The sequence below is a fragment of the Aythya ferina genome (genome assembly GCF_964211825.1).
Source record: "Aythya ferina genome assembly, chromosome: 9".
In the NCBI taxonomy this organism is placed as follows: domain Eukaryota; kingdom Metazoa; phylum Chordata; class Aves; order Anseriformes; family Anatidae; genus Aythya; species Aythya ferina.
The window spans coordinates 24,983,671-25,195,034 of NC_140305.1; the positions used below are offsets into that span (position 1 = coordinate 24,983,671).

The following is a 211,364-nucleotide window of genomic DNA, read 5'->3' on the forward strand; positions in this document are numbered from 1 at the left end:
CTGGTAGTAGCGTTTGTTAGAGACGAGTTTCCTGAAAATATCTGCATAGCTCTCCTGGGGGATGTGGTGGCCCCAGGGACACTTGTGTGCACTTCTTCCTTGGCCCCATCCAAAGCCCTCTGCAGAGATCCTGGGGGCCACTAGAGGCCTTTGGCTGAGGTTCTTCATGCCTCAGGCCCACAGGGGCCTGAGAGGCCTGCATGGCACAACTGCCAGCGCAGCCTTGTGCTCCCAGCCTTCAGCTTAGCAATTGGAAGGAAAAGAAAACATTATTGTCCTCGGTTAATTGCTTCTTTGTGCCAGGATACTCTTCAAAGACACTTTAGTCTCAAGTGCATCTTAGCAAAGAAAAACCCATATTACTGATTTTAAAACCCCCTATTTCCAACAACCCAGATGAATGAGTTCAGTATAATAGAATATTCTCCACCAAGTGTCTCACAAGCAAAAGTGGGATGTAGAATTAGTTTGGGGTTTGGGTGGGATTTTTTGTGTGTGTGTGTTGTTTTTTAAAGTGCTGTTTTAATGAGGTGTTTAGTTTAGCACATTTGGCTCCTCCAAATTACCTCAAGGGGATTCATATGTTAACGAACTACACAGCTGTTGTTTGTGAAACCAGCCTAGCACAAGCAGAGCGTGTTGTGCAAAGATTTAAATGCTCTGTTGGAGAGGTCACTGCACTCCTTTGTCTGCTATCAGCTATTAATAATGATGCTACTACTTAATTTTAAACACTAAGTTTTTTTTGTTTGGTTGGTTGGTTGGTTGTTTTTTTTTTTAGCACTAAATACATTCCAGATAGGTTGGGATGGTTTTGAATGCTTGGGTGGAGATAGGCAAGTTGAAATCAAAGGATGACCTGATTTTATGCAACTGCTGACATATTTTGGGGTGGGGAAGATTGGCAATGAGGTTACAGGCTTTAATGGTGGTGGCCTGAAGAGGCTGTGGTGAGCAGAGCTAACGTTTGCAAGGATAATTGTTGTATAAACATTCCCTGATATGCTTCAAAAGCTTTAATTCTGAATTTCTTAAATTAGGCAGGCTTTGCTCCTGGCAAGCAATAAACTGTTTTCATTTTAGAGATGTCACTTTACATTTAAGGAAATTAATAACTGGGAAAGAAAAAAAAAATTATCCTGTTTGGTAAATAAGTGCAAAGAATCTATTTCTCTTATTTTTAATTCAAGTATCCAATTAAAATCAACAGGACACCTCATTGAACACCCCCCCAGATTTTTAAGGGCCAGTGTGACAGAATTTATATGCTGGAGGAGGAATCCCAGTCTCCACCATCACACGGGAGCTGTACTGGCCAAGGGATGTGCTGGCAACGCTTGGCTGCCCCTGGAGCCTGTTTGGCTGCCGCAGACGCAATTCGGCATCAGAAGCCCCCTGGGCAGCAGGTTGTCCTCAGGCCTTGGACTAGAGACTGCTGCTTTCCAGGCTACTCACACATAACACATCTCTCACAATTCTGGCTCACAGATCATTTAATCATTTAAATATTTGGGTTTGATTTCCTTCATGTGCTTTATCACTGAAAATAAGTTCCGTGATTAAGCGTTAACATCAGAGCAACCTCTGCCAGCTGGTGGAGACAAAGCTCTTCTCTTAGCAGCATAACACATTAAAAGAAGATTTGATTTTGGTATGTCTGCTGTTCAATCTAGGCTTTTATTCTCCCTCAAAACCATTAGTATTTAAGTGCAAGAAATGATATTTTGCCTAGAACTTAGGTAGAATATAAAATAAATGTACAACGGGAACTTTGCCAAGTTTTAAGAACTCCATATTGACGCTGCAGTGCTGACAGCAGCAGCTTCTGGCAAAGTGAATGCAAACACAAAGAGACTTCCTTGAAAACAAAGCAAGTATCTTCATCACGGCCTCCATGACACAGTTCTGACAATATAATTAAGTTCAAAGAACAAAGCCTTTGCCTGGCTGAAGACAGAGGCTACCAACTATCATTAGTTTTCTTTGGAAATTATTTCAGAAAGATCTGGTCTTCCTCAAAGAGCCCTTCTAAAAAGAAAACAATCCATTTTAGGGCAAAAACTAATAAAGCTTTATAAATATCCTATTTTTACAGATGGGAAACTGAGGCACAGAGTGTCCCTGAGACCCAGCTCTCACAGATTATTTGGCTTAGAAATAACATTGAGGATCAGGGCAAGCTCACCGTCCATTGGAGGCACCGTCCATTTTTAAGATTTTGGGTCACTTTCCATCCTGTGCCATTGCAACTACCTGACAATGACGACAGGGATGACAGTTAATGTCACCTACAGTATTTGCATATCTAATGGTCATCTGTCCCCAAGGAAGAGGCTTAAAGTTTTCAGTTCATTTAACACAGGCTATTGAAAATTATCCATGCACAAGCTTTTTACTTAAGCACATAAGCTGTATGTGAACTAGTAAACTCGATTGCTAAAGTTATATTCACGATTTCCAGTTTGCAAGCCCCTCTTCTGAGCACTTGTTGAATGGGAATATACTGAAAGTGTGGGATTTTACTTTATTTTTTGAGGCTAGCTCTATATAATGGAAATGTGCGGACAGACTGTTATAAGGACTTTATGATTATTCAATGCAAAGACACTTGTGCTGTAGCGAATAAGAGGCTGTTTCCTTGCACAGCATGGAACTAGAATGACTGCCAAATGGGAATGAAGTCACCTTCCATTTCAGGCTCATTTATCTAAAAAAGATGAGTTTTCCTGTGGATTTGGATTTGCCACATGTGTTGGCTAGGAAACGGTTGAGAAACCCAACATTTCTGGAAGGTGGGGAACTTGGAAATACATTTAGACCCTTTTGCAAATTGTTTAGCCCAGCCAGTCATATTTAGCTGATGAGAAATCCTCTCCTCCAGAAGATAAGCCTTGTGCCCACTGTAGCTTTGCAGCTCAGGTAGTGTTACGGCTATCTCCTAGGACATGACAGGACTTTCATTGGGAGCTAGGAAGAGTCAGGTTGGTAATGGGCCAGAAGAAACTACTGATGATTCCAGGACTTCCAGATACTTCATCTTGTACATTTATGGATTTCCCAAAATATATATTATCAGAGATTAAAGGTTGAGGAGGTCATGGATGGATGGAGGTGTGTGTGTTCAGTTAGATCACCAACTTTCCTCAAAGTAGAAACCCCTAGCCAAGAGAGAAGGATAAAAATATTTAAGCCAAAAAAATTAAACTGTTTATTTTTTCTTTAAGTAATTAGAAATTGTATTGATATTTCTATTGATAAAGCAAGCTAAAAGCTAATGACATAAGAAAACTTACAAACCCTATAGAACTTTGTAGATCTTTAATGTTCTTTGAAGTTCTTCAGATGAGAACCTTTATAGTGAAAAAGGTGCAAAGTCATCTCATAGTCATTTTACCTATACAAACATCTTTTCATTTACAAGAGCAAACATTGACATCTAAGACAGCTGTTAGACCCTTGTACTTAAATACTACTAGCTCACTGATGCATCACCACTGAGGCAGGGTGTCATTTTTGATGTAAACAAACAAACAAACAAAAAAAAACAAACAAAAAACTCTTTTCTGTATCAAAATGGAATTATTGTGCAGCAATTTAATGACATAGTTCTTCCTCTTTATGAGCTCCGAAAATATCTCATTAAGAGTTTCACGAATTACGACAATGACTTATGCTGACATACTTATTTGTTCTCATCTCTGAATAAATCTGCTTGACAGCATTAATAGAACAAAGAAGGGGTTTCCCAGACTGTGATTCAGCACATGCTTCACTCCAACACCTTGACATTATCTCCAGCCCCAGTGTTTGATTAAGCCAAGGTATGAGATGTACTTCAGACAAGCTCAGCTGAGAGCCGTGCACGCCACGCGGTGCTAGCATGAGAAAGCTGTTGAAATGTTTTTCCTTCTCTCTCAGATCTACTATTTCAGCACTCTTCACCATCTGGTGAAACACTTCAAAGAAGAAAACTGTCTTGCAATGTCTAATTTTGTCATGTTTTTGGAACATTATTTTAATGATCTTTGTGTCATTTAAGTATGATTACTTGTCCTCCAAGGCTTTTCCTGTTTACACTTAAATAGTGTTGGAGCATATCCAGAAACACTTTAAATGAAATGGTAGAAAATACTACATTTTTGTTATAATAGCTTAAAAGCATCGTTTACAGTTTGGGAACGTAGCTGGCACTTTGCATTCTGGTAGGGTTTTTTTTGTTTGGTTTTGTTTTGTTTTGATCTTATTGTAGTAGTAGATAAATAAAATGAATTAAACAAGCATAATTACCAGTTAAGTTTTACAAAATAGCAAAGAAATAGAGGGCCTAATTCAAAAGGGTGGTAATGGTGTAAATAATTAAGTCAAATTGTTTTCATTTTCATGCCGCATATTGTTTCCTTCAGCCTGTAATGGTACAAGGCAAAGTATACGCAGTGCTAGAGCTAGACAAATAATAGATAAATTTATTCATAAACACTTTGTGGATTTGTAATTAGAAGTTCACTGCCGCAGCTTTCACTAGTCTTTATTTTTTTGATCCAATTTCTGTAAATATTTGCATGATTAAATTTCTGCTTAGAGAATGCCGACCGGCGCAGAACACACCACAGAAGAGCTATGAAACCATCTTCTCATCTTGGCTGAAACTGCAGCCACGTCCCCAGCAGTGCCATTGCCCAGGTCTTCATCCCCAGTACAGACTGGGCCAGCATGGTCATCAGCCACCCTGTGCCTGGTGGAGGATGTGAGGTAGTGGGCTGGCATGAAATGGGTTTCCCTCTTTTCATTGCTAAAAACCCCAACCAGAACTTTTCCAAACAGCAGACGCTAATGACCTGGCAGATGTTACCCACTGAACCTCGGGGCTCCCACAGTGATTCCTGCCAGACAGTGGAGGCTGGCAAATGAAGTGACTGTGCAGGGTGAGGGCAGCACCTCATACAAGATGTGAGTATGATCAGTGCCCACAGAGCAGGGGGCTGACATGTGGCATCGCTTCAGCTCAGTGTTGGTCTATCCTCAATGATCACATTTCAGTGCAGAGCTGCGATAACCTGGGGAGGCCCAAGAGATCACTTGGGGGTCATTGCATACCACGGCAAGCCTTCAGTCACTGAATAATGATACTGAAAAGAGCATTTAGAGCAAGCACCACGTCGGCAGGTCCTAGGCTTGAATCTGGTTTTGGAACTACCTCTTGGTTTAGTTTGAGTATAGTATAAATATATTAAAATTAAAGTTTTGAAAGTGTGAAGAGATAGAGAAAGGTTAAAGCTATTGGGTACATTTGCCATTCAGCATGCTCTAAATGCAATCGCTTTTAATGAAATTAGAGACAACACTAGAATTACCTGTATTTCCTCAGGTTAGGGGTCCTTATTCTTCCCCAACGCATCCTCGCAGATCCTATTATTGCTACTAAGCTATAATGTGAGCAGCAGCAAAGATAGCAGTACGGTCTACATCTCTTGCTCACAGGTAGCCCATGCACATTGGTACCTTGATAATTGCATGAGCACGGCATGCAGCACTGAGCTGATGGTCTTGTGCCTGTGCCCAGGCCCAGGGAAGGATTTGTCATTGACTGATAGATTAAAATGAGTAGGACTGGGGTTCGAACAAGAGGGGCGTTTGAGGAGGTCTTCTAATTCACTGCTTGTTCCTTCGGCAGCCCAAAGGAGCTGCAAAATACGTGGTGCTTTCCTTCACCTCTCGCTGCAGTGGAGCACAGCTTCTGCATAGCACTACTGGCCTCTGCTGCCAGCACAGGAGAGGAGGCGAGGAGAGAAATTGTATGGGGGACTTCCCACCTCTCTGCTTCCCCACAGGGCCTCCTGATCCCTGCATATGAGCAGGAGGAAAAGCAATCTTTCATCTTTACCTTATTTCCATGCTTACAAATAAAGGTCAAGGCTCCTGTGCTGTAGTCAGTGCTGTACCAGCTTTAAACAACCACCCTGAAATGTGATTGTAATTAGTTTCCTTTCAATCTTGATGTGAAGAGTGATCTTAAAATGCCAGGGCTGTAGCAGTGCATATGATTAACAAGCACAGAGAAAGGCAGGCTATGGAAAAATATGGATAGAAATGAACAAAATGCAAATGTTGCACTGCTTTAAATTTTATTATCCTCTCAGCTCTTCATAAAATACTGTAGACATCGTTTGATTATATTTTTAGTCTAGGGAATTAATTTTTAACTAGGGAACTCATTTCTGCCTTATGATTACTCTTCTCTGCAATGGCCTGTAGGTCTGGACTAAAAAATCACAGTTTTAATGGAGCTAATGATGCCCAGAACTCATATTAATCTCACTTATGTGTGTGTCATGCCATGCAATATGTGCTATAGCTGCCGGCAACATGTGCATCTTTTCATACCAATGATTTCTCCAGGAGACCAAGGGTGTAAATCCCAGCTGGGTGTGGGACTGCATCCTGCTATTGTCACCATCCAGCAGACTCCTTGGAGGTGGCTGATGCCTGGGCGGCAAGTGGAGGGGAAGGAAAAATGGCAGAATCAGTGACATTTCATAATCACCTTTCTGATTCCACCCCAGCTCTTTCAAGAGCTTTTAATATGTGCATTGTTTTGCTTGCGAAACAATCAGGCCGTATCTTCTATCTTAGAAAACAGAGCTCTTTTTTTTTTTTTTTTTTTTTTTTTTTTTTTTTTTTTTTTTTCCCCATGGCTAAGAAAATGCACTTTATCAAGATATAGGTCAGTAAGGAATTTTAAAGGACAAAAAAGAACAGAAATTTGAAGGTCATGTTAGAGACCCAGAGGATTTGTTTCTATCCTGAGCTAAAACTAAGAGTACTTGAAGGAGAAGCACTGCCCAACGCTCTCTGGGTGTCTGTTGCTCTCACAGTCCATAGACCAGCTCTTTCTGCAGCATCACAGTCCAGACCATTAGCATCTGAGTCAGAAATGCACACCTGTACCTACCCAAGCACCACCTGGATTGGCCTCTCCTCCAAATCCTCCAAATAATTTGACCTCTTGGCAGGCTAGGTTGATAGTCAGACTTGACCTTAGAGATCTTTTCGAACCTAAATGATTCTGGGACTTGAAGAACCTGATGCTAGTGAGGCAGTCTCCATACACACAGTATGGAGCAGTGAACATTTGGAGAGCACAGCTCTACATGTTCACCGAATCCCACACCACCCTTCCCACCGCCTGGGGCTATAACTCTCTGTGCTAGAATCCACATTAAACAGAATGGTGAAATTCCAATTGTTTGTTGTCAAAAAGTTTCTGTTTTGTGATGGAAGATGTGACCTTTCTTGCCGGCAAGAGGCTTTTCTGATTGATTAGTAAACATGAGGTAAAATGCGGGAGCACGCCAGCGTTAACTCGATACTGCCACAGGCTCTGTGCATCAAATATTTTTGCTTTATTTTGAACATCTTGTTAATGAGAAAAATATTTTAATCAAAGAAACGTGTTTCCTTCAATTCTCTCCAAAGTGTTATTTGCTGCTTCAGAATGACATGCTCAATTATGTGTTATTCCTAATTTAGAAAGAAAAAAAAAAAAGCTTCTAAAATTATTAAGTAAGCCTCTTAACAACTGTTAAGCAATACCTAGTATTAATTATTTAATCTTTTCTTATTTTTTTTTTTCATCAGGTAAGAAGAGAACAGCACACTTGCTCCATGTGTGTATGCCTTTTCACAAAACACCTTTGCACACAGGACCATGCTCTCAAAGCAAGCACAAGATATGGTGCTTCTACAGATGCAGATAGGCAGAAACCTTTTCTTAAAAGCCACTGGAGAGGTGGTGTGGCTTCACCACATTATGGCACACCAGTAAATGACTGGTGAAGGATCAAACCCAGGCTGAGCACACAAGGAACGTGCAAACACTGTAGAGCACAGCCCAAATGCACGCTCTGTAGGGTTGTGTTCTGGATGGAGGACACCGAGGCTCAGGTAACCTCCTGAGATCTCATGTCCCAGTACAAGCTTTTATTTTGTTTTACCCAGAACAGTTACCTACCCTTTGAATGAGGCTTCATTCATCTCAGTTCTCCTGTGCTGCCGGGAGAAGCCTCCTGTTCCTTGCATTTTGGGGAGCCCAGGGGTGTGGCGCTTTGCCCCCGGTGTCCCTGTGCTGCTCCCGGTGCAGGCACCAGCCCCTGCGCAGCATGGGTCTGAGGCAACACGAACTGCTGGTCACCGATGCACAGTCCAATACCATCACACATCTTCAGGAGACCGCCCAAGGCAGAACGGCTCCCGAGGTTTCCTGAGGAGAGGGAACAATGTCAGCAAACAGTACAGCAGGACTGGCTGCTCACGCAGCCAGCATTTGCAGGGCAGGCACCGAATAGTTTGGGGGCTTGTGCAAAACAGCCCTGCTTCCCAGATTTCCTGTGAGCTAAACCAAACGAATCCCTCAAATACAACACATCCTAACAGTATTAGCTAAGATGTCACAGACCAGAATAAACATACTGTCACAGTTCCATTTTACTTTTTCTTTTGCATTTTTTTTCTCAGCTTCTATTGGGCTCTGCTGATAGCTGTGTGAACATGCAGGGGGTAAGCACTCTTCAGCTATGAATGGGCACACATATTTCTTTGGTGCACCATCTAATCACCAGCACTATTGCTAGAGTTATTAATTCTGTCTGCAAAGGGTGGGGAAAACACAGAACCATGGATCCTGTGCATTACTGCCATGATACAAGCTTAGATTTTGACAAATACACCTTTCTTTCTGGAATACTGCAAAGCATTGGTATCTTGTTCTTTTCTTTTGAATTGTATCTGTGCACTTACCACTGCAGGTCCATATTGGCGAGATGCAGAAAACACTTGGCAGCTTGGCGTATCTCCTTGGCTCCACCTCTAGGAAAAGGAAAGTCTTCAAGTCCACATGCAAATTTTTTCACACTTCAACTGTCTGGCATGATGCCATAGAGCTACCTTCACTAGCACTGCTGAAGCCCTCTTTGATACTTGGCACGAGGTTCTCTCATCCTAATTCCTGCTAGGACAGATTGTACCAGAACACGTCATGGTTCTGTAGCAGTCCAAGAGGTGCCCTGTGGGTTGGAAGTCGTCATCTAGGTCGGGATCAACGCTTATAAAAATCCTTGTATGGCACGGCCTGCACCACAGCTGCCTGGGTTACACTCGATTATTTGATTTACTTACATGAACATGCACTTCTTTGTTAAATCTTTTTTAGAAGTACTGCCATGAAATAGTTCCTCCAAGAGTAATAAAGGAGTCTCAATATTTTTAAGTCTGTCAAAAAGACTTTGCCACACTATAAAATACAGGTGCCTTCAGGAATAAGCTTCTTGTTACCTGAAATAGTCCCTCAGTATACATAAATACGCAGTGCCCAGGCACTCTTTTTTGTGTAGTTCAAAATTTCACTCATATAAAAACTACTATTTACGGCAATTCCGTCAACTGTCATTTAACAGGGCTTGTTAAGTATACCAGGACATGATTAGTCCCTCATGGGGAAGTCATGAGTTATGTCAAAATAAACAGCAACCAGCCAGTCAAACTACTTAGAGCAGGGAAGGAAATGCTGCAAAAGAGGAGCTGAGGATAGCAGGACCCATCAGCAGGATGAGCACCAGGTAGACAACAAGAAACTTTACACCAGATGAGTTCCTTGGTGAGTTCACCTCCATCTGTCAGCTTCATTTGGGACCATGCTCCCTGATTCAAACTGATAGCAAGTATCTGAGTCAAATAAGTGAATATTTTTGCTAAATGCTGTCTGTCACATCATGTTACTCCACTTTGGCTTTTCCCCTGTATGTACTAACATGATGTGGTGTAACATAACATGATGCAGTCTGAGTGATTTAATGCAACATGACAGAAAAACATTGCTGCAGCTTTTGGAATAAACACCTGCTTTTAGCAGTTATTTTGTCTGCTGGAAGCAGTTTCTTAAAATATGTAACCTAAAGTACATTGCCCTTTTCTGGTCATATAACTGCAGTACTTTCCATAATATGCACTTTCTTCATTTTCTTTTATTCCAGAGGCCATGTTCCCATATAGGGTACATTTATGGCTTTATTTTACTTTTTTTTTTTTTTTTTCATTAGAAAGAAAAAAAAAATGTCTTGCAAAAATTGGGGAAAAGAAACTAATCAAAGCATGAATGTAGGGATATATGGAAAAGAGTTCTTACTACAGAATGAAAACACTGGTTATATTAACAGCAAATAATATATTTAGCCACAGATAGTAATAATAATACAAGTAACAAAGTTTAGAAGACATTATTTTCCTTCCAAAACTTCAGCAGAATATTATAAGTGAAAACTGGATAAAGATCATCTCTCTCTCCTTGGAGAGATACAGACATAGATAAGGCAAACATTTAACTGTTGATTTTGCATTTGCAAATGTAGGTTTTATGAATGGGAACATTTTTAATAAGAAAAGTCAAGGTTTGGGTGAGCCTTCCTTGAATTTTGGTTCATTATCCTTGACCTGACTGACAGAAATATTAACAGTGGGAAATGAAACTGCTGGTTTAGTTATTTAAAAAATAAAGTAGTTTATTCACATTGATTAATATTCTTTCTTTCCAAAAATCTATCCATCTGGGTGTGAATGCATGAAAGATAATTAAATTGCAAGCCATAGCTCTGTAATTCTCATCTGGAGGACCTTTGTCTCACGCTGGAAGAGCTTTATCCTCAAAGGTCTCAGTACAGAAGTCTTTTCCCAAGCAGAGGGAAGCAGAAGGAAATTCCAGTGACTTTCAGCTCATTAGATGACAAAGTCCAAAACAGATGCTTTTCAAAACAACAACAACAACAAACTGGATCACCATTCAAAAGGAATAAAAGCTTTCCCATGAAGTCAGAGAAGTGGTTTCTGTAGGCTGGAGCTCACAGATGCATTTGCCGTTTTCTTTGTATACCTAGCACTTTTAGAAGAAAAGCCTACAACCACCACCACATACCTGGAAGGTTGCTACCAACTGTCCTTGTTCCTTGCTCAGAAAAAGACACCACCTTGAAATATTGATTGCAGCTCTAATGTTAAATTTCCCAGAGATATTAACAATGCAAGGCTGTGGTTGTGGCTTGAGAAGAGGAAAGGGTCTTTGGCATTTCAGGGAAGGGAATGATTTCCCCAAATTTGTCCTTCCAGCCAGCTTTGGCAGCCAGCCCCAGCTGCACAGCAAGAGCACAGTGCTCTGGTCAGAATGTGGATTTATACAGGGATACAGGGTTGGAGATGCAAATCCTGCAACTTCCCCACATGTAAAGCACCTTTTGACCTTCAATAAAAATTAAACATTCAGAGGAATAGAGGAAAGCAGATTTTAATTTATAATAAAAAAGGATGACACTCTTGCCTATATTTTTACAAAGGCCCTGAAGGGCTCCTTTACTATGTGATCCCAGCAAGTTGGCAATGTATTTTAATGTATTTATTTGATTATGTATTCATTCTTTCATTCATTCATCTATTCAGTCATTCATTCAGACACTTGTTCATTCATCCCTGTCCTTTTGCAGGAAGAGAACATAAGCCAGCAGTGGCATACTTCTTCACTGTCCTGATTTACAGCCATGTCTCTGAGTTTGTATCAATAAATCTCTTTGGCCCTCTTCAATCCAACATTATCCCTCATTAATGACAGGGATTTAAAAAAAAGATTAAAAATTATATCAGATTATAGATAGATAGATAGATATACATATTGGTTGCAGTGCTGTGATTAAAGTGCTGGATTGTTGGATTTTTATTTTTTATTTAAAACCTTTCATATTTGTGAATCTCTAGGTCTTGCTATTACTTTCACACACAATCCCTGACTTGTCATTAACTAGCCCAGCGATTTCACTGTTATGCTCTCTTGGTGCTTGTGGGTGCAAGGGGGAGCTCTGGTGAGCCTGGCGCTCACATTTGCTTTTACTGTCTCTGCTTTTTGACCTGTTGTTGTTTTCTGGCCCTGAGAAATATTTATTTAATAATCACCTTTCTGGAGGGGATGCCCGTGCACTGTCTGCCAGTAGGCAGCTGCTGCATGGACTGCACCTAGGATTGCCTCACCACTGCTGTGCCCGAGCATTTTATCTGCTCCTGAGTATGTTTTAAACACAGGAACATTTTCTCTGAAGGGAACAGAAATGAAGGGGAACTACTCTTTCAGTCGGGATTACTCACACTGTAATAGCTGCTGGAACAATTTTTCTCCTGTATCTCTGAAATACCCTTAATTAATCTTCTCGACAACTTGCAACATAATTGTGTCCCTAAACTGTTAACCTTGAAAAATATTTGACAGTGTACTAACATCTCAGAAACTTGTTGTCCCAAGGAATATAATAAATCCATAAATATCCTAGCTTCTCTCAAAAGTCCCAGAATAATTCTTTGTTGTCAGTCTTTTTTTTTTTTTTTCCCCCTTAATTTTCTTTTTGACCTGGTGACAGAGAATGCAGGAGAGAAAGAGGACATGTTAAAAAATAATAATTATAAAAGCCATATGGGAAAAAAGAAAAAAAGGTAGTTATATAACACATAGAAATTACTATTTCTTATAAGAAAGAGGTGTCCCTTTGTCCACCAAGGGTGTGTATTTCTCACCATTTCCATGCCTCAGAGGCACTGGAGGATGGAGCCACTCAATGGCATGACCTGCTATTTGCAGTCAGATCAGAACTGGCCCCTGGTAAACAAAAGCAACAACACTGCCATTCAAGTGGTGCAGAGCCATGTGAGGCTTGCCTGTAGTTGCAATTACCTCTTCGTAAATAAACACCTCCTATTCAAAAAGGATTACAATGCCATATAGGCTGACAGCGTGTTTAAATGACATGTTCACTTTGGCTGTGAAAAATGAGAAATTTAAAATACATGCATTCTTCTGACATCAATGACCTTATTAAAGTTACTGAAATCCTGGATAACTGAATAACTTTAATTAAAGTTATTAAAATTTCTTCTATGATTTAGAAGCTCTGTTATTTTCAACAGTCTGGCATAGATGGCTGTTGGTAACAGAGATGCTCCTCTTCCAGGCCTGTCTGCTGTTCTTACTGTGCTGCCATTTGAAATCATCAGGAAAAAATAATCATGAGCTTAAAAAAGCTAAGGCAGACAGACTGTTTCAGATTATTTCAGTGTGTGTCTTTGCTACAACAGCTGAATTTTCCTGTTAAAATCAGAGGCTGATTTTCCTCCTGAAAATCAGGTTATAAACAAAAGGATTAGACAGAGACAAACCCAGAGAGAGAGAGTTTAGAGCTGGGTTCAAACGTGCATGGGAAATTGTGGAAACTCTTTCGTCTGATTTTATTTTAATAATCTTTATTTTAATAATAATTGTTTTCCTGAATGTATATGTTCTTTATATATTTCTGTATCAGGGATTAACTATGTAGCTCAGTAGAAACCAGAAAAGGAGATCATTATTTTACAATTTAATTTAGAGGAATTTGAAGGCTGAGGAGCAGCAGTGAAAGGAAGCACAGCTGCATTTCTTATAATTTTCCCATTAGAATATTCCAATTTCCACACTGCTGCTCCCTTATTTTCAGTGTGTTTGTAGGTATTCTTCTCATATTGGGATCCAGCAGCCCAGAAAGCTTGAAAACTCTGAGTCTGTTTTTCGCTAAAGGAACATTTTCTCACTTAGTTTGGATGTGCCTTCAGTTTTTATTTGCTAATTTTCACATAAAATGGTAAAACCATACTGCTAAAATGACATTATCATACACTTGGGAACTTGCAGTGCATATACCAAAACCAAATCCTGATATATCATGGGTACTTGTTAAACCTGGCCATCCTAGATGTGCTTCACAGTCTGGACTGCATTTTGCCTTAGAACAAATCTTCAAGAAAAGAGCTTTCATCTCCACTGGACAAAGGGCTGAAGCTCAGAGGGGCTGAGTGTGCTCAAGGTCGTTCTGGAAATGCGTGGCACAACAGGGAGATGGACCAGCATCTTCAAAGCCCAGGAAGCCCCAGCAGCCTCAGCCACATCCTTTGTGTGCTTTTCCTCCCAGACGCAATCGCCTTCTCTTCAATCCCTCTTAATGCCAGTTTTTAAGCCAGCCAAGAGCTGAAACTTTTAAATGGTTTAAACTTTTAAACTATCCAACATGTTAAAACATTTACCAGGAAAATAGGAGAGCTGTTGTGTCTAGTCTAAGCGTTTCCTCACCCGTGGTATTACATTTTGAAATGCTGGATTTCCTCTTTGAGGAAAAGATTTGTTCGACTCGCCTTTTATCGCATACCAAAACTCTTATAGGAGCTTTTCTACCTCTCCCTAAACACAGCAGAAGACTGAAGAGCTAAAAAAAAGCTTTTCAAATATTTGAATTAACATTGGCAGAATGTATTTCATCTGGACATACTTCTGGAATCATAATATGAACTGTCACTGAATACCAGAAAGCTTGTGGGTGTATTTATGAAATCCTTTTAGAACATCAGCCATTTCCACAATAAGTGTAATTATCATTTGGTACCCTACTGTTCAATATTTTCACTTGGACAGTGACAACTCTGGTATCCAGTTGAGATATCCAGAAATATCTTCTCCAGATATTATCACTTTGACCAAAAATAAAATCATCTGACTTGAACGCATCTATTCCACGCTTGACTGCCAGTTATTTAATATAAGCTCAGGGGTCGCTAGCTGCTCATTCAGGCTTTTGCTAGATATTTTCAAATATATTTTTAAAGCATCAGATTTGTTTCCAAAAGATTAGAAACTTCTCTACAACCTCTTATTTGCTTATTTTATTTTTTTTACTGATTAAGTCAGCAATTTCATCATCAGTGCAAAACCAGTCGTATCATTATGTTTACACCGGGACTACTGTTGGCTCAGTGAGATGTTGGTCTGCATCGCTAGCTCCTTTCCTAGAGATTTGGGTTTTTACACAGCATTCTGTTTGTCCTATGTGTTCCACAGCTGCATATTGAAGTAGCACAGCAAAGGCTTTGGGGATTTCCCAACAATAAAGTTAAAATCTCTTTCCTGGTTAGTATTCAGCAGCACTATAACATTTAGCAGACATTTTCCCTTCTCCCGGCTTTCAATAGAATGCATTTATCAGCATGGAGTAGCAATCAACATGTATTTGCTTGTGTATTTATATAAGTCAGCTGTATACTTCCTCATTATTTGCAATTCTTCCTCTAAAAAACTTTGCTTTCTGTGTCTCCTTCATGGAAACTGTGGGTATATATAATGTCTGTATGGATGTTTGTGGAAGGTACATTCTGGTGTGTGTTGTGGTTTAACCTGGCAGGCAGCTAAGCACCACACAGCTGTTCATTCACTCCTTCCCAGTGGGATGGGGGAGAGAATGGGGGAAAAAAGTAAAACTCATTAAAGACAGTCAAACAGGAAAGAAAAGGGAAGAAAACAAACAAACAAAACATTTATTTCATCCCTAAATGTATTTAAAGTTGGCATTATAGCATTAGATTTTTTTTATTTTATTTTTTTTGAGATTGCTTTAAGAGACTTGTTGATTGAAAAGAATGGCGGGTCCTTGCAAATTCCTTGCAAAACGGTCATGAAAAGGAATTAGAAGACACTAGGCACTTAAAAACTTATTACAGCCTAAAATAAAATATCAAGTCTAAATCCTACTCCCTCATTCGACTTATACTATAATCCCCCAAGGTCACACCCGCAACCTTTTGAAACACACACAACTGCATTATAGACTTTAGAATTACAGTCACAGATTGGAGGGTTTTAATTTCACTGTAAAGGGAAGGGTGTCTCAAAAATGTCCATCTGATTGAAAAGTGAAAATACTGAAATAGTTTTTCCCTAAATGTGCAATTTTTGCATTAATTTTTCTTCCTATCTTATTTTATTGGCTCTTCTCACTGAAAAGTTAAATGTAATGCTTCCATACTTATTATATCAAACAATAAAATTATTTTTTAAATAATATCTAATTCAGGAATGGCACCTACATAGCCCCCAATGTCTCCATTTTAATGGGCATTAACTGTCCCAGCTGATTTTCTAAAACAAAATCCATTGGCCTGTGTCAGTCAGAATTTTGAAAACTGGATACCTGAGGTTTAAGAATGCAGCTTATATTTTCCTTAAAATCAGCTAGGAACCTTAATTGGTCTTTGGTTCATGCCCTGACAACCCTAATTCCAGCTAAATTTGCCCAAGTAAACCTCAAAATAAAAACAAATTATTTTCCTTAGGTTAAAATATCTAAATTATGTTATATCATATTATGGTTGTTATCGTCAGGTAATGATGATGTACTATCATTATTATTATTATTATTGTTATTGTTATTGTTATTATTATTATTATTATTGAGCTGCAGAAATAACCCCTTCTTTATATTCAATGGGATATCCCTCCTGGAGCTGCAGTTTGGGATTTCTGTTTAGCAAACCAAATAGAGTGAAACGGTGATGAGCTGGTGAAAGCTCTGTAAAATGACCTAAAATTGAATGGAATCATTCATGGTGCTTTCCTTGTTTGCTCATACATGTATGTGTAGCTCAGCTGAGCTAAAATTTTAAGATGACGTCAAGAGTACTTGAGGCAAATGCTCTGAGGAAGGGAAGGACCACTTGGGGTCGTATGCAGGGCTCCAATGAGGGTGAAGGGAAATGGAGTTGAATATTAAGAATAAATTATTCCCAGAAGCAAGATGAGCTAGGCTGAAATAGTCTCTCAAAAGAAGTAATAGAAGTGCTGCTATTTAACATATTTGATGCTAGATTTGGCAAACCTCTAGAAACATACCAAGGAGAACAATTTTACATCTGCTGAGAGGTGCAGAAGACATCCCAAAAAACTGTACGCAATTCCTAACCTTTCTATAACTGCATGTGCACATTTACAAGTAGTGCAGTCAAGGTCCCCACAATATAGCATTGCGTTCTCTACATATACACACAGCAGATCATAATGGGTACATAGTTTTAATGAAATACTATAATTAAATTTATATTCTCGTTTTTTTTTTTTTTAGAAGTGGAAAATTTCCCTCCACCAAGTGATATTAAGAAAAAAAAAAAAAAAAAAAAAAAGAGAGAAAGAGAGTATATTTGTTTAAAATTTCTCAAGAAATGTTTTTCCACAGAGGCCAACATTATAATTAAAACTACTTAATCTGATCCCTTGAGATATTTCCATACATATTTCCTATCCCAAGGCAATCTGAAATATAAACTCATTCAAAGCGAATCTGTCAGGAGGAATAGTGTTCCCGATCAGAGCCCAGCAGGACAGACTGGGTCAGCTCCAGCGGTGCCAGCTCGGTGGTATTGGTGAAAATGGGCTGCAAAACAGGCAGTGTAGCATTGCGGGGGTCAGCAGCCTAGGGGGAAGTGTCTCAGGCTCTGCCAAGATGTTCAGAGACTAAAGAATAGTGGAATTAAGTTTGGCCTTTATTAAATCTCCAGAACTGGCCTTTTAATGTGATCAACCTGTTTCCTCAATTATCTAAATCTTGGTTAGTCTAGTTGCATTGTATTTCTGTGCTAATATAAAAATTGCAACACACAGCTGAAGCTGTGCAGTCTTGTTTTTTCTGGCATTGCATACCATTTGGAAAATGTTTTTTAGTGGTTATAACAATGAAAGAGAATTCTCTTATTCACTCATTTTAGGCTGACTTCATTAGTGACTTTCCACTGCAACATCTTTCTTAGTGAAGTCAATGATTATATTTCCACCCTAATAGCTAGCTAGCTGGCAAGTCTCTATATGGTTCTATGGCCAGGCAAAGTTTTCTTAGGGCAAGGAGGGTGGCAGTCTCAACACCAACTTCTTTGTCCAGAAGGCAGGAGCAAAATACCTCCAACACTTCTTTGTGAACAATGCACCAAAACCTCTAACAGCCTGGTTGCCTCACCAGCATCTGGTGCCCTGAGGAGATAAGTTTAGCTTGGTCATCTGCCAGAGAAGATGCCTTTCTAACTCTCCAGACAGGCCAAGTACATAGGATCCCTAGGGATGGAAACACACAGCTGGAGGGAAGAGGGCGATGCTTTGGCCTATAGGCAGACTCATTGTGAATAGTCCAAAATTCAGTTAAGGTTAAAAGAAATTAAAGGCAGTAGAGAAGTGCAAAACAAACTACTAAGTGACAGTATTACTCCCAAAAGGAGGTGCAGAAACCTTGAAGCTTTTCCTTTTCAAATCAAAACTCACACAGTCTTCAAGTGAGACCAGGGGCAATCCTTCAGTCCCAGTAAATTACATTACTCCTATTAATATTAACTCATGAACTTTGGAATGCCTGAAGACCCAATCTACATAGACTTTTGTGTTTGGTTTTGAATAATAAATATAAATGATGTGTATATCATAAATCTTTCCCAGACAAAATGAATTATTGCAACTTGGTACCAGCAAGTATCAGACTTGCTTATGTCAACCTTGGCAGAGTTCTGTCCTTGCACTGGAGGACATTCCATAAGAACAGAGCTCCTGAGCTGCTCCAAAAGGATTAGGGGAGCTGATGGAGTAATAAGAAATTTCCCAAAAGCTGAAAATGTCCAGAGATTTACTGCCATGCTGTATACAAAGGAAAGTAAACAAACATGGCTTCATTACACAGCTCACTACACTCAGCAACTGATATGCAGTCCCTATTCCCTGGCCACATACAGTATCTCATCAGTGAGTTCTGTCCAGGAACACCAATAAAATAAGAATGTATGTTGCCAAAGTGAAGTTTTAAGAGTTACAACTTTAAATTTCCTATTAGGGATAAGGCAAGATTTATGGATGATATACTGATTTATAGATATGTTTAGACAGTAAGTATTTTTGGCTTTAGGCTGGAATCAGAAAGCTTGGTGTAAAGAAAGATTTTTAAAGGTTTTGTGGAACGTAAAATAAATCCAACTTATACTTTCAAAGAGCCCTCTGGCTGTATAAAAGATGATGACAGTGACAGTGAAAAAAAAAAATTTGCTTATATCTACAATGCTCCATTATTTTCTCATTAACTTGAGTTTTAAAGGGAATCATATTAGTGCCTCCAGAGGATAAGCTATATAAACAAGAGCTACAAATTTATCTGTGCATTAAAATGAATGCTATGGTAACAGGTTTGATTGCTTTGGAGGCGATTTAAAAACCTAAAGGGTGTATTATCCTGACATAATCTCACCCTTGGGTCCCTATATATATTATATCTCATACCTCTAATCCTGTGGGATGGTGCCTAGCTAATAATATCCCCTCTGCCTTTGTCTGGTTTGTTCTACTGCAACTGAAATGTGCCTCATTCTACTTGAAACAACGTGTTGGTTAAATAATCTTACTGCCATCACTCTGAATCATTAGTTTATTCCTGGCGAAGGTGTAAAGATTTATTTCCTTGGGCATTAGGTACAATTTCCTCAGCAACAGCATAGTGCAGTGCGCAGGACTCAGTGGAGCAGGGAAACCTCCTTCCTTTGAGGTGTTCAGGACCTGGTGAGGCAAAGCAGAGCCATCTGCTGTGGGCAGTGGTCCCCCTCGGTGCTGCAAGACTGGGTGATCTTGGAGGCCACTTTTGTACCTGTTGTAGGCACTCAGTGCCTGAACTTCACAGCCTGCTTTCTCCAGTCTTAACAAAGGACACGTAAATAGTTGCAAAGCATCCTGACATGGTTTCTCCTTTGGCCACATCTCAGTGTTGTGTGTCTTGCCCAGGTCTTTCCTAGCCCATCAGGGCATGGGCACAGCTCCAGGCTACTCAGCTCTATACTGCCTTTCCAAGAGCCTGGGAGCGACCGAAGAGAGCTGTCTTCCATCAGGGTGTGGAGTTGTTGTTTTTGGAAAACCCTCTTTTCAAGTCCTATGGATGAGAATTTACTGGAAAGATTAGGATAGCTTTAGACTACATCAAGAACTTTCAGGTCCTCACAGCAGATGAAATTTCTGTGTCTGCTGAGGGATCCTCTGTGCATTGACCTGTAGATGGCTGTGGTGGATCAGTGCATGGATATGGCCACTGCACACCAGAAGAGCATGCAGATGCAGAGACAGGATCCAATTCCTTGCATTGTGGATGATGCACTGGCTGAAAGGCACACATCCAGTTATCCTTAAAAACAACGATCTTGGAAGCTAAAGGTATTTTCCATTCTTCAGGCCTGAACCTTTCAGGGACCAATCATCTCTTAAAAGACTCTCATATCTTACAAAAGTTGAAGGAAATCAACATGTCAGTACACTCACTTCATGCCTTGAATTAATCAAGAAAGTTGCAACAGCTGTTTTGCCAGTTTTTTTTTTTTTTTTCTTTCCACTCACTCACAGCTCTCCTTACACTGTTTATTGCAACACTATTATTCCCTATTAGTCATTTTGCTATATAAACTGCAATATGCTGACACTGTAGAGTGATTTACGGATGGAGACAGTGATACCTTATTAAGAGAAAATGACCTTGCTTTCGAATGCCGAAGTCAGCTCCTAAGGGCTAGCAAAGACTCTTCAATGTCCCAGTCAGCTACTGCATGGTATTTATATACTGTTCCTGGTATAAATTGCCTCTGAACATGCCTTCACCTGTCAGTTCTGTTGAGATATTTTTGAATGTCATAAACTCCTACATCTTTAAGCCAGGTGTTGAAAGAATCCCTATTATTATCACTACATTGTCAGCAACAACAACAGTTAATAAGTGATGATAGGGATATAAATGCCTGGTTCCTGTGTACAGCTTGTCATTTGCAGTCAAATCTAACAATGCTAGAGGAGGCTTCGGGAGTCAATTCTGGAAAAAAATGTGTCTTCTGAGGAATGGCTCTGTAAAAAGGCATCCATGTTTAATTCTGCTTAATCTCTTCTAACTTAAATGTTCTCTGCTCTTTGAAAAATAAGTGTGAGCCCATGAACACATACACATGTGTACTATGGGCAGTTTAAGTGGAGAGAGGAGGGGGCTTGTGTGGTGCTAGCCATGTCCTGCTTCTGTGAGTCTTTGACTTTGAATCACAGACCAGAGGCCAAATCAAAATAGATATTAAAAAAATAATAAAAATAAAATGGATAATAAAATAAAATAAAATAAAATAAAATAAAATAAAATAAAATAAAATAAAATAAAATAAAATAAAATAAAATAAAGGTACTCTGTATACATGCAGCCAGATCTCTGAACACATTATCACATTATTCCAGTGCTATGTTGCATTGTGATTTATTTCTTCTCTATTTTTTATAGGTTAAATTTGGGAAGACTTTGATATTTCTCTCAGTAGATTGTTCGTAGCAGTAGTTTTTGCACCTCTCATGTAAAAAAATAAATAAATAAATAAAGACATGAAAGGGAATTGCCTATTATGCCAGTGTAGTACGTGTCCTTGTGTTTTGCCTTATGCTTCTGGCTAGGTTTCATAGGTCTGTTAAATAGCTTTGGCAGGAAATCTCTTTCCCTTATATATACTGTGTATATTTTGCCTCTTACAACATATTAAATAGCCCATGTAAGAAAAGTACATGAAATATTGATACTGTACCAGCAATGAAAGTGTAAGGGGAACAGACAGAATATTGCATGACATGGTAAAGCAACCACACAGTTCAGTTAGATGCATGGATAAATAACTCTGTAAGAAATCCTGTGGTTTGCTGCTTGCTGCATATAAAGTCAGTCTCAGGTGCCTTCTTGCTCACTGTGGTTATCTTTTCCAGTTTTTAGTTTTTGAGGATAAGCTGATAGCAAAGCTTCTACAAATTATTTAAGTGAGAAGTTCAGCTCTGTCTTTAAATGGGAAATGTAATTTCTTGCCTGTTGTAAATCCAAGGGACAGGGAGAGCCAGCCTTCCCTGCTTCATTTTGACCTCTCTTTGCAAGATGCACTGGCTGAGTTTTCAGCATTTTTTTGTTTTCAATCAATCATCCCTTTCAGCAGGAGGGGTGCCTTTGTTTTCCACATCACTCTGAATTTTGCACCATCAGCTGATTTCATTGTCTTGCATAAAATTAACTTATTCCTGATTTTTTTCAGGGCTTTGTAACTCAACATTGCCTCCATCTGACCATCAGTGGATTACCAAGCAAAGCCCAAAGCTGGAGAAGGCACTAATTCTGCACACCATGAAAAACCAGCAACAGTTACGTACCGGTGTCCCACTTCCAAAATTTAGCTTTTTTTTCTACCTCTTTGGTGTTTCTTATTTTGTAAACAAGGGACAGAGCCTACTGTACCCTGCAGCCCAGGCTTTGTGCTTTGTTTTGTGTCAACTTCATGTTATCGTCTCTTTTCCTTTGACTGAAATCAAATATCAAACTGAAAATCACTACTTCATCTATCATAGCGCGAGTCAGTGAAAAAAAAAAAAAAGAAAGAAAGAAAGAAAAAAAAAAACATCACCACACTTTACAGTTCTTAGGAAATAATTGGGTAATGCTATAGCAGGACCTCCTAAGAAAATCATGGTAACAGGCTGTCATAGGCTTTCAAAGCAGAAAGGGAAAATTGTTTCACTAGAGCCTTTAAACTGTTGTATCTGCAGACTTCAGGTGAACAAATTGCATGTGGGCAGCAAGGAATAAATCAAGTACTTATATAATTTTTTTTCTTCTGTATTGTTCCTGTCCCAAGCTCTACAATTTTTGCATATAATTTTGAGCATTTCAAAATTTGAAGTTATTTTTATCCTCTAAGAAGTAGCTTCTACATAAAGAGTGGTTGCTAATGTATTATAAACTAGGATTAGCTTAATTAGGGACTTCACAAGAAAGTAATGACTATTTAAGCCCTGAAAACAAGCTAATTATTTTGTATCACATTGTTGCTAACACCGTCCTTAGCTCTCTTTAGGTGAATGTTCAAAAAGATGTGTGGCAGACATGCTAATTACCAGATTTCTTGCAATCACTTTACCAATTTTTTTAACATATTTAAATTCCCTTTTTATGCAACACTTCCTATATATATACATTGCTACTCAGGTTAATTGACAGCATGATTCAGTGCTTTCTGTAAGATTACATCACCGTCAAACTTGCTGGTAGAGTAGCACAAGATCCAACAGTGATTTTTCCTTAGCACTCTGCTGAATATCTCATTATTTGTGCCACATATTTTCATATATTCCTTTTATTTATATTACTTTCAAACAATCCAATTAAAAATGTGAAATAAATCCAAATGGATAAGTACAATCTGAAGGTCTGAAGCAGCACCTGAACCCCCTTCTGAAGCACCTCTTCTTCATAGTCCTTATCCTGCAATTCCACCACCACAGCACTGTGGTTGAAGCTCACGTTACACACTGTTGGAAAAACACATTGTGTTACACACAGTGGAAAGCCTATACAATCTGTGTGTTTAATATAATGCAACGTAAGGTGATCTGATGGCTGCTTTCTGTAACTACTGTGTTTAAAAGCATAAGGAATACCTAGCATTTAGTTCTTATCTATACTATCCCCTTTTCTGGATATATGATAGCTGCCTTTTCTTTAAAATCACCTCTTTTTTTTTTTTTTTTTTTTTTTTTTTTTTAAATCTTCCTCTGTGCTTACTTTTCATATTCAATGTTTCATCATAGTTACAGGCCCTCACATGATCTTCTTCCTTCAGTATTTTTCACTTGCATATATATGCATCGCATACATATTCCAAGATCCCACTGGTGTATTTGCAATTAATGACACAATTTATCCTGACACACAAACTCTTACAAACTAGCTATAAATGATTCCTGATGAGATAGCTGGTTTTCATAAAAGAGCATTGGAACTGAAGCAGATGAATTCTCAGCTCTACGTTGAACTGGCATGTTGGCTCTGCTTCATCTGAAATTTCCCATTGTGTTAGTCAATCTAAATCCCCACAAACTTGCCTTCTAAACAAGGAATATTATGATAAAGGTAGAGATATATGATGTAAAAGTATGTAATTTCAATAAATGTAAATAATCTATCTTAAATGGAATAATGCAGGCATCTGTATTCTGCTGCGAACTAAATGGCTGACAGAAAATGATTACACTATTATTAAGTATCTATACAGTTTCTGCTGCTAGGTATTGTCAATACAAAATTATTAAGCTTCATTAGAGAGCTGATGCCTTTAAAAGAGTCCATCTGAATGTCCTAGATGAAGGCCCCTTCAATAAGGACTGATAGCATTGCAGTTTTGCAGCGTACCCGTTCTGGCTTTTTTTCCATCTTGAATTTCCCATGGTGTCATCTTATCTAATCACCGCTTGGCAATGCTGGCTCCATAAGAAATCTTCCATAGAAAATGAAAGTTCATACATCTGTCTCCTGCTGAAAATGCTCATGAATAATGGCATGTCGCAGCACTAGTCAGTAAGAAGCAAAGAGCAATTCCAACTTGCTCTGAAAGGCAGAAGGCTCTGAAGGAACAGAAATCTGATTCTTATTTTAATTTTGTGTCAGGAGCTTCCTCAGGTCTAGATTGTCCTGAGCACTTGAAGGAATATTAAGGAGGAAGTCAAAAAGAAATCTTTTTCTTTTTTCTCTTCAGAGCAGCAGCCAGACAACAATTTTACCCTTTGTGGCTGGTTAAGTGCAGGGACAGCCCCTCTTTTATATCCCCAAAACAAAACTCAAAGGTGAGAGCCTCTGAATGCTCCCCGGTGAAATTCAAACCTGCCTGCAAGGGCTGAGCTGGGGTGAGGAATCTGTGTGTGTACGTGTGTTTGTGTGTGTCTGTGTGTTTGTACGCATGTGTGTGTGCATACAAATGCCAGTGTTTAAGCAGCAACTCTACACACATGCCTGACAGTCATATTTTCTTCTTCTGACATTCCCATCAACTGTGCACCGTCATTTATTACTGTCATAACTGGATGCTTATTAATTTTATGTTCAATACTTTGATCATAAAATGAATCCCAGCCTCCATTTATAATAGCTCTAATCATCACCTTCTCGTAAACCCAGCTCCACACACTGGGCATCCCTGGCAGCCCACCTTGGCTACAGACTCTTATATGCTCCAGGCTGATGAAACAATTAATTTTTTTTAAGTCTCTTATTGACATTGTGATCCCAAGAGCTCAGTATGAGTTAAATATTTACTTATTTTAATTGCACGTTTCACTTGCTAGAAGCAATTTCAGTATCATATTACTGGTACAATATTCTGCAGTGTGGAACTCTCTCTAATAAGGAATCAAATTCAATCAGACGTCAGAACTATTCACGTGAATGACTACCATTATTTGATATCATCTGTAATGCAATAAACTGAGTGTTTGATATAATACGGTTATATTAGGAATAAGCATAACCTATTTGTTATCCATCATTTGAATCACACAAATGTGGTGATCAAAATTAATTACACTTTAGGGTATGTCTGAATTACAGCTAAACAAAACAAACAACAACAAGAACCAGTTTGAATGTGTTTTTGAGAGAAAGAATGGATGCAATGCTGTGCTCTTATTTGCAAAATAGATTTTTTTAATTTTTTTTACAAAGCTGTGCTTGTCATCAAGAGTGTTTGTTCACTGCTTAAATGTCTTGCATTACAAGTTGCAGCAGTGGCTGGCTACATAATATGACCTTTCAAAGAAATATTATGTGTTATGAAAAATACTGCATCAGTTCTCAAAATAGAAAACTGAAAAGAATTTATGAAAATAAAAGCATTTTGAAGTAAAATATTTTATATGAAGTGTTACCCACAGGAGCTTTTTCATAAATATCTAAATACAGCTTTTGGAGAATGCTCATAATTACTGTATTACATATTATTAAACTTGGCAAGCTTACTCCTGAAACTGAAAATAAAACTATTTGGGCTTTTTTGAGTAATACATAAATGATAATACATGTAATAAAACATGTTCGCATTTGATGACAGTAAAAACTTTTGCACATAAGTAACTTCTACATCTTTAAAAAGTTCACTGGGAATGGTTCTTATCGTAAAGCTCAGTTGCACCCCTGAAGTGTGCATCCCCTGCAAGGGGTCAAATGTACCACACAAAGAAGGCAATCCTGCAGGGCTATGGAGATATGTATCTATGAAATATAGCTGGAGTTTATCTAAGGGATGCTGTCTGAAGTATCAGAATGTGAGCCAGGGAATGGGATGTTCAGCCTTGGAGGCAACTTGTGAGCACATTGAGTGAGCACATTGCAGTCTTATGGGAGTAGAAGAAAAAATAAGAAAGGAGAAAGCAGAAACAGAGGTCAAGACTTCTGGCCCCAGAGGAGGACTAGGTATAGCCTGGGCTGTACTGAAAGAACACCTGAAGAAAGGAAAGGGAACTCATTGTGCACAGAACAAGAGTAACTTTAAAAGGAAATCCTCTCTTCTCATCAATAAAAGAGTTTTGTGTGTGCAGACAGCCCAGATGTCCACGGGGAAGCTGTGGGAGCTGATGGACGGGAACATGAGGTGGCTTCCAGGAGCAGCCTCCAGCACTGGGTGAGCTGCCCAGGGCATGGCTCCCATGGCATGGCTCCCACGGCACGCCTCTGCTCTGGCCCTTCCTCTCCTGCTGTGCTCCTCTGCAGTGTGGGCATGGAAGAAGGGTCTGTGCTCTGTGCCCACACCTCACCAGGCTTGCTCAGGGTGATGCTCTAATTCAGCATCATAAATATTTCTTCAGTAATAACAGGCACCACAGTAGTACTGACCCTGACACTACATTGATCTAAAAGCCATAAATAATATTGGTTGTATATGGGAAATATTTGGGGATTTATGAGCTAATCCCACTATCTCTGAAATAACCATAGGATTTACCAAATGGTTTCTAACTTGTTTTGTGAAAGGCTCTTTGACTACTTAGTGTTTTCTCCTGTTATAGCTTCACATCTAAGACCTGTGGCTCTTTTAAAACTTGTTTTCAGACAAAATTTATTGATCCTACTTCTATTACTTTATTGAGTTATCTTAGGTACATTCAAAACAGGGGAAAGAAGTCTCCTCTTTCTATTGACAGCTTATAAATTCAAAATCCAGTTAGGTAGCTTTGTTGGATTGTGTCCTGCTAGACTTTTTAATAACCCTGGCCTCCCTCTTTCAAATCTCCACAGTTTAGCTATTACCTTCCAGATCAGTGTGGATAATTCTACTGCAGATGCTGGGATTCTCTGATCATATGTTAAGTTTTCTTATTAAATATATATATATATATATATATATGTATGTATGTATATAACCAGGGTCATACATTAGGAAGAACTCCAGAAATTTTAAGAAACTTTAAAAGTTATTGAAAAACAAACAAACAAACAAAATAGCTCTTGGCAACTAGCAAGATTCATGCTAAGTTTTCTTACAATTCTGTTTTATACATATATGGACTTTAAAACCCATTTATTCACTTTAGTGACATGAATAACCCAGGGCATGATTTATAATGATTTGTCATCTAGGATTAGATTTTAAAAAGTTTAATTAATTTTTCATTAACCACAGTTAATGATGGGCTTGTTAACCATCCTGAGGTGAAGCCAAGAGCTATTAGCTATATTAAGGGCCAGTTTCAAGAAAATTACTGCTTTTATAATCCCCGAGATGAGTTATAATGTTTTTCCCCCTTTCAGAAAACAATATTAAAGTATACAGATATATTAAAGTCTGTCCAGAAGATTAGCTTTGAGGAAAAATAGATCATGGAATAAAATTTATTCACCAATTTTTGCACTAATCACAATCAGATCTAACTCATTGAAGATTACTCTGAAGAAATTAGCCTCATGAAAGGAGTGATCTAGAGAGGGTAACTATTTGAAGGAACCTATTTGCTGCCACTAGACTTCTGCCAGTTATCACAACCGAATATCTTTCTGAAACAGAAGTTAGGGTTTAAACTGGAAATTGAAATTGAAAACATAATCTAATTGAAAAATTACTTTGTCTTGCTCTATGCCCCTTGCTGTGTGGGAAGGCTGATCAACACTGGTCATTGCACTGTGATCTACGATTCAGAGAGTGTACAAAAGAATGAGAAATATGTATGAACAATTAATAGGTAATAATTTGGAAGGAAGGAAGGAAGGAAGGAAGGAAGGAAGGAAGGAAGGAAGGAAGGAAGGAAGGAAGGAAGGAAGGAAGGAAGGAAGGAAGGAAGGAAGGAAGGAAGGAAGGAAGGAAGGAAAGAAAAGAAAAAAAAAGATTTTTCTAGAAAATACCCTTCTAGTTTTCAAAAAGAAGGATTACATTAAAAATAAAATCTTCAAAAGTAACTGTCTATACATAGACTGGCACAAGCTGAATAGTCCTGAAGCTTATTTTTAATGGGTGGGAGGGACAGGCCTATCAAAATTGATGAGAAATGTGACTGCTCAGTACCCTAAGCCTTCAAACATTTAAAAATCTTTTATCCTCAATTTTGTAAATTTTGACCAGAATCTAAATTCATTGGAAATGAACATAACTTAAAAAAAAAAAAAAAAAAAAAAAAAGTTTCATTCTAAACTGCAATAAAATTTCAACTTCCCTCATAAGCACATATTGGTTAAGTTGGAAAAGCCATTTGCTGTGGCTTAAAATGTTTTAATTAGCCCTTCTTTCATTTTTAATGTCATCATAACATGCATAACACAACCCCAAAATGTTAGCCGGTCAAACTGAAAGTACTTTAAAAATTTAAATGTTTATATATATATATATATATTCATATTCTGAGACCCTTTTCCCCTTTTTTTCCTAAAAGAAATTTCAGAGAACTTGTCATGAACTTAATGCAGTACCAAGCTCTTCCATCTGAATTTTGGAGGAAATTCAGACCAAAGCAAGGCAGAGGGCCCACACACCAACCCCATGGTAAAGCCAAACTCCAGACATGGCCAGATGGGCTAACTCACAGCTGGGGCTTGGATTTGCAGCTCCGCACTGGTTCTCCGCAAGTACTTCTGGCATTTCTGAGTAGGCAGCACCGATCAAAAAGAGGCATCATCCAACCTTGGGAAATACAGCTGTGAGTACAGGGAATCTTTAATCTGACCCAGAAAGGAATTGGGGAAGAAGAAAAAAAAAAAAAAAAAAAAAAGATATGCAGCAAAATCTGGATGCACGGTGGCCTTACCGTTGGTAGGAATTTCTCTGCATGAGGATGACCTAAAGACACATTTACAGCTCAGTCCACACGCCATCTCCCTGTCCAACTCCATTTTGGAAGGGGAATATTTCCCTGTGAGCAAAAACATATACTTTAGAAGTGTAAAGAGAAGCATAAGGCCCTCTAAATGTCTAGCCTAAGGCAATCTGTTTCCCTTCACAGGACTGCTCTTGAAGCAGGCCCACAAGGACTGTTCCTCAACACTTCCCATTGGCGCCACAGTGACAGGGGCACAGCTCTCACCCCAGCTCCATGCAGAGATCCCAGAAATGCTGACAGCCACCACAGCCCTGTCCCAGACGCACTCCTGCACGTCTCAGCAAGCTGCCCACCCTCTCCTCCTGCACACATGGGAACCTGCAGCCACACACCCATCCTGCACAGGAGGCTCCTGGGAACCCAACAGCAAAAATTGCATTTGTTTCCTTGGGACAACCTCATTTAAGCCAATTTAACTTAATTGATGCTTAGATTTTCTCCTGAAACATCCCGCTAGGTACTTTCCAATTCTACCACAATGAATAAATGTACCTCCAACTTCACTTTGATTTTTAACCTGATAAAATCAATATATGTGTTAGGTTATTATAAATAATAATATTTGAGCATAGAAATTACATGGTTTGCACTGTATAGCCCTTCAATGCATGGTCCCTTTTACACATATGTGACTTTGTGGCTAAGGATGATGCATGGAAGAAGCAGAAGCAAAGCTGTAGAAGTTACCACAACCCTGGCCTGTCTTACCATTCCTGTGCTTGACATTACAGCCTTAATCACTCTCTTTTAAGGCACTACTTTGGCAGAGTAGAGGTATTGATAAGACTATGCAATGTTAGAACAGTCTCAGTGATCTGTCTTATGAAAATTATAGGCTTTTATCCCGCCTGTTAGCAATAGTAGGTGTCTGTCTATCATTCGTTAATCAGTCTTTGCTGGATACTAGAGTGGAAAGAAAGAAATCGCAGATTTCACAGCTAAGCAGAAATGTGGGGAAGCAAGTGTAGATGAAGCCTCCTGGGAACACAGTGTGCTCTCACAGACCTGGGAGGGAAATGTAGGGCACATCGTCTGCAAGAGCCACGGATCTTAGACCTGCATGTAGCCTCTCAGGTCACTTTCTCCAAATTTCCTGTTATCTCTGCAAACCACAGCTTACATAACCCAGCATGAGGTTTTTCCAGTGCAGACTAGTGAAGTCCCACACCTCTGAAAAATCAGGGATTTGGCTTCTTAAAAAAAGAAATTGCTCAAGTTCTGTTGAAAATAAATTCCAGCTGGTTCTAATGAAGTAGGGTTCCATCCAAAATGGGCTGGGCAGAAGCCTTGTTTCTATTCTAGTTCAGGGAAGATAAGGATACCACACGAAGCCTTAGCAATTACTAGGGTGCACAGACGTCGGACAGAAACTAGTACAATATCCTTAGGGGGAAAAAATCATTTTATGACCTATAAACCACATAAAGGAGCAAAATCAGAGACTGTCTTAGATGAAGATGCTGGAGAAAATGTGCACTGTTAAACCCCAGCTCAATGTGTGTAGAACTAGAGGACTAATTTTAGCATTCCTGCTAAAATTACAGCAAAGAGACTGGGAATATGTCCCCCAGTGATGGTACCATCACGTTTGACACTATCATGCCCAGGGCGCGTGCTGAAGACAGGGCACGGTGCACCACGTCCAGCACCTCCCAGAACACGTCAGGCTGTAAAGGATGGGAGGAAAAACCCCAGCAGCAACACTAACACTGCCATGGGAATTTTTCATGGTGACATTGATGGTACTGAGAGTCCTACATTGTAATGATTGGTTTACAGTAAAAATTACTCCAAATGCTGTATCAGAAAAAGTATGGTTCAGTCCATCAAGTCACTGTCAGCTACAAATTAGGCTGCCCATCCCTAGGCAATGGGGAACATAATTGGCTTTCTCCATTACTAGTTTTATTTTTCTCTCTTCTGTTAAATTCATACCCATTCCTTGCTTGTACTGGTGCAAATACAGAAAAAGTCATCGGTGCAGAAAGGCTCTTTTACTCTTTACACCCAGAATAAGTGAGGCAAGTTAGCCCTGAATTATCCTCGGCTAAAATTAGCCAAGGATTCTTTGGGAGATAGCTTTCTGTTAGAGACAGATTACTTTAGTGGAAGAAGAAAAGAAAGAATACATGTAAATGGATATTTTAGCAAAGAGACTTCTAAGAGAAGCCTTCCACTAAAACAACCATTAAACCACAAGCAGCCAGTGCTCTGGTTCGGTCCCTAGAGTTACACGAGAGGGGCTGGGGAGGCCGGAAATCTTTTATTTTCTATTCCTGCATGTATCACGGTAACTTTAAATCCTGCTATAATTTGTTGAAGACAGGATTAAAATATACTTATCTAATGCCTTTGACAGGATGGAAATATACATATCTAATGCCTTCCTTCCATCATCAGGACAATCATTTTGACACTGTTGGTTACAAGGCAAATTTTTTGCAATGTGATGTCTTAGCACTTCTACAAAATGTGATAACACAAGATGAAGCTATGAAGTTGTGTCGGACTGAAATAACTACAAACAGTCTTTCCTGGAAACATATGAGCAACCAGAAACCATTACTACCCCCAAAGTGTCAGGATGTGTTGCTCTTGCTGCCATGAACATCGGTGCTGCAAATGTGAACTGGGACCAGTCTCCTGGCATGACATACAGCTGTCAGACATTCGAGTGTCTCTAACCCTCCTTCAAATCCGTTTGTGTTAGTATTCAGCTGCCTATAAACTCCAGATATTCCTATCTGTCTTCCTCCTTGTGCACAAGGACTATGCCCTTCCCTGGATAGCAGAGCTTGCTTAACACATTTCCCTGACATCGCAGGATACAGCGAGGCTCTGAAGAGGAGAAAATTCACTGAAAAAATAAATATAGCTGACTAAGTAGGAGTAGGGAACAATGTCTGTCATCTTAACCTGTCTGTCATCCTAACCTGGAGAAATGGCTGCTCTCCTCACTCGACTCTCCCTTTCTCTCCCTCTAACTTTAGGGCAATTTAGCAGTCACCTGAGTACCTGGGAAATCCGCTTGGTGCTGAAGGCTTGCCTGAGCCCTGGTTCTGCAGGGACAAATGGGGACATGTGCCAGGCGAGGGGAGCAGGGAGGCAATCAGAGCGTTGTTTAGCTGACCTTCATGTCACACGCAGGACGGAAGAAATGCGTCTGTGAAGGACTACTCATACGGTTGTGTTCATCAGTGAAGGCCAATAATTGCGAGGACAAATTGGAGCCCTCTGTAAGGTACAAGTGGCTGTAAAGAAGTAGGAATTATTTATCATGCCCCTTCTCATCAGTTCATGTTGTTTGCATCACCCTTGCCTTGCTGCTTATGTGCACGGGGGGAAGGAATGACGCCGTGGCACTGCCTCGACGTGGAACAGCCAGGAGGTGCTCAAAGCACGGGATAATTAAAAAAAAAAAAAAAAAAATGTTGGGAAAGACGCATGCAGTAACGATCGGGGCTTATGAAGAACTACTGGAAGCCGCTGCTGCTGTTGTTGCACTGCTGCTGCTATTACGGTCAGTCCTCGCTCCGGTGGGAAAGCTCCCGGCCCCCGCCCCGGCTGCGCGGTCGGAGCGCGCCCCCTGGGGGAGCTGCGGCACCTACCGGGAAGCTCCCGCACCCCCGGGGGGCCACGGGGGGGGGCCGGCTGCTCCCCTCGGGTGGGACCCCCCACCGTCACAGGTCTGGGTTCCAGGGAGCACGGGATTATGCTCCTGGGAATAATGGAAATCTGAGTGAAATAAGCCCAACGTGCACAAACCCTGGCACCCAACCCCGATAAATCATAGAATTATAGAATCATGGAATCAAATCAATGGTATCATGCACTGGGACATCAAACATCTTAGAGCACCCCGCTGCTGCTGCAGATGGGCTTGGGTTGGGTTTGCCGTGATGAGGCTTTCACGTGACACCGTGTTTGGGTTGTCGGCAAAGTCCAGAGGATTAGTATCCCCTGAAATCTCACTAAGCAGCTTGCCCTAAAATATGCTTTATGTGGATCATTCGTGAGAGTGCATGAGATAAAATGTTAATTATTGCTATAAGAATAAACATGTGTATTTTTTATAATTCTGTTTGACACACACGTCTGCGCTTGGGCTTCATTGTGCAGAACTTCGCTCATTTTTAAAAACTCCATAAAGAGATTCAAAATGTCATCCTGCTCTAAATTGTAAAATGAAATTCAAAGCAAAAGCCTTTTACCTTTCTCTTTAATTGAATCCAGCTGGCCTCCTTCTACACTGCCTTGCAGTCATTTACAGATATGCAAATAGTTGGAAAAAAATGTTGCCGTTTTCATCTGCATTGCACACCAGAAAATCAGACAATGTATGTGTTTTCATAGGTTTTTGGTAGTTTTGCCATTCTGCTGCTTTCATGTTTTAATCCAGTTTAACAGCACAATATCTTTTAGTCAAGTATTTTAAAAAAATAAGATGTCAGTCTCTACCTGGACAACGCTGATGATGTCCATTTGACGAGCTGAAAAATTTTGGCATCCCCAGGGGAGCTTTCAGCATCAACTGTCAGCATGAGGGGGAGACCTGTGGCTGTGGGGAGAAGCAGTGAGACTTACCACAGGTTGGAAGTGTTGGAAAGGATGTGGATCTGCTACCTACCATGGCTCCTGCTGCTGCGAGTGGATGAGATGCACCCACGGCATCTCTCCTTGTCTCTGCACTCACTGCTTTCTTGGGTTCGCTACACACATGGTGTTTTGCTGCGTTGGGCCATCACTAGCTTCCTTGTGTCTGACATGGGCTGTGTATGCTACCCTGAGGTGTCTGTGATGCAGCTCAGCAGTAAAACGGCTCTGGCAGGGAGTCACTAAAGGCTTTCTCATTGTTCTGTGTCAAATATGGGAAAGCCTCAAAGTCTGAGAGCCTCTCTCCTAGCACCTCTGTAAAGTTTGACCCATGTGACTTCAGGATGAATGGATTCTCCCCAAATGACAGCTGCTTAAATGGCCAAAAGTAACATCACATTTTAAGCAATGTAATTCAACAACCTAATAACACCATGTTCAAAGGTTCAGCCAGCAAGAAACCAAAGGGAAGGTTTTGCACTGGAAGCAAACAAAATCCCTGAGCTGTTGGGCTCCCCTAGGTGGCTGCAGAAAGCTGTGCCTGGTTTAGCAGGATGGGATGTACCCTTGCAGCTAATTAGGTGATTATCTGGGGCCTTCTGTAGCAAAATCCCGAATGTTGGATCTTCTTTGATAGCTTATTTAGAAAAATCATGAAAACCACCTGCTAAAATGAGTAATCTTTGGAAGAAGTACAGCAAGGATGTGGCTGAATTTATTATGCACCAAGAAAGAGTTTTAGGTACAAAGAACAATCATGAGCATATTCACACACAGTGGTCACTGGCCTGAAACTTTTCTCTGTATAATTTTCTGTTCGTACCTTGCATGCATGGAGGGAAACCTTGGCACTCCCATGGTGTAAATTATTATTATTAATCCTTATGTTAGACTACTTTCACATCAACAGTAACCTCTGTGGGAAAGTGCAGAAGCTTGCTGCGTGGAGAAAACAGTTGCTGTGAACCTGTTTTCAGTGATTTTTTTTCCTAAGAAGGTTAGCACAGTAAAACATAATTAGCCTTGAATTTTCATGGGTCCATTGTATATTTATCTTGATATATTAATGTCACCTTGGTTGCAGCCTTTGCAATGGCACCACATCACTCAGGTCTTTCACTTTATTCCTTGATACCACTCAGCAAGGAAGGGAGGACAAATCAGACAGCATCAGTGTGAAAATACGTTCAGAATATAACAGCTTGATTGCTGCTGACCACCCAGAGGACAGGTGTGACACATATTTATGGGCTTGATTTTAAACCAATATGCGTTCATTTCATTTATGATTCCCTTACATGTTTTATTTTGACAGTCCCACAGAGGTGTTCCTGCAGTCTTCTGGCCATAAACCTTTCACAGTGGGATGTGTAGCTTATTATTTGGTGTGCAGGCACTGTGCACCCCACAAGCTGATGAACTATGTACAATTTATTCATTGGATTTTAAGCCTAGTTAAATCAACAGCTAAAAGGAAAGTTCCTTGCGCTCTTTGAAACTGCTAATATTTAATACTAGAAAAGTGGTTAGGAAAATCTGAGTATTTTTCTGGATTATACATTACACAGTGGAACAGTCCTTCTTACACTATGAGCTAAGATTTCTATCTATATTCAGGAATAACATTCTTGGAACTCATTGTACATTTTCTTGTACTGAGATTTTTTCCTAAAATTCCACCTTCTGGCAGGTGATTACCTGAGAAACTGTTTTTTATCTAGCTAGCCAACTGGAGATAGATGGGTGGTGCATAAAGATAGAAAATGAATAGAAAATAAAAACTCTAAGCACAGAAACCTTGAAAAGATAAAGATAAATAAAACCATCCAAGGATGTAGATATGTATGCACATATGTGTGTTTGCATATACATACATATGCATATAAATATATAAATATATATACTTCCCAGATTACAATTTTAGCCAATTGCATGAGTTCAGAATTTGAATATATGATGCTTCATTTATGGCTTAACTGTGCATATACTGATGATATGAAACCCTCAGTTCTTTCATGGTATTTTTTTATGTCATTGTTTCTAGTGGGACCTAGTTCCCAAACTATTTTTGTTACATTTTCCTACTGTATTTAATGAGGATATAAATATATATATATATATATTTTTTTTTTTTTTTTCAGGAGTATAGCAGTATAATATAGCATCACAAGCAATTTGTCCCTCAACATGAATGATCACAGAATTGGGGGGTTTGAGGGATACTCAGGGGATCACCTAATCCATATTTGTGCTATAGGAACTGCTCTCTGATGCTCCTGGCTCAGGACCTCACCTGCATTTTTCTGGGTCTCTTATGCTTTGCCACCCCAAAGTCAGTTTTTGCCATCCTAACCATCAGAAACTTTTTTCCTAATATCTGATAAGAAGCTTTCTGGCTACAAATTAAGACTAATTTCTTGTACTCTCTATGATGCTATTCACAGAGAACAAAGTATTCCCTTTATTTTTCATATATAATTCAAAAGTATCATCATGTTCCTCCTACTCTTCTGTTTAGAACATTCCTAATTTACTCTTTCCTCACAGGTCGTGTTTTCTAGACCTCTGATCCTTCTCATACGTGTGCATTTAATGACTATCTGGAAGTAGCGATCAAAAATGGTGGCTCCCGCTGCTCCTTGTAAAAGAAACTCAGTGTTACATAAAACAGCTGAAGACTAAATGGAGAAAACCTATCATGGTATTGAAAACATGAAAAGCAGCTATTTGCCTCAGCTTTTCTCTTCTGTACAACATAATACTACTTTAATTAAGACAAGGAAACAGGGAACTACTGCATATAAGGGATGGCCACACGATTCAGTTTGCAATAATAATTTCCATTGCCTAAGTCAGAAGGGCAGCAGCCTCCTTCCCTAGCCATGGGTCAGCTCCTCCAGAAGGCTGGGTGAGGTGCACTCAGGACTACTTTGCCTGCTTCTGTCTCTCTCCATTTAATAATTTCAGCATAATAATATCTTAAAAGCATGCTAATGTGTTAATGTGCCATGCACTGGAAACCCAAGTATTATGGCTCATGGTTTTACATATTAGAAAAGATCCAAGAGTTTAAGACCAGCCTCTCTTCTGACATTTCTGCAGACTTACATTAGTCCACAGCTTCTATTACACATAACTGAAATCAGAGTGAGTCAGCTCATCTTGAACTTCATAGCTGAGCCCATTGAGGATGAAAGATCACCTCTTATTCCTAACCAGGGGCTACTATAAGACTTGTGTCATCAGCAACAAAAAGAAAGGAGCACAAGCCTTGCAGGAGCAGAGAAGACATCATTCTCACTGTCTCTTCCATGATCATTGAACTAATTTTGCTAAGAGATTAAAATGACTATCCATATTGGTGCCCCTGAGCTGAAAGATAAGGGCTTTCTCTATGCCCTAACTGTACTCGAAGAGGACCAGCAAGGAACGGTGCTGACGGGTGTGTAGGAATGGGGGGAGAGAAGTAGTTAACAGTAAATGGAAATTCTGGCACCATGGGGCTGGACCAAAGTGTCACCATTGACATCACTAAAAGTAGGATCAAGACTGATCTAAAAGCAATTTTGAATATGAGCTTTTCTGTCCAAATGATCAGTAAGTGCCTTCCTTCACACGGAATCCAGCACAGTAATCGTGGCTTCTATTACACTTTAAATTGATTGGCTTTATGGCCCAGGACTGGGGAATTGCCCTGGCATGATCTCCTCGGGCTCATGTTTCTAATTCTGGCAACTGTAAATCCAGATGCCCTGAAAATCCGCGCTGTTGCTTACAGTGTGTGCTGTCAGGTTAACTCTGTTTTCATGGGTCCAGACCAAATAAAGCGACCAGGATGTACACAAGAGTGGCCCACAAGATGGAAGAAAACCAAGCAAAGTTAGCAACTGCAAAAGTAAATGTTTATGTGCAGAGTGCATAAGTGTAGAAATTATTCCACATGATTATTTTGGAATAAATCACAGAGTCACAGAACCATAGAATTGTATGTTCCCACTAATAGAACTCGGACATTATTTTCCGCATTATCTAAGATTTTTTGTGCGCATGCACAAAATCAGCTATCTTCTGAGGCTCTGTGTCCTGCCATTGGGGTCTTAGGGAAATGGACAGAGAAATTTAGAAAGTAGCCTTCTAAATCCATGTTCTTCCTTTGCGTTGGTCTATGATCAGTCACATTTAGTACACCAGAGCCTGTATTCATGCTACCAGGTAAAAATTACTTTCTCCACTGGAGGAAAAAAAAATATATAAAAAGCTTAAAAAATACACAGCACATTGGCACAAAGGTGGATGTGGGCTGCAGAATGACCTGTCTGAAGCATGGAAGAGCTGAAGAAGCTCCCACCCCGCACTGGAGCAGAGCTCATAACTCTGTAGTTCAGACGGGAAGAGATCGCCCTTGGGGAATTATTCTACCTTTGATCCACACACGAAATCCTGGCTGCTGTCAAAAGAAGTTGTGCATGCCTAACCACGGCTGTAGATCATTCTAATAAAGGCCAAAGAGAAGCTCATATATAAATGGAGTGCGAAGTTTTTTGACACTGGCTATAATAAATATCAGCACATTTAGAAAAAAATGTGGGCTTACGTGTCTGAGGTGGGAAAATAGCTATAGCTGTGCCTGATTTAGTGGAAAGAAATATTTAAGGCCATTGAATCATTAGATAAAAACTGATCTTGAAATGTCAGGATTTGGTGAGGGTAACAGAACTGTCAATTTTGTCCATGAAAATCTCCCTTTTATTTTGCCTACTTTTCTCTTTTATTTTTAATAACAATCCATTAAAAATACTGCACTCATGATTTGCTGGTATTTGCTGTTCTATTTTAATGCTATCCATTAGTTCTTTCATCCTTTCTTTTTAATATTTACTCATATCATCAAACACTGGGCAAAATTTCTCCGCTGAAAAAAATCCCAAGAGTAAAAACCAATTACATATAACTTGTTACTGAGGGCATGGCTGGGGTTTCTGTACAGCTTCAGTGTCCTTCTCTTGAGTTTAAAGTAGCTGAGGAGTTTCACATCAGAAGTACAATGTGATGATTTAATCTGGTGCATTGTTATTTCTTAACTTCATATATAAAAATACTATGATGTATGCCTCACTTAGAGTGGTTGTGGCCTGGGAAAAATTACATAGGATAATATATAGATGGTAATGAGGTGACTAATTGTAAAAAATGTGGCCAGGAGCATCAGTTCAACATAAGAAGCTCTCCAGCCTGAAGGATTCCAGCTGGAAAAGCCCAGTTTAAAATTCTTACATCTCCTCTATTTCATGTGCATTCACAAATGCTTATGCAGCTCAAATAATCTGTCCTGGTAATTTATGTCTGGCATGTCAAATACCAGGACTGCACACCAAAAAGAAAGCCAGCCTTCAGCTGAGCAGCCAGTCCCAGGCTGGAGGTGACTCAGGGTCCTCAGCAGCTCCCCTTGGAGCTGAGAGGACTGAGCCTTGGCCAAATGTGCTCCTAAACAGGCAGCAGCCCCTTCATGCTGACTGGAGGGCACAGGACCAAGCTCTGTGTCAAACTCAGGTCCTCTGGGCATGAGCCTCTATTGTTGGTTTGGTAGGATGAGAGGTTGTAATTCTCTCCAAAAAAAAAATGGGATTCTATCATGCAGATTTCAACAGAAATGTTCTCTTCCAAGCCAGGGCTGTAGGTAAATTCCAACGGTAATTTTGTTTCCCTTTCGGTTTGATAAATGAACAAAGTAGTAGAGAGGGAAAAGAAGAAGCTAAGCCTCATGAACTGTTTCACTGACTGGTATGCAGAGAAGATCTTCTGTTTGGATTTTCCTCTATCAGCTTTTTGAAAGACACTAAAGTTGCTCAGTTTAAGCAATGTATAATATAGAAAAACAAGAACTTTTGAAAGGTTCTTTAAAAAGAAAGAAAAAAGAAAAAGAAAGAAGGAAAGAAGGAAAGAAGGAAGGAAGGAAGGAAGGAAGGAAGGAAGGAAGGAAGGAAGGAAGGAAGGAAGGAAGGAAGGAAGGAAGGAAGGAAGGAAGGAAGGAAGGAAGGAAGGAAGGAAGGAAAGGAAAGGAAGGAAGGAAGGAAGGAAGGAAGGAAGGAAGGAAGGAAGGAAGGAAGGAAGGAAGGAAGGAAGGAAGGAAGGAAGGAAGGAAGGAAGGAAGAAAGAAAGAAAGAAAGAAAGAAAGAAAGAAAGAAAGAAAGAAAGAAGGAAAGAAGGAAAAGAGGGAAGATCTCAATTTTAAATACATTTATCTTGACACACCAGACAAATGGAGTCTCATGAGGACACAAGGGGGATCTCCAGACCAGGGAAGGAATTTTAAGGCTTTGCCAGGCTTGAACACCAGGCAGATAAGTGGTGTTATGTGAAGTCTGTCCCTTCAGCCTCTGCAGCCATGAACATTTCCACCCAGGACCACTCTCTGCACCACATTTTCCCCAACCCATCTGACTTTCCAGCCTTCCCTCCTGGCTCAAGGATGCAATGTAGGTCCCCAGAGGCAGGGGCTGGCGCTGCCCCATGCGAAGCCCTCTGCAGCCAAGGGTCAGCCCTCCCAGAACACCCTACTTGCTGAAACAAGTGCATGAGGCTTGGATTAAGCAGCACAGCAGCCTGGTGGTGTCTCGCAGCTCTGCTCCTGGGCCCAGGCTCCCACGCATCCCCCTGCCCAGGGGATTTGAAGCCCAGTCATGGCTATGCAGGCTTCTCTGGGCCCCTAGCCAGAACCACAGCCAGAGCCCAGGCACTGCCTGTCCCTAAATCCTCACAGCACTCAGATCCAGAACCTCTAAACTGCTCCCTGGCTTTAGCAAAATATAGGGAGCCAGAAAGCAGCTCCCATCTATAATAATTACAATAGAGTTTCCCTCGTCCTTGCACTATTTATTGCTTTCGCCCTTTCCATAGATTGCTCAAGACAGAAGAGGCTATTAAAGATCAGAATATTTCTTTCTGGACAGGCTGAGCTTTGGTAGAAAACTCCGTCCTTCTCTCAAACATTTCCACTTCTATTAGAAAAGGAATGAGTTGGTTTATACTGCGGATTGAATGAAGCATTAAATGACTGCGTTACAATGACTGCAGTGGGGGGAATGGTCGCCTCCAGTGGAAATGTAATGCTGTAATGATACGTTCGTAAAGGCACAATAATTGTTCAAGTATCCTTGTCTAATTTGTCACAAAAAGTTGTCCGGGGTTTTTCTCTCCCTTATTTTATTTATTTATTTATTTTGCAAGCCGTCAGGAGGAAAAGGTACATTCAGTAATCACAACGAAGGCTGGGAAGAGGCAAACAGGAGGGCACCTGCCAGCCCTTCACCTGGCTGACACGCATCTCCCCTGACTCCACGGCTCCAGGATGGGTTTTGGCAAGGAAATAGCTCGCTTGCCAATACTAATTATTATTATTAATAACCGAGTGACGTCCCAGTCTCGGTTGCATCAGCCCGCCGTACCCTGAGCCGGAGCTGCTGCCAATCTGCCGAGCCTGCTCCCAGCAGCTGGTGGCAGCAAAAAGAGCCGAGGCTGCGAGCTGCTTTGGGGCGGGGGGCGGCCAGGGCGATTGCTGACTTTGGGCTGGGGGGGGACACACCGGGAGACACGGGATTTTCAGGCCGAGCAGTGCCGGGAAGGGCCAGCACCTCTGGACGAGCTCCCAGCTCCTGCTCCTCCCTCCGCACACCCGCAGGGAGCATCGCAGTGCCGGGAGGGGGGGGGGATGCCCCTCCTGCGGCCCCGAGGGTGTCCCGGGGGGGTTAAGGGGAGCTGCTCACATGCGGGGACAGCCGGGCACAAGGCGGGGGTACACCCCCTCAGCATCCGCCGGTTTGCATGCACGGGGCCAGCCCTCGCAGCCCTCCCGGCGCCCCCCCGTCCTCCCATCGCCGGCCCAGCGGCGAAACTTGCAGGCAGCATCCCCGACGTGGGGGGAGGACGAGCCCCTTTCGGTGGCATTTTGGGAAAGTTGCGGGGTAGCGGCAGCTCAAGGTCCTCAAACACGGCGAGGAGCAAAGGGGCATGCTGGAAGGGGGGGGGGGACAGGTCGTCTCTCACGGCTCTGAGTTGCTGCTGGAGCCCCCCTGCGAGCTCGGCACAAGCCCAAGCCGCTACGATTTGCCCTTTCTCCCTTTCCGCCTCCCCCCCCCTCCCATTTTATTCCAAAGGGGGTGCCAGGTGCGTGCCGCCCGCCTCGGCGGGGGGATGATGCTGCGCTTTAATTAGGAGGGTGCGGAGCGCCCATGTTGCACCGCTGAAGGAGAGCTCGGGAGCCTGCGGAGCATGGGGCCCGGCCGCGGAGGTAGCGCCCCTGCCCGCGGAGAGAGCCAGGAGGAGGCGGCGGCCCCCCCGGGCGCTTCCCCGGGCCCCGGCAGCTTCGCCCGTCAACTTTGTGCTGCCGAGCAGCGGTTGCAGTTAAGTCTCCTCCCGGCCGAGCTACCCCGGGAAAAGGGGATTTGGGGTTGGGGGGGAACCGGAGCCTGCCCGAGGATGGGGATGCGCGGCTGCGGACGGCCGCGGAGGCAACGCGGGGCTGCGACCCTGCCCTGCCCGCAGGTGGGATGCCGGGGGTGCGCCCCTGGGAGGGGGGGTCCTCGCTTTCCAACTTTCAGCCGCGGGGAAACCCGCGCAAGCTGCGCGCCCCTCCGCGCATTCTCCACGGACCGCTCCCCCCCAACCTTCCCGCAGCCCCGTTACCTTCCTGCGGCTCCCCCGCGGAGGGGGGGAGATGCCGGCCGGCAGCGCTGCCCTCCGCGGGCGCTGCCGCCCTCCGCCTCCGCGCAAACTCCGCGGCGGCGGAGGGAGGATGCGAAAGGCGCCGGGTGTCCTCCCCGAGGCTTTGGGGCTTTGCCTCCTGGCCGGGAGGGAGGAGGAGGCTGCTTGATCCCGGAGAGGTTGCGAGGCTCGGGCGAGGCTCGGCACCGGCACGGCCCGGAGGGGGCGCGGTGCGGGGAGCCGGGAACCCGGGACCCAGGGACCCCGGGACACCCGGACCCGCTGCTGCAAGGCTGCAAGGCTGGAGCTTGCAGTCAGGGCATCTCTGATTCCCTCCAGAGTTGGATTTTTTTTTTGTTAGAAGAGGTGGTGGGGGAGGGATGCGAATTGTGACCCATCCCGGCGGCTTTTTCCTCTCTGCTTCTTCTTGCCTTTTTTTTTTTTTTTTCCTCCCCCATCTGCTCGTTTCCCACTTCCCTTCCTCTCCGCCAACCAACCCCCTCCTTCCCTCTCTAAAAAAAAAAAAAAAAAAAAAAAAAAAAATTAAATAAAAAAGGCAGGGAAAAAAAAATGTATAGTCAGGGCTTCCCAAATGCGCGCCCCCGACCTGGTGCCAAGCGCGCCCCCTTCATTTGTTCCCCTTCTTGAAGCTCATTTTCATGACGTGGAAAAGCCTGATCCAGGGCAACAACAGCACCACACACACACACACACACAGGGAGCAGGAGAGAAGCCCGAGATCCTCCGCCGCGCCCCAACCCTCCCGCTCCGCGCTGCCGGTGCCCGGAGAAGGCGGCGGCGGCGGCGCTGGAGCCTGCAGCAGCCCCTCTCCTCCCTCCTCCATTGAGTGTGCCAAACAGCAGCTCTGCATCCTAAAGAAGATCATTGAGGGGCTCATTGCATTCCCAGCACGTCTCAGCCTTGCTTCTTTTTTTTTTTTTTTTTTTTTTTTTTTCCTTTTGCCTCAGCTTCAGCAGGAGTAGAGAGGGAGAGAGACGGAGAGGGAGAGACAGAGAGAAACCAGCAATCTTTAAACTCGAGCTTTTTTCCCCCTTCCCCCTTTCTTTTTTTTTTTTTTTTTTTTTTTTTTTGGAACGATGTGCTAAAATCTCTCCTGCAAACCGGTAAGTACAAGCTTTCTGGATCCTTTTGTTTCCACGTAGGGTCAAAGACACCCCCTCTCCCCAAAAGAAGATATAATAACCCTCTTTATTTATTTTTTTTTTTATTACAGCCCTTGCAGAAGAGAAAGAACTTAAGTGGCTAATATTTTGCAAAGGAGACAGAGAGACTGATACTGCAATATAGCTCTCATCTCTCTCCCTTCTTCCCAATTAGATGCTGGCTTTAATTGCAGGGGGTATTTCTCTTTTCATGCTTTCAACCATCTCTTTCCCACAGGGGAGGGTTTCATTCGCAAGTTGATCCTAAGGATTTCTTTTCGTTTCGCATTTCTCTCCCCTAAATGCATCTTTCTGCTCTTAAGTTTGTGGATGGGGGTCAAAATTTTCCAGTTCTTACGCGTGGAAGGGAAAAAGGACCTTTTCTGTTGAGAGATTAAGACCGAAAGCAATGATCGCTCCGAATAATTCTAATGGGCATTTCAGTGATTCAAGGAAGGCTGCATCACCACCGTTATTATTACCATCCTTAGCATTTCTCTATGCCCATACATTTGAAATATCTGGTGAAAGGAAGGGTGAAACCATATGTTGAAGGAGCTGCATCTCATTAGTACAGTATTATTTTCATCTGATTGGAGAAGAACCATGTCTTCATTCGGAAACGTATATAGTAGGATAGATAATTTATCGTCTGGTAAGTGTCAAGGCATTTTTTCTTCCACTTTCAGCTTTTTAACTGGGTCTCCTGCTTGGTCCTGGGGGCGCAGAATACCCTAATCCAAGGCAGGCTGAGTGTTTCAATCCTAGGTGCCTCTTCAGCTGTCACTTCCCTTTAGATCTGCTGATCGCATGGGCATGTGCTTTAGAAAGATTAATCATCTCTAAATGCTTTAATCAGCTAAAATGACTAATATGTGGTATGCATTTATCTGATAATATACCCATTGCATTAATTCATCTGTGTGTTTGAAAGGGGAATGTTTTCTTTTAAATTAGGATTGTTAACCATTTACTGTTTTAAAGACGTTGTGGTGGCTTCTGAAGGGAACTGTTTTCTCAGGGACATTAGCAAACCTTGCGCATTCCTTTGAACTTACATATGGAATAATATTGAGCTGGCAGGGAGAGAGATTCAAGGACTGAAATTCAATAACTTTGGGAGTTTGCATGTATAAAAGATGTAGTGTGACACTGGAGAAATCTGCCCACTGCTACGAGATTTTCCCCCTGTAGTTGACATAGGCTACGATGGCAATAAAGCCAAAACTGCAAACAAGTATGAAATACATGCAGTTCTGAACGCTGGTCCTATGGCGGAAAACACGCAAAGACGCAACACGTTCTGCCTGTGTGCTCCTATCGTTGTATGGTCTGCATGTGCTGTCCTCTTTATAGGTGGCATTTACCAAAAGGGGGGGCGGAGGGAGATGAGGGAGGCTGATATCGCGTGATTAAACCTTTTAACATCTCTTAAGTATAAATCAGGGCAAGGCTCACACACCCAACAGCTCTAGAGTTTGTTGTGAACGTCTACCCAACAATTGCTGAACTTTCCAGGAGTCTAACACAAGTCTAGCAGGTAGGGGCTTGGTAAAAGGAGTGGGGCAGGAGAGAAATACTGAAAATCTGCATTTTTTTTTTCCCATTGCAGTTTTGTAAACATCAACAAATGATGAAACCTTCCTCGGCAGAGACGCTTCATAAAGGAAGGATGTTGTGGATAATTCTTCTAAGCACAATTGCTCTAGCATGGACTACACCAATTCCCTTGATAGAGGACTCGGAGGAACTTGATGAGCCCTGCTTTGATCCATGTTACTGTGAAGTGAAGGAGAGCATTTTCCATATACATTGCGACAACAAAGGATTTATAAATATTAGTCAGATAACAGAGTCATGGTCGAGACCTTTTAAACTTTATCTGCAGCGGAATTCCATGAGGAAATTGTACACCAACAGTTTTCTTCATTTGAACAATGCTGTGTCTATTAACCTTGGAAACAATGCACTGCAGGACATTCAGACGGGGGCTTTTAATGGGCTCCGAGTTCTGAAGAGGTTGTATTTGCACGAAAACAAATTGGACATTTTCAGAAACGACACTTTCCTGGGTTTGGAAAGTCTGGAATATCTGCAGGCAGATTACAATGTCATTAAGCGGATTGAAAGTGGGGCATTTCGAAACCTAAGTAAATTGAGGGTCCTTATCCTAAATGACAATCTGATCCCCATGCTTCCCACCAACCTATTTAAGTCTGTGTCCTTAACCCACTTGGACTTGCGTGGGAACAGGTTAAAAGTCCTTTCGTACCGCGGGATGTTGGACCATATTGGCAGGAGCCTGATGGAGATTCAGCTGGAGGAGAACCCGTGGAACTGTACGTGTGAGATCGTGCAGCTGAAGAGCTGGCTGGAGCGCATTCCCTACACTGCCCTGGTGGGGGACATCACCTGCGAGACCCCCTTCCACTTCCATGGGAAGGACCTGCGGGAAATCAAAAGAAGTAAGCTCTGCCCCATGCTGTCCGACTCCGAGGTGGAAGCCAGCCTGGGCATCCCTCAGCTGTCGTCCAGCAAGGAGAACGCGTGGCCTACGAAGCCGTCCTCCATGCTGTCCTCCTTCCATTTCACTGCTTCCTCAGTTGAGTACAAAACATCCAACAAACAGCCCAAGCCCACCAAGCAGCCCAGGGCACCCCGGCCTCCCCCAACCCCCCGCGGCCTGTACCCCGGGCCTAACCAGCCACCCGTGGCTGCCTACCAGACCAGGCCCCCGATCCCTATCATCTGCCCCACCGGCTGCTCCTGCAGTTTGCACATCAATGACCTGGGCCTGACGGTCAACTGCAAGGAGCGAGGGTTTCACAACATCTCTGAGCTCCTGCCCAGGCCCCTGAATGCCAAGAAGCTGTACCTGAGCGGGAATTTGATCCAGAAAATCTACCGCTCCGATTTCTGGAATTTTTCCTCTTTGGATCTCTTGCACTTGGGGAACAACCGCATCTCCTACGTGCAGGATGGGGCCTTTATCAACCTGCCCAATCTCAAGAGCCTCTACCTGAACGGCAATGACATCGAGCGGCTCACCCCGGGCATGTTCCGGGGCCTGCAGAGTTTGCATTACCTGTACTTCGAGTACAACCTGATCAGGGAAATCCAGCCGGCGGCCTTCAGCCTCATGCCCAACCTGAAGCTGCTCTTCCTCAACGACAACCTGCTCCGCACCTTGCCCACCGACGCCTTCGCCGGCACTTCGCTGGCCCGCCTCAACCTGCGCAACAACCACTTCTTGGCGCTGCCGGTGGCCGGGGTGCTGGAGCACCTGCACGCCATCGTGCAGATCGACCTGAAGCTCAACCCCTGGGACTGCACCTGCGACCTGGTGCCCCTCAAGCAGTGGCTGGAGGCGCTCAGCTCGGTCAGCGTGGTGGGCGACGTGCTGTGCGCCAGCCCCGAGCGCTTGGCTCGCCGCGACCTGCGCTCCTTGGAGCTGGGGGCGCTCTGCCCCGCCGCTCTGCGCCCCCCCGCCGCTGCCGCTGCTGCCGCTGCCTCGCCCCCGGCCGCCGCCGCCCCCCCGCCGCCCTCCGCCACCGGCGCGGCTGCCTATGAGCTGCCGCCGCCCGCCGCCGCCGTGCCGCTCTCCGTGCTCATCCTCAGCCTGCTGGTCCTCTTCTTCTCGGCCGTGCTGCTGGCCGCCGGGCTCTTCGCCTTCGTGCTGAGGAGGCGCCGGAGGAAGCGGCCGTTCCGCGGGCCCCGGGCGGAGGCGGCGGAGCTGGGCGGCCCGGGGGGCTTCCAGGAGGGCGGCGGCGGGGAGCGCTCCCCGGAGAAGGCGCCCCCGGCGGGCCACGTCTACGACTACATCCCGCACCCGGTGACCCAGATGTGCAACAACCCCATCTACAAGCCGCGGGAGGAGGACGAGGAGGACGAGGCGGCGGCGGGGGGCGGCGGGGGGGAAGCGGCCGAGCTGCTGCGGGGCGCCGGAGAGCGCTTCACCGCCGCGCCCCCCGGCCCGGAGCCGAGCACCAACTACCGCACCTTGCTGGAGAAGGAGCAGGAGTGGAGCCTGGCCGTGTCCAGCTCGCAGCTGAACACCATCGTGGCCGCCCACCCGCAGCATCCCGCTGGCGGAGGGCTGGCGGCGGGCGCCGGGGGGCCTGGGGCGGCGGCGGCGGCGGGAGGAGCCCCCCGGGACCGCGACCGCCCGCCCCCCTGCGCCGTGGGCTTCGTGGACTGCCTGTACGGCACCGTGCCCAAGCTGAAGGAACTGCACGTGCACCCCCCTGGCATGCAATACCCGGACCTCCAGCAGGACGCCAGGCTCAAAGAAACCCTTCTCTTCGCGGCCGGCAAGGGCTTCTCAGAGCACCAAACCCCCACAAGCGAATACCTCGAGTTAAGGGCCAAACTCCAAACCAAGCCGGATTACCTCGAAGTCCTGGAGAAGACCACGTACCGGTTCTGACCGCCGCCCCGCCGCCCGCCCGGCACCGCCGCATGCGAGGAGAGGCTCCAGCTGTGCGCTCTGCCCGCCAGCTGTGCGCGCTGCGGGCAGGGCCGGCCTCAGAGCAGTAATCGACGAAGTGCCTTCGCAGACTTTTGCCAGCAGATGTTAATCAATCATTATTTTTTATACTGAAACTGAGACTTTGACTGTGCCATGTCTAAGGTATATTATTATTATTATTATTATTATCGGGGATCTTTGTATTGATCCTGATTAAGTAAATTCCATGTGTGTCTTTCTTTTTTTTCATTATTTTTATTTTCTTTTTTATTTTTCTTTTTTATTTTTTTCCGTTGCAGTAAACTTCCTCTATATTTTCCCTTGGAGGGGAGGGGAGGGAAGATGGCATTTTGTGGCTTGCTTTCTTCTTGCCCATCATGGCACAGATTCTGTACATTTATTTAAAAAAAAAAAATGCAAAGAAGCAAACGAGAGAGGTTTGCTGCATGCCTGGAAACTGCAAGAGGGAAGGGAGGGGAGGGTCTTGCTCGAATGTCTCACTCTTGTCTCTCTCCCTCCCTCGCACGCACACGCACCCACCCGCACCCCCGCCACCCCGCGGCAGCCCGGCCTCTCCGCGCAGTGCCCGCTGCTGCGCAGGGAATCCCAGGCGCCGGGGGAAGCCACCCGGAGCCGAGCAGCCCAAAGGATGTAACCACGTGGCGCACACACCTAGGGGATGCTCAGTGACACTTCATCATGACGCCATGGTTTTTTGGAGGACATCCGCACTTTCCTAAATAAAAGCAACATGCAAATATACAGGAAAAAAAAATGATAAAAAAAAAAGCTACTGGGCACCTGTCACTAACAGCTTTGTAGGAAGCACTTTTAATGTTTTCTCGCATACACACATACATGCACACACACACGCACACACACGAGAGGTACAACAATGTGCATATATTTATTCTGTAATTTCAAGTGAATATAAATTGTAAAGGTAATGTTTAATCATTGTACAGTGATGCGTCTGGTATAGCTTTCCTAATAAAAAGTTTTGAAAAAACATGCATATATATATATATATATCCACATATATATATATATAGGAATACAAAGCTTGAACCTTAAACGTCAGCTTCCCCCTACTGAGATTTCCTTCTCCCACCTTAACCTTGAAAGCTATTTTATTAATAACAGTTCGATGCACTGTGATGTTAACAGAAAAAAAAAAAAAAAAAAACAACCTGTACAGCTTCTCTTGCCAAGATACCACCTGAGACTTTTACAAATCTGATTTGCAATCCGTATTCCCACGCCGCACTGTATTTTCGGCAGTTCCCTTGCATCTCAAAATAGTGCCCTCTCGCAGGGGCACTGCTGGGGCTCCTTCTAAATGTGAAGCGAGCAGTCAAAGGGGGATGGGAGCGGGCATTAAAGCGCTTTTTAATTTTGGAAAAAAACAGGTGAAGGTCTCTGGGAAAGGATGCCTAAAGCTCCATCCACCTCCCCGCGGCCGGGGGTCTGTCTGCCCTGGCGCAGCCGTTTGTTTGCTCCGCGCTGGAACCGGACTGTGACCAAAAGAAAGGGAGGGAAGGTCCCGGTGGTATCTTGGCCTCGGTCCCCGGGGCCGGCCGGGCGGCAGCGGCGGCTCCGCTCCTCATCCTCCGCCAGGTGGCGCCGCAGCCCCAGCGCTGCCCGCCCGGCCCCGGCTCCGCCGAGCGCAGCCCCCGGGGCCCTAAACCGGAGCCCCCGGGGGCCTTACACCGGGACCGGGGGGACTGCGGGGGGGGGGGGGGGGGGACAGCCCACTGCCGGCATCCTCTGTCTCTGAGAACTGTCCTGAAGGTCTTCAGATATAGAGTTTTATAGCGAAATATCGAATATATATCTATAGGTATCGTTTGTCTTAATGGAGCAGCAGGAATGATAATTTATCCATAATAATAAATAATTTATATTTGTAATTTTTTTCACCCCCCATCTGCGTTAAAAAGCTTTCCCCCTTAGGGCATTTTTTCTGGTTGCTGTTGAGGGGACTAGGTTCTGCCACCTGCTTGGCGCGGGGCAGAAGTGAGTAGTGTCACATCACACCCAGCCGTCCCTCTGGCCTGGTGGGAACAGCTTTGTCCCACCCAGCACAACGCATTTACTGGAGATAAAACCATGAATGCTTGTTTTCACCCCAATTGTCCCCTTTATAGCTTCATCAAGTATGCTTATTGCAGGCTTTTTGGTCTATCTGTCTTGGAGAGGCAGCTGGGTGTGACAGTAGTGTCCCAAGCCCTGGGAGTAGCTGTATGTGCTTTGGAGAGGCAGCTCCAAATGTCTGTAAATCTATCATTGGCTCCATGGCTTTGCTAAAGAAATGTTATACATTTGAAGTTCTCAGATTCCTCTACTGAGCTGATATTGTTTTATTATTGCTGCAATTCAGCTCTAGTCTGTTGGGCATGGGGTTCTATTTTCTTTCTTTCTTTCTTTCTTTCTTTCTTTCTTTCTTTCTTTCTTTCTTTCTTTCTTTCTTTCTTTCTTTCTTTCTTTCTTTCTTTCTTTCCTTCTTTCTTTCTTTCCTTCTTTCTTTCTTTCTTTTTTAATTTATTTTAATTTATTTTTATTTCTTTGTTGTTGTTGTTGTTACCATTGTTTTGGTTTTGTGTGTATGTAGTTGTTTTTTATTTTTTTTTTCTTTTTGATTTTTTTTTAAGGGAGAGTGGAAGAGCATGGTCCTATTAAAAATAAACATCAAAGTGCAAAGGCCAGATCTTTCTTATGATAATCATTATAATATGATAATCAGAATTGCATTGATAAGCGTACATGCAAGTAACACGTGGAGCTATACAAACCAGGTTAAAGTACAACCCCTAGTGAGAGTGGTGCTGTGTACATTTGGCAATGTCATCAAACCCTAAGTGTTCATACTTGTATCCAAATATAGTAAAGCCAGTTGAAAATAATGTTTATATTTTAATTAAACTGCAGAAAGGCAAGAGAATTACAACATAACTATAGGTAGCAATCTCACCTGTGAATGGTGAGAAATCTATTTATTCAGTGGAAATAAATTTGTTCTATGAGAATGGAATTTTGTATTAAAAGAGATAATTTTTGGCTTACACTGAGTTATTTTTCTTTCCTTGTGTAGGAAACTTCCTTTTCCTTGTGTACTGGGAATTCACTGGAATCATTTGGGGATAGTTGTCTCTGGAAATATTGACAATACTTAACTGTGATAGTTAATGTATATTATGATGACTTCTATTTTGCTATTTCATTGTGTTGAGATGAGGCTGAGTGGGTGGTAGCATTACTTTCCACTGCAGGAAACAAAAGTGGATCCATCATCTCTGATCTGCGACGGGTGACTATTTACATGCTGTGACCTGGGTTGCTCCTAATTAATAGGGATTATTCTCTTAATCAGCAGTATTCTTGATAGCATTAATAATATTGGGAAGGAACCAAATAAAGTCAATGATCCACATTCACATTGGAGCTGTTTGATGGGATAATATTTCAAATAAATAAATACATTTTTTTAGCTTATTTCATTATTGTATAAATAGCTGGTATTAGCTTCAGCAGTTCAGCATGAGGCAGTGCTCAGAACCTTTGTGTAAATCTTTCACCATGTGCTTGGTTTATCCATTCATTGTTTATACTGAAATTCTTCCTACAGGTGGAAAAGAAACAAGTCCAGGTAAGTCCCAGTCCTAGCTGACAATGACTGCATACATGAGAATAGATAGTGATGGTGCTTGGTGCTCTTTTGTACTTCCCTGATATTGTCATAGATGCAAAAATAATATTTTACCTGGGTTAAACGATTTGCTTGAGGCTTGGACAATGCTTTATGGATCTCTGGGTTGCATCAATAGTGATGTTAATTTTCATGGTATAAATAATAATCTGACTTCCAGAGCACTTGCCATCTCTGAAAGTCTCACAGCACACCAGGAACTGGACTGCTCTAGTTGGGTGAATACTACAGAGAGGTTGTTTATTGTTAGATTCAGTGGATGTGAGTTAAGCTGTGGTAACTCAAGATGTTGTCAGAGACCTTTCCAGAAAAACAAAACAAAACAACAAAAAATAGCACTTTTGTGCATATCATCATGCTGATTTGGTTTTAAGCAAGAAATGTGCACTTATGGCCAACTTGTTTTTTCTGTTATAAACATTTAGAGCAACACGACAGACAGGTCTCTACAAAATATCAGTATGCAATGTTCTACATTTCTGAAACACAAGTATGCAAGCAGCAGCTCATGAGTACTATGCTACTTCTACTTTAGTCATATTTCAAATGAAGTTGAACTGTTCACATGAACGATGTGTGATGAACTGGCTTTATGTATTACAGATATGTTCACGTGAATAAGGTGTGCAGAATCTGGCCCTAAGTTTGGAAGTTCACTGGTTATCTATATTACTCAGCCCTAGAATATGACTTCTGGCAATGGTTCAGCCACTTAGATACGAACTTGTTCCAGAACTGCACTTCTTCCAAAGGCATTTCCTTTTACAACATGGATTTACATACATTCAGAAATCAGACTGCTGCACATTGCATATTCCTATTTTATGAGTTTTCCTAGACTTGGTTCTAAATCTGACTTCCTCATATCTGAGTTTCACAATGAATTTATGCATGGATTATACAATACAAAACAATTGTTTCCATGGGAGAAATGGGGAATAAATTTACCCAATATGTAGTTTCATAATTTCTTCATACTAACAATGTCTCTTTGTACAAAATATGCTATTTTTAATACTTTGTAAAGCTGATGTGAGTGGGAATACATTTTTTTTCCCACCTCTTGAAAAAAGATTCTGTTTTAATCTGGCAAACACAGCTAAATCCCAATTCAAAGCCTGTTCCTCTTAGTGGAAGAAGTGGAATGTGCTTGGAACAAACTCTTGTGTGAGCACAGACTAAAGGCCAAATCCTGCTCTTGTTGAAGCCAGTTATGAAATATCACATTACTGCTCAGTTTTAGTCAACAGACTCGAATGAAGAGCAAAGTTGCATCTCAGAAAATTGCAACCTATATTATGTGGATTCAAGTATATCAAGACAAGCTCTCCATGTTACTAGAAAAAGAATTTGTTACCATTCTAGTAAATTTCTTGATTGACCTCATTCACAAATTAACCAATCCTTAGCACTTTTTTATTCTAAAATAAGAGGATTTGCTTGCACACAAATATCAGTGTGTCTCAGTAGATTCAAGAAATGTGGAAATTGGTAGAGTTTAGATCTAATATCATAGGTAGCTATGTATTATAGCTACATACACCACGATTATTTATATAACAGTTGCAAATTATTTGGAAATACCTCATCAGTATTACTTTCTTTAAAAGCAAGAATATTTACAGACACCAACAATTGTGTTTCTTATTGTTTTTTTAAACGTCTTTTGTTTGATCCTTGTAGCTTCCCACTTCTTTTAAAATTCCATACTTCTATTTTCATTTAGGATTTTTGGAGGAGGTTGGGGTTTACTGACAAACCCATTAGCTTTGGGTGTATCTGGTGATACATGATGCTCACCAGAGAGGTGCTGGGGTGAAACATTGTAGGTTATCTCTGATCACTGTGAAAGTATTTGAAAACAGTCCCCTATGGTGGGACTCTTTTAAAACTTTCAATATTGTGGTGGTTTTCAGAACACTGTCAGGTTGTTCATTTTTGTGGAAAAATGATGGGAGAAGACTCAAAGGAACCAAGCCACTTGCATTGCTATAGAAATTCCCTGTCTGACAGTCGTACTGGGTAGTCTCTGTAGAGTGGATGCTGCATCAGTCTTTATATTTTGAATTTTAAGGATGTTAATTGTAAGTGTGGTATTGGGAAGATGGATGCATATGCAATACGAAGATGTTTGGTGCCTTAAAAAGAATATATAATAATAGAAAGTATAGCACAATGTAAAATATGAATAGCTCAGTCATATGCCATGTACTGAACAAGTCATGGACTGAATTTACTTTTTCTAACATTTTTTCCCATTTACTTTTTCTAACATCTTTATTTTTTGTACTAGAATTTTCTAAATTTCTCAAGAATATCCTATATATTCTATGAATTCTGAAGAAATGTTTTAGGTTAGCTAAGGGTAAAATCTCTCAGAAGCTGGAAATTCAAACAGATGCCACCAGCAGTGGAGGAAAATTCCTGTCCATGACAAGTGGCATGGAAGCTGGGGATGTTGTTGCAGCACTGTGCCAGGAAGGGCAGCTCTCTGCAGCGATGCAGATTATGCAGTAGGACTTGAATAAGTATTCATCCAGGGGGTGTTGAGTTGTGATGAGTCACTATTGAACTGGCATAGACCTGGAAAATGCTGCTGGTTGTGGTGGCATGGATAATCCTTCTGCTGATGGTGGCACCATTGCCAGTGGGGACTCCTGTAAGAGCAATTGCCCGCAAAAAAAGGGTTGTAGTCTTTGTCCCACAGTGATCATCTTATCTAATGCTAATGACTTTGCCCCAAGTATTAAAGTGATATCAGTACACTGATTATTGGAAAATGTTTTTTTCTTGCTTTGTCCATTTGACTATGCTTTTCTTGAGACAAGAGTTGTTTTGTATGTTGAGGAATTTAGGAAGGCATTTGTTGCTATTTTTTTCAGAACATACTTGTTTAAAATGAAATCAGTCTCTCATGGTTGTAACTGTCCTAAACCGAGATGAGTTTTCTAGAAAGCTATGTAAAACTTTGGTTTTGTTCTTGCTCTCTTAGTTACTATATGCATAAATATTTATATATTTTATATTTTATATATAATGATCTTTATCTGAATAATCCTTGAACTGAAGTCTGTCATTGAACTACGGAGGCTTTGGCTTTGGAAATCAAGGTTAATTACAGTTTTGTTGCTGTTGTTTCATGATTGTTTGTTTTGGTTTTATTCAGAGTATCACTAAAGAGCGGAAAATATTGCAGTGGGAAAGTTGTCACCACAGAACACTTCTTAATAGCACTTTCAAGTCTAATTCTTTCTTTTCATCTCCTTTTCTTTGGAGAATGAAGGAGCTGTGCTCCAAAGAGCGCAGGAGTTGCCACTTAGGCTGAGAGTTGAAATGTGCTCATGCTGCTGTGTCCTCTCATTCCTGAGAATGCCCAGAATGAACAGGCTCAAAGGAAGGTGTAAGAAACTCCCATTAGTAAGATTACAGGGTCAGATGTGGCCATCTAATCTTCTCCACCATTAACTTTCACCCTGCACAATCAGGTACCTGGAGGTCTCTCGCAACTGCATGCACCGCTCCTGTGTTGCACAGAGAGCAGGGCAGTGATGAGCACTTAGAAAAATCATGGTGTAGTGTTTCTGTGAAAAATGAACGTTAAAAAACTGGGCGTTGGTAATGGACATTGGCCGTTTAAAAGTTTGTCTCTGTGTTCTTCAGAAGATTCATCCAGGATTTCTCTGGTGCAGTTAAAATGCCATACAAGAGCACAGCTGATCACTTTTTGTAACAGCACTGCTGAAAAAATATCTATAACTAATGCATTCTTCTTCATTAGCAAACATCATTTCTTGTGGCATCACTTCTGTTATGTTTTCTTGCAGTGACCCAAAAACCTGGCTGCTTTGGAAACTGGATAGTATTGGCAATCAAAGAAATATGGCAAGTAAAGATATTTTTCAGATCCAGTTTATATCAGTATTTTCTTCAAAGAAAGGGCAAGTCGTAGCTACTGGGTCCTTGTTCTGCAGCCTTCATTGATTAAGGCAAAGAGTCAGTCATTATTCAATGTGTTTAATTATCCCCTTCAGTTTTAAGCCAACAAAGCAAGAAAGGTGGATGTACCTAATTTATGTATGTACGTATTCCTCCTGTGAGCAATGAGGGGGCACAGTGCTAGAGCCAGCAATGCCGATGGAAGGAATGGCATTATTAACTATGGCTGGGTTAAGCTGTGACAAGTGGGACCTGTGCCAAGGCTAATGATGCAAATGGCACTGCAAAGTCAAGCATCTTGCTGTGTTAGAAACAGTCAATAACAACATACAATTCCTGTTGAAACGTCTCTGTTAGAACAGGTAAAAAAATATCCCATAGAATTATTATTATTTTTTTTTTTTTCCCCACATTTGGCCCAAGTTCTCGAGCAGCATCCAGATTTGTTGGCATTCTCAACATTGCTTTTACCTATCTGCATGCACAGATAATCATTTGGCTGATGATAAGTTTTAACGCCTCACTTTGCACATTGAACATGTGCACAAAATGGAGTCCAGTTGAAAATATGGTTATCTTTGTTGGGTTTTTCTGTAGAGTGATGTTTTGCACCTCAAGACTTCATTCTGTAAGATGTATCGACCGGATTGCCTACCTGTAACTCAGCTTTGTAAGCAGCCTCCCGAGGTTAGCCACGGTGGTATTACATGCCTTGTGCTTTGCCAGCCCCTACAAGCCAGCCAAAGTCTGTTAAAGCCTTCAGAGCACAAAACACTGATAAGATGGATCACTAACAGGTATGCATCAGGGATAATGCAAAGGTGTTCCATGTACAACAACCTAAAATTAGCTGCTGTTGACTCAAAGCAGTAGTAACTGCCTCCTATGTTACCTCTGCTGGAACAGAGTGGCTAATGTATGTAAGGGAAATAATGATACTGAGTATGTACATTATATACATATATACCATATATATGTATGTATATGTGTATATGCTAGCATGTAGAAGTCATTTTTTGAAAAGTTCTGGGAAATTCAGGCATATGGCTTGTTTTGGACTGTTATAAAAAAATGAACATTCTAGTGATAAAGCTAAAAATGTATACATTAGGACCTACATTCTTAATGTAGGTCAGTGGAGGCACTTCTCAGACATATTAGTGTTTTGGACACTTAATCTTAGCAGCATATTGCATCTCCTGGAATAGGTTAGCAGAGGCAATGCAGGAGAAATTGCTGCATCTGAAGTCATTCAGAAATATTGCCAAGTTTCTCAGGAACCAGAATTGCAGGATAATGAGTATTATATTTAATTTGTGATGGAAAGGCAACCATGGGGAGTTCAGCGGAGGCAACTCAGATCATCTCGGCTCTGTGGGGGAGGGAGAATTTATAACTATAGCTAGCTAAAAAGAAGAAAGCTGTCTCTGTATTTGTGTGTATATATATATTTATATATATGTATATACAAATCTGTGTATGTGTAGATAACACTGTGTGTATATATGTATGTATGTATATGCCCATAATGTATAATATGTGTATCTATATATATGTATACATTTATATAAATTTATATTTCTCTATATAAATAGTCATGCAACTATGGAAAATAACATTTCACCGGTGTGTCCTTTTTTTAAAACCCAACAAGAAGCTTGTCCCATTAACATCATATTGCACAAAGTTCTTATTATCATTTACACATAGATAGGAGCGTTGCTCTATGGCTGAGCACCAGCCTGGAAGGTTTTTACTGCTCCAGAGGACTCCAAGCAAGTCATTAGCTATTCCACAGCTGTTCTTCATATGTGAAATAAAGCAATGGCCAAAGAGACTCAGGGGCTGCTTTTAAAAGTGAAGGAAGATGGGGTGTTTGACTGTTTATGCTTTGGAAATCCCTGTCATGCTTTGTAGAGTTTTGATGGTGAAATACCCTCAGTAGTGATTACTTTGGTTGCTGTTAATGTCCCAGCTAATGGTAACGGCTTCTGAACAGAGGGAAAAAGATGAATTTCCTGCTCTAAAGTAAGTGATCTGGAGTCTGATTACTTTGACTAGATGATGTATGGATTTCCATTTAGGGTTAGGATGTTAGGCGGTAAATCAAGAATCTTAGCTCAGTGAGCTTCTAGTTCAGGATATCTCTTTTATGTTATAATTGATTTTAAATAATTTCACTTCATCATCAGAGTAAGCTATACCTTAATTCATTAAAAGCTCAAAGAATTTCTCAACTGGAAAGCCATTTATATCAGGGTGAATTTTGCACTTGGCTTCAGTGGGGTTGAATCAGCTCAGAGTGTTTCATTAAGCACAGCACTGACATTAAAACAGTCTTGTAGTTGTGCAACTATTAACCAAAAGTGTAATTTTGTAATAAAAGTGAGCCTAAAAATGATTTGCTAGTTATGTATTCTATGATTATAGCATCTTTCCATCAAAGAGACCTTTAGGCAGTTGCAGGGGTTTTGGTTCTGTGCAGCTGACTGCTGCTCCCTAATTTGAGCTGCACGTATTGCCCTCCCCCAGCATCCCCTCAGCCCAAACAGTGGCTAGTCACAGAACTGCCACGTGCCTTGTGCTGGTGTGAATGTAGGTCATGGGGACGCAGTGGTGTCCTCACGGTGGGGGCTCTAGCACAACACAGCCTGTTTGTGTCCCGCTGGGACTGTGCACGGGGCTGGGGCCATGGCAGGGCAGAAGCTTTCTGCCTCGTGCACCAAATGCTCTCATGGTTCTGAGAGTGGCATGGGTCTGTCGTGCTGCCAATCTGCCATCGTCTGCAGACTGTAATGTGATTAGAAAAAAGAAAGGGGAGAATGAATTATTTCTTAAATCATTTGCTTCCTCTAAGGCAGAAGGCAAACAAACAAGAAATAATCACAGAACTGAAAACAAATACCTGGTGGTTTAAAATATATGATATGGAATGAAATGTTTCTTTTAAGCTTCTTGATTATACTGTGCTTTCTTATTTACACTAGAGGAAATAAGCACCTTACAGGAAAGTGCTTCCCAATCTCTTTTGCATAAATGCTGTAGTGGAACTTTATGTAATATATAGCTGCCTCTTCAAAAAAAAAAAAAGTAATTTCCATATAAATGTTATTTTTTTAATGCAGAAAATATGCTGAATCCATATACTATCATCTGGTTAAAGCAATCCTTTTGCTGTTTTTGTGATTTCAGCATGTTTTCCTGAATGAAGAAAACTAGAAGGGGAGCAGAAAAATTGATCATATCTTAATTAACTCATGCAGGCCTTATGGCAGGCTAACCATTTGAATGCGGTGTCTCTTGGACACCCACAGGCACATCATCTTCAAATGGCTTTTTTTTTTTTTTTTTTTTTTTTAGCAAGAAGCATCAGAATTTGAGTTGGGTGTATTAGAGTTCAGAGAGCTGCTGCTTTGCTGAGCATCTGGAGACTTGGGAGACTTTGGGAATTTTTTTTTCTGGTGCCACTTCTTAAAGAAGGTGCCTAGATGTCCACATCCTCAGGAAAGCACCACTTGACACGAAAAGCCCAGAATCTGAAGCTAGTAAAGGAATGATAAAGTGTGTAAATCTCTTCATTCTTAGTGGTAATCTCCTCTTTACAGGTTAAATTTAGTATATAATGAACCTTGGCTACTTGCTATATTGCTGTGAAGAAACAACAAACCCCACCTTCTTTGTGGTTGAATTATACAATACCATTTATATGTAGGAAAGGAACTGTGTAGTCTGAAGATTGGGCATGCAAAATATTGTTATAGGTGAACATCCAAATAAATTACATGACCAAAGCATGTAGGTGATGTAAATCATTGCAGCTCCATTGCTTTCAGACATCATTGCTTGTACCCCTGAGCTGGGAGGTGATTCAGGGATGTTTGCTATGTGCTCATAGCAGTTGCTCTGGAGGGCTTCCCATGCAGCCATTAGTGTTTTGTTAAAGTTTAAAAATGAAGGAAAATAAACCCAGCTCCTTGGGCTGCTTGGTGGGGAGTTTGCCCCTGCCTGTGGCAACCTTCTCCCTTTTCCCCCTGTGGAGGTTTCTGCCTGTGGGAATTGCTGCATGCTGATCTGTGGCTGTGCTGCATGGGCCAGCCCCTGTGTGGGCAGTGCTCCCCGGGCTGGCCTCCAACTCCTGCACAAGCTTCTGTGCCCCCTGAAACCTGCTCCTGCCCTTCTGTCTTGAAAGAAAAAGAAAAAAAGATCAGAGAAACACAAATTCCTTGTGATTTTCCTTTACCAAATCTTGTTTAAACCATTCCTTGAAGTAATTAGGTAACAAGGGCAGTGGCACTCTACTAGAATACATGATGGGGGGGATTAGGCTCCTGCAATTTGTGTCTCAAGATGTCTCAAAGGCACGTACCAAAGGATAACTACCTGTTGTAAAACACTTAACGGCTGAGCAGCTCTGGTGTTGAGTACCAATGTTAACAAAAAAGAACTGCGGTGGGGGGGAAATGGACAATATAATGTTAGATGTGGCTCTTTGGATGCAGCAGCTGATCTGGTGAAGCTACAGTTGTGATGGTTATAAAGGTAGGCAATGAGCACAGACAGCAGCTGTCAAGGAAACTACAGCAGTTTTATGGCCAGGACAGAGCTCAGAGATACTCTCATTATGACTATTGCCGATGTTTAGACAAGGATGTGCTGCTTATTCTTCACAATGTCTCTCCTGAGCCATGAGGAATTCTATTCTTTTTCCACTGAAAAGTATCTGGTTTTAAGTGGAAGGAAAATCTTCAAAGTAATTTTTTTAATGATTATTCGATATGTGAAAAAAAATTAAAAGCATTTACTTGAATATTGATACCAACCAAAATCTTTTAAGCATTGTTTTCATCTTAAAACAATTTTTATTTTTATTTTAGCTTAGGAAAACCCCTTTTTGAAGCATTGAGAAGCTATCTGAAAATAATACCAATTTAGAAGAAAACACTAGAATAGAAAAAAAATAGAAGTAGAGTTAAACTTAAGAGCATTTTTTCCTTTATTAGTACTAACAGCGCCAACTTCTATGTACTTTGATTCATGTAAAATTTTTTTGTAGGAAAGAAAAAGTATCCAGCTGGTATTATGGAGGAAAAATCATTCTCAGGCACATGAATGTTTTTTTTGTGCTCAAAAACGTTGTCTATCTTTGATTTCTTTCTAATAAAAGGTATCATGCATTCTACCTTTAGTTACTTATTCCTTTAAGGAAGAAATAAAAGAAATAAGGGAATCAAGTATTGAAGGAAAGCATATCTTGTGGCTTAGTACTGTATTATGGCTTAGAGTCATGAAACTGAGTTTCCATTGCCAAGAAATGTGGGTGTAATCAACAGGGGCTTGTGAATCCATAATCCTTTTGAATGAATATCAGGCAATTTACTGACTTCTCACATTATTACCAATGTAAACTACAACTGAGTTCATAGTCTGTTTTTGTCAGTCTTGTCATTACAAAAAGTAGTAGTTCTGGGAAGATTAAAGAGTAGGAGTAGTAGAATCTCAGGAAAATTGCAGTTACTTCATTTTTCAAGTGATATACAACTCTTAGACTAAAGGTTATGCCATCTTTAGCCACGTTAATGTAGTAATGATAAAATTAAGTGACCAAATCGCACAGGGAAAAAACATTCTAATGTTGCTTTAATTGGGTTGCTAACATTCATCTGTGTATGGGCAGCCCCTTTACTGCTCAGACCAGCTAACACCAGAAATAAGAATTTTTCTCAAATGTTTTGTTCAACATCTACAATCCTGAGTAATAAACCTTGAACAGATTTTCAATTGCTTATGTGCCTGCAACACACATAAAATCTGTTACAGGCTTTTAAAACCTATATGTGCATAGGACAGGCATGGCAGTATAACATACATATACAAATGAACACTTGCTAGCACAGTCCTGGTCTTAGCCTGCTCAAGTTAGCCCCTGTGAAAACAAAGAACATACTGTGGGCATTTGCATGTGAGCCTAAATGATAAAAATTAATATTGCTAAGCTGATTTTTAGCACCTATAATTAACATGCTTGGAGTGGGTGGACTTTACATTTGCCTGTTTCTTTTCACAGCTAAATCAGGGAAAAAGAAAAACTTGAAATGATGATCCTCTGCAAAGTGTTTTCCAAATTTCCTAGTGCTGTGGTAGGCTGGGTAGAGAGAGCCCAAAGAGGGAGCTGTGAACCTAAAAGCCTTCAGGTGAAAAGTTGCATTTTTGCTTCTGATGGAGTATAATTCATATTGTTTAGTCTTCTCTGAATATCTTGACCTTGTTCTTTTCAGCAATATCCCAAACCTTCTGCAGTCAGCCACTGTTCACTCCAGTAGAGCAGCATTCAGGTGTAGGAGTTGGACTCAATGACCCTTGTGGGTCCTTTCCAACTTGGGATATTTTATGATTCTAGGTGCTCACAGTGGCACACAGAATGCACGTGGTAAAGGTGTAAATTCCCTGGTTATTTTGAAGTGAACCTGCTGAGTTTAAGATGCAATCTGAATTTGGAAGGTGAAATTCCCATCAGATAGGAAAAATAAATACTTGCAGACCTGATCTGACATGTTAAGGAGTTACTGGAAATATTCCCACAATCTTATTGACTTCAGATGACCAGGCCCCCACTAAACAAGCCATAACAATAATTTAGAAATTTAAATCTTTATAGCCATAGTTTTTGTCAATGTAAACATCACAAAGAAATTCTTATATCTAGTGAATGAAAGTGCCAGAAGCATGAATCAAGAGAAAAAAAACATTGGAAAAAAGTTGGACACAGGATGGTGGTTAAGCAGTATGCAGCATACAGCAGAGACTGAAGGGACAGGTACAAGGTAAGTGGTGAAGATGCAGCCCAGTTTGACTGAGATGATTTCTCGAATTCTAGAAGGGGGAGTTATTGGCAAAATACAGAGTCACTGCAGACAGTAGCTGGAGCAGGTCCAAAGAATAGAAGTGCTCCCTGAGTCACTCAGGGCCAACTAAATGAGCACAGTAAGTTGATTGCAAAAAACTAGAATGCTGTAATTCAGAATTTAAAGGTAACTAAGTAAGTAGTGTATATTTGTCAGGAGAGGGCATCTAGCTCCTTCAAAGAAAAGCCAGTAATATTTTAAGCCTCTTAGCTTCTCTTCTGTTGAAGTGACTGGTGAATAACTGAGCTGAATCCAATTGGTGGCCTGTGTGATGTTGATGGCTGGTGTCATTGAAGTACTTCTACAATATTCTTTGAGTAAGAAAGCGGGAGCTCAATGCAGGCTCTTAAAGACTATTGTACATGTAATGTAAAGACATGTAATTAAAAAAAAAAAGTACCATTTGCTGTTTGCCCCAGAATGTTTCCTGTAGCCTGGACATGCATATAACAGAGCAGAAAGATTGCAGTTCATTGTGTTTGGGAGAGCTGGTATGTCCAAAATCCTCAAGCAAGCTTTTCAGAGGAGGCTGTAAATTACTTTTCTGAGGCTGTATCAATAACAAGTTTTTTTTTGAGAAAGTTTAATTTGAGAAAAGTGCCAAAGTGGATTAAATACAGGCTCAAGAAGGCCAGGAAAGGGAAACTGCTACTAGACAGAAGAGTTCTGAAAAAAATACACTGTTCTGTTTCTATTAATTCTGTGGTTTTTATAAACTCAGCAAAGATGTATTATATCTTCAGTAACAAACTTGGCTGGTGGCCTTATTTTGGAGGATGGCAGAGAATATAAAAAATATTTTCAAAGTAATGTGTACAGATGGGATTTGATACCTCTAGATGATTCTTGTATGCATTGCAAAGACAAAGGTAACAGGCTGACAATACAAAAAATAAGATCAGAAGCCAAGATGTTTAAATATTTAATTTCAAAAATGTTAAAATTTTAAATTTTGCAGGGTGACTAGGACTTCTAATGGACAACTTGGTAGACTTTTCTGATTATCTATCTTCTAAAGATCTTGTGAAGTGTGACCTATCATCACAAGTCATTAAAGTCAGTTTTGAAAACTAAGATCAGAAGTCATATCTAAGCTGACCAAGTGTCACAGCTGAAATATAGATTATGAGGGTGGGTTGGGTTGAATTAAGGAGAGATCTTGCTTGTAGAAGATATTACTTTCCCAGTGGATACAGTAACTGCAACAGCAAGTGTTGAAAACATCAAAACTCACTGAAATTGTTTGTTTGTTTTTTTTTTTTTTTAAAAAAATCACATGTAAATAAAAATAAAAATAGATGAGTGCTTTTTATTGAGTTAGTCATGTAAGTGAGGAGATGGTAACTGGGTCCTCCTGCCTTCTTCCCAGCCCTTGATACTGATTTCTTGTATGGATTTAGATAAATCTTTTAATATTTTCTTTGTAGTTTACCTCCCTGTAGAACTCTTATCTCTGTACCATGAAGGCATAGGGGAAATATACAATGCTGCTGTCTGTGTTGTGAACTATTTATAATACACTATAGACTTAGCTAAATGTTTGCAATGAAATCCCCAAATACACAAACCTTAGACTCATTGTGCACTTGCTGAAAGGTTAGCACTGGGATATGTGGGCAATATTTTTATCGAGTACTGATAAACACTGTAAGCAGCCATGGAGAAGTCACACACAGGTATTTTCACTTTCTGCTGACCTTTTGTGTGGCATAGGAAATAAATAATGCCGATGTTGGGCACTGGCACAACTCTATATATAAAGAGGAGGTTCCCAATGGACTTCAGAAAATCTCAAACTGCAGGATCAGCCCTTGAGTTTCTATAGATTCATGTGAATGAATTTAAAGCAGATTTTAAATAGTGTTTTTCAAAAGTTAAAAAGAAGGTTTTTAGTTTTGGTTTAAGAGTGGAAATTGATTCCTGTGGTTTCTACAGTTCAGAAACACTGTGAGGCTCCTTGCTATGTCAGACACATTATGGAGAGAGGATATTTCATTCTGCAGTGGTTTGTATCCCATGTACCTTAGTACAAGAGGGCACCCAAAAAGAAAAGATCAGGCTCTTGCTCCAGCTTGGGTTTGACAAGGAAGTTAAAGAGAATGTTGAGGCTGCCATCATACTCACCCTTTTTCATAATTCCAGCCTCTGAATCTGGTTAATAACTGCCATGGATGGAGACATCTTGTTCATATTCACCAATGTCCCTGTTTTCATTGGATTAATCAACTCGGATTACCTGATGCTTCTTCTGAATAGCTTTAATGGAGTGAAGACAGTAAATGATTTTATATAGACTGAGCTCTTATAATTTATTCTAATGGAAGTATCAAAACAAATTTATTATAGTGTTTTACCTCAAGTTTGTCTTTGTAGCAGTAGCAAGAAGTTGGGTGTGTGCAAAGAACCTGAGAGCGTTAGTCCCCAGTCCCTGATACAGAGACTTATTGGTGTGCCTCACTGCTGGTAGTCTCAGCAACCTCTGTATGAGTAATTTTAGCTCAATGTCATGTCTGTTGAGACACTACATATTTCACATTAAATGTTATTTACTGTAACTCTGTTCGTAAACGACCGACAGCATTATTGGGAACTGTCCTTTGCATGCCTTATATCAAATACGGATGCAGATCACATTTACAGCTCAAAATACATGCAATGTAGATTCATAAATTATAGAAGAAACAACACAAAGTAATGAGAGATGTGTCGTCTTTAGTTTCTCATTTGAGAGGCAGCAGTATGTCACAGGAGATTTATTTACTATCCCAGCAACTGGCTTTCTTGTAGGCAATAGTTCATCACTTTAGCCTGCACATAGGAATAAAGATGTTTTGCAAGAAGTAAAACAATAAGATAGCAGTCCACCAGTAAAGACAGCAAGGAAGAAGATGGAGGTTTCTATTCAAAAGTGTGCTGCAGGCCACAGTGAGCAGAAATTTAAAAAGGGAAGATATTTTTTGGAAACACTCAGCCTGTCTTTAGTGGTTTAAAATAATGTCTGTGTGTTCAAGTGCAATAGTCAGAGATGAAAAACTCCTGTTCCTCAGCCTAATATTAAATTAGCAAGGAACTGATTCCTTTCCACCTTGGGTGAAAATCATATTTGGGCTAAAGCTTCAGCATTAGCTTTGCCACCTATGAGCCATCCTATGGGATGTATCAGTGAAGCAATGTTCTTGAGGTGCCCAAGAGAGGAGCTAGCATGGGCTCCTGCAGTGCAAAGGGATGAGGAGCATGGCAGGCAGCAGCAGCAGTGCACATACAGATCTGTAGGGCAGCCTGGTGGGACTGCTATGGATTATCTTTTTGGCAGTATCATAGAGACTACTGTACATCTGCATTAGCCAGACTGAGTAGATTATAGCCCTCTAAGCTAAGGCAAATGCATATAGGCAGGGAATATGGACAAAACTGCATGCAACATGCATGTCTAGAGGCCAAACTTAATCGTCAGTTAACATGGACGTAGGCAGCAGTGTTAGTACACACTGAATTTAATTAGGCTAGAAGGTATTGTGGTTAATCCTGTTCTGTTTTTAATATTTTGTACAAGTAAATTTGAGCTGAGGATTGCAGAATAGTTCTTCAAAAGGGAAAAAAAGATGTGATGTGTTGCCTGGTTTTGTGTTTATTTCAGATGCAATAACCACTTAACAGTAGGGTTACAAGCAGAAAGACATTCTTCAGATTATTGCTTTTCTAGGGCGATGTTTCTTGCATGATTTTGTGTGGGCACATCCCTGTGGACACACAGAGCCCCGGCACAGCAGGGTCTGCCTACTGCAGAGCAATTCAACAAGATACAAGAAGGATCCTTTCGATGAAATACATTTCTTTACAGCCAGTAAAAGAGTTTGTTACATTCAGAAATGAACTGAAATGATTTTCTGCTGGAGTCACCTACCATTTTACCATATTGTGCCAGATCTTGCATGTTACTGATGAAAAAGTAAATATTTACGAAAGTTATGTAGGCAGAGAATGCTCAAAGTTGCTGGCTGTGTTTTAAAAGCTTGCAATCCTAAATGTCAGGGTTCTATTGGTTTTTGCCTTTTGTAATATCTAGTTTTATTCAATAGAATTTCCCATCTGCAAGGTTAGAAAACCTCAGTAGATGTCGATTTGTATGTGATCTGTATATCCAATGAGGGGAGCTACACAGTCAAATAACTAAAAGACTGATGCTCTCTTGCTCATGAATCTTGTATTACAGTGACTACATGCAAAGCAAAGAGAAGTGCATAGAAGTTTACAAAATTGGAGTTAATAGAAAGTTTATGCTTTTGTTAGTTTTTATAAGAGTTTATAATAATTGAGAGAACTTGATTAACTGAAATATCAAAAATATTAAAGCTTTTAAGAAAATAATATTCAGATTAACCTTAGAGTATTTTGGGAGCATTTGGATGCTTTAAATAACTGTATAAATTGTTGGATGTCACAATTTCTTGCATTATTAATAAAAGTAGCAGCTTTGCATCTTCCAGTTTTAATTATTTCTCTAAATATCTCCAGGAAATAGAAGTATAAAATAGCAAGCATTTAAAAACACCGTGTAAGCATCTTTTGGAGAATGTCTATAAAATGAGTCATGCTTATATTTACAGTTTTATTATTGATTTTCAAATCATAAAATGAGCACAAGATTAGAAAATGGCTAAATCATGGTAGTTACCATGGGGTCAAGATTATGAGTCAGTAGTATCTTGCTACACAAGTTTCCACTACTATCAATAGATAACTCTTGTTAATTGATAGACTCTTAAAAATAAACTGAATACATGAAGATCGCCTGATATTTCACAAAAAGAAGCCACACAAAAGCAGATCATTTTTGGCAACATTGAAGCAGTTTTCAATCATTTAAAAAGTTATTTACTTCTTAAAATTCACTCGTATGTGTATATATATGTGTGTGTGTGTGTGTAGTTGACACGTGTGTGTATATATAAAACCATAATTTTGTAGATGTCCTCAGGAACTCTAAAGTTGGACTTACAAATATTTTCCAGAACAATCAAACTTGGTTAAAAATCTAATTTGGCTCATAGTGACCTCAGAACCAAATTCTGTTCATTTTCCCCTTCTAAGGTTGTCACTGTTTCATGAAGTCCCTTACTGGCTATGTCGTCCAATGAAAAATACTGCAGAGTACTGATGAAATTTTGTGCTGTTGTTCTCTAGGACCAGACTGTAGGAACTCTACTTTTATTGGAGAGATGTACTTACAGGAGTTTCATTATTTGCTAAATATCCTAACAGGAAAGTGAATCTAATTTCTTTTAAGACAGGCATACTGCATCTCCTTACACACTTCTCTACACTGGATCACACATTTTACAATGTAATTTTAATATAATCAATATAACATCAATATCAGTTTGTTTTGTGTTTTTTTTTTTTTTTTTTTTTTTTTTTTGCAGTGATGTAGCAGAGTCACTTCCCCAAAACACCACCATAACAAGCTGAAATATTTTGGTGTTAATTTTCAGAAGATATGTCTGATGGTATTGAGCTGTCAGGAGAAACAAGTGTACAGTCTTGGTTTATAAACAAACATTTGTTACATGAAAGCTCACTACATTTATATCCTTGTATTGCTGTTTAACATTTTTCCTTGGAAATCAAAATATATTCAACTGTGTTTAACAAGAAATATGTATGAGTTGGAAGGAAACCTACTCCCCCACTTGGTAATTATTCTGAGGAAACTGTATACTTAACCTTCTCTCTATGCTCTTTCTTTTGAGATAGTATTTGTGTACAGAAAAACATGAACCCTTTCTCAACTTTGTGTTTTACAAATTTTATCACTGGTGGAACTAATTGCAGATCTCAGGTTTTCAGTGGAGGTCACCTCTCCATAGTTCCTGATCATTCTTTTTTTTTTTTATTACTGTTTTTATTTTTTTTTTCTGGGGACTTCATATATTTTCCAGAATATATGATGTAAAGGCTTACTTTATTATGAACTGAAAGTCAAAAATGTGAAAATTTCCAACTACATTTTTCCCCAATGAAAATGTATGAATTCAACACTGTAGCGAGTGAATCAAAAGAGCACAGCTCTACACAGTTATAATAATACCAGAGGCTCTTTTTTTTTTTTTTTCAATCTTCATATTGAAATTGAGTGTTATGCGGAAAGGATTTTTTCTCCTTTCCTGTCTTAAGCAAATGATACCCCAAAAGCTCCAGTGCTTATGTAAGAAAAGAATGCATAGAATGTGATAGCAGTTCTTAAAAAGTGGTTTTAATACAAAACTGAGATCTGACAGAGATCCAGTCACATGGATTTCAATGCATTTATAGGAAATGTCTTGATATAGAAATAAATAAATCTGTATTTAAGTACAAATAATAATTTTCTTAAAAAATCTCTCAATTTTAAGTAGGACGCAAGAACAAAACTCAATAGCTGTGAGGTCCTAAAGCATGAATGCTAATATTTCACTTAAACAGTCCGTTAATGGAGAATTTGAGCAAGTACAAATGGGTTGACATTGGGGTCCATCTGGAACTTTTTCAGTTGCAGGAATAACTTCTTGGCTACCCCAACTAGGCACAAGAAAGCACTAAGCCGGAGATATTTTTAGTTTCCAGGCCACAATTTCAGACTGAAGATCTGAATCTGCAGAGGCAATAGTAAAAGCAGACAGTGAAATCCTTCAAAAATTGAATCTCTGCTGTCTCAGAGAGGGCTGTTGTCTGAAAGGCTTCCTGACTTTATATAGCTTTTGTTGAAAACAGTCCTGCTGTGTAGGAAAGAAACATGGTAGTGGTCTTTCTGATTTAGGACAATTGCTGCGTGATTCTTCTAAGACACGTGTTGCCAAAAATTCAATATGTTTTCACCCTTTTTCTTTTCAATCAGATGATGTCATATATATTTACTTGAAAAGTCTAATCCTTTTTGTAATAACTTTTTTCTTACATATACTAGATCCAACTCTATGCATTTTGTATCAATTACTTTATTCATTCTGGCAGGGACAAACATCTATAATAAGTATTGAAGATTATGGTAATTAACATAATAGATCTCCAGCAAGGTTGTTAACTACACTGCATATTCTTTTCTGAACGGTAAAAGTATCCTGCAGGATGGAACTAGCTCATCACTTGAAGCACTAGCTGACCAAGCAGCATCTTGTTAAATTAATGGAAATGACTCGCAAACCTTAGTCAACAGAGTGTGTTTACATTAAGTGCTTACATTCTCATCATTATTTGGTGCTAACTGATGCCTTTTGGTAGCAATTATGCAGGGTAAAGGTCAGAGCAGCACAGGGAAAGAACTGTCCCTGCCTTTTCAAAACCAGCTTTCCCAAGGCAGGATTCAGAAATCTCCCAGTACTGTGGGTCTTCAATGTGCAAATGCCAAATCTCTGCCTGATGGGCTACTGCAAAACAGCAGAAATGGTTTTTCTTTGAAAAAATCTGTTTTGTTCAAGTAGTTTCAAGACAAACACTTTTTCTTTTTTTCCTTTTTTTTTTTTTTTTTTTAATTCTATTTGCTTTGAATCAATATGCTTGCGCAGTTTCCCCGCAGCAGGTACAGCCTGTTGGGGAGGGGTCCTGTGGGGTAGGCTCTGACTGCACATGGAGCAGTTCAGCTGCACGAGGTGCCTATAAATTTGATGTGCTGATTTTGCCTCACCCTTAGGAAGCCAATTGGTCTTCCTCCCATTTTACTGTAAGAGGAAGAAAGGGACTGGAAAGCAGCAGCTAAGGAAAAGCTCCATCAATGCTGCAAGTTCAGGGGCAGGTCACTCACCCGCAGAGCAGAAGCAGTGCCAGCAGGTGTGATACCGCTGAGTGTGGCTGCTCCCCAGGTGGGGAAAAGCAGCTTCCTGAAAGCCGTCTGACGCCTGAAAGCTCCAATATGAACAGCCGGAGCTGAAGGTAGGAGAAATGTCTGAATCCTTACCTGGAACAAGTAGCAAATCTGAAGACAAGGAGGATACTATCTCTTAGTGCAAGAGGATGGTGACAGAGGAGAGGTTAGCGACATATCTCTTTCAGTCTAGCATTGCACGAGGACATACATGTATCTGACACCAGGTTGTTTCTGTAAAGACTAAGCTGCAGCAGTAAGACCCTGGTCACAGAAAGAAGTGACAGCAGCTCTGAAGATCAAGAAGCTCCATGCAGCACCATCCATGAGAAATGGCACTGCGGGCTGGTGGCAGCACAGGTGATGGGCACCACTTACCTCCTCACCTTCCCAGAAAGAGTGGATAGATAAGCACAAGTCACCAAAATGCATTAGGGAGAATTGTACTTGTGATTTTTATGGAAGCCACAGCCTCCAGTGGCTGGCAAGTCCCAGCCTGTAAATTGAGAAAATATTTGGGAGTATCTCCTGATGGAAATTTTTCATTCAAGACAAAGGCATAGTCATTTGAAAGGTATTGCATGATCACAGTGTGATCACTGAGAGATTAGGTACAAATGGCTTTGTCTTGCTATTGCCAGCATAATTTTTTTATGATACCCTCTTATCTCTTTCTTTTATGACATACAGGCACTAAGCATACTTTTGAAACTCAGAGAAAAATTTGTTGACGTTGTACATATATTATCAAAATGATCTGACCAATTATTAATTACTGTGAAGTAATGAGAATTACGCAGAAATTTAGGTTGGGTGGGAACTTTGAAAGTACAAGTCTCTCTGAAAGCAGAGCTTTCTTCAGGGATATGTGAGATGGGAGGATGTGCCAGCAGGCAGAGAAGGCAGTGAGCACCTCAGGTTTCTGTGTCCTGTGTTAAGTCTTCTGCTCCATTTCATCTGCACATCAAAAATAATAGTTTTTATGCTTTCAGGATTTTTATTATTTGGCTTCCATGGCACTGATTATTATTTTGATTTTTTTTGGAAAATTAAATAGCTTTATCTCTTTCAGTTCCTCAGTTTGTTAGATAATCATGATTAAAAGAAAACAAAATATTCTCCCATTTAAAGAGACAACATTTTCAGAATGAACTGGCAACGTGCACTTATGTGACTTTCTATTTCTGACAAACCTGTCAGGTATAATTTTTAACTTGTTTCTAAGAAACTTTAATATATTAGATTTCCAATTTAAATTCCAATTTCCTCCCCCCCCCCCTTTTTATTTTATTTTTTTCAAATGTCATCCAAGCAATTGACTATGTCAGATAAATTTTTAATGTAAGTACTACTCTGTCCTTTCTCTTTTTTTTTTTTTTTTTTGTTTAAACAAGATTTAGAGGTGAGGATACACACAATATATATTTCCTCTTTTTTAAAGGTCTTTCATAATCTGTGTAACATTAGTCTGTTTTTATTCCTTATCCTATTCATCTTTTTTTTTTCATAGCTGGCCACCTCTCTTCCTAAAGGGCTGGAAAGAATGTCCAACTCTTCCTCTCCATTGAGACTGATAGCAAAACATGGATGTGTTTAAACCTCTGCAATGCATGCTGCACATCTGATCACAATCATATCAGGTTGGGTACATCCCTCACTATCTTTGCCATCAGTGGAAACATTCCCTCAACCCAGTGTTTGAACTGGTTTGAAAGGCTAATGGAGATTCAGCTTACTTTAATATTTTTTCATATTTGTAATCCAAATCAGAATTCAAGTTCTGCCTAGTGAATGGGAAGGTTGTGCAATTATTTGTTTCTGTTGGACTATGCAATAGATTCTTCTCCTTTGAAGCTCTCATGTATTTGCAGTTGTAGAGCCAAAACTCTACCATATATAGCAAGCCTATATTTACTATGATGGTATACCTGTTCCTCTGTTGTCTCCTATGTAATTAGGATTATCCTTGAATTTTACTTGTTTCACTATAACATCTCTCCTTAGATTTTCTTCATGCAACCTGCCTTTCACACACACCTGAATCTGACAGTTTGAATCTGGAGATTTTAAGTTTAGAGCATAGTAACTTACAAATCATGATGTTTGTTTGACCCATACTAATCATCCATTATGTTTTCCTCAGGAAGCTCACTTCAGTCAAGACGGATAGGAAACATTGAAGGCTTTTGCTGCTATACTTCAATAAAATACTTTCAAATTGATTTTGTTGTTGTAGTTATTGTTGTTGCAAGAGGATTGTTTCAAGAGAGATAACAAGTTAAAAAAAAAATAATAAAATAATGGTCAAGTGTTTAGCTTCCTGGGGTGAAAACATTAAAAGCTGATGTATATTTTTGTGTTAATAGCAGGTACAAGAAGCACTGGTGACTGTACTTTCTGTACCAAATAAAATCTTAAAAATAAATCACAAGAACAGAAGAAAACATAATATGATTTGCTATAACAGAAATAAAAACTTTTTTTCTTCTCTGTTGAGTCACTTGAAAGTGTGACTTGGAGTGGAGGATGTGGAGGGTGTTTTTTGTGTGTTTGTTTCTACTTTCTTGTGCAAAATGAGTGCAACTGCTATTTTATTCTGACTAACCCATAACAACAAAGGAAAGAATATTTGTCCAAGTAAGGACTGGACCATATTTGAACTGAGAAATGACAGGATCTCTGTTTTGGATGACTATCCCACTGAGGCCCAAAGCAGGATATAGCCCTCACAGTCAACACCATTTAGCTGAAAGTGTTGGCATGCCTTTCATCTTCCTTTCGATGAAATCAAGTGGCAAAGGGTGTGATGGTGTGGATTCTATCCATGAAAGCAAAAGTAGTAGAACTGACAGCACAGAACTAGCAGACAAATACAGAAAATGTACAGTGAAGCATATTTGAAATAGCCAATGTCATTGTGCGTATATACTGATAATTTTTCTTTCAAAACTCAGTTGATTTTTCACCTCTTGTGCAAAACCTGCTGCTCAATCAAAGGTTCAAATAATATAGGAGAGTTCTCTTTTCTTAGCTACCATCCTTTCAGAGGAAGTGCTGCGCTGATGCAATTTGAAAGTTTTCATTCCTATAAATGCATACTATAAGAAGAGAAGGGATACCTGAGGATTAACATTTGAGGCTTGTTTCAAGGATTAGTTCCCATTGGCTTAAAATCAGTTTCAATATACATTGAATGGATGAAATGTATATGAATAAGCAGTGTTTGGTTTTGAGAAAGTTATAAATAGGGTAATTTACATGGTGTTTTAATCCTGTTTAATTATAATGTTGTTTTTTTGTTTTGTTTTGTTTTTTGTTTTTCTTCTTGAATCTTTATAACTTAAGGGCTACTATTTTGGTAGGTCTGCTTAAAACCGGTAGCACTTCAAAGGAAATAAATTAATATATTGTCATGTTTCCTGAAATATAACCCTGAAGGAATTTAGGCAATATTCTAGGACCATTTTACAGAATTATGTCTCTTCAGATATTATGGCAATATTTCATTTGGAGTGTTGTGGTATGTAGCATAAAAACAAGTTTTTTGAGTAATACTACAGCTCAAACAAAGGATGCTGTAATGTATTATACTTTCTAAATCGATCTTGGTTCAAATGTTCAAGAGTAACTTATCTGATGGCAGCAAGTGTCTCCACAACAAGGTTATAGCAGTAGTCAATCTATTCCTTCCTCGGAGCAAAGCTACTGAAAATGTGCTCAATGTATTGCTAAATCTGTAAAATTAATAGGAGTGAACATCATTATTAAGTCAGTATTGATAAAGAAGCAATATTAACTGTAAAGATAACAATTTACCTAGTTCTCACAGAGCTGTTACCAACAGTTTGGTAATTTAAGGTGGCTTGCTTAGGGTACTTTTTGCTTGTTGGTCACTAAAAAAAATTGTCAAACCGTATTGGCTCAAGAATCACCCATAGCTTTCCTCTTCATCCAAGGATGTTGCAGGCACTCCTTTCTTCTGCAGGCAGAGTAGCAACCTTGGCTCCTTATTATATGAGTCACGTAAGTGCACATCATAAAAGTTATCTAGCTCCAAGAGATTAGAGAGTAATTAAAATAAATAATAATAATGATAATAAAAAAATAAACGAAACCCAGTTGTTAATGTGTTTCATGGCTAGTTTTGCATTCTGTAGAGACACTGATCTTGAATTATGAAAAGATGAGGTGTGGTTACAAACTCCACGTGTAGCAAAGTACCTTACATAATTTTTTTAGGTGTCTTTAACCATGAAGACCATAATTTATGGTAATACTACACATAAGTATACTGGTTGACATTCTGTTGTGTCCTCTCTTTCATGTAAGTGGTATTAGTGAGTTTATCTTTGTATATATATATATATATATATATTTTTTTTTTTTTTGTGTCCTTTTGTGCCAGCACAGAAGTATCATTTAGAAAAGGCAGTGTGCTGGTACCCATGGGCAACCTTAGTGAAGCTTAATTACATACATCGATGCTGTTTTGATTCATTTCTCCTTAAAAAGCATCAATTTTGTATAAATGGTCTGAAGTACAGAGCTGTTCATGGAATCATAGAATGGCTTGGGTTGGAAGGGACCTTAAAGATCATCTAACTCTCACCCTCAGACTGTTAACAGAGAGCAGTGTGAAGAAGTGCCAGCACAAGTACGTGCTTCATGTGGAGGCAGGGCTCCACATGAAGCAGATGCCTTCTCTATCAGCCCAGAACATGTAGCAGCACGCTGGGTGCCACGTGGGGCAGACAGGGTTTCAGCTAGCAGGTTATCACTGCAAGCACTGCTGCCAAAAGGGCAAGTCATGATAAACATTGACCCAGGGCGGCAATCCTACAAACTATGACTGGACTGAGCAGAGTCCCTGTTCTTTACACGCCCACAGCATCATTCTTCCAGGGAGCCTTTGCTTTCCTCTTGGCTTTCTAGCGAGGAAGTATGAGTAGTTGGATGTTCAAGTTGGATGCTCAGACAGTGTTTTCTAGATTTACAGTTTTGTCTGAGAACATAAAATGTTTTAAGCTTAGACTTTGAAGGGAATATATTACAGAAACAGAAATTACCTTTTCTTTATGTTGTTTTAAACAGAAACACTTTGGCTGCTTGGTTGGTTATTTTTCCATTAGGGAAGCAAAACAAAATGATTCAAAGCTTTTCTTTACTACTTACTGTTATGTAAGGCTTTTCAAACTGGAGGAAGAAAATTATCCAAGTAACACAGATAATATTGAAAAAAGGAAAATTGAACTAACACTTTTCACCTGAGGTTTACTTTTTATATACAAAAAGGCAGACTTAGAGCAGTAGATTTCATCATTATAAAAGGTGTTGTTATAACCATTTTATTTCGATTCTCATCATGTTCATTTTCGGAATCTTTTTCACTTAACCTATATTATGATCTCTAAGGTATTTAGGTATTTTTCTTGATGGGGATCAAGTTTTTACCTTGGCTTGGTTTTCCTGGTTCCCTTGCTCCTGCCTTTCCATTCTCTCTCCATGTCTTACCTGCAGTTTTCTCTTTCAAGAGGCACTCTGTACTACTGGTCATGTGGGACACAGAAGTGCACAGTTCTCCCCACATCACAACTCTGTTCAGGCCCTCATATGTGGCAAGGGGTCTCTTAAGTGCCAAGATTGTTTAGCTGGAGGCTGGACCAAAGGCTTCATTCCCCAGCAGCCTTCAAAGAGGAGAGTATTGGCTGTTGTAGTTTTTGCTGGCCCAGATGGACTCACCAAGATATTTTCCTCCCAGATTGATTACATTAATGGCAAGAGCTTGAGTCAAGGAATTCAATGTTAAAATGATTTGCTACACCAGTAACATAGTTTGGGCTCAGGATTCTGCGAAGTTGTTTCAAGGAGAGTAGATTGTAAGAGAGCACAGCACGTCTTAGAATGGAAATATAGTGGCCACGAGATCATATGCTTGTGCTGGGAGATTTGTCATGTGGAGAGCGTAAACAGATCTTAAGAACGAGGTGAAAAACAACTTATATTAATGGGACAGATCAATGCAAAACATTATGGCATCGAGCCTTGCAGTGACAATGATATTAAAGAACCTCAGATGAGCTGCAAGATACGTGAGTCTCCTGGTTAATGAATGATGGTGTTAATACCTCAAGGTGTAGAGGGCATGGGTGTATGCGTTTTTCCTGAATGTGTAAAAAAAAAAAAACTGTACCAGCTGATTTTGGAGCCACTTCTAATAATGTCCACTTCTTGTACCATGACGGGCTTTTTGTTTTGTTTGCTGTACCCAGGATGTCACCAGAGTGATGAGAAATAAGCATTACCAAGAGGGAACAGCAGCCCTCTTCACACCATTCACCTTAGTATTTTTTGCTGTTTCTGCCTTTGGATTCTTTTAGTGCTCCAGGAAGGATAAATGCACCTATGGAGTTTAGAGGGGAAGATCCATTGGGCCCAAGAAAAAGAGCAGATTTTCTGATCCAAATTTTGGTGTTTTCCTTTTTATTTTCTAATGAAATAGAAACATCCATTTATAAATGAAATGGCCAGATCATTCTTCAAGATTTAAATTTGTATTTGTAAATTTGAAGTGGCATTTTGAAACTGGCAGAACCTTGAGCTCTCTTTATGAAATCTTGCCTTCAAGAGGTTCTGCTTCAGAACATTAGTTTTATGTACTTGAGGCTTCACTGTTTCGGCAGCAGTTTCATCATCTTTACTTGCCCCATTCAGTGAGGGCAAGCACTTGCTGCTCTGCGACCCATCAGCCTGATTCTTGGGAGCACCCTTTAGTGTGCACTGGCACGTGTGCCCAATGAAACCTGGGCTGACCCTGATGTGCCCTCCTCACAGATGGACAACGAGGGACTGGCAGTGTAAAGGGAGACTGTGCTAAGGGAGACCTCAAGTCCCACCACCCAAAAGGCAGATATGGTGCAGATGCACACCACTGAATTTCATCTCCTCACAAACAGCAGCTACTTTCCGTGATTGACAGGGTATTTCCCACACAATGCATATTATCTAATATTTATTTCCAGCCTCAGGATCCGGCTGTGTTTGGAGCTGATTCAGTTTTGGTGAAAACCTCCAAACATTACTTTGCTATGCTTTGCTGCCCTACCTCTACACCCTCTTTTACAAAGCTCATACTCAAGGGGACACGGTTGTACGTCCAGTTTTGCACGAGTAAGTGTACCAAACAGCCTTTGTGATATTTTTATTAGGAAGAAAGGATTCAGACAGCTTGAATGTTGATAGGAACTATCCAAATAAGTATATAATTTGTGAAAATGCATGTTGGAATATATATAGAGAGAGACAACTTCTGAAATCATGAAATACCGTTTTGGAGTAATCAGAAGAGTAATCAGAAACCATCTGTAATTTCTGTATATATGCATATATTATTGTCAGTCACTCTTAAGAGGTGTTATGAAATGTTATTGCCAGCTAATCAAATCACTCTGGGCCATGATCTGTATATTAGAATGTACATTTCCTTACCTGGAAAACTCTTGAACATAACTAGGTCAAGAATATGTCAAGAAAAAAAAGGAATTTTCACCTGACACTTTTCAGTCATGATTCTAGGCAAACAGTACTTTGAAATACTAGGATTACTGATGATGGTCTAGTTCTTCAAAACCAGTTAGTGCTCTGTCTTTCCCAACTCCCAGGTTCTACTCGGATGAAGTGACGTGGGAAGTTGATAGGCAGTTCCTGTGGGGTCCTGGTCTACTTATTTCTGCTGTCCTTGACCCTGTAGATTTGGCTGTTTGTGTGACAATTTATTGTTCAGCTTGAAGATAATCATTCCTCTATCGTGTATGTATTTCCTCATGAAATCACACTTCCTCTCCCATTTTATGCTGAATAAGGTGAACCACAAAAATGGACTTTTTCTATTTCCCAGAGGAGCTCAGGAAATGTCCTCTGGTCCTATTCTGGTCTGAATTCTTCTGTCTTGAGCAGACGTTAAATGAAGATTGTCATATGCCAATAAGTTGCTCATAAGTCATTACTTTTTCATCACTTAAAAGTGAAAAAAAAAAATAAATCTGTTATTTAGTCTTCTTTTTTATTTATTTTTTTTCACCTGTGTTTTCGCTGTAGCCACAAATATGTTAAGGTTTGGTACATTAGCACGCTGACCGTTAAACTGCGGTGTCAAGATTGATATATATTCTGGTATAGATCCAAATTAGTTTCAATGGGTGCAAGAATGCACATAATTAGTGTTGGACACTACAAACAGGTAGAAAATGAAAAAGTAGCAATTTTTTTTAACTCTCTGGAGTTATTTAAATTACTTGTGAAAACAGTCAAGATTCTGTCAACTCAAAGATACAGTACTGAAGCCAAAATATTTCATGCCATCTGGTTCCCACAGCGCACCGGTGCACGAGCACACAAGTAAGCATGTACAGGCTATATTTGTCATGTTGCCAACCCCGCCTTTGCAAAAGCAATCAGGGAAGTTGTTTCCCCTGGGACAGTCACTATAATTATGCCAAAGCCTGTCAACTTCATCTCTTGTGGTGAACTGGCATTGATAAATCTTACCTCAACAGTTTTATTCTGTCAAAAATAAAATAAAAATACAAACCTCTAGTTCCTCTAGTTTACGGTCAGATTAATTTCTGTTTTCATGAAAATTAATGCATTTGGAATACATGCATGTCTAAGGAAATCAGTGTTAGTAGTAGAGCAGTGGAAGAACCTTGGAAAAAGTAGAAAGTTTTTTTCATTTTTATCTTGAAGGGAAGTAAGTTTTGAAAAATGGAATACCTTGAACCATGGGATTTTCTATGGTATTTCTGAGGATTTAGGTAGGCATTAGGTTTCCATTAAAATAAAAGGATTTGGGGTACTTCAGTCCTTTAGGCTGCTTTTGTAGCCTTTGTCCTTTATTATGTATATTTTGAGAGAAGTCAGCAAGCACTTTGAACGTTAATTCTGAAACATTTGTTTTGAAGAACATTTATAGAACACTGTATATGGTGTTAACATTTTAAGGAGTGTTATTTGATGGATTTTATTGTTTTCTTTGCAAGAAACCATATCATTCAGTGCAACGGATTATGGTTTATGATGGATGCCAGTTGATACTGCTGCAGTTCAGGCAGACCCAATCTTCCCTCTTTCATGTCCTATTGCATCCATAGACAGCTGTCCAAGAGAAAAGTACATGAGCTTTCTGTAGCTGTACTGGAATAACATGTAGGTGTGAACATAGCAAGAACTACAGCAATAACTACAAGAACTACAGCACAGCTAAAAATGAAGTCAGAGTAATACTACCATTGAGGTTAAAATATATATTTTGGTCATGTTCAATTCGTATTCCCAAAGATTAGGCCCTGGTTCTGCACACGGTTGCTCACAGAGGCAGTTTGATATTTTCCCATGTGAATTAACCTGACTACTGTCCATCTGTAGGTGGTACGTGCATTGGTCCAGTCCGTCTTGCCTCTGTTTTCTGATAGATTTTTTATTATTATTATTATTTTTTCTGGTTTATCCTCCAGTTACTAAATGCTACCTTTATCCTTGGTACAATAATCTGTTTTTCCACTCGTCTGAATCCCAAGGCTCTGAGTCCACTTGCATGAAAGCAAGCATCTGTTGGGGTTCAGAACTGCATGCACTTTTCCTAAATTCATAAATGCTTTGTGCTGTGCTGGCGGTCACTGTAACAAAAGCAGCAGGAGAGAAGATGTGATTATGCTTTGTTTCCCCTGCCTCAGCTGACACTGTGAGGTTCCACCCTGGGAGAAGGTCAGGACAGACAGCTGGAGGGAGCAAGGCTAGGGAACAGCTTGGCTCTATTGACCAGAGCACCTCTGTCAGAGCCTTCATATTCACTCGCGTATCTCCTTGAAGTAGCAAACCTCGGTCAGGTATTTCCTACTGGGACACATTCATCAGAAATCTTAGCTCAGAAATCTCTAGTTTGAAGGGTTTCTGCACCCTAATGCTGCAAAAGAAGATGCTGGTGGCGCATTTTCTGCAGTCTGTTAGGAAGAAAGCTACAGAAAATGCCAGAAAGTAACCTATTTGTGCTCCACAGGTAATGTGATGGCAATCCTAGAAAATCTGTTGGAATGAGAAAAACTTCATGCATTGGACTTGTAGGACTCCCTTCTATTATTTTAACTGTGCTAATTGTATCTCGGAAAAAAAACAAAAAACAAAAAACAAAAAACTTCGAAGCATCTAGTTTTCTTTAGATTTTTGTGAAAGTTTGGGATGCTTTTAAGAAATAGAGCTTTGATTTGGCTGATTATTGCAGCAGTAAATATTGAAGGCCTTGGGTGGCTGCTGATATGACAGCCGTATGTACTGCTTTGTCAAGATCTAAAATAACAAAGCTGTTATTGTACTCTCTTCTGTTGAGAAACAAAACAATAAAACATCTTGTGATTCTATTTCCTGGCCAAAACTTACAGGTTGCAGTTTTTTTCAGAGAAACCGTTTAAACTTTGCTCACATTTACGTTTTCTCATATGGAGAAAAGAAAAAAAGAAAAACAAAAAACGTTGTTGTAATCAATTTTTGTATTTCTTTTTCCTGGTGGTATGTTATTTTCTCTGTTATGGTTCCATGGCATACATTATTAACATTACAGTCATTTTCTGCATGAAACACTTACTTTAAATATTTTGAACGATTAACTGAACCATAAATCTACATTTAAGAAGATATGAGTAAAAAAAATCCCTACATTTTAGACATGTTGAATGATTTTTTTTTTATTATTATTATTATTTTTTGGGGGGGGGGAGGAAGTGGGGGGAATTTAGGAAAAGGGCAATATTTACCATGTTAAGAAAACAGTATTTGTTTACTTTATACTGCCCTGTGGAGAACTAATAAAATATATATATTAAGTCAGGAGAACTTTTAGCTGATTTTTTTTTTTTGATAATATATTGATGGTATGAAGACTAAAATTGTCTGTTAGCTGTTCCTGAAACAGCAATAGATGTATTGGTGCAAGAAGTTCCCTGAATATGTTGCATTCTTAGGAAGATTTTTGCAATTTTTAATATTTGGAAATATCTTTTCATGTGAAATCAAACTCTGTTTGTGTTATGGACTGTGTATGTTTTAAACACTTGCTCAAGTTGAAAGGTGCTTTGAGTTTGATAATGACAGGTGAATAAATATTCATTAGCTGCTTAGATGTGAGGAGCAGGCATAGCTTCATTAGAACAACTAGGCAAGATTAATGACAAGTATGCAGAGGTGGAAGGCTAATGCATTTACCTACATCAGCTCATCTAATCTCAGAATACCTACTCTGAGTGTTTCTGTTGAATTATAGCAGGAAACTGAAAGATGCCTGCACAGGACTATTGATAAAGATGGAAACACTCTTTTATAAGAAATCATAGATGATAGTATACATGCCCAATAGAGAGTGATCACAAAAGAAATCATGAAAATTAACAAAAATTAACAATATTTGTTATAGAATATTTCTCCTTTAAAAAAAAAAAAAAAAAAAAAGTCTTCTTCCCTTATCACTAGATTTGGGATATCGGTCATATGGTTTAATTGTCAAAACTCCACGGTCAGCATTATCTTCCAGATGGTACCCTGGTTAGAAGCGATGATGTCCACAGTCTTTACAGATGGTCACAAACAAACCTACCCTCGAGTAAGTGAGATTTGCATAGTTTCTTGCTATCTCCAAAATGTGTTGCCAAGAACAGCTCTTGTCCATATTCTTATGGCGCAAACCTGCCTGAGTCTCTTTAAGATGGCTGCAAAGTCTTCCTTTTCATCCAGTAGTGTTGATTCTGCCATTCTGTTCAAAGTGGAGTTTGGTGTTCAGAGTGTTCATTGGTGTTCACCAATGCTCTGGGTTTTGCAGCTGGCAGTATTTTAGCCACGTTCCTGCTCAGCTCTCACTGTGATCTCACCTGTGGTACAAGCAAGGTGGTAGGAACCTGAGCAAGGACGTGCAGGAGAAGGCCAGGTGGGTGTGTGCAGGTCTGAGCTGAAGCTGTGCTTCCACTGTTGCAGTGCAATAAAGGCATTCTGCTGTTGGAGCCAAGCAGAAAAGAACTAGCTCAAGCATGTCTACACCAGCAGCTGCATCACTCACTGTCTCAGGACAGGCAAAGCCTTCATTTCACTGACCCTGAGCAGATGCAATTTTCAAGGTACCTTTTAACAGCAGTTTACCCAAGTCTGATATTAAAGAAAGCTACTCTTCACCTAGCTGCAGAGCAAGTCTTTGTATAGCAGTTCTAAGGGTTTCATCCATACACATTTTACATTGTGCAAGCCCAACTACTGACCTGTATTATGAAATAAGTTGGTCACGGTGCTATTTCTCATACAGTTTAATTGGGATGTAATAACTTGCCACCAATCGTTGCCCTGTCCCAGTGTGTTCACACATAACACGTTGACTTTTCAGCAGAGGTTTCTGTTAACAGTCAGCCTGCAAGGCCATCCTGGGGCGATGCTAGGCATTGTAAATGGGAGCAGTCAATCAAAAGGCATAGCTCTGCTATTCTGTTACAAGGCAGAACAGAGAACAGGTCTGAACATTTGGATCAGCTGTTGTTAACAGTAATTACTCAATGACAGTCTCACCTAATTACTGCAATTAAAATATAAAACACTTTTTGTTTCTAGCTAGTGCTAGGATAGCCTCTTTTATTTCTAGCATTGATACCATTTTAGCCTCATACATGTAGTGAGGGAAAATGAATATATTTTTTTAAGAACATTAATTTCAGAAGGGCTCTGTAATCTTGGGTATTCAAAAATACTTGAGTATGGGTGAAAAGAGAAAACAGTGACATTTAAAACACACATTCTGTTCATAAAGCTTTCCTTTTAGGAATTTATTTTTTCAGTTCCAAGGCAGATGTCATTACCTGTTCCTTAGTGAATAGGATCCCAGCTGACTTTAGATAATGTCTGATCTAATGATAGTATATTTGTGCTGTTTCGTTTCCAATTCAATGAGTAAGCAAGGCACAGCGTTTTGTTATAGGTCTTAATAATCTTAAAGTCCTTGGTAACTTTGATGTTGCCATTAGACAAGAAAATACCAAGGCTACTTGATTTTTTGACTGGGTGGATGCTACTGCCAGAAGCATGCATGGCACTGCTGTCGGTCAAGTAACACATGAGCCTGCTGGCAGGACAGGAAGGAAACTGATACCTCTGCTGTCAGCCAAATCACATGCCATTTGGATATTGTAAATAGGCAATAATTTAACACTGGGAGCAATATTGCTGTCATTCCTGCACATCAGGTGTGAACTGAAATGGAGTGAAATATTTTCTTCTCTGTTGAGAGGTACTGTAACAGAAATGAGTACGATAAATTACACAGCCTATACAGATATTCTCACAGTTGAAACAAACAGAAAACTGTTGTTTAAAAAAAAAATAAATAAGAGAGAGAGGTGACAACTAAGAGATCTCTCTAATTAGATCTCTCTCTAATACTCCTTACTAAAGGAGTCATTGTGATACAGAAGATGTGTAGCAATAACTTATTCTAAGACTAAACCATCCAAACAAGAAGATTGTTTGCATGCAAAAGTTACAATATGAAAAAAAAAAAAAAAAAAAAAAAAGCCAATGTAATGGAAAAGTAAGCAGCAATATTTTTTTTTCCCAATTTGATACAATTTCTGTGTGTACATTTCATGTACAATGAATTAGAAAGCGGAACCTTCTTTGTATCGGCTCAAGGCTATTCTTTTGTAACAAGGCTTTTGCACAGATGCGATAGCCAGAACCTTTAAGAGTGAATCTAGGAACCATTTTGAGGTAAAGGTTTAGAGGGCTTGGTGACACGAGGAATTGCTTTTCAAGAATCCGGCTTTGGCTCAGTCCTGAAGCAGAGAGCTGGCACCCCAGGTCAGGAAAACACTCAGGCCCTGGGCAGTTCTGTGGGCAACGTACACCTTCCATGGATTTCAAATTTTAGCAGGACCTTCCAAAGACTGTTGAAGGAGGGTAAACCAAGCAGAGGCTGAAAATGTTTGGTAATACATTACAAAGAAAGAAAAGGTAGTAGAAAACTTACTGTTTGTCTTGGAAGAAATAATTACAGCACATTAGTCTAGTTTAATTACTATGGTAATTTAAGTGACTTGTGTATTTTTGTTGTAATTATAGCATCACTAAAGCTGCAAATCCTGTCAAAAAATAAATAAATAGTGCCTTATTGAAGCAGCTGTTTAGGCAATTATTGTGGAGTTAGCATTGGAGAGCAGTGCAATTCAATCAGTGCAGCTTTCTAACTAGTATTGTAGTTCAGTTTTCTGCTGTAATGATTCACAGTATGAGTGCATGCCTGCAAAGGGATTCTTCGAAGAAACCAAGGCAGTTATGCATCCACACTAGGCACACAGCATAGTCCAGCAGTGGCAAGGTATGAGTGTCCTCTGCGGGAGAATTAGGAAGCACGAATTCCTCTCAGCTCCACAACTTTTTGTCATAAAGCCTGTTTGGTTAACTTTGGGGTATTTTGTGGCAATTGCCAAGGCTTTATTTAAAAAAATGAATCATATAACATATGAATCAAATAACACATTATTTGTGGAATGGACCTAGCTGGTGAATTGTTTTTCCTTCCAGCTCATTTGCAGAGAGATGTCACCTAACGCCAAGGCAGTCATCCAAACTGGTCTTCCTTGAGCTGTGTGGCCCATTACCTGGTGTGAGATGAAAACAACTGCTTTAATATGTGTTCTTCTAGACAAGCCCATGTCGGTCACTTTAGTCACTTCTCATCAAATCACAGAATCATAAAATTATAGAATATTCTGTGTTTGAATGTATCCACATGGATCGTCGAATCCAACACTTGTCTCCACAGAGAAAAAATTGAAAATCAAACCACGTTTGAGACCATTGTCCAAACACTTCTTGAACTCTTTTCTTTGTGTTTCTGACATGATTATAGCTCCATGTTTTTTTTTTTTTTTTTCAGGTGAGCTTTTGTTTCCTGCTGAACATCTTTCTGTGCATCTGACATCCAGCTCTCAGTTCTTTACATACCACAAAATATGAGAAATTAGAGAAATTGTGAAACACTGTTTTTTTTTTTTTTCTTCTCCTTCTTGTTCTGCATTATCTTTTCAACAATTAACATACCAAAGTGGGAAGAAAAACAGCTGGTAACATTGATTTATTTTTTCCTTCAGGTATGATGGACTTCAGTCTCTACATTATCTTATGTAAGTTAATGAGTTATTAACTTATATTCAATTATCTTGACACTGTACAAGAATTTATAGTATTCCAACTAGATTATTTGTCAATTTTCAGACAGGAACTGATATCTGTGGCTTCTTTAATGAGTCAAAGTACAAGCTGTGTCTTTGTTGGATGCAGCTGGGTGCCTTTTACCCATATTCAAGGAATCAGGATGAGAAAGGAACAAGGTTGAGTTGCAGATTTTTAGTGGTTGTTAATGGATAGACCTTTGCGATGCACATGTAGAGAACAGCTGGGGCATCACACAAGCCAGCCAGTATGAAAAAAAGTACCTTCCAAGCAAAATGGACATGAAAAGAATACCTTTTGCTCTTCATCAAACAAATAATAGTCTTTGTTTGTATGCTAGCTCTGTTGTAATCCTCCCCCCTTGCATGGGAGCTTTTATGCCTGAAAAGGGGCTGCTCTGGGATTTGGATCACTTGAAGGAAACATGTTCTACATTTCCTAAATGCTCTTAAAGGAGCAAAACTGACCTTGGAATTTGAAGCCATATTTGTCCATAATTGTTACAAGAAATGAGGAAATGGAACAGTGTAATATGACTCTGGAATAAGAGTCAGGAATGTATGTACTTTACACATTTGCCACCATCAGATATTGTATTTCCTTTAGGAATAAAGGAAAATAATTGCTTAAATGTAGGTCTGTGCTGGCCAAGGACTATATTGTAGAAAGCTGTAAAACTAGATAAGTGGAAAAATAAAAATTGAAACAGCACGTAGATTCCAATTAGAGCTTCAAGTCTAGCCGAGTAGTGCTATTTGTGTGGCACATGTCTAATGAATCCGAGTCTTCTTTTCAAAAACTATGCGCTTATCTTGCCACGGCACACCTTTTGATAGGACTTTGAAAGCCTTTAAAAATGCAGATGCAGGGTTATCATGTTGCTTGCAGTCTTAGCCAATTTGCCAAGGTATTGTTCAATACATTTAGTAAAGATTGGAAGTGCTCCCTGACATCAGTCATTAGTGCTTTGGTCTCTTTTTCCAAGTCCTGAGTGCTGCCCTGCAGAAGAGAGGGATAATAAATTATGTACTCCAGGATGCGTAACACCTTCAGGACAACTTGCAAGAAGTATGTTTTACAGTATTCTCCGCAGGTTTTTCTCATCTTCCTTCTTTCTAGTTCCCCTCTTAGGGATGACAGTCATACCTACTGTTTTTACTGTCACTTACTCCTTAACCAAGATCTTAGTGATCTTCTTGCTGTAGAGCACAAAAGCAGAACCTGCAATACCCATTATCATCAGCATTGCTTTCATTAGTTCATTCGAGTTCATTTAGTGTTGAATAAGAGGACTGGTAAAATATACAACAGTGATTTCAAAGAAGCATCAACATCTATCATTATCATGCATAATTGGACAGTGAATAGGTATGGAGATGGGAAATGACTCCTGTGCTTCCTTCAGCAAGAAGCAGTTTTCTCTTGCTGGTCTTAGCTTCCTTGATCTTCCTGAAGCAGTTTGTTTGCCTTCTTGTATTTTTTACCTCTAAAATTTGTTCTCATTTAAATAGCACACAGTCCAACAAAAATGTTATGTCTAAAAGCATTTCTTGCACAAATGCAGTTATACTCCATATACAGTGAGAGATATAAAACTTGTATGTTTGAGTAGAGCATACGGGTACTCTTCTTCAATCGAAAGTTTTATAATATGCTAACTGAACAACTAAACAGTGGACACTTGATTGTATTCTTTCTTTCCAGCAGATGCATATGAAAATGGTTCATATTTGTTAACATCATTTGCTGCTAAGCAGGTATGTAATGCTAGCTAACAGTTTCTGAATAATCACTTGAGGTGATCATTGTCTCATTCTTAACTACTACTATTTTAATTTGGCCCTTTCCAAAGTTTAGGTATTCCCCCTTCTCACGTTAATTCTAGATGACAGACTAGTTGTTATTCAGTAGGGTGAAGACTACTGTGGGTCTATACATGTTGCTTAAAAAAATTCTTTGGCATTCCAGCAGCATATATTAGTGCACACTAGAAGAACAAAATTGTTTGTCATTCTTTGTACTGGTATACATCAGAGTAACCTAGTTTATTTCAGTGGGGTTATTCCACAGAGGTGCGCTTTCATTTTAAGGAGTTGGTCCGGACTGAAAGCTGCAGGATGGATGTTGGTGCACATCCTGTAACTGGAGATGGTTTCTCACAGGGAACTGGGTTTGCAGCATAGGAGTAGACTGGTTGGAATCCTGGAAGATGTTAATTGGTAAGGAAGAGAATTGTGTTTTGCTAATATACACTATTTGCAGCTGAAAGGAGATTATGAAATAAACACAACTTTTCCTGCTCTTACAGAAAGCTGGTAAAGAAAAGCCTAATTAAAGGGGTCATGAATCAACCAAAAGTTAGAAATGCTCACACTAAAATAAACAGACCCATGACTACTGCATTAAATATGCAGAATTATATCATAGCACATTTAGTCAGAGCACAGTTAGAAGCAGAGAAATCTTTCTGATGGATCTAATAGATCTGGACCCTACTCAGAACCAGAGTCAATTCAAAACTGAACTGAAGCCCTGCAGGTGAAAATCTATTTTTATTTTTTTTTAAATCCTGGTTCAGGACTCATAGAAACTGGGAAATGAGGCATAACTGCTGTCCTGGTGACAGCAGAGGACAGGTTTGTCTAAGCAGCAGTATCTTCCTGTGACAAGCATGTGGCTGCTTTGCTCCTCACACTTTGCAGACAAGCAGCAATTAAAGACATAGCAGATTCCAGGATCTAGATAGATTAACAATGTGAAGAAAACTGAAGCATTCAACATTTGGAAAATAAATGAGAATATACAGATATATTTTCTTTAAAACACCTGAAAGGAAGGAAGGCAATTGAAAGGCTCAAGTGGACTTGAACCAGTCTAATGCCAACATCCCATTTACTTTTTTCTTTCAGAATTTTTTAGAGATCACGTTGTGCATCATGTTTACACTGATCATAGATGTCCTGGTTTCAGTTAGAACAGAGTTAATTTTCTTCCTAGTAGCTGGTAGAATGCTATGTTTTGGCTTAGGATGAGAAGAGTGCTGATAACATCCCGATGTTTTAATTGCTGCAGAGCAGTGCTTATACTAAGCCAAGGATGTCTCAGCTTCTTGCCCTGTCCTGCCAACGGGCAGGCTGGGGGTGCAGCAAGAGCTGGGAGGGGACAGACCCAAGACAGGTGACCCAAACTAGCCAAAGGGGTATTCCATACCATCTGACGTCATGCTAAACAATATATAGGGGTGGTTAGCAGGAGGAGGGGGGCCGGACTGCTCAGGGTTAGGCTGGGCATCGGTCAGCGGGTGGTGAGCAATTGTGCATCACTTGATTGTACACACTATTATTATTATTATTATTATTATTATTATTATTATTATTATTATTATTATTAAATTTCCTGTCTTATTAAACTGTCTTTATCTCAACTCACGGGCTTCACTTTCCATTTCTCTCCCCCGTCCCAGAGAGGGAGGGGGGAGGGTGAGCGAACGGCTGAGTGGTGTTTAGCTGCCGGCCGGGTTAAACCATGGCATTTTTACTGAAATTAAAGTCCCGGGCTGGCCACCAATGTTCACCAGTTGGAACAATTCCATCAGCTCATGTGCTGAGCTACAACAGCACCACCCAGATAGGAAGCTGTTTTTGGCATAATGGAAAATATTCACAACTTCACAACTTATGTTAGCAATATGCTCTTAAGCCTTTGGGGATTCAGCTCTCAGCTCTAATACCATATTTAGAGGATAGTTCAGCAGGACATACCATCATTAACTAACAGTCACTTTTAGAAAGTATTGTTTAATAGAGAGTAAATATTGTGCACGAGGTGCGGTAGAGCTTTTAAGCACAGAAATTACTGTAGAGGAAACCACGCTGCTCCTGACTGTGAAGAAATGTTGGGTTTTGTTTTGTGCTGGTTTCTATTCTTCCTAATAGCTTACTCACAGCCTGCAATTTGAAGGAAGGAAAAGCAACAAATGTTTCTGTAGTCTCTATGTGACCTTATTGTTGTTGGTTTTGTCTGACAACTTTTTCATTTCCTACCTCTGTTTGCCAATACCATTTCTTCTGACAAGTCAGATTTGAGCTGTAGGCAAGGCAGCACAGGGCCATTATGTGTACAAGTCCAATTCCATGCCTCTGAAGTTATCAGCTAAGCTTCTCACCAACTTCAGAAAGCCAGGCTTTCCATCTGCATGGGTCACATATGTCCAGGACATTTTTTCCCAGACAATAAAGTCAAGCACTGATAAAGCCAACTGAGACAAATGTGTAGAATTGTATCACCACTCAGGACAGCACTCCAATGGAGCATCTTTCAAATGCAAACAGAACTGCTGGGGCACTCAGTCTCACCACTTTTCTGGTAGAGGGTCTAATCTGTCCTGCTATTGGGATCTTACCACCCTTTCTTTGAAATTCAGTATTGAGTTAAGTCTCAGCACTTTCTGCCTTTCAGTGGAAAGACACAATTATGTAACTTTTGTACATAACAAAACAGATGAAATAAGATTGTGAAACAGAATGGATGTATTTCATTCTTGTTTTTATTTTGGATGAAAGAAAAAGAAATGGATATGCACAGCTGAAATGTAGTGTGTTCCAAGTTTTGCTGCCTTATATATATGTATATATAAAAACTAAATGCTAAAAGGTCCACCAAATGAAGTAGAATCTCTGTCTGGCTTCCTGTTTGTTCGTGTTTTTTTTTTTTTTTTTTTTTTTTTTTTAATAATATGCAGCATAAATATATATAACATAAAGATATTGCTTATTGCAACATAAAGAATACGTTACCTGCACGGACTTTGAGTCATAATATTACCCATAATAAGTTCTACCTTCTTAATTTTAACTCTGCCAATTGTAGTCACTACTGATTAAAAGTGTTTAACTATATGCAAAGTATGCAAAGTAAATGCTTTCAGATTATTATTTTAGCATGAAACAATGCTTCCAGTTGTTATCCATAAAATACTATGGTACTTGCAAAACGTCAGCCAGAACTTTGTGTTCCCCAATGCTGAAGGCACAAAATTAAACTTGAAGTTTCAAGGTTAACTAATAAATATTGGTCTCTGAGTTTTTATTTCACTAAAAGAAATATCATATATTTACTATAATAGTGATTCATGTTAACGGCTTTCTGTATCCCAAGAGTGCAGCATACAAACTAAAAGGATTAGTAAAGTGTGTTTACAATTAAATTTGATGGGAATAAACTGCTGTTAGAAGTTGTAGTAATCTCTACTGACTGTGCTTAAAAATCATTTAAAGGCTGCTTCTCTGCTTTAAAATTTTGTAGTAGAACAGCCAAGTAGCTAACATCTCATAGGAAGATCAGTGTTCTAATAGGAATGAATTTGCTGAAATTTGCCTGTAAAGTAAGGAAATTGGAAATGCAAGGAAAAAAAAAAAAGAGCATTTAAGTATGAATTCACTGTTTTGATGAATATTTTTGTCCAAAGGAACAAAGTACAATCTTGAGCTAGTGATGACCAGCTGCGTAAGCAAGCAAATATAAGAAAATTGCTTCAGAAAGGGGAGGTGCAGGTTACTAAGCCTTCAACCCATCCCCTGTCAGGTTATTGCTACCACTTGGGGCCTACCCAACTGATGTGGGAAACATTAGGCACAGACAAAAGCTTCCAAGAGGTTATTTTCATCATTTTTGGTAATACCACGTTTATTTGAGGAAATTCATCATTCAGTTTTCTTGGCTTTGTGAGGGCTTGTCAGAGCACAGCATGTTAGCTGAACTACTTGCATTTTGGCCAGGGGAAAGGCTTTTACTGAATCCCCAAGATAATAATTCATCAGGAACTCATTCAGACTTAGAAATCACAGCTTCCAACAGGTGTTGGCTGCTTCAAGGAGGTCTTCCCCACTGTGTCCCTTCCCAAGGGCCGAGGAAATGAGGATTGTGGCCAGGTTTTTGTACTGGGGACATCAGGATTGTTTTCCGTGAGGAGAGATCAGGGGCTGCCACTGCCAGAGACAGCCACTTCCAGCCAAACTGCCACAGCACATGGCCGAGCCCATCAGCAACATGGGTGGTGCCTCTGTAGTAACGCATCTAGGAAAGGGTAAAAACAACAACAACAACAAAAACATGGTGGTGCAGCTCTGAGAGAGAGGAGTGAGGAAAAAATGTGAGGGAACCAGCCCTGCCAACACTAAGAAAGAGGGGCAGGAGGTGCTCCAGGTGCTGAAGGAGAGGTTCCCCTGTAGTCCATGGAGGGGACCATGGCAGAGTAGGCTCACCCTCTGCAGTCCTTGGAGCAGATATCCACACTGTAGCCCATGGAGGACTCCATGCAGGAGCAGGAGAATATGCCCACGGTCTGCAGCCCATGGAAATGATCCATGCTGAAGCAGTTCGTGAAAGACCACATCCCATGGGAGGGACTCCACGCTGGAATAGAACCATGTGAGGAGGAAGGAGTGGCACAGATGATCTGCCTGTCTTTGGCTCACCCTATGAGCTTTTCTTTTCTTTTTTTCATATTTTCTCCTTATCCTGTTGAGGAGGGGGAGGGAGAGAGGTCTGGTGTTTGCCTATGAGCCTGTGAAGTTTTGCCTACCACATATACAAGCTTGATTGTGACCATTTGGGTCCAGGGACTTTAAGTTCATTGTACAGGAACTTATAGATTGTAACGTTTGTTTGATCAATAATAATCACTCATTATGTTTTCCTCAAGATGTCTGCAGCTGAGAAGGACAGGAATCATTGAAGGCCTTTGACTTTACACTTCAATAAAATACTTTCAAATTGAATTCTTTTTATCACAAAGGAATTGTTTCAAGAGCATCAATGAATAAAACAAACAAACAACAACAACAAAAAAAAAAACTGAGTATTTATCTTCCTGAACCAGTGTTAATAAGTGAAGACACTAAATAGTTGATATGTTTTATTTTGTCATGTACTAACATGTACACGCAGAAAGAGTGGCTATAGCTTCTATACCAAGTGTTACTTCAAAAGTCATAAGAAATGAAGAAAGCATCAAATAATTTACTGTAAGAGTAACAACTTCTTTCCTTCTCTCTGTCCATTCACTTGAAAGTGTTGGATCTTCCCCTCTAAATTCCATAAGTGCATTTATCCTTCCTGGAGCACTAAAAGAATCCAAAGGCAGAAACAGCAAAAAGGTGGATGGTGCAAAGCATTTCCTGGGCTGTTGTTCCCTCTTGGTAATGCTTATTTCTCATCACTCTGGTGACATCCTGGGTACAGCAAACAAAACAAAAAGCCTGTCATGGTACAAGAAGCGGACATTATTAGAAGTGGCTCCAAAATCAGCTGGTACAGTTTTTTTTTACACATTCAGGAAAAACGCATACACCCATGCCCTCTACACCTTGAGGTATTAACACCATAATTCATTAACCAGGAGACTCATGTATCTTGGAGCTCATCTGAGGTTCTTTAATATCATTGTCACTGCAAGGCTCGATGCCATAATGTTTTGCATTGATCTGTCCCATTAATATAAGTTGTTTTTCACCTCGTTCTTAAGATCTGTTTACGCTCTCCACATGACAAATCTCCCAGCACAAGCATATGATCTCGTGGCCACTATATTTCCATTCTAAGACGTGCTGTGCTCTCTTACAATCTACTCTCCTTGAAACAACTTCGCAGAATCCTGAGCCCAAACTATGTTACTGGTGTAGCAAATCATTTTAACATTGAATTCCTTGACTCAAGCTCTTGCCATTAATGTAATCAATCTGGGAGGAAAATATCTTGGTGAGTCCATCTGGGCCAGCAAAAACTACAACAGCCAATACTCTCCTCTTTGAAGGCTGCTGGGGAATGAAACCTTTGGTCCAGCCTCCAGCTAAACAATCTTGGCACTTAAGTGACCCTTTGCTGCACATGAGGGCCTGAACAGAGTTGTGATGTGGGGAGAACTGTGCACTTCTGTGTCCCACATGACCAGTAGTACAGAGTGCCTCTTGAAAGAGAAAACTGCAGGTAAGACATGGAGAGAGAATGGAAAGGCAGGAGCAAGGGAACCAGGAAAACCAAGGAAAATACTCAATCCCATCATTTTTGCTGTGCTGTTTCCAGACTCCAGACCTTTGCTTAAAATCTTGCACTATTTGATATTTTCATTCAGACTCCCACATGAGATTACAAGCAACTGTAAAATATCAGGTGTTAGGCTTTTTAAAAAAAAAGGGGGGGGGGGGAGGGGAGGAGTGGGAAACTTTCAGCTGTTGTGATCAGAGAGATCACCTTGGAACTGGTTTAAACAGAATCTTTAAAGGTTTGTAAAGATTCATGCATAAAGCAAAAGCATCCGATGGATTATTCATTTCAGGATTTTAATCCTTCATCACAGAGACAAAAAAATTACCACTAGGTGCAAGGCTGCAGCTTAGAGGTTATTGCGCAGGTTAAAAGACACAAATGGAACTATGCTAATAGAGATCATAAGCACTTTGAACTTTGAAGTTTCCTGTATCCTGAATGATGTGAGTATGAGCTGATCCATCCTCTCTGCATGAGCCCTCGTGTCACTTCTGCAGACCGGCCTGACCACTGAGTGCTTACTAAATGCCATATAGAAACAGAGGCTGAAGGCAATGAGATTCTTGGCGCTGATGTAATGCACATTTTGAAGTTATTTTTATAAATATGCGGAATATTAACTTTTCACCTTTTTAAATAAAGCTCCTAAGCATTTAATCATTTTTTATTATTATTATGAACTTCTATTATTTTTATTTAAAAAAAAAAAAAAAAAAAAAAACCCAAAGCTGAATAATAAACTAATAAAATGTCTAAATAAGTAAAAAAGTTGGCTAGGAATCAGTATATAATAATGGTGGGTTTGCTTTGTTTCCTGCTCAGTAGCAGCAAGAAGCACAGGCACTGGCTGGAGGACCATCTGCAGCAAGGGCAAGGAAAGTCAGCAGACAAGCTTTAACAAAAAAAAAAAATAAATAAATAAATAAAAATGCAAAGGGTCAGAACAGTGATTTCATTAAGCAGTTGTTTTCAGAATTATTTTTTCCAAACTCTGAAAGCAGGGAGACAATCTGTCATTTCAGCTTTTATTTGATAATGACCTGAAAAAATATAATAGGTTAGGAATTACAAATAATTAAGTTAGAACTTATTAAAGTGTGTTTGGAGTGTTATTTACTAACTGATTTTTGCTGTTAGGTTATTGTCAGTATTGCATCTTCTTTATTTAATCATTATTGTGTATGTTTTTATTTATTTATTTACTTACTTTAAATTAAGTTAAAGTACCAACATCCATTTAAAGAGAATAACCAAAGTTTCTGGCCTTCATACTTGCAGAAAAACTTTTCATGTGCAAATTCATAATCTAAGAAGGTCAGAAAAAGTCCCCATCTTTTTGCCTTTGTTTTTGCTGTTTGTTTTCAGATTGCATTAGAAAACTATAAAAATTGCTATTTTGCATCTGCCTAACAAATGACTGAAAAATTTTAAGAGTTTGTAGACTCTTGGGCTTCCTAGTGGTTTGTGCATATGCATCTTCAAAGTGCCACAAATAGGTAGTCATATAAGTATTTATTTTACATTAATGTGCATTTTGATTGCCAAAATGCAGAATGGGTTGATCAGAGTTCTTAAATCCAGACTAATTTTTGCCTTTGTTTTACTTGCTAGGCTATACATACTTTATTTAAGCACATATGTGTATTTGCCATATTCTAGAGAGAAAAACATCATGACATCAAAAACATCAGGAGGTTTAAGAGGCAGTTTCACCTCTTTTGTAGAGATTCAGAAGAGGGAGAAGGCCTATCTTTTTGAAGAGATTTAATACATGATACATGCATTTTTATTTTTGTGAAACTAGTCCATGATTTTCTCACCAATAGATTTCATATGAAGCCATATATTTTTTATTCAAAGTAATAAGCTGTACTTTGAATGTTAACCTTGACATGTCCTCATTCAGAAAGTGTTTCCAGTGTCTCCAGATCTGTTAACAGAAGTGAAGCTTTCTTTCTGCAGGTACATTTGAGATAGGAAGGAATACAAAAATAAATAAATAAATAAATAAATAAAATTACACAAGGCTGAAGAACTTGAGAAAACGAAGACTAGAGAGTAAAACTAACAGCCCTTCCCAGTAATGACTCCAGAACAAGCAACCACAATGGGCTCAGTCTGTCAGCTTGTGACATGTCTCATGAATAAATCTGATCTAACATGCTGCCAAGTTTCCACTTTCAATAATGCCTTCTTTTTCCAAAGTCAGCATTTCTTGAAAAAAGCATCTAAGCTGGGTTAGGTTGGTTCTGCTCTGTGACTCAAACTGCAGATTCAGATATTTGAGGAGAGGTGGGGGACCCAAAGAAGTTGGAGAGGATGGCACAGGGTTGGCCTTACATGCCTGTGAATACCATCAGTATTCCCTTTGGATGACAGAGCAGAGACGTGAGAATGCGTATCTGAGAATTACTGGTGGCGTACTTTTGAGTATTATGTACTATCAGGAGCTAGCAATTAGCTGGAAAAAAATACTTATCGTTTTTCACCCTCGTTTATAGGCAGCAAAGTATATCCTAAAGTTAACATTGTCAGCTACAAATAAGAGGTCTGAATCATTTGCTTGTAGAACCTTTTACAATTCCAAATATCCCTAATACAATCTCATTACAGTTTGAAGAAAAAAAAACAAAAAACAAAAAAAAGACAATAGATTTTGATCAAATAACTCTGTAAAACACATTTTGATATTTCCATGTCTTGAATCATGAATAGCCATATTTTTTAATTTTTAATTTTTATTTTTATTTTTTCCAAGCAAGCTTGTATTTCCTTTCTCAGCTGAAAGGACAGATAATAAATATTTGCAATATATAAGATTTGGCTCTACTAGCACCTACCATTTGCTAGCTTGAAGAACAGCAGTTACAGATATGATCAGGTAATTTACATTCATGATTATGATTCAAGCTCTCATGATGCTTCTTCTTTGGACACCTTCTCAGTTTCTGCTTTCTGTGTTCATTAACTATAAAAGAAAAAAAGGAAATGTTAAAATATTTTTTCTCTGATTTCAGTTCTTAACAGCTATCAGATCATCTCAACCATCTAAGAAACATGTACTGCCCTGTCTACAGTAAAACTTTCAGTGGTGATTGTTATATTGGTGTATTTTACAGATCCACAAGTATTTTCCTCAATTGTCCTAAGAGCTGTGGAATTTCTTCCTCTTTCTACAGTATACGTTCAGTTGGAAATGTTATTATTGCAGTCATCATCATGGCTTTTACTGGGCTGTAACTTGAAATAATAACTTATAAATAACATTTGGATTCAGTTTTATACCATGTTCGTTATCTTTGCCATACTTTCTTGGCTCAGAAGTGTTATTTGAACCAGGATAAAGGCCCATGGTTTAGGTACACAGAAAGTAATTTAGCTATGAGAAGATAGAGTTTATACAATGTCTAATTGCATTTCTCTTAGAAAAACTACACATACTTTGAAAATGAACTTCAAACATATTCTGGTTTTCCATGAAAATTAAATTATTCAGTTGAACTTATTTCTGTATCTGGTTAATAAAAAAAAAAAAAAAAAAAAAAAATCAAAATCTTTTGGCTGTCATTTACTATGAAATGAAAACTACCTCTGTTTGAGACTAAGCTCACGTGATCTGGTCTTGAACTGTGAGGCACTTTGTGCAAATGAGATTGCTTTGAATGAATTCAAATCCATTGTCTCCAAAGTCCCACTGGGGAAATAAATGTTTGTGATACATTTTGTGAGGCTTTCCCAGTTCTTTTACTTGCTTGGTTGAATTTTCATTAATTGTTCAGTGTATGAATGAGACTCCTGGGCAAGTATACATTTTTATTTATTTATTTTTCCCCATTAGAAGTTTTCTTGCTCAGTTTCTCTTTAAAATTGTTTTATATATACATATATATTTGTCCTAATCTGTAGGAATTTTCTATGTCCTTTAGAGAAACCTATAACAAATTGGAAAGCTGAATAACAGTATGCCTTCATTCTCAGGTCCAGAGGTCCAGTAAAATCTTCCCTGCTCCGGTAAGGCTTCTGCCTAGAAATTTCCACTGAAGAGCTGCCTAACACAGGTTTTCAACAGTCTATGCTCATCACTGTGCTTATTGAAGCTTAAAAGATCAAAAAGATGTCTATGGCATGGCATGCATTTACTTTGTTATAGGCATTAATGAACTTTCTGAAAATGTTTTCTTTGGAGTCCTCCACACAGAGCTCATGGGTGCTGGTAGAACCCTGGAGGCTGGTGATGCAGTAGGCAAAGCTATTCTGTGAACCACATCACTTGTTCCATGTGTTTGCTGAGGTCTTAGCAAAGTGCTGAAGATTAAGAGGTGCAGTGAACCTTTTTGAGGTTGAATTCCACCAAACTCGTAACACTTTTTTTTGGTAGTTTTCTGCAAAAGTCTGAGTTTCTATTTACACATCTCATAAAGACAATAAGGTACAATCTATAAAAATAAAAGGAAGGTATAAACCTAAATATTCCTTTGCTTTTGTTTAAACACTGCCGTAGTCATTTAATATTTCCATGCCAATCAAGCTAGAGAGAACACTAAATGATTTGAGCTCAAAGGCTAAAATACTGAGATACTGTTTTCTAAATAAGGAGTCCTAGTCTCCAGCCTCTGCTTTAGCACCACATATTTTCTTCATTGTTTATGTGAAATCAACGGTATAAACCAATTTACGGCAGCAGAGTTACAACAGGAAGAGATCAGATCTCCTGCCAATAACCTGTTCTGTCACCAAACTGTCACCAAAATGTTGATTTTACCAAATTATTTTGCTCAATTTTTGTCTTTTGCTCAACTAGGATATCTGTTTTGTCTAAAGAAAAGCAAGCAGTTACTCAAAGTAAGCAGAGTCTGTAATGGTCAGATAGTATGTAGACATATTTAGATACAAACCATAGTACAACTGTACCTTTACTGTCATGATGGGACCTGCACATAGCCCTCTTGTCCCTGTGCCTAGGAGAGGAGCCCAAGCAGCAATGCCAATGGGACACTCCTACCAGAGTAGGTGCTTGGGGACCAGCACCTCAGGGAACAGTCCATAAGACCTTTGTTCAATGGGGTACTGCAGCCAGAGTTTTCAGGGTGTGTATGGTTTCCTGAGATAGCAATTCAGCGACTTCTTGGAAAGGCTGGACACTATTCTGTTCTCTAGGTAAACCGCTGTATACATTGTAACCAAACCGTTTGAAGCATTTGAAGAACTATCATCATCTTCCTTATCCAGATGGAAAAAATCATGAAGCATGCAGATGAGTGTAGGAAAATCACCACATGACACTCAGCTAATGAGTAACTGAGCTGGGAGTGGGGCACAGGCATATGGGTCTTTGCTCTGAACAGGCATGTGTGCTTCAGTACACAGAATGGTGATAAGGGCACATATCTCGTTCTGAAGGAACAAGGGCTGCATCTTTCAGATCTCCTTTCAGAGAAGGGAGGCATCTGCCTTATCACATGCAGAAGGTAAATCAAGCTAGTTTCTTTTCCCAGTCTTGAGGGATGTCTTTGAGCACAGGATTCCCCACAACTGCCTCTAAAAAGTGCTCAGACTTCCTCCTTCTTTCTGTATGACCATGGCTGCACTGAAGAGCTCCCTTCTTGCTGAACTGAGATTGCAGAGTGCTTTCAGCCATGCAAATGCAGCATGTGGGGAATACAGGAGGGCCAGCATGTTCCCATTGGATCTTTGGTAGATGTTCTTCCATGGCAGTTAATCATTATGTTCTTGCCTGAACTGGTGATCTACAAGCAGCTTCTTGTAGGAATTAAGGGCTCCAAACTGTAACTTAAAGTAAATGTTTGATAATGGAGCACTGGGGGGGAAAAATAAAAATCTTGTGAAGGTGTAGAAAAGAACTTGCTCATTAGCACTACTCTCAGGGAGCCACCTATGACTGCCTAACAAGTTTTTTTCAAGTTATATGTGATTTAATTAAAAATGGTCCTGTTAAAAGCTGATAAATGAATGTTTCTTTCTAAATGACTACATTTTGAACAGTACCTAATTTCCTAGTTTTTTTCCTAGACTCTAGTCTAACCTATACTCCTGAACTTCTAGTAATTCTTCTTACTGGCTGTCAGAAATGAATCGGCTCTTAATTCCTGGAAACAAAAGCAGGACACAGCAGAGACCATGCTGTTCCAGCTCTTGATTTAATAGAATTCTTGGTTTTCTTTATGGTCCCTTGGTGTCCCCGACTGAAGAGCCTTCTCCGTTCCTGCTTCTTAGAGTTCAATATCACATCTTGACCTCAAAGCCCCATTGTTGACATCCTTTGTAGGTAAATTAAAATATACTCAGCTGGGAAACCTGCTGGTTAACCCTCTTGTGAGACCTTTTTGTTCAGTGCTTTCATGCTCTCAAGTTGCATAGAAAATATGTGCTAGGTGATTGATAATATGAGATTGCAGCATTGTGGAAATTCAGGAAAGCACTTAAGCAAATGGTTATATTGATGGTAATGTGATTGCAGACATGCTTAAACGAAACTCATGGCCATATGCTTTGCCAAACTGAGTACTTTCTTGGAACAGCTAAATGAAGATATAAAACTTAGAAAACAGACATGCACAAAAAGCCCCTCCCCCCCCCAGACCTCCAGAACCACTGGTATCTTCATAATTCACGTGAATTTGATATGTCTCAATATGCGCTCATAAAGCAGCATACTTAGCAATGTTAAGAGGGATGTTAGAATTAGATTTCAAGAGCTTGTTTGCACACATGCAGACATGCATGATGTTGTTACAGTGAAATGGAGAGGATGAGATAGCTAAATACCAGGGTGTGTCAGAAATGGTCAGTGAGAGTGGTGGCATTCAAAGATGAATGGTTCCAGGAGAGCCCTGTGTATGATTGATTTTGTGTCTTTTTAAGTACTGACTAAGGAGAAAGGAACCATTCATTTGGTGCTTAGAGGGGTCGCCAGTGGGAGGGGAAATATTCAGGAAATTGAATAAATTTGTGAAAAATTCAAACTACAAGTGACACTTCTCAGCCATCTCCTTATTACTGAAAAATAGGTTATAAGTACTGTAACAATATGAACTAAAAGTTTTCCTTTGGAAAATAGAGATTTAAGGTTATGATTAGATCTGTTGTAAGGAGAAGGCAAAACCTAATCCCACGTTAAGATTTCATATTAAGATTATGATTGAAGACTCTTCCATGTAAGCTCTTTTTCATGCTAATCTTTCATTGTTCTCTTATGATTTTGACATTTCTTGTTAGAATCCCATGAAATCTGTTTATATTAATATTAGAATTAATAATTCATGGTTCATTCCTGAAAAAGTTTCAGTGATCATAAATCTGATTCTTTCTTACAATTATTTTAATAAGTCTTTTCCTCATTTGGGGACATTTAATGACTTCATGGGGTGATTAAAGCAGAAATGATAGACAATGAGAAGGTTGCATGAAGGTTCTAGAAATAATGATATGGAAAAAGAACAGAATAAAACCACTAAGTCATGCAACACGGACAAACATATTGTCATTTTATTGCTGTTTTTGTCTTATTTGGAGAACATGCTGAGTAAAACTGAATCAAAATATTATTAATTAACTAGCCATTCCTTGGCTACAATAACCATAGTAACTATTTTTAGCCCAAAGAGTTTCTACAATCTGCCTGTAATTATGTATGGACCTGCTATTGGTAGATTGGTTAGCAAACAACGCAATGAGCTGATAAGAACAGAGAATAAAGCATTGATTTTGAGTTTGAGCTTTACAGCTAGGAGCAGCAGATGAAGGAAGCAGAGGGGCTTTAAGGTATGTCATCCCATTTATTGCATCCAAGTTACTGGAGACCTTTACTTCACTGCTGAGTACAAGTCATGCAGTAGAACTTTTATAAATTAGAACTGTTATAAATTATAAATCCATGTTTTTTAAGTCTCAGGTCTTGAGGGAGACCATGAAAATGAAAAAGCTGAAATAGAATGCTATGTTTGTGGGTGGTGGGAAGAGTTTGATGACAAGGACTTTAATAATATTCTAGTTTTCAGAAAAATAACTGTCACTTGTTAGGGCTCCTAGTGGACCTGTATTCTGACAATGTTAAAGGAAACTCAGGAGAGAAACTGTTGGAGTATCGTTTCTTTATTATAAAGAAGAGGCCTTAAATATATACTTCCCAATATACAGTGTAGTTTCAGACTTTAAATATGGTATTCCCTGACAAAGTAACAATAATCATAAAAATGGCTACCAATTTAGATATCACTAGAGAAAATATGAACAGCACTATGCTATTTAGAAAAGCTTTTTAAGTAATTTAAATCATTTTAATATAATTATTTGTAATTAAGGAAAAGCACTTGTATCTAAGTATTGCCTTCACTATTGTGGGGATTGTTGGTGTTTCAGTATTGCTTTTCCTCTCCATTCATTCCTGTGGCTGTGGGATTTCCAGGAATAGGGATGCTGGTGGGGTGATAGTATATATTTGTAGGAAATGAGAGGTGATGAACTGCAACAGATTTAGTGTTATTTCACACACACACACGCACGCACCACACAACTTTTACTAAAGTATTTTTCTTTTGAGTTATCACTAAAACCCTTGACAGTGTTTTCATATGCTAGTGCAATGCACACATGTTCCTTCACTTTCTTACTTGAGCTAAAAATAAGGTATTTCTCTGTATTTAAGGCTGTTTTATAAGGCTAAAAGTTTATAACCAAAGGTAAAAGTCAGTTGCTGCTGCCAATGTATATTGATCTGGATTCTGGAGACTAGTTTTCACTAGTTTTATTGTTGGTGTGCAGTTCAATATTAATAGTACCGTGTTGTTCTGTGCGTGGGGCTGAGCAGCTGGCTCTACAGACAGCACACCCGCCTTGGCACAGCACGCTGTGCTCCACTGTGCCTTGCAGAGAAGCGATACTGGGTACAACACAGTTTTTAAACAGCAGTTTAAGGCACTGACTCCACCTACATACTCTCCTTCATTTCAGTTGTGATTTCAGCAGCTGCCAGAGTACCTCCTGTGGTAGTTTCTTCTGCCTTGACTACCCCGCAATGTCTGTGAAATCCCATGGCTTTATAAGCATGCAATTTTCTTCCACTTGACAAATAAGTAACTTACCCTGGCTCCTATGGCTAGTCTTTGCCAAGTGTCACAAGTGTGATATGTTATTAGAGCTCATTAGTGTTTTTTGTTAACTACCTTTTTTTCACAAGCTAACATCTTCCTTTATAAAAGAGGAGGTAGTATGTGTTTGTTCTAAAGAAGGAAACAAGCCTTGCAGAATCAGACAGACAAACAAACAAAAAAAAATGCACACAGATTTGTTTTTAGTTTCTGGAGTTTCAGTAAAATGTAAGAAACTTCGTAGTTACTCTCAAGTGAAAACTCTTATTTGTGGGTATTTAAAAGTGGTATACAGTTGAATAAAACACATTTCTCAGTGATTTCCCATGAGTGTAATAATGTGGTACTCTCTGCTGTGTGAATCATCCTGAATAAGAGATTTATTTTTAACCCCAATATTAGGGTTTTAAAACCTAAAGAATGTGTAAACATATATTAATTAAAATCAATAACGTAATTTGTAGAGTTTTCAAAGCTATTACTTTTGTTTTACTTATGTCAATGGTGTTACTCTGAGCCTAGATGGGCAAGAGGAATTTCAGTGGTCTGGAAACCACCCTGATTGCCCTGTTCTGTCTGGTGACTGTGGTGGCCATTGTCCTCATTGCACTGTTAGCATCAGGACAACCTGGAGTCAAAGTAATAAGTAAGTACTTGCCATTTGTGTTACCAGATGGAAACTCTTCATCAGGGGGCTGCTCAGCTCTGCTTGCTGAGGTGATCATGAATCCCATGCAGCTCCAGGAGCTGCCTATTGGCATCATTTAAATCATTTGCATTGAGTCAGACTTTTCAAAAAACATTGACGTTCAAATGAAAAACAAAACAAAACAACAAAAACCAAGCAAACAAACAAAACAAAAAACCGGAAACATTGCTCTGCTCTTCTTTTTAAAACCAACATATTTCCTGTGGCTTTCAGTGTTACAGTTATATTCTTAATGGAGGCTTAAGGTGCTTTTGTCTGATGCTCTAATTCAAGCTGCCTCGATGAGCAGTATTTCATGCGAAGGAGCATACATAAAAGCAGTTACACACCACCATATAAAAAAAAAAAAATCCTTCTGATTTTAATTTGGTGTAAATTTTTTACAAGAAGCGATGCATATTGAGTTATATGACTTACCAAAAATAGCATTATTCAATATCTTAAGAAATAAATTTATCAGTGTTGCCCATATGTGCAGAAATAGAAAGTGAAGCTTTCCTATCTTTATCTAGAATGTGCAATGTTTCAAATATAAGGTAAATCACAGTAGCAATATATTAAATTCATCTGAGTCTATTTTAATGGCTAGAGTTTCCAGATAGTGTGAAATATTTAGCAGAAACACTTAATGATTTAAGAGGTAATACAGATATTCCTGATTTTTGGAAATCCTGTTAATAACCCCTTATTTTATTTTGGTAGCGGAATTTACACCAGTATGTCTGAACATATCAATAGAAGAGAGAATTGACTGCATCCCAGATCAACTAGCTACAAAGGTCTGAAAACATTATAGAAAAAATTACAAAATAGAATTTCTCACAAAAAGATTCATGTTTAATTATGAAAATTTACTTTGTCTCTACTATATTGGCGGTTTTATAACTTTTTTGTTGCTGTTTTTGTCTCTGAACATCTAAATGCTTTGTGGGGAAGCTTAGCTCCTGTATAACCAATTATAGCTCTTCGTCAGAAGGTCTATTTTTTCTAGCCGCTGTGGCAGTATACTGTGAGGGGTTGAAGACCACTGCCAATAGTGGTCTTCAGTTTATCACAAAGCCAAACTGCTGGCAGTTTGGCTTTGTGATAAGCAGGAACAAAATTAGGCAAACAAGATATGGTTAGAAAAATTGTTTTCAACAATATTGCCTAAGCAATTTATTTGTCTGGTAGTCAACCAGCATTTACAATAAAGCATATTTTAGAAATAGGTCAAGATGCACTTTACACAGATGAACATGATTTTTATAATGCAATGAACACTTCCAATTTCCTTTCAGAACTGATTTGAATCTCACTTTCTCTCTTTCTTGGTTGTTATCTCTCATCTGAGCAAACACAGAGTTTAGAAATGACCTTCTTGCTTAAGAATCCATGAGTTTATTTTTCCAGTGAAAAATAGCATCTTAATTTTTTAGTCCTCTCGCATTCAGAACATTTTGATGGTGGCTGTTATAGGAAGGCTATTACTGAGGCTATTATTGTTATTTTTATAATCATTATTATTATTCAGTTTATGATGGATGTTCTTAATTTCTGATGGAATCTGATGGGTGCCTGCCATCTTTCTTTTCTTCGTGGGGTGCAGTTTATAAGAAAAGACAGAGAGTATATTATGATATGTGATACTTACATCATTCACAGCAGTATAAAAAATGATTAATCAACTGTCTCAGTCTCTCAGTGAATTCCCAATCCAATTCCAGAAAAGACAGTTGTTAATGCTACTGTCATGCCATGGTTTGTATTATGATATATAGTTCAATAAAGTCTGCAGGTTAACAGATTAGTAAAGGCTCAACTCACAGCACGTTCCTCTTCTCTTTTGGTTCCATGCCCCAGGAACAAGCAAGCCATGATAGATGTCATGCAGATCACTTTAATCTTTAATTACAACCTTTGAACCAGTCACCCCACATTAAGTGCTGCACTTATCACAACAGAGGAAAATAGTTTTCCTCTGGTTGCAACTGCAAGCCTTTTTGTAAATCTGACCTTGTCTTTTGCCCTCGGTGATTAGGAATAATTAAAAATAATCAAAATACAGTTACCAGAAAAAAAAATGGAAGGCCAGGTGCAGATTAGAACACAGGGGTACTTGCTCTGGAATTAGAGGTAAAATAAATGATTCCTAAATCTGCACTTTCCTTGGTGAATACTAGGCAGCAGATTTCAGAGGATTAGAGTTAAGGATCACCTTTAATCTGTGCCCTGAGCAACGCTGAAGAAAGCCTGACAGAACCCAAAGTCCCACCCCGGTGTCTCTTCATTCCTTTATAAATTTTCTCCTGCAAGAATTGTCCTGCTTTAGACTTATCCTAATACTGTAACCAGCAGAGCTTTAAATCTACAGGTGTCTGCTTAGGATAGAATCCTTCTGTAGTGGTTTCCATTAGTGGTTTTCAGAATAACAAGCATCTGGGAACATTAGGCTTTCCCTAAGCTCATGTAGCAGGTTAGTGTCTGTCTTGATTTCTTTATTCACTAACGGTGTCCTAGATGAAGCTAGGATTGCAGAATAGAAAGACAGGAGTATAGAAAGCTAGTAGATATTGATTAACCAGCCACAGGATTGCTGAAGATATAAATGCTGAAAGAAAGGAGACATTTATTAACTATGTACTGCTGTGGAAAATTGTTGCAAAGTTTTATTAGACAAGGAAAAAAAAAAAAAAACAACAAAACTTTAAGCAGAGCTAGTATTGTTCAGTCTTAGATTGATCCCTCTGAAAGCTTGAAGGGAGACTGTACTGCTTGTTGTATCTTGTTTGCACAGGTTTGTTTTGATGCTCAGAAAATAAATGTTTTAGTTCAGCACATAGCTTAAATATTCTTTTAGTCCTTGGTGCTGAGATCAGAAACCATCTCATTGAGTACTCCACCATAAAACATCTCCCTGTATCCAGGATTTGAAGAAAGCTTTGACTTTCTTTCTGATTTTATTGCATTGGTTTCTATTATGCTGTTTATAGCTCAAAGGCTGTGATAACCTCCCATCTTTATTTATATTAATGATAACTTTTATAACAGCCTCAACAGTATCTTTGTTTGAACTCTGTTCCTTCCCCTGTGCCAGGTGTAACCAATCTATTACTTCTGAATTTACTTCCTTATGCAGCAAGTTTGGCGTGCCACAAAATACAGAAATGTAGTTTACACATCTGTTAGAATAAGATCTAGCTAGAAGGCCATCACTGCACTGTAAAATAACTGCAGAAGATATTCAAATGGGTGTTCATGAGAAGTAGCTGGGAAAAAGAAAAGTGTATTTATGAAGTTGGAGAAGGAGATGCTTGAACTACCAGGCTTCAGGTTAATCTGTTGTTCAAGCTATTCTGTGTTGCAGGGGGTACCCACAGGTCTAGAAAGGGATAAGAAAATTCAGGTAGTAACTCTGTTGCTGTGTGTTTAGAATACTTCCCCTAACTACAACGGAAATTAGGTAAATAAAGCTTCTTTGCTTTGAAGAACAAAGCTGCAATCTCTGCAGTTGTGGAAGGGATGGGTGCTTCTTCTCATTTACTTTGAAATAGTTCATAACCTGGGAAGTAGGGAACTCTCATGGTGGGAGTTGAGAAGGTGGAAAATGAGCATGGTGTTTTACACAGATTTAGAAAGTGCATTGATTTGTGGATCATGGGGAAGAAATCGAGTCACTGTATCTCTCTTCCAACCATGCTTTTGTTTAAAAACTAATGAAAATGACAGCATGCATGTTTTCTAATGTCAAAAGTCCATGACAGAGAGACAGACATTTATCTCTGTGGTGTATCTAGGTTTACCTTGAGTGGTTTTGTGGAGATTACTGTGCTCAGTGCAATCACTACGGAATAAATGCATAACAATGTCTCAGGCCAGTGAATCTGTGAGCTGTGATTTCTTTAGCACTTGTATTATTTCTGCACTGAACCTGGCTTATTTTTCTCTATTCAGAGACTGTATTTGACCTGTGCTGACTAAATTGGGCTCTATAACCCAAAAAAGAGTGGCACATGCATCAGCAGCAATAGTGATTTTCACACATCTCTACCTATACCATGCTGCAGAATATTTTAAGTAAATATGGCATAAAAAATATAAAAAAAATATTTGAGCACAAACAAACAGCTTCTGCTAGCACACAAGTGGAGACAGAGGTCTTGAAGACCTACATGTTGGATTTGGGTGCCTGAAATCACTCATGGACATGGCCCTTTGCCCTCAGTGGAGCTTCTTTTATCACTGCTGCACTTCGCCCCAAGTAATTTGTTGTTGTTCTAACATGAGAAAATGTGTGAATACTTATAGTAATCTATTACTCAGATGTTATCTTCAAACATAAAACTCATGCAGGCAATCTGTGAATAAGTTAATTTATAACAGCAAAGCAAAGGTATTCTAGTTTATTGGAATGCTGAGAGATAGTGTAAAGGTTGATGCCACTACACTGAAATACATGCTTTGAACAATAGGTTTAATTGCTCAGTCATTTTATTTTTATTTTTATTTTTATTTTTATTTTTATTTTTATTTTTATTTTTATTTTTATTTTTATTTTTATTTTTTAAGTTGATTTATCTCAATATAACGTTCCGCAGAAGCAATCTTTACATTTCTATAATTGGAGAATTATGTTAAAATATTTATTCTGTACCTGATTATCAATGGTGCATACGTGGTGCATTTTTTTTTTCCAACCAGATGTTTACTAGACCATAAATTTTATTGAGTTTCCAGTGTCTGTTGGTTTGTCTATACCACATCTGTCACAGCTCAAAGCTTTCAGTAGTTTTTTACAGGTTCTTTTGTCTGTGGTTATTCTGGTTTTAAGAAAAAATAATGTCTAATAAGCCTGTTTCTACTCTGAATACAGAAGAAAAAATGTTTGTTCTGTTCCATTCAAATTGACAATAGAATTTCAGAGAAAATAATAGATTTTCAGTTGGTCTGATTGCACATGTTACTAAGGTTTCTGGTGTTTGGGGCCAAATATGCTTCATGTGCGTTTTAACTGTTTTAGTATAGAAAGATTTATTTGTGTAAAATCAATTAATTTGTGCCCTTTGTGTCCTTGAATCAGAGCATCTGCACCTCTCGTGGCTGCTGCTGGAATCCCCAGAATTATACCAGTGTGCCCTGGTGTTTTTTCCCTAGTAACCATGGGTACAAAGTGGATGGGTCTGTAAGATCAACAAAGACAGGTAAACTGTGATCAGAGTTCCCTGGTTTTATGCACTTGTGGATATCTGATTTCACACAATAATGTTTCAACATGTTTTTTCTCAAGGATTTGAGGCCACATTAACAAGGCTGCCATCACCTTCCCTCTTTGGAAATGATATCAACACTGTCCTCCTCACAGGAGAGTATCAGACATCAAATCGCTTCCGGTTCAAGGTTAATCTTTTTCATATGCTGTTTTAAGGTTTATGTTTTGTGCAAGATTTTAGGCTGGCTGTTATTGTGCAGTAAGTTTAGGAAGGCTGATTTAATCCCTCTGATGTACCCTCATGACTTACTGAGAAGAGCTCATCTTTGCCTTTCTTTGTCCTCTCTGCTGTTACAATGCATAGGGTTAGCATTGTAAAAGCAGAGAGGACAAAGATTTTGGGGCCAGATGTATTTATTTCCTTTTTATATACGGCCTGGCCATATCTCTCAATATCTTTGTCAGACATCTTTAGGTCTTCCAAAGCTTTCTGTTCTTCATGGAAAATTCATCAGTTTGTGTAGTGAATGTGGGGTATTGATGGGATCTGGGGTCAAGCAGGGCTCCTGTGGGAGACCTTTCTCTTGTGGTGGGTTTCCCTGGAAACCAGGGAAAAACAGGGTCAAGTATAGTAGGGAAACAGTTGAAAATGTATAATGAAAGGGGGAAGAGAATAATGAAAGAGGATGGAGGAGACTGGGACAGGGGTGGGAATATGCTAAATCAGAGCCATGTGTTAATGCTGGAAAGTGTTTAAATTAGACATTAGTTTTTAAAGGCCTTACACTATTATTATTTAAATATGTGCAGATTACTGATCCTAATACAAAAAGATTTGAAGTCCCCCATGAGCATGTGGGATCTTTCAGTGGATCTGCCGCCTCCAATTTAAACTACAAAGTGGAAGTGAAGAATAATCCGTTTGGTATTGTGGTGACCAGAGCGAGCAATGGAAAGGTTCTGTAAGTAACACTGGTATTTTTTTCTGGGTAACACTGATGTCACTGGTTTTCTCTGAAAGTTCATGTTGCCATATAAGTAAGGTATTCCCCAGATGTCGTGTGTAAAGTGCCCTCTTGGAGATGTAGTCTACTTCTGTTCTTTTGACGAATGGATGTTGTGCAAGGGCTCTTGTGAGGATTTTTGAAATAAATACTGTGATATGGAGAGATCTGTCATAAAGGTTTTAGGTTTGGCTACCTGTTCTCTTTCCACCAGTACTAGGGAAATCTTTACAGCTATTTTGTTCCATCAACACAGGGAATCACTACTATCTGAAGACAAGACCTTCTCAGTTCTTCAAATGACATGTGAATACTCTTCATTGCATCTTTTATCTTAGTTGTTGCAATCGTGCTGAATCTTTGAATCACCAAAACCAGGTTGCTCTTTAGACCTATGGCACAAGAGTAGCTGTTGCAAGACGGTGATAAGTTGGTCATGTAATTCTGTAAAATATTTGATGTATTTATATATTGAAAGTTTTCATTCCATTTGTTTCCTAAGAATAAACAAACTTAGCTCTGAACTAACCGCATGGCTCAAAGAATGATTACCTGTCAGAGTTCTAAGATAGTTAAATTATCAGTGCTTCAAGTTTAATTAATTAGCAATTAGTTTTATGCTATTATCAGTATTGCTTTCTTATATAGAATCCTCTATAATGATTAATTTGCAATTCTATGGAGCACAAAAGATGGACATGGTATTCACTAGTCCGTGACTGATTAAGCAGGTATATGAAGGGAAATAAGCATTCTGGTTCAAAAGAACCATGTTGAAATATGGACATTTTTCTATATCCTCCCCTCTCCGGTGCTGGGGCCGGTCCTCTTTAATATCTTCATCGATGATCTGGACGAGGGCATCGAGTGCACCCTCAGTAAGTTCGCAGATGACACCAAGTTAGGTGCGTGTGTCGATCTGCTTGAGGGTAGGAAAGCTCTGCAGGAGGATCTGGATAGGCTGCACCGATGGGCTGAGGTCAACTGCATGAAGTTTAACAAGGCCAAGTGCCGGGTCCTGCACCTGGGGCGCAATAACCCCAAGCAGAGCTACAGACTGGGAGAGGAATGGTTGGAAAGCTGCCAGGCAGAGAAGGACCTGGGAGTGATGGTTGATAGTCGGCTGAATATGAGCCAGCAGTGTGCTCAGGTGGCCAAGAAGGCCAACGGCATCCTGGCTTGTATTAGGAACAGCGTGACCAGCAGGGCTAGGGAGGTGATCATCCCCCTGTACTCAGCTCTGGTGAGGCCGCACCTCAAGTACTGTGTTCAGTTTTGGGTCCCTCGCTACAAGAAGGACATCGAGGTGCTTGAGCGGGTGCAGAGAAGGGCGACGAAGCTGGTGAGGGGCCTGGAGAACAAGTCCTACGAGGAGCGGCTGAGGGAGCTGGGCTTGTTCAGCCTGGAGAAGAGGAGGCTCAGGGGTGACCTTATCGCTCTTTTTAGGTACCTCAAGGGAGGCTGTAGCGAGGTGGGGGTTGGCCTGTTCTCCCACGTGCCTGGTGACAGGACGAGGGGGAATGGGTTTAAGTTGAGCCAGGGGAGTTTTAGGTTAGATGTTAGGAAGAACTTCTTCACTGAAAGGGTTGTGAGGCACTGGAACAGGCTGCCCAGGGAAGTGGTGGAGTCACCATCCCTGGAAGTCTTCAAAAGACGTTTAGATGTAGAGCTTAGGGATATGGTTTAGTGGAGGGCTGTTAGCGTTAGGTTGGAGGTTGGACTCGATGACCTTGAGGTCTCTTCCAACCTAGGAAATTCTGTGATTCTGTGATTCTGTGATTCTGTGATTAAGCAGGTATATGAAGGGAAATAAGCATTCTGGTTCAAAAGAACCATGTTGAAATATGGACATTTTTCTATATCCTCCCCTCTCCTTCCTCCCCCTCCCCCCCCTTTCTCTCCCCCCCCCTTTTTTTTTTTCTTTAAAGATAGACAATTCAACCACTTTTATGAAATTTAATAAATTATAATGATGCTCGAGTCCAAGTTGATGAGTATCTCAAAGTAAGCCAGTGTTAGTATGAGCTAAGAGCAGTCCCTCAGATGTAAATCCTTGATAAGGTGAGTGCTTTTCCCTAACACTTAAACAAGCAACCAAAAGAGAAAGATTTTTTGGAAAGGAAAGAGTGAGGATCATTGTCATTGGAAATCACTACAAAAATCCTGGTCATCCAAATAATTATAAAGCCTACTAGCCTGCATTATCATTTGTTACATTAGAGCACCCTCCCCCCCCCCCCCCCCCCCGCCCCCCCGCAAAGATTTAGAGCTCAAATGAACCAATTACAATCATTATTTGCAAGACAATGTGAATGACTGCTATAGCTTCACTGGAAATACAGACAGACTTTCTCTCCCATTAGGTTCAGTAGAAAGCAAGCAGTTGGGCAAAATGGTGCTTATAGTCATTAAAAATGGACAGAAATATATCACATGAAGTCTTGACCTATCAAGGCTCTGTCAAACATAAATATTTTTAACTTTGTAAAAGAGAAATGGTAACATGGGAAATTAAAATTATAGCAAGCCTGAATTCCCCCTTTTCTGTCATTTGTTTGTGCAATGTTTGTAACTGATAGTAGGCTGTATATTTACTTTATAGGTTTTAATGGTAATTTAATATTTTTAAATTAAAATATTTTAATAGATTTTAATGATAGTAATATACTTATTCATGGTGATAAATACAGTGTATGAATACATCTGAAGTGATAAAGTCCCTGAAAATCAATGCAGTTGTGTTTGCATAAAGCTGAGAAAAAGTTGTCCTTTGACTCCTTCTTCATATGAATATCATGATTGTTAAATGGCACAGATATCACATGAAATTATAACTTTTAAAAATTTGTAATTAAAACTAGAGTGTGTAGGTAAAAGCATATTACTTTGAAACTGTGTATGATGTTAAAACGTATTGATATACTTTGCTTCCTCAAAGTAAGTCATTTTCTCTGCTTTTGGTGAAAATCTGTATTTCTGCATATCCCTGTAAACTCATGTTTTAATGAAGCTGAAGATAACCTTCAGATCTCAGGATCAGCTTCTTTCCAATTGCTTTGTGATTTAAATCTAGGTTAACTCGTCATTGTTACAATTAAAAAAAATGATGAAAAGGTAAAGCTACTTCTGGGTAGGGGTCAATTTCCATCCATTTGCCAGGTGTAAATATTCAGAGTCTTAGAACAATAAAAGAAGAAAATGACTAAGTTTAAGATCAATATTAATGAAATTCAATCTTTCAATTGATTAAAGGACTATTGTCTGACAGTAGGAATTGCTTTTTACTGTAGTAAAATGCCTTGCATTTTACTCCTTTCTGATTCAACAGATTTCCTCAGTTTCCTGAGCCCCTCTGTAGAAAAAAGGAATAAATTTAGCTTAAGACTTTAAAGCTCTCCTAATCTTCATTTGGGATAAGAATTGTTTCTAATGAAAGGTATTGGTGAAAGATACAAAATTAAATTAGCAGAAGAAACTTTATTAATGAAATTGGCTTTTACTGAGCAGATTCACAATTCAGTGCAAAAGATGCAGGGTGGAAAGCTTTGATCGAAGACGTGATGGTGAATGTATGTCCAAAAACAGATGGGACACTTGTATGAGAAGTTTCTATAGATCAATTGGCACTGCTCTTCTCATCCTGTGTGCAAGGACATCTCTGTCTGCTGCAGCTGCACATTGTCCCCCTCCATGTGTGTCCCCTTCGGGCCTCTGGATGCCTATCCATCTCTAGCTAAAAGGAGTAGAAACAATTATTCTATCAATTCTTGGTGAAATCTCTCTTTTTTTTTTTTTTTTTTTTTTTTTTTTTTTTTTGTGTGTGTTAATTGTTTCACCAGGTTTAATACTAGCATAGGACCACTGCAGTATGCTGACCAGTTTTTGCAGCTATCAATCAAGCTACCTAGCAGCAACATTTATGGGGTGGGAGAGCATGTACATAAACAGTACCGACATGATGTCAACTGGAAAACCTGGCCCATGTTCAGCAGGGATATTGGCCCCTCTGGAGTAAGGACTTATTTCATTTTTCTCTATTCTTTGCAAATTAATTCTGGAATCCAAAACTGTTATGCAGTAGACATTATATATATGTGCATATTTTATTATATATATAATATCTATATATTTATATTATGTATTATATAAATATATATACACATATATTTATATTTATATAAAAATATATTTCATATTATATATATTCTACATTATATATTATTTTATTTTTTATATAAGTATATTTTTATATAAATATACATTTATATATAAATTTATATATTATAAATAAAATATATATTTAGAATATATTTATAAATATATATAATATATATTTATATATATATTATATATATATATATAATATATATATATATAATATATATATAAATATATATATATATTTTTATATATATATAAATATATAATATTTAATATATTATATAATATATAATATATAATATTATATATTATAATATATATATATATTATAATATATATATATTATATATATATATATATATATAATATATATATATATTATATATATATATTATAATATATATATATATAATATATAATATATAATATTTAATATATATAAATATATAATATTTATAATATTATATAGATATGAGTCTTCAGTTTCTACTGATAAGCAAAATAAACAACAATAATTATAACAAAATAAATAACAATATGTCTTAATGCCTTGCTTTGTGCAGAGTTTGGTGTATATGACACATGCTGTTTCAGTTAACAACATTGTAGTTTGGCAAATGATGGCAAAGTTCTCTTTAACGGCTGTCTCCTTATGAGATAAAATAAGTCCGTCAGCAGTTACTTGTGTCTGTAGTTTTTTTCCAAAATGATTTCCAGGGCACCCATATTTTTGATAATTACAGAAGAATCTTACATCTGCACTGAGACTTCTCTAGGCTTTGATCCAAGTTCTTCTTAACACTGGTGTGCACAGGCACATGGTGTTGGTCTGTCAGTTCCTCCCTGCAGTGATTTGTTCACAGAGTTATAATGATTTTGTGTGGGTTAAACTCAGGTGAGATGTTGATTCAAACAACAGTAGTCATTTTCTGCTTGTGGTAAACAATCAAATCTTATTGCTATACTCATTAATATATTTTGCTTTGACTAGGGAAATATTTGCTAAAGCTTGTAAGCAGTCAGTTTAGCTAATACTATGAAAAAACAAAACATTCAAAGCCCTATGGAATCAACACATGGACATTGTGCAGATAGAAATCAATACAGAGCATGAGTGAAGGAATTTTTGTTAATGTGAATATTTTTGTGTGTTTTTTATTGATGTTCCTCAAGTAATTTATAACTCACCTGTGAGCCTATGACAGACACTGTTCGTCAGTGTTACCTCAGTATAAGAAAGCAACAATCCATATGATTTGTTTTCAGAGAGCACTTCAGTGTTTTGCTGAAACTTAAGCTATACTAACAGAAGCTAGAGGGAGAGACCACTATTCGTAATTAGTTAATAATTTGGAATTAGGAACTCAGGGTTCAGGACCAAAATCTAAATTAGGTCAGATTTGTCTCACTATAAAAAAGCTCTACTGTAGAAATCTTCCCATGTATTTCCCATCACTACTACACATTCAGCTTATAAACTGCCTGTTGTTAATGATTAGTACTTGAAAGTTTGAAGATAGTTCTTATCCAAATGGCTCTATTGAGTGTACGCTGATTAAGTTAAACTTAACAGTGAGCAAAATCAAGTTAGGGTAATTTCACATTGCTCAGGTTCTGTTCCTCTTTCATCATGTGTTCTGAGTTTTCAGCTGCAGGGGTGAAACACAGCTATGACAACAGCTGTGATCTTTTTTATTTTATTTTTTTGTTGTTGTTGCTAGTAATAATGTAAAAAACAACAGAATGGAAATAAGGTGCTCTCTTATATTTACATACATTAAATGTAAAAAATGGTTGTCTTGAAGGATTCATAGTATCATACATGAGAGGTAAAATCTTGTACCACCTGTCAAGTTATATTGTTACTCAATGTGCACATATGCTACACAGAAATAGTACTGCAATGTATACAGACTTGCCCAAAGTTCTATCATATCTGCTTGTTTATGTTACCTCTGTATTTCAGGAAAGCTTAGTTGTAATTGAAAACATTCTCATAAAGGAGAAAAATGCCAGGCAATAGAAAATAAAACTTCAGGAAAAGTGTTGTGATTTTTCTTTCTGTTGTTTGCTATATTTTAAACAGTTTCAAGTTCTACATGTAATATTTTGAAATATGTCCAAAACAGTGTTACAGTGTTATTAGATTTTAACTCCTCTTTTATTATTATTTATTTATTTATTTATTTTCTCCTTGAAGTCAATGCATAACTTGTATGGAGTTCAAACTTTCTTCCTGTGTTTGGAAGACAGCTCTGGAGCCTCTTTTGGTGTTTTCCTGATGAACAGCAATGCCATGGGTAAGAAAACTTTCTCTGTAACTCTAAGTATTGCAACCAAGTATCTCTTTAAGTGATATGCAGGATTGAGATCAAAACTGCGTTAATGTAAATATCCCTTTTAAAATCCTATTGCATAAAATCCTAATGAGTGTTGTCTCCAATTATCTGATGATAGTCATTGTAAGCATTTAGTAGTTTAGCAAATATGCAGTGTTAGCAGTGAGTGGCTCAAAGTTACATGCAGGCTCTGTTGGACACCCAAGTGTCAGAAACCTCTCTGAAACCTTGCACAGCTCTGAGCAGATGTGCAGGACAGCAGAATCAGAGCATAAACTTGGAGTGAGCATGACTTGAAAGTAAACAACACCCTTTTGTATTTGAAATAAACATGCATGCATGCATACTTTAAGAAAACTATTCATTTCTCTTGAGTCTGGACAGTTGTACTGAGAAGTTAAAGAGAAAAGGTCATGCCATTGGATTTTTTTCTGATTATTTTCTCTTTGTGGGATATAAAGAAATGCAAACATGAGCATCTAAAAGAGTCTTCTAAATACATTTCCCTTTCACTACCAGTTCATGTAATGGTTTTGAGTTCCTTAGGTATTTCTGTTCTGTGTTTCTGTTGTTCTTATTGTTGTTTTGTGTTTTTATTACTATCATTATTAAATAATCAATTAAATAATAATAATAATAATAATAATAATAGCAGTAGTAGTAGTAGTAATAATAGTAATAATAATAATAATTTTATTTGTCCTTAAAGTAAATTTTCTTGTCTTCAATATTAGTATGACAAACTTATTTATATTTAGCTGGAATTCAGAATTGGGTTTGTACGTTCTTCTCTGGCAGAATTTGCAGTGCAGCCTGCACCAGCAGTGACCTATAGAACCATTGGTGGCATCCTTGATTTCTATATCCTCTTGGGGAACACTCCAGAGCAAGTAGTCCAGGAGTATCTGCAGGTACCTTTATATAGAGAGACTACACAGCGAACAGATCCTTAAAAGTTTTTGTTGTGTTGTATTATTTTATTTTATTTTATTTTATTTTATTTTATTTTATTTTATTTTATTTTATTTTATTTTATTTTATTTTATTCCCTTCTTTATGTCTTTGCTATGTTATCTATTATAAAAATATGATTCACTATGTTTATTATGAACAGATTATGAAAATATGATTCACTATGTATTTATCTAAGAATAACTGTTATTATGTTGCTAATGTGACTGCTGCCCTTAGTAATAGCCAGCTGGGGTTAAACTGGGTTGTAGATGTTCTTAGCTGGCCTGTTACAGCCAGCTTAAACCAGAGCACTACTTTTGCTGGAGATACTGTTGCAGAGAGGATGTATCCGAGGCACAAGAAGTCTGTAGCTTATAGATTGATTAGTCTGTACACCCTGACTGATCTCCACAGTGAGATAGAGGTGGTCTACACAGAACAATTTATGCTTCTGTGCTGAGGCTTACCCTTGCTATAAGGACAAATTCTTGTTCATATGGCAGCGTTATAGGGTTGATATCATGCTTGCTGATACGTCATGACCTTCTGGTCATTAGATATCACAGACATAATTTATGTCTGTGATATCCTTAAAGAACAGACAAATGACAATGAACCCAACTTTATTGTCACAATATATTTGCCTTTCTTAAAAGGAAACATATATGTATATATATATATATGTATGTATGCACACAAATATAGTTGAAGGCAGATAAATATATATATGTTTTGGAGTGCACTGCTTATCTTACACACTCAAGCTTAGTGTATATTATTCAAATGGTTTGGGGCACTGAGGTGACACACATGGCCACTAATCATTTTACTCTCAACTTGCAGCTTGTGGGACTGCCATTGTTGCCCTCCTACTGGAGCCTGGGCTTCCAGCTCAGCCGCTGGAATTACGGGTCCTTGGATGAAGTGAAGAAAGTTGTGGAGAGGAACCGTCTGATTGACCTCCCTTATGTAAGTTCAGGGTTTGAGAAATTACCCAGAGATTATGACTGTGGTGTTCTACTGCGAGTTAATTTCACATAAATTCAGATGGGTAAATTTCTAATAAAATACCAAACATAGACTTCTGGTGTCAAAAGTTTTTATGTTTTTTAATGGCAGAGTCATTATCATAATGGGACACCAGGGGAGGGTTAATTACAATAAGTTTTATCTGTCCGCTTTATTGTAATATCTTTTCAGTTATATTTTCAAACTACCCCTACTTATTTTTTAGTGTTAGCTAGAGCACTGAAATATTTTTTCAATGTACTGTGGACAGCTATGGAACCAGAGATTATTTTTAGTTGATAAGCAAAGGTAAGTAACAAATAAATTTTAATGAGATTCCAGATTATAGTAGCCTGATGGTGTACAAAAGATGAATACACCTTATTTTTAAGATAGGAGTTGAGGAAGAAATGTTTGGATTTAAAGGATAGGTCTAGAAGTCAGGCAATTGCAAAGAAATATTCACCCATCCAGGGGACAGTAGAAAGGATGCCATTACACATTCATTTGAATTCTGATAATGTGAAATACAGTTTCTTTAAGGCACAAAAGATGTGTCAGTACAATACATTTGGAGTATAAGTGTGAGATGAGATGCACATATTGCAGATGGTCCTGACTGCATGTTTTCTGACAGGCTTCAGTAAAGTCCCAAAAGTGAATTCACTTCAGGATGAACAGGAATTGTTGTAAGAAATTAAATTGTAAAAATATATATATATATACAAAAAAAAAAGTCTTTACATGTTATTTCACATGTTTAAACTGAAATTTCTTATCTTTCAGGATGCTCAGATCACTGATATTGACTACATGGAGAACAGGAAAGATTTTACATATGACAAAGTGCTGTTTAAAGATCTCCCTACTTTTGCATCTTATCTGCATGGCTTTGGAAAAAAATATATTATCATATTGGTAAGAATTTAAGTATTTCTTTTTGCCTTGTAAATACTATCATTATAACTATATATCATCATACTTTGCATGTTTTTATGCAATTATTACAATTCCTGCTTAACATTCCACTATAAGTCATGGAGTGTATCTTGTTTTCTTATTATTGTATTTTATTTTATTTTATTTTATTTAACTGTTTTAGGATCCTGCTATTAGCACAGCAAATCTATCTGGCGATATTGAATATAAAACCTACACCAGGGGACAGTCTAAACAAGTCTGGGTTAATCAATCAGATGGAATAACACCATTAATTGGAGAGGTAAACATATTTTTATAAATTTTTAAACATGGTCAGTTTGGCTTAATTTGGTCAGAGGGTTCATTTTAAACTCTCTTCTTTCAGTGAAATTACCAGCCAGTGAGAACCAAGTTTATAAGATCCTACTTAGAATATGGTACATTTCAACCCTTCTTGATTAATTTTTATACATTTTTTTTTTTTTACATTATGTGTGTCTAATTTTGGTACAATCCTGTTTTATATTATACAGCTTTTAAGGAAAAATAAAAGTACATACCCTTTATAGTAGGGGAAAAAAAGCACTTAGCCCTGCCAACCCACTGAAAATTTATGCAAGAAAAATGATATTGTAATATGCCACTGCTTCATTTGATTTTATCAGGCATATCACAATGAGAAGAACAAAACAGATTATTTATATCTATCTATCTATCTATCTATATGTATGTATGTATGTATGTGTATATATATATATAATTATGGACTTCAGTTAATGTAAATCTGGGATCTGGGGGCTCTAGCTGACAGCAGGCTCACCATGAGCCAACAGTGCAACTTGGTAGTGAAGAGGGCAAACTGTATTCTGGGGTGCATTAAACATGTTATAGACAGCCTGTCAAAAGAGATGATTATCCCACCGTATTTAGCATCATCCGAAATACAGTGTACAGTTCTGGGCTCTACAGTTTTGCAAGGATGTTAAGGTATTTGAATGCATCCAGAGAAGAACAAGAACTATGTTTAAAAGATGAAAGAAAATGAAAAGCATGTCCTCTGAGAAGGGGTTGAGGACATTGGGTTTGTTAAGCTTGGATAAGAGGAGGTTGAAGTGTGACCTCACTGCTCTTTACAGCTCGAGTGATGGAAGTGGAGAGGTAGGTGTACTTCTTGTCTCCGTGGTGTCTATTGACAAGACACATGGGAATGAGTAAAAGCTGAATGGGGGGAGGTTCATACTAGATATTAGGAAAATCTCCAATTTCCTAATAAAATACCAAGAGGGTTGTGTTACTCTGGAACAGGCTTCCTATGGAGGTGGTTGATATGCAGTGCCTGTCCGTGTTTCAGAGTCACTTGGATGCACTTTGGGTCAGACCCAAAGTAGTCTGACAGTTGGGCTTGATGATCTTTGTAGGTCCCTTCCAACTGCAACTACTCTACTCTACTCTACTCTACTCTACTCTAGACTACTCTAGACTACTCTGGACTACTCTACTCTAGACTACTCTAGACTACTTTGATACATATCCTCATATTCTGCAATGTACTGTAAAAGGCATTGAAGAAAAGGCTTAAAAGTGGAAAAAAGGCAGAGAAAATCTAAATAAAAAAATTAAAGAATTTTGGTTTTGTTCACATTTTTTCAATGTTTGGCCTAGACCTGGTTCAAATTATTATTTGGAAAATAAAACAAAATAAAAAAAAAAAGGAAGTTTACTATATTATAAATTTTCATCTTCTTCTAATGCAATCAACAATGTAATCAATTATTTCCTTTTTAATGTTATAGGTGTGGCCAGGGACCACTGTGTTTCCAGACTACACCAACCCAGACTGTACCAGCTGGTGGGTGGAAGAATGTAGTTTATTTTATGGAACAGTGCCATATGATGGGATCTGGATTGTAAGTAATTCAGAACTTTCATTTTAAGATAAATGTTTATCAAATTCAGTTTGCATTGAATTTGAAAGGAAAGTTTACTGTTAGTAACCTGAAATCATTGCAGGATGTTCACACCTTTTGTTGTTGGATTTGCAATTCAAATTTGATATAAATTCAAATTTGATATTCAAACTTTCTTCCCTATAGTCTTTTTCTGCTTTTCTGACTTCCTTTTACATAAAAATAAAGAATGTTTTTGAAAGAAAGCAAGAATCTACTGAATATTTGGACATATAGCAAGCTATAACAATTTTAAATTACCCTCTGTGGCAAAGTTATAGTCCTTTGGCTGCTACATGATTGAATGTGTAGCTCTCACTTGTTTTGCTGTGGTTACACCAGGTCAAGCTTTCAAGTGTAGACTGCACAGCTGTCTCACAGAAAGCAGACAATTTGAGTGAAGGAAACTGGTCACTAGACTACAGTGCTTTCCATCCTGACTTTGCTCTCTTCCATTTATGGTTCTCCTTCAGTTACAGTGCTGCAGGGTGAAATATGCGTGGAAGAAAGAGAGCTAAGTTGGAAAGCATAATGGTTTGGAAAATCTTATAAAGGAGATGTTTAAGAACATCTAGTCAACTTGTGTATTTTGACAGAAATCACAGCACACATTTGCTGGTTCTGCATTTCTCTTCACACACTCCCTACTTAGGACATTAACTTGACCAATGAGTCGGTCACAGGAACAATGTATACATGAGCACCTCATGTATATGGAGCTTCTTGGAGTTTCATGGAGCTTTTTCTGGAGGGATAAGGTATAGCTCTCACAAAATGATGTTCAACAGAACACAGAATTCCACCCAACAGTGAGACCTGTATAATACAGGAACAGATCGGTTCAATATCCAAGTGCTATCCAAGTGCTATCATTATTACCTAAATGTATGGTACTAGTACTAAGTATTCCTTAAAGGATAACAGAATAGAACATGAAATTTTCTGTTAGGAATACATGGTTGAGGAAACTTTATTACAATCTGAATCTGCGTCTTACTGTCTGCATCTTACCTTTTCAGGACATGAATGAAATATCCAACTTTGTTCAAGGCTCAAATGATGGTTGTGCAAAGAATGACTTAAACTATCCTCCATTTACTCCCAGTAAGTCTATCTTTAATCATAGAGAAAAAATATTTAAAAGAATGAATTACAAATTACTGTGCAATTGCCTACAAGGAAGCAAAGTGAATTTACTCTAGTTCTTATGGATGGTGTATGAACATTCCAAATGAGAGAAAACATACATATGTCTTGGCTTGATTCAAAAGAGCAGTTTATATGAATCAGGAGAAAATAATGTGTTTTTACCACTTTTCAAATTATTACCGAATATATTTGCTGCCTTAATTATCCCTGAAAATATATTGATGTTCTTTCCCTCAATAGTTTTACATTTACACACAACACTTATATGGAATTCATATTTGCTATTAAGTACTAACTTCAAGAAACCATTGCCATCATATTGTCCAATCGTGATTCAGAAATTTAGGGTGCAGCTGTACAGTTCTTCTTTGCATGGGTAAACAGTCAGTTGCAGGACAAATGCAGATGGACCAAGGTTGAATTGTCAGTTTGAGCCAGTGTTTAGTGTGTCATTTTACTGTCAAATTTGGAAGTAAAATATTACTTTCTCTGACCTCAAATACAGATGAATGATTCAAATTAAACAAAAAGTGTTTCCATCTGTTCTATATTGCAACGATTTAGTATCCCCAGTTCTAATTTAAGATGGAAAATAGGCAATGATTACCTGTTAGTTGACTGAAAGTTAAAACTTTAAGTAATTAATTAGCTTTTGGGAGTCCCTTCAGCATTCGCAGGCCCCAGGTAGCTCACAGAGAAAATATGGGTCACTTGTGACCTTACAGGCATAGTCCGCTACCTTACAGTAAAGTGAATATTCAATACAGAGAATGCAGAGTCTGCTTACACCATCTTGTTGCTCTCAGACATATGCTTGGGCTCACAATAAAGCTGACGGTGAGTCCACTTGGGCATAGGTTAATTAAGAAAGGTGCCAGCAGAAAGCACTGGCATGGAAGGGATTAACTGTGGCTACCATTTAATCACACCTATGCAAAGATAAAGTGTTTGAGTTAACTATTTTATGTACTGAACAAATTGATACACATTTTCCATAAGTCTACTAAATTTCACTCCCTCAGCAAAGCTGCATTTCAGGAGCTGTTTGCAGTAATGCATTATTTTTTTTTTCCTATTTGTTTGTTGATTGTAATGTGGTACACAAAGCTCAAGAGCAGAAAACAGCACAGTTAGAGCAAAGTTGAATAAAACCAGCAGCCAACAAAATAATTGTGTTCTTGTAGTAGTAATAGTGATATTTGTTTAATGCAAACAGTGAATTTGTTTAACGGAAACATTAAAGAAAGAAAGAAAGGCTTTAGTGTCATGAATGTGCACTAAATAAAAGGTTGGAATATTCAGAACCAAAACATGCTTTAAAACTAAAATCTATGTTTCTTTATTGAAGGTATTCTTGATAAACTCATGTTTTCCAAGACACTTTGTATGGATGCAGTACAGAAGTGGGGCAAACACTATGATGTCCACAGTCTTTATGGATATTCAATGGCCATATCAACAAACGAGTAAGGAATGCATCTTAATATCTTTACAAAAAGGTTTCAGGCTCGCATCTTCCAAAATAGCAACTTCTAAATGAACCTGATTTCTGGACAAAATTAGACTGTATTTAAGCCACTGCAACAAAAGCAAAATCTACTAACTAAAGTTCTGGGTCAGGCATTGGTAGTCAAAGACTTACAGAAGGGTTGTTCAAATTTAACATCTTGAACTTTGCTAAAGGATGCCTGTTTAACGGTAAAGGAGTCCAGGTCTCTGGGATGACCAATTATAGTAAATTAGTCAGTATAAATCTTCTTTATATAAAACTACTGAAACTTCTGTTATCTTTATTCTGTTGTATAGTTCCAGTCTTGTTTCTTTTTCAGGGCCATCAAGACAGTGTTTCCTGGAAAACGAAGCTTCCTGATTTCGAGGTCTACTTTTGTGGGATCTGGAAAGCACACAGGACACTGGCTGGGAGATAATGCAGCAACATGGGAACACATAAAATGGGCGATACCTGGAATGCTGGAATTTAACCTCTTTGGAATTCCTTATGTATGAAATTCTAGTTTGTGACCTCCTTTCAAAACCAATGGAAAAACATTACCTCTTACCTCTGTGACAATGGATTGCCTAATGAAAGGCTATTTATATAACCATCTTAACTCTTCAGCCATGCCTTAATCCTCTTTAGGGATCTTTTTTTTTTAACATTTTTATTTTTTTTTTCCAATGACTGATTTTTGGTTTAGGCCATGTATTTTGGTTTCTGTGACTATATGTGTATGGTGAGACATGCAGGTAACAAACATATATGCCAAGCTACTTGTTACCTCTAGTATTATTATATCCATTAGTGATTCATGTGAAATACTTTGGTGTTTTCCTTTCCATTTTTGAATGAAATGGAAGCATCCATTTATAAGTGAAATGACCAAATCGCTCTTCAAGGTTTAAATTTGTATGATTTGGCATTGTTTTCCTATTATATGCCTATGAGTACCAAACAGGAAGGTAAGGGTTAGAAAGAAAAAAAGAATGATGGACTGTGCTAGGAGCCAATCAGTTTACCGATTGATTGATTTATTGATTGATTTTGTACAAAGTGTAGTTAAAGGAAGAAAGGTACAAATGTTTTCAATGCATTAGTCACCCTAGCAAAAAAAAAAAAAAAAAGGATGAATTGATACGTCCCTTAAATGTTATGTCTTGTGTAGAGATTAGAGGTGTGGTGTACTCTCTATGCAACAAATTCTGCTTTTATTTAAAGATTGGAGCAGATATTTGTGGTTTCTTTGATGACACGACTGAAGAACTTTGCAGGCGGTGGATGCAAGTAGGAGCCTTTTACCCATTTTCCCGGAATCACAATGCTGAAGGATACATAGTAAGTTGTAACTCCTCTTACAAACTGATTTGGATTCCACTGCCACACTTCCTTTGATAGTATCCCTAACGATCATTACCATCACTGGCAATTAGATAGCAGAGCAGTCTGAAACTGGCAGAACCCTGAGCTCCCTTTATAAAATCTTGCCTTCAAAAGATTAAGAGGTTCTGCTTCAGAAGGGTTAGTTTTATGTCCTTGAGGCTTCACAGATTTGGCAGCAGTTTCAGCACCATCAACATCTTCCAGTGAGGGCAAGCACTCACCATCACCCTGATTCTTGGGAGCACCCTTTAGTGTGCACTGGTGTGCGTGCCCAATGAAACCTGGGCTGACCCTGATGTGCTCTCCTCACAGATGGACAAGGAGGGACCGACAGTGCTAAGGGAGACTGGAGCAAGACCTCAAATCCCACCATCTGAAAGGCAGATACTGTAAAGATGCACACCACTGAATTTCAGCTCCTGAATTTCAGGGTATTTCCTGCACAATGCAAATAATGTAATATTTATTTTCAGCCTCAGGATCCAGCTGTGTTTGGAGCTGATTCAGTTTTGGTGAAAACCTCCAAACATTACTTGAACATTCGCTACACTTTGCTGCCCTACCTCTACACCCTCTTTTACAAAGCTCATACTCAAGGGGACACGGTTGTACGTCCAGTTTTGCACGAGTAAGTGTACCAAACAGCCTTTGTGATGTTTTTATTAGGAAGAAAGGATTCAGACAGCTTGAATGTTGATAGGAACTATCCAAATAAGTATATAATTTGTGAAAATGCATGTTGGAATATATATATAGAGAGACAACTTCTGAATTCATGAAATACCATTTTGGAGTAATCAGAAGAGTAATCAGAAACCATCTGTAATTTCTGTATATATGCATATATTATTGTCAGTCACTCTTAAGAGGTGTTATGAAATGTTATTGCCAGCTAATCAAATCACTCTGGGCCATGATCTGTATATTAGAATGTACATTTCCTTACCTGGAAAACTCTTGAACATAACTAGGTCAAGAATATGTCAAGAAAAAGGAATTTTCACCTGACACTTTTCAGTCATGATTCTAGGCAAACAGTACTTTGAAATACTAGGATTACTGATGATGGTCTAGTTCTTCAAAACCAGTTAGTGCTCTGTCTTTCCCAACTCCCAGGTTCTACTCGGATGAAGTGACGTGGGAAGTTGATAGGCAGTTCCTGTGGGGTCCTGGTCTACTTATTTCTGCTGTCCTTGACCCGGTAGGTTTGGCTGTTTGGTGTGTGTCTCATAACCACCTCATGGGGAAGGGGGACTCCTGAAGTCACAAGTTACAACTCCTTTCTCCGGTGGGAGACTACAGCGTAAAATGCCGAAGTTATGTTATTGCTGTTCCTTTATTCTTCTGGTTAGAAAACACTTTCCTTTTTTTTTTTTTTTTTTTTTTTTTTTTTTTTTTTTTTTGAGCTTTTGTAGTTTGTTTGTCTGACATCTTTGTTATTCAGCTTGAAGATTATAGCTCCTCTGCTGTGTATGTGTATTTCCTCCTGAAATCACATTCGCATTCCCATTTTTTGCTGAACAAGGTGAACCACAAAAATGGGCTCTTCCTATTTCCCAGAGGAGCTCAGGAAATGCCCTCTAGTCCTATTCTGGTCTGAACTCTTCTGGCTTGAGCAGACCTTAAGTGAAGTCATTTCACAAGAAAAATGCAGAGGGACTTGTCTATTAGCTGTAACACAGTTTGTTCTCTAGGGGAAGTATGTTTTTTGCTAGATGATTGTACATATTATTCATTGGTACACCACATTACTGACTGTCTTTGGACTCCTTGCAATTGTAAATTTGTTAGTCTTCTTTCCCTCCCCCTCCTCCCCTTCACTTATCACTTCCAGTGAGAGAGCACACAACATATTTTTGTCACCATTAAAATGGAAAATCTTACACTTTATGTATTAAATCCCATATAACCTATTACATTTTCCATCTCTCGTTTTCCTGGGGAACCAATCATCTGGAGAACCAGTCATCTGGTCTGATACACTGATTCAACTCATCTTTGCATCATCTCAGAATTTCACTCAAAATCAGAGCTTTTCTCATGTCACTTTATATTGTCTTACACCACACAAGAAAGTTTAGTCTATTAATTAATTAATTTCAAATATGAGAGATGTTTCTTTATTCATGTTTCAGGGTGTGGATGTAATTCAAGCATATATTCCTGATGCAGTGTGGTATGAGTATGAAACGGTGAGTAAATGCCCAGGATACTAGGGGGTGATTGTTTAAAGGTCTATGAGGTAGAATAAGTTTGTCAGGCCTGCTTCAGTGACAGAGACCTGAAAGAAAGCCTGCAGGGAGGAAATGGTGAGACAAAGGATGAAGTATGGAGGGGGTAAACGCATGAGTTAAAACCTCAAAGAAAGGACATGGAGGCATGGAATATAGTGCAGGGGATGAGAAGGCAGATTGAATAGAAACTTCAGCAAAGACATGCTTGAAGTAAAGTAAAACATTATGATGCATGAGCATTTGTGATTTTTCTTTATTAATCTCATTTCTGCAAATAAGTTTCCCACTGCTGTAATGATCCTTTGATCCTTTTGGCGGGTGTAAAAAAAAAAAAAAAAAAAAAAAAAGGCTTTGCTCACATCTGATGTCCCAACAGCCCAACAGGAGCTGCTGTCTGTGTTGACTGACCCAAAACTCAGCACTGTGAGGTGTTGATTTATATAACATATTGATATATGGTTATTTTATTTCTTGGGCCCAGTGTCACATAGATATTTACCTAAATTCAACCTCCTCTGAAAGGAAAAGTTAAAATGAATGCTGTCTTAAATCATGAGTTTGATAGCAGTGAGTAATGCCCGTTCTTTTACATCCCTGTCAATAAGGGGGCAAAAATACCAATCAGAAAACAGTGGACTGATTTGTACCTGCCAGCAGACAAACTGGGGCTCCATTTGAGAGGAGGCTACATTTACCCTACACAACAACCAGCTCCCACGACATCTGAGAGGTATGCTTCCAAACCAAATGCTTTCACCATTAGATTAATTTGAAGTATAATTTCAAGAATGGGCTCAGGACTGTCAAGTTACAAATCAGTAGCAGCCCATCCAATTTAGCACTCTTACTTTGAGACTTAGAAACAACAGTGAACAACAACTCACTTCTGCTACTGTTTACATATATAGGGAATGATTTATTAATGGTTTATTTGCATAATATTTTGTCAACTTGTCATGTATTTTAATCCATTTCCCTGAAAATAAAGATGACCAAGGACTAATCTAAGACAACTCCCCAGACATTGTAACTCTTCCAATTACTGCATTCTTAGCATGAACAGGAAGGATTTGTTAAGATTGTCTCGGTAGCTGTCTAGATACATGTAAGACAGAATGCCTTTCTTTTGATAGTCGCAAGAATCCAATGGGACTTATAATTGCCCTGGATGATGACAATAAAGCTTACGGGGACTTGTTCTGGGATGATGGAGAATCTACAGGTGAGCAGCTATCAATACTGAAATAAGTACGATAAACCAAACTTAAATACACTTACAGACTTCAATCCTCCAGCTCATTTTATGGAGCAAGAATAAGCTATTGTGGACATTGTTACAACCTATTAATAGTTACTCATATATCATGACTTTTTGATCATTTTTAAGTGAAAAAAAATGTTATTTAGTTAGTCTTCCTTTTTTATTTTTTCTATTATTTTCACCCCATGTTTTCACTGTGGCCACAAATATGTTAAGGTTTGGTACATTAGCACGCTGACTGTTAAACTGCAGTGTCAAGATTGATATATATTCTGGTATAGATCCAAATTAGTTTCAATGGGTGCAAGAATGCACATAATTAGTGTTGGACACTACAAACAGGTAGAAAATGAAAAAGTAGCAATTTTTTTAACTCTCTGGAGTTATTTAAATTACTTGTGAAAACAGTCAAGATTCTGTCAACTCAAAGATACAGTACTGAAGCCAAAATATTTCATGCCATCTGGTTCCCACAGCACACCGGTGCACGAGCACACAAGTAAGCATGTACAGGCTATATTTGTCATGTTGCCAACCTCGCCTTTGCAAAAGCAATCAGGGAAGTTGTTTCCCCTGGGACAGTCACTATAATTATGCCAAAGCCTGTCAACTTCATCTCTTGTGGTGAACTGGCATTGATAAATCTTACCTACAGAAAATGCCAGAAAGTAACCTATTTGTGCTCCACAGGTAAATGTGATGGCAATCCTAGAAAATCTGTTGGAATGAGAAAAACTTCATGTATTGGACTTGTAGGACTCCCTTTTATTATTTTAACTGTGCCAATTGTATCTCAGAAAAAAAACTTCGAAGCCTCTAGTTTTCTTTAGATTTTTGTGAAAGTTTGGGATGCTTTTAAGAAATAGAGCTTTGATTTGGCTGATTATTGCAGCAGTAAATATTGAAGGCCTTGGGTGGCTGCTGATATGACAGCCGTATGTACTGCTTTGTCAGGATCTAAAATAACAAAGCTGTTATTGTACTCTCTTCTGTTGAGAAACAAAACAATAAAACATCTTGTGATTCTATTTCCTGGCCCAAACTTTCAGGTTGCAGAGAAACAGTTTACAATTTGCTCACAGTTACGTTTTCTCATATGGAAAAATGTAACAGATTGTTGTGGTCAATTTTTGTATTTATTTATTTTTTCCTGGTGGTGTGGTGTTTCCTCTTTTATGTTTCCATGGCATACATTATTAACATTACAGTCATTTTCTGCACAAAATACTTACTTTGTATATTTTGATGGATTCACTTTGAACCATAAATCTACATTCAAGAAGATACATACGAATAATAATAAAAAAAAAAAAAAAAAAAAAATATCCGTACATTTTAGAGACATTTAATTAAAAGTTTTTGGAAAATTTTGTAAATTAGATCTCCTGGCCTAATCCAAAGAAGTTTAGGAGAACTGTCTCATCATCAAAGAGATGATAGTAAGGTCAAAATGGAAATCTGTTGGATGGAACTTGTAGTGAACATTTCACTTGGCTAACTTGTTTTTACCTGCAAAATGAGAATGTGCAGAGAAAGCATAGCAAGTCATGTTACTTTGGCATACACTTATCCTATAGTCATATTAATGTATATATAGTTTACATTCCTTCATTCCTATGGAGAGAGAGTTGTTGGCCAGCGTATGATTTCCTGGTGTTATAGCAGATCTGCAGTGAGTAATCATGCACTTTGTAGCTTTGGTGGCCTACAATCTGCCTACAAATTTCACTCTTCTGGGCAAATGTAGAAAAATAGGATACCATAAGACAGCAGCAAGAAAAATTACAAGTCTAGAAAATAGGTCTCATGGAAAAAGTTATGTGATCTAAATAGAAAGATGAGAGGAAGTACTAAATACTATAGAGATTTTGAAGATGATAAACACTTTTTCAAGGGCAAAAAAACTCCCACTTGGACAATAAACAGAAATAGTGAATGTTTCTATTGTTTCCTGTTAGAAACGGGAATCCTCTACAGCAATGGTTAAGATCATGAATCTTCAATTCTGAGCTATATGCAGGTTTTTAAAGAATACAAAATAAGTGTAAGGTCTTCAAAACAAGGTGAAACCAACAGTAATTTGTACATGATTTGTTCAGAGCATCTTCTGAATGGCTTTATGATAATTAGTAATTGATTGGTGACACAGTCTTGGTTCGTATGCATTCTTTTCTGCACTGCAAGTGTAACTTATTTCCTTTCCTAACAGGCACACTTGACAATAAAAACTACATTTACTATGAGTTTACCGTTTCTGATGTAAGTATTCTCTTTTAAATGATTATATTTTCATCTGTTGTTATTATCAGAAAGTATTGTCAAAGGGCATTCTTTTCTCCCTCCTTATTCTCCTGTAATATTTACTGAGAAGTAAAGTGTTTGACAAAGTCACAGAGGAGTCATTTCAAAAATAATGTAATTTAAATGGGATGAAAGTCTTTTAGTTGTCTTTTCCTCCCCTAATTAACTTCAGTGTCTAAAGAACTCTTAATTCCCTTCACTTCATAAACTCAACACTAATGTTTATTGAGTGAGAGAACTATAAAACATCGGAGGCAGTTAAAACAGTGCCAGGAAGGAGGTGGATATGTTTGTGATTCTGAAAAATTGTGAAATGGAAAAAAAAAATAAATCTGGGATACTGAAAAAGTGTAGCTGAATGTCTCTAAAAGAGGGAGAAGACCTATATCCTGTTTGAACCTACACCATCTGCTTCATGATTAATTTTCTATTCCATTTAGTCCAGAGATATCATATGATCAGGATGTCAAGTAATATGCTAAAGTATTCTTTTGTATAATGATAATAATATCTCTGAAATGTATTCTTTCCCTTACCATGGTGAAACAACAAGGTAACAAGTGAGAGAAGATGCATAGGCACAATGCATAGGGTAGAAGCACAGGAACAGAAGTGAGAACCATGTCTTTATATATGCCTATATATCTATTATATTTAATCGTATAGAATCATAGAATCAGTTGTAGGTAAGAAACTTTTGTTACTCTAGGAGTTTGAAAGTCTTGTAGCCAAAAGCATTAGTTTCTTCCTGTAACAAAGAAGAAAGAAGTATGATGATAACAACAAGCAGGATAATAGTTAATATGTTAAGAAAACAGTATTGGCTTTCTTTATACCATGCTATGAAGAGCTAATGAGAAAAATGAATTGGTAGGTCAGGAGAACCTTGGACCATTTTTATTTTATTTTTTTATAATAGGCTGATGACTACCTTATTTTTCAGAATATTCTACAAATGAATGTCATAAACAATGGTTATGTTGATCCAAACAACCTGAAGTTTGAAGAAATCAAAATTCTGGGAGTGCTCCAGGAAATAACAGAACTTAAAGTCACTCAGAACAATGTTCTGCAACCTTCTTTACATAATATCACCTACTATCCTTCAGATAAGGTAAATTATAACAGTTAAATGTTATAGTGGAAGTGCATCAATTGGATTTTATACATTGTAAAGGATAGTCCTCTGTACTAATACTGTTTCACCAGAATTCATTGTATGCCTGAATGCATGTGCAATTACATTAAACTAAGCTGTATAGGAAGAGCATCTAAGTTATGCTCTCAGACCCTCAAAATGACACGATGTTTAGTTGTGCACTTATTCCCACAACAACATTTCATGTGTCAGAGGAATACCTTTGTGATTTGGTTTGACGTTGAAGGAGGGTGAAAATTCTTACCTTCTTGCCATTGAGCATTAGTTTATTGATTTTTATGTATTTATCTTTGAACAAAATAAAATGCCCTTTTTGAACCTCCTGTATCTATTTGTACAGCATTTTTCACAGCATGAGTAGTGGTAGTCAGCAACACAGTGCATTTATGTAGTAAGTGAATATGCTGCTGGTAGTGGGGAGCTTTCATAGAAGTGCTTTTGCGCACTAAGGATTGCACTGACATTGATTTGAATCTGCTTTGAGCATGCATTGTATACACTCTTTAATTATTACATGCACTTGTGTTACCTTTTATCTAAGTAACTGACTCAAAATCAAAATATTTTAACCTTTTCTGACCTCTTGCAATCATATTTCAAAAGGTGAGGGAGCTGTGCCCTTGTCTTTATTCCTGTGTGCTTCCAGAGAAACCATGAGATTGGATCCATTTTCAATTTATTTATTTATTTATTTTTAGGTTTATCTTCTTATTTTCAGATGTCATTTGTAAGAATTTCAGCTGTGTACATTTATAAAAGTAAGATTATATCAAACGTCATGGGACAGTTTTTTGTGAGATGCCATGTGCAAAATGCATTGTTTCTGAGGAATGGTTTCTCTACTAACTGAAGGAAAGATTGATCTGATGTAAGCTTTAATAAGTATTTATTCTGTAATATTTGTAGGTTGTTCATATAACAGGACTTCAGCTTGAACTGGGAAAATCCTACACACTGCAATGGACTCAACAAGCAAGTATCAATGAAAGGTTTGATTGTTATCCCAATCAGAATTCAACAAAAGAAAAATGTGAACAACTTGGCTGTGTCTGGGAGGTAAGCAAAAATGATTTCTCTTAAATGGTCATGACAGAAACATTTCCAGAATCACACCTGTCTCTCCATTGTGGTTACAGTGGAAAAAGTAGTCAGGCAGATTTGTCAGACATAATTAGTATGGGGGCACTGCCATCAACTGACCTGTACTAGGAATTTTATTTACTTCAATGAAACTAAGGTAGTTAGCAACAATGTAAGTTCTTTCTAAGTGTATCAGTAGTTCAGGTAAAACGTGGTATTCTTTTCAAGACAGTAAGAAATAATAACAGTTGGAAAAAAAGAAGAGCAAAACAGAACAGAATAGAGCATCTTTAACTACTGCCTCTTTTGCTTCACTGGCACCTGCAAGACTCACCCCTTTTGTCTCACCTTCAGAGTCACTGAAGCACATTTTAAGCAATAAATAAATAAATAAATAAAATAATAATAATAAAAAATCCTTTAGATTGTTTGAGACAAAACCCCTGAATCCCCTGGATATTATAACTCATATGCAAACTAAATTGTTCATATCTCTGTTGATACTTATGTATCAATAATGACTGACATACAATTATTTATTACACAGTTTCATTGATAGATATCTTACGACTACAAACATGCAGGAGCTCTCTGCCTTGGTGGGGTTGATCATTAAAGAGTATCTCCAGCTGAATTACTCCTTGCTCCTATAAATCTAAATTCTATAGCCTGGACATATCTACTAAATATGAAGACAAAATTATCTGTTAGCTGTTCCTGAAACAGCAACAGCTAAATTAGGTGAAGTTCCCTGAATCTGTGGCATTCTTAAGAAGATTCTTTTTGCAATTTTGGATATTTGGAAATGTCTTTTCATGTGAAATCAAACTCTCGTTGTGTTATGGACTCTGTATGTTTTAAACACTTGCTCAAGTTGAAAGGTGCTTTGATTTTGATACTGACAGATGAATAAATATTCATTAGCAGCTCAGATGTGAGGAGCAGGCATAGCTTCATTAGAACAACTAGACAAGATTAATGACAAGTATGCAGAGGTGGAAGTCTAATGCATTAACCTACGTCAGTTTATCTAATCTCAGAATACCTAGTCTGAGTGTTTCTGTTGAATTATAGCAGGAAACTGAAAGTAATTTTGACCTTACTATCAGGAGATCTTTGACACATAGGATGTAATTCTCAGCGGATATTTTAGGGATAATTTATACGACTAAAGATATATGCAATCCAATGGAAAGGCCTGGTCTGCTGTTACCTGAATATCTAATGTGGCTTTGGCACATCCTCTTGAAGGCTGATGGAGACTAGAGGACAATGGGATTAGGAGGGAGGAACTTCTGAGAATTTCAGTAGGCCAAGACTCAGCCATGTTTCAGGATTCAGCAGAAGATCACAGATACAGGGAATTTAAATCCATCTTCATTGTGCATGGGCTCAATTTTCTGATTGAATTATTTGTACAGGCTTTATTGTTTAGTAGTTGTATTAATTTTTCCCTAAATTTCTACATTTGACAGCTACCTGATAAAAATAGTAGCTTTGGATCTCATGCTGATAGTATGAAATACAATAGGCCAGCATCACTCACTAACCTGCAACCTATTGTCATTTGCAGCAATCACCATCAAACCCAGATAGTCCATCCTGCTATTACAACTCTGACAACGCTTACTCTGTTGATGGAGTAGAATACTCCTCATCAGGTTTGGTAGCTAACCTGACCTTAAACAGCACCAATGCCAGAGCTAATGAGAAGTACACCGAACCAATTGGTACGCTGCGCTTGGAGGTTAAATATCATAGCAACCACATGCTGCAATTTAAGGTAATTTCAGGCAAGAGTTTTGTAGTTTGTAATGTCCCATTGTTCAAAATAGTTCTGTTTACATAAATTACATAAATGTTAAGGTTTTGTAGACCAGGCCATGCTGTTTTTTTGTTTGCTTGTTTGCTTATTTGTTTGTTTTTGTCCTATAAGTCTGTGCTAGAATTTACAATGAAGTTATATGAATCAAAGTTATAATGTCAATGTATATCTCTAATGTCAGACAGAAACTCTGGAACTAAAGACATTATTTTAGTATACAGGTAAATTATGCTGTAAGCATAATTGTGATTTTAATATTTACTTTTGCATTAATTCTTCCACCTGTGTTCTAATTTTTTTAATGCCCTACTGTTTAGACTATCATTTGCTACTTTGCATTTAATAAGACTGAAATAAACGTGATGATGTGATGCACAAAATGTGCATCAAGAAGTAAGCTGTGTGAGCTTACAGAATAAAGAAAACTTAAAAAGGAATCTCTTTTTCTGAGTTGTCTAAAAAATTACTAAAAGATTAATCAGAAAGGTATTTACCACACACATATATGTCTATATTTAAAATATTTAAAACATGTAAAATATCAATAAAATTTCAAATATAGATATAGACTTTGAATTAACAGATTTAAATAATTAACCAGACATTAATGATCTGCATTTCAATCCTTAAGCGTGTTTTTTTGTTTGTTTTTCACAAATACTGTGAAAGAATTGGAGCAAAAATATATGTTGAAAGAAAATACTCAGCTTGGCAAAAGTATTCAATAATTTACTGTTTTAATTTTAACTAATTCTCAATTCCTATACTATAGGTAAGATTTCAAACAACTCATTGAAATGAATTAATTTTCATTTTTTTCTTTCTAGATTTATGATTATCAGAATGCACGATATGAGGTTCCTGTACCATTAAATCTCCCAAGCTCCCCAGTGAATACAAACGAGAACCTACTCTATGAAGTATCAGTTCAGAGAAAACCATTTGGTATACAGGTTCGGCGCAAAAGCACAGGGACAGTCATGTAAGCCATATTCAATCTATTTTATTTCATTTATTTTTGCTAGCTTTTTTCATCCCAAACCATTTTCTTCATATTTTTAAATACCTCAAGACGAGTGTTTTTTTATCCTTCCCACAAAATGGCACTGTCTGCTAAATGCCAGGTGAAGCTCTATCAGAGATGGCTTCACCATTGCATTGTATGAGAACACTCACCAGGGAAAGGATGGAGAAGGTACCGTGAGCAATATCTATTTTCTCACCTTTACAGTTTTTCCCCCTGTCACTGTAGTCTGACATTTGCTCAGTCCTATGTCACATGAGGAAGTGCAGAACATAAGAAATTATTTTTCAGCCTAAAAGAAGTGTCTTCCAGTGAAACATGTCACTAAAGACTGCTATATTCTTTAAATTTATATTTCTTTATATTTATATATTTTTAAATATTTTTATTTTCTTTCTACTTTAGCTGGGATTCACAGCTGCCTACCTTCACATTCAGTGACATGTTCATTCAGATTTCTACCCGCTTGGCATCCCAATATATATATGGATTTGGAGAAACCGAGCACACCATGTTTCGACGCAACATGAGCTGGCACACCTGGGGAATGTTCACAAGGGACCAGGCTCCTACTGTAAGTAGAAATGAACCTAATGTGCAGAAATGTTCAACAGTACTTTAAAGTCCAGTGAATGTCTGCTGGTACTGGACACACTTATTTGCTATGAATGTATTTATTGAGACTTATAATTTGGACAGTGTTTCAATGGCAATGGTCTTCTCTAAGCCTATTTTTGCTTTGTGACCAGCAAAACCAAATGTGTGGAGCTCAGGCTCTAAGTCAGATGAATATGGCTTAGAAGTCACAGCCCAGTGCTCCTTTATTATGCTTCCTAAAAAATTATTCTGAAAGATGGAAATGTATGAGGAAGTTTTGGGGTTCAATTAGTGCTTAGAGGGGTAAATCAGAAATCTTATGTCGGTGCATATATGAGTGCTATTTCCTACAAGATAACACAATGTTGGCAATTTTCAGGGAATGACCAGTGAAATAGTGGCAGTTTATTACACCTATAACTTCTGGTTCAGATTTCAATATATTGAAATATATTGAAAAATAACATAATCTCCTGATCATATAGATAGATGTCTGCTACTGCTGGAAAAAAAAAAGAAAATTTTGTCCTGGGAAAGCTCTTTCTTATTAGTGAGTTTTAAAGGCAGTAGTACCTTTGCTTTCCTTCATGCTTGGTCACTCTGAACAAGACAGACTCCAGTTGTCAAACTGAAATTGATTTTCTGTAGGTGTGTTTTGTAGGTGTGTAGGTTATAAGTGTATACTTCTGAAGCTTTTTGTTATAGATTTGGAAGTTGTGTGTCTCATCTTTTACTAATACTTTTTAAATAGATGTAAACGGGTCATTGCTTATGATGCTTCCACTTTAGAAATTATTTTATTTTGTTTGCAGTATAAGTTGAATTCCTATGGTTATCAGCCATTTTACATGGCTCTTGAAGAAGACGGCAATGCCCATGGAGTTCTCTTGCTTAACAGCAATGCAATGGGTAAGAAAATCTTCATTTTATTTTCTCGATGTGTTTTATTTTTATGTTCAGTGGTTTGCAATAGCTGCTAATCCAGGCATCCTTTTCTCATTTCACTTTCCCCATTTCTAGATGTGACATTCCAGCCAACCCCTGCCCTGACATACCGCACCATTGGAGGAATTCTTGACTTTTACATGGTTTTGGGCCCAACACCAGAACTTGTTGTTCAAGAGTACACTGCAGTAGGATTCTTACCCTATTACAAACTAGCACTTTTTGGTGGACTGGTTGGTTGGTTTTCACCTATTCACCACAAATACTCTTTCTTATTTCTAGCTGATTGGACGACCAGTGATGCCACCCTACTGGTCCTTGGGATTCCAGTTGTGCCGCTATGGATACAGGAACGACAGTGAAATTTCCCAGCTGGTGGAGGAAATGAAGGCAGCTAACATTCCCTATGTACGCTGGTAGTACTTAACATTTGAGTTCATGTCTGAATTTCTGGCTTCAGAGTATCAGTTAATATCCTTTAAACACACACAAAACAAAACAAACAAACAAAAAAAACCACCCCACTACTGTGGTAGAGAGGAGCAAACTCTATTTTATGCCATAGCTGAATATCTCTGCATGCTAAATGTAGAATGTTAAATGTGGTTTTGTTAAATGGTCATGTTAAATGTGTTTTTTAGGCTGCTTTATATTATCTTTTAATCATTCGTAATAAAGAAGCACTCAGATGTCTCTCACCATGCTGATTATGAAGGAGCAGTGATAAACAGGAAAAGCAAGGAGGAAAGAAATAATGCAGCATCATTTCAATTGGATATTTCTCTATGTCGGGTCAGCTGTGTTTTGGCACAGTCTGTTTTTGTGAAAGGAGCAAAAACACATAGGTCAAACAAAGTTATAGTATAGAATAGTTCAGTTGGAAGCGACTTTCAAAGATCATCTAGTCCAATTGCTTGAACACTTCAGAGTTAAACAAAAGTTAAAACATATTAATGAGGCCAATGCCCAATTGCCTCTTGAGCACTGACAACCCTGGGATATCAAACACCTCTCTAGGAAGCCTGCTGTCAACCAGAACCCCCAGATCCCTTTCTGCTGAGCTGCTCTCTAGCCACTTGTCTCCCAGTCTGTACCTGTGTCTGGCATTACTTTGTTGCAATAGTTTAAATTGATTGTTACTTAGCAGATGTTCTATAAATATGTATTTGAGGGAAAAAAAAAAAAAAAAAAAAAAAAAAAGGAAATAAAAAGAAAATGTTTTTTTTCTTCATTGCTTTTGTGAATTGCAGGATGTCCAATATGTAGATATTGACCATATGGAACGGCAACTGGATTTCACTCTTGGTGCACGCTTTCAGGGATTACCAGCTCTAATTAACAAAATAAAAGCAGAAGGAATGAGATTCATCATTATCCTGGTCAGTTTGGCATACTTTTTTAAATTCGTCATTGCAGAATTAAGAATATATATAACAGCATTTCTAAACTTATTTTTTCAGCATAAAGCAAAAATTTGTTACATTTCATTTTAGGATCCAACTATCTCTGGAAATGAAACTGATTATCTTACGTTCTCGAGAGGTGTAGAAGACGATGTCTTCATCAAGTGGCCGAATACCAGTGACATTATATATTCCAAGGTACTATTCCTAGAAAATGTATGACCGTAGAGGTATGCCATATCCAAGTGAGCATCATGTCAGCTTAGACTTCAGTGCTATTCATAGGCACAGTCTGCTAACATTATGTTCATGCCTGAATGTAAATGATACATTGAATAAATACTGGAAACTGAATTGTCTTGAGTTTATGCTGTCATTTGTAGTAGCAGGTAAGAATTGTTATATCTTTCTGTTGCTGGTGCTCAGTTATATTCAGCGTGGTTTAATTATTTCAAAATGTTCTTTGTCCTATAGGTCTGGCCATTTCTTCCCAATGTTACAGTCAATGAGTCACTTCCTGAGCAAACTCAAATACGGGTAAATATTGGTACAGTTTGGCTATTGTCTCAAATATAGAGGGAGAAGCACATTATTTAAGAAAAATAGCAGCAAACTAGTTGATAAAATCTCATGTCAGAAATAAGATGCAGAAAACGGCCAGCCTTCCTAACAAAGTAAAATCAGAAAACAAGTAATTATTTTTTGTTTTAGAAAATTCCAGCATTTTATCAATGGGATGCTTCCAGTGCTCTATCTTTTCTATTTTCCTATTTTTACAGCTCTATGGAGCACATGCAGCTTTCCCAGACTTCTTACGCAATTCCACAGTGGAGTGGTGGAAGAGAGAAATCATGGAGTTCTACGACAATCCCCGTAACAACTCACTAAGTGTTAAGTTTGATGGCCTGTGGATTGTAAGTGTAGAAATGTGTCTGATTTTTGGTGTGAATGTGTGTCAAGCATGTGTGGTGCTGCAGACTGAGACTGCAGCTGCAAGGGTTCTCAAGGGCATCTACAATACAGCTTGTTTGTAATTTAGAATTTAGTGTATCTTGTATGATTGAAGAAAATACAATCAGGTTTTGCTCTATATTTTTAGGACATGAATGAACCGGCAACTTTTTATAATGGCGCCCTTGATGGCTGTAGAGATGACCTCCTTAATTACCCACCATACATTCCTCGTAAGTCTGATTAGTCCATAAAATGGCGTTAGGACATTCTCACTACTATGAAATTTCTTACATATTGGTACAGGTGGCATGAATTCCTATATTTAGGTATATTAAACCACAACTAAACTCCTAACTGAAAGTGTCCCTTCTTTTCCAAGAATATAAGCACACAAATAATATATTTTTTAGAATGAGCAGTAATGGCACTTCTAAAAACTAAAGTTATTCATAGTTATGTGACTACATATAGATTTTGATCCCTATTTTATATGTAGGTGCTTTGTTTTAGACACGGTAGAGAAGGTAGTCTCTCTTCTGCAGTTCTCTCTGATGAATAACGCGATTAACTGAAAATTCAAAAACTATTCCTGTCTCTCCTCTCATTAGCATTTTTCTATACAGTAAAATACCTGAAACACTTGACTAGCATTTATCTACACATAAAAATAATTGACATTCTTAACTTGGCTTTACTTAAGTGCTGGTATAAGGCAGTACAACTCAGTAAATATTAACATTCATCATTCATTGCTCTGCTATTCTGCTATTAGAGTTGCTTACTGTTGCTTACTGTGGTCTTCAGATATAAATAGGTTCTCAGAATCATCAGGAAGTTAATATTCAGGCATAGGCCTTAACCAGCACATTCACTACCCAACCCAATTTATGTTTATATAGATGATAGGCCAGGGTTTACAAAGATTTGCAATATCTGCTGAATTAGGTTATATCCAGTTTATTCTTTGAGCTGCTCCAGAAACAGCATCTATAACAGAGCTATCAAAACACTTAGAAACCCGGATGCCTGAACAGGACTATTGGAGCTATCCCATTTGATAAAGATGGAAATGTTCTTTCATAAGAAGTCACACATGACAGTATAGATGCCCAAAAGAGAGTGAACACAAAAGAAATCATGAAAATTAACAAAAATTAACAATATTTGTTATAGAATATTTCTCATTAAAAAGAAAATAAAATGTCTTTCTTCTTCCCTTATCACTAGATTTGGGATACCGGTCAGACGGTTTAATTGTCAAAACTCCGTGCATGGAAGGTGAGCAGCGTCTTCCGGATGGTACCCCAGTTAGACACTATGATGTCCACAGTCTTTACGGATGGTCACAAACAAAACCTACCCTCGAGTAAGTGAGATTTGCATAGTTTCTTGCTATCTCCAAAATGTGTTGCCAAGAACAGCTGGTATCCATAACTATTGGCACAAACCTGCCTGAGTCCCTTTAAGATGGCTGCAAAATCTTCCTTTTTATCCAGTAGTGTTGATTCTGCCATTCTGTTCAAAGTGGATTTTGGTGTTCAGTGTTCATTGGTGTTCACCAATGCTCTGGGTTTTGCAGCTGGCAGTATTTTAGCCACGTTCCTGCTCAGCTCACGCTGTGATCTCACCTGTGGTACAAGCAAGGTGGTAGGAACCTGAGCAAGGACGTGCAGGAGAAGGCCAGGTGGGTGTGTGCAGGTCTGAGCTGAAGCTGTGCTTCCACTGTTGCAGTGCAATAAAGGCATTCTGCTGTTGGAGACAAGCAGAAAAGAACTAGCTCAAGCATGTCTACACCAGCAGCTGCATCACTCACTGTCTCAGGACAGGCAAAGCCTTCATTTCACTGACCCTGAGCAGATGCAATTTTCAAGGTACCTTTTAACGGCAGTTTACCCAAGTCTGATATTAAAGAAAGCTACTCTTCACCTAGCTGCAGAGCAGGTCTTTGTATAGCAGTTCTAAGGGTTTCATCCATACACATTTTACATTGTGCAAGCCCAACTACTGACCTGTATTATGAAATAAGTTGGTCACGGTGCTATTTCTCATACAGTTTAATTGGGATGTAATAACTTGCCACCAATCGTTGCCCTGTCCCAGTGTGTTCACGCATAACACGTTGACTTTTCAGCAGAGGTTTCTGTTAACAGTCAGCCTGCAAGGCCATCCTGGGGCGATGCTAGGCATTGTAAATGGGAGCAGTCAATCAAAAGGCATAGCTCTGCTATTCTGTTACAAGGCAGAACAGAGAACAGGTCTGAACATTTGGATCAGCTGTTGTTAACAGTAATTACTCAATGACAGTCTCACCTAATTACTGCAATTAAAATATAAAACACTTTTTGTTTCTAGCTAGTGCTAGGATAGCCTCTTTTATTTCTAGCATTGATACCATTTTAGCCTCATACATGTAGTGAGGGAAAATGAATATATTTTTTTAAGAACATTAATTTCAGAAGGGCTCTGTAATCTTGGGTATTCAAAAATACTTGAGTATGGGTGAAAAGAGAAAACAGTGACATTTAAAACACACATTCTGTTCATAAAGCTTTCCTTTTAGGAATTTATTTTTTCAGTTCCAAGGCAGATGTCATTACCTGTTCCTTAGTGAATAGGATCCCAGCTGACTTTAGATAATGTCTGATCTAATGATAGTATATTTGTGCTGTTTCGTTTCCAATTCAATGAGTAAGCAAGGCACAGCGTTTTGTTATAGGTCTTAATAATCTTAAAGTCCTTGGTAACTTTGATGTTGCCATTAGACAAGAAAATACCAAGGCTACTTGATTTTTTGACTGGGTGGATGCTACTGCCAGAAGCATGCATGGCACTGCTGTCGGTCAAGTAACACATGAGCCTGCTGGCAGGACAGGAAGGAAACTGATACCTCTGCTGTCAGCCAAATCACATGCCATTTGGATATTGTAAATAGGCAATAATTTAACACTGGGAGCAATATTGCTGTCATTCCTGCACATCAGGTGTGAACTGAAATGGAGTGAAATATTTTCTTCTCTGTTGAGAGGTACTGTAACAGAAATGAGTACGATAAATTACACAGCCTATACAGATATTCTCACAGTTAAAACAAACAGAAAGCTGTTGTTTAAAAAAAAATAAATAAATAAGAGAGAGAGGTGACAACTAAGAGATCTCTCTAATTAGATCTCTCTCTAATACTCCTTACTAAAGGAGTCATTGTGATACAGAAGATGTGTAGCAATAACTTATTCTAAGACTAAACCATCCAAAAAAGAAGATTGTTTGTATGCAAAAGCTACAATATGAAAAAAAAAAAAAAAAAAAAGCCAGTGTAATGGAAAAGTAAGCAGCAATATTTTTTTTTTCCCAATTTGATACAATTTCTGTTCTGTATGAATTAGAAAGCGGAACCTTCTTTGTATCGGCTCAAGGCTATTCTTTTGTAACAAGGCTTTTGCACAGATGCGATAGCCAGAACCTTTAAGAGTGAATCTAGGAACCATTTTGAGGTAAAGGTTTAGAGGGCTTGGTGACACAAGGAATTGCTTTTCAAGAATCCGGCTTTGGCTCAGTCCTGAAGCAGAGAGCTGGCACCCCAGGTCAGGAAAACACTCAGGCCCTGGGCAGTTCTGTGGGCAACGTACACCTTCTTTGGATTTCAAATTTTAGCAGGACCTTCCAAAGACTGTTGAAGGAGGGTAAACCAAGCAGAGGCTGAAAATGTTTGGTAATACATTACAAAGAAAGAAAAGGTAGTAGAAAACTTACTGTTTGTCTTGGAAGAAATAATTACAGCACATTAGTCTAGTTTAATTACTATGGTAATTTAAGTGACTTGTGTATTTTTGTTGTAATTATAGCATCACTAAAGCTGCAAATCCTGTCAAAAAATAAATAAATAGTGCCTTATTGAAGCAGCTGTTTAGGCAATTATTGTGGAGTTAGCATTGGAGAGCAGTGCAATTCAATCAGTGCAGCTTTCTAACTAGTATTGTAGTTCAGTTTTCTGCTGTAATGATTCACAGTATGAGTGCATGCCTGCAAAGGGATTCTTCGAAGAAGCCAAGGCAGTTATGCATCCACACTAGGCACACAGCATAGTCCAGCAGTGGCAAGGTATGAGTGTCCTCTGCGGGACAATTAGGAAGCATGAATTCCTCTCCGCTCCACAACTTTTTGTCATAAAGCCTGTTTGGTTAACTTTGGAGGTATTTTGTGGCAATTGCCAAGGCTTTATTTAAGAAAATGAATCATTTTTCATTATCTTATTTGCAGAATGGACCTAGCTGGTGAATTATTTTTCCATCCTGCTCTTTTAGAGTCACAACTTGGTGGCCTTAGGAGCTCCTGTCCAGCAAGCCACTGTCTCCCCTTCCAGCAGCAATGAATGAAGCCATCTGGGTTCTGTGACAGAGCCCCTGAATAGCCCATGACAGTCCTAAACTGGTGCTTGCTGTTTCCCTTTAACTCCTGACCCCAAAGGCTTTAGGTGCTGGTGATGCACAGCAAGGCCATGAGCTGGGAATCTTGAAGGGTACATTTGGTTTCTCCCTCCACATGGCTGATCTACACCATCCTGCCAGGAGCAGTCTCTGGCTTCTACAGTTGGTCACTTCACATCAATTTCTTACCGTGTTGGTGTTTCTGATGTGATCACGGGTCCATGCCTTGCTTTTTGCTCAGGTATCTTTCTGGTAACTGGAGTTATATTGACAGATCTAGTATTCTAGACCCCTTTTTATCTTCTTGGTTTTAGTTTTCTTCAGATTATTTTCAGCTGGTTCTGCAAGTTTTCTACAATAAAGGAATGATATACCACATTGCGTAGCCCTATAAAATGTGCAAGTTGGACTATATTCGTGTTTTCCCACAGAGTAATTTCCCTCAACTGGAAGTCCGCATTTTAGCACCTCCTTGTTTTCACAGGTTTGCTGACACTTAATTTTGACTTTCTGCTTCTGTGCAAATCACTGTGCACTAGCATCAAAAGTACATTTGGACTGTATGGATCCATAACAATCTGTACAACAAAAATTCTGCCCTTTGTTAGGAAAGTATAAGATGCTATATTTATTTTCAAAGACGATCTTATGCAATAAGTTCTCATGTAATTTATTTCTTCATCTGTTTTCAATGTCAGTGCTGTGCAGAATGCCACAAAGGAGCGTGGGATCGTCATCACCCGCTCAACATATCCCAGCAGTGGAAAATGGGCTGGACATTGGCTGGGCGATAACAAGGCAGATTGGGATCAGCTGGCTAAATCGATTATTGGTATGTAGAAGAAAGAAGGTCTCTAATCAGTATATTCTGTGCAGTAATTCCTTTTCCTTGACTTACCTGCATTTAGAATTTATTGGTTTTAACAGGAATACACTCTTTGTTCAACAACCAGAATCCATGGTCAATTCCTTTGTGACTTCTTCTTTACTTCTTCCTTGGTTGTTGGGAGCTCCTTTATTCTCCTGGGACCGGCCACCTTCCCACCTTGTGTTCTGTCACATCAGTTCTCATCATCTGCTGGTGCTGCTGTGCAACATATCTTTGTTTCTGACAAATCATCTCCCAACTCTTTCTTCTTTCTGTAGAAGGAAAACATGAGAAATTAGAGAAGTTGTGAAACTTTTTTTTTTTTTTTTCTCATTCAGCACTATAATATATGTTATCTAGCACAACCATTAGCATATGAAAGGGGGAAGAAAACCAGCTGGTAACAATGAATTATTTCTCCTTTCAGGTATGATGGAGTTCAGTCTCTTTGGAATATCTTATGTAAGCTAATCAGTTATTATATTTTAATTAATTATCTTGACACTGTACAAGAATTTATAATATTCCAACTGGATTGTTTGTCAACTTTCAGACAGGAGCTGATATCTGTGGCTTCTTTAATGACTCACAGTATGAGTTGTGTCTTCGCTGGATGCAGCTGGGTGCATTTTACCCATATTCGAGGAATCACAACGAGAAAGGAACAAGAGTGAGTTTTAGATTTTTAGTGGTTGTTACTGGATAGACCTTTGCAATGCACATGTAGAGAACAGCTGGGGCATCACACAAGCCAGATAGTGTCAAAAAGAAGTACATTCCAAGCAAAATGGGCATGAAAAGAACATGTTTCACTCTTCATCAAAAAAAAAAAAAAAAAAAAAAAAAAGTCTTTGTATGCTAGCTCTGTTGTAATCCTACCTCCTTGCATGGGAGGTATTATGCCTGAAAAGGGGCTGCTCTGGGATTTAGACCACTTGAAGGAAGCATATAATATGTTTGACTGAATTTGACTGAATCCAACTCCTACCTATTTTTCCCTGTAGGCCGTTTTGATTTAAAGTCACTACAATAAAGTACAGTGCTTTTATGGCAAATGCTGTTAAAGGAGCAAAACTGACATTGGAGTTTGAAGCCATAGTTGTCCATAATTATTACAAGAAATGAGAAAATGGAACAGTGTAACATGACTCTGGAATAAGAGTCAGGAATTTATGTACTTTACACATTTGCCACCATCAGATATTGTATTTCCTTTAGGAATAAAGGAAAATAATTGCTTAAATGTAGGCCTGTGCTGGCCAAGGACTGTATTGTAGAAAGCTGTAAAACTAGATAAGTGGAAAAATAAAAATTGAAACAGCACGTAGATTCCAATTAGAGCTTCAAGTCTAGCCGAGTAGTGCTATTTGTGTGGCACATGTCTAATGAATCCGAGTCTCCTTTTCAAAAACTATGCGCTTATCTTGCCACAGCACACCTTTCGATAGGACTTTGAAAGCCTTTAAAAATGCAGATGCAGGGTTATCATGTTGCTTGCAGTCTTAGCCAATTTGCCAAGGTATTGTTCAATACATTTAGTAAAGATTGGAAGTGCTCCCTGACATCAGTCATTAGTGCTTTGGTCTCTTTTTCCAAGTCCTGAGTGCTGCCCTGCAGAAGAGAGGGATAATAAATTATGTACTCCAGGATGCATAACACCTTCAGGACAACTTGCAAGAAGTATGTTTTACAGTATTCTCCGCAGGTTTTTCTCATCTTCCTTCTTTCTAGTTCCCCTCTTAGGGCTGACAGCCATACCTACTGTTTTTACCGTCACTTACGCCTTAACTGAAGTATAAATAAATGGAGGTGCTCTAGTTTGGAGGCAGAGGAATTTGCAAGGGCCTACTGAAACTTTCACAGGTCTGTCTTGCCAGGCAGATTTTGATGCATATTTGGTAATTACTACTACTACCACTGCTACTGTTAGATTTTATGAAGTCATGAGAAAAACATAAAATGAAAGAGATGCTAAATGTGAACTCTCTTGTAAACATCAGCATTACTTTTCTCCATAGCTGTTCTAAACACAGTAAGCCAGTTTGAATAGCAACTGTCTCTTCTCTTCTAGAGGCAAGATCCTGTTTCCTGGAATACAACATTTGAGGACATTTCCAGGAAGGTGCTGAATATAAGATACACTCTGTTACCCTATTTTTATACATTAATGTATGACGCCCATGCCCATGGCAGTACTGTGATCCGTCCTGTACTCCATGAGTAAGTGTGACTTCTTTGCTCTCCTTGTCAAGAATTTCATCTAAGAATTCTGGAGTTAGGATCCTCCTAATGATGTTTTTGATTATTTAGAGCAATTTTCTGAAAAAAAAAAAAAAAAAAAAAAAAAAAAAAAGCATGACATTGAGAATATGAGCTTTCAATATCAAGTTTTACTTTCACAGAGAACAACAGTTCTCTGTTTTATGCTATGCAAAACTGAAAATTTGCTTAGCTAGAGTTAATGTATACATTTTAAAGCTCACCTGTAGCCTCTTTAGGGATAATCAACAATGATGTTCCATTGGAAGCTAGACATATGTAGAATTAAAAAGCAGATGTTGCAAAAACTTTAAGCAAAGAAGAGGGATATAATTCTGCCACAAGTCATGACATAATTTTGCAGGGAAAATCATCTTTTATTTATTAATTTGTTTGTTTATTACTGGCCAGACTGATAGAATTGATAAAAAATAAAAAATAATAATAATAATAATAAAAAAGATAAGTTATTAGTTGTACAAAGCCTTCTTTGTCCCTGGAAGGACAAAGTTTATTTTTATCCTTTTATTATAAGATGTGCTCTAGTATATGTACACTTGTCTTGGCTAAAAATCATAGAGCTGTTCACATGTATTGTCTTGATTTTTTTCAAACCACTTGCCCAAGAAAAAAAGTGACACAAATTAGAAAGTGATTCACAGTCTGACCACTACCTAATCTTAGTATTGCTGATATCTCCAAAGCAAAACTGATCTTTTGAGTTTTGTGATCTAAATATCCCGAAACTCAATTTGCCAAAGAATGGCAAAAAAAGAAAACTAAATAATAGCCTGCATTTCTGCAATGATTTTCACATTAGGATCTTTATGCATTCTTGGCAAACAATAATTGATCTATTTAAAAGGAAACAGATAAATAAAAGATACATTTTAGTTACCTGTCTCAGTTATTGTTAATACTAGAGTAAATACAGATGAGGAAATAGCAGATACTAGGAACAGTAGGTTGAATTACCGATGGAAACTTCTTAAAAGAACATTTTGGAAAAGTTCAGCATTCAATGTTTAATCAAAATTCTGTTAACTTGCAGGTTTGTGACAGACAGAGCAACATGGGATATATATGAACAATTCCTTTGGGGACCTGCACTGCTCATCAGCCCTGTAATGCAACCGGTATGTGCTTAAGCACTGAAGTTATATGAAAGTATTAATGTTACTTTAGCTAAAAATTCCCTGTTTGCTTTAACTTCCCTAAAATACGTATCTTTAATTCCAGAATGCTGTAACAGTGGATGCTTACATACCTGATGCCATCTGGTATGATTACTACACAGTAAGTTATTTTCAAAATTGTACGTATTCCTTATAATGATGTTCAGATAGTGGCGGGGTGTGCTGAGGTGTGAAACCACTATCTCCTTTTTACAAACTTATGTTTATTATCATTTCTTGGCGTTATAACAACTACATCTTCTTGGCTGATTTCTTATAGAAATCCTTAGTTCCTTTTATTATAATAAATACTTGAACTATGTACTCCTGTCTCCTTCTTTCCCCCCACCTTTTATTGCAAAGCATGGCTATGGAATATCCCTTTGGTCAGTCTGTGTCAGCTGTCTTGGCTGTGTCCCCTCCACAGCCTACAAACTGGCAGGGCAGCATGAGAAGCAGAAAAGTCTGTGACTCTGTATAAGCACTGCTCAGCAACCACTAAAACACCAGTGTGTTTTCAACACAATTTCCATCATAAATTTGACATTTAGCACCACGCAAGCTTCTATGAAGAAAATTAACACTATCTCAGCCAAATATAGCATAAGAATGCTGGAATGGAGAAAAACAAACAGGGTTAGCTGCACCAGCCTTTCATGGAAGGTAAGAAAAAAATAGTAAGAAGGAGTAGGCATTAAAAATCACTTAATTAACCACGCGTTTGTATTTCACCTGAATGGTCACTTTGATTCAGCTGTTCTCCCCTGAGGCTGATAAACACTTTTTTAGATACATAGCTTTATGGTTTCTCTTATGTAGAGAGAGAAATGTGGAGCATAATGTAGTTACTCCTGTGTTAACATCAGGATTTTAAGAAAAAACTCCTAAGGAATCTGCCTAGCAAAATAAATAAATAAATAAATAAATTGTTATTATTTCTTTCTAAAATAACTGTAGAGGGAGATCGATTCAACAGAAGAAATTTTGTTTTATTATTTTTTTTTTTTCATAAATAGGATAAAAATATTGGTGTTAGGGGAAAATCAGTAACTCTATCGGCACCTTTGGACCATATCAATCTTCATATCCGAGGCGGTTACATCCTCGCGTGGCAACAACCTGCTAATACAACTTTTTACAGGTACAATAAGAATAACTGGAATATTAAAATTTAGTTGTAATTATCATATTAAATAATAATATCATATTATTACCAGTCTTTAAAGAATACATTTATAATAGCACCTGAGATTTGTGGATGCTTTTTTTCTTCAGTTTCCTCTTAACAGTCTCCTTTGAATATAATACTTTGGGGTCAAGAAAGTGAGTATCAGAGACCAGGCAAATGGCTGACAGTATTTCTAGAACAAGTTCTAACACTTGAGAGAGACAAAATGTAATTAGCTGAGGATATTAAGGAAAACATATTCTGTTTTTCACAGCCGGAAGAACCCAATGGGACTTATTGTTGCTTTGAATGAGTCTCAGTTGGCAGAAGGACAGCTTTATTGGGATGATGGTGTTCGCATTGGTATGTATAATGTTTTCTTGCCATCCTAAAAAACCTTTCCAGCTGTGAGGGTGGTAGAACACTGCAACAGGCTGCCAAGGGAGGCTGTGGAGCCTCCATCTTTGGAACTATTCAAAGCCCAAATTAAAACAGAGAAGCAAAAAACAATGAAATGAACTGGAAAGAGATGAAACAAATTACAGCAGTCCATGAGCAGCAAATAATGCTCAGCAGCTAGCTAACCACTTTTTGTCTGCAGTTCTAATAATAACATTGTTGTCCAAGTGGAAACATGAACCTATAAGAAATTGCAACCCTTAGCCATCACTTTGGAAAAAAGGCTTTTGTGGTTGCTTCTGCCTTAGAAGTCCTCAGTGTAGTAATGGGTGTTAGAGCATATGGCAGACTGCTGGCCAAAGCAAGCCCAATTCTGGAGGCCTTACCTGAGCATGCCCTCAGAGACAAAAATTAAAGCTCCAGATTAACAAAGTGATTTCTACTGATTGAGACCACAGAATGCTACAATTTGTAGAATTAATCTTTGGTATCAAAGAAAGGGTGTCCTGGACCTAAGGGAGCAAATATAACAAAGACTTGTCCTCAAACCTATGGGAGCCATAACCATAGGAAATGTGGGAAACTTTCACTAATTTCCTCAGCATTAGTAAATCTAAATCACACAGAATCACAGAATCACAGAATTTTCTAGGTTGGAAGAGACCTCAAGGTCATCGAGTCCAACCTCCAACCTAACGCTAACAGCCCTCCACTAAACCATATCCCTAAGCTCTACATCTAAACGTCTTTTGAAGACTTCCAAGGATGGTGACTCCACCACTTCCCTGGGCAGCCTGTTCCAGTGCCTCACAACCCTTTCAGTGAAGAAGTTCTTCCTAACATCTAGCCTAAAACTCCCCTGGCTCAACTTAAACCCATTCCCCCTCGTCCTGTCACCAGGCACGTGGGAGAACAGGCCAACCCCCACCTCGCTACAGCCTCCCTTGAGGTACCTAAAAAGAGCGATAAGGTCACCCCTGAGCCTCCTCTTCTCCAGGCTGAACAAGCCCAGCTCCCTCAGCCGCTCCTCGTAGGACTTGTTCTCCAGGCCCCTCACCAGCTTCGTCGCCCTTCTCTGCACCCGCTCAAGCACCTCGATGTCCTTCTTGTAGCGAGGGGCCCAAAACTGAACACAGTACTCGAGGTGCGGCCTCACCAGACGAGATATTTGCATGCTGTTTATCCTTCCTATGCAGAGTCTATTACCCTTGTAATAACAATAAGCCATTACCTGAGATTATGACAAATAATGCAGAAAACTGTTATGTTACACAGTGATGTGTAGGTAAGTTTGCTGTAGAGCAGAAAGGCAGTACCTTCAATGGTAAACTGGTAAATTGGTAAAATATACAACAGTGATTTCAAAGAAGCACCAACATATATGATAATCATGTGTACATACACACATACATACACACTTCTTCAATTGAATGTTTTATAATATTTTAACTGAACAGCTAAATAGCAAACACATTTGATTGTATCCTTTCTTTCTAACAGATGCATATGAAGATGGTGCATATCTGCTAACATCATTTACTGCTAAGCAGGTAGGTAATGCTAGCTAACATTCAGTTTCTGAATAATCACTTGAGGTGATCATCGTCATATTTTTAACTATTCGTATTTTAGTTTGTCCCTTTCCAAAGTTTAGATATTCCTCTTTCAGACTGATTCTGGATGACAGACTAGTTGTTATTCAGTAGGGTGAAGACTGTTGTAGGTCTCTAAATGTTGCTTTAAAAACTTCTTTGAGATCCCAGCAGCATATATGTGTGCACAATAGAAGAACAAACTTGTTTGGCATTCTTTGTACTGGTATACATCAGAGTAAACTAGTTTATTTCAGTGGGGGTATTCCACAGAGGTGCACATTCATTTTAAGGAGTTGGCCCGGACTGAAAGCTGCAGGATGGATGTTGGTGCACATCCTGTAACTGGAGATGGTTTCTCACAGGGCACTGGGTTTAATCCTGTATCAGGCCTCACAGCAGCTGGGATATGAGGCCTAACTGCTGTCCCAGTGATAGCAGGGAGGGTCTGTCCATGCAGCAATTAAAGACACAGCAGATTCCAGGATCTAGATAGACTAACAATGTGAAGAAAACTGAAGCCTTCGCATTTGGAAAATAAATAAAAATATACAGACATATTTTCTTTAAAATGCATGAGAAGTGAAGAAAGCAATTGAAAGGCTCAAGTAGACTTTTACCCATGTAATGATTGCATCCTATTTCATTCTTTTTCCTTTCAGAATGTTTTAGATATCACAGTTGTGCATCATGGTTACAATGATCCAAACAACTTAATGTTTACTGAAATTAAAGTGCTTGGCTTGAGCACAACTGTTGGGCAGGTGGCTGTATTGCAGAACGGTGGGACAATTCCATCAACTCATGTGCTGAGCTACAACAGCACCACCCAGGTGAGACACTGTTTTTGGCATAATGCCACCTTCACAGCTGAATATGTCTTCTTCAGCCTTTTGGGGATTCAGCTCTCAGCTCTAATACCATATTTAGAGGATAGTTCAGCAGGACATATAACCATTAACTGACAGTCACTTTTAGAAAGTATTGTTTAATAGAGAGTAAATATTGTGCACGAGGTGCGGTAGAGCTTTTAAATACAGAAATTACTGTAGAGGAAATCACGCTGCTCCTGACTGTGAAGAAATGCTGGGTTTTGTTTAGTGCTGGTTTCTACTCTTCCTAATAGCTTACTCACAGCTTGTGATTTGAAGGAAGGAAAAGCAGCAAATATTTCTGTAGTCTCTATGTGACCCTATTGTTGTCGGTTTTGTCTGACAACTTTTTCATTTCCTACGTCTGTTTTCTAACGCCATTTCTTCTTCTGACAAGTCAGATTTGAGCTGTAGGCAAGGCAGCACAGGGCCATTATGTGTACAAGTCCAATTCCATACCTCTGAAGTTATCGGCTAAGCTTCTCACCAACTTCAGAGTGCCAGGCTTTCCATCTGCACGGCTCATGTCTGTCCAGAGCATTTTTTGACATATTACATATGTCAAGCACTGCTAAAGCCAACTGAGACAAATGTGTAGAATTGTATCACCACTCAGGACAGCATTCCAATGGAGCATCTTTCAAATGCAAACTGAACTACTGGGGCACCCAGTCTTGCCAATTTTCTGGTAGACGGAGACTGTCTAATTTATTTTGCTATTGGGATCTTACCACCCTTTCTTTGAAATTCAGTACTGAGTTAAGTCTCAGTACTTTCTGTCTTTCAGTGGAAAGCCAAAAGTATTTAACTTTTGTATATAAAGAAACAGATGAATTAAAAAGAAGATTAGAAGAAGAAAGTAAGATCGTAAAACACAATGGACATATTTCATTCTGTTTCTTTTTTTTTTATTATTATTATTTTTAATTTTGGGTGGAAGAAAAAGAAATTGATATGCACAGCTGAATTGTAGTTTGTTCTAAGTTTTGCTGCATTTTATTTATATACTTATATCCATTTATGTATATATTCCTCAGCACTAAAAGTTCTTCTGAATGAAGGGATGATAGCTTCTTGATCAGAAATAGAAAGCCTATGCTGTCTAAACTAACCAGTGATACAAACACAAAAGAAAGAATATTTTTTAATTATTATTTATATATATAAAAAATTCACTACACTCTGTTAAATCAGAAAGCAAACAAACAAACAACACAAAACAAAACAATACAAAATTGTACCCTATAGTTACCATTTTTGTTTTTCCACAGGTCCTGAGAATCACACAGCTTCAACTTCAATTAGGCCAAACCTACACAGTGCAATGGAGTTAAAATTCCTTCCAAATAACATTGGCCATATTGCTGATTTTTTTCTTTGTTTTAAAACAGGCTTGAAATGTTCATACTGCTACTTTGTAACCTAAAAATACTTTATTCTGTAAAAACATACAACTTACATTCAGTTCATATCAAGGTATCATGTGTATAAAAAAGACATAGTTTAGTATTGTTGAAGGCTAACTACAAGCTCTCCATCTAATGCAAAACTTATGTTTTAAATACTATGGCACTTGTGTCATATTTAAAAACTGAAATCTGAATATAAAATTCTGTTTTCTTTAAGCAGAATTTCTGGCTGACTTCATGTTTGGTAAATTTTGCAAACCAAGATGCAGTTGGTGTTACCTGCATGAATTTGGGGCCATAATTCTTCCCATATTTAACTTCTGTCATCTTAATTTTAACTCTGCCATTGTAAATCACTATTATTGAGAAGTATTTAAATGCAGATAAATTAATGTTCTTAGATTATACTTTTAGCATGAAACAGTGTTTCCACTTGTTCATCTATAAAATATTAAGGTATTTGCAGAAGTCATGCAAAATATTTTGTATGACTTCAGCCAGACATTTGTGTTCCCCAGTGCTGAAGTTGCAAAAAATAAACTTGAAGTTTCAAGGTTAACTAATAAATATTGGTCTCTGAGTTTTTATTTCACTGAAGGAATTGTCGTATGTTTACTATAATAGCAATCATGTTAACGACTTTCTGTATCCCAAGAGTGCAGCATACAAACTAAACAGATTGGTAAAGCATGTTTACAATTAAATTTGATGGGAAAAAAATGCTGTCAGAAGTAGTAGTCATCTCTACTGACTGTGCTTAAAAATCATTTAAAGGCTGCTTCTCTGCTTTAAAGGTTTGTAGTAGAACAGCCAAGTAGCTAACATCTCATAGGAAGATTGGTGTAGTAATAGGACTGAATTTGCTGAAATTTGCCTGTAAAGTAAGGAAATTGGAAATGAAGGGGAAACAGGTAATAGAACAGATGAATAGATTATTTAGATCATTTAAGAATGAATTTACCATTTTGATGAATATTTTTGTCCAAAGGAACAAAGTACAATCTTGAGCTAGTGATGACCAACTGCATAAACAAGCAAACACAAGGAAATTGCTTCAGAAAGGGGAGGTGCAGGTTACTAAGCCTTCAACCCATCCCCTGTCAGGTTATGTGCTACCACTTGGGGCCTACCCAACTGATGTGGGAAATATTAGGCACAGACAAAAGCTTCCAAGAACTTATTTTCATCATTTTTGGTATTACCATGTTTATTTGGGGAAATTCATCATTCGGTTTTCTTGGCTTTGTGAGGGCTTGTCAGAGCACAGCATGTTAGCTGAACTACTTTTATTTTGGCCGGGGGAAAGGCTTTTACTGAGTCCCCAAGATAATAATTCATCAGGAACTCATTCAGACTTAGAAATCACAGCTTCCAACAGGTGTTGGCTGCCTCAGTGAGGTCCTCCCCACTGTGTCTCTTCCCAAGGGCTGAGGCAATGAGCATTCTCTCTTGCAGTTTGTACATGCACGGGGACCTGAGAAGAACACAGTCGACAACTCACTTCTGAAATACTTGTGAAGCATCACTGTTCTTAGCTGGAGACCAAGAAAGCTGTACACTGAACTTGGTGGCATTTTTCTGAGGTCAACAATAGCTCTTTGTGCAATGCTTCTCCCTGGGTCAGATGCATACATGCTATGAAACAGCTTCTGCTGCACCAAGTCCCACTGCTGCCCATGAGCCTTGTTGAGTACTGGGATAGTCTTCAACAGAATTAAGGGAACACCAAAAACACACTACTTGTATTAAGGATAGGATTATGTGAGGGTCTCACCTCAACCAAATTGAGGAAATGGTTTCTCAACCACACAAGAGCATTTGTTCTTTTATTAAAGGATGTTTTTCTGCTCTGTGCCAACAGTTGTTTCCTTTTTGCATCTTTTCAGTTACTGCATAATCCAAAAATTACTAGCAAATTTTGAATCCATCATAAAAATACATCTTCTTTTCACTAGAATATATATATGTGTGTAGGTGTGTTTATTCAAGCTACAAAGCTCCTGTTACATGATGCCTTTTTTTGGGTTTTTGAACACGTCCAACCTGTGACCAGGGTGGGTTCAGAGTCAGGTGAGGGCAAAAGCAACCTTCTGCTACATGTGCAGCTCTAAGTTTGTAAGGAGAAGTCTAGCATTTCTTGTCCTCAACTCAGGAATGATTGCATGGGGCCAGACCATGTGTTTATAAACTCTAAATCCATTATACACACAAAAATCACAAAATCTCACAAGGGTGTAGAAAACGAGCAAGCACAAACAATTCTTTCCCCAGTTGGTTTCTGTCTACCACACATTTTCATCTTAAGGGTCCATAAACTGGGTGTATATTCCAAAATTCATTTTCTTTCTATAACTTTCTCTACCCTGCCTTTTTATTCCATTTTAACTGAGAATATAGAGCTTCTTCTGGTGAGGAGTTCAATAATGCAACTGCTCACAAAGCAGTTGCAGTCCCACCACCTCCATTTGCAGTAGGAACTGTCTCCTTTGCAGACCCACCACCTCCCTTTACAGTAGGAACTGCCTCCTTCATTGTTCCACTTGGCAACACTGTCCCATTGAACCTGTCTAATTAACACTGTTTGTACTTGGTTTTCACTTTAAGAAAAAAAAAAAAGAAAAAAGAAAAAAAAGTCTGCCTTGTTTTCATTACACTTATTTTTTGTTTGTTTTTAATTAGATAAATAAATAAATATCAGTTTTATAAATTAATTGATGAAAGAAGACTGTGAAAGCACTCCTAGCAGGTGGCTGAGGCATCTTTTTCCCTGTCTCAGAAGCAGGGGTTCAGAACCTGTACGTACTGGCCCCACCTGCAGCCCTTCTCTGCCACAGTTCATCTGCAAGAGATGAACCTTGAGCAACAGTTGCTGATAAACAGGAGCAGTTTCTGCTTGAGTAGAAGAGTCATATATCTTTTCTACTGAGAGTGCTAGCATTAATAAGTAGTCAGACTATATAGTGAAGTAGTGCTGGACTGGGTAAGCTCATGCACAACTAATAGTCCCTAAAGCAGTTAACAAAGAATATTTTCCCCTATCTCTTCTCCCAGCAGATCAATTTTTGACTCATTCTCTGAGTAGTTTGACTTTCTAGCACTTAAAAGTATTACTTGCAGAATACCATAGCAACACCCTGAGGTTCGAGGTAATGCTGCTGCCTATTGCACCAAATTTCACTAGAAAATTCTTACTGAAGGCACAGCATCTTCCCTGAAAGATATGAAGTTCTTCCTTCAAAACCTTTCTTAGCTTTTTTTGGCTGTTATCCTGGGCATACTTAGAAAATAAATCCAGAGAAAACTGTACTTGCTAGAAGTCCTGTATTTGTTTGCTGCATTAAAAATTTCAACTATTTCCTAGTATCAGAATAACAGAGTTATGTTATGAATAGCATATGAAGACTAAATTTTGACTACCAAGAGAGAAGTAGTATCAGAGACCCAAAAGACTGCTGGAAGTTAAGAGAATATTGAAAACTCCACACAACATGCATCCTGGTCTGAAACCAGTGCTGATCATGGCTAGAAGCAAGCTACTGGGCAATATGGCTACATGGCTCCAGTAAGAACTTTTTACCACAGAATCACAGAATGGCCAAGGTAGGAAGGGACCTCTGAAGATCATCTAGATCCAACCTCCCTGCCGAGCAGGATCACCCAGAGCACTTATTATATGGGTTGTGCACCTGTCCACATTTATTTTAATTTATTTTAATTTAATTTAATTTAATTATTTATTTATTTGTTTATTACATCTGTTGGTATCTCCAGTGTGCAATGACAAACTCCCTGTTACATTAGGGGAAGCTTTTGCTTAACACACACACACACACATATATATATATATATTTAAACTGTGAGTTGTGGTAAAGATCGTAGCTCTGGGTCCACAGAAATTATTACCTTTTATACTGACTCCCAGCCGCCACTGAGGTGCCCTTCTCCATGCCCTCTCAGACACCTCCCTGCAAACCACCACCCAGGGCAAAGAAGACCTGGCCCTGCATGAGCAGGCACATCTTCTGGGTAAAGCACTGCTGCTGGGGTGTAAGACGAGGTGGGGGCTCTGTTGGGATTCCCTCTGGGCTCTTTGTGCCCTACTAAGAAACCTCTGCTTGTGGTCTTAGAAAGCAGAGAAACAGCAGAAATGGGTTTTCATTTCACTCTTTCTCCTTCCTACTTCTAAAATAACAAGTATGCTACACCTCTGTGCACCCTTCTGTGCACCCTTCTGTGCAATTTACGTCAGTAGCTTATCTCTGTGTTTTAAATATGGATACATGGCTGTAGTAATGTGTAGTACTCAGATCTAATTACCTTTCTAATGCTTCGAAAGTGGAAGAATCCAAGGATTCCTCAATAATAAAACACATGAAGTGCAAGCCTGGAAATAGCTTGGAGCTTTCTTTCTAGAAAGCAAAACGCAGTGAGCACTATTGGGATGACAGCTCTGTAAATTACATCCTTGCCAGACAAGTAGCTGGAGGACATTTTCAGAAGACAGCCCAGCAATAACCAGAGGGTAAGTTACCTTAAACAGATTCTGACTCAAAACCTACGGAAACAATAATAAAATACTGGTCTTTCCAGGATACTTTTGGGTCAAAACATCAATCTCCAAGCTGCAGGGTCAATTTCTGTAGCAACACACCTCACGTTACTGCTGTCTGGGAAGATGACAGAAGCTACAGATTTCAGCTATAGCATGTGCTACATAAGTAGTGGGTTTTATAATATTTTTATGTTATAGTTTTATGAATATTTATGGCTCTCACAGATTAAATGTAGTCAGGATGCTTTTATTTTTGACTTTTTGCACTTACTTTAAAGGACTTCTCTTGGCCACAATGTGCAGAAAGTGAATGGATGGGCTGTCCAGGGGTGAAGTATCTCTGCCGAACAGCAGCAGATATTGTAGTGCTAAAGAGACTGATGCTCCTGATAATACTATTCTGTTAATGTAAAAGACAAAACAGCATCACGCTTGGCTGTGCTTGTTCTAATGAAGCTGCCACACACACACAGTGAGTTGGATTTTTCCTTGGTGTCTGGATGTAGCAGCTGGCAACACAGCAGGAGCATGGTCAGTTTTTGAAAAGTGAGCGCTGTTTCACTATTCAAATGTCTTCACTCCTCCAGCATGAGTTGCTCACCTCTGTCTCCTGCACGGGAGGTGGAGTTCTTGCTTTCCGCATCCTTATGTTTTATTTATCATGAGGTGGTAAGAAAATGAGCTTGCTTGGATGTTTTAAGGCTTCTCCCGTCAAATGCAGGTGGTTTTTTTTTTTTGTTTGTTTGTTTGTTTGTTTGTTTTTGTACTATCAGTTGATGAATTTGGGGGGTTTGTTCATCTAAGGATATTTTGGTACAATATTTGAAGTTTGTACATTTTTCACTTTGCTGAAAATGCTAATATCTCATAGTGTTCTGAGGATTAAGACAAGTTTGATGGTGTTTTCACTGCTATTAGTAATATGCATATATTGCAATACCAATTATTACAAATTTTTGAAGAATAATGAATTGGAATTGAAATGTTAAAAATTAATCCAATGGAACATAACACTTCAGAGTGTCATATGTAGAAAGATCAAGTGTTCAAATTTACAGTTGGTGCATGCTATATAGAAGTCTTTAGTGAGTTTGCATACACTTATACACATACATGATATGCATTATTTAAGTTATTAACATTTTATATTCTCTTGTGTAAAATATTTTTTAAATTTTACTTATTATATGGTTATTCTCAAATTCAGAGTCTTTTTAGTTGAATTTTTAGTGCAGATGAGGCATTATGCACATAATAATTCTGTAATAAGCAATTTAGAAATGCTCTCTGACCAGTGGTTCCCTTTTAACAATCTCATGAGACCTTTCAGGCTAATACAGTGCACAATTTACTCCCACTGATAGAAACCCTGTATTCAGGGTCAGGCCTTAAAGCAGTTGATATTAACATATTCCTTTTTTTTTTTTTTTTTTTTTTTTTTTTGAGTATAGGCAGTATAGCGTATATGCAGTGTTGAACTTGGAGATTTTCAGTTCCTACCTCAGTAGCAGTCCTGAGGATTTTGTCCTGCTATGACCAATTCACAGTCATTGCCTTGATGGGCTCAGGACTAGGGATAACCAACTCTGATATTATCCTGACATGGCTTTATCATCCAGAAGATCCCTCCAGCCCTGATTGGCTTCACTGTGCACCTGTAGGGATTGAGGAGAGCAGAGTCTGGAGGTGAGATCTTCCAGCTCTGTGGCTTTCTTGGCTGCTTTGGGAAGAGTAGGGCTGGAACAACACAGAAAATTCTCAGCTGGGGCCAGACATGGGAGATAGAATTAAACTAAATGATGCAACATCCTTCCATTTTCCTATATTTGTGGATTCGTATACAAGATGCCATGAAGACTTTTCAAATCACTTTGAAACAGCCAAGCAAATAATAGCAAAAACAAAACAAAACAAAACAAAACAAAACAAAACAAAGAACAACTCATCTGATTCTGTTATTTGGATAAAATCTAGGACTGAGGAGTACAATCTTATGGTCTGAGTCCAGAAGTGCCGCTACCTAGAAATTACAGAACTTCAATAGCTTGTGTTATTTTTGTGAATATGGATTTTGTGAATATGGATAATGAATATTGTGAATAATGGAGAGTAACACATTGTGACTTACCATTGTAATGTTCAAAATTAGGCCAGAAAATTGAAATTTGAGAGAGTTGGTTTCAGGAACCATTTTCATTCCTTCATTTTATTATTGCTTTCATTAATATATTATATTATATTGGTTGTTATTTTTAAAATTCATGAAAAAACAAATAGCATTTCTTAACAATAGTTAGTCAGATATATATTTAATAAAGGTTATTTTTAATGACACTTTCTGCCTCCTCTGAAAAGACTGTACAACTCAGTACGTCCATGTAAAACAACAGCTGCAAACTCTCTTTTCTCCTCTGTGTTGCCTCCTGTTTGATGTACACAATCCTTTGCTACATCCCAACGTGTATCTTCTGTTCCGGGATGTTTGGATTAGGGCAGACAGATAAACCAGCTCCAGGAGGAGCTGTGCTGTTAGAAAACACAGTTGGTCTTGTTTAATCATGATGCTTTAGTTTATCATGTTGGGATCAATGCAGTCCACTCCCTCCACAGCTGGTGCCCGGTGCCATCTCCTGGGGATGAGCAATGCCAAGGAAGGACTTGGACAGCGTGAAGTGACCCAGACGTTAAAATGGGGTAAAGCTAACAGAGCTAGGGAAAGGTTTTCCTCCTGCATGAATACCTCTATGTAATATCTCCTTAGCTAATAATGTCATAACAGGGCTTGCAGCTCCTCAGGGAAAAATAGTAACCCTCATTAAAATGATTATCTAGGAACTTGCAGTGAATTCAGAAACTTTTGATCTGCAATTATTTTATTTTATTTTATTTTATTTTATTTTATTTTATTTATTATTTATTTTATTTTATTTTATTTATTATTTATTTTATTTTATTATTATTTTTTTACCTTTTCTTGTGTCTTGTCTTTGTGGTATAGAGAGGGTTGTGTACTTGCTGCACCCAAGTCTTTTCTGCCTCTTGACTTATGACTGTTTCTGCTTGATGGCTCCAGATGGCACCGGACTCTGAACTCCTTCAAGCCTCAGCTGAGGGCTGCAGAGATAGACATTTACTCTGTTTTCACTGATGATCCATTATTTTACAGATGGAAAGCAAACCATCAGAAGTGGGTGTTAGGGACAGTGTTGTCTGCTTGCTCCATTAGAGCACCGTTTCTCTGCCCATTTCTGCTGCTTCAGCTGTGCCACCCTCTTCAACTGGAGACCCTTTGCAATGGATGAGCTTCCTTTCTCCTCTTCCTGTGCCACCAGGTTTATCCCTCTCTCTCTCCTGACCACTCTTTCCAATTCCTGATGGTCCCTCGCAGTCCCATGCCTCACCCCACCCCAGGCCCCTGCCTCATGCCCACCTACATTCCCCTGCCCAATTCTGCAGAGGAGAGAGGAAAATGCCAATGCCACAGTTGCCTCGCATTGAGATGCATCAGCCAACCCCAAGCGCTGCTTGGAAGAAGCTCTGGAGTCCAAAGGCTAAACCAGAGGCAGTCACTTTCTAACTGCAGGGCATAAGTCAATCCCAGGTTTTTCTGACATTTAAAAATTCTGCATTATCCCCATATTAAATAAAGAATAAAAAGAAAATAGAATTTTCTACACTGCATATATGAACTCTCAGATTAATTTGTTGTTATCCAGTATTCCCTGATTCATTTTCTATTGAAGCAAGCAGTGATGCTAAGGAGGCATGTTTTTTTATTTTTCATACCAGGCAGCTCTTGCTTCCTCTACAAGTTTTCATCTGATTCCTTTAATGAAATACCTCTCACAATTGAGCTAATCTCTTCCACAACTCCTCCTTTTCTCATTTTCACTGCCAGCCTTTGCCTTCTGTTCACTCTATGCTGCTATCAGTCTTGAAAAAATGCTTTTAAGGGTTCTACCTGTTCCATCTCTAACTTGAGAAAACGAAATATTTTCATGCCACCTCTACACACTGCAATTTTAAATGAATCTAATCAGTTCTGCCCTCTACCTTTTATAACTAGAAACATTTTCAAATGAAAATTGAGATATCCCATCCTTCAGTGATAGCCTAATCTCTCACTCTTTCCATATAACATTTCAAGCAATAAAAAGTTTCCCTGACTTTCAGAACTTAGCCACAGCACAAAAGCTTTTTCCAAAAGCTTTAATTGAAACTAAACATCTGTTTAGGTTAACATGTCTTATCTTCAGCTTGAATACAATAATTTCTTTTTAGTATTTTACCTTTGATTAGCTGTGTACCTTCGAACTCTGGGATAACTACCCCCCTCTTGTATCCTTGTCCCATTTCCCTGTAACTCTTGCATAACTACACCTTATGTATGTAGAATTCTTCATAGGTTAAATAATTTTTTTCTCTAAATTTTTTTTTTTCCCAACAAGGATAGTCTCATTCACTTTGTTTTTCATTCACTAAAGAGATCTGGGATATATTATAGGATGTTCATAACAGTTTAAATTAAAATCAGCATCACAAAAAAAAAAAAAAATATATATATATATATATATATAAGCCCCGAATCTATGTTCTATTCTATGTTGATAAGAGTCTAGACTAGACTAGGAGTAGTGCAGTTAGAAGAGACCTACAAATACCAAGTCCAGCTGCTTGACCACTTCAGGGCTAACAATATCCAGATTACACATGAAAAGTCTATTTGCCAGTGATGGACGTTGTTGGCCAGCATACTCCATGGACTGCAGTCAGCTTGCCCAGATTCTTCACTTCATTTGGCCCCACTGATGAAATGAGAGGTCCAACTGGCACTGCCAGGCACTGGATTTCCTGGCAGTTTTCACAAAGAAGCATTTTTTTCATGTCACCGAGCAGTGACCCCTCTCTCAGAATACAAATATGCTCCTACACAAGTGATCAACACAGCAAGGTCCTGTTTTGCCCTCTGGGAATGCAGAGCAGGAGGGATGCCACTGCCACATCCACCCAGCTCTCCTGTGGGCTGCTCCCCAGGTCAGAGAAGAAGCAGCAGGCAGCTGCACGAGCTCCTCACAAGCTACTGGCATTGGCAAGCTTCGTCCCATACTGCAGACTAGGGCTTGCTCACGGGCATTCTTGTACATGCAGTGGCAAATAATCATATGACACATCTGCAGAACAGCTGGCTACATGGCTGCCCAGGTGCTGACTGCAGATGTGGCCTTTCCTTCCACACATGCCCAGTTTCTGAATCCTGTGTGGGTAAAGGTTTCACTTATGCCTCATCTTTCTTGTAAAGGGCTGAGTCTCTTCCCGGATTTACCTCCATCCTCCACTCAGAAATTCATTCCACATGGATGGGACACCAGGGCAGGTGTGAGAGGGATTGCTCTTCCCACTGGAAGCAGAGGGACAAAGCATCCCACTACCTTCTGTGCTCCTGGGTTACTCCCCTAGCTGACTCAGGAACCTCAAGATAACTAAATCAGCAATAAGAACTAAAAAGAAAATGATGACAAATTGAATATTTTGATTGGCATTTTTTTTTTGAAATTACACCTGCTTATGTCTTTCTTTTCCACCTCCCTCTGATCATGCAAACAATCTCTGGTGATGCAAGAGGGAAAAAAGTGACAGCCAGGTTGTTCTGGGTTTCAGCAGCCTTTATATACAAATAGAAGTGTGCTTCTCCTAGTGACAAGTGATGGGATGACTGCTATTGCAGAAAGGGCCTGTGCAGAAAAAATAGCTCTTAAATTGCTCAAATAGAGCAGCTGGAGCATGGAAACATGCAACTAATTTTGTCACTTAGTCTCCCAACTTCTGATGTAGGTACCTATCCCAAACTACCTGTCCAGAATTTATAGAGATGTTCTGTTAACAAATTTAATTCCATATCAGAATATACACTTGCCAGCACATCATCAAAACCTCCCTTGTATTAAACTGGTTGCTCAAAAGAACATGTGGTTACACAAATAATTCAAGAAAAATAACATACCAACATAAAGCAAAAATTAAAATAAACTTGCAGCATGGTCCTAAGTATTTTTTGGACATCAGCAATTCATGACTTGGAATATTTTAAACTACTAACTACCTCAGGTCTAAGTGTTTGTGTTCAGTGATTACTTACTTCAGGATAGACAAAGGTAATGAAATCTTATTAATATATCTCCAAAAGAGTTCAGAACAGAGAAATGTCTCTTGTCTTTGAACTTCTATATTCATAATGTATGGACTAGTAAATAGTTTAGTTATCAGTCTCCTATTGCTCAAGGTTTCAAACTAAGTACTATGCAGATCTAAGCAATTTATAATTATTATAATATTATGGCAGTTGCATATTTGGTGCACTTAAAAGTGTTTTGTTTTGTTTTGTTTTGTTTTGTTTTTTTCCTCTTTGTAAATGTCCTTTAACACCACAAATCCAACCCCAATTCTTTCACTATAATTTCCCAAGTGAAGACTATTTTCATACCTAGTATGCACATAAAAATAAATAAAAAGACAATTATAAAATTATTCACGAATCTTTCCACAGTGAGAATGGTCTCTCAAAAAATCAGAGAACAGAGTTGCACATAAGGGCAAGAGACATAGAAGGATGAAATGATGTGAACCAAAACTATCGAATAGAGACTTGGTTCACAGTGTATTTTGACGCTGACTTTATTACAGACATGGCTGCATATTTCATTTCAAAAAATACACTGAATACAACAAGAGATCCCACCATTTTTTCTGTACATATCTTCCCTCTTCCCCACTTATGTGAATATATATATCCGCATCTGAAATATTTCCAAGGATGATTTATTCCCTCTACATTTCTTCATTAATACAGCATTACCACTCAGACACTTCGAAGTTTCCAAACTGGAACTGGAACATGGAGAAAAAGTCTTGTCACTGGAGCAACCCAACAGTCTGGGTGGCTTTGAGGACTACCTAGCACAGGTTAATTTGATTTTCCCTCTACTGACTGGGAAATTCACAAATAAACAGTAACATTAACAAATGATGGTGAGAGACCTGGCATTAGGCTGAGGTTGCTTATCATCAAGGGAAGCTGTGCTGGTTCCTCCACCAGGAGGGTTCCTGAGGATGCTCAGCTTGCTGTGGGCTTTTTTCATCTCAGCATATTCTGACTGGCAGCACCTTCAAAGTAAAGCACAAACAAATGGTTTTAATAAAATAATTTGAGATTAAATTATTTCTGAAACTGAAGAACATTATCAAGATGATCATACATGAAGGAGGATCTTATTGAAACTAATATGTGGTTAATAATACTGGTGAGGAGTAAGGCGAGACTTAGGAGAGTCTGGAACTGCACAATTAGGTAAAAACTTTTTTTTGAGCATTCTTATTCTGGTTGTGTTTTACACAAAGAACTCAAGAGCCTCCTAGGTGATGTGCCATGTTCCACTGGGTCAACACGTCAGGTCCTTGTGATCAGGGCAGTATTTCATAGTGTGCCCTAAGTATGAGTCAAGTATACTAACATTGCTCAAGTACAGCAATGCTTGATGACACTTCAGTTAAGAAAAACCTACTTATGGTGACTGAAGGCTCCAAAAAATTCAGGAGAGTGTAAAGAATGACAATTTGCAATTAGACAATTCACAATTATAAAAACACCCATAGTAAAAATATTTTGCCTGATCCAGTGATTTTTACACCTGAAGATATTATTAGAACCTTGATTTAGCCAGGCTCATTCTAAGAGAAATCACAGGCTATTTGGTGAACAAGGCTGGGAGTATCTGCATGTTGCTTTATAACAGGCAGAAGATTTCTTTTGTTGTTCTTTAAGAAGAAAAATGGCCTATTTGATGCTTTTCCTCCAAGCCATGCAGATATGTAGGAAGACAACAGGCCTGCCCACTGATCAGCATCCCATGTGGTTTCATTTACACCACAAGCCTGTGCTGCCGAAGCCTGGCAGGGCTGCGGGCAGATACTGAGAGCCCAACTGTTGCGCGGAGGGTGAGAGGCTGTGCCTGTGACATGCACTGCTTCTCAGCTGAATTTCTGGTGCCTGTGGGAGCCGATGTCACTGCACTGTCCTTTGCTATCATTTGTACCAGCCACAGAGCACCACACATAGCTCTTTGTCCTGGGAGGTGGCCAAACCAGCAAAGATGTAAAAGATTCAGGTGGCTTTCTTGCAGTGTGGGTCCTCTGGCCACAGTAACTGATTGCCTCAAAAATAAACCATAGCACAGAGACATCGGACTTATTAGAATAATTTATAGCAGCATATATCCTGTCTATGGGAGAAAACAAACATTCGCGTAGTTCAAACTAATGAGGCAATCTAAGTCTCAGTGCATTTTATTTTCATTTGATGATTTCATTAAAAAGCTAATTTGCAAATAATTTAAAAATACGATTCAGATATACATGCACACATACATCCCACATGGAGACACAAATCTCTTAGCGTTATCTCTGTGCACAGTGATGCTGACGCTATGTACCTGGTGTCATGTGCTCCTGGATTGATGGGAGTACAAATCTTTGCTCCTCGCTGCCGTCCCAGCCTGGCCAGCATGGCGGGGGGAGGCTGGCAGCACTCCCCAGGAATCATCCCATAGACCTCAGCAAGTTTTGATCCCCTGAGTTTAATGTAATGCCAGCTACATGCATGGACAATACAAATAGATTTTTGTTTTGTCGGCATTTTAGGGGTTTGGGGGTTCTCATATTGTAAAAGGCAGGTAGAATTACACCAAAAATCCTACCAGAAGATGCCCATGCCCTTTCTTGAAGGCAGCTCTTCCAACAGTTCCTCAGTATTTGCTGTTTCTCACCTGTACACTGAAACATGGTTCCCTCGGATCAGCGCTTCCCCCACTGGATGTCTCCTATACCACATCAGACTGACTTCCCACAAGCTGAAGTTTTTGATATTTCTTCAGACATTTTATGCTTTTGTAACTTTCAAGAAATGAGTCCTGCCATCAGCCAGTGCAGGCTTTTGCTGGCAGCACCACATGCATGACCAGAGTGATTATTTAAATACTCTCTCAGCACCTAGAAAATAGAACCATTCATTAATATCTTATGAGAAGAATTTTGGGTCAGGTTTTTTGCCTCTCGTAATGCATTTTAATGCATTTCTTATTGAGTCTTCCATTACATCCTGGAGAGGTAATTCATACTTTCTTTCTATTCAATATTTCCTTGCAAGGGAAGAACAAAAGCTGGAATTATCCACCTACTGCTAGATAATTCCTAGGAGATTTTTTTTCATTTATTACTAATAGATGTTGGATAGTGAATACTTTCCAGCAGACCATAAAGCTTATTTATGAGAATACACATGCATATATGGGTCAAAAAGGAAATTATTTTTCCTTAAATAAAGGCAAGAAAAACAAACAAACAAACAAAAAAAATAAGCCTTTCTTTTAATGACTACAGATTGAAAATGTCAAACTTTGAGGCTATATATTTCCAACACAGATTGTGTGAAAGTTCCGTTACATATTGGGTAATGAATCATAATGTTCTGGGTTTTGTTTTTGTTTTTGCTTTTTTTGTCATGTAGAAGCAAAATCCAGAGAGGAAATATTTCCAACTGCTAGAAAGGTGGATTTCATATTCATGTGTAGCATATACCTATATAAAAAGTGTCTACGATGAAAAATATTTACTCACCGAGACATTCATCTACATATTCTGCAAAAATTGATTATGTCAGCTGGGAAATATTTAGTTACTAGGAAAAAGATGCAATTTTTCTTTCTCTGGATACATATAATGAATATAATTAAAATACTACTGTAATGTTAAGATACAAACAATACTATTTTTGTATTACGGTGTCTCTGTAAGAAGTTAACTTGTTTAAAGATTTAAACTATTATTTATTTATTTATTTATTTATTATGGATATTTATGCTTAGGAAAAAAAACCTCTATCTATATACTGTGCATTCCCGTAAATAAGTTTCCAACTATCTGTTCAGTTGTGTAGATGCATGGGTACATGTCATGTGCTTCCTTTGTATTTGGGAGTTAATTTTAAGTCATCAAGAATTTTAATAAATCTGTACCTCACTAATGCAAGGCTTAAAGTAGTACATTCTTAATATTTTTGTAACTATCTTCAAGAATAATGATAAAGTAAAAACTTCAGTTCCCGTAGCCTGATATTTTATGTTTTTCTTTTAATAACTTTTGGACTTCTTGAATATGAAAAAATCCTTCAGATTGTTTAACTATCACATATAATAAAAAGTAGCAGCTATGCACTTATCACAAAATGTGTATGAGAACATCCTCCTCATGCTTAGATGCTCACAGGAGATAGTGCTAGATATCTGCCATGAAGGAAGATATTGTTGTTCTGTAGCAAATCTGCAGCAGTTTTCAAACACACTGCAGTCAAACAGCAGAGAGGACGGCTGTACACAGTGAGAAAACGCTGCTAAGAAACTTTAGTCCCTCAGTCCCTTTACTGCAAGTACCCTGCTTTTATTCTTATTTACTTTATAGGTACCTTATAAATATTTAATTTTAACAGGACCCATGGAATAAAATGAACTTTTACTGCAAGATGACCGAGTGGTTACTTGGTTTAACTTTCAGGTACAATTAAAGTTTTTATTGCTGTGCTACCAGAAGAGCAAAGACACGGTAAAATACTCACGACGAGGAGGGTCAGCCAAGGGGAGCCTTCCAAAAGCACCAGCAGGGCTGTGCCTCACCCCACTGCACCACCCCGGTACTGCCAGCATAAGGAAAGGACACCATGTAGCACTGCGGAAAAATAGGGACACCGAGAAACTTTTTTTTTTTTTTTTAATTTCAAGTCACACATTTGAACAATAGCAAAAAAGCAACGTTACAGTTGAAACAATAGAACTTCAACTTCCACGTAGTCTTTTTTTGTTGTCAGCTTCAGAAGTTTCCAAAGCCTAACAACATTACTTCAAAAGCATTTGGTGTAAAAGTACACTAGATAATGAAAGAACATCCTTTAAGAATATTTTCAAACACATAAAAACCCCCAGTAAGCTTACATCACTGACATTTTGACAAATGATGTACCAAAAAGGATCTGGTCACAGAAAGAAAGATGGTGGGGAGAGTGGCACTTTCTCTCCAGCTAATTGACAACTTGGGAAACAAACACATCAAAAGAAATACATTACGATATTACTCCAGTGAATAGTCTGTCAGAAAATGCAGCCTGTTTATTAGTTTGAAATCAGCATTCATTTTGATCTCCGGCAGGGCAGAGACATGGATTCGGGAAGCAGAAGAAATCTATCTGCAAGGCCTCGCAGCACAATGTGCTGAGGGAAACAATGAACGTGCTTCTGAAGGCCCATTAGACAGCAGTGAGAGAATCTGAAAAAGCAGCAATTTAAATATTTTTAGTGCTCTGCAGCTTCTTCCTTATTTAACAGCTTAGCTGGGCTGCATATATTAGAGTCAAGGGTTGGAAATAACTTCAGGTGGGGAAGTTGGAGAACAATATGTCAAAGGCGTCACTCAGCCACTTGGATGACTGGGTTCAGGACAGCATTGTTCAGCACAGATGCTATCTCCGAAAGGTGGGTTTGGAGAAAAATATCCAGAAATCCAGCACTTGATGTCAACTTTTTTAGATGCAACCAAGTTGCACGGAGCTGTTTCCCTCACTGAAATAGCAGAGGCATCTGCTCTGGACCGATCCGGTTCAGGGCCTGGTTCAGTGATTGTATAAATCCCACTCACCTCTCTGGATTTTCCAAAATCACACACACACACACACACAGTTAGATGCAATCTTATCACAAAACACTACAACCGTTGCATTTTTAACATTACTAGCCTCTGTAAATGCATTTATTGTTAGCAGTTTTATCGTCAGAACATCTACTGACTCTGAAAGTCCTCCCACTCCGCCCATTTTTAAAAATAAAATGAAGGAATTTAAAAATAAAATGGGAAAGAATGTAATAAATGTGACATGCCAGAACTTATTAGTGAAACGGATAAAGTATTATTATGAGATAGAAATAGGAAAAAATGAAAGAATATAATAAAACCCCTTTAAAGTGCAGAAAAGAGCAAAAAATGTGAGAATTTAAATTCATGCATGGCCTAACAACTTTATGACCCTTTCCAATGAAGTCAATAAGCAGATATTAAGACTTCCAGCATCAGATCAAATTCACTCCTAACATTTAATTCCATTAGCCACTGAGTTTTCAGACCCTTACTACTAGAGTGGTCTTTGGGGCAAATACAGGAAAAGGAGTGGAGGTGATTAAAAAACTTCTGTGATTTTTTTTTTTTTCTTAGGGGGGGAGGGGGGGTTGGTTGTCTGGCTTTTGTTTTCTGTTTTTGTTTGTTTGTTTGTTTGTTTTCCATATTTGTCCCTTTACAGTGCTGGATGATTTTGACATGGTGACTATTAGCTTCTACTTTGTCTCCCTGCTGCAGCCAGAGGCCTGGTAGAGAAGGAGCTCACCAGCTTGGAGGGTTGCTCAGCTGCCCCACAATACAGGCACACCTCAGTAGATGTAAATAACAATGCTAAATGCTAAAAAGTTTCATCTATTATTGTTGTATTTCTTACTTCACTGATCGCATCTTCTAAATAAGAACATGCAGAAAAACAAACAAACACTTTTTTGATGCAATTTTCCTTTTTCTTTCTGCAAGTACCACCACAAACAGGGCTGATGAAACTGATGTGACATTACTGATCTCAGAAAACTTCCTTGTGACTGGATCCAGGCCCTTTAGTCAAGTTAAATAGTTTGGAAGTTAAGGGCAGTCTTCCTTGACTAGACATTTTTAAATGACTAGACGTTCTTAAATAATACAGAATAGGGGACCTTCTAGTGAAACTAAACCCAGGAAGAAACAGTAATTTCTTCAGAAGTAAATTTGATTTTTTATCCAAGCTACAGAGCTTATACAGAGAAAACATGTCACCAGACTGCTTCATGAGGACCCTTTGTGCTCCTGCTCCCTGCCTGACTCGCTACTGTGACGACATCTTCAGCCCATTTGGCAAATCGAGCCTATGGTGGCTGACAAAACAACTGCTCCTGGAGAAAGGCAGAATATTTATCACTTGGAGTGGAAAAGAACCACACGTGAAAAGCCCTTGACATGGCAGAAGAGCAGCACATGGTGTAAAGGCACCCTCCAGCCCCAACAGCAACAGACCCTGGGCAGTGGTGTGCTGGCAGAGGTGCCTGCATCTGGTTGTGGTTTTGCTCTTTTTGCATTTTTCTCACTTGACAAATGAGAAATGAGGCAGATGTGTACAACTGTGTCTTACAAGTAAGTGACCTTTTACTGTTTTACTTGTTTTTCTTGAACTTAACACAAAGACCTATTCTGTCTGTATTGAGAGAGCTTTTAAAAATTGCCTTCTACATGCAAGAACCTGAATCTGGTGTTGATTTTTTTTTGTTGTTTTGTTTTGTTTTGTTTTTTTTTCCCACTTGCATTTCTTTCTATCACAAAAAAAAAGAAATCCAACATGAACCTATCACTGTTGAAGACAATAAAAGAAAACAAAATGCACTGGTGGAAACATTAGTGCCAAGTTTCAAGTTAAAATCCACCTTATAGCTCTGTTAGAAATGCTATAAAATACACCTTGTTATAGGAAAGCTGGCATATTCCTTTGATGCCAGTAGTCTCTGTAGGTCACCAATGCAGTGAGTAGGTTTGATGGTTTTACCATGGGAGCTATGAGAAGCTGTAAGGAAAAGGCCATGCCTGTGGAGAAAAGAGCTCCTGTGTGGAAGTTTGAATGCTTTTCATGACCACTTTGGGCAGCTCTTGATACCAAAGGCACCTCCACCACAGCTGCCCAGTAGCCACCCCTTTTCCCTTCTAATCCTTCTCTGGACATTTTCCATCTTTTATTTCTGCCTAAAGATTGTACATTTCAAAACTAAAAATGACATATGGGGCGCTAAAGTTCCCTATGTACATTATAGGCTATGGTAATCACACAATTTACCACATTGTTAAAAATAAGACAATTGCATAGTGAGTTCTGGGCATTTCCTTTGCAGGCTCAGCTATTATGCATTTTATTTCGCTTTGCAGAGAATTTTGTTTGGTCTACTGCAGAAATATTATCATCAAATATTAATAGTTTTTCCCTATTCACAGTCATAACATGCTAAGTGTTTGACTGTTTTCCAACATTTTAATAAACTATTCTGAAAAGAAAGAATTATGAATTGTCTTATATGATGAAGCAAGATTACACTCAGAGTCAAAAATGAAGTTCCATTTCTGAAAAGCACAATAAAGTCTACATGATTGATGAAGAAATGTTAGGGCTCTCGATATACGAATGCAATTTGTCAATCATTTTTTTTTTAAATACCAGAACACATCAGATATTCTTGTACCTTCCACACACAATTCAAAACCCACTTGAACTTCTGTGGGAGGCAATTAACAATAATGAAAGCTAACTTCAGTTTTTAGTACATTGTTTTTAAATGCCGCCCACATAAGTTCATGTAGATCTTGAACACTTTAGGTGAATAAAACTTCTGTTTCAAAAAAGAGATGGACAGAATCTACCCAATATTAGGAACTTTTGTTTGCCTTCACTGCAAATTCATAAACTTGCTCTTATAACAGAAACCGTGTTTGACTTCTAGAAGGTGAATATATGGGATACAGACTCATTTCATTTACAATGACAGCACGGATGTGGAGGAACTCAGCCTCCAGGTTCATCTCGAATTCTGAGGATCCAGAACTCACCTAGATTTCATGGGCTCTTTTCTTTTTTAACTGAACCCATCTAAATACAATCATCACAAGTAACTCTTCATTTGCAGTGTGTCTGAAGTTTAAACAGACCCAATTCCTCATAAATGTGCAGGTCCTTTTTTGAAATGCTTCTACCCAAAAGCTGACTCCAGAAAAAAAAAAAAAAAAAAAAAAAAAAGACAAATACTGTGTTAAAATGAAGACATTCTTTGTATAACATTTCAGTTCGAATTCATGAATCTTTAGTGTGATTACTGTTGCTAGAACCCCACCAGTTCGAAAAAAGTAGATGGCCACAAAATATAAAGAATTATTGCTAACAAAGATGTGGTGCAGCACATTTAGATCTCTTGCCAACTACAGAAGTAATAATTAAAGTTTGAAGAACAGAATACAACAAATATAATGGTTCGCTTTGCATCTTAAATAGATAATGAAGTACTACATCTAGCATTTAATGCACTCAGTACTATATAAATAACGGGTTACTGCAGTATTATTTAGTACACTAGTAAAACTAACAGATGACCAAATTATGCCTCTTTTACTCCCTGTGTCAGTTCCAGTGGGTGATATTCTCCCACTGCAGTTAACGGTACTACTCCCATTCATTAACAGTAAATTTTGGACCATTAGAGACAAACACAACTCTCCTTGAATCAGAGTAACTGGCTGTGTGACTAGGGTAAGGTGCACAGGGAGGGGAAATGGTCGCTATCGCAGCCAGCAGTGAGGAGAGGCTGAGCGCTCATTTTAGCAGGCAGCCAAGGCTAAATTAAACAATCTCATACCTGACTGCCATGCTTCTAGTCATGGAAAGACAATCCTCTTGACATAATTTAATTACACCTGCGAGGACATTATACCACAGCATAAGCAAGATATCTTGAGAACGCTGTGTCTTAGCTTATGACATTATCTGAGTCACTTTTGATGGGATTAATATTGTTTAAGTAAGCTGAAGAGAATTTCACTGTGCTAGATAGAATAGCAACAGAACAACAGGTCCAGAGGGTGAACAATGCTGTTAGAGACGAAAGCGGATAATTATGAAATGTAATTATACTTCGAGTTTCTCAGGGAAAAGGATAAGATCTGATAATAAACATTTTATCACGTTCTTGCTGTTAGGTAAAAAAGGGTATCTCAAGGAATTTAAAACAATGTGAAAGCAGTTTTAGCAGTAAGTGTTTGAGATGCTGAATCCTTGGATTAGACAGGTCATTTATATGTATGAAAAGATTATTTAATTCATGTGTCCAGTACCTGTACAAATAAAAGGTACTGCGAATATGTGTGCTTACATGTATGTGATGAGAATTTGGGACTCTGGAACTAATCACCCAGCTAGCACGGAGCCTCGCTCCCTGTGGCACTGTCTTGTCTTCTCCCCTTTGCTTGGAGACAATCCTACCACTTCTGCAGCACCAGGTAAGGAGTGGCTCTAGCTTGTACATGAGATGCTGAATTTTCTTTAGCAGTCTGAACAAACATATATAAAAAACAAAAATAAAAATCAGAAGATAAGGGAATAGCGGTAAGGGCTCCTATTTACATGTATTCTGCTTACTTCCCTTTACCTTTGTACTGGAATGTGTGACACTGTTGTTTACATTGACATTGCCCAATATGGACTGAAATATTTTTTTTCTATCACAAATTGTGAAGAAGATAGTGGAATGGCAGTAGCTGTAAGTGCCAAAATAGCCAAGCCCGTCATTGGATAAAGCAGAAAATATTTTATTCCATCCTTATACTTCTAGTGAATTACACTTTTCACACTAAGCAAATCATACATGATATTAATGACCTTCTGCCCCTCTTCTTCTACATGCACAGTAAGTGTGAAATGTGTTTTGCTGAGGAGTCTGAAAGTACTAAGAAGTTGTGAATTGGAAAATTTTTAAACAACTCCATTATTTGTATAATGTATTTTGAATTCCAAAAAAATGAAAAAAAAAAAGAACTCTGCAATACTATTGCAAGATGTGGTTTCAACAAAACTAAAATTGTGCTATACTTGTGCAAAACTTTCTTTCTACCTTATGTTTATCCAATTTAGGACAGGTATTATGGAGCCAGAAATACAAATTCGCTGCAGAAACAGGTGTGCTACAAAATGCAAAAATCTGTAGCTGCTTTACCTGAGATCCCTTGCCTTTTGTCAGTTCAAATCAAGGTTTTCATATATAGTTTTGGCTATTTTAATTAATATTTTTAAAAATCATTTTACATAAATAGAAAAAAAATCCAACAGATCAAAATTTTCTTATCCAATCAGTGACAGATTAACAATATGCTTTGTGAGGCTAAGAGGGAGTGAGAAGAAGATACATCTAATGGTACATTTTTGTCATTTGGTGTCCCCCTCAACAATAAAATAAGCTGTCAAAATGTCAAGGTGTGTTGACTTCACAATAAGCAAGGAAACAAAAATCTTGTGAAATAGCATGAGATGCTGTAATAGAAAACTTTGCTTTACTGTACATTTTTCAATATTTACTTAGATCAAATATCTAAAAATAAAAATGTCTGCCTTTCCCATTAAATTAGTCTCAGCCAGAATATGTTGTCAAATGCATACATTATATAAAACCAAGAGAAAAAGGTATTAAAAATAGCAGAATATAAATAAATCAAAAAATAGAAAGCAAACGAGTATCTTGCTTTCAAAAAAGAGATTTGCTTTCATATACATAAATACAAATGACACTTTCATCCTGGCATGTATATCATTAATTAGATGTATATGCACAGGTTTTTCAAAAACTACAGGGGAGCTGTCAATATAGTTTGCAATATATATATCTGAACACTAAATGTAGCTATTTCTTCTGTAGAACAACGTAGAAGTTTGCTTACAACAATATTGGCATAAATTTCTTTTTAACATGAAAAGCAATAAATTCTGTGTTATTGCCCAAACAGACCATCTAGATGAGTTCGTTGTTGTTTGTACTGGAAATCCAGAGGTTTGTATTAATTAGGAAGTGGAAGGTGAGTGGAAAATGGAATTAATTTCCACATCAATACTAGAAATACAGAATATTTTTGGACATTCAGATTAACTTCTAATGTAAAGTGAAAAGAAAGAAAAAGTAGCAAACTGTTTCAGTAACAGTCACTGTGAAGATATTCTGGTTCACCTATGTTTAGACCAACAAATATTAAACCATTTAATCCTTTAACTATAATATGAGTGCTCTTCTAAACTTAAGTGCCATTCCACATGTGCTGGACAATACTCTTAATCATGGCTAACAAAAGACCAAGTGTTGGTCTAAGAAACTATTTATTGAAAAATGCAGATTCAGGTCAACAGAACTATTTATAACTAATTCACAAGATTGCCTCATCTAAGGAAAAAAGTTTTATCAGACATCAAAGTGTTTTATTTTGTTTCAACATTTCAAAGCAAAATGGTTTCTATTTTTTACTTTCACTGTTTCATTTCAAAGTACTTCTTTTTAAAGAGTAAAACAAAAAGACATTTTTTAAGATTTCTGTTTTGCTAGAAAAGCTAATGAAAATAGTTTAGATTAACATAAAACCAGCCACTAGCTGTCTGGGGTGTTTTTGGCTCACCTGCTAAATCAAACAGTAGTTGTGCTTATTACTTCATAACTTCACAGTTCAAATGTAACAAGGCACTATGAGAAACTATATCCCATCATTTGATAAATAAAATTCAGTCTGATAGTTTGTATCACATATATGAGGGTATGGACTTACACTTAAATGTTGAAAAAGTACTCCCTGTTCCTCAAAGTATACAGTTTAATTTTCTTTATTTTTAAGGAATCTCCTTTCCTTTATATATGTATATATATGTGTGAGTGTATATACATACACATGTATATTCTCTTTTTAAGATTCTTTGACATATTTGCTGAGGAATGAGCCTACCTGTTTGTCAGAAAGGGATCTACTGCTTGACTCGCACAAAGCCATCAGCTTGATAACAGGAGAAACAACAGCTTCCCCTAGTTAGCACAAAAGAAACTCTACATCACATCATTTCTAAACATTCACCTTGAGTGTACAAACTCTATCATTCTTTTAAAGAAAAGGAAAAAAACACAACCTAAGAACACTCAGGGAACATACCAGATTTCAGTATCTATTTTTTCACTCAACAGAATCAAAACATTCAATCAATCAGTCATCCCCATTAAGATGATTTCATAAATGGTGTTATAAGAATGTACAAGGTACTACTAGCAACTTTTTTTTTTTTTTTTCTTCCATCCCAGTCATGATTTCATTGTGTGCAATTTGAAGAATTCACAAACAGCAGGGCAAGGTCTGGAAGAAGAAGGCACCTTGCCCACACTCTAGCTAGCCATCAAGAGAGAAGCTGCTTGGATAAAACCTTGGTCTTCAAAAGCTACATGCTTCAAAATTATAGCAAACATTTTGTTAGACAGATCTAGCATGCATTCTCATGATTTCTGCATAATAACAGATATAATCCCAAACCATCTTTAAAAAACTCAAAAAGTTAGCCCATTAGCATACACATTCTTTGAAAGAAGTCTGAAAACAAAACCACGCCCAAAGGATGTTCTTGTGTTCACTGTGCTGGATTAAGAACCAAGTGATCTTTTGTAATGAGCTCTACTTTCCATAGGCCAAGGGACAAAGTTCCTGCTTCCCAATGGTAGAGGAAAAATAATTAAAAAACAAACAAACAAATAAAAACTGAAGTCCTCTATTGTATTTACACTAAGGACAGCAAACAAGCCAACAGAGCTCTCTGGGAAGGACTTGTTTCCATAGTGCTACTAGCTTCTCAAATCAACACAATAAATCCTGTAACAGATCATAATTGGATTTCCATAGCAGAATCTTCGCATTCTGATATTATTCTGATTCAATTTCTCAAGTCACTGGTACATATTTCTCGGAGGGTCTCACAAAGACCATTTTTCTTAACTGCCCTGGGACTCATCTGCGGACAGGAAGAGCGCTGGGTAACAAATGGCATGTTTACTGCACTGTAATATCAAAAGAAGGCTTATGCTGGTTTTCTTTAGCAATTTGTTTAATTTTATAGATCTGTGGATATGCAAAATGAAATAAAACCTTTTCTTCCTTCTGCCTAATGCATAGTTATGATTTATGTTCTAAATAGCCCCCCTAAATGTTCAAAGACTCCATTACAGGAGCAACTGTTCAAACACATAAAAAATGACAGTCTTTGTTCCAAATAATTTATAATTTGAACAGAAAAAAAAAAAAAAAAAAAAAAAAAAAAAAAAACCTGTGAAAAATAGGAATTGTTTTCTCATTCCAGAAGTTGCAATAGCAGCTTCTGGTTCAGCAAAAGATGAAACTGTCTGTGCCAAGTACGGGACTGACAGCTCGATGAAGTGTTCCTCTTCTCCTTCTTACACTATTTCACTAATAGAAAACTGATTGCTGACACGTAATTGTGTGTTTGAGCCCAAGAGGGTAAAAGAATCCAGAAAGCAGCCAGCCTCCTGCTGCCCCATTACAGCACTGGGGTGGATGGGGCAGCCAGAGCTGGAGCTCATTGAAATCCAGCACTGCCCTCCCAAATCTGTCTCCAAAAACCAGAAGATATGAGACTGAGGCTGAAAAATATGTCAGTTGTATCCAATCCTCATCAATCCTCTGCAGACCAGAAGGGCTGCTGATGCACTTGGCATCAGGCACAGAAGTAAAGTTTTGCAGTACCGCCCTCACCAGCCCCGTTTTCGTAACAGGGTAGTCTGGTGGCGAATGCAGGTGGGGAGTTTAAAATCTGCTGCTGAGATGCAATTTCCCAGTCAACTCATGCTTTTTTATTTTGATTTAATGTAAAGGAATCGTTCCTTTCTGAATGAGAATCACCATCAGGCTTTTGCTTCTCCCAGCCCTCAGATGCATGCCACAGACTGCAGTGCTTCGCTCTGTGGTGCGATTTATAACAAGGCAGTGCATCAGTCAACGCTTCCCTGAGATTCACTGGAAGTATCTCAATACTGCCTTCAGCCATTTCCTTTAGTTTAAATATCCACCTTCCTTTATGGCTACTTTTTACTGATCTGAGGCAAGAACAGCAAGGCAGACCTGGTGACTGTGCTGCAGTGCCAGCCTTTGGCTGGTGAGTCAGGGAGCCAGAGCTTGGTGCACAAACTTGAGTTGGAGGATGATGGCCAAAAAGCATTAAGCACAGCAGATGAGTTTTGCAGGAGAGCAGGACAGTGTATCAGTTGATCTCCTACAAGGACTAGAATCCACTGGACTCAGCTGTCTTCCTGAACAGCAAAGCCTGAGCGTGGAAAGGTGACTGGGGCTCTTCAACCTCCAGGTAATGGAGCTGACTGCTTTGCCTGATCAGGTACACCTGTCCTTCCCCATGCAGAACAGCTAGCAGGTGAGAGAGCCCTGCACCTACCTGAAATGCACCTATCAAAGGGCATTTCTGGAAAACATGTGCCTTAACAACACAGTGTAAAAATTAGAGCAAACTTGGTGAGTGTGTGAAGTCAGGACCCCAAAGCTATGGGTATAGGAATGGTTTTTCTCTGCCTGCACCTGAGAGAGAACCTGGGCTGCACCAGAGGAGGTGTTCCACCAGCCTCCCCAGCAATACTGGACCAGGGGAGGTTTTTGGTGTTTTATGCCATGTGATACTGATAAACTCATTATAAAGCCACCAAAAAATTGAATAGGTTAGATCATATATGTGTGTGTACAAACGTGTGTGTTCATGTGTGTATGTAACTATCACAATTTGTCTCTCCTGAATGTTGTGAGAACTGAAATAATTACACTGCTCACAACTTGAATTAAAAGTCTCTGGTTTTGCTGCTTTTCAGGATCCGTTTCTTTTTAAAATTTTTAGGGAAAAGTATAGCATCATTCCTGATATTTATGCCATTATGGACATTTCAAAAGTATATTTGAATTTGCTTGCTGAATTTTCTATGTGTCCTCAAATTATCGGCAAGCTTGTCATGCAGATCTAGAACATATACTGCACAGCACCCATTTAATGAGACCTCTGCTCTGGCAGTAAATCTCACTTCTTGTGCAGAACTCTGACAATTTTTTCCCTTTTCAATACCTACCCAGAAAAGCTGTTGATTCGGGTTTTCTTTTCTTCTGCAAAACTCAGGCCCCTCAACTTTTAAACTTCTCTCAAAGATACATACTGATACCATAAGTCATCCAGAAGTCTATTTGGATTTAGGAAATGAATTTTGCCTGGCCTGTCCTCAAATCCTGGCAATCCACATTAGGCTTACGGGGTATCTACTCTGTGGAAAGTACAGTATTATTCTTCCCACACAAGTTATTCATCTTGCAAAGGAAGTTGAAGGAAAAGGAAAGAAACCAAAATGGTTCAAACAAGGTGCCTTTACAGCCACAGCCCCTCAACAACTTATTCCTACAACTAAAAAATAAAAAATAAATAAATAAAATATTTTAATAATCATGCAGAAAAATGTTTCCCTGATTACTGGACTCTTTATGTATCTAAGAGTCATATTATGTTAGCATACAGATGTACATATTTGCAAAGGAAATGGCAAATTTCTAATCAGGATTCACCTGCTGCCAGACTCAGCGTAAGAATATACCAGTGACTGTCAACAAAATGTCAAATGAAATTATGCAATGTGCAAAGTAAATGTAGGAAAAGATCATTTGGGAGACGTTTCTAATCATGTTAAATACACATAGCAACACTAAAAGCCTGAATTTCAAAGGCATAGAGGTGCCTAATGAGATTTTTAAAAATGCCTTTTTAGCACTACTGAAACATCGCAGGAAGTGCCTCACTGCACCTACGCACCTTTGAAATTATTGTTTTATGTTTCTATCTTCAAATCTAAAAATACCTTTTTTGAAGTTGCAGAATGAACCAAGAAGGCTCCAAGGAGCAGTGTCGTCTCTGTGTACTTGAGATTGAAAGAGCATTTAAAGGAGCTATCCTTTGACTTCAGCAGAACTTTATCAGACCAGGCCTGAAAAGGGGCAGAAGTGGTATTTCCACAGCTCCATCTCTGGCCTCACTTTATTCTGGTTCCTGGAGAGCACATTTTTGGAGCTGTATGTTTGCAGTGACCAGTGGTGGGCAGAGTGGCTTGGAGGTGGCCTCTTCTGAAGCCATCTGAAGCCTCCATTTTTACAGTCCCCAGCCTGGGCCATTTCTAGGCTAGACATTTTCTAGGTATCCCCCCTGTGTTTCTAAGAAAGGGGTTCTGTGGATCTTTCAGTCTGCTATACATCTGAAATGAGGGGAGTGCACTGCAGGCCAGCAGAACAGCTCAGAGCAGGACTCAAGCAGCACGGCATGTCATTAAGGAGTCCTGGAACAGGCTTGGACTACACAGAGTCAGTCAATAAAGAAAAAGAAGGAAAAAAAAAAAAGTGTTTTGGTTTACTTTGAAACAAGCCAAGCCCTACTGAGCAAACCCATGAATATTAACAGATAAGTGTGGAGGTCTGAGGCTTAAACCAGGACCAAACCAGGGAGCTAAGCTGTTGACAGCACAGATATACTTGCAATTTCAAACAACTCTCTCTCTCTATATATATATACTTCTTTTTTTTTCCTTTTAAATTTGCTGTTTCCCTCTTGGTACAAAACAGAGATAAATCCTCTAAAAGATGAAGGGTAAATACTGCATTTGAAAAATACAATAAAAACCCGTTTTCCATTTGCCATTTTTTCTCCCCACAAAAAGCCAATGATTTGCATAGCGATGCCCAGGCCCTTCTTTTCCTCCCCACGGACCGGCTCTGATTCTTCAGAAACACAAAAAGCAGAATACAAATCAGTTCCTACTTCCATGACATCCCCTGATTTCAGCTGAGAGCAATTTACTTAAGATGTATTTCTTCAGCTGGGAATACACAGCACCAGTTCTCCTTATTGTCCTGGACATTTCACCCACTACACCATTAGTTTCCTCTGAGGACAGAAGTAAATAGCACAATTTGTTCTCACAGAAGACTAGCTGTTTCTGAAATGTGAAGAAGCTCATGGCAAATGGGCAGAATGTTAGGAATAAATAAGAAAAATGGGGCAGCAGAAATAAATCTTTTATGATGACTTCTCTCATTCATTTAAAAGGGAAAAAGTCCTTGCTGTTGCTTGCAGGAGTCGAGGCACAGTAAAGTTGCAAGTACCAGAGAAAATATCTTCCGTTCATGGGTAATTTTCTACACGGGCTTGAAATATAAACTTTAAAGAAAAATGTGAAGACAAAGACTTCCAAAAACAGCTAGCAATTTAAGAAAATTATATCAGCAAGCAGAGAAAAGATGTGTGCTACAGCCACTTTAAAAATAAATTGCTTTAAACATGTAAGTAAACAAATTAAAACATTAAATCTTATCCTACTTTTCAGAAAGCTACTGCTATGCCAAGGCAAGAATTTAACCGTACATATTGTACCTCAGCTTACAAAAAAGTTTAACTACTTTCCTGCTTCAGACTTCCCTGAGACTCCATTTGCCATTCCACCTTTTCTAGGTATGATTTCATGCTTCACCCTGTTTATCAGAGAATTTGCACCCTCCAGTTTAATCTAAGTCTTTTTAGATGCTTAAGAATTAAATGCTCAAGAGGGTTGTTTGGAAATGGCAAGTCATTTCTTTTGATGCTTCTCAAATTATCAGGAAGATTCAGTAGAAGTACAGGTGACAAACCTGTACCAGACAGTCTTTCTGGGAATTTCCTGAGCAAAAGTAGAATTCAAATATCTCATCTAATTTTTTTCTTCAACTTTCAGATGACATAGCGATGCAGACAGGTCTTCTAGGAAGACTGTTTCAAATGGCTGGGGCAATATGAAGAGAAGATTCATCAATGCATCTGAGAGAAAAGGAAGTATTAGGCAAACAAAACCTTGGTTGGAAATACTGGTTTCTAAGCATTTAAGGATTTTTACCAACACCAGGTAGAAGATGGCTGAGGTCACTCAGGATTCACATGTGTATCTAAACACTTGTCCCAAGTAACGGATAGCAGGAGCACCTATGTAAAGCTCCAGCGTCCAAAGTGAATGCTTTATCCAAAAGGTCCTTCTCTTTCACTTTTATGCTATGCTTTTAGGGCAGAAAGGAATGAAACTTTCATAACCATAAGTGTCCATCGAACCTGGTCCCTCAGAAAAGTTTCATTTCAATAACAAAATTCCTTGAGTTTGTTGAATATTTTCTAACCTGCTAGATAATATGAGCTGTGATTTCACTTCCCAAATACTATTTTGTTTCTCAACCCAAAAAACTGATTGATCATTCTTGTTATCCATCTCAGAACTTTCTCATTGAGTTTTGAAGAGAAGTTATAGGGTGAAATACATTCAGAAGATAGAGTGGTTGAAATTAGAAACCTTGAGATTTAAGACTAACTTACAATACTTCACCTTTTTCTCTAACTTTAAAACACAGGGGATGTCGGGTGTTAAAGTGCCATGGAGTGCATATCACAGAGCAGAGCAGAATTTAAGGTAAAACATTACAAACCACCAATTTAAACATTCAAAATATTTAACACTTGTGTTAAATTCCTTACCAACCATGCTTCTTCCTCTTATATCCAAGCACTGTTACGTTCAGATTTTTAGTATAAGAGGGTAAAATGGGTGACTATAAATACGGCTCTATGTAGTGAAGGCAAGCCCATACATATATACGAAAATCAAAGCTGACATCTTGTATTCATGCAGGGGACTAGGAGAAAGCATGAGTTATGAATTACTTCTGTTTAGATTCCCTCTGAACATGGACACACTTAGGAATTTGGTCCATAAACTTTAAAGATTATTCAATTAATTTTTCCGTTCAAGTGAGCGCCCAGCATGAGCTCCATTAAACTTTTTGTCTGCAATAAAGTCACCAGACAGCCACAAGAAAATGCACCCCCAGAGTCTCTGCAGAGAGCACACAGCTATTTTTGTGACAATGATTGTCAAGGGAAAAGAAATGTCACATCACAACCGCAGCTTCCCGAGGCGCCCTGAAACGCAGCCTCAGAATTAGCAGACTTTATGAGCCCACAGGATCCCACAGAAGGAAGACTGCAGATTTTCCTTCTGCATGTGAAGAAGTAGTCTTCCCAAAGCTTTATAGCCAATGAAATATCCCTGACCAAAGGTCGGCCAGTGCCAGCACTGGTACCAATACACAGGAGACCAATGCATCAGCTGGGTGTGACAGCGCAGCAGCAGCCTGTCCACCTGCACTCAAAGCCCTGGAAAACAGCACTGCAGGGAAGCCCTTGGACAACCCTAGGAAAAGACGGAGCAAGAACAACTGAGATGTTTTTTACACGTGAATTAATATGGTTTTCAAGAAGCTGCAGGCAGAGCTATACAGTATTAAGTCAGCCTACAAAAAAAGTTTTGCTTACCTCTCTAGTCCTTAAAACCAGCAATAAGAAAGCAGAAATAGCTCCATGATGCGATCCTTGTAGAAGACGTAAGATATAGGAGGCTAATATGGGCTGAAGCACAGATGAGCCACTTCCACTGAAAGTTCAGGCACAGCAGTGAGTACCAGCAGCACAGCAAGTGGCAGTGGTGGCTGCATGTGTGGTGTCCATTGGAGCAGGGCAGGAGGTGCCTGGCAGGACATCCCAGTATATGCTGACCCCAGGATGGATCCCAGGGCTTGGCACCTCTTTGGTGACCCTCACTGATGCAGCAGGGTGAGGACCTGGATGGAGCACAAGTTAAGCCACATCGATTGCTCCCCCTGCTCCCAGGGTAGAGGAGCCATTGCAGGATGCAGCCCCTTCTGGCTTTCTTGCACTCTGCTGGTATTGTCATCCAAAGTGAGACCTTGAAAAGCCACCTGCAGAAATGGCTTTAGACATTTGAATGTCTACTACGTCAGAATTTCATACTGAATAACCAGGAAAGACTGAATAACCCAGCCATGGGACCAGACAGTAAACCAGACTTTCTGCCTCCTGATGCCAGAAGTGCCACAATTCTGCCTGCATTTTTTCTTTTATTCTTATACAGATGTGTTAGTACCAAAATGTTAACAAGAACAGTAAGTAAAAACAGAAGTCATTAAGGTACCTTTGGCCAGTGAAATTGGGAAAGCGGGTTATTCACAAACAGAGGAGAACTCCTTTAAAACATGTATTTCTCTGCCAAACAAAAAGCACTGAAGAGAGGAGATACCAGACCACTGCAAGATGAACTAAGCTTCAAAATATTTTTTCTCCACGGTAATAAAAATTCTGTCCGCACAATGTTGGTAATATTTTACATTAACTTACAGCACGTAGATCTGACAACCTGGCAAGCTCAAATACTGGTGTATGTAATCTATAATCTCCTTTCTGTTTATTTCTATATGTTTTTATTAGGATATTGTGGTTTTCCAAGCAGATGCCATATAGCTATACTTGAATTGATTTTATTCAGGACTTTTATTCAGGAATACATACTGCAAATAGTTTAATATAAATGTCAGGCAGGGAGAGGATTTCACCTTAGCAATATTCAGAGGTTAGGACAATATGTCACTGGAGATACTTCGTTAATGGCTACATACTTTGTACTTTGTACAATGGCTATATAAACACCCGCAAAAGAGAATCATGAAAATCAACTTTAATAAACTGAAAACTCAGTCGGAAGGTGTTTATAAAATGCATTAAATTTCTCTGTGAGTTATTCAGCAAAGAGAAGGAAGCTGTTGTTGGAGAAGAAAGGCCATTAAGTTGTTGAAAACAACTATTTTGAAATTGCAGCCAATGCCTAGGCTTCACGCAAAGCCTCTACTACCGCGAGTTTCTGTCTTGACCATTAATTTTCATGCCTGAGAGTAGCCTTGCATATTTTATTCTCATTTAGAGTACCTAGGAAAAATAAATGCCAAAAAAAAGAAAAAGAAAAAGAAAAAGAAAAAGAAAAAGAAAAAGAAAAAGAAAAAGAAAAAGAAAAAGAAAAAGAAAAAGAAAAAGAAAAAGAAAAAGAAAAAGAAAAAGAAAAAGAAAAAGAAAAAGAAAAAGAAAAAGAAAAAGAAAAAGAAAAAGAAAGGAATGGATGTTTTTTAAGTTTTTAAGTTCACCCAAAGTGATTAATACTTCTTCAGTGCTACAAAAGGACATGTCTGACCTACACCACTGAAAGAAATGATGCACAGACATGTAAATCTTCCTTAATTACCTCTCCTTGCAACATGGAAAAATGGGTGGTAACCTGAAGAAGTAGTAATCAGCCAGTCAAATCACAGAGTAGTGGAAAGGTCAGATTCTTACAGCCTAAACATTGTAAATTACAGGAAACATAATGCAATCAAATTCCAAACTGCTTCTTTTTGACACAGGTTATAAAGAGAATGAAAAAAGAGAAAGTAATCTGTCCTCATGACAAAAATTTTAATGAGAATATTCTCTTCCTCTTTAAAATCTCTTCAGTGAGGGAAAATATGCTTCTGTATCAGGGCCATGAAATATTCGATTCATGTCAGCAGATTATACATCTCAAGAAATGCACGTGATCAATCGATTTGCCTGTCAGATCTCCATTATGGAAGCAAATGTGCTGAATCATCCGGCGAGGCTTCCAGCTGCCCTCTGCCATGACTGCTGTTTCCCATTTGGTTTGTAAAACATACATCTGAGTTCTCCAGTGGGCAAGGAGTAATTAGGAAAGAAGTATGAACAGTTACAAATAAAAGCTAAGCAAGCCTATCTAAGCTACGAGATTTTAAATCTGTCATGAAAAGTATGCCCAGTAGTGAAAGCATCTTTTTTTTTGGTTTGTTTGGTTTTTGTTTGTTTGTTTTGTTTTGTTTTGTTTTCTCTGTAACACTTGGATGAAAATGCCCGGAGTTCAGGGTCATGTCCATCCCCACGTAGAGCCAGGATGTGTTGGGGCACCGGCTCCATCTTGCTCTAGTGGGTGCTCATCTGCTGCTCACCACAATGGGACTGTCTCAGTTTCCTTCTTCAGCTTTCAGTGAGCTCCACTATGGGCTTCTCAAGTCCCAGATGGCATCTCTGTACTTAACAGACCTTGTCAGAAACATGTCTAATGATTTTAATTCCATGCAAAAAGCAGCATTTTTAAAGCTTCCCAGTGTTTACTTGCTAACGTGCCTCTAATATGCCTTGGAGAAAAGTGGCTCCTGGGTGTGAAAATGTTGTCAGCTCTTCTTGGCTTCTCTACTGAGTAGTTCATCCAAGATGTGCAAACAAGTTTGGATTTCCATAAGAACTAGAAAATAAACTTTTTTTTTTTTTTTTCTTAATCCATCCCTAACCATTATCAGTTTTCAATAAGCATCAGATGAATAATAAACATTTCTTGCAGGTGGTTACATCTGGGGCTGTCTTTAAAGGAGCCTCACAGTGATACCATCATTACCACAACACATGGGTATAACAAGTTCTCCACGCAATGTTTAAAAATAAATGGTAAAAATACCATGGCATCATGGTATTTTACCATTGTAGCTCCTCTTTCTCTTGCTCTCTTTCTACATCAAGCCCCATAGGAAGCAATCATTCCTACGCAAATGCTGCATGCTGGAAATGTAACTACTCCATAAGCTGCCTTTCCTTGGGGAGACCGATCTGCTGTCTGTGTTCGGATACATACAAAACAAAACTGCAGTGGTTTCCAAGCAAAGCACTAAGCTGCAAAATTTTATGCTATTAGTGGCCTTCTGCATCATTTACATTTCCATGTATTGCTTCTGACTTGTGCACACTTTATTGAAGGAGCAATAATAATCCCATTTATGCAGTAACTGACACTGGCCAGATTCAATAATATGAGATAACTGGTACCAGCAACACACAGACTCATCAGCCATGCCACCCCTGTATTGCTACCTCATAAACTACTCAGAAAAAAAAAATGTTTCAAAGACGATGACAACTAGGAGGGAGAAAGCTGGTGGGGACACTTAATTGCAAAGTGTTTCCTATTCCTGATCTCAAAGTGGAATGCCAAACTTGCAGTGCCCAGTGACCATTTGGGGCTAAAACATGAGAAAACCATCTGCTCAGAGTGAGTTCTGCAAGAGGCCGGGGTGCACACTCTCCTGAGCAGGAGGAGTCTTGATCAAGCAAATTCCTGACTGCCTTGGGATTGCAGGGCCAGCTACAGCAAGGTTTGGGCTACAAATGTCCTCTCCATTCTGATCGTGGCTGCTGCTGCTGCTTGTACCAGGAGCCCTGTGTCAAGGCCAATGGTGTCAGTGGGATGCTGCAGGGGGCATGCATGGTTTCCATAGTGTCACACCTGGGAAGGAAGAAGAGGCTCTACCCAGCATTACCGATCTTCAACACAGACTTAAAATAAATAAATAAATAATGTGAAGCCTTCATATGTACTATAACATTCAGAATAGATGTATAAATAGTGATTTCCAGTAAGCCTGCATTGTTTGCTTTTGGACATTTTATAGTAACATGGTGGATTCGATCTTTCCAGATCTTAAAAAGGTTGCTATATCAATAAAGCTGGCCCCTAAGAGCTTCTCTCTGAACAGCAATCATATGTGGAAGTTTTCTTGATTGCCTTTCATGACTGTGCAAGGAGGATGTAACTACTAGCTCACTTCCTGACATGGAAAATGGGTTTGAACATGGAGAGAACACCTCATTTCCTTTAACAGCACCTTTCTGGCCAGAAGCTGCAGCTTTTGCTAGATGCATATTTTCAGAAGGAGACTCAGTTTATACCAAAGAGCTACAGGCAGGACCATTTGTGCTCATGATTATTAGGGTATCTTCAGAAAACAAACACTTTCCTATCCTTATTGCCAGCAGCAGAGTTCTACCTCTGGACCACCCATCTCCTTCTCTCTTCTGACCACCAGCACTGTTCATACTTCTGTTCTCCATCCAGGAAAAAAAAAAAAAAAAAAGTTGTGTTTGCCTGGTTGTTTGGAGAGAAAGTGCAGGAGAAGAGGAGAAGGTATGAAGTCTTGCAGACCATTAGATACAGGAGTTATATAGGATTAGATGCAGCTACAAAACAAGCACAAACTGCAGAGATTATGGCAGTCTGAACATCAAGATGTTTAATGTATCAGGTATCTTTGTAAAAGGAAGACATGGTGTGTTGGAAACTAAAAATAAAGGAATTAAATAATGCACCCTTTCAGAAAATGTATATAATCAAACAAAATCTGCCTGAAACATAAAATTTCTTTCAGACATGAACTGTTGTAATGTATTTGCAAAGAAATTCCTATTTTCTATAGTTTAAATGTGAAAAATTAGTAACTGCACAAAAATAAATAAAAGTTTTAAAAGTGGCTCATAAAATACCTCATAAAGACCTATGAAACATTCATATAAAATTCACCAGGTTTCTTTTTCCTTCTTTTCATCAAAGCCTGTTGTTGTACTTCACCTCAACCTGCTCATCTCTCTAATCTCATCCTTGGGGATGTCCATGAAACCAAATGCATCACTTCTGGTTCATGAAACATTTTAGCCTCCCTCAACAGGCAAATCCTTCCATTAATAACACACTCCAACCTCTAAAAAAAGATTATTCTATTTTCAAAGGAGAAAACAAAGAATAAAGAAATCAATGCATAGGCAACATTATTTGAGGAAGTAAACAGAAACAATCTTTTTGCTAATCAAACAGAAATAAAGAAAAGCAAGGCAAGAGTCAGCCACTGGGAGCCAAATCTCCATCCCTTTGTGGTTTCTTTACTGAGAGGCAACTGCCTCTCAGTACTTACTCTTTACTGTTTTGTTTTGCATTTCTTCTTGCATTTTAATCTATTTTTGTGGCTAAATAAGACTTGTGTTGCTAAATCAGCATATTCTTCAGACAACCTGGATATGCCATTTTTCCTGCTGCTACCACAGGCCTGGTTTTGGGAGAGCTGTGATCACTGGTGGGTGCTGCAATTGGATGCTCTCCCTTTTTCTAACTGGGAAGAATTGAGCCCTGATTCACTTATGTTAGGAATAGCTAGAAGAGTACTTTTATAACCTTGTGGGAATTTAAATACATTAGCCTAATTAAAATTGTTGTTGTATTTGTTTTGTTAGGCTCTCCCTTTCATCTGCATGATAATGATTTTGCCTCATCATTTCAAGAAGTGTCTGTGGGTGGAAACAGTGAGTGATATATTCATATAATGAGGCTCTAAATGACTACAAAAGACTTTACATCGCTGTGAATCATCCATCTGCAGCGCTGCATTATTCAGAAATTAATGCAACCCTATAAATGAATAATGATTTAAATGTACTTTTAAAAATTGTTAATGCTCCAGCATTTTTTCCTTCTCTACATAATCAGAAAATTGATTATGACTGTGACTAGACCTATGTTCTTAATTTAAGTTATGTAATGGTAATGGAAAAAAAAAAAGTCTTGTGACAACAATGAAAATGGAAAGATTTCCAGGAGACTAGAACTGGGTTTATAACCTTCAGAATTCCCTAGCCAAGTTCAGTTGACTTCAGAGGGAATTAACACCAAAAATCCTCCTATAAGGTTGCTGGGTCTAGAAAAAATTGAGTTATTACTGAAGTTAATGAAAAACATCCAAAATGGATTAGGATATGTGTCAAACTAAAAATAATATGACCATAGAAAACATTTCACTCCTTATTTCTTTTCTCCTATAACTCTTTTTTACAAACTGAGTGGTTAAGGGAATCGTAAAATGAGGAGCTATATGAGTAGCTGAAGTAACACAAATACACTTCACAAGCATTTGTCTGGGAATGATCTCCCATGTAGATTAAATGACGACCAAACCAGGGTGAATGTAAAAGGTTTTCATTCCTCTATCTGGATTTTTATTTTTATAAAAGACTAATAGTGCTATCTTTTTCTGAAACTGATAGGCTAATAAACAGATTCCAAGGGCAGGGAGTTAACAGATATGAATCATGACAAAAAGTTGGAGAGAACAGTCAAATAAGCCTTCAGAAACCAGGTTAAAGTCAGCATTACCTTCTGGTGTTGGCTTTGGTGCTTATGAGACTCAGGTACTCAGGTGGTCACTGCTGTAATGTCCTGAGGGGTCTGTTAGGGCACTGTAACTCCCGTTTCAGTCCTGTAAAGGTTATTCTTCTACAAGCACTACAAGTATGCTGCTTTTTTTAAGAGGATGGAGGATGCGACCAAGATCAGAACTGAGCAGACGCATATTTAGGAACATTATGGAACACCATATGAATAGTTTATTTAGACACACGTTTTAAACCAGGAATCACATACATTATTAAATGCTTTTCTACTCAAGTCATAACAGCAAATTTTCAGAAGCAGGTCAAAGATGAGAAATTGCTCTCTTAATATTAAAACAAATGTAATCTACTAACTTGCTTCACTAAGATCATTGAACAAGGTTCACCCTGTGCAATAATAAAAGCAGAAAGGAGACATATTTAGTGTTTTCAATGAAAATGGATACTTAAAAGAATCTTCAGTCACAGAAGATGGGTTCAATAAAGTCATCTTCCACTTGCATTGGTTTATATTCTGCAACTCCCTATTAAATTACTGTAAATTGCTGATGCTGTAAAGGGCATGAACTCTACCAAGGCTACAATCACAGATGTCCCCCTTATTAAAATCTTGTAAAAATCACTAGCATTTGAGCAGCAGAACTGAATTTGTATCAAAGATACACTGAAATATTGTTAGCCAACTATCAGACTATTACAACTTCCAATTTCTTGGAGTTTGATAAACTTACCAGTACACACCTTTGTTATTGTATAATTCTGCTGATAAACTGTGCTCCCAACATTTTTGTCCACAAATGATTTACTAGGTTGAAAACAATATTATCTGTCTTAATTCATCTTAGCTAGTGAGGCTCTGTTAAAGGACTAGATGAACATCATGACTATGCTGTTACATCAGTCTTTGGTGTGGGACAGCACAGCCTGCAAGGAAAGTCACTTTCAGGGGAAACCAAAGTGATCTGCCTTACACGCACTCACTCTAGATACTCTTTCAATTACAGGGAAACACAGCCCTGTTTTGTACCACATCTAACACTAAAAGCAATCCTTTGAAAATATTCAGACACACTAATAATGATGTTTCCTTTTCTGTTAGATGCAAAGCAATATTCCTATTTCTGTAATTTGCTTACTTGCATTGAGTCAAACCAAATTTCTCAATTTTCGTCTCTGGAATTCTACAATTTTCACAGATGGTGGACAGGATAAAGTGTTTTTTTTTGTTGTTGTTGTTGTTGTTGTTGTTTGTTTGTTTGTTTTTTTAATACACTTTAAGGAAGTTGTATCTTTGAATCTGTAAAGAAATTTTCCTCTTTTGAGAAGGAAAAAAATTAGATCTCGATGGTAACTATCAGCCAATACTGAAAAGCAAGTGTCTTATCTTAATTTTGGATAGGATCTTCAGTATCTCCTCTCACAGCTGACTAAACACTTATACTAACAAAATCAGGGTGGATGCCATTTTTTAATTGATTCATTTTTCTTTTTCCATTTTTTGCAAATGTCACTTTGTCTACTTTTTAATTACCAGTAGTAGCTTCTGAATTTAGTCCTCTCTTCAGTGAACTCATTAATTAAGAAAGGCAAACTTCTGCTATTTTCTAGAAATTGTTTTGGATCTTGTTCCAAAAGCAAATTTTGATATTTGGTATCAAGGAATTGAGTCAAAATCCCCTAAACTGCCTCACATCTCACAAGTACATGTGGTTTCTCTATTTTAAATATACACAATGCATGAATTATACTAGGAGATATATCGCTTTATACCATTCATTTTGACGATTTTTATGTAAAGCACACAAAATCTCTCATTTTCAGCATAGCTGGGAAATAGCTATTATTATGAGCATAAGCAGTGAGTCCAACTGGGCACATACACAGATGGAACATAACTGATCTGTCTTGCTCTGTCCTGATCTTCATCACTGAAAGCTGGCAACCTTAAAACAATGTTATGTTCCTTGTTTTTAAGAATTCCAGGTCTCAGTTCTTGAGATCTGATCTCAAAAGGTCTAGGAAGTGCTTTATCTAAAACTTATAACATTAAAGAGGGATTGCCACGATTCATAAATTATTCTCTTTTTAATTTTCAGGACTGACAAATGTGCCAACTTTTCAATTTAATTAGGGGAATTCTCTGTAAGAGATGTATTTTAGTCAAGTTCTCTTCTCCCGGTTTCACTTTAGGTTTCATCCTTTACATCAACCAAAGCAATACACTCATCAACTTGTTCTCTCAGAAACTGTCTCATGCAGATAATACAAAATGTTTCATTTTGTGTATTTACATTTATCTTGAAAGATGCTTTCAAATCCTCCTGTCTGGCAGAGACCCATCACTCTTCTGAGCTTCCTAAAGGAATAGCTTCCCAGAGCAGTGGAGTTAAAGGACACAAATTCATCATTATGAGCCACCTTTCACAAGTACTTCACCTCCTGCCTCCCAGCCAACAAATCCTGCCACTACCTTTCATTTACAGAGATCTGCATTGTAGAAAGGCCAATCAAAAGAGGGGCAAAGAAATAACCTATGAGGAAATCACAAGTTCCATACGGTGTTTCTGCATTAATCACGTATTTGAAAAAGAAATAGAAAATATCTTTTGAAAGGAAGAATGTCAGACATTAACCTTGAATTACTTCTCTGTATTTTTCCACAAAACCTCAAAACACAGAAGTCATTGGATCCCTACTCAATGGCTTGCAAGCTACAGTCTTAACTATGGATTTACTGCTATTGATTCATAATGTAGTAGCCTATGAAAAATAGACTAAGTTGATTAAAATTACCTTTTTTTATTGAATTCTCTTGTAATGAATTTTCCTCTAGCTGAACAAAAGGCAATTAATGCAATCTAGAGTTCTCCTATAGTGAAGAATCAGAAGCAGGAAAATGGAAAAATGACTGACTTTAACATGCATTGTCTGCCCTAATCTCAGATATGATTGAGAAAATAGTATTCCCAAGTTACATCAGTTGGACTTACATATTTTGAATGTATGTATTGCTGTTACTACAATGCAACAGCAGTATGCATACCGTACACGATCAATTATATTATTCTAATATGATTAATTTTATAGTTAGGGCTTCATAATATGATATAGTTATGATACATGCAAGGTTTTGAATCAGTAGGTGTGAAAAGGTATTATTTAAGACTAGTTTTTAAACTTTAAAAATATACAGAAAAAATATATACTACTTTTAATACACAGGAAATAAAATATTTGCAGAGGCCATAATGAATACACACACACACATGAATTCTATTCACTTTTTTGACTGTGAGAAACTGGGCAAATTAATTTCATTCCCAGGCACTGGACTTTTCCCTGACTTTCCTGTATTTTTGGCTTTCAAGAATTATAATGCTTTGAGAATTTTTGAGCTACTTTAGCTTGAGGTTTCTATAACTTAGTGAGCAGTAAGTGACATGACATTTAAAATATGATTTATTATATTCCTGAGTACATATGCATTACTCTTACAACTGGCAAAAACACAAAGATTTAATAGAGTTTCTGTCATCCTAGGTAACTGTTTAGTCAGGTATACTAGTGTCTTTTTTAACACCTATAGATTTTGGTGAGATTCCCTTTTGGCATATATAATTCTGCAAATTTTAAACATTGTAAGCTAACTGAATAGGTGCACGTGAGAAGTTAATCAACATCCTTTCTTTCTAAAAACACCCCTGTTGTATAAATGAACATAATTACTTCAAATAAAGAATCGTCAAACTGAAGCTCATGGTGTTGCTCCCTCAAATACTGAGGCACCGACAAATAGGCATGGACTAGATAATGAATAAAGCCTAGAGAATGGGACCAAGGGCACAGTGAAAGCAAGTACTTTCAAAGTTTTATGATATGAAAATAAATGTTCTATTCCCACATATGCATACCCTCATAGTTGAAGCATCATCATTCCCAAGTGAACTGGAATGATTAAACATCTCTAGCATTTCTAATGATGTCTATAAACCTCTGCCTTATTTTAAGGCTTCACACTTTCAAATCTAATAAACAATATTCCCCAATCTAATGATCTTTTAGCCAGAAGGTTTTCATGGCTTCCCCTTGAACTGTGCACCTACTGAGAAAGGTCAGCACTGCCTTGCTCTGCACATGCATGGACACAGCAACTCCTGCACACCTCAGGATGAGGGTGCTGAGACTTGATTGAGCCTCTCATCCTCGATGAACAGAACTTGTGAAAGTGTTCTGATAATGGCTTTGGAACTCATGGGCAACTTCAGCCTAAGAGCTGAATAAGATCCAGTGATTATTTCCTAAAAATTTTGTACTGTAGGTAGCTTAGAGAGGAGAAAAAAAAAAAAAAAAAAAAAAAAAGAGAGAGAGAGAGAGAGAAAAAAGAAAAAAAAAAGAGAGAAGTCTACACCTGTTCCCTATTCAATGCTCAATGAGCTCAAAGACTGCTCTTCCATTTGAATAGAACCATTTTCCAAAGGTTTGTAAAAGAACAGAGTAAAAATGTGTTTTCTAAGCCCAAGTCCTTGATCTGACTTCCAACAATTTTCTTTGTCTTAGTCATAAGCATTTCCTTCCTAATACTGTTATCCTTTTGGTAGTTTTCAAGATTACTCTGTGAGACATTTCTGGATTGCTTCTCATTATTCACACATTACTCTGTAGATTATATTGAAGGATATATTCTTATAGTACTATTTGGTCTGGCTTTTTTTTATTATTTTTTTTTTTTATTTTTATAGTATCATGGTTTATCAAGCTCATGCCTATGCCTGTGTGCTTTTCCCCAGTAAAACATAGCTGCAAAAGATGCAAAGAAGGAACTAAATTGTTACAATTTTGTAAAAGTAGGGCTTTAGGTAAAAGAGAAACCAAGTTTTGAACAATTTTGTCCTAATAACTTTTGTCCTGATCCCACTGGGGAATTTGAGCAGCAACCAGCATGTCACTGCCAAAATATTCTGCAGAAAGGGATTATAGGTATATGCAGAGATAACATAATCTTCATATAAATCATTTAAATAGTCAATCAACCAAGAGACACAAATCCATAGGAATCCTGGCTTCATTAGTTTCACTGCTCACAGAACTACTTGGATTTTTTTTTTTTTTAATGGTGCTTTAATCCTGTTAGATTTCAGAGGCAAAGCAGTTATGAGATTGAGCTAGAATCTATTCCTTCTTATGCATCATTAAACAACTCCAAAGTGAATTAATTATATCTGATCAACCCACCGAAGGCAATGAGGCCATGAAAGGTGCAAGTTAGGAGCTGCAAAACATTTATTACTGATGACAGGGCACCAGAAAGAAAACTCTTTGACTTTCAGATCCAAGTTTGAGCTAAAGATCTAAGCTTGAGTTAGTAGGGCTGGTTTTAGTGAAGTAACTCTTTTAATCTACAAAGTGGTTACATTTGAAGTGAAAAAATGGAATACAGAAAGCTCTGACATTATTTTCATTTTTACAGAGACATTCCTGAGCATGAGACTACACTTTGATGCTTCAGGTTCACCACCCAGCTCAGTTCCTGCAGGACTTTATTCAGTATACAGAAGTGCCCTGCTGGGCAGGATCTCAGGAGCCCCCAACCCACCTGGAAGCTCCTGAGAGGATGATCCAGACAGATACTTATGAATAGCAGAGGTCACAATGACATTTGCTAATCACAGCCTCTTCAACTGTGTGCAGGCTGTCAACGCATCCCCACCAGGAGCTTGTACTACTCAGAACCAAACTCTCACTCTCAATACCAAAGCTTCACAAATAAACACTGCAAGTCCTGTGAAGTGCAAAAGGCACATTTCTGCAAGGAAAGAAACACCAGCTGGTGATACTGGGTATTTACATGAAATTTAACTATTGGACAAAACTGTGTTTTCAATTAATGGTATAGCTGCGTAGCTGCATGTGGACATAAACCAGTGACATCTCTATCTTGTAATAATTTAAATCTAGCCAACTAATGCTCTTTTCTGTCCAGACTAGGAAGTGGCTAAGAAAAAATTATGATAAAGCAATTTTGTTGGAGTTTACTGACCTCCATTACCTGGAGATATTTCAGTGTCTCTGATGCTGGCAGAATTCACACAGCAATTTGTCTGACCAGCTCCCCAGCAGCTGTCTTCACCCATGGATAAGTCAGCTGCAGACACACACTGCCCAAGAGCTGCCTGTTCTTCTGCAAGGAATTCCAAAATTTGGGGTTTGCTCAGATCTCAAGTAGTACAGCTACACTTCTGTACAACACAGAAAGACCTGTATTTAGTATGTTAATACAAGTCTACGAAGCAGTCAGTGAACTCAAGTATAGGCTGCTGACAAATTTCTCTCTGGCCTAATAATTATCAGACTCAATTTATACACACAGCATACATGATCTTTGGATAGTTTTTCTCATATGTTTTGCCAAATCCTTTTTAATATATTGAAATTGACATTTTTTCTTAGTAATTTGAAAATGTTGATGAAAAGAGTTCTTTTTTTTTTTTTAAAAAAAAAAAAAAAAAAGCTGTGCTACAAAATTAACAGCTCCTTTCCTGGTCCTGGAAAGAGATAACACAGGAACAAAACACAGAGGCCAAGAAACAGAACACAGAGGAACCTACATTCCTCCACAACCCTGCCATTTTCTTGGTACTCCAAAATCCTGCACATCCCTACTGTGTCCATTCCAATTTTGTATCTCTGAACTGTAGAGGAGTGAAGTTTGTGTAGCTAGTGTAAAAGTACTGAGAAATATGCCCAGTCCCATGGCTTATTTCACATATGCAAGTTGTCTCACTCCTGATCTGTGACAGGTGAATAGAAAGAGCTTTCCCGTCCTCACAAAACATCAGATGTTGGTATGGAGAGATAATGGAAAGAATAAATGGCAGTTCCTTTATAACTTGGAATCACAGATAAGAAAACTGTCCCTCAAACCGTCACTCATCAATAAGAGTGACAGGACAGGCACATTATTGATAACTGCAATTATTCAAAGACTTTTTCACCTCTTCAGATGTCAAGCACTATGAAGAATCCCTCTGAAGGCAACAGTCTTTTTTATAAAATTAAGCATTGATGGAGGCCTAGAGCTAACATAACACAATCACAAAACAGATTATCTCCTCCAGATCCTCAGCATTTCCTAAAGTTTTTATCAATAATTTTTAATCCACCAAATGATCATACCAGTACTTGATGCTGACAGAGAATATTGAAATAAGTTATTTTATGACACTGATTACAACAGTGTGTTTTACATCCGAACTCCATATGAATACTCATGATTATAAATCTTATAAATCAACAAGCACATGCTCCCAGAAGCTTTAGCCATTATCACGTAATGGCTAAATGATGGCACACTCATGCAAGTCTAAACTTAACAAACACCAGAATGATACAAAATCAGAAATTTCTTAACTAGAACTAGATAAAACTAAAACTTACTAAAATTGGTTAGAAAAAAAAATGGTTAATACTAAGGTATTTATGCTTTCATTATAGAATGGACCTAGAAATACTTTCATGAATAAAAAGGAACTGTAGCTTATACAGTTATAGAACAGTAGGTACTGAACATTACCACTTGTAGCAGAAACAGTTTAGAGTCTTTGACTAAATCCATCATGCATCTGCATGTAACACGCTCAGCAAGCAAGGAATTACATTTAAATAGTCAAGATGCAGGCACCTGATCTCATAGCAAAGTCTAAAGCTACAGACAAAAAACGCTGACCCGATTTTACAGGATAGGCCCATTAAAATTCTGGAGAATCTCCATTCCATCAGATAATCTTCGCTAAGAATCTGAAAAAAATAAAATAAAAAAAAATCTATCTATGTTAAATATTCTCAGATATTGCAGCTGTAAAGGCCTACAGATCCTTTCAGCTTCATTTCTCTGTAAACTCTGCTTTTCTTTTTTTTTTTTTCTTTCTTTGTAACTGCTGTTTAAATTCTATTTACTATTATTGGGTCCTTATTTATTTGTGAAGTTGTTTGCTTACATTTCTAGATCTCAAATAAAAAGAAAAAAATGAAGAAAAAATACAGCTGTTACTGGATTTAGTTGAAGTAATCTTGAATGTGAGTTGGCATGGTGCAAGGTTCATTGACTATTCAGACTTTTTCCTGAAACAGAGAAAATTGGATTTTTTCTCCCTTAGGCTACGAGTTTTATTTATGGATACCGATGAAAAAAAAAAATCTAACTGATGTTCACTGGTTATTGTATATGTGCTCACAGGGCCTCCTCTTACAAAGTAAAATAAAATAAAATAAAATAAAATAAAAAAGAGCAGCATTAATCGGTTATTCTTGCATAAATGACCTAGCTATACTATTGCTGTAGTTGTCTAAATAGGTGTTAATGACAAGGCATTTCAGTATTTTCTTGGGAAATCAATACTTTTAAAGTAGAAATTGTGATTTTCTGCCAAAATTAATGAATCTGCTGCTCTAGAGGTCAGGATGTCATTTGCAGTGGAGACTGTGAAAGAAACCATTTCTCAGTGCATTTATTCACATTGAGTGATAGCATTGGCCCAGAGTGAATATTAATAGCTGTATGATCAAGAGGTTAGAAAGTATGGACTGGAATATAATGCAACAAATGCCCAAGTCAGGGAGATAGAGCTGAGCTAAAAAAGGCATTATTTAAGTGTTTGCTATAACAAGAATAATGAAACAAAGTATGTCAAATCCACAGAGTGGTATTTTTTCTGTAGCTAGCCCACAGAGAAAGGTAAAAGAGTTATGTGAACAGCTCATTTCCCCAGCTCGTTTCCAATGCTCCCAGCTCTAACCTCAAGTTGAACCAACACCAGTAAACTCTCCAGGCCTGCTCTGCTCCTGGATTTCATTTCTACCTTGCTGACCAGCACAATATTTCTGTTGTCCAACACAGAGAAACCATTAGTTATATTAATTGCTACAACGTGGGGCTCATGCTGGGAGCAGAGGAAGGCATCTTCTGTTCCAGACTGTGACTCCATGGTCTTCAGTTACAGCCTGGAATTACCCATGTAGTACCTGTTGTATCATGGGAGATGTGAGAGAGGACCCAAAATCTAGAACTGCATTGCACAAGAGCATGAAGGTTTTGTAGCTGAGGTCTGCATTGTTATTTTGCTATGAATCACTGTTAAAAGGCCTAATGCATACCTAACTTAAAAGACTTCCAGAGACAGTGACTACTCTAACTTGGATTTTAAGTGCATTCCTCCATTTTAAAGTAGTCTTCAAACTTCCTGTAAATAAATCAGTTTCCCTTGTCCCTAGGCATATTTTCCCAAGATTTCAAAGCTCTAATTACTATGAACAATATCTTCATGGTCTCCTGCTACATCTCTCAAAAATATAACAAAAAAAGATCTATTTTGAAAGTTTCTTTGAACTTTGTAAGTCAATGATTTCTTATATAACTGCAATAAAAACCTCTGGGAAAGAACCTATTATGAGTACTGTGTCAGCAATTTTAGCTTATTACAGATTGCTTGCTCCCCTTTCCACATAACTATTTAATGAATTTAAACTAAGGATTGTATAATTTCACAGCCAATGGTAGCCGTGAGTTTTTACCAGGAGGCTTTTAAACTGAGATTACGGACAAATTAGTAAAGGAATTTAATGAAGAAAATAATAATTCAATGCAGCTGAGCAGTGTTTGACTTCTGTCATATCAGTGGGAACTCGGCACCAGAGCACAGCTTTCAGGCACTGCTTCAGGGAACCTATGCTGCCTTCCAGACTGACAGAGATGCAGCAGATGTTGGCCAGTGACACCCTGGCGAGGAGGCAGCTGCTGTCAAGAGCAGTGGGACAGGTAGAGAACGGCTGTACCCTGGCTCTTCTGGAGTCAAACATCTCCGTGCTCTGAATTTCTCAGTTTTCTGGTTGTTGGTTGGAGTTTCAGCCTTTAACGGTGAACCTCCAGCTGAAGCTCTTAGGAGGCAGCAGATTGCCTCGTTCAAGCATAACTGGCTACAGCAACTCAACAACTGGATATTTATTATTTTCATTTTATTTCTAATTCATTTTTCAGCCATTTGTCCTCATGCTTCCAAACTGCTTCTGCAGGAAGCATTCCCTGTTCTCCCCTCCACCCTTCACTCAGTCCTAAGGCTGAGCTGGTGCTCCTTCCTAGAACAGCCGTTACCAATAAAACTATTTATATCTTTATGGTGTGCCCATTTGCTGGGCAAACTTTAATTGCAGTAAGAACTGCAAACAGAATAAAAACAAAACAAAACAGCATGCCATCTCCCTCTCTCTCCCCCCTTCCACATAAAAAAACAAACAAACAAACAATTTGCCACGGGAATCTAGTTTCTAGGATAATAATGAAAAACCGATGATGAAAGCAACAAAGTGAGGATAGAAGAGAGCAAAAATACCATATGAACATAATTCTTTACTCACACCATACCACCATTGCAGGCTTTAGTGTTGGTATGAAAAGAATGATTTTTTTGTTTTGTTTTGTTTTTTACAATATGAATTGAAACCCTCTCGCTTTCAAAATGATTTTGATAAACCAACAGCAGCACAAAAGAAAAAGGGTTGAAGGTTTACAAAACCTTTAGCTCTTAACTTCTTTCCCTGTAGGTGTTTTATATGGGACTGTTTCTGTACAAAACTTTTGTACAAAGTGTTAAAGATTTAATATTTGGTGCAATGCGTTAACTTTACTGTTGGCTAAAAATACAAGAAAACTTGCATGCTTATGATGACCTTATGCTTTTATGAATTTCATCTTATTTTTTACAGTTTTGACATTTGTTGACTTGAAGGAAACAGTAGTTTCAGTCCAGAAGATTTTGGTTCATATCTTACACTGACATTACCTATGCCAAAATAATGATCCTTTTGCTTTAGCGAAGTGATTAAAACCAGATTCGAGCACCATTCACTGCCACATCTTCTTCTTGTAACAGCTATGAAACAGGCCAAAAATATGGTGACACACATAGCATCACAGTTGGCACTTGCTTTTTCAAACAACGCCAGAAAGCAATTAAAAGGTGTGTCTCTGATGGACACGAGAGAGAAGAGATTTAATGAAGAGTGACGTTTTTCCTTTGACTAGTATGTAAGCAACAAAACCTAAGTGCTGCTGAATTGGACTGGCTCTGCAGGAGACAATGCACAATACCTGTGTGTTCCAGGTTTCTAGACTTTCCCTGTGATCGCGGATGGATTTCAGAGAAGAGAAAGGGACAAGTCATGCCAGATTCAAACACCTAGGGCAGTAAGTCAGAAAAAGAGATTAAAGCGGAGCACTCAATACACACCAGCTGCTTAGTGGTCTGCAATAGAACTGCTCCTCTGTGCAGCACAGCAACTTTCCTAGGCATAATGGCTTTCTGGATCTTGGAATATGTTGCACTCACAGTATGAAGAGGAAAAAATTATCTGTATTAGTCATAGGTAGCCGAGCACCATCTGTTGCCCAGCCTGAAAGTGAACATTCGCCACAAACTCTTTCATGATTACAGTTTGCCTTCTGGAGGAGGTACCACTGGGGGTAAAGCCATGCTGCAGAAATTGGGAGTTTTGTCGTCTCCCCCTGGTAAACTCTAGTTGTTCTATGTATTACAGTTGCCCTTGTTTTAATTATGTTGACTTTCTTTTGCATTTTATTGGGAAATCAATAGTACGTTTCAAACAGTATTTAAAAAAAAAAAAAAAAAAAAAAAAGGACAAAACAAAAAACAACAACCACTAAAACATTGTGCTTTTCTAAGAAAAAAAAAAAAGTCAATGTCAAAGGGAAGAACTGCTTGGTAAGTACTTTCCTTGTGAAGCTAGTTTCATCAGCTTATTTTTATGCCAGGCATACCTAAAAGTTACAGGTCTGCAGAATCTGGCCACTACCGCTAAAATATCCTGACTATAGTGAATCATAACACAGCGGAGAAATAAAATACTTTTTCTTGTCTGGTATCTTCCAAATGCCCCCATACACCATTACTTTTCCATTACTAACCATGTGAACACATACTTAACATCTTAAATTCCAGTACTTATTCCATCTATTGTTTTTGTAACTGGAACCTTCACTTCAAGTGAATTTATTAATACGTAAGTCATAAAGATGTCTATGATACTATGATAAAAGCAATTTTGTTCATATCTAGCGTAAGCTATACAGCAACATCAGAACAGTATGGACAAATTCCAATATTCTTGCAAACAGACAACTAAATGCAAACAAATCCATAAACATTACTGTTTTGATGACTTACATTCTGCAAATGATTTCTAAACACCATGATAACACTAGATAAAATGCCCAAGAGAGATTTCTTCAGCATCAGTATTATTAGCCTCGAATATTGCTGTGGTAGGACAACAACTAAAATTTATAACATTAAATATGTAACTAAAACAAAACAAAGAACTCATTCGCCTAGAAAAATCTGAACTGATTTGAAACAGAAAATCTTGTTTTGAATCAGCACTCTAGAGTACCACAGAAAGCCAATACCACTTACAACCTAACAACTTAGTTTGTCTTTTTTTTTTTTTTTTTTTTTTAATTATGGTATAAAAAATGAAAAATCAATTTTTGCAGAACAGACTCAACTACCAGGTAAGACTCAACAACACCTATGTTTCTCATAGTTAATTTGCACATCATTGTAACTTATTCCAATTTCTACAGCAACTGAAGCATTTAGGGGTCATTACTAGGAAGATGCTCTTTACTAGGAAGATAGCCTCAGGCCTCTCTATCTTTTTTCTCTCTCTATGGTATCTTTTATACCCTTGGTTAGTAGGAGGATCAGAACTTTACAGATCTAGAAAATCATTTAGGAATTTCTACTTAGAAAGAGAAAATTACTTGGTAAACACAAGGGAAGGACCACACAGCTGTTCAAGAAAATTAGACAGGAAAAAATAAAATTATGACAAGTTTCACTAACAAACTGAGCTAAATAAATGGCTTCTACCATTCAAACTTTTTTTCATTACACGGGAAAAAATCTCCTGGAATACAGGTGGTAAAATTCAGGTGGTACTGGGATGTGAGATAAATTGCCTTACTTATCGAATGCTTAGTGCAACAATTAGCATTAAAAAGATCATATGGAAAGATTACTTAGGATGTATTTATCATCATTTTTTTCAGAAACATGCCTAGGTTGAGAATTGGATTGATGCATTGCTTAACCTGTATCAGCATCACTGCATCCTTTAATGCATTTTTCAGGTGAAGTGGCGGTTGAATGCCCAATTCTACAACATTGCTTTCATAATATTAAAAACTTAGCTTCAAACATTATTTATGTAGCTATTCCTTGCCAGCCAGGGCAGACCCAGTCCAAGCCCCCCACCCTTCTGTGATGTGCGGCTGACCTCTGTAATAAAAATGAGTGGGCTGAATGGAAGAGAATCATGCTGGAAAAGAATCTAAGAATATCCCCCATGCCCAAAGACTCATGAAAATACATGAAGGATTTCCCTTGATATACATTCCGACACAGATTGTGTTTACCTCTCTAGGATGTGAAGCTGATTATTCATCATCAGCATCTCATCAAAAACAGAAGTTTCAGTTTCCACCCGCACGCAATGAAAATGATACGATCACATCAGCATATTTTATTATTATTGTTACATCAAATCATCATCCCCTGGTACATATAAGCACTTTTTTTTTCCTTTTTTTTTTTCCATTGAAATAGCTCACTAGGTATTCTTTATAAAATAATAAAGAACAAAGGTGTTCATAAAGACTTGTGTCAAAAACTATTCATCCATCCAAGGAATAGAATGAAGCACCATCTCTGCACACTTGTAATAAAATCTGCATGACTGTCTTGATAGCACTAAGTCCCTAATTAAGTAAAAGGGAGTTAACATCATTACATAGAAACATCCTGAGATGCAGTGATAGAACATACTCATCCTCTGTTCAACCCTCAGAGAGACATAGAAACATAATTTTACAGAATGTCAAACACAAGTTCAGACCGTCCAATATTAAAGCTAAAAAGACCTATGGGACTAAGAAACACCTCCTAACATATGACAAAAATCAATACATCTGTGGAATTTAACACAGTGAATGAATCCTTGCCATTCTAACAATAATGGAAGCTTTATATGGAAGACTGCAACTATTTAAAGTTACCAAGGCCCAAACCAAAACCATTCCTTGAAATTGATGCACGATCACCAAGACCTACACTAGCCTTTAATAAGAGCACCAGAGTTATGACGATGCAAGGCTGTAACAAGAGAGAGGCTAGGGCAGGGGATTCTGAGACTTAAAATGCTTCTGAGAAGTTCATTAAGGAGCTAAAATTCATAATACCACTAATAACAGAAATTCAGACAACTACAGCTGTCCCAAAGAGCACATTTGCCTCTTTTGATAAACCTCAAAGCGGAGAGTCCAACCACTCACTAGCCTGAACTGTCTCACCAATTAAAATAATTGAGCTAAAATTTCAAGACAACCGTTGTGAATTAAATTAGCTTTGCTGTTGCATCCACCCTCAGGGATGTTTGTCCAGCTCTGACAATACCCAGTGGAGTGGTGGCTTTAACCACTGTCTGTAAACCATTTGAGTCTTTCACTATCTTGAATGTCACTATCCTGAAACCATTTTTCCTAATGTTCAGTCAAAATATTATTTCTTGGAAATTATTCACCCTAATATATTGTTATCTGTTTTTGTAGAAGCCCTTCATTCGACAGCTTTCCTGAAACCTTCCCAAGATGTTACAGCCATTGCAAAGTGCATCCAACACATAAGACATCTCCTGCCATCGAACACTGTGTATTCCTTCCTTTCTATACCTGTGTGTGCATGAATTCACACAAACACAGGCAGCCTAGAGACTAAAAATGAAATATCTTGTTTTATGAAGCAGTCTTACATTCAGACTGAGAATAGTATTTCATGCTGAAATATTTGATTTTAAGAGTTCAAGGTATATACAAGCCATAACAATACAATCCATGAAATCAGAGAAAGCAAGACTCATGAAATGCTCATGAAATGCTGCTACTTACAAGTTTCACTTAAAAGCTGCTTCCACAAAACACATAAAAGCATTCCTGAAAAAAATATTTTATTTGGACAGAAACATAAACTGGATGATCTATTGTAATTTTCCCCCCATAACATCTCTCATTTTTTAAATTACATTTAATTACATTTTTGTATCCATATTCATTATTACATTAGCTGTCATTGTAATAATAAAACTAACTAAACAAAGGTTGACTTTTAGGACTTTAGCACCTATTAATCCATCAAATAATAACAATTTTTCCCATCTATGTAGATTTCCTGAGGATGATAACTAATGGCATTTGAGTGAAGCTGCAAAAAATAAAATGAGGAGCAGTTTGTTTGGATTGACAGAAAAGACTTTTTGCTGACCATTTATTGGAATACTGGGTGTATTTATGACAATTTATCATCCAATGCCATAAATAAAACCCATTAGATATTGAAAGAGAATTAAGTTTTCAGTCCAATTTTTAACTTGCTAGATGTACTTATTTCATTCTTTGTTTCCCTCTCTTAATCAGTTTCTAGTCCATGAAAGTCCATTATGTCCTACCCTGTGATTACTCTTAGCTTCCTTAATAGCCTCTTGAGCTTTTTAAAACCCCAAATAAATTATATCTATCACTTCTTGGTTATCTGTTATTTTGCTGACATCCAGGAGGAAAGAGAATTTTCCTTTTGGGAGCAGTGCTGTTTTGTCCTTATAATATCATGCTCATTATAACTCTATAGCTGTTTTTCAGCCAATGTTCCAAGTACGTTAGTAAAGTCCATTGGTTTATAACTCCTGAGCTCATCCCTAGCACATATTTTACAGACAGAGAAAACATAGTTTTCCCTCTGGTTGTCCATATTTTAGCAATCAGCTAGTTTGGGAAACTCATTCTCAAGTTTCCAGAGAAACCTTGAGGAAGAATTGCCTCCTATTCAAGGGATGCACACCAACAACACTCAGTCATCTTTTGCAGTTTTAATCTACTGCAGTCCTTGGTGCATCAACAACACATAGCACATGCAGTAGGGCTATATTCCTGGGAAGAAATGTGATTATTACAAAGTGATGCAGAACAGATTATTTGCATCTTTAATCAATAGTTTAAATGCTAAACAATGCATGTCGAGCACTTAAACATGGTGTTTACTGCTTTATCCCTTGTGGAGTATAATTATATTTTATATACACAAAAGCAATTTCATTTGTTTGTATCAAGAAATACACTTGTGTAATACTAAAAATAATAATAATGTGCACAATGATCCAGACAGGATTAAAATGTTTTTAAAAACTTTGTATTAAATAACACAGCCTTTTATTATTTTAGCAGACTCTACATTCAGTATTAGTAAAGAAAATGAGGAGTGGGCTCAAGCAGAAGAAAGATGTGGTTTGATTACACCCTGTGTTACTCCAGTCTTCCTCTGGAGTGTAACAGAGGAAGTTTCATTTCAGTGGGGCTAAAGAAATCAAATATATGATAAATCAAGTGTATCTCTCAAATGTTATGCTTTCATCTCTCTTCCATCCTCTAAACATGGGTTTTAGACTCATCCTGACCTGAGCCCATTGGAAAGTGCCCGTTTACAAGGAGACCTGACTGTACACGTTCGCCTCTGCACAGAAAACTGTTTTGCTGCCCACTTGGTTACTTTATTTAAATGTTACCCTTTGTAAGATTTGGGTACATCTGGGAAAAGAAAATCAATACCAAAAGATATCTACCTTTTACTCTTTGTCTTCATGGAAGTTCACTGCCATTCTGAGCTTCAGGACATCTGCAACAAAGTGGGAAAAAAATAACAAAACTCATGGATGGCTTCAGCAGAATAAACCTGTTTGCCTTTTATTTATTTATTTATTTATTTTTTTAATTTGATCTTCTTCCTGCGTGTTTTGTTAGTAAATAACTATGTAAAGAATGAAAGTGCCCAATGTTCACATCTATACAAAGAACATACTGCTGAACTCTCCTTTTCCTCCCAGCCCACAGCAGCATCACTCCTCCGACAGACACCCTCTGTGCACCTCAGCTCTCAGTCCAGCCTTGTGCGACTGCAGCAGGGTGGGTGCTGCTTCCCCTCCTCCCCTTGCTGGACACCCAGGTACAGAAAACCAAATAAAAATAGTCACTACCTTCACAGAATTTTGATAATAGAGTTCTGTAATGACTAAGCAATCAGTTTTGACATGCAATGCAAATCTGAAGTTAAAAATACAATTTTCCTGCAACGTTAATTATGAATCATTAGAAAGAATGAAATAAAAGCTCCTAACATGTTCCTCTTAGCTTTTCAGAGCAAATATGAGAAATAAAAATCACTTTAGAGAACTGTCACAACGTAGCAGACATTTGATGACTTTTTATTTTACAGACGTCTAGCGACGCCTGTAAATCATTTTGTTTTGTTGTTGCATCTGGAAGTACCACAAGCTAACAGATATAAATTACCTTAGTGGCTACAAATATCTTCTGAAGTATATTAAAACTACCAGGTATAGACACACATTTCGTTAGCATGCTAGTGATGAAAATTTGAAAATTGAAAAAGCACTGATCAGATACAACTAGCCAAAATAAAAAGAGAGCTTGTTTGCATGTGTACTTATGTTTAGATATGTTTTATAGGCTATTTAATAATAATTTAAATTATACCTTTTAATTATTATTATTAGATGAAAGTACTGTTGGACAGCTGTTACTTTCCAGTTACAGAAGATTCACTTTTTTCACATCTTCTAAAATCCAAAGAGAATTAGTGATATCTTTTTCTCTCTTTCTTTCAAGTCACCCAAGAAAGACTGATGTTTCAACAGCACCAGTCAGGGTTGTTTTTTTGGTGGCTGCTTTTCCTTAGATCAACAAGAGAAAGCAGAAATACTGAAGTGTGCTTCTCAGCACCATGTCTGAAATCATATATCTGAATTAAAACAATTAAGTTAAATTTTACTTTGAATAGAGAAGAAATTAAATAAATTCAGTTTGGGAAAAAAAAAAAAAAAAAAAAAAAAAAAAAAAAAAAAAAAGAATTGAAAGGGAATTGAAAGGAGAGACAAGGTGCATAGTATCAGTAACCTGTGACATTCTCAGACACAAATATCAGAGAAGTTGAGATTTAAGGGATTTCTAATCTCTAATCCCTTTGGATTTGCGCCAGGGAAAAAAAAAATCATGAGATTATCCCAAGTAGAGAAGAAAGAATTCAGTAAGAGGATCTACAAAGCCCAGGTGAGTCTGACCCAGCAGAGCTGTGACCCTCCCCACGTGAGCCAGCCGCTCTCGTCTCTTCTGCGAGACTGCACTGCTCCTCTGGATGGGACCATGCTGCCAGCAACATCATCTGAAGCTTTCAGAAACAAATCCACTGTATGCAAGCAGTATTTACTGCAAACACAACAACACTACTTGCTCATATTGACAAAACAAAATAGCAATGTTTGCATGGGAATGTTTGCAAATTATCACTGTCACAGTCTATAGACTGTAGCAGGCAGAGAGATGCTGAGCAAGACAGTAACACATTTTAACTCCACTCTTCCAAAACCCTCCAGGTCAGACTCCAGGGGCTAACCTAGAATCAGCTCCCACCTAAAATCCCCCAATGTCATGACAAGTGACATTGGCAGGCCTCACAGCTCATGGAGGTGCTGCTCCGTGGAGATCTCCAGAAAGTTCCTCTTGGGGTGAGACAGGTCCCGGTACGTGGGAAATGTCTGGTGCCTGATGCTCTCACAGACGTCCCTGCCCACCAAGGCCACCAAGGGAACGGCTCTTGTGTGCTCTAGAAAGGGAGGCAAGACTGCTTATTCTCCTTTCAGAGTTATGAAAGGACTTAAAACATGTTGCTCCAAAAATATAACCTGTATCCTTCTCAAGTGATGCAATTAGCATAACTTGTTGACTGATTTCCCTTACCATATACGTACGAAGCAATGTTACCCTACTCAATATTCCTCAGTAAGTACTCATCTCACTCTGACTCCCAGAATTAAATATCATTTTAATAATCATCTCAGTAATAAACACTGTTCCTCTGCTTTAAAAAATTCTTTGACCTCTTCATGAGCTTGTTTACCCCTTTACTTTTTGCTCTGGTGCAATTTTTTGACTTCAACAAGAATGGTGCAACATAATGGAAAATCAGGACCAAATAATATATAGTATATATAGTATAATATATTAAAAGAAAAATATCTCTTTTAGTATTGCTGCACTTTTGACTGGAAGAGATAAAACAATATGCCTAGTGCAGATTGCCCCACGAAAACCTCTCAGAATGAATGCAGTGTAGATGCAACTTGTGTGAGGTGTTACAGTAAGTGGGGAGGTAACATGTGCTGACAACACACTTAAAAAGTTGATTTTATTTAGAGAGAGAGATAAGCCTTTCTAGATTTCCTTAATTTCTCATTCAGCTTCAAGTATAACATACAAAAAGGATAAATAAGCGTGTCCTGCCCCTTCCCACTGTCAGTTCACATTTACTAATTTATAAGAAATAGTTTACCTGTATTTAAATGGAAATTACCTGACTCAAAACCCAGCCTCCCTGTGAGCTTAAAGCCTAGGCAGCCTCCACTGCCATGATAACCAGTGGGAACACAACAGCAGCCTGAAATCAGAAACACTAAAAATTCTAAAATCTCTAAAAAAATACTAAAATCTCATTTTATCATGTTGTAACACCTCCTTGCTCTCCAGAGTAAATTACCTGTAGAGAGTGCATTAAAAGAATTTCTGGGTACTGTATAGGAGAATAATAATGGCAATTTCATAGTGATTTCACACTATTACGCATGTACCACACAAGAAAACTATCACAGCAAAATCCGATTTGTTACTTTTCCAGAACTGAATTTTACTGCTTTTTGGTTTGCAATTAGTTATTATGAAAGTTTAATCAAAGTCTCAGTTTCCTCTTCCTCTCTAAATGTAGCACAGTCAGAATAAGATGCAACCAATAATTAAGTAAATTGGACTTGGCCTGGAACACAGGAGATTGAGAATAATTTGTAAGTATTACCCATTAGCAATTTGTATTTTCATACAGTACCTTAAATTGGTTATTTTTAGAAGAGATAATATTTAAATGTGATTAGGAAATAAAAGCA

The 211,364-nt window shown here is 38.4% G+C and overlaps 2 protein-coding genes and 3 long non-coding RNA genes across 9 annotated transcripts; 2 read left to right on the plus strand and 3 right to left on the minus strand.

The window, feature by feature from the left end:
- Window positions 1–7,381: 7,381 nt before the first annotated feature.
- Window positions 7,382–42,788, minus strand: LOC311441417. Of its 2 annotated transcripts, none has more exons than XR_014695925.1 (6): window positions 42,347–42,788; window positions 32,086–32,322; window positions 29,000–29,102; window positions 28,779–28,875; window positions 8,794–8,862; window positions 7,382–8,257 (listed from the first exon to the last, which is right to left on the minus strand). It is a non-coding gene; the product is annotated as an uncharacterized lncRNA (long non-coding RNA). The 2 variants fall into 2 exon arrangements; XR_014695926.1 differs by having other exon boundaries at window positions 28,779–28,889.
- A 784-nt stretch (window positions 42,789–43,572) lies between these two features.
- SLITRK3 (SLIT and NTRK like family member 3) lies at window positions 43,573–72,598 on the plus strand. Of its 3 annotated transcripts, XM_084530300.1 has the most exons (5): window positions 43,573–45,067; window positions 45,140–48,157; window positions 55,526–55,583; window positions 56,235–57,665; window positions 71,887–72,598. In XM_084530300.1, exon 2 carries the CDS (start codon window positions 45,158–45,160, stop codon window positions 47,951–47,953), a length of 2,796 nt encoding a protein of 931 aa, XP_084386426.1. In that variant the 5' UTR covers window positions 43,573–45,067; window positions 45,140–45,157; the 3' UTR covers window positions 47,954–48,157; window positions 55,526–55,583; window positions 56,235–57,665; window positions 71,887–72,598. The 3 variants fall into 3 exon arrangements, 1 of the variants encoding a protein (XP_084386426.1); XR_014696216.1 differs by lacking the exons at window positions 43,573–45,067; window positions 45,140–48,157; window positions 55,526–55,583; window positions 56,235–57,665 and adding exons at window positions 70,281–70,542; window positions 70,619–70,736; XR_014696217.1 differs by lacking the exons at window positions 43,573–45,067; window positions 45,140–48,157; window positions 55,526–55,583; window positions 56,235–57,665 and adding exons at window positions 70,281–70,542; window positions 70,619–70,736 and having other exon boundaries at window positions 72,520–72,598.
- A 19,930-nt stretch (window positions 72,599–92,528) lies between these two features.
- On the minus strand, window positions 92,529–105,374 carry LOC311441795. Its single transcript, XR_014696218.1, has 3 exons — window positions 105,294–105,374; window positions 96,512–96,639; window positions 92,529–92,884 (listed from the first exon to the last, which is right to left on the minus strand). It is a non-coding gene; the product is annotated as an uncharacterized lncRNA (long non-coding RNA).
- Window positions 99,116–154,551, plus strand: SI (sucrase-isomaltase). Of its 2 annotated transcripts, none has more exons than XM_084530301.1 (48): window positions 99,116–99,139; window positions 103,301–103,424; window positions 104,190–104,266; window positions 108,547–108,667; window positions 108,754–108,863; window positions 109,486–109,637; window positions 113,519–113,690; window positions 116,041–116,140; window positions 116,978–117,090; window positions 117,977–118,102; window positions 118,928–119,059; window positions 119,244–119,363; window positions 120,856–120,969; window positions 122,028–122,112; window positions 123,506–123,623; window positions 123,987–124,158; window positions 124,874–124,990; window positions 125,509–125,663; window positions 126,152–126,236; window positions 127,171–127,227; window positions 127,875–127,999; window positions 128,403–128,491; window positions 130,740–130,789; window positions 131,775–131,945; window positions 132,897–133,046; window positions 134,644–134,853; window positions 135,723–135,877; window positions 136,325–136,493; window positions 137,329–137,425; window positions 137,537–137,649; window positions 137,744–137,869; window positions 138,712–138,840; window positions 138,955–139,062; window positions 139,339–139,401; window positions 139,644–139,778; window positions 139,964–140,048; window positions 141,046–141,184; window positions 144,941–145,074; window positions 145,538–145,572; window positions 145,664–145,780; window positions 147,182–147,330; window positions 148,421–148,505; window positions 148,609–148,665; window positions 149,561–149,685; window positions 149,987–150,075; window positions 151,612–151,661; window positions 152,366–152,536; window positions 153,847–154,551. In XM_084530301.1, exons 1-48 carry the CDS (start codon window positions 99,131–99,133, stop codon window positions 153,907–153,909), a joined length of 5,448 nt encoding a protein of 1,815 aa, XP_084386427.1. In that variant the 5' UTR covers window positions 99,116–99,130; the 3' UTR covers window positions 153,910–154,551. The 2 variants fall into 2 exon arrangements, with proteins under 2 accessions (XP_084386427.1, XP_084386428.1); XM_084530302.1 differs by lacking the exon at window positions 99,116–99,139 and adding an exon at window positions 101,374–101,453.
- Window positions 154,552–165,192: 10,641 nt separating this feature from the next.
- LOC311441523 lies at window positions 165,193–208,017 on the minus strand. The gene is made up of 4 exons (XR_014696011.1): window positions 207,978–208,017; window positions 169,200–169,309; window positions 167,356–167,578; window positions 165,193–165,697 (listed from the first exon to the last, which is right to left on the minus strand). It is a non-coding gene; the product is annotated as an uncharacterized lncRNA (long non-coding RNA).
- Window positions 208,018–211,364: the final 3,347 nt, after the last annotated feature.

Bases quoted from the DNA above. Each gene is read 5' to 3' on its own strand.
- SLITRK3 (XM_084530300.1), top strand. From the start codon at position 45,158: ATGATGAAACCTTCCTCGGCAGAGACGCTTCATAAAGGAAGGATGTTG.
- SI (XM_084530301.1), top strand. The intron at 119,364-120,855 runs GTAAACATATTT...TTAATGTTATAG, and splicing joins TAACACCATTAATTGGAGAG to GTGTGGCCAGGGACCACTGT. The intron at 123,624-123,986 runs GTAAGGAATGCA...TTTCTTTTTCAG, and splicing joins ATGGCCATATCAACAAACGA to GGCCATCAAGACAGTGTTTC.